The following is a 282,894-nucleotide window of genomic DNA, read 5'->3' as shown; positions in this document are numbered from 1 at the left end:
ATAATTTTTAGCTCTAGGGTCCTCGGACTATCTAGTATAAATATTAGTTCTCAAACAACTGTGAAAGTGTGAATACTATTTAGGGGAAATAATATGAAAATTTGAATCTTGTTTGGATTATTTGTCTAAAAGACTTAATGTCTTGTGGGTTTGTTAATCCTAATTCAATATGAAACCTTTTGGGAGTGATTTCTTGTCTTACCTTTGTCCCCTTCTCTTTGCTTTCCAGTTTTACTCTTAAAGAAGGGTCCTGAAACTCTAAAAATTCTTGAAAGAGAAAATCTCCTTCCTCTCTGCCTCAGTGAGGGACCCCGCCCAAGGGAAATCAAACAAGACAGTTTCATTCTGTTATCTAGGTGGGGTCTAGGTCAGTCTTGCAACTCATTGAATTCTGTTCAAATTCAGCCCAAGCTGAAACCCAGCTTGTAGAACTCTACCTATGAGCCCCCTTCAGTTGGTAGCCAAAGCTCCTATTATAAAAGAGCTAAACTAAAATCCTCTCTTTGCAAAGGTTCCAATCATTCCATGCCATGCCATTCTAGGATATTTCATGGAAACCTCTGCCCGCTGGAATAATATTCTTTTCCAGTGTCACCCTCTCTTTACCCTCACTTATTTCCCTAACGAGACTTTATGCCTCTCTGTCAGGATTTCTAATCTTACTTCCCAATCCCCATAATTAAACCTCTAGGTTTTCAGGTTTGTAAATTCCTTTACAGAGAATCTATGTGCTGCCATAAGGGAGTTCCCCAACCTCTCCATTTGGTTCCCTGAACCCCAAACCTGCCACTAGACTTTATCATTTAACTCCCTGACCACCAGAAATCCTAATCTCATTTTGGTTCCCTAAATCTAGACTTTATCATTTGGTTCCTTACTAAAGGGAACCCCAAAATCTAAACCTCATCAATTTGGTTCCCTACTTAAGGGAACCCCCAAACCTAAACCTCATCACTCTTTGCTCTTCTCTTTTTCTTCTATCTTCTGTTCTTTCCTGTTCTTTCCTTATCCTGTTCTGTCCTGCTCTGTCATGTCCTTTCAATCCTGAAGGACCCCTTCTCTCTTTTTATTCTGTCTCTGTCTCCTTCTCCCTCTCTGTCTCTCTGTCTCTCTGTCTCTCTGTCTCTCTCTCTCTCTCTCTCTCTCTCTCTCTCTCTCTCTCTCTCTCTCTTCTCCCCCCCTCTCTGTGTCTTCCTGTCTTTAAAGAGATGTATATCTATTTAAAAAAAAGAGTTGAATCTTAGAAATTTTGTAAAGTTTTCCTTTGAAGCTTGGGGATGGATGCATGTGTGTGTGTATGAAAAAGAGAGAGAGAGAGAGAGAGAGAGAGAGAGAGAGAGAGAGAGAGAGAGAGAGAGATTGATTTGCTTTCTCTGTTCAGAGTGGTACCTAGCTTTCTTAAATTGAGAAAATGAATATTGTCAGATATGTCATTTGTTCTTTAACTGAAGCTTCCTCCCCACCTCCCCCCACCTAACACTTTTAGTATAACATCTTTAGCAGGAAGAGGAATTGTTTACTATATTTCCTGTTCATTTCTAGTGGGACTGTTGAAGTCATTCAAGTATACTTATTTTATCTGTCAGTTTCCTGAGTATTTTCTGATCAAAGATCTATAAAGTGAAAGATTTTCTGGTCCTTTTCCTAAATCTAAGGTAGATTGAGGAGTTAAAATTCTATTGTAATACCAGGTATCTTATTGTTACTTGTATTATAGAAATCTTTTTTTCCTTTTTTCCCACTCAGAATGGGAAATTCTCCATTTTGCTCTAATACTTTTAAACTATATCAGTATTTGTAAAGCTCTTGCTAATAGCTAAAATGTCAACATTGAGGATTTATTTTTGTAATCATAAGATTTAACTTAGATTGTCTTCCATTATTAGAAACATATTGAAATGTGCCCCACCCTGAGTAAGATATTAGAAATTCATGGAAACACAAGATTTCATAGCATCTACAACAATTTTGCAAACTTTAAATGTGAACAGCATTGCTGATACTTATTAAGAGAAATTAACAAAAATGCTTCAGATTTTAAACAACTCAAGGTAGTTCATGTGTAAATAATATATCTATTAGTAGATCTTTTTAATAAACAGGGGTATAATTGTGCACTTTTTAAATATATTCCAACTTATGCTGCATTGAAATATGTAAAATTTCAGGGCTCCAAGTTTTGAAAAGTTTTATATATTTTTTTAAAATTAGCACTATAAGGCCATTTTCCTTTAACCTGTAGAGAAGCATCAAAGCGATTGTCTTCTCATCTATGTATTCTCCATATGTTTTGATTTGAAAGGAGAAAAGCATCTTTGGATTTTGGGAGTATTGGTAGCAGCCTAGGCTCAAGAGTGTATGGAGCCTGCTTAAAATGGCTAAATTTAATTAAATTTTCAGTGTGAGAATTTATAGCTCAGAAATTGGCAAATGCTTAACATATTGTTTTATTTATTATCTAGGTTTGGAAGAAGTGTTATAAATGTAGATCAAACTTTAAAATGTAATTGTGCCTTTTTCCCTCTGAAAGATGTTAGTAAATATTTACCAACATACCCCTGTCTGGGCTCCAATGGAAGAATATATAGTCTACCTCCTTCCCACAGAGTAGAGAGATGCTAAAAGTATCCTGAAAAACCATGGCGGATCAACTGCTTGTTAAGTATTTCTCTTTTATGCTTTTCTCTTCTTTCTTTCTTTCTTTCTTTTTTTCTTTCTTTCTTTCCTTTATTTTCTTTCTTCCTTCCTTCCTTCCTTCCTTCCTTCCTTCCTTCCTTCCTTCCTTCCTTCCTTCCTTCCTTCCTTCCTTCCTTCTTTCTTTCTTTCTTTCTTTCTTTCTTTCTTTCTTTCTTTCTTTCTTCTTTCTTTCTTCTTTCTTTCCTTCTTTCTTTCCTTCTTTCTTTCTTCTGAGGCAATTGGGATTAAGTGACTTGCCCAGGTCACACAGCTAGGAATCTTTTATCTTTTTCTTAGGAACATCAACTTTTTAGAAACTTGGGGACTAAATAAATATGTGATATATTTGTGCATCCTTGGGGAAAAGATTTTTATCTGGGGCTGATTGGTCAGTGTGGCTTCAGCCTTATGAGAGTGATGTCAGAGTCCAAACTTCATTATGGGACAGCTAACCTCATTCTTTACTCTGACCAAAGTCTGACACTCTCACTTCAGCCAGCTGTTACCCAAATATATGCCATTGGTGATAAACATGAGGCCGTATCATGAATAAAATGTAAACCCATCACCATTTCTTGGAAAAATGTTTTTATGCACCTGATGCTTTTCTAGACTGCTCAGAAGAGATGGGAGAGAAATAAACTGAAGAGACAAAAACATAACAGGAATATGACATTTTGCAAATGGTTCAAAGATTAGAGTGGGGTGAATAGAATTTAAATAAATATTTCAGATACCATAGACACTGATATACTGAAAATGAGACCTTAAGGGAGTCTGGGAATGATCAATTAACTATAATAATTGAGGTTCAAAATTCAGGACCTGAACATTTTTCAGTTATCTATAAAATATGAACATATAACAAGCTTTGCAGAACTACAATATGGTAATCATGTGACGCAAGCTCTCTTTCTATTGTCTCTTTGTTTATCTCTCTTCACCAAAATCTTAGTGGCAAACGATTTCTTAATTTTCCTTAATGATAATTGCATTCTTGTGACATTGAAGGAATAAGAAAAAGGAATTCTTTTCTGGATCGCTAATTGGAAAAGACTAATGAATTGGAAATGATGGGGACTTAAGGGGAAAATGTCTACTTCTTGCTAGAGTTTGTGATCTATAGGAGTGAATAATGGATACAGTTTCATTTAACTTAAGGATTTTAGGATAATTTCATTATCCTAGGATTTCAGGTGATTCTAGGGAAAGGTAAACTCCTATGGAAGAAATTATAGGGGAGGAGTCAGTTGAAAAGGGATTTTTAAGAACGAAATTTTAAGATTATATGGGGAAAATTTCTGATAAGGAGGAAAATGGAATTGCTGAAGAGACAAATATAAATTATAGAAGATTCACCCATCATTATAAATTTTGAAAGGATATGTTCAAAAGATGTAAACATGGGGAAGTAATGGAGTATGACAACAGAATAAGCATCAACATTGGCATGAGCTTAAAAAAGGATTAGGAATGCAAACAATTCAAAATGAACTGAAGCTGACAAGAGAAACTAAGAATCACCAAAAGGGATATTTTTTCTTTGTTTTTATTTTTTTGCTTCTTTAGCTTTATGGGGGGAAAGGAGAGGATCAAAGAAAGAAAAGATCTATGCTGAGGGTGGGATAATGATGGGATAATGGGGTGGGATAATGATACCTGACAACAGAGAGAAGGTAGAGCTGTTTTTTATTTAGTTTTTGTTTTCTAGAAGGAAGAGAGCAAAAATGACTAATAGGAAATTGATGTCTGAAATCAATTAGGTGATATTAAAAAGAGTACTCATCTACCTTGAACAATTTCCATTATCCGACCTAGATGAACTACATCCTTAGACAGTGAAAGAACTGAAACATGTAATTGCTGATCATGGTCAGTGAGAGCTCAAAATTATTGAGAAAGGAGAAATATTGCAGGATCAGAAATAAGCACCCATTCCAATTTTCTAAAGAAAAAAAGGAACAAAATGGCATTTAAAAGCAACAGATCAGAGAGCTTAACTTCTATAGAGTATGATGGTAGCATGACCTCTCCCAACACTTCCATAGTCACCTACCAATCAAGGAGTCTGGGGAAAATCCTGTTTTAATTTCTTTTCTCTGTTGATTTTATTTTTTCTTAAACTTTTTCCACTCAACCCCTTTTTGCCCACGAACTTTTTGCAAGTTTTTACAAAACCCTGCATAAATAGGTATATAAAATAGATATACAAATCAAACATTTACAGAAAATAAATCATAATTTCATGATCCCCCAAATTCAGTTACATGACCCCATATAGGATCATTACTTACAGTTTAAGAAGCTTTGTTGTAAGGGAAAAATTCTGTCTTCCATTATTTATATTCTTTACCTAACCAAAAATATACTTCCCAAGGCCTTTAGCAAGGCCTTACCTCTGGTAAGGCAGTTAGTGTAAACCTTGCCAGAAGAGTTGTTATATTGAGAATTAATTCACATGTCATACAAATGCTGAAATACAAAGGAGGAGCATTTAAGCAATTCAGACATACTATGTGAGTTGTTCCCTAATTTCAAATTGTTGTTTGTAAAGGCCTTTGACTACACTGAATTAGATTTTCAGTCATGTAGAGAAACATTAAATGAGAAGCAATACACAGAAGGCAGCACTTGAGCTAGACCTCAAAAGGAGAAAATAGAGATTAAATAAAAATGTGTTCTAACCATATGGAATGGAAAGTTGGAGAACAACTATGTGATAATAATTTTAAGGATTTAATATCTCTAATGTATCTTATCCCATGGAGTTGTCATGAGACCTGAATGATAAAATGCAGGCAAAGTCCTCTGCAATTTGTAGAACACTAGATAAATAAATAGATAATAGCTAGCATTTGTATAGCACTTCAAAATTCTTTAATGTTAACCATAAGGTAGATACTGTTATTATCCCTATTTTGTGGATGAGAAAATTGATGCCAGTTTCTAGTAATATTTTTCAAAATTATTGGAGCAGAGGCCAACTAAGAATCATCTATTACTTCAAGAGTTTAACTTATTACTAGATAAAGATTGAGACACTAGAATTATTATTAAAAATGCATGAAAAATAAATGATTTTTGTCATGTTGTTTTGGAAACAAAAGGGATATGAACATAGCAAGAAATTTATTTTTGTCAGAATATTTTGTAAAGAATACTTAGTTTTAATTTATAGCATTATAACTGTGTAAGTAAGAACTTCTATTTCAAGAACTATTTATTTGATTATATCGATACAGGTTTTATTACCTTGAACAAATCTTTTTAAACTCTGGACCAAAGTATTCTTTATCTATAAAATAGAACTTGGAAATTTTTCTTTAACATTCTTTACATCATATGGTTCTAACCTATGGCTGTTATTTTGCATCCAATTTATATTCCTTCTATCCCCCTACCTCTAGAAATAAAGGAGGAATGATAGTGGCTCCACCACGGACTAGCTGGGGAGATCTTGGGCAAACTGTTTAATCTCTCTAGCTACCAATTTTCTCATCTGTATAAACAGGGAATAGTACCAGATGATCTTCAGTGTTTCCTCTAGCTCTAAAAACAAAAGTATGGGAAGATAACCAGAAAGAATTTTAGAGTCAAAGTTCAAGTTGGCTACAAAGGGAGATAGAAGACTCTTTCTCAGTTGCCTGTTTAAGTTGATGTTTTAGCTATTCTAAGAGTGCTCCTGCTGTGAATAGATTTGGAACCCACAAGGGCACCAGGCTCTTTTGCTGTTGACACTCAAGGCATGAGGAAATTGTTACCTAATACCTTTTTATGTATTGAGATAGTGGATGAATTCCTTGGCTCTCCAATTCATTCTACATTGGCATAATCATTCCCAGTGCACAGAAAATGACAGTTTTCTTCTTGCTTTTAGGATAAAATAAAAGAACAGTAAACCAGGCATTTAAGGATCTTCATAATTGAGCTTCATTTCATAGCACTCTCCTTTACATGCATTCCCAGACAAATTGAATTACTAGATAGTTGTGCTCCAACTTCTGTGCATGCTTCCCATTCCACATGCTTGGAACATATTTCTATTTCATCTCCATTTTCTGTAATTCTTTTCTTTCCTTAAGGCATATCTCATATACTGCCTGCTCCATTAAGATGTGCTTAATCCTCTAATTAGAAGGGATATTTCTTTTTTGTCCCATTTTAGTTTATCTTACATTTATTTATATATATGCAATAAATTATAAATTTCTTGAGGGTTTGAAGTTCTTCACATTTATATGTTAGTGCCTAGAATATTACTGTGTACATAATAGGTACTTAATGTTTATTAAATTTATATTGGCAAACGCATTGTAATTTTTATTGGATCTTGTTATTGTTTGTGCTTGTTTGTTTTTTTTTAAATATTTGTTTATTATGGCTTTAATTTCTATTTTTTGTTCTTGAAGAGGACTAATAACATCAGGAGGGTGATGACTTGCAAGTGAATTATATTTTAAGTGAGGCAGAACTGAGTAAAGTCGTCAACTTCACTCTTTCCTCCAGAGTCATCAGGGTCCAGTGGTAGCACATAAGTCTGGACAACTCATTGGACCTATGATTTAATAGCTCAGAAAACTCCTGGTAAGAACATTCCCTCTATCAATGGAAATATCCAACAGCTTCATGACATAAAAATATTTAGAGAATTGCTGAGGGTCTTTGAGAAGTGCCTTAAATCACATAGCAAATGTATGTCAGAGATGGTACTTGAACTTGGGTCTAACTCTGAGGTCCTTACTGACCACTTAATTAGAATGTATTTCTTGTTTTAAATTATCAAACATGTAACCAGCCTTTCAAGGCTGGAATTTTGTTTTCTTTTTGTCACTACATATTCAAAGGGAGCCTTCTAAAAAAATAAGGATTAGAGTTAGTGTTAATGGTGAAGGAGAAAGAAACAGTGGTTCTGAATCTTCTAAAGAGTCACATTGAAAGATTTTAGAAATTGTAGAAGTGTAAAAGATGGCTTCTCAGCGTGTTCCTGATTGTCAATTTGTTTCCTTAAAGAGGGATGAGGAAACTTTTTTTCTGCCAAGGACCATTTAGATATTTTTAACATCATTTTTAGGCCATACAAAATTATCACTTTATAGAACTCAAGCAGTGGGAGGGTGCAGCTCATCATCACCTGCAGTTTATTATACAAATAATTTTGTTGGCTTTACTCTGGCACTAAAGAATTCTGAGACTTTCTTTTTGGTGACTTTGGGATCTCTTTCTTGGTTTTAGTGAGATCTTATCTTGCTTGCTTCAGAATAGTTCATTCATTCTTGTGCATTTTCTGGTATATTCTAATCTATAAAATTTCTCCAATTTATTTTTGTTGTTTCACTTAGATAAATGGGTTTACTTGTTTCAAATAGTCTTGTGTAAACAACATTTGGTGAATGGAATTAATTACAGAATATAAGCCAAAAACTAGTGACTAGGGAAATGGCTTTTGTTTTGAACCCAACCCATAACCAGAGTTCAGAAATATTTAAGGGATACAGATAGATGTAATTCTTATAGAATAGTTTTGTTGGAGATAGACAAAGGAATAAACAATGTTCAGACATAGTCCTTTTTCAAATTTCCCACACCAAACTCCAGAGATACCTATCCAAACTACTGTGAATCAGTGAGCCATATTTAGACAACCCATATGGACATACATTGTACATGGGCATGCACATTCCTTACAAATACATGAACAAATATATTTCTATCAGGAAGCAGTCCATATGGTGTATGCAATTCAGGTTAATTTAGTTAACTATATTTCATCTCTTTTCTTTCTCCCCATTTTCTCTTTTCCTTATATTCTTGAAGCCATGTTCACATAAATTTTTGTCCTTCATGTGTGAAAGGCAACAGTGATTATCAATTTAAATTGTTTCAGTTGTGCTTATGTTGCCAACATTTCATATTTGATATTTTGCCATCTCGATGGGACAGATTACCTAAAAGCATATATTAAATACAAATGAGAAAAAAATCCTTTGTAAAAATTTACATCCTTACTAAAATATTAATCTCTATAATCCTTTCACAGAGTCACATGATAAGGTACACATTCAAGCTGTGCATTGCATTATAACTTTCTTAAGTAATGATGTGGTTGAGTTATTTTTACAAATGACAGGGAGGAGGAAGCTATATTGTTCTTGCAACTCTGATTGTCCCTGCTTTGTTCTTTAGGAACAGCCTATACAGAAGTCATCCCACAGCTCTGTCCTCTAATTCCTGTCCTAGAGACAGGAAGATCTTTGAATCCCTCAAACAAAAGTTCTTTAAAGCCCTCATTAAATAATAGGGGGCATTCAGCATTATTGTGTTTGTATCATTCCAACATCATGGTCAGGCTGCTCTTTCATTGTGATGTCTAGCAGACCCAATAAACATGCCTTGTTCATACCATATGTAACCACAGTTGAATAGGGCAAATAATGTTCATCTCTCTGCTATTTCACTATTAGCTAAGTATAAGCAAAGAATTCATATTGGAAATTTGTGGAATTTGAGGCTTGTGTCCTAGGAAACATTATATTTTTTCTCAGAGAATTTGATAGGATCAAGTTTCTTGCTGTTACATTAGGGGAGGCAGGACAATTGCTAGGTAGGGTCAGGAAGGTAGAAAGAAGCTGTAGTCAATAGCTCAGATGAGGGCACAACTCTCACATTCTAAGGCTGCTTACTGTAGGCAGCATATGAAAAGGAGAAGAGAAACAGCTCATAGATTGTTCAGCATCGGTTCATGTAAATCTTTCCAGGCCTTTCTAAAATCATCTTGTTCATCATTTTTAATAAAACCATAATATTTCATTACCTTCATATATCACAGCTTGTTCAAGATCATTATTTTGTGGTTAGATTCCTGTATAGGAATGAAGGGGTAATATTTTTGGCAGAGTGGTGAACTTTGGAAGCCTGGTATTCCTTTGTGACTTTCTGTATTTGTTGTGTTTTATGTTTTAACCAAACTGGATGACTGTTTCCTGACTTCATCAGCCTGTTCTACTTCTGCATTTTCACAAGTTAACCTGCATGCCTGGAATGTACTCCATTATCATTTCCACCTTCTCCCTCTTCCTTCAAGATTCAGCTTAGCTGTTTCCACTTCCATTAAGTTTTCTTGGTTCCAGAACTGATTATATACCTCATGCTTTCTCAGAGTACTTTTTTCCTGATCTCCACCCTTTTTCTTGCCCTCATTAAGTTTTGTATTTATATTTCCAGTATTCATCACAGGGTCTTGTGTATAATTGGCATTTATGACTCTATTGAGTTTGATTGAATTTGTGTTTCTCTGTGTAGTGTATTATTATGATGAGCTATGCAGAGTCCTAGATAAGGACTTTGCTACAAAAATTCTCAAAAACTGAATAGTGATAATATAATTTCATAAGGGCATTGACACTATATTAGTCAAGCTATTACTCAACAATCATTTATTAAGTAGCTACTATATTCCAGGCATCCTTGACTATTCCTGAGACCTTCCTTTTCTTGGTGTGGTTGTATAGAAGGTTGTAAGATTATCATATCCCTCACTTCAGGCAGAACTGGAATGGAGCTGGAAACTCCAGTGCCTGGCAAAAAGTAAACATTTAATTAATATATCTTGATTGACAGAGCAAGAAACATTTTCTTGGCTAATATTTCTTATTTATACTGTTGGATCAAGTGTTTTCAGTCATAAAAACATACAGAAGAATTTAATTAGTAAAGAAGGTGAATAGCAAACTCATTCTTTGTTCTTCATTAAAAAAATTAAAAATATATTGTTTAAAGTATATAGATGACAGATATTACCTTTTCATTAAACGTGAGGTGGTATAGAAGATAATGATCCTTGGAATCAGGAACACTTGAGTTAACATCTTGTTTCTAACTCAGCTTTTGATACCAAATCCCTTAAACTCTTGCTGGTGAAAAATTGCTAGGAAATTCTTACAGATAAGTTATCGATTAGTTACCATTTGCATTGGTGAAGGAAGTCACCCACATTGGAAAATCACCAGTCTGGAACAGAATAATTTGTAAATATGTCTTTCCAGTTTATCTTTTAAAATTCATGGACCTGTATAATTGAAACTGTAATTATCAGAACCCTATATTTCTATGCTTAAGTTAAGGCAAAAACCATAAAATGACTTCTTTAAATATCTGAGAATCCAATAGATAAATTCTTTCACACTAGTACTTTGACCTAGGATACTTCAGCATGAAGCCTTATATAGATATACATTGTTTAAATACTTATTACATGTTCAGTATTACATTGTGGGAACTAAAAAACAACTTGAAGTATAGCTTCAGGAATAACTTAGAAAATAATGAGAATATCATATGATAAATGTATATGATCAAATGGTAAATGATATAGTATAAATGTTAGTAAAGTACTTTTTAGAAAGAAGATATCATTGAAATTAATGTTTTAGTTACTCAGCAAGTTATAGACCTTGTATAAATAAGACTATAGATAGGAAAATGGCTCTTTTTTCCAAGACTTGCCCTTGTCTACACTCTTGAATGAACTGTTTCAAACAATCTTCATCTTATCTCTCACATTTGTCTTAGGTCTTGTTTTCTTCTGAGTTTATTCAATTTCTTCCTTCTCCCTGAAGTTTGTCCTTCACTTTTCTCCACCAAATCAGTAATTCACTCAACAGAGAACTTATTTTGTGCCAAACATTGTATTTAGTGCTGGGATACAAAGAAAAAAGTGAAATAGTTCTTGCCCTTAAGGCCAGAACTGAACTGAGTAACAGGCATACTGACTGTATGACTGAACAAGTCACTTATCTCTCATTATTCTAGTCAAACTATATGAAATGTAAGTTGTACTTATTAAGTGATTATGTGCCAGGCACTGTGCCAAGTGCTGGAAATACCAAGGCAGGGAAGTAAAAAAAATTCCTTCCTTCAAAGATTTTCCATTCTAATGGAAGACAACTCTGACTAGAAATCTTAGATTGTATTAGGAAGCATGTCGATGACTTAGTGAATTGATTTGTGATAGTCACTGCTTTTTCTAGATCACATTGGTAATACTGTGTTCAGTTCTGGCCTATATGTTTAGGGAGGATATTAATAAGCTAACAAATGTTTGTATTTGGATAACTGAGATGGTGAAGGACATTGAAATAATGCTATCTAAGAATTCATCCAAGAAACTGGGGAAATTCAACTTGAATAAGAGAAAACTTGAGAGGGAAATTCTACTTATCTTCAGGTGTTTGAAGCCTGTCACATGGAGTTCCTTTAGAAAGCAAAACTAGAAGAAATAGAAGTTACAAGAAGTCAAATTTACAAATGGAATCAGAAAAATCTTCCTAATTAGAGCTGTTTTAAAGTAGAATGATCAGCCTAGGAAAGTGGTAGATTTCCTTTCTCTGGAGGGATGAACTATCACTTATCTGGTATAGTGAAGAGGAGTTTCTGGTTCAAGTACAGATTGAGCCAAATGTTTCCTAAATTCCTCAGATTCTGTGATTCTATTTAGCATATTGATCATATGTGCCAATCTACTATTTCACCAGTGTGAGTCCTCTGCCTAGGCAGACTGCTACCTTGCCAGCCAAATTTACATCCTTGTATTACTGTAGCCAAAAATCATTCATTATCTGGTGATCAGCTTTCTGGTAATGAGTCTCTTTAAATTTAGCCTGGCTTGTTCTTTGACCTCAGACAATGTATTATTGGGCCCAATCTGTCAAAGTCCTTTTAGCTTCAAGTGATTTGCCAAAGCTCATACTCAGTTGGCAAAATTCTCAATAACTGAGAATCAACTCCATCTTACAAGAAGGTATTGAGATAGAACTTTTTAAAAAGCATCATTAACAGGTATATGCCTTATTTTCTCTTCTTTCAAATTCCATGTGCCTAACAAATAATGTCTTTTGTCAAAAATTCAGATTATATCACTCAATTGTTCAAAAATTTTCAATTTCTTTCCCTTGGTTTATGAAATACTTTCTAAATGGACATTTGGGTCTTTACTATTTGACTACAATCTAACATTTTAGCCTTAACTTATATGACTACCCTTCAAATACTCAAGGCTCTAACTAAAGTACATAGCTTTCTATCCTTACTCCACCCTCTAGCACCTGCATTTTTTGGCCTTTGGTCCTTCCTCATGTTTTTATTTTTATATTGAAATGTTTTTTCTTCCGTTACTGCTTTTTGACATTCCAGTAATCTTCTAACACTTAGTTCAATTTTAATTTCTTTGATGAAATATTCCCTCATTCTTTCATTAAAATTGTCATTCCTTTATTGCATTCCATTGCATCTCTGTATGTTTTCAGCTCTTATAGCTCAAACTAAGTGAGGATTATCAAAAAAGCATGTATTTCTTTTTAGAATTATAAAATGAAATATTTTCCTTTCTTTTGCATATCATTTTCATCCTTTCATAAATTTGTTATAATTCTGTAGAATGTAAGCTCCTCAAGGGCAGTGACTACCATATGTTTATCTTTGTCTGTCTGATATCTAGCAGAAGTTAGAAAAAAAACTTGTTGAATTAATTTTATTATATTAAACTTTTGTTTTTCCTGACATTGGAAATTATATTCTCAAAACTTTGGAACCTTCCGAGACATCTACACTGCCTCCAGAATTTGATGTTGATACTTCTATCATTCTCCATGAGCTGATCTTTTGTGTACTTATATATCCCTTCTAAATGGAAAACCAGCCCATTATTTTTGCCAAGAAATCCTCTACCCCTATATGGGGTCATGAAGGGTCATATACAAGTGATCAACAAAAACAAAATATTTAGTATCATGGATAGTTGTTGTTTAGTTATTCAGGCATATTGGATTCTTCATCACCCCCTTTGACCTTTTCTTGACCAAGCCACTAGAGTGATTTGCCTTTTTCTTTTGTAGCTCATTTTACCTAACAAACAAGTGAAGTGACTTACCTAGAGTCACACAGTAAGTATTTAAGATTGGATTTGAACTCAGGTCCTCTTGATTCCAAGGCTGACACTCTCTCCAGTGGGTCACCTAGCTACTCCTAGAAAGTGAAGTGTTGAAATTGTGTCTTGTTCTAATTGTATTGACCACTCCCTCCCCTTTTAGTAAGCATAGAAAGTTTATAGAAAGTATAAGAGAACTAAAGAAAGAAGATTGCAATGAGGTCCCTGGAAGTAATATACAAACCACCCTAAAGGTCAAAAGAGATAATTTACAAATGTGTCATATATTAACCAAAATCTACATCCTAGAGATATGTACTAAATCAGGGGAAATCTTTTTGGCATTGCTTCTCAAGGGTTGTGATTCTATGATATGAAAATTCAAGACAAAATTCATACCTCCATAGCTCCAATTTACTAGAATATCAGAAAGGTGATGATAGCTTTAAGATGATTTAGATATGCTAAGGAATCACCCTAAACTTCTGCCCACTTAGCACTCTTCTACTTTTTTTACTGAGTCCATATTGCGGAGTTCTCATAACTCTGGTTCATGGTTACATGAGTGATATTCTCACCCTCTCCCCATTCTTCCCCATGCTGTTTTCCTTAAATTTCCAACAGTTTAATATATATAGACAGTTTTGCTTTTAAATGTAATATTTTGAATTCTCTCTTTTCTTTTGGATTTGGCATCTCTTCTTTCCCTGGTACACAGCCCTCCTCCATGATAGAATGCTCTACACAGTGCTTTATTCATCAGATTTTCTTCAGTGTCCAAAACTGTTGTTTCTCTATGCCATCCTGCTCTGGGAAAATGATGTTTTTCTTGGATATCCTAATTAGGATCTGGTCTAATCCTAATTAGGTCTGGTGCATTCTCAAGATTTATTTGGACATATTATGGAGTACTCTAATCCTACAATTTCACTGTACTTCTTCCTGCTACTATGTCATCTTGGCTCTACCTCCATTAAGATTCAAATTTTGAGCTAATATGGTTCAAATGAAAGAATACTACTATTGTGAGTCCTACTTTTTTCCCCTACTAGTTCACTTGTATATTCTCTTATCAAGTAATGGCTATAAACATAGACCTCCTGTTAAACACTGGATGGGGAAACTAATTCAAAAAATGGAACTGAACTCAATAAAGCTTCAGTTGGGCAAAAAATGTCATGATCTCAATAATTTTATAGAATATCTGAAGCAAGAAGATGAGAAAAGTGACTCAAAGCTTTGGATAAAATAGCCTAGAATTTTCTTTCAGCCCACTAATTTTAAACCAAAAAAAAATTTGTTGATATTATAGTGAAAATTTAGTTATAATATTTTAATAATGTAAAGCCACTTGGTTGACGGGGCAGCTGAATTAACCTATAGTGAATAAAGTTGGATTTGGAATCAGGAAAACATTTTTCTGAGTTCAAATCTAGCCGCAGACACTAATTTATTAATTGTGTAATTCTGGGCAAGTCACTTAACTCTGTTTGCCTTAATTCCTCATTTGTTTAATGAGCTGGAGAAGGAAATGGCAAATGACTCCAGCAGCTCTGCCAAGAAAACCCCAAATGGGGTCATGAAGAGTTGGACAAGACTGAAAAATGACTGAACAAAAATGTTGGTTGAAAGAAATTTTATTCAAGGTGCACTTTTATAGATAATTTCATTGTCATACTAGAGATCTTAAGTCATCCAAATTTATGGATCTCAAATAAAGTCCTCCTTAAAACTGGATTTAATCTACTCTAATAGGTAAATGAGCCTACCTGATGTTGTATATTGCTAATCTTGGAAAAATCAATACTGTGGACTATCCCAAGGTTAATGGAGATGTAAGATCAGTATTGGTAGACTATAGCTTATTGTCAATATTCATCTGCATTCAGGAAGTAGGGAAAGGGATACAAGTAGGAAATCTCTGAGTGGTAAAGGAGGTAGATTCATCATATAGTAATTCAATTAAATAATTTTATTTAAATCCAACAAACTTTTATCAGATACCTACTCTGTCCTAGGATTATACCTGACACTTGGGTAAGAAAAACAAAACATTACAATTCATAATCTCTTTACAGGCTTGTGAAGAGTAAAGAAATTAATAGTGAGGGATAACAGACTGGCAGCTGAGGTTCTATGTTGAGACCTATAAAAAGCAAAAGGACCTAGAGCAGGAGTTCTTAATATAAAATTAATGGTCTCTCAAAATTTTAGGGGGTTTCTGAATTTGCATGGGAAAAGATTTTTATTTAAATATAATTGGTTTTCTTTAAAATACTATGTATTATTTTAGTCACTTAAAAACATCATTCTAAGAATGGATCTACTTCAGTAGATGGCCAAAAGAATCCATGGCACCCTTTAGTTAGAGAAAGTCCTATAGCATGTTGGGTATATCTGTTGTGGAGATCTATAAGAAAACATGAATAAAAATCACACAGGAGCAGAAGGCATAGATAATTGCTATCTGCATCATTGGAGAATATTGGAATGAATGAGATCAAAAGTCCATTGACATATTCAAATATATGAATAAGCAATATCAATATAACTTATTTTGCAAAAGATCAGAAGAAATCTATTATAACATAAATGGTATTTACAAACTGAAAAATCTCACTTTAGGATATGTCAGGGAAATATTTTGTGGATCAGTAAAACTATAGATACTGCTAGCTCATTTCCTAGATGTAGTACTTAACTACCCTGTGAGAGTACTACATCTCATGAAGTTAACGTGTTCCAAGGTCATAAAAATTATAAAGGTCAGAACAAGGATTTGAACCCAAATCTTCTGACTCTAGAGACAATCTTTCCCTTGTGCCATGATGTTTCCTTAAGAATAGTTCCAAGTGCTTTCTTTCTTCATATCAATGCTGATGTAGGTTTCTTTTTTAAAAGTGTGTGTGTGTATGCTACCTTCACATTATAAATTAAAAAATCAAGGCCCAAAGTAGTAAACTTTTTTACCCAGAGTATCCAGCTAGCAAGTGTTTGAGTTGGACTTTATATCAGGTCTTCCAGCTCCAAGACCGGTGACCTTTCCAGTACATGCACTGGATGGATGTCAATTTCATTGTCATACTGCTCAAGTATGACTCAAGTACCCTTTATTGATCACATGTTCAGCTTATGTCTAACCAGTTACTTTTAAAAATATTTTCTTCTATTTAATGGTAAATGCCAATTTGGAAACTCAATTAGTTTAGAAAGAATGCAGTAGTAGACTGTAAACATTGAACCATAATTTTGCAATTGCATATAATCTTAAAATCCAAAGGAAAAATGAAACTCATTTAAATTTATCTAGAGATATTCAACATTAAAATTTGATATGGACCAATCAGTTACATATACATATACATACATACATTTATACATACATACATATATACATATGTATTATAGTGAATACTAAACACTTTTCATTTGTAGATACTCAAGAAAATGGAGAGAGAGAGACTGATATACAATAGGTAATAATTGGCAATCAAATGGCCCAGTAGATAAAGTACTGGGCCTGGAGTCAGGAAGACAGGTTCAAATCTGACCTCACATGCATGCATTGACTATGTGATCCTGCGTAAGTCACTTAACTCTGTTTGCCTTAATTTCCTCATCTATATATAAGCTGAAGAAGGAAATAGCAATCCACTCTACTATTTTTGCCAAGAAAACCACACATGGGGCCATGAACAGTCAAACATGACTAAACAGCAAATGTCATAATTTAATTTTTTTTTCCTTTCCTCAAAGCAAATATGCTAGGAATTATGGGTTTAAAAGTCAAGTCAGACTTGGAGGGGGGTGGATCCAAGATGTCAAAGAGCAGACATGACTTTTTGTGACCTCCTCTGACCTCTCAAATCTACAGTAGATTAAGTCAAAGAATCCACAAATATTTGGAGGACAACACATTTCCAGAAGAAGATACCTTGAAAGAACTTTAGAACAGGTCTGTTTCAAATGGTCAGGGGGACAGTCTGCCAAGCCCAGACCATGGCACAGGGAGACCAGGGCAAGGAGTTGGGATGGGGAGTCAAAACATTGCAGTTTCCACACACCTGGGAATCCTCTGTGAGCTTCTTAAGCTATTACTACACTGGTTGCAAGCAGGTGGTTAGGCAGATTTGCTACAAAAGGCAAATTTTAAATCACCAAGCCCCAGAAGAATGTGGGTCCTTGGCTTGCTTACCCAGCACTGAAAGTCAATCAGCAGAACTGCCCAAGCGCAAATTAAAGCAGCTGTCACTCCTTTTTGTTAAGAGCAAAACTCAAACCTTTAGAAAAAGAGTAAAAATAAACAAAAAAAACTCTCACCATAATCAGCTTTTATGGAGAGAGAAAAGAACAGACCCCAAATCCTGAAATTCCTAAAGGCAAATCAACTCCAGATGAAGCCCCAAAGGGAGATGTGAGCTGGTCCCCATTTCACAAAGCTTTATTGGAAGATTTCATAAAGGATCTTAAAAGAGAGGGAAAAAATGGGGAAAAGAAATGAGATTTTGCAAGAAGGGGTTGGAAAAGCATATACCTCCCTACAAAATAGATTTGATGAAATGGAAAAGGCATATAACACCTTACAAAATAGATATAAACAGATATCAATTCATTGAAAAACAAAAATTTGTGAAATGGAAAAAAATGCAATGAACAAAACAATTCAATTGTTCAAATACAAAAGGAGCTAAAAATATAACCAAAGAAAATAATACACTAAAAATTAGAATTGAACAAATGGAAGTGAATGACTCAATAAGATTTTAAAAATCAGTCAAATAAAAACAAAAAAATGAAAAAAAAGAAGAAAATATGAAATACCTCCTAAGAAAAACAATAACCTGGAAAAAAGATATAGAAGAGACATTCTAAGAATTATTGGACTTCCTGAAAGCCATGATTAAAAAAAGAATCTAAACATTATCTTACAGAAAATTATAAAGGAAAACTTCCTTGATGTTTTAGAATTAGAAGATAAAATAGCCATTGAAAGAATTCACCAATCACCTCCTGAAAGAGACCCCAAAATTAAAACCCCAAGGAATATTGTGGCTAAATTTCAGAACTATTGCACCAAAAAAAAAAAAAAGATATTTCAAGTAGCTCGAAAAAAAATTTAAATGCTGAGGAGCCACAATTAAGATTACCTAAGGCCTAGCAGCTTCTACCTTAAATGACCGAAGGGCCTGGAATCTGATATTCTAAAAGGCAAAGGAACTTGGATTATAACCAAGAATAAGTTATCCAACTAAAATGAGCATTATCTTTCAGGGAAGCAGATGGACATTCAATGATATAGATGAATTTCATGTATTTCTAATGAAAAGACCAGAACTGAACAAAACATTTGATCTCCAAACACAGAAGTCAAGAGAAATATACAAAGGTAAAAAGGAAAGAACTGTTGAAGACCATATTTCTGTGTGAATATATTTAGAGAGTGCAGGTATAATTTGATTTTATTATGACAATATGAAAAATCAACTAGAGGTAGAAAGGAGATCTTACTGGAGAAAGAGGAAAAATGAGGTAAAATAAGGGAAATTATATCTCACAAAGAGGCAAAGAAAATCTATTATAATTGAGGGAAAGAAGGAAGGATGATGAATATTGTGTGAATTTTACTCTTGTCAGATTTGTCTCAAAGACAGAATACCAGACATATTTGGTTTCACAGAGAAATTTGTCTCACCTTGTAGGAATTTGGGAGGGGAAAGGAGAAAAGAAAGGAAAAAACTAATAGAAGGGAAAATAGAAATATTAGGGAAAAGGTATATAAAAAAAAGGGTTGGGGCTCTAAAGGGGGAAGATTATTTGAGGGAGGTGGTCATCAAAAGCAAAATACTGGGAAGGAGGGAAAGGGAAAAGAAAAGAGAAAAGCATAATTTACAATAAATAAGATGGCACGAAATACAGAATTAGTTATTTTAACTGTGAAAGTAAATGGAATGAACTCTCCTTACCATGGAAGTAGATAGAAGACTGGATTAAAAACCAGAATCCTACAATATGTTGTTTACAAGAAACATTTAAAGCAGAGTAAATTATTTTGCTCAACTATATGCCAATAAATTTGATAATCTAAATCAAATGGAGGAATATCAAAAAAAACAAAAAAAACAAAACTATAGATTGCCCAGATTAACAGAAGAAGAAGTAAATTACTTAAACTGTCCCATTTTAGAAAATGAAATAGAATAAGCTATTAATCAACTCCCTAAGGAAAAAAAAAACTCTCCAGGGCCAGAGAAATTTACATGTGAATTCTACCAAATATTTAAAGAACAATTAATTCCAATACTACATAAAGTATTTGAAAAAATAGGTAAAGAAGGCATTCTATGAAATTCCTTTTATGACACATATATGGTGCTGATAGCTAAACCAGGTAGGGTGAAACAGGAGAAAGAAAATTATAGACCAATTTCCCTAATGAATATTGATGCAAAAATGTTAAATAAAATTTTAACAATGAGATTACAGAAAGTCATTCCCAGGATAATACACTATGGTTAAGTAGGATTTATATCAGGAATGCAGGGCTGGTTCAATATTAGGAAAACTATTAGCATAATTGATATTATCAATAACCAAATGAACAAAAATCATATGATTATGTCAATTGATGTAGAAAAAGTATTTGATAAAATCCAACACCCATTTCTATTAAAAATACTAGAGAGTATAAGAATAAATGGACTTTTCCTTAAAATCATCAGTAGCATTTATTTAAAACCATCATATGTAATGGGGACAAACAGAACCATTCCCAATAAGATCAGGAGTGAAACAATATTTCCCACTATTACTAGTACTATTCAATATTGTATTATAAATATTAGTTTTGGCAATAAGAGAAGAAAAAGAGATTAAAGGAATTAGTGTAGGTAATGAAGAAACCAAATTATCACTCTTTGCAGATGATATGATGGTATACTTAGAGAACCCTAGGGAATCAACTAAAAAGCTAGTAGATACAATATACAACTTTAGCAGTTGCAGGATACAAAATAAATCCACATAAATCATCAGCATTTTTATATATTACCAACAAATTGCAGCACCAAGAGATACAAAAAAATTCCATTCAAAATCACTGTTGATAGTATAAAATATTTGGGATTCTATCTGCCAAGGGAAAGTTAGGAACTATATGAACACAACTACAAAACACTTTGCACACAAATAAAGTCATATCTAATTGATCATTTGGAAAAATAACAAGTGTTCTTGGGTAGGCTGAGCAAATATAATAAAAATGACAACATTATATGCATTTATCTACTTATTTAGTGCCATACCAATCATCCTCCCAAGAAATTATTTTACAATTTTATCAAAAGTAGTAACAAAGTTCATCTGGAAGAACAAAGGGTCAAAATTTTCAAGGGAATTAATGAAAAAAAATGCCAGTGAATATGGTCTAGCTGTGCCAAATCTAAAAGTATATTATAAAGCAGCAGTCATTAAAACCATTACTAGCTAAGAAATGGAGTAGTTGATCAGTGGAATAGGTTAGGATCACAGGACAAAATAGTCAATAGCAATAGCAATCTAGTGTTTGACAAACCCAAAGACCACAGCTTTTGGGATAAGAAGTTACTATTGGACAAAAACTACTGGGAAAATTGGAAACTAGTATGGAAGAAACTAGGCATTGATCCACACCTAACACCACATACCAAGATAAGGTCAAAATGGATTCATGATTTAGACATAAAGATGATATTATAAGCAAATTAGAGGAACATAGGATAATTTACCTCTCAGATCTGTGGAGAAAGAAGGAATTTTTGTCCAAAGAAGAACTGGAACTCATAAACGAACACCAAATAGATAATTTTGATTATATAAAGTTAAAAAGTTTTTGTACAAACAAAACTAATGCAGACAAGATTAGAAGGAAAACAATAAATTGGGAAAACAAGTTTAAGGGTTCTGATAAAGGCCTCATTTCTAAAATATATAGAGAATTGACTCAAATTTATAAGAATTCAAGCCACTCTCCAAATGATAAATTGTCAAAGGATATGAATAGACAATTTTCAGATGAAGAAATTAGAACCATTTCTAATGATATGAAAAGATTCTCTAAATCACTATTTGTCAGAGAAATGGAAATTAAGACAACTCTGAGATATCACTACACACCTCTTAGATTGACTAAGATGACAGGAAAAGTTATTGACAAATGTTGGAGGAGATATGGGGAAACTGGACCTGTGAATGAATCCAGTCATTCTGGAGAACTATTTGGAACTATGCTTAAAAAGTTATCAAACTGTACATACCCTCTGATCCAGTACTGTTTCTATTGAGCCTATATCCCAAAGAGATCTTAAAGGAAGGAAAAGGACTCACATGTGTAAAAATGTTTGTGGAAACAAACCTTTTCATAGTGACAAGGAATTGCAAACTGAGTGGATGCCCATCATTTGGAGAATGGCTGAATAAATTATGATGTATGAATGTTATGGAATATTATTATTTTATAAGAAATGATCAGAAGGATGATTTTAGAGAGGCCTGGAGAGACTTACATGAAGTGATGCTTAGTGAAATGAACAGAACCAGGAGATCATTGTACATGGCAAGATCAATATTATAGACTGATCAATTCTGATGAATGCAACTTTTTCCAACAATGGGATGATTGATGCCACTTCCAATGACCTTATGATGATGATGTGATGTGATTTTCCTCACAAGAGAGCCATTTACACTCAGAGAGAGGTCTGTGGGAACAGAATGTGGACATAATATAACATTCTTGACCTTTTTGTTGTTGTTTGCTTGCATTTTGTTTTCTTACTCATTTTCTTTCCTTTTTGATCTGATTTTTCTTGTGCAGCAAGAGAATTATATAAATATGTTTACACATATTGGATTTAAGATATGCTAGGGGAGGGGATGGGGGAAGGAGGGAACAATCTGAAACACAAAGCTATGCAAGGGTCAATGTAGACAAATTATCCATGCATATGTTTTGAAAACAAAAAGCTTTAAAAAAACAAAACAAAATTCACTTGGGGAATAAATAAGATTTTTATATTTTTAAAAAAAGTCAAGTCAGACTCATTACTGAATAAATCTGTATCAATCTCTAATTCCTACAACTTTTGGTTGACGTGGTGAAATAGTCATATAATTTAGTACAACATAAATAGATTTTGTCTTTGAAGGGCAATTCTTTATATTCAATTATCAAGCATTTTTTTAATCTACTCAATGAAGTGTGCTACTCACCAATAGAGATAAGATAAATTATGACATGTTAGTTTCCCTAAAAAAATTTGTAATTCTGTTAAAAAAAACTTATGAAGACTTTAAGCTGGTATCATCATAAAAGCTTGCTTACATATATAATGAGGTCAAGATATTAGGAGACATGTTTTCCAGAGCTAAAGTCTAGCAAGCAACATATACCCTGAGCTTGTCATAACAATAAACCTTTGTGCTTACCTGTGAATGAATTTCAGCTGCAGCAAAATCCCAGAATTGTTTCATATAATTATTGTACTGTTTTGATCAACATCTGGTATTCGCTGAGTTCAATCAAGTACCTATTGTATCCATAATCTGGTCATGAAACCCTGTAATGAATCCAAGTTGTTACATTGTTGCTGTTACACCTCATTGTCAGGGCTAAAGCTGATTCAGTCATTGGCATAAATATTGAGCTTTGGCTACACTAAAGTGGGTTCTCCCCAACATGGGTGGGACTTTGGTACATGTGTTCTTGCTTGCGTGCTGTTTCCCTCACTTTGAAATTAAACTTCTGTTTAACATATGTCCAACATAGTCTGTTCATCTCTGATCACCCACGAATTAGAGACTGATTCTATAGCTTAACATTAATTCATGGCAGCAGTTGGGTTGGACATGGAACTAGTTCACTGTATTTCCCAGTACCAGCAGGAATGGACCAAGCATCATTGGACATTTATTGCTCTGGAGCCTAATGCCTTCCTCCTCTGGTGAGTCTTCTGCCATGTTCTTGCTCCAATCCTCCAAGCTTCCACCTTTATTGCACTTTATGTTCTTTATGAGGACAATTCCAGGGCTCCTTTGGTGACTCAGTTCATCTCGGATCACTTTGGTAAAGATATCCTTTCTTAACTGCATATCTCAGTTCATTGGCTTCATTGCATGTCTGCTATTTTTAACTGCATGCCTCTGCAAATTTGCAACTGCGTTCATGGCTCAGTAGTTGTGTGAACGTCTCAGTCATTATGTGCATGCCTCAGTAATTGTGCACATGGGTTAAAATTAGAATTGTAATTGTGTGTCTTATTAAAACTGTTTCTATATCTGTTTTTTCATTTTCTCTGTGTATTTGTAAAATAGAAAATGTTTATGTCATATTTATGTTGTGAACTGGATTATATTGCTTCAAAGGATTTAAAATGTGGTTTGCCAGAAAACACCTTTTTGTAGCTGAAAATACTGTTTTTTAATAATAGTTTTTTATTTTCAAAATAGATGCAAAGATAGTTTTCAGCATTCACCCTTGCAAAACCTTGTGTACCAAATCTTTTCGCCTTCCTCCTACCCTCTCCCCTAGACTGCAAATTATCCAATATATGTTAAATATGTGCAATTCCAGAAAAACTTCTAAAGGCAGTTTAGAATACAGGAAAATATTAATGCACTTTCATATTTAAACAGTTGTCCCAGTAAGCAAGACCAACTCCCATTTTAGGATTTCTAGAGGTGATTATATTATTAGAAAAGAGACAGAGAAAAAAGCTTGTAAGACTTTTTTACCCTTGCCATTTCAGCTTTGGCTAAGTTAGAATTATGGCAAAAAGTCAGATAATCAAAGTTATAGAACTGCTAAAAAAATATTAGCAGATTAAGGAGTTTGAAGATTAATTGTTTTAAGATTGCAGGGGAGAAATCCTGGGACCTTGAGGGTAATTCCAGGAATGCACTCCCTTCTGAAATATTTTGGTAAGTTTTGGGGTAACAGTCTGTAGTTGTTGCTTTAAGGAAAAATAAGAATTAAATTCCAAAAGGTTTTTTTTGTTTTTTAAAAAGACGATGACAAGATTAATAGCATCATTTTTCTGGGGCAATGAAGGAAGGCAACTAGTTTGAAAGTAATGTAGAGTAGAGAAAAAAAATAAAATGTAAACAGTTTACACCTTATAGCAGCTGCTTGTTGATCCTTCCTTGATGGTTCTGACTGTGAAACAAAGAAAAGATTTTTTAAACAAGAGACTCCTGTGACTCCCCTCAAATCAGAGATACTCCTTTCCCTTTAACTCCTCTCATCCCAGATCAGATTCCCAAATACAGGTGTTGAAAAAAATGCTGGAAAAAATATAGACAAACTTGAATTATGTTCTAATTTCAGGAATTAATTAGTAATATAATTGTAGAAAATTATCTTATTTATCTCTCTGTGACCCAGTTTTCTGATCTGTAAAGAGAAAAATAATAATGGTATCTACTTCCCAGGGTTGCTGTGAAGATAAAAGTATAATATACATAGACATATACATATATAATAATAATGCATAAACATAATATAATAATATAACATGAAGAATGTATAATATATATTACATGTTATATATAATGATATATTATTAACATGACATATAATAATATGTATAATATATTAATATGTAATAATGTATACATATATAATGATAGTAAAGTGCTTAACATAGGGACTGGCATATGTTAAGTATTATATTATTATTATTTCTTTAATTGAATATAATTATTCCATATCTGATAACTCTACAGTGGTTTTAACTACCAAAGATAATAAGATCAATCATTTTTATGTGGGATAATTTGGAAATGCAATTGATGCCATGTGAAATTTTGTTTTATGTTTTAAATACATGATTTTTTTTTGTATTTCTAAATGCTCTTATATTGTGAAATTTGAAAGACCATTATGATAGAAATGCTATTGGACAAAATGTTTTTTTTTTTTAAATCTGGATACTGTTAACACATGAATTGGCCTTTTAAAAGGACATGATAAGAAATGAATATTTGAAACATTAAATATTTGATGATATATTTTTATAAAGCTGATAATAATAACAATATAAAATTTTCATACAAAATCCTTTGATACTGTAAAAATGTATATGGTGCTTTAAAGATGTAGCTTCAATATATCAATGATGAGTGAACTATCAAATATTTACTGTATGACTGAAGCTCTAAAATATGGATAGTTGTAATTTATAAGTAAAGGATAAATGAAATGCTAATTAGGGAAGTAGCAGGAAAGATATTCAACCTCTAAATTGGGTTAGTGAAATTTTGTTATTTAAAGTAAAAATTCTTAGGATTATAATTCTTATTTTGAATTTTGAATATAGGTTTAGTTGTCTGAATTGTCATAAAACCAATAGTAGAAGATGGCATGTATTGCTATCTGGGAAATGCTAAAAATGGATGTCTGTGCTTGAAAAAGTTTGGGGACAATCTTTCCTGGCCTAAGTAGGAGCCTCCTGATTCTATTTACTTATTGTGCTATTGCCTTTCTGAAAGGCAAATTTCTCCACCTGGTTAATCCTGAGCCTCGCTTTTGATATACTGTGACTACATTATTGGCTTTCAAATGTGACTTATACCTCGAATCAAACAAAGGTAATGTAGTTTTCTTCTCTGTTATAATATATGACAGTGTTATTACTATGTCCCTCTTTTTATTTATAACAAATTACTATAATCAAATACAATATTAAATCTATTAAATCGTAGATTGGTACTAGAACATTTTTGAATTGTTGTAACAGAATGCAAGTATGAACTTCTTACAATTTTAACTTATATTTTGTGGTCAAATTATTATTTAAGAATAATATACTCTTAAAAGAAAATAATTAAACAAGAATCAAATATTTTGAAAGTTTTCTAAATAAATGAAATAGTAAATTATGAGAAAAGAAACAATATTAGATTGTTGTTTCTAAAAATTACATATAAATATTTATGATTGGCTTCCAAAATTTACCTATCATGGAAATATAGGTTTTGAGCTCATTTGGTAATAAATTCTCAAAACTGGATGTTACACATAAATGATGTCAATAATGATAAAGAAAGTGAAATTATTTCCTCATTATTAAACTATCTGTATGATAACTTCCAGAGGACAGAAGAGTTCATTTTATAATTGCACCCTAATGAATTTTAAGAATTCTTACATCAGGTACAGGATTTAGATAAAAATAGAAATAACAAATCATATGTGAATTTAAATTTTTTGAAGCTTCAAAATTGGTGAACCAAATTTAAATGACATTAATAACAGAATTATTTAGAAACCTTTAGATTTGGAACCAAAAAAGCAGAACCCTTTGTCTTGAGAATAAGTATATTGTCCAAGAAAAGTTATCTAGATGCCAGATAACCACATGAGACTTCTAGGACTTAAAATGTGCTGGTTAAATGGATGTTGAGAATGGATCAGTAGAATTCAAGGAGACTTGATTTTAGTTATGTTTAAGGTTTCTTGGTTTCCTTGGTGACACATAAATCTCCCTTCTTAAAAGTAGTGCAAGACTTCCTGGGGTAGAGCCAAGATGGTGGAATGACGCCAGGAAACTGAGCTTCCCTCAGAAAACCACATGAAATCAAGCCCTGAACAGAGTCTGATCGAATGAAACCATTCTCCAGCTCAAGATAGATTGGAATAAACTTCAGTAAAGGTCATTCTCACTGGGGTGAAAGGGGCATTCAGCCCAGCTTAGACAGAGTTGGGAAAGCCAGTAAGAGAGTCTTAATCACAGCAGATCAGCAGCTGAGACCCTTGGTCCTGGCTTGGTAGTAGAGCAAACCAGTAGCATAGTTTCCAGTCCCAGCTCAGAAAACAAATTCTGGGAAACTAGAATGTTTCCTGGAAAGAATAGATAAAACTATCCCCTGAAAACATAAGGAGCCTCTGTGCTCAAAGTCAAGATCCAGAGCTGCACAAAAAGCTGGGAGAGCCCCCTTTTTGCCAGGAGTAGAGCTTGACCATAAAAGTAAAAAAAAAAAAAAAAAAAAAAAAAAAAAAAAAAAAAAAAATACCAAAAGAAAAGGAAAGAAAATCAACAAGAAATAGAAAAGAAACTTGACCAGAAAGATATTATAGTGACAGTAAAGACCAAAATCAACTCAGAAAAGGACAGAATGTCCAGAGAAGAAATCTCAAAGAAAGAGATAAATTGGTCTCAAGCCCAAAGAGGCTTCTTGGAAGTATTCATAAAATACTTTAAAAGAGGTAGGAGAAAAAAATGAAAAAAGAAATGAGAGCTATGAAAGACAGAGCCAACAACTTGGAAAAGGAAGACAGTTTCTTTTCTTTTTTTTCCCCTGAGGTAATTGGCAAATGACTTGCCCAGGTCACACAGCTAGGAAGCATTAAGTGTCGAGGCCAAATTTGAACTCAGATCCTCCTAACTTCAAGGCTGATGTTGTACCCACTGCTCCACTTGCCCCTGACAATTTCTTAAAAAATACATTTGCCCAAATGAAAAAAAAAAGTCCACTAAAGAAAACAATACCTTCAAAAGTAGAATTAACTAAATGGAAAAAGAGATACAAAAACTAAGTGAATAAAATCATGTTAAAAACTAGAACAGGGCAAATGGAAGCTAATGACTTCATGAGACATTAAGAATCAGTCAAACAAACTAAAAAATGAAAAAAAATGGAAGAAAATGTAAAATAATTGATTGGGAAAACAGACATCCTAGAAAATAGATCTAGAAGAGATAATTTAAAAATTATTGGTCTAGGATGACAGATATAAAGACAGCAGAGTAAAGACAGGAACTTGACCAACCTCTCCCCCAAACTGCTCCAAATTCTTTTAAAGAATGAGTCCAAACAAATGTTAGAGCATCATAACACCCCAAAAGACATAGAACATTCACCAGCCAAAGGCAACTTAGAAGTTCAGCAGAAAAAAATCTGACATCAGGATGGGAGTCCAACAGGCAGTTTCAGTACAGGTAAGCTGATAAAGCTCCAACCCCAGCCCCAGTCCTAGCCTGTTCCAAACCTCTAACTCAGGTGCAGAGCTGATGGCTTCTAGACTAGTGACATCAGAGAGTACCTGGAAGATCAGCAGAAAAGATCTGGGGAACCATAATGGGAGCCCAGCACACAATCTCAGTGCTGGCCTGATCTAGCCCCAGCTCTGCCTGGGACCAATCATCAGTAAAGTGGAACCTACGAATCCGCATCAGTGCTTGAGGCTCTCAAACCTCTCAAACTGGAGTCACTAAGGAGGATGGAAGGCCAGTGGAGAGTCTGTGGCAACAGGATGGGAGTCTTGTATGTAATCCTAGTGAAGCCCCAGTCAGCATAGACCCAATCCTGATAGCACACTAGATCTTACAGCTATAGTGAAGTGAGGATACACCTAACAGCTTGCCCCTAACAGGACAGAAAAGAGTGCTTGTGGTCAAATTCTTAGCAAGGTCTATGAAAACAGCTACACAAAACCTCTGAAGCTTGAGACAGTGCACTCTCCACCCTGAGAACAGAGTCCTGCTTTAATAAATAATTAAAAGCTGAGTAATAGGTTAGGGAACTGATCAGAAAAGGGAAAAAAAATGACCGTTGAAAATTATTATGGTGACAAGGAAGATCAAAACATACTCAGAAGATGATAATAAAGTCAAAGTTCCTACATCCAAAGCCTTCAAGAAAAATAAGAATTGGGCTCAGATCATGGAAAAATTCAAAAAGGATTTTGAAAAACAAGTAAGAGAAATAGAAAAAAAAATAATGGAGAGAATTGAGAGAGGTGCAAAAGAAAATACAAAAAGGAGAAGTATGGCTTAAAAAGCAAAAATGGCCAGTTGGGAAAGGAGGTACAAAAGCTCACTAAGGAAAATAATTCCCTAAAAATAGAATTGAATAAATGGAAGATAGTGACTTTAACAAGAAATCAAGATACAATAAAGCAAAAAATAAAAATAAAAATAAAAAATAAAAAATATATTGGTTTATCTGAAGGCTATGATCAAAAAAAAAAAAAAAAAAAAAGAGCCTGAATCCCAGTTTTCAAGAGATCATTAAGGAAAATTGCCTCAATATTCTAGAAATAAAGTGGTAGTCAGTGAAGGAATCCATCAATCACCTTTGGAAAGAGTTCCCACAAAGAAAATCCCAAGGAACATTGTGGTAAAATTCCAGAGCTACAATATCAAGGAAAAAATACTGCAAGCTGTCAGATAAAAGCAATTTAAATATAAAGGAGCAACAGTCAGGATTAAGCACTAGTGGAGTGCTTATAATACCATATTCCAGAAGGCAAAGGGTTACAATCAAGAATTAACTACCCAGCAAGACTGAGCATCATCTTTAAGGGGAGGCAAGGGATCTTCAATGAAGTAAGAGACTTTCAATCATTTCTATTGAAAAAAAAAAACCAGAAGTAAAACAAAAGATTCTATCTTAAAGCACAGGATTCAAGAGAAGCATTGAAAGATAAACAGGGAAAATATATATTAAATAATATATATTGAGAGAGGTGCAAAAGAAAATATAAAAAGGAGAAGAATGGCTTAAAAAGCAAAAATGGCCAGTTGGGAAAGGAGGTACAAAAGCTCACTGAGGAAAATAATTCCCTAAAAATAGAATTGAACAAATGGAAGATAATGACTTTAATAAGAAATCAAGATACAATAGAGCAAAAAAAAAAAAAAAGAAAGAAAGAAAGAAAGAAAGAAAGAAAGAAAGAAAGAAAGAAAGAAAGAAAAAGAAAAAGAAAAAAAATATTGGTTTATCTGAAGGCTATGACCAAAAAAAAATAGAGCCTGAATCCCCCTTTAAATAAAGGTTAAACTGTTTAAATTGGTTTATCTGAAGGCTATGATCAAAAAAAAAAAAAAAAAAAAAAGAGCCTGAATCCCCCTTTAAATAAAGGTTAAACTGTTTAAATCCCTAGATGGGAAAATGATATCTGTTACTCTTGAGAACTATATCTTTTACTGAGGCAGACAGAAAGGTATATTACATAAGCTGAAAGTGTGGTTGTGAATAGACTTTGATGTGATGATATCAAAGAAAAAGACATTAAGGTTGGAAAAAGGATTGTATTGGAAGAAGGAAAAGGGGAAGTATAATGGGACAAATTAGATTACATGAAGAGGCACAAAAGACTTATTACAATTGAGAAAAAGAAGAAAGAGAGATGAGCATTGTCTGAAGCTTGATCTCATCTATTTTGGTTCAAAGAGGGAATAACTTAATCATTCATTTGGGTATAGAAATTTACTATAATCCTAAAAAGAAGTAAGAGGAGAAAAAAGAAAGAAAAACAAGGCTTGGAGAGAAAGAAAAGCAGAAACACTAGAGAAAAAAAGGTAAGAGAAGAGGGGAGGAGGAGTAATAGAAGATTAGGTAGTGAGTGGGATGTGTTAAAAAAACAAAACACTACTAAGGACAAGGTTGAAAGAGATAACCAAAGTATATATATAGGAAGGAAAATAAGAGAGAGGGAAATACAGAGCTGATAATCATAACTGTGAATGTGAATGAGTTGAATTCTCCTATAAAATGGAAGAGAATAGCAGAGTGGATTAAAAACAGAATGCTGCAATATGCTATGTACATGAAACACATTTGACACAGATACATACAGAATAAAAGTAAAATACTGGTATAGAATTTATTATGCTTCAGCTGAAGTACAAAAAGCATGGGTAGCAATTCTGGTTTTAGATAAAGCAAAAGTAAATATAGATTTAATTTAAAAAGATAAGGAAAGTACATCTTGATAAAGGTACCTTAAATAAAGTATTAAAGATAATAAATGTGTATGCATCAAGTGGTAGAGCATATAAATTCTTAAAGAAGATATTAAGCCAGTTGCAGGAAGAAATCAACAGCAAAATTATATTAGCAGGGGACCTCAACCTTCCCCTCTCAAAATCAGACAAATCTAACCACAAAATAAATGAAACTAGGAAGGTTAATAGGATACTAGAAAACCTAGACATGATAGACCTCTGGAGAAAATTGAATAGAGATAGAAATACATTTTTTTTCTTGGCAGTACAAGGCACCTACAGAAAAATTAAGCCTATATTAAGCATAAAAACCTCACAATTAAATGCAGAAAGACAGAAATAGTAAATGCTTCCTTTTTAGACTACAATACAATAAAATTATATTAAATAAAGGACCAGGGACTAAAAACCAATTGTAAATTAAATAATTTAATTCTAAAAAATGAGTGAGTCAAACAACAAATACCAGAAATAATCCATAATTTCATCCAAGAGAAAGACAATAATAAGACAGCATACCAAAATCTTTGGGATAAAACTTAAGCAGTTCTTAGAATAAATTTTATATCTTAAAATAGCTAATGAATAAAATAGAAAAAGAAGAGATCAATGAATTGGGCATGCAGCTAAAAAAGCTAGAAAAAGAACAAATTAACCCCCCAATTAAATATCAAATTAGAAATTCTGAAACTCAAACGGGAGATTAATAAACTTGAAACTAAGAGAATTATTGAACTAATTAATAAAACTAAGAGTTGGTTTTATAAAAAAACCTACAAAATAGATAGACCTTTAGTTAATTTAGTTAAAAAAGGAAAGAAAAACCAAATCAACATCCAAAATGAAAAGCGCAAACTTATCAACAATGAAAAAGAAATTAAAACAATAATTAGAAGCTATTTTGCCCCTCTATGGCAGAAAATTCAACAATTTAATTGAAATGAATGAATATTTACAAAAATATAAATTGCCCAGATTAATAGAAGAGGAAGTAATTGCTTAAATAGCTCAATTTTAGGGGGAACAATGAACAAGCCATTAATGAACTCCCTAAGAAAATATCTCCAGGATCAGATGAATTCACAAGAGAATTCTACCAAACATTTAAACAACAATTAATTCCAATGTTATGTAAACTATTTGGGAAAAGAGATAAAGATGTACTTCTGTCAAATTCTGCTATTACACAAATATGGTACTGAGATCTAAACCAGGAATAGCAAAACAGAGAAAGAAAATTACAGACCAATCTTCCTAATGAATATTGATGCAAAAATTTAAAGTAAAATATTAACAAAGAAATCACAGTAACATATCACCAAGATAATACACTGGAGCAAGTGGTATTTATACCAGGAATGCAGGGCTGGTTGAATTTCAGGAAAAGTATTACTATGATTGATCAAATCAATAACAAAACAAACAGAAATCATATGATAATCTCAATTGATACAGAAAAAGTTTTGAGAAAATACAGCACTTATTCATATTAAAAACCTAGAGAGCATTGGAATAAAGAGAGCTTCCTTAAAACAATAAGTATGTATCTAAAACCAACAGCAATGATTATTTGTAATGGAGAAATCCTAGTAAGATCAAGGGTGAAACAAGGATGCCTATTATCACCACTATTATTCAACATTGTACTAGAAATGTTGACTTTAACAATAAGAAAAGAAAAAAAGAAGTTAAAGGAATTGGAATAGACGATTGAGGGAATAAAATCATCACTCTTTGCAGATGATATGATGGTATACTTAGAGAATTTTAGAAAACCATCTAAAAACCTACTCAAAACAATTAGCAACTTTAGCAAATTTTTAGAATATAAAATAAACCCACACAAATCATTAGCATTTATTTATATATTACTGGCAAAGCCTAGCAGCAAGAAATAGAAAGAGAAATTCTATTTAAAAGAATTGTAAACAAAATAAAATATTTGGGTGTCTACCTGCTAAGACAAACCCAGGGACTATATTAACACCATTACAAAACACTTCTCACACAAATAGTCAAATCTAAACAATTGGAAAAATATGAATTGCTCATGAATAGGCTGAGCATATAATAATAAAAATGATAATTTTTGCCTAAATTGGTCTACTTGTTCAGTGCCATACCAATCAAACTGCCAAAAATTATTTTAAAGAGCTAGAGAAATAATAGCAAAATTTAACTGGAAGAGTAAAAGATCAAGAATATCAAGGGAATTAATGAAAAGAAATTACAAAGGATGGTGGCTTCTCTATACCAGACTTAAAATAATATTATAAAGCAGTATCATCAAAACCATTTGGTACTGGCTAAGAAATAGAGTGGTACATCAGTGGAATAGATTAGATACATATGACACAATTATCAAGGCTTATAGCAATCTAATATTTGATAAACCCAGCTTCTGGATTAAGAACTTACTATTTGACAAAAATTGCTGGGAAAACTGGAAAATAATATGCCAGAAATTGTAGAGGGCCAAAATAGTGAGGGAACTCTGGGAGAAGTATAGACTCTTCAACCTGGAGGGAACCTGCTGACAATGTATGTTTTGGCTCCCCATCTATCCTAAGGGCTCTTAGCCTTCCTGAGAAGTCAGGGGGCAATGACAACCTGTGCTGTAATTAAAGCAGAATGATACTAAGTGGGAAAGAGACATCTACACACAATAGTAAGTTGTTTATGTGATCCTGCATGCATAGTGTGCTATAGTTATGTAAGGGTAGTAAGGTATATAAGGCTGGAGGGCAGAATAGTGGAAAGGATACATGCTTCTTTCTGAGTTCTCCTGCTACCCTCCCACTAATTACAAAATTCAGCTTCTGAATTAGTGTTAGACTGACAGAATCCACAAATATTGGGAGTGCAGCAAATTACCAGAAAATAATTCTGAAGATTGCCAGAAAAGGTCTATTTTGATTGGGCACAGGAATGGGAGGAGATGTTTAGGTGCAGGCATAGAGGCAGAGCATGGAGGCCAGCACATGCTGAATAGACTAGAGGTGTGGAGTAGTTTTCATAAGGTGGAGAATCTACAGGGAGGACTCTACCACAGTGTTGGCTACTCTTCCCTGGTTGCAAGCCAGTAGATCAGCAGAGAAATTGTAAAACATCCAACAGAAATGCAGAGGGTAGAGTATACTTCAAAATGAGGGAGTCTCATGGGATTTGGCCACACCCACCCAGCACTGGGAGTGACTCAGCGAGATACCAGCACAGCCATTGCTGCTTCTGGGAGTCTGTAGAGGAAGCTTGGAACCTACTTGCCCCAAAAAGCAGATCTTAACTTAAAAAAAAAATGAGTAAAAAAGGCAAAGCGAGCTCTAACTATAGACAGCTTCTATAGTGAAAGAGAACAGATTTTGAACCCTGAGGAGACTAAAAGCAGATTGTCTCCAATAAAGCCCCAAAGATGGGGTATAACCTGGTCCCCACCACACAAGACTCTCCTAGATGAAAAGATCTTAAAAGAGAACTACAAGAAGAATGGGGAAAGTAAAGGAAAACTCTGCAAGAGTTTGGAAAAGGCATATAACTTGTTAAAAGAAAGATTTGATTAAGTGGAAAAATAAAACAACTCTTCGAAATGTGAAATGGAAAAGGTAAAGAACTCCCAGGAAAACAGAATTTGCAAATTGGAAAAAGAAAATAACTCCTTAAAAATACAATTTGTGAAATGGAAAAAAATTCCATAGAACAAAACAATTCATTTAAAAACTCAATTGAACAAATACAAAAAGAAATAAAAAAAGGAAATGAAGAAAATAATTCATTAAAAATCTGAATTGAATAAGTGGAAGTGAATGACTCTCTGAGACATCAAAAATCAGTCAAGCAAAATCAAAAAAATGAAAAAAAAATAGAAAAAAAATGTTAAATACCTACTTGGGAAAACAACAGACCTGGAAAATAGATCTAGAGGAGGTAATATAAGGATTATTGGACACCCTGAAAATCATGATGAAAAAAAAATCTAGACACTATTTTTCAGAACTGCCCAGATGTCATGGAATCAGAAGGTAAAAATAACCATTGAAAGAATTCTTTGAACACCTCCTGAAAGACACCCCAAAATTAAAAGTCCAAGGAATATCATGGCTAAATTTCAGAACTATCAGACCAAGGAAAAAATATTACAAGCATCCAGAAAAAAAGTAATTCAACTATAGAAGAGGCACAATAATGATTATGCAGCATCTAGCAGCTTCCACATTAAAGTATTGAAGAGCTTGGAATCTAATATTCTCAAAAGCAAAGGAATTTTGAATGCAGCCAAGAATAAACTACTCAGCTAAACTGAACATTTTCTTCCAGGGAATAAGATGGGCATTCAATGAAACATGAATTCTATTTATTCTGATAAAAAAAAAAAAACAAAAAAAAAAAAAACCAAAAAAAACAAAAAAACAAAAAACAAAAAACAAAAAACAAAGCTAAACAAAACAATTTTAACTCCAAATAAGGACTCAAGAGAAACATAAAAAGGTAAAAAGAACTCTTGAGAACTGTATTTCTGTTATGGGTACACATAGAGAGTGTATGTATAGTTTGATTTTATTGTTATAATATAAAAAAGGAACTAGAATGGAAAGGGGATTGTACCAGAAAAAAGGGAAAATGCAGGTAAAAAGAGAGAAATTATATGTCACCAAGTGGCAAAAGAAACCTATTGTATCTGAGGGAAAGAAAGGAGGGGGATGAACATTGTGTGAATTTTATTCTCATCAGATTTGGCTCAAAGAGAAAATATTAGACATATTTGGTTTGTAGAAAAATTTCTCTCACTTCATTGAAAAGTGGGAGGGGAAAAGCAAAAAGGGAAGGGGTAGACTAAATAGAAGGGAATACAGAAATAGTAGGGGAAAGGTAAGAAATGGGGAGCGTCCTTAAGGGGAAGAGACTCCAAAGGGGGAGGACTGCTTGAGGCAAGTGGTGCCCATAAATTAAATACTGGAGAGGGAGGTAAGGGGGAAAGGAAAGACAAAAGTATAATCTGGTGCAGAGAACCAGAACTCTGAAAATGTATACTTGAACTAAGGACAGCATGGTGCTTATGGTGATATAATGGTTGCACATGCTCAGTGTGTTGTGATGATGTAATCTTACTGAGATGTTTAAGGGAGTCTCAGACACAGAAGGCTCTCTTAGTCACAGCTCTCAGCCACAGACACAGAGAAGACTTCAGGCTTCAAACTTCAGATGCAAGATTCCATCTTTGATCAGCCACATGGGAGCTTTCCTGCCTCCTTCACTTGTTCACCTAGAGACCAAGAACTTGGGCTGATCCCGAGGTCCTCTAGAGAACTAGCCCAGACGTTGCAATCTGGGGATAATAAGTTGATGGGAAATACAGAATTAATAGTTTTAACTGTAATTGTGAATGGGGTGAACTCTTCCCATAAAGTGAAGGCAGATAGCAGACTGGATTAAAGCCAGAATCCTACAATATGTTATTTACAGTAAACACATTTAAAGCAGGGTGATGCATACAGAGTAAAGGTAAAAGGCTGAGCAGAATCTATTATCCTTCAGGTGAAGTAAAAAAGCAGGGGTAGCCATCCTTATTTCAGATCAAGCAAAAGCAAAAATTGATCGAATTAAAAGAGATAAGGAAGGAAACTCTATCTTGCTAAAGGGTACCATAGATAATAAAGCAATATCATTATTAAACACATATGCACCAAGTGATATACCATCTAAATTCCTAAAGAAGTTAAAAGAGCTGCAAGAGGAAATACATTGTAAAGCTATAACAGTGGGAGAGCTCAACCTTGCACTCTCAGAATTAGATAAATCAAACTACAAAATAAATAAGAAAGAAGGTAAAAAGATAAATAGGGTATATAAGGCTGAGAGAATTTGGAATAAATGGACTCCATGTTTGATCAACCATGTGAGTCTTGCTTCTTCACTCTTCTTCTAAGACCAAGGACTGGAACTGGTCCTGCGGTCCACCAGAGAGCTAGTCTGAACACAACAAGAAACTTGGCTTGGGCATACATCTTACATTTCTTACAAAAATAAGGTCAAAATGGGTACATCATTTAGGAATATAGGGTTCATTAAGCAAATTAAAAGAGAAAGGGATAATTTAATTATCAGATATTTGGGGAAGGGAGGAATTTATGACCAAAGAAGAATAGGAGAATATTATAAAAGGCAAAATGTGCAACTTTGATTACATTAAATTAAAAAAGTTTTGCACAAACAAAACCAACAGAAACCAGGTTAAAAGGAAAAACAAAGCTAGGAAAAAATTTACAGCCAATATTTCTGATAAAGGTCTCATTTCTAAAATATATAAAGAACTGTGTCAAATTTATAAGAATACAAGTCACTCCCAATTGATAAATGGTCAAAGGATATAAACAATTTTCAGATAACAAAATTAAAGCCATCCATAGTTATATGAAAACATGTTCTAAATCACTATTTATTAGAGAAATACATGTTAAAATAATTCTGAGGTACCACTTCACATTTCATGGCTTGGCTAAGATGACAGGAAGAGATAAAGACAAATGTTGGAGGGCATCTGGAAAAACTGGGACACTAATGCATTGTTCGTGGAGTTATGAAATGATCCAAACATTCTGGAGAGCAATCTGGTGCTATGCCCAAAGAGCTATAAAACTGTGCATATCCTTTGATCCAGCAGTGCCATTATTGGGTCTGTATCCCATGCAAATCATAAAGGAAGGAAAAAGGACCCACATGTGCAAAAAATGTTTGTTGCAGATCTTTTTGTGGCAGCAAAGAATTGGAATATGAATGGATGCCCATCAATTGGGGAATGACTGAACAAGTTGAGGTATGTAAAAATAGTGATATATGGAGGTAATGGAACATTATTGTTTCATTAAAATGATGAACAAGCTGATTTTAGAAAGGCCTGGAAAGATTTAAGTGGACTGAATAAAACAAGCAGATCCAGGAATACATGATACATAATAACAGCAAGAATATACCATAATCAACAATGAAAGATTTGTTTCTTCTCAGTGATTCAGTGATCCAAAGTAATCCCTATCCCAGGCACTAATACAGGGAGACAATGTGTGACTTATCACCCAGGAGATGTAGTAGCATCAGATTTACTGATACAGACTCCTAATAGGCAATTTGGTGATATTTGCCCAGATTTTGGCTCCCAACAAGAGAATCCAGGAATATTCTAGACTGTAGCTATTACAGCTGAGTGTCCTATGTTCACTATCTATGTGAATGGCATGCCATTGAAAGGGTTGGTAGACACAGGTGCAGTTCGTACAGTCATTAGAGGTGACAATTGGCCCAGTCATTGGCCAAAGATTAAGACAGACACCTATATGTCTGGCATAGGAGTATCAATAACAGCTGAAGTTAGTGCTACCCCTTTGAGATGGACTTTTGAAGGCTAAACAGGAGTTTTTACTCCTTTTATAGTTGAAAAAATCCCCATCAATTTGTGGGGAAGAGACATTTTACAACAATTAGGATTACAAATGAGTACTTCATTTTTTTAGGCAGGGCTGCTGTTGAAGGCCTGCCAACACTTTCACTTGTTCCTATCCAATGGAAAACCCATACACCAGTGTGGATAGAACAGTGGCCCTTAGCTAGTGATAAAATTCAGGCCTTATTAGATATAATACAGGAGCAACTTGACCAAGGATACTTCTAACCTTTTCTAAGTTCTTGGAATTCCCCAGTATTTGTTGTAAGAAAGAAATCTGGAAAATAGAGGATGTTGACTAATTTAAGAAAGGTAAATGAACAGATGGACTTCATCTTCAGCCTGGACTTCCATCTCCTACTCAGTTGCCTAGAGAATGGCCTCTTTGGGTTATAGACATTAAAGATTGTTTCTGTTCTATCTTTCTAGATAAGAGGATATGAAAAGATTTGCCTTTTCATTTATTTAGCTGAGCCTTATAAAAGATATGAATGGACAGTTTTGCCTCAGGGAATGAAAAACAGCCCTACTCTGTGTCAAATGTATGTTGCTGCTGTTCTTACGCCAGTAAGAAAAGTATTTCCCAAAGTAATGTTATTACATTACATGGATTGGGATATGTACCTGAAGAACAAATGTTAAAAACAAGTCTACAAAACACCATAGAAACACTAAGGAGATGACTTCCGGCCAAGATGGCGGAGAGGAGGCACATAGCTGTGTAACCTCCACGTTTTTCTCTCACTATCCATTTCATTTCATGCCTCTGAATTAATGCTCTACTGAAAACAAACCTACAATTAGTTACCAAGAGAAGCCATCCTTGAGACTCGTCAGGAAAGGTCTGTTTTTGATTGAGGGCGGGACGGATTTAGATCGGAAGCAGGCTGCGGGCAGACAGGCAGCAGCAGCGAGAGCAGGGAAGGCAGCTCAGAGTGGAGAGGAGGTGGGGTGTGATCGCAGCAGTCTCTGCAGGGGAGAGCTTTGCTACAGGATTGGATACTTTGCTCCAGCAGCAAGCCAGCAGCCCATCAGAGAAGCTAAAAACACTGGGGGTAAAGAATACAACCCCAAAGAACTGGAGTCTCTCGGGACCTGGCCACTCCTCCCCCACAGTGTCTCAGCACGCTCTCGGAGTCTCAGAGCGCAGGCGCAGCGCAATCGGGCTAGTGCCTCGCTGCTGCCCCCGCAGTCTGTAGAGGAAGCTCAGTAACACCACCCAGCCCCTCCCCCAAAGAAAGCAGCCTCCATTCAAGGGTTTTTTCTTCTGTTTCTTTGCTAGTTTGTCTTTGATTATTAGACAGAATGAGCAAGAAACTGAAGAGGACTTTAACCCTTGACAGCGTCTATACAGAAAGAGAGCAGACTCTAAATCCTGAGGAGACTAAAAACAGACAGTCTCCAGGTGAATCCCCAAAGGAGGAGATCATCTGCTCTTCAGCACAGATGAATCTCATAGAAGAAATTAAAAAGACTCTCACAAGAGAGCTAGAAGAAAAATGGGAAAAAGAAGGAGGCTTGGTATAAGAGTCTGGAGAAGTCATCCCACTCATTTAAAGAGAGAATGGATAAAGAAATCAAATCCTTGAAAAATAGGATTAGTGAACTGGAAACAGAAAACAGCTCTCTAAAAACAAAAAATGGAAAAAAATTCATAGAACAAAAGAACTCAATGGGACAATTAGAAAAAGATTTTAAAAGAGTGAGTGAAGAAAACACTTCATTAAAAATCAGAATCAAATAATTGGAATTGAATGACTCGAGTAGACAAGAAGAATCAGTCAAGCAAATCCAAAAAAATCAAACAATGGAAAAGAATGTGAAATACCTTCTGGGGAAGACAACAGACCTGGAAAACAGATCCAGGAGAGACAATCTGAGAATCATCGGACTCCCAGAAAAGCATGATGAAAAAAAGAGCCTGGACAACTATTTTCCAGGAAATTATCAAAGAGAACTGCCCAGAAGTCATAGAAACAGAGGGTAAAATAGACATTGAAAGAATTCATCGATCCCCTACTGAAAGAGATCCTAAAATCAAAACATCAAGGAATATAGTGGCCAAATGCCAGAACCCTCAGACGAAGGAAAAAAATACTGCAAGCAGCTAGAAAAACCCAATTCAAGTATCGAGGAGCCATAATAAGAATCACCCAGGATCTAGCAGCATCCACATTAAAGGATCGAAGGGCCTGGAATATGATATTCCGAAAGGCTAAGGAACTTGGTATGCAACCAAAAATAACTTACCCAGCTAGAATGAGCATCTTTTTCCAGGGAAGAAGATGGACATTCAACGAAATAAGCAAATTTCACCTATTTTTGATAAAAAAGCCAGAATTTAACAAAAAGTTTGATCTACAAATACAGAACTCAAGAGAAATCTAAAAAGGTAAAGATTAATCTTGGGAACTATATTTCACCTATAAAGATGTATAAAGAATACATGTATACCTTGTTCTAGAAACTAGATGTGGAAAGGACATTGTACCAGAAAAAGGGGAAAGTGGGGGTACTACATCTCATGAAGAGGCAAAGGAAACCTATTATATCTGAGAGAAAGAATGGAGGGGGATGAATATAGTGAGTATTTTACTGCTTTCAGAATTGGCTTTAAGAGAAAAATTTTAGACATATTCAATCTATGGTGAAACTTCTCCCACCTCATTGAAAAGTGAGAAGGGAAAAGTGAAAAGAGAATGAATAAGGTAAGTGGAAGGGAATACAGTAACTGGGAGGGAAAGGGGTAAGATAGGGGGAGGAACTCTAAGGGGGGGATACTAAAAAGGGAGGGCTATGAGAAGCAAGTGGTGCTCACAAACTTAATACTGGGAAGGGGAGTAAGGGGGTAAGAAGGGAGAAAAGCATAAACCGGGGTTAACAAGATGGCAAGTAATACAGAATTGGTCATTTTAACCATAAATGTGAACGGGGTAAACTCCCCCATAAAGAGGAAGTGGTTAACAGAATGGATTAAAAGCCAGAATCCTACAATATGTTGTTTATAGGAAACACACCTGAAGCGGGGAGATACATGCAGGATAAAGGTAAAAGGTTGGAGCAAAATCTACTATGCTTCAGGTGAAGTAAAAAAAGCAGGGGTAGCCATCCTGATCTCAGATCAAGCTAAAGCAAAAATTTATCTAATCAAAAGAGATAAGGAAGGGCACTATATCTTGCTAAAGGGTAGAATGAATAATGAAGCAGTATCTATATTAAACATATATGCACCAAGTGGTGTAGCATCTAAATTCTTAAAAGAGAAATTAAGAGAGCTGCAAGAAGAAATAGACAGCAAAACTATAATAGTGGGAGATCTCAACCTTGCACTCTCAGAATTACATAAATCAAACCACAAAATAAATAAGAAATAAGTCAAAGAAATAAATAGAATGCTAGAAAAATTAGATATGATAGATCTCTGGAGAAAATGTAATGGGGACAGAAAGGAGTACACCTTCTTTTCAGCAGTTCATGGAACTTATACAGAAATTGACAATATATTAGGACATAAAAACCTCAAACTCAAATGCAGTAAGGCAGAAATAGTAAATGCATCCTTTTCAGACCACAATGCATTGAAAATTACATTCAACAAAAAGCCCGGGGAAAGTAGACCAAAAAATAATTGGAAACTAAATAATCTCATACTAAAGAATGATTGGGTGAAACAGCATAATAATGAGACATCATACCAAAATGTATGGGATGCAGCCAAAGTGGTAATAAGGGGAAATCTCATATCTCTAGAGGCCTATTTGTATAAAATAGAGAAAGAGAAGGTCAATGAATTGGGCTTGCAACTAAAAATGCTAGAAAAGGAACAAATTAAAAACCCCCGGTCAAACACTAAACTTGAAATTCTAAAAATAAAAGGAGAGATCAATAAAATTGAAAGTAAAAAAACTATTGAATTAATTAATAAAACTAAGAGTTGGTTCTATGAAAAAACCAACAAAATAGACAAACCCTTAGTAAATCTGATTAAAAAAAGGAAAAAGGAAAATCAAATTTTTAGTCTTAAAAATGAAAAGGGAGAACTCACCACTAATGAAGAGGAAATTAGAGCAATAATTAGGAGTTACTTTGCCCAACTTTATGCCAATAAATTTGACAACTTAAATGAAATAGAAGAATACCTCCAAAAATATAGCTTGCCTAAACTAACAGAGGAAGAAGTAAATATCCTAAACACTCCCATCTCAGAAAAAGAAATAGAACAAACTATCAATCAACTCCCTAAAAAAAACTCCCCAGGATCAGATGGATTTACATGTGAATTCTATCAAACATTTAAAGAAGAATTAACTCCAATGCTAAATAAACTATTTGAAAAAATAGGGATTGAAGGAGTCCTACCAAACTCCTTTTATAACACAGACATGGTACTGATACCTAAACCAAGTAGGCTGAAAACAGAGAAAGAAAATTATAGACCAATCTCCCTAATGAATATTGATGCTAAAATCTTAAATAAAATATTAGCAAAAAGATTACAGAAAATCATCCCTAGGATAATACACTATGACCAAGTAGGATTTATACCAGGAATGCAGGGCTGGTTCAATATTAGGAAAACTATTAGCACAATTGACTATATCAATAGCCAAACAAACAAAAACCATATGATCATCTCAATAGATGCAGAAAAAGCATTTGATAAAATCCAACAGCCATTCCTAATAAAAGCACTTGAGAGCATAGGAATAAAAAGACTTTTCCTTAAAATAGTCAGGAGCATATATTTAAAACCTTCAGTAAGCATCATATGCAATGGGGAAAAACTGGAACCTTTCCCAGTAAGATCTGGAGTGAAGCAAGGTTGCCCACTATCACCATTATTATTCAATTTTGTATTAGAAACACTAGCCTCTGCAATAAGAGTCGAGAAAGAGATTAAAGGAATTAGAATAGGCAATGAGGAAACCAAACTATTACTCTTTGCAGATGATATACCTAGAGAATATATATATATATACCTAGAGAACCCCAGAGATTCTACTAAAAAGCTATTAGAAATAATTCATAATTTTAGCAAAGTAGCAAGATACAAAATAAATCCCCATAAATCCTCAGCATTTTTATACACCACCAACAAAATCCAAGAGCAAGAGATACAAAGAGAATTCCATTCAAAATAAGTGTTGATAGCATAAAATATTTGGGAATCTACCTACCAAAGGAAAGTCAGGAATTATTTGAGCAAAATTACAAAAAAGTTTCCACACAAATAAAGTTAGACTTAAATAATTGGAAAAATATTAAGTGCTCTTGGATAGGCCGAGCGAATATAATAAAGATGACAATACTCCCTAAACTAATCTATTTATTTAGTGCCATACCAATCAGACTTCCAAGAAAATATTTTAATGATCTAGAAAAAATAACAACAAAATTCATATGGAACAATAAAAAGTCGAGAATCTCAAGGGAATTAATGAAAAAAAAAATCAAATGAAGGTGGTCTAGCTGTACCTGATCTAAAATTATATTATAAAGCAGCAGTCACCAAAACCATTTGGTATTGCCTAAGAAATAGATTAGTTGATCAGTGGAAAAGGTTAGGTTCACAAGACAGAATAGTCAACTATAGCAATCTAGTGTTTGACAAACCCAAAGATTCTAACTTTTGGGATAAGAATTCATTATTTGATAAAAACTGCTGGGATAACTGGAAATTAGTATGGCAGAAATTAGTCAAGGACCCACACTTAACACCATATACCAAGATAAGATCAAAATGGGTCCATGACCTAGGCATAAAGAACGAGATTACAAATAAATTAGAGGAACATAGGATAGTTTATCTCTCAGACTTGTGGATGAGAAAGAAATTTGTGATCAAAGACGAATTAGAGACCATTACTGATCACAAAATAGAAATTTTGATTATATCAAATTAAAAAGCCTTTGTACAAAAAGAACGAATGCAAACAAGATTAGAAGGGAAGCAACAAACTGGGAAAACATCTTTACAGTTAAAGGTTCTGATAAAGGCCTCATTTTCAAAATATATAGAAAACTGACCCTAATTTATAAGAAACCAAGCCATTCTCCAATGATAAATGGTCAAAGGATATGAACAGACAATTTTCAGATGATGAAATTAAAACTATTACCACTCATATGAAAGAGTGCTCCAAATTACTATTGATCAGAGAAATGCAAATTAAGACAACTCTGAGATACCACTAAACACCTGTCAGATTGGCTAAGATGACAGGAAAAAATAATGATGAATGTTGGAGGGGATGTGGGAAAACTGGGACACTGATGCATTGTTGGTGGAGTTGTGAACGAACCCAACCATTCTGGAGAGCAATCTGGAATTATGCCCAAAAAGTTATCAAAATGTGCATATCCTTTGATCCAGCAGTGTTTCTATTGGGCTTATACCCCAAAGAGATACTAAAAAAGGGAAAAGGACCTGTATGTGCCAAAATGTTTGTGGCAGCCCTGTTTGTAGTGGCTAGAAACTGGAAAATGAATGGATGCCCATCAATTGGAGAATGGCTGGATAAATTGTGGTATATCAATGTTATGGAATATTATTGCTCTGTAAGGAATGACCAGCAGGATGAATACAGAGAGACTTGGAGAGACCAACATGAACTGATGCTAAGTGAAATGAGCAGAACCAGGAGATCATTATACACTTTGACAATGATATTGTATGAGGATGTATTCTGATGGAAGTGGATTTCTTTGACAAAGGGACCTAACTGAGTTTCAATGGATAAATGATGGACAGAAATAGCTACACCCAAAGAAAGAACACTGGGAAACGAATGTGAACTATTTGCATTTTTGATTTTCTTCCCGAGTTATTTTTACCTTCTGAATCCAATTCTCCCTGTGCAACAAGAGAACTGTTTGGTTCTGCAAACATATATTGTATCTGGGATATACTGCAACATATCTAACATATATAGGACTGCTTGCCATCTTGGGGAGGGGGTGGAGGGAGGGAGGGGAAAAATCGAAACATAAGCGAGTGCAAGGGATAATATTGTAAAAAATTACCCTGGCATGGATTCTGTCAACATAAAGTTATTATTAAATAAATAAATAAATAAATAAGAAACACTAAGGAACTACAAATTGCATATAGCTCCAGAAACATCCAAAGGCTTGCTCCTTTTCAATATTTAGGATATGAAGTATATCTTAAGGTACTTAGAGTACAAAAACTTTCTTTAAGAAGTTGAACACTTTAAATGACTTTCAGAAATTGATAGAGATATCCAATGGATGCGTCCAGTATTAGACTTAACTACCTATCAATTGCAACCATTATATGACATTTTAAGGGGAGTCACTGCTTTAAACTCACCACACCAGCTTACAAAAGAAACTCAAGAGGCTTTGAAAGAAGTTGAACTGGCTTTATCCAATGTGGTTGAAAGAGTTTTTGAGTAACTCTTGGAAATATCAGTTTTTGCTACAAAAGAGGTACCCACAGTAGTCCTTCATCGAGGAGACAGTGTGATAGAGTGGGTGAACCTCCCAGCACAACCAGATCAAAGCCTTATTCCTTACCCAGTGCTTATGACTAGAATTTTATTAAAGGCCGTTAAGCAAGTAGAACACTTATCTGGGATAAGACCTAACAAGAAATACACTTTTTACACCAATGCACAAATTAATGTATGCTGTGAAACCATCCTAGAGTAGCAAATTTTATTGGCCACAGCTCCAAATTTTACACATGGGTCTCCATTAAAGATATCCTGGCTAGTATATAATTGGCAATGGATTTTCGAAGAAAAGGTTTCTAAGGTTCCTCTTAAAGTACCAACTATTTTTAAGATGCATCCAAACATAACATTTGTGCAGCGTGCTCTCATGATTTAACTATAAAGAGAATAGTCAGAATTCCTTTTCAGTCCACTCAGCAGAATGAATTGTGGGCAATCATGCTAGCTCTTACTTATTATCTAGGAGATGGAAAAATAATATCTGATTCAGCTTATTCAGTAGGTGTGATACAAAGAATTGCCATAGCCCAGAAAAAAAAAAAATTGTAGCTTCTAATATGTATCAGCTTTTAAAGGAACTTCAAGAACTGTTAAGGGACAGGTCAGTTCTCTGAGAACCTCCACATCTGTGGATCACAACATTTGAAGGAATTGTAGGGCGGCCTTTGCTGACACAGGTGTTGTGGACTGGGAATGAGATAAATTGGAGGCAGAGGGAAGAGGAGAAAGTTCAAACAATGCAACGGCCTCTCAGTCTCCTTGTATTATCCTCTCATGAGAGGAGATCCATTCTGGGTTGGACCTCCAGCAGCCACTGTCAGGTGACTCCCGTGTATTCCAATAGCTCACCTGTGTGTTCCAACAAAGAACAAGTAAGAAAGTGTTCATGTAAGATTTATATTCTGCATGTCCAATCTCATAATGGACTTCCAGGTCCTATTTTTCATGGAAATTCAAAGGCAGATAGCCTTCTAACCCATTTATCCAATATCCCCTTTATTTCAGGCAGCCCAAGAATCTCATTCTGAATATCATCAGGCTGCTCAAGCTTTATGTTTGCAATTTGGGATAACAAAAGAGGAGGGTAAGAGCATAGTAAAAGGCTTGTCTTCTTTTTCACACTCCTACACTCCCTCCCAAGAAGAACCCTTGTGGTTTGAGACCCAATGAAATTTGGCAAGTTGATGTGATCCATTATAAATCTTTTGGTCATCTGTCTTTTATGTATGTTGCAGTAAACATCTTTTCAGGATTTACTTTTGTAATACCAGCAGCAAAAGAGATTGCCTGAGTGGTCACTGAATTCCTTATACAAATTTTTGCAATCATGGGTGTGCCACAAGCAATAAAAACAGATAATGGACCTGCATATACTACTAAACATTTTGGACACTTTTGTGCACAGCATCAGATTTTACCCTCCACTGGCATACTTTTTAATCCTCAAGGACAGGCAATAGTAGAGAGGAGAAACAGAGACATCAAGATGCTCCTCCAGAAACAAAAGAAAGGGGGAGCCACAGGTAACTCTAGAGAACTTTTAAATTTATCTCTTTATACTATTAATTTTTTGATTTTTGATAAAGATGCACTGGCTCTGGTAGACAGGTTTTATAACCCACTGGAAGGGCAGAGTCCAGTGTGAGCAACCCCATGTTGGGCGCCAAAATGTAATGTTCAGGCTAGCTTTCTGGAGGATTTTGGGACCAGCATGAGTCCTTGGTCTTAGTAGAGGAGGCAGGAGAGCCACCATGAAGGTGGTCAAAGATGGAATGTCTATCTTCCAGTCCTTCTTAGCCCTTATATACACGTTATTGTAATTACATCATTACAGTATACTGATTATGTGTGAACTAGAGAACCATTATATCACCATACTATGTACTAAGTATATATGTGAACTAGAGAACCATTATATCATCAATTCCACTGAGTTAATACCTTGTTTCAAGTATACTTCCCTAGAGTTCTGGTTCTCTACAAATCCCAATAGACTTTGGATAGAAAATATCATCTGGACCCAGAAAAAGAACTATGGAGTTTGAATGTAAATCAACACATGTTATATTCATTCTTTATCTGCTTTTTTTCCCTCTCCCATGTTTTTTCCCTTTTGTTCAGATTTTTCTTTTCTGACATGATTCATAAAGCAATGAGCATTAAAAATAAATAAATAAATAAGTCCATTGTGAGCCCACTAAATACTTTAATGTGCATCTGACTTAATAAAATTATACAATTATGGGAATCATGAGAATATTTTATTGCATTGTTTGAACCTATCCCTGCATTGCTGAGAATCTGGGTCATCTCCAAGAATTGTTTAGATAGTGTTAACCAAGGACCTATGTTACAGATACTCAAATCTGAAGATTGTTATAAAGAATTGTCTTATACAGGGTCAGAAGATCATTATATACTTCAACAACAATACTATATGATGATCAATTCTGATGGACATGAGCCTCTTCAACAACCAAATCAGTTCCAATAGAGCAATAATGAATTGAACCAGCTACACCCAGTGAAAGAACTCTGAGAGATGACTATGAACTATTACATAGGATTCCCAATCCCTATATTTTTGTCTGCCTGCATTTTTCATTTCATTCACAGGCTAATTGTACATTATTTTTCCATCAGATGCCCTCCATATAGCCAAAAGTGGGACATGTCAAAATATTGGGAGATACCCTGTTTTCCACAGATAAGATTCAACAATCAGGAACTGACCAAAGTTTGGCATAACAACAATCTTTTGCCTTCATTCTATAGATGATCTCAGCCAAAGCAAAATCCTACAATTATGTAATAGAATTATTTTTTGTATTGACCAGCATCAGGTATTTTCTGAGCTTGTTCAAGTACCTGCTGTATTCATGTTCTGGTCATGAAGACTTACTATAAATTAAACTTGTCACATGATTGCTGTTACCCCCTCATTGTCAGGACTATAGCTCACTATGTAGTCATTGGTATAAGTGTTGAGATTTGGGCATATGAAAGCAAATATCCCCAACTAAGGGCGGGAGGTCATGGCATATTTATCCCTGCTTGTAAACTATTTTCATCACTTTGAAATTAAACTTCTGTTTGATTGCTGACTCTCCTGTCTCTAATGTTCTCTGTTCAGCTCTAGCCACCTATAGGTAGGAGGACAGTTCTCTCCAGTTGATAGTATATGTGTATGTACATGTATTCACATATACTCACGCATATGGATGTATATTATACATACACAATCTTCCCACTGAGTGAGGATTATTCTATATAATACTTGCATTGCAGACAAATTGATTTGGTTGTAGTTTCCTGTGACATTCTATCTCCTGTTTCCATGCTTTTGTATAGTATGACTTGTATGGAATGAGCTCTCTCTTCATATCTTGGAATCCCCAACTTCTTCAAGACTCAGTTTAAGGGTTACTTCCCAAATGAAACTTTTCTTCATTTCACCAGTTGTTGGTTTCAGTTCCCCAACCCAACTTATTTGTTATAATTTGGCATTGAATTTTCTCATTATTCCCAATAGAATTTAAATTATTAAAAGGCAAGAGGTTTTTGTTTTTATATTCCCAGTATTTCAGGTTGTGCCTTGCATATAGTAGTTGTGTCTTGTATATAGTATGTGCTTAATTTCTGGAGCACAATGGTTAACACAGAATGGGTGCTTAAAATGCTTATTTATTAATATTTGGGAAATTAATGTAATTATTAATGAATAAATAAGTGAAAAAATGAGTGACCTAGCATGTCTCAAACAAAGTACAAATCTGTTCAAAGTAGCAGAATGTCACAGTTGACAAAAAGCATGAATTGGAAATAAGAGGAAGAGCTTGTTTATGTTTTCATTATACAGTTAAAATATTATTTGTAAGACAAAAATCATACTTATATCTGGCTATCAGATAATTGGACTCCAGACTTTTTCAGGTGACTGGCACAAACAGTACTAATCAATGACACTTAAAATATTAAAATGGAACTGTGCCTAATCACTTAATATTCATCTTTCTCTTCTTAGAGATTTTTGATAAATGATATCACATATCTCCCAGCCTATATTCTGTACACAAGATGCTTTCTTTAACTGGCATCTTGCTTGTCAGAAATTACACTCTGCAGATCTTGAGAAGCAGAGAAATAGAACAGATAAATGTCTACTGTCTTCCTTTTTGTGTGTGAAAGTGAGCTTGTGGAATTTGGGCTACTCAGTTGGACAAAAAGCTCTTTCTCTTCAATAGGCATTGCATTTGAATTTCCTCACTGCTTCCACTGTTCTTGCTGGATTGTGTTCAAGGGACAACTTGGAAAAAAATCTCATTTCTTTGGCTGTTTGAAGAGGTCATTGGAGCAGGGAATAGGAGATTTCTTTACTGATGTCTTATATTATTCTTAACAATTAAATTCTTAATCCTAACATGAACATAACATTCCTCAGTTCTTCCTTTAAGCTTTTTTTTTTTTTTTTAATTTCAAGGACATAGGATTCTGAGGGTTGTGTATTGGAAGGAATAGAACTGATTCCAAGGCCTAGAGGCTTTGAAGGAAGTTATTAGTCAGAGGTATAATACTGTTTGTACTTTGTACATACTAATTGAAACAACAAATTCAATTCAAGCATTTATGAAGTTCCTACTATGTGCAAAGCACTGAGCATAAAAAGATTAAAATGGAACAGTTTATGCCCTTAATAAGCTTACCCTAGAATAACCTCTGAGTTTCTCTTTCTCATTTAAATCTGCTATCTGTAATTTTTTGACTTGTTAGAATAAATACAACTCCTTTGTTGTTTATTCCCCACATCAGCCTCCTCTCTCCCCATCAAAGAGTGAAGAGCCAGAGCATTAGCAAATACTACTATCTTTCTGGTGCTGTTCCTAAGACTGGGATAAATCACATGGATAGAACAGAAATTTTTGGCACCAGCAAGTTTCTGAAGGAGACATATCTAGTCCGGGGGTGCTTTCTTTTTGTCCCTGTTAACACCTCATCTATTGGTGTACAAGTTTAATCTACAATACCACGATAGTCTTCCCTCAACTAGGGTTTTCACTATATCATTTTGCTTACTTATTATTCTGTACTGAAGTACGATACATTCTTCTGAATGTATCTTCTGAAACTGCCTGTAAGTGAAAGTGATAAGGGATGCTGATCTTCATAACATTATATTTCAAGGTAATTATTACTTGTGTATTGTTTTTCTTTTTCCATTTTCCAGGATCTTTTTGTTTGATTTAATTCACTAAGGATGATGTCTGTAAAGGTCCCACATAAAGCTGAGTGGGTATTTATACTCCTTGAATTCCAAAAGATCTAGAAATCCAACTTTTAAAAACTTATATTCAGGTACTTAATTTTTTTTCTTATTTATATTTTTTATTACATAAGTCTCAAAGTGGCAGATTGAAACACCCATGGTTTTGCTGTTTCTCTCTCTGTGTTACATTACTGTCTTTCTTAATTTACTTAGACGCTCTGCCATTTTGTGCATATATATTAAGAATTGATACTTTTCATTATCTATGCTACTGTTACAAATAATATGCTTTTTCTAGTGTCACCTCATCTCACCTTTTACATTTTATTTTTTCCTTTTTTATTATAGCTTTTTATATACAAAACATATGCATGGGTAATTTTTTAACACTGACCCTTGCAAAAACTTCTGTTTCAACTTTTCCCCTCCTTCCCTCCACCCCCTCCCCTACATGGCAGGTAGTCCCATATGTGTTAAATATGTTAAAGTATATGTTAAATACAACAAATGCATACATATTTATACAGTTGTCTTGCTGTATAAGGAAGATCAGATTTAGAAAGAAGGTAAAAATAACCTGAGAAGAAAAGACAAAAATGCAAGCAAACAATAACTGAAAGAGTGAAAATGCTATGTTGTGTTTCATACTCATTTCCCAGTGTTGTTTCTCTGAGTGTAGCTGGTTCTGTTCATTACAGATCAGTTGGAACTGATTTGGATCCTCTCATTGTTGAAGAGAGCCACATCCATCAGAATTGATCATCATATAGTATTATTGTTGAAGTACATAATGATCTCCTGGTTCTGCTCATTTCACTTAGCACCAGTTCATGTGAGTCTCTCCAAGCCTCTCTGTAGTCATCCTGATGGCTATTTCTTATAGAACAATAATAATCCATAACACTCATATACCACAATTTATTCAGCCATTCTCCAATTGGTGGGCATCTTTTCAATTTCCAGTTTCTAGCCACCATGAAAAGGGCTTCCACAAACATTTTTGCACATACGGGTCCCTTTCCCTTCTTGAATATCTCTTTGGGATATAAGCCCAGTAGCAACACTGCTGAATCAAAGGGTATGCACAGTTTGATAACTTTTTGAGTATAGTTCCAAATTGTTCTCCAGAATGGTTGGATCCATTCACAACTCTACCAACAATGCATCAGTGTCCCAGTTTTCCCACATCCCCTCCAACATTCATCATTATCTTTTCCTGTCATTTTAGCCAATCTGAGAAGTGTGTTGCCATCTCACCTTTTAAAAATTCACTTGGAGCATAACCCATACCACCCATAAACATCAATGGCAGTTGCTGTAAATGTGAGATCTTTATCCATTAATCTCTAATAAATATCTTGAACAATATAGTGAATAAAGGCTTAGTGAATACTCAGGCCAACAAAGAAATTGAATCTCCAGCTATACCAATGAGACTTATCCAGTACAAAATTAGAAAGAAGTATGTATTTTATATGTTTTTACCCAGAGAGAATGGGTAAGGGTTAAGGGAATTACATTAGATGGTCTCAAATATCTTTTTCTGCTTGAATATTTTATGATTTTAAAATGCATCTTCCCCACCTCCCAGACCTAGCATCTCTCTTAACTTCCATGTTTCTTGACTTGCTATTTCATTGATCCTCTTCAAGAATTGAGGACAATTAGGAATAATGATCAATGTTTTAATCAATCAGTTTTGCAAGCTCATCACCATCTTATGTAGCTATATAGTTAAAGTTTTATTTTTAATTTTTAAAAAATTTTTACATGCAAGGGAATATAAAAAAGACTAATAAAATGTTTGTTAGTTGAAGAATAAAGTAATAATTAACTTCAAACAAACAAACAAAAATCTATGGGCTATGATCAAGGCTAGACTTGGAAAAAATGAATTTTTCTTCAAAGATGTGCTTAAAAATCAAATATGATAAAGTATGATTCATAATGAATAATAAAAGACTATATTAGAAATATCAGTTGTCATCCTCAGCTTTTCATTCCCATGTCTTCTCATCCATCACAATACAATCAATTGCAAAGTCTTAGTAATTCTACCTCCTAAACACTTTTTTGCATTTGATAATTTTCTGTTATCTTTCTTTTGTTTCTCTATTATGATCAATTAAATTCAATTTGGATGAAGGAATATTTAATTAGCAAACATCTATTTAATTAAATAGATGTTATGGATAAAAAACAAAAATAAAACGATTCCTGTCTTCAAAGAATTTATTTCTTTGTCTCCATAATATATACAGTGATACTTGAAATGAGGTAAAATAAGCAATTTAGCAGGAAGAGCTACACCCATGCAGTTGATCATAAAAGGAGTAACTAGTGATTGATCTTTCTCCAATTTATTGAAATGTGTACAATATAATTTACTTTTTCTTTCTGGGATTTTCCATGAGGGATTGGTATACTGAAGTTATGGTGAATTTAAAAACAATGTTGCTTAGGCTAGCCTGAGCTTGTGCTTTGAGATTCTAGATGTTTCTTTTGTTAAATATTTCTCTTTCTGAGCAAAGGTACATGAACAGTGATCCTGAGAGATGGATTTTTTATCTTTGCCTAAAGAGCTCTTAGGTCCATCAGTTAGTACTGGTTCTACTTCAAGAGTGCCTCTTATGTATTACTTTTTTTTTTTTAATAGGAAGAGAAGAGGAGTTCTAATAGTAATATAAGCCTAATCCCTGGCTTGCCTTGCCAGATATATGGATGTTGAGAAAGACAATGCAAAGTTTATTCATCCCTATTCATCAGTCCCTCAAAATATTTCATCTTTTAATGTTTTAAGTATCATTTTCCCAGTATAAGAGAATATGTTATATTACTGTTTCATGCCTAAGTTTTTTTTTCCAATGTACCCTTGTGAGCCTTTTGTGTTTTTTAGTCTTTCTTTTTTGTGGAAAAAAAAAAAGAACAATTGGCCTATACCTAAAATCCATTGTGCATTATGTATCTACATCTTTTTTTTTTTTTTTTGGAGGAGCAGAGAGACCCTAGATGGGACTCATACATAAAATGTAAGTGATTTTCCTCTGGATCTCTTGATAAATGATTGACTGGAGGTGTAAATAGTTGAAGTTCAAGAAAAATAGGCCTAAGCTTTCTCTTTAGAAGCCATGAATCTGGGCCTTGTCTGTGGGTTCAGCACTGGGGGACTCTTTGGAAGGAGTGAATAGATTTTCTAGCCCTCTGGCCCCAGGAGCAATTCTGTGTTGTTACTCATATATCTTTTTCTTTTTATAATTACATCTCAATTTGCATCTCATAGTCCTCTTCCACTTTTGTCATAAAAGCTTCCAATTGTGGGAAAACAATACAGAGGCTACTAAGAATCATTACATTTTTAGTATGTAAACTTTTTTTTTGATGCTTTCATATTAAAAAAATAAAACAAAACTTTAAAAAAAAAATTCTTAGTGTGGGTTAGACCAGATAATCTCTGAGATCTTTCTTTGTTTTAGGTTTCTAAGATTATAAAAAAGAGCATCTTGTTCCACAAATCTGTTTTCTTTTCCATGTGTATTGTGGACTGCTAATGCAGACTAAAACACCTCCTCTGCATCTTAGTAGTTCGTTTTTATAAGTTGCTATGGTCAAAAAAAAAAATAATAATAATCACCTGACAATTCACCTAATTAAGAACTCTTATAAGTGAATTAACTTTGTACCAATAGCTAGTGAATTTTTTTGAGATTGTTTTCTTACCTGTAAATAGAGGGGGTTAAATCAACATTCATGATTCCTTCTTTCTCCGAGATCTTCTTGTAGAGACTGAGAAACAAACCCAGTGTTATCTACAATGCTACCACCCGCTGGTGCTAATGAAACACTGCACATTTTTACTTGCAATAAAACAAAGACAGTTTGTGGTCAAGCCAGGACCTTTACCCAGGTTTTCTAACTCCTGGCTCAGTGTTCTTTCTACAGTACATTCCTTTTTTTAAAGATGTTTCTTCATCCTTCTTTCTCCCTCCAACATTGAATAAAAAAGTGTAGCAGATTAACTTGTATACAGTAAATCCTCTGACTGTTAAAAGCCCTTCACAATCGAGTTTACGATTTACTTCACATGATGCTTTCTCATTTACTCTGCACATCAGTCAAACTGGCCTATTTGCTGTTCTTTTTATAAGGCATTTCATTTCCATCTCCAAACTGTTTATAAGCCATTTCCCATGGTTAGAAAGTACTCTTTCCCTCCCTATTCTTTATAGAACCACTGACTTTCTTCAAAACTCTACAAAGTCATTCTGATGCCCCAGCTATTGGTATGATCTTCTCAAAAATTACTTTGCATCTTTTCTGCATTATTTCAAATTTAATTTTCTTTATGTTATTTTTTCTTCTCTTTATAAATGTTAATATGTGCAATTTGCTTTTTAAAAATAAACTTAAAATTTAAATGAAATACAAAATTAAAAAATAATTAAAAAAGAAAGACAAAAAAGAAAATGAAAACAAAGAGAAATGCAACATTGTCCTGTGCCAAGCAAAGTATCAGGGAGTATTCAAAATATAGAGCAATAAATTCCATTTCAAGAAAACATATATAATAATAGAAGAGATTATATATTCATGACTGTCCTTTTTTTTTTTTTTTTTTTTGGCTAGGTTATTTTTTTGTTCTCTGCTACACTTTTTACTTTATTCTTTTCTCCCCCTTTCATTCCCTCTATCTTCCCCAAGCAGGCTACAATTAAACATAGATACATTTATATATACATTCAAATATATGCATATATTCACACACACACACACACATATATATGTTCACACTCCACACATACATATACTCCTATGCACACAGCATCCCAATCCCACTGTTTCTGCACTCATGCAGTATGCTGGTTTCTTCTAGACCAGGGCAACATGTCTGCAGCACAGCTGGGCCCAGCATTCCTAATTATCAGAATTTTCCCAGTCTTCTTGGACTTAGATCCCTGATTCCCTGGGTTGACTTGGAAGTAAAAGTTCCTGTGGTTCAGGATGAGGCTATTTCTGAATCCAATTAGTTCCACAGCTCCCCATTTGCTATTTCTCCACTGGGATTGTCCCATGTCTTATTTGTTTTTCAATAATAGTCTGTTCAAACTGAGGTGAAATTTTATTTCTTTTGTGTTGAGTAATTTAGAGAGCTTGGAATTTTCAGACCTATTCCATCATATTTCCAGAATCCTCCTTTTGTTCTCCTCTCAAAGTAATATAAGCTTCATGAAGATAATTTCTTTTCTTTTCCTTTTTTTTTTAAATCTTTGTATTCCCAGTGCCTAGACAATGCCTGACCTATAGTAGGCATTTGATAACATATGTTGAATCAAAGAATAATGTTCTTTATAAAGACTATTAAATCATTCTTCAAATTCATTTGTCTATGCTCATTAATGCCCCAAATTATTATTATTATTATTATCACCACCACATTCACTTCCTAAAATTCAGATCCATTTATTTGATTTGTGGATGAGTACTGAACATTAGGGTTGAAAGGTTTTTCTCATCACTCAGTGACATTTTTATTTTTCAGAGGTGTATAGAAAATCTCATATATTGAAAGGTAATATAGTATAGTAGAAAGTATGCAGGATTTGGACAATAACTTGGATCAAAATCTTGCTTTTGCTATTTGTTATCTTTGCAAAGTAAGTTGAGTAATTTTACCTCATTTTTCTTATTTTTTAAACAAGGGGGTTGGACTAGAAGACTTCTAAGTTCATTTGGTTCTAGACATATGGTTTCTAAAAGTCAAAAACTAAGAAAAAAGACTAAATATAATCTAAGCTAAAAATAAAAATAAAAGAGAGAGATGTCACTATGTTGTATTAGTATAAGTATTCGTTTTCATTATCACCAGAGAAAGATAGTGCTTTACAAAAACAAATTACTTTTGAACATAAAGGAGCTGGATTTCATTTTGGTTCTGCCACTTTCAACCTACATAACTTTGGATCAGTTCCTTAAATCCTCTGGCTTCAGTTTCTTCATCTGTTAAAGTATAAAATTACACTAGACAGTCAGTAAAATCCTTTCTAAATCATGAATGGATCATTGAAGATAAGTGTCTGTCTACACTGGACAGCTAGGTGGACAAAACTTGATCAGGTGTCTGCCCAAAGTATGCTTCAATCCACACTCAGAATTCATTAATTCTTTCTAAAGATAGATAGCATTTTTCTTGATGGGACCATTTGAATTGTCTTAGACCATTATATTGATTAAGTTAACTAAGTCCTTTAATATCTTTAAAATATTGCTTTTACTCCACCAGTTCTCCTAGTGTTGTGAACTGATCCATTAATTCTGGAGAACAATTTGGAACTATTCCCAAAGAGCTATTCCACTGTGTATACCCTTTGATCCAGCAGTGTCTCTACTAGGCCTATATCCTAACAAGATCCAAATGTGCAAAAATGTTTGTAGCAGACTTTTTTGTAGTGACAAGGAACTGAAAACTGGATGGATGCCCATTAGTTGGGGAATGATTGAATAAGTCATTGTATATAAATATTATGGAATATTAATGTCCTATAAGAAATGATAGCAGGATGTTTTCAGGGAGGCTGGGATAGACTTTTACTTTCTTCATTTTTTTTTTTTAATATAACATGGTTAATATGAAAATGTTTTGCATGATTTCACATGTGTAATTAATATATTGTTTGCCTTTTCAATGAGTGGGGGAGGGGCAAGAGAGAGAACTTGTAATTCAGTTTTTTTTTAATTTTTAATGTTTAAAATAAATAAATAATTTTAAAACAATTTTTATAATAGTAGTAATGATTTTTTAAAAGTCTGATAGAATTTGCTGTTAATGATACATTGTTGGTAGAATTATGAACTTGTCTAACCATTGTGGAGAACTATTTAGAACTATTCCAAAGAATTATAAAATTGTTCATACCCTTTAACCCAGCAATATTCCTATTAGGTCTGTACTCTAAGGAGATCAGAGGAAAAGGAAAAGAATCCAGAATAAGAAAAATTTATAACAGCTTTTTTGTGATGGTAACAAACTTGGAAACAGAGAACATCCATCAACTGGAAAATAACTTAAAAAATTACAAAATATGAATGTGTAATATTCTCTTTTTGGTCACAAATTTCTGGTAGTCCAATTATTTTTATATTTTCTCTTCTTGATATGTTTCCAGATCTGACATTTTTCTTATAAAATGTTTCACATTCTATTCTGTTTTCTCATTCTTTATAATATGTTCTGTTATTTCTTGATGTCTCATAGCTTCACTGGCTATTTATTATTATTATTATTATTATTATTATTCAAATAGAAACAAGAAGGACAATTGCCACCCTAAAAGACCTTAAATTTTATTGGGAGAATACAAAACATAAAGTAATTCAGCCAATAAATATTTTTAAAATACCTACTATGTGCTAGTCACTGGGCTAAACACTGGAAATATGAAAAAAAGTTAAAGATCTTCAAGGATATCATAGTCTAATGAGAGCAAAAACATGTAAATAACTCTGTTTGAACAAGTTAATTACAGGCTAAATTGGCCATAATCAACAGAAGGAAGTGTGTGAGATGTGGTGTTAGATTCCCCCTTACCCAAAATGGCTACTTGGAGATATCTCCACATACAAAGAGAAAACCTTTATTTGGTTTTTGCAAGAAGTGGGGCAGCATACCAACTAGGCAGTCCAGAATGTTGTGGCACAGTACAGAAGCAGAAACTGGGTTATATAGCAGAAAAGACATGGGTACACCCCTCTTCCTGTTGATTTTTAAATTCATTGGAAGGAATGAATTCTTCAGGAACAAGGTAGTGGCTATTGACCAATGGACAGCAACACTGGTTATTTCTTGTAAGTAACATGACTTCCTGAAGCTTAGACCTAGGGGTAGACCTTTTTTGCTTCCTGAGAATAGGGATCACTTAAATTCCTGAAAGGGACCATAGAGTTAAACTGATCTCTTATCAGTACCTTCTCCCTGCTTGGGAGATTAATTCTTGGGGATTTATTCTTGGGATTAATTCTTCAGTTTCTCTCTATCCAACACACTATTCAGAATCTCATCTTGTGTGTGTTTGTGTGTATATATGTATACACACACATATATACATTCTTACACATAGACAGACATCTATAATCATACACATATGCATATACATATATATTCATATGCATCTATAAAAGACTGTACTGTGCTTGTCTTTTGTTTCTTTGAAGGATAACTTCTTCCTTCATAAATACAAGTCTTTCCATATTTTTCTAAATTTATCAACTCATCATTTCCTACACTACAAAATATTCTGACCTTATATTGTGCAGTTATTTTAAATTATCTAAAACAATAGTTTAGTTTCCCTATTTTTTCTCTTTTGATTAAATCTATTTTAACTTTAACTTTGTCTAAAGACATGATTGCTAACTTTGCTTTTTTTTAATCTAATAAATTGTATTCCTGATCTTTATTTTATGTTAGTTTTGCATGGGACGGGGTGCTAGATTCCCTTACCTAAATTGACAGAGACATCTTCAGATACAAACAGGAAGCATTTATTTGGTCTTTGCAAGGAGAGATCCAAGCACACCAGCTGAGCATACACAGAGCTCCCATCTCCCAGCACTGTGTGTGGGGTAGTGAGCCAGAAATTTTGAATTGGTTTAATAGGAAAAGACTTGGGTTCAATGGATGGAATGAAAAGGAAGTAACTATTGACTAATGGTCAGCAATGCTGTCTACTTCTTATGGGTCATGTAAGTTTCTGAAACTTAGGCCTAGGATCTGAACTTTTCTGCCCTACAGCCCTCTGAGAATAGGGATCTTGTGATTTTGTTGGAATCCTTACAAAGTGTTAAGTCATTAGAATTGATAGAGACACCAATCTCCCTAATGAATATTGATGCTAAAATCTTAAGATATTAGCAAAAAGACTACAGAAAACCATCCCCAGGATAATATACCACGATCAAGTAGGATTTATACCAGGAATGCAGGGCTGGTTCAATATTAGGAAAACTATCAGTATAATTGGCCATATTAATAATCAAATTAACAAAAACCATATGATCATCTCAATAGATGCAGAAAAGGCATTTGATAAAATCCAACATCCATTCCTATTAAAAACTCTTGAGAGTATAGGAATAAATGGACTTTTCCTTAAAATAATCAGGAGCATCTATTTAAAACCAGCAGTAAGCATCATATGTAATGGGGACAAACTGCAACTATTCCCAATAAGATCAGGAGTGAAACAAAGTTGCCCACTATCACCGTTACTATTTAATATTGTATTAGAAATGCTAGCTTTGGCAATAAAAGTTGAGTAAGAGATTAAAGGAATAAGAATAGGCAATGAGGAAACCAAATTATCACTTTTTGCTGATGATATGATGGTATACTTAGAGAACCCCAGAGACTCTACTAAAAAGTTATTAGAAACGATCCACACTTTTAGCAAAGTTGCAGGATACAAAATAAACCCACATAAGTCATCAGAATTCTTATATATCACTAACAAAACCCAACAGTTAGAGTTACAAAGAGAAATTCTATTTAAAGTAACTACTGATTGTATAAAATATTTAGGAATCTATCTACCAAGGAAAATCAGAAACTTTATGAGCAGAACTACAAAAAACTTTCCATGAAAATTAAGTCTGATCTAACCAACTGGAAAAATATTAAATGCTCTTGGATTGGGCGAGCAAAATATAATAAAGATGACCATACTACCTAAACTAATCTATTTATTTAGCGCTATACCAATTAGACTCCCAAAAAACTATTTTGATGACCTAGAAAAAATAACAACAAAGTTCATATGGAAAAACAAAGAGTCAAGAATTTCAAGGGAATTAATGAAAAAACAAACAAACAAACAAATGAAGGTGGTCTAGCTGTACCAGATCTAAAATTATATTATAAAGCAGCAGTTACTAAAACCATCTGGTATTGGCTAATAGACTAGTTGATCAATGGAATAGGTTAGGTTCAAAGGATAAAACAGCCAATAACTTTAACAATCTAGTGTTTGACAAACCCAAAGACCCAGTTTTGGGGATAAAAACGCAGTATTTGACAAAAATTGCTGGGAAAATTGGAAATTAGTATGGCAGAAACTAGGCATTGACCCACACTTAACACTGTACACCAAGATAAGGTCAAAATGGGTTCATGACCTAGGCATAAAGAATGAGATTATAAATAAATTGGAAGAACATAGGATAGTTTACCTCTCAGACCTATGGAGAGAAAGGAATTTATTACCAAAGAAGAACTAGAGATCACTATTGACTACAAAATAGAAAATTTTGATTATATCAAATTGAAAAGTTTTTGTACAAACAAAACAAATGCAGACAAGATTAGAAGGGAAACAATAAACTGGGAAAACATTTTTACAGTCAAAGGTTCTGATAAAGGCCTCATTTCCAAAATATATAGAGAACTGACTCTAATTTATAAGAAATCAAGCTATTCTCCAATTGATAAATGGTCAAAGGATATGAACAGACAATTCTCAGACGAAGAAATTAAAACTATTTATAGCCATATGAAAATATGCTCCAAATCATTATTAATCAGAGAAATGCAAATTAAGACAAGTCTGAGATACCACTACACACCTGCCAGATTGGCTAGAATGACAGGGAAAGACAATGCGGAATGTTGGAGGGGATGTGGCAAAACAAGGACACTGATACATTGTTGGTGGAATTGTGAACACATCCAGCCATTCTGGAGAGCAATTTGGAACTATGCTCAAAAAGTTATCAAACTGTGCATACCCTTTGATCCAGCAATGTTTCTATTGGGCTTATACCCCAAAGAGATAGTAAAGAAGGGAAAGGGACCTATATGTGCCAAAATGTTTGTGGCAGCCCTGTTTGTAGTGGCTAGAAGCTGGAAATGAATGGATGCCCATCAATTGGAGAATGGTTGAGTAAATTGTGGTATATGAATGTTATGAATATTATTGTTCTGTAAGAAATGACCAGCAGGATGAATACAGAGAGGACTGGCGAGACTTACATGAACTGATGCTAAGTGAAATCAGCAGAACCAGGAGATCATTATATACCTCAACAACGATATTATTTGAGGATGTATTCTGATGGAAGTGGATCTCTTCGATAAAGAGAGCTAATTCAGTTCAATTGATCATGGATGGACAGAAGCAGCTACACCCAAAAAAAGAACACAGGGAAATGAATATAAACTGCTTGCATTTTTGTTTTTCTTCCCGGGTTATTTATACCTTCTGAATCCAATTCTCCCTGTGCAACAAGAGAACTGTTCGGTTCTGCACACATATATTATATCTAGGATACACTGTAACCTATTTAACATGTAAAGGATTGCTGGCCATCTGGGGGAAGGGGTGGAGGGAGGGGGGGAAAAATCGGAACAGAAGTGAGTGCAAGAGATAATGCTGTAAAAAATTACCCTAGCATGGGTTCTGTCAATAAAAAGTTTTTAAAAAAAAAACAGAATTGATAGAGACAATAATTATCTAATTTAGCATGCTTCAGTATGATTGATCTGATCCTACATGGAGATGTTATGAGCCAAAACTTGAAACAAGGTACTTAGTGGAATTGAGGAGACAATGTTTAAATCTAGTTTAGAATTGATTTAATCCTACAACAAATAATAGTTTCCCAGTGATATAATGATGGCTGGGTACTCAGTGTACAGCATATAAGCAAGGAACTCTCAGGGCCAAAGGCACTCTGGGAGATTGAGAGCCAGGAGTAAGTGGAGGCGACAGTTGTGAAGATTCAGAACCAAGATTCAGAGGGAGCTGGAGGTGCTAAAGGATAAGCTGCAAGAGCTCTTGGCACCAAGGAGGGAGATAGGCTTCTAAGAAAGCTAATCAGGCCCAAGGAAAGAGACAAGACTTGGAAGGAGAAAATAAACGTTTGGATTTTATCAGCTGGCTGTATTTGAGGTGATTATTACAAGGAACCAAAAGTAAAGCTGCCTCCAGAAAACCTCCCCTGAGAAACCTGCTCTCACAGACAACCATCATATTATACAAAAAAAGAATACCACATGATTTCCTGAAACTTAGACCTAGAATCTGACCCACTCCATCTCATAGATTTTTTGAGAAATGTTCACCTGGTCCCATTCACTCAGTCCTCTTTATTTCATACATTTTAAGATTTCTTACACCAATCTTGATATGTTTCTTCCACTAGGACATCCTAGTTATCTAGGCCTTCAGATTTGTCCGTTTCTTCAGGTTCAAGGAATGATAAAATTCTTTAATATTGGTTTTCTTGTTTAAGGAATATGATATATAGTTTGAAAGGGTAATTTAAAAAGTTTAATTGATGTTTTCAAGAACTTTTCAGATTCTTTTATGTGAAAACAGGAAGTTTTAATTAACTGTATTGATGCCAATTATATGAAAGGGAGTCCAAGAATAATAGTTTTTGCCTTTGTCCTTTTGAAAATGTTTTTGTTATAAACAATATGTAGGTTGGGATTTTTCTGTTTATTGTGTATTTTAAAAGCAAAATGATTGGTATAATATTCAACTTATTCAAGATTCAACATCTACTTGGGTATGTAAGAATTGTGTGAATTTTCTGGGATAAATTTCTTATTGTTACTTATATAAGGTTATGGTAAATAACTGTTTGGGATTTATCTGAAACTTTGGAGATAAAATCTCTTGGGCTTATAGTTAATACTATTTGGGAGTTTTAAAGCTCCACTCACTTATGTGCTGAAGATTGAGTTTTAACTGCTTATGTTATGTTATAATTATGTTCTTGCATTTTTTTCCTTCCTGTGACTGATTTCTATGATCAGAGCAATGGGCAATAGAAATTGTTAATGCAATTCAATTATGTCATACTTTGTTGTTTCCAATCTGGTTATATGTAATCGTTATATCTTAAATGCTTAGGCAAATAAGTATTTAGCCTGTCTGTTACTGGATATTGTGTTTATGACATTTGAGTGTTTTTCAAAAGGTTTCTAAATGATAAGAGGACAATTAACAATGGTCTATGAAATCTAACTGCTGTTTTATTTATTGGGAATATAGTTGACAACCATTTGCCTGCCTTGTGAAGCAAATTCAGCTGCTGGCTCTTTACATTTGGTGAATCAAGTCTTTCTATCTCAGACTGTTCTAATCTTGTTAGATTTGATTTATTGTTGTTCTAGATTTTGGTCAAATTACAGATTATTGAACCTTTTCTGAGACATGGATCGGGCCGATCTGAAGCTTAGATTGATGCCACACCCACACCCCTGCATGGATTGAAAGTCTTTGCCCATTTCTCAGCCTGAAGCAGCTTAGACTGAGACCATTGCCCCTGCTCCTGATGTAATTTGGACTGATAAGAGGGATGTGGGGAAATGGTTGATGAATTATTGTTAAAATACAACTGTATTACTGTGTGTTTAAGATTTGTGATGGAAATTGTTAAAATGTGTAACTATTGCTGTTATGGATGTATAGGAACTTTATATGTGAGATGGTTATTTGATGCTTTAGCTTTGAAATCCCTTATTCTGTTGGAATTGCTCTGGCTTTTCTCTGATTGCCTGTTTTTAGAAAATCTCCATATAGATATCTGTCCTGAGACTAGCAGTCTCCAGCCCTGTAGCCCCAATTTCTTAATTGATATCTCAGCATTCTCACAGGATGTTTCAGGCCTCTAAAAGTTCAGGGTTTGCTTGCCTTGATGGTCTAATCGTGCATGCTCTGATAGCTCTGCTCAGAAATCTATATCCTAGTAGCAGCCCTTTCTGTTCCTTTGGGTGGGGACTAGTGGAGCTACTCCAAGTCTCACCCTTCTCCCCTGAAATGGGGTGCCCCTCTAAATGGGTAGCATGACTGTCTTGAGCCCTGCTACTCCCTAAATAAGCAGAAGCTGAGTTAAGTTGGTTCTTGCAAGAAGTGAGCCAACACACTAGTTAGGCAGTCCAACAAGGTGTGGCACAGTACAGAAGTGGAAAATGGGTGATACAGGAGAAAAGATGTGGGTTCACCCCTCTTCCTGTTGATTTTTAAATTCCAATTCATAGGATGGACTGAATTCTTCAGGAAAAAGGCAGTGATTATTGACCAATGGACAACAATGCTTTCTATTTCCTGGGGATCATGTGACTTCCTGAAACTTAGCCCTAGGGTCTGATCTTCTCCACATTGTAAAGAAATACTTCACCCTTCTGAGAAATATTCATTTATTCCATTCAGAAGGCATTAGAATTGAGAGAGTTTGAGACAAAAACCCTTCCTGTAGAACGTAAATTTTTTAGCTGAAACTTGAAGGAACCCTGAGAAACCAAGAGGTAGAGATGAGGATGGGAAGCATTCTAGGCATGGTTTGGGGAGGGGGTGGGAAACCAAAGAAAAATATTCAGAGCTGAGAGATGGAATTTCTTATTTGAGAAACAGCTAGTAAACTGTGTCATTGCACTGCAAAGTATGTGGCTGGGGGGGGGGAGGAGGTTTAGAAGGAAGAAAGGGACTTGGTTTACTAGATTTATTTTTCTGTATTCTCTGTATTATCATAAGGATATTGTAAGATACTTGATCCAATGTGTTGTTAAAATTGCTTCCTGGAGTTCTCTGATCAATTAGTATAATATACTTATCAAAAAAAAAAAAAATCAGAACAGAAGTGAATGCAAGGGATAATGCTGTAAAAAATTACCCTGGCATGAGTTCTATCAATAAAAAGTTATTTAAAAAAAACCAAAAAAAAAAAAAAAAAAAAAAGGAAATGAGGCTAATGTGGAATAATCTACTGTTTCTATAATTCATTCTAATCATAAGAACTCAGTACTTCAATTTTAGTGTTCACAAAGCATAACTTTAATAATGCATTCTAGAATTTTGCCAGAGAGGCTAAGTTCCCTAGTTTTCTTTTGCATATTTTGTGTCTACTTGTATGTGTACACCCTTTCCTTTTCCATGTAGAATTTTTTTTTTTAATTTCTGTCTCAACTGATGCCTGTCTGGATACCTTGATGGATACCTTGATGATGACCTAAATGAACATCTAGTCTTGTTTGCAGTTGTTCAGTCATGTTTGGTTCTTTATGATGTCTTAAATCATAGCACTCCAGGTCTTCTTACCCTTAACTATCTCTCAAAGTCTATCCAAGTTCATATTTATTGTTCCCATGATACTATTTATTTATCTCATTTTCTTGCTGTCCCCTTTTTCTTTGCCCTCAATCATTCCCAATGTCAGGGTCTTTTCTAATCCCCTATTACAAATGAAGGGACTGAGATTCAGAAAAAACAAAGGAATTTACCTAAAGTCAATACCAATTTTGGGGGATAGTTGTAATTAATATCTAGTTCTCTCAGTTCTTAATCCAAAGCTTTTATTATGCTAGTACAAGTCTAGCTTTCTTGAGAGGGCTTTAGTTTTCCTAAGTGCTAATAAAACCAACACCCTACTGTTTTTATGCCAGTAGTAAAGTCTGAAGAACTCTTGACACACAAGCACTACATTTTTAGCTCATCTTTATTATGTTTTATTTTGTGGTGTTCAAATGCCCAGTTACCTGTTGTAGAGGGCTGAAACTCTGAAAAAGGTGTGCTTGAATTAGACAACTGAACACAAGGCTAATTACCTATTCGATGTGAGACAATGACTCTATTAGCATATGTTTGGAAAAATGGCTCTTCTCACTATTGGGTGCTTGCTAAATGTTTAGTGTTAAGATTGTCATAGGCAAGAATTGGAGGGCAGAGATAGAGGGGCAAGAGACTCACTTTGATCAGGGACAAGGAGAAGAGAGGCTGGTGGGGCTGGACTTGAGAATCCAGGATTCTGCTTGCCTGCCTCTTTTACTTCTCCCCCTAAAAACCAAGGACTTTGATTTATCCTGACTATGGCTGACTCTGAAGCTTTCCAGAGAGCTAGCCCATGCTCCACAACCTGCACCTTTCAAAAGTTGCTACATGAGCAGTTTTTCACATTGCTTTTTGAATCAATTCAATATAGTTATCTCAAAGGTAAAAAAAAAAAAATGAGAGTTCAAATTGTTTTATATAGCAGAATGAGAAAACATTCCATTATATTTGAAATCAATATATAAAATCATTAGTCTTACTAATGTCTTTTATTTTCACGTCATAGTCATTTCCATAAAGAGAAAGAAAAACACTTAGGCAAAACCAGTTGTGTGTCTGTGGGGCAATATATTTTCTTTTTTCTTTTGACTTGAGTAGTGCTGTAAGAATGTCTCTATTTCAGTGTTAAATTGGCAATCATATTTAACTTCTATGTCTAGTCTTCCTTAACCTTGGTTCTTATACAAGGTCAATCAAAAGCTAAACAGAATCCTCCCTCTTTTGAATGCCTGAAGCCAACAGAACTAGCAGACTAGCAGATTAAAGAGTCTGTCTTTTCTCCCCAGAAATATAACAAACTCCTCCCAAAGTCAATGTTTGTCCTGTTGTAATCTGAGTTGGACTGTGTATTTTATGTATACTGTAAATACCTATAGAGAATAATTTATATTAAAAATAACTTACATTGCCTTGTATAGACAAACTTGTTTGTGTACTAGCTGATGCTTTTTCCTGTCTGGGCCTTTCCTGACTGGGCCTACAAGCTAGAGGTGTCCCCAGACTTTCAACTGATTCATCTATGGCCTTTAATCTTAGAGCTGCTGCATAAAAATGAATAACAGGATGTCACTATGTAGAAGAACAACTATGCCTTGTTTATTATAAAATGCTTTGATGAGGTGGTATGGTGTTGGGATAATGGATTTTTAATTGTAATAAAGAGGGTTTTCTTCATACTTTATAACTTTTATAATAATCATGCTGGAAAATATATGTATTATTCTGAATTCATCATGTTCTTCCTCTTCAAAGAAAGGAGAGAGATATTTTCTCTTTTTTAGGAATAAGATACATGATTATAATTATACTGCATTCACTTTTGTTTCAGTGTTCTCTTTATTTGCATTATTGGAGCCTTTCACTTAGTGTTAGTTCATATGTCTTCTCAAGTTTCTCTGTATTCATTATGTTTGTTTTGTCTTACAATTCACCAATGTTCTGTTACATTCATATACTGTAGTTTTTCCCCAAATATAATGATGAACTATGCATTTATATGTTTACATTTGACTTGATACATTAATAGAATTATTTCACCCTTTGTTTTTGCCAAGTGAGAACATATGAAGGATTCCTTATTGTAAAATAAGGTCAGCAAGGTTTAGAAATGTCCTAGAATTACTGACCTAGTCAAATACTTCTATAACCTTCATATTTCAAGAGATAAGTAAACAATGAGAATGTGGGAAATTATTGCTATGCTATGGGACACTTCTCAAACAATTTTGTATTTACCTTACTTAAACAAGAAGAAATACTTCTTTTAATTATTGTTAATTTTTTTTTTGTATTTTAGGAAGTAATAGAAATAATGGTATATACATATAGGACTTGAAAGTTTGTAGTTCTTGTCATGTATTATATCTCACCTGATCCTCACAACAGCCTTATGAGGCAGATAAGACTTATTATTTACCATATTTTATAGCTAAAGAAATCAAGGCAGACAATTTGGATGACTTACCAAAATACAAAGCTAATAAACATTAATACTTAGTATAGTTCCTGGTACACAATAGACACTTAATAAATGTTTATTGATTGATGAATTGATACTGTAGGAGCAATACCAACAAAATTCCTCCATCCCCACCCCTCAAATGCAATCTAAGCTATTTTTCGGACTAAAAATCATGGAAACCATCTTTGAAAATTGCTTGGTCCAGACGATTAATGCTCAACCTAGACCTATTGACTTGGCTCACTGATCACTTAAAAGCACAAGAGGTCATCCTACCTGGATTCAGTTCCCTTCAGATTTAAGTATCCCATCCTTGTAATTACTGTACGTTCCCTTTTTGACTAGACAGAGAGGGCTGTGCTTCTTCATAATGCTCTCCTTATTGAGTTTCTTATCTGTACCATGGCTAATTAAACATTTTCTTATTGTTAAATGTTTAACAATTGCTACATTTCCACTATTGATCAGAGAAATGCAAATTAAGACAACTCTGAGATACTACTACACACCTGTCAGATTGGCTAAAATTTGATAGGAAAAAATAATGATGAATGTTGGAGGGGATGTGGGAAAACTGGGACACTGATGCATTATTGGTGGAGTTGTGAACGAATCCAACCATTCTGGAGAGCAATCTGGAATTATGCCCCAAAAGTTATCAAACTGTGCATATCCTTTGATCCAGCAGTGTTATTACTGGGCTTATATCCCAAAGAAATACTAAAGAAGGGAAAGGGACCTGTATGTGCCAAAATATTTGTGGCAGCCCTTTTTGTGGTGGCTAGAAACTGGAAAATGAATGGATGCCCATCAATTGGAAAATGGTTGGGTAAATTGTGGTATACGAATGTTATGGAATATTATTGTTCTGTAAGAAATGACCGGCAGGATGAATACAGAGAAGCTTGGAGAGACTTATATGAACTGATGCTGAGTGAAATGAGCAGAACCAGGAGATCATTATACTCTTCAACAACAATACTGTACGAGGATGTATTCTGATTGAAGTGGATTTCTTAGACTTCGACTAGAGAAGATCTAATTCAGTTCCAATTGATTAATAATGGACAGAATCAGCTACACCCAGAGAAGGAACACTGGGAAATGAGTGTAAACTGTTTGCATTTTTTATTTTTCTTCCCAAGTTGTTTTTACTTTTTGAATCCAATTCTTCTTGTGCAATAAGAGAATTGTATGGTTCTGAACACATAATATTGTATCTAAGGTATACTATAACATATTTAAGATGTATAAGACTGCCATCTAGGGGAGGGGTTGGAGGGAGGGAGGAGAAAAGTCGGAACAGAAGTGAGTGCAAGGAATAATGTTGTAAAAAATTACTCAGGCATATGTTCAATTAAAAGTTATAATAATAATAATAATAATAATAATAAAAACAATTGCTACATTTCATTCAAATCCAGATCTGGTCTGTGTTAATCCTAGGTTGGATTTGAATTCAAGTTTTTTTGACTCCACATTCTTTTGCAACCCCGAGGAAGAAATACAGACTCTAGATTTTATCATCCCTGTAGATATTGTCCTGCTACTTCTGCAGTCTTCACTCAGTACTTCTTTGTAGCATAGAAATGACCCGAGGTCTTCCAAATTCAGCCAGCAAAGCACAGACTCTGACAAGTTCTTCCAGGCTGGGGATGCTTTGAGTCTGAGCTCTTAAATTAACTGAATTTCATCTGAAGATCAACGTAATTACTTTCAGAGAAACTTGTCATCAGGTTGGCCTCAGGGTGATGAAAGTTTCAGCCTGCTACTACTTATAAAGACCAGCTTCTAAGCCTTTGAGGGGTTTGTGATTAGTGTTAATAGAGGGAATGTTCACGCTTAGGAAATGTCAGATCCTTGAAGAGTTGAAGGGTATAGAGAGTAAATATGGTATCACCTTTCCCCAATAAGGCTTCTAATAGAAAACATCCCCCAAGCCAATAGAACTATTAACAGAATGTGAACCATTACAAATATTAATGTTCAAGTAAGCATACACAACTGACTTCTAAGTTGTTTCTTAAATTTAAAATGAATCCTGACTGAAGAACATTTCTCAATTTACTGATATTTATTAAAGGCTTATTATATTGGAGGTACTGTGCTAAGTGCTGGGTATACAAATTCAAAAAAAGAAAGATGGTCCCTGCCCTCAGGGAGTTTACAATCTAATGGAGGAAGGGAACAAAAAAGGAGGAGAGGAGGGGAAAGGAATATACCTAGAACAGGGAAATAATGGAGAAGTCCATTGGAGTATAACTGAGTGAGAAATAAAGAGTTAATTCTGTAATCATTACTAAATGACTTATATTTGATAATAGGATAGGAAGAAAAAAAGAGAGTAGAGGAGAGGGGGAGTGTTGATAGAGGCAAAATAGTTATGGCAAAAACTCTACAGTTCCCTGAAGCCTGAGCTAGGAGTCTTCTGTGGTCTTAGTCTAATGAATTCCTTACAAACTGGATTTTTTCATATATGTTAATTGAGTGGACATTCCAAATTTGGCTTAGTCTTGCTCCATGCTAAAAAATTTTAAATTCTTTGTCCTTTTCTCTTTTTATAGCTATGACTTACTTGTACAATGTGGCCCTGTGTCTTGAGATCATTGTCATGACTGAACATAAAAGCATTTTTATTTTCTCATACATCTGAAACTCTCCAATTATCCTGGACACTGCTTTTTTGCACACATTTTTTTAATGATAATCTTTTCCTTTCACAGAGTTGCATTATTTACAGGTATGCTCAGGTAGTACTGTGAAGAAGTACTGAAGCAGAGCAAGGAGAACTGGTCTATAGTACTGGATTACTCACCAGGTACTTCACAATTCAAATCTCTAAATCCCCCCTTTATTATGTCTCAGTTTTCATTGTTTTAAAATGAAACATTTTTATTGGAAGATCTCTAAAGAAACCTCTTCCAAATTTAATTTCTATTTACTGAGATATAGTCTGGTATAATAGATGGAACATAGTTGGTCTTAGGATCAGAAGTGTGAATTCTTCAAACACTTAAATGAATTGATAACAACCTATCTGGGCTTCAGTTGCCTATAAAATCTATAAAATAGATTTTAAGATTTATATTACCTACCCCCAAGGGTCAGTTATTATATCAGCTTTTTGAACAGAATAATTTCAGGTCCCTTTCTATTTCTAGATTCTGTAAGTCCAGAGTGCCATTTCTATAATCCATTGTTCTATTACTATAGTTTCTATATGGGAATCAGTGGGCTGTACTGAAGAGAAGACTAGGCCTTGTAGAAGGAAAACTTTGATTCAGATCCTTACTCTAATATATACTGACTATGTGACCATAAGCAAGACTTTTGACTTTTCATTGACCCCATGACAACAATTTTTCTAAAACTATAAATTAAAAAAATGAAAAATGAAACTATAAATTATATATAATTTCTATTTTGCATGCAAGTGGGAAATATGGGGAACAGATGAAATTATAGAAATGGACAAAAAAGAATAGTAATTTTCTCCTCTGATTAAAAAACAGTTGTCTGCTTCCTTAGATGATATGCATTTTTAATAACTTTTACTATTTTTTAAAAATCTAGACTTATTATTGTTCACTATAAAATTTGTAGTAACATTGATTCAGAGAATGCACTATAAGTACTTTTAAGTAAATGGGAAAAAAAACAAAAGTCTTACAGTAAATTAAAAAAAAATAGGATTATAGATTTTTGAGTCACAAGGGACCTAGAAATCACTTAGTATAAATTCCTTTTAGAAAAGAGGAAATTGAGGCCTAGAGATTGCTTTGTTGAAAGTTTTTTAAGCTGGGAAAACTAGAATTTGACTTCAGATACTCACATGCAATGCTTTTTTTCAATCATGGCAAGTTTCTGCGTTTTGAGACAGGAATGTTTGGATTTAAATATTAATTCAGACATATACTAGTTCTGTTACTATGGGCAAAGTATTTAATTCCTCAATATTTTCTTATAACTTTCTAAGATTATAAATCACACAAGGTGGCTGATATGTTCCCATCTAAGGGAGAATAGTTTCCTTGACCGGTGTCCATCACATTGATGAAATTACAGTCTAGACTAAACCAAAACAATACCTTTAAAATTTGAAATTATATGCTCATTGATAGCATTTATATAATACGTGAACAAGAGTCAAGTTATTCTGGCTCTTCCTATTTATGTCCCCATTTGTGAAGACAATGGAAAGTAGGTTTTTCTTTTTATTATTTAATTATTTTTTAATTGTTAAGGTTTTTAGAAGATAAATTCACATCACATTTTTTTTCTTTTGAATCAATAAAAACTGAGAAACTTCTGATGGGGAAATTCTCTTTATCAACTGTATCACAGGTTTGATTTTTAGAGAGTTGTTTGGGGCTACTGAGAAATTAAAGAAATGATCCTGGGTCACACTGCTAGCATGTGTTAAAAACTTTATGTAAGCTCTGAGACTAGCTTTCTGTCCATCACACAAAAATACCTCTTGTATCTATGACTTTTAAAATTTGATTTCCCTGAAAATGTTACTTGATTCTTGTCAAAAGAATATCAACTAAAAGCAGTCTTTAAAGAAGTGAAAAAAAACAATGTGGTGGTTTAATGGCTCCATCTAGTGGAAAAATATCAAATAAACCAGCCGTGTTGTTGAAATGCTTTGTTGGTAAATTGGTTGGTAGAGGGCTAGTAAAAGTAAAGAAAAAATAAATGCATGCATCCACCTAATCTAATCCTAAACAATAATGATATTGCTTAGAAATTTATATTTTCTAATTCAAAATTATTTTCATCTACAAAGGCTATAGTTTCCAAGTTTAAAACATTAGAATTCAAAGGTTTTAAGATTCAGAAGCAAACTATACTAAAATAACATTATTTGGAAGTTTATCACAATTCAGACATGAACTAGGTGTAATTTTATCTAGGTTCTTTCCCTTCCTAAAATATTTAATAATCTTATTTGACAGGTCTTGTCTTCTCTCTCTTGTATTTATAAAGTTGATGAATTTACAGTTATAAACCACTTTCTCATTTGATCTTTTCTAGTTGGAGTAGGAACTATAAAACTCTCTCCTTCATTGTTATCAAGATATTTTTGGAAGTAGCTACAGGTAATTTGGCCCACTGCCTTGAGAAAAAATTTGATGATGGATGTTCAGTCTGGGGCAGAGGCAGCCTTTCTTCTTAGATAAGTGCTTTTTACAAAGGGAGATATACCATATCATCAAGGCACTGGGGGGAGAGAGGAAGTAATGAGTCACTATGAGCCTAGATGGAATTGGATATTGAGACTTGCTTGTGATGGGGTGAATATTACTCCTAGAGTGTCCCTGAAACCTGTTTCATATGAGGTATGAAGGCATGAGGACTGTGTCCAAATTATAACTTAAGAAAAATAGAGGTGTGTTTTTGGTTGAATGTTTTTCCTATCTTGGTTAGTGGTTGAAGGGTTGGTCCCCAATAAAAGGGCAGAATGCCATCTACTAAAGGCTGAGAGCCCCTTGCTCCAAAGCATTGGGAACCACTTTCTCCCAGAATCTAGAATAGCTCCAGGAAGGAAGAGCATCAACAGGATGCTAGCTTGTGGAGGATAATAAGTGAGAAAGATGACAAGAATGCCCACTATCTATTAAGAACTAAGAAGAGCTTCAAACACAAGGGGCTTGGGGGATAGCAACATAGAACAATGACAAGACAAAGTAGTAAAAGATGAGAACTGTGGAGAATTACATTGGGAGACTGGAAAGAAGCACTAATGTGGAAGAAGAAATCCTGAGCAAGCTCTTTTAGAACTCTTATCAGGAAAGCAATCTAAATCTTTGAAGCTGTACAGATTTTAAAGGTAAAATGTGTTAATTGGAATGTGACTCAATGACTCAAATAAATATTTTTATAAACTTATAAATGAAATTGTGTTTTGAGCCTTATGACTCTAAATGCTTATGCAGGAGGGAATTCACTGCCCCTGGTATATATTTGCTACTGAAATTGCTTGATCATTTGTCAATAAGTTGGAGAAATAGAAAGTTCTTAACATATTCTGGGACCCTTTACATCAAAGAGGAGCCTTTGACATTAAGATTATATAGTTAGTTATTCACTTTTTCCCGGGAATAAAATGAGAGTAAGTTCCATAAGAAAAATAATAAATCTCTGTAACAGTGATTTTGCAAGGTAAATGTCAGTTTAGTTAAACTTTTATTAGAATTGGTTAAAATTTATTAGAATATAGCTAATGTAATGAAATTTTTTTGAGAGAAGGAAAATGATTACCTAAAATACACATACATGTGGAAGTCAGGGCTTTGATAACTACAAAATCGTAACTTAAATATTTTAATTTTATTAAATTAATTTAACTTAAATATTTTAAATATTAGAATAGAAAAGAAACAGTTACTGTGTCGAAACCAAGAAGATCTGGTTGTTAGTCCCCTCTTTCTTGTGTGACATTGAGCAAATGATATGATTTCTTTGGGCCTTAGTTTCCTCTTGGAATATATGATCTCTAAGGCTTCTAATCACTCATCACAACTGACATTTTATGGCTTAATCTGCTAAGAGAACCCATTGTATTTTGGTCTTCTTCCCACATTTAAGGTCATAAGTAGTTTGCCTAGGGCTCTGCATTTGACAGTTAACTGTGCCAGTGGTATGAGCTCTTAAACCTTCATTCCATTTCCATTATGTTATAATTGTCTCATTTATAGCACATGTTCCCAAGATTATGTTGGTTATAATCTTGAGCTACTAAGCACTTTCATCTCAAATCTTTTCCTGGCATGTTTTGTTTGCTTCCAGGGTCATGCTTTATAAATCCTATCCTGAACTGGCAGCTGCTAAAATTGTTTACATATAGTAATGTACATAGTAATGTATCTTCTTAGTAAGCCATGATCCTATAGAAATAATCGCCTCCTCCAAACACATTTCTGATAGATTAAGGATACCTAGAAATGAATTCCCATTTGAATGACAAAACTATGGATGTCTGGGGCTGAATCACGTGAGCTGAATTTACATGAGAAAGAATGTCTTGCTTTCAAATCAAAATCAAGTCCACAGTGAATAAGCAGGATAGAACAGTAGAAGGGGGAATGAATTTGGAGCTTGAATTCCAGTCTTTTCCTTTCAATAATTTTGTGATCTTGGACAAATCTTATAAATTCACTAGAACTTAGGTTCTTCATTTTCAAAAAAAAAAAAGGAGGGGGGGGGAGTTGGATTGGATTATTTTATTAGTTCCCTCTAACTCAGAAGTTTTTAAACTTTTTTTTTTCTAGTCATTGATTCCTTTATAAGTTTGGTTAAGTCTACAAACTTCTTAGAATAATGTTTTAAAATATGTAAATAACATGAAACCAAATCTTTGCACAGAATGATGGAATGAAACCATTCTCCTATTCAAGATAGATTGGAAAAACTTCAAAAAAGGTCAGTATGACTTTTTTCACCTTTTTCACACTTTTTCAAGTGAAAAGGGTGTTCAGCACATTTCAGACAGAATCTGGGAAATCCAGTAAGAGGGTCTTAATAACAGCCTATCAACAACTGAGACCCTTGGTCCTGGCTCAGGAAAAGAGTATAGTGGTGGGGTGGTCTTTAGTCCCAGCTCAGAAAGCTAACTCTGGAAAATCAGAATGTTTCCTGGAAAGAAAAGATAAAGTTACCCTCTGCAAACACTAGGAATCTATATGCTTAAAGCCAAGGCTCAGATCTGCACAGGAAAGTTAGGATAGTGCCCTCTTTATCCCAGGAGCAGAGCTTTACTTTAAAATCTAAAAAAGAAGAAATACCAAAAGAAGAGGGAAAAAAATGAGCAAGAAACAGAAAAGAACCCTGAAAAGCTACTATGGTGACAGGGAAGACCAAAACACCAACTCAGACGAAGATAAAATATCTACAGAAAAAATCTCAAAGAACGATATGAATTGGTTTCAAATCCAAAGAAGCTTCTTGGAAGTGCTCATAAAAGACTAAAAAGCAAATAAGAGAAGTAGAATAAAAATGAGAAAAAAATGAGAAATATGCAAGACAGCTTGAAAAAGAAAGGCAATTCCTTAAAAAATATAATTGGCCAAATGCAAAAAAAAAAAAAAATCATTGAAAAATACACAAATAAATTACATAGGAGTATGAAAAAATTATTCATATTGAAATATAATTATCTATCATCTCTATCTCTATACTTTAAAGATACTTACACTTTAAAGATAAGTAGGTAGGTAGGCAAGCAGGCAGGTAGACCTACCTGCCTATCTACCTACTTATCTTTAAAGTTCATGAACCCTAGGTCCATGGACTTCTGCTATGGAGCTATTCTTGAATATTTACTCTGAGCTAGGAATAATCCTCTAGACACTTTTAAGATACCATTGCTAATCCCTAAGCAAGTGTTTAAGGTCACCTGGCACACACGTATATTAAGGAATGTAAAATGTGCTCCAGAATTCTTCACAGTTTCTTATTTTTTATAGTTATCTCATCATAAAATCTTAAATTCTAACAAGGAGCAGTGCATTACTCTGTATTGCCACTAATGCTGAAAGAAGTAATGGAAAAAGAATAATAAACACAGATCTTCACCTTTGACGTGGGATCCCTGTCAATCTCTGGATCTCTGTTCCTAGTGTCCTTTTAGGCTTTTCCATTTACCCAAGACTACTTTGTAGGATGACACTGTGTCTTCAATGATAGATCCTGCTGACCTAGACAGGCCAGGAAATTTCCATCTCAGATGTAAGTACAGCTAAATGTGGCTGCAAAGACAGGTTGTCCAGACGTGCTGAACCAAACACCCTCATCTCCTTGAAGAATAGCAAGGAGGTCATGAATGCAAAACAGATTGTAAACATGACGTCTGTTTAAAGCATGTTTGAACCTTAGAGAACTTGGCAACAATCTCTGTTTTGAGTTATAAAAACAGAAAAACCTGCAGCCATCATTACATAGCCATTGCTCAATGCCTTAGAGCAGGCTTACTAATAAAGCCTTGACTTTGACTTTTGGAAAGAAGATCTATGTTTCCCCATCACTAAGTTCATTTTATTAAGATTAAGAGGGAGATGTGGTTATAAATGTTTCATTGATTTGGGGAATAAAAGAACACAGCTCCTAAAACTTCTTTCCACAGAGGCTCCATTTTTAGTCCTGTCTTGAATTTTCCTTCATGGATCTGGGTTCCCATCAGGTGAAAATGTATTTACTTAAAAAATAAACCAATAAAAAAATCAATTGATAATGACAAATTGAAAGTTGATATGTAGCTCTTAGGAGACAGAAAGACAGGTGCTTTAATGGCTAAGGAATGTGTAAAAGTTCAGTTTTTTCTAAATAAAAGTCAACTATGATGAATACAGATTTGGGGTGGAGTGATGGATTGAGTGATGGATTAAAAAGCAAAACAAAACAACACAACACAATTGGAGTAAGAAAAGAATTGACAAAAGATTACTTAAATAAACTTAGTATAAATCATATAGCCAGGGGCTGTTGCTTTCTTATCTGCAAAATGAAAGGGTTGGATTCCCCTTTGTGTTTCTTTGTGTTAGAACTATGATCACTGGATGTGTATAATTGGGTCTGAGCCAAATGAGTAGTTTTAAAAAGTCATAGATCCAGGGAGAATATACTAAATAAAACTCGTTTTTGAAATAGCAGGGTGATGTAGTGGATACAATTTTGCACCTAGAGTAAAGAAGACCTAAATTCAAATCTTCTCTCAGACATTTACCAGCTGTGTGACCCTGAGTAAATTATTTAACATATCTCCATTTCAGTTTCCTTATCTACAAAATGGAGATGATAATAATAGCATCTGTCTTCCAGGATTGTTGTGAAAATCAAATCAAAATCTTCCTTCTCCTCCCCTTCCCCCTCTCCCTCCTCCTCCTTTTCCTCCTCCCTCTCCTCTTCCTTCTCTTCTCCCCCTCCTCCTTCCCCTCTCCTTCCTCTTCCCCCCTCCCTTTTCCCCTCTCCTTCCCCTCTCCCTCCTCTTCCCCCTTCTCTTCCCCCCTCCTCCTCCTTTTCCTCCTCTTCTTCTTCTTCTTCTTCTTCTTCTTCTTCTTCTTCTTCTTCTTCTTCTTCTTCTTCTTCTTCTTCTTCTTCTTCTTTTTCTTCTTCTTCTTCTTCTTCTTCTTCTTCTCCCCCTCCTCCTCTTTCTCCTCCTTTTTATTTTACAAAACAAAAGCACAAAAATGCTTCCTGAAAAAGCTTTATACTCTAAGTAAGTGTGAACATATCATGAATATTTCAAAACAACAAATAAAATTTTGCAATTAGTACACTGGGGACATATACTTGGTCAACCACAAAGGACACTCTATTACCTCTGGCTAGATGAAAATAGTCACTTTTAGGGAAAACTGTGAAGTCTAGTATCTCCATATTCCTAAACTCTTTTCCCTTTAGTGACACATTCCTTCTACCTTCCTTCTCCCATTCCTATGTCCATGAAAAGTTTGTTATCTGCAAAAGGGAATTTGGAAGAAGTATTTTTCTTGCCTTTGGAATCATTCTATGGGTGATTAAGGACAACTCTGAAGAGGTAACCTACTTTTCTTTATTTAAGCTATATGGGGGAAGGAAGGAATGGAGTCATTTGTTATCTTCTTCCTTCTCTATTAAATTGCCTTCTTACCCTAAGGCAGAGTGACAAATCAGAAATAATAGAATTGGATAAAAATATGATATTGCTATAAATCTATATAAATTCTCAGTGTAAATTGATTATATTTTCCTTTAAATACTTAGATGCTATATCATTTTGTGTCTGTATGTGCATTTATATGTATACTGTGTATGTATATACACACATAAATTTATATAGTCATATTTTCATTATTTATGATGCCATTAAGAAAAATATAGTTTCCCTATTGTTGCTTGTTTGAAGTCCTGACTGATATGTATAGTTTTTAAAAGTCATCAGAAGCTTGATATATTCTGCTTTAATCCCTCATTTCAATTCTGTATAAATCTTAGGTTTACAAGAAGGTTTTTATTTAAACAACATATTATTAGATTCTATTTCTAACCCAGGCTTCCATTTTATTGGTAGTTTATTCCATTCAGGGGTATAATTGTTTGTTATGGGCCAGAACTCTGAACTTGAAACAAAGGATTCTTACAAGGTACTAAGTCAGTGGAATTGATAGAGACAATAGTTATCTAATTTAGCATGGTTCAGGATGATTGATTTAATCCTACAAGGAGATGTTATGGGCCAGAATTTGAAACAAGATACTAAGAGGAATTGAGGAGACAATGGTTAAATCTAGTTTAGCACTGATTTAATCCTACAACAACAAATACATGTTTTCCTAGTGATATAAAGATTGGTGTCTACTCAGTGTGGAGCATATAAGCTAAAAGTTCTCAGGGCCAAAAAGGACAAGTGCACTAGAAGCTTTTGGAGGCTGAACAGATTCATTCCATCTTCCACCTTTGTTGTGGCTGGAGGCTGAAGCACAAACCTTGGAAGTCAGGGAGATTCAGAAGCCAGAGAAGGAAGGCGGGAGCGCAAGCTCTCAGAAACAAGGACAAAGATAGACTTCCAGAAAAACTAGCCAAGCCCCAAGTGGAGGAGACAAGACTTTGAAGAAGACAATAAAGGATTTGGACTTTAACCCCTGGCTACTCGTGTGGTACTTACTGAACTGAAATGAAGGCTGCTCCCACAGACCCCAAGAAAACCTCAACAGAGAACATTACATTTTAGAGAGAACATTACAGTTGTTAATTGTGTTTTTCTTACCATCATATTCTTTTATCTTTTTTCCTCTTTTTGAACCATTCCTTCTTTTTGAAAATGAAAAGGAAGTGAGAAAAGATGAGGAATGAGTTTAACACTAACTATCTAAAATCAAAATGGTGACCCTACTTTTCTGTTTCTTCTTTCTTCAACTTGCCCAGATACCCAACTCTGGTTCTTATATTTTATCTCCTTTAAACCCTCTATATTCTTCTCTTTGAAATTGAGGTTTGTTTTGTTCTCTCTTTTTCCCTGTCTCCATATCTTTCTCCTTTTGAATTTAACTTATTTCTGTTGTGTCATAAAAAGTGATAAAGTGATGGTTTCAGAGAGATCTGAGAGTACTTGCATCAGTTGTGATAGAATGAAGCTAGTAAAACAATTTATACAATGAAAAGACATTGTAAAAACAAACAACTTTGAAATACTTAATAACTGATCAAAGTAATGACCAATCTTGATTTTGGAGGACACATACTACTTACTTCTAAGAGAGAAGTGAAAGATTCAAGATCTAGAACAAAATGAATAGTTTTTGAAATGGGCAGTGTAAAAATGTTTATAGGGATAGGAAGGAGAGGAGAAATGGATTTTAATTAAAAATAAAATAAAATGAAATGAAAAGGAAGAATTAATGCATTTCTGTAACAATGCTTGTAAATATATAGTTTAAATCTTTTTGTTCAGTTCATAAGAATAAATTTCACGAAATGCTCATTTTTTCCTTCTCTAATCTTTTAATTTTGTTTTTGAGAGGTAATTAAGGTTAAGTGACTTGCTCAGGGTCACACAGCTAGTAATTGTGTGTCTAAGGCCAAATTTGAAGTCAGGTCCTCCTGATTCCAAGGATAGTACTTTATCTAATGTGCTTTCTACTTGCCCCATCCCCCCATTTTATATATATATATATAGAGAGAGAGAGACAATTGTCTCTTCTCTTCTATAATCATGTAAAGACATGATTATCCTTTAATAATTTTTTAAAATAGTATTTTCCCAGTTACATATGAAGACAATTTTTAGCATTAATTTTTATAAGATTTTGAATTCCAAATTTTTCTCCTTTCCTCCCTCCCTTCTCTTTTCCAAAAAAATGATAAGCAATTTGATATACATGTTATACATGTACTGTCATGTAAAACATACTTCCATAGTAGTCACAGTTGCAAAAGAAGAAACAGATCAAATGGAAAAAAAATCCACAAAAAAAGAATAAAATTAGTGGAAGAAGTAGTTTTTGATCTACATTCAGAGTCTATCATTTCTTTGTCTGTATGTAGATAGTATTTTCCTTTATGAGTTCTTTGTGCTTAGATACTTGTGTTGCTGAGAAGAGCTGAGCTATTCATAGCTAATCATCATACAGTGTAACTAATACTGGATGTATTGTCTTTCTAGTTCTGCTCATTTCACTTTGCATCAGTTTATGCGAGTTTTTTTTCAGGTTTTTCTGAAATATGTCCATTCATTGTTTCTTATTTGCACAATAGTATTTCATTACATTCTTATATTGTGGCTTGTTCAGTGATTCCCCAATTGATGAGCATACATACCCTCAGTTTCTAAAATTTTATCTCCCCCAAAAGGCTGCTATAATTATTTTTGCACAAGGAGGTTCTACCCTCTTTTTAATGCTCTCTTTGGGATACAAACATAGCAATGGTATTTTTGTTGGATCAAAGAATATGAATAATTTGTTTGTCCTTTGGCCATAGTTTCAAATTGCTCTCCAGAATGTTTGGATTAGTTCACAACTTCACTAGCAGTTGCATTAGTGTCCCAATTTTTTCCACAGTCTCACTAACATCTATCATTTTCCTTTTTTTGTTACATTAGCCAATCTGATGTGAGGTTGTACTTCAGAGTCGTTTTAATTTGCATTTTTTAATCAAAGGTGATCTAGGCACTTTTTCATATGCCTATAGATAGCTTTGATTTCCTCATCTGTTCTTTTTTTTTTTTTTTTGATTGGGAATGGTTTCTATTTTTATAAATTTGACTCACTTTACTATATATTTGAAAAATGAGGTTTTTATCAGGGGCACTTGCTGTAAAGATTGTTTCCCAGATTTCTGCTTTCTTTCTAATCTTGCTTGCATTGGTTTTGTTCATGCAAGATCTTTTTAATTTAATATAACCAAATTTATCTATGTTACATTTCATGCTGTCTCTTGTTTGTTTATGAATCTGCAATAAAAAATTAATTTATCCTTTAAGAATGGATGCTATACAGGATGAATACAGAGAGGACTGGCGAGACTTACATGAACTGATGCTAAGTGAAATGAGCAGAACCAGGAGATCATTATATACCTCAACAACGATACTGTATAAGGATGTATTCTGATGAAAGTGGATCTCTTCGATAAAGAGATCGAACTCAATTTCAATTGATCAAGGATGGACAGAAGCAGCTACACCCAAAAAAAGAACACTGGGAAATGAATATAAACTGCTTTTTTTTTTCTTCCCGGGTTATTTATACCTTCTGAATCCAATTCTCCCTGTGCAACAAGAGAACTGTTTGGTTCTGCACACATATATTGTATCTAGGATATACTGTGACATATTTAACATGTATAGGACTGCTTGCCATTTTAGGGAGGGGGTGGAGGGAGGGAGGGGAAAAATCGGAACAGAAGTGAGTGCAAGGGATAATGTTGTAAAAAATTACCCTGGCATGGGTTCTGTCAATAAAAAGTTATTTTTAAAAAAATGGATGCTATACCACTTGTTACATATATGTTTAGTATTGATATTACTTTCAATTTCATGCCTTTTAGCTAGACATACTTTCCTTCGTTATCCCTTTTAATTAGGTTTTTGCTTTTGCTGTGTTTGAAATCAGTATTGTTGCCTGCAGTTTCCTGAGCTGGAGTCTGCTTGCTTATTCCCCTGACTATGCTGAGAGATGTGTGTGTGTGTGTGTGTGTGTGTGTGTGTGTGTGTGTGTGTAGAAATAGTAGTAGTAATAATAGTAATAATAGTAGTAGTAGTCTTCATTATAGTAGAAGTAGTAGTAGTCAGAGTGTTGGTGTTGGCTTTTGCCTGCCCCATTACACTGGGGCTCAGGATCCCTTGCTATATTGCTGAGGTAGGACTTGATGGGATGCTTCCTGGATTGGAATGCACTCCCCTTTTACCCAAGTTAGGCAAACTTTTCTTGCCAAACTTTCAAGTTTCTTGAGCTAAAAGATTGTTTCAGCCCATCTTTTGCTGATTCTGCTATTTCAGGATTTGTCTTGAGGTTCTATTTTTTGATTATTTGAAGATTAAATAGGGGGGAGTTAAGGAGATTTACTGCTTTTCTCCTTTTTTGAGCTAATCTGCCAAGCATTCAAATTCTACTGCAAAAAAAAATAATGATGTTATTTTGGTCACCTTTAAGAATTAAAAACAAAGCCAACCAAACAATTAAATATTGAAGGTCACTCTGGTTTTCAATTCTTTTTTTTTTTTTAATTTTTTCCCTTCCTTTTTTCACCCTCTTCCCTCAAGGTACCTGCATACTCTGTCTCTACATTTCTTTGGACCAGTTACTTATCAAGAGCTGAATTACTTTTAGATTTTGGAGGGCCCTGAATTATTCTTACACTGCTTTGGTATAATCAATTGGTCTCTTTGTGTATTGACATAATTGGATTTGACTTCCTTTTTTGGTGTGTCTAATTGACCAGGGTCAAGCTCCTGATTTAAGACCACCCATGCTAGAGATGGTGTGGACTTCAGACCTCTATGAGAATGAGGTAAAAGGAATATTCAGGGAGGACTTTTATTTATTAATATGAAACTTGAAAAGGTTTCTGGGTTTTATCAATTAGAAATGTGCAAAGGAGGCAACACAATTTTATAATCAAAGTTATCGCTCTTAAAGCACACACATCGATAACTTATAGCTGTTTGTGTGAAGACAAGTTTTTCAAGGCTTATTCAAGGTCATGATCAGTTTTACCAAGGCATAAAGAGAGGTTGAAAATGAAAAATAACCCCACCAAAATGGGCATATTATTACTGTGAAAAATATAAATAATCCACAGAAAACCAGCAAAGATATTCCAAGAAATCTGGCAACTGGAAAGATTGTTTCAGATTGCACTTGGGTGAGGGTTACTTGAAGGCAAAAGAATAGTGCTTAAACCAGTAAAATAAGCAACAACCCAATCAAAAATCCAAACAGTTGCTAATTAGTGCTGTTGTACTAAAATCCTTGTCATGGGCAAGATGATACAAAAATTGGAATACTGATGATTTAAAAATACAATTTTTACTGTTAAAATTCACTTTTTTGTTCAAAGCTATGCCAGAAGCAACCAGAATTACAGGTAAGCCTTCAAGAACTGGGCATTTTTGTCAGATTGTGAATTATCCATTACCTCTAAATATTTAAGGATTTTTATATGAAATAGGCATTGTAGTCTAGACTTCATTGATGGAATGTTGAACTATTCTATAATCATAGAAATTCCCAAAAGGGGTCAGGCTTAGGATATAGAGTCTAGCACATAAGATATACTTAATAAATGCTAGTTGACTAACTGAATATTATAACATGACTTTATACCAAATCACATTTCACAAAAGATTTATAAATTTATCCAATATATGTAGAATAATATAATTCAATGGATTGGAAGATCATGTGATTTAAGAATGGAAAAATATACTGTTTTCAAAAACAAGATTAATATCTAATGTGATGATACTTTTACACTAAAATGGTCCTAAAAGTCTGTGATTTTTGAGCTCATATTCCTGTTTCTTTAATGACTGTAAGCTCCCTTTAGACATCATAGATTCAGGTCTGGAAGGGACTTTAAAGATTAAATAATTTAGTTCAATCTCCTCATTATATGGGTGATGAACCAGAAATCCAAAGACCTGATGTGACTTAATAAAGGTCACACAGCTTGTGGTAGAGCTGGGAATAGAACAAATTTCTTGATTCCCAGACCAGAGTTCATGTTGCCTCTTCACAAATCTTCTAGTTCTGTTGCTGTGCCTGTCTTTTCCAAACATCTAATTTTCCATGGGATCAGGATCTGAATAGCCATACTTATAATGATAATATCTAAAATAATAATAGATAATTTCTAAACATGAGAATGAAGAACTTTTAAATAAACAATGCATATATTTTTTACCACATGGTTTTATGACATCATTTTGACCCATTCTTTTTTGTAAATTATTTTCTAATTTGATTGTATATTCTGAATCAGAGAGATTGATTGAATTCCCCCACTTATTCTCCAAGAAATAATTCTGATACTACCTCCATGGTTTTCCCAACTGGAAGTAAACCCTTCTTTCTCATAAATTTTATTATACTTTGTACCTCTTAGAATCTTGTCATACTCTGTTACATTCTAGCTATTCTAGAACTTAGTAAACAAATAAGATATATTTATTGAATGAATGTATAAATTATTTTGTTTATATTTGGTTACAAGCTGTATATAAATATGAATACACTGCTGGTCTCTGTTTAGATACAGTATGTAACAACAGCTATAAATAAAAGATAATTTTCATGATGTGCAGGGGATATTCTTTCTGGTTAAAATTCTAAAAAAACAACAACAATATGGGATGAAAGTAGATGATGCTGATACTGATGAAATGAATCCAGCAAACTATGGCTAGAAATTGGAATCTCTCCCTCTTATGATTCACAGAGGGATTTTTTATTTGTTTGACATAGCTTAACAAATGGCAATAATGTTTATTGAAATTCAAACAGTCATTAAAGACTCATCAAGGAGTGTCATTTTACATGCCAGGGAACCACAGTGTCTAAATCAGAGGGACTGACATTTGACTTAGAGAATTTAAAACCCAGTAGTGAATTCACATTTAACAAAGTTTAAAAAATTGAAAAAAATTATCTTCCCCCCAAAACTTACCTTTCCTTATCATAATCTTTTATAGAAGAAAGAACATGTATGTTCTGGGTACAGCAATGATTTATTTTTCTTCCTTTTAACCTTCCCTTTTTTTGAGGTGTGTTCAACTTGGGGGAAACTTTTAATAATTAGGGATTGGAAAGACCTGCTTTACTTAAGATCATCTCTAGAAGTTATTAAGTTGATTTCAATTTGGGGAGCAGATATCCTTCTATTCTATATATAGCATACTCTCTGGCCATAAATGGGGAGGGAATGGGCAGGAGCTTTCAAGACAGAAATTATTTTTGTTTTCCTCAGCTAGAGCTTGGTGAGCTGGGTGGGGAAGATCTCCTCTTCTCTTTTTTTTTTTTAACTTCTTCTTTTTAAACTTCTCAGTAGGTAAGTTTTCTTTCCTTTTCCCCTCTTTCCCCCAAACTTGATTTGTATAGGAACAAATAATAATTTGGGTGAATGCTTTTGTATAAGTTTCTCATAATGACAAATTACCAGTTTTAGGGTAAGCAAGGATTAGAAGTATGCATGTTTCAAGCATTTATGGGGGACATTATTAGAAATGTTTTATTCATTATAGAAAGAGAAGTTCTGAAGGTACTTGGGGGGAATAGAAACTCTTTGACCATGTTTAAATAAATATTTGTCTACTTACATTCCACAGTGATGGCCATTATTATTTCAACATTCCAGTGGCTTTCTAAAGTAATTTGTACTCTATACCTTTTTGGGAGGAACTCGCATCCTTTATAGTACTTACAGGTGGTTCTAAACAGATGGATGACACTTGAAATTTTTTTGCAATTGTCTGAATGAAAGAATTCCTTGGAAGAATGCAGAGTGGAAATAAAGTAGAATGCTATGCTGCCCACCTGAAGACTTAGATTAATTCCTCTTTGACATGTGATGAGAAAGCAGACAAAAAAGAAAAAAGAAATACAGATTATTTCGTAGAGGCTCCTTACTTAGGGTTGGAGGAAAAGAGTAGTTACTTTAGCCATATTAAGACTTGTCTGATAGATTCTCTTAAAACTAGTCATAAGAGAACTGATTTTTCTTTCTTTTTGATTAGTTAAGATCCTTTTGAAATATCCAGGAAATTTATTTTAATAGAACCTTTGTCCAATTTAAGTAAGATTTTGGAAATATATCTGGCTAAAAGAGACACTGGAATTAGATGATTACACACAGAATTAATGAATGGACATTAATCAAGGATAATATGGGTTGCAAAGGTTGAAAGCACCTAAATTTTTGCATCATTCATTTTGTTCCTTAGTTAGAAAGATGGTTGTATTTACAGAGCAAGGAGAATAATTGAAATTTTAAAAGATGTTTTTATGAAATCTCATTAGTAGATAGTATATTTTACTACATGTAGTAGATAATAGATAGCAACATTTAGAGTTACATAAATATTAACTTAAGGTGGACTCAAGGGTGTTTCATTTTTGTTGTGTGTATATGGTTTTGTTCTTATTTTTGGTTTAGACCTATGATTTCCTTAATGTGGGAAATAACCTGGTGTGAAAACTCTTTTTACTGTTGCAGATCTATAACTCACTATATATAGTTTTTGAGAACTGACTGAGGCTTTGAAAGGTTAAGTAACTTGGTCAGAGTCACATGGATATCACATATGAAAAACAGGATCTCAATCTATATCTTCCTGACTTCAGACTTCAATCTATGCTGCAGCAATCTTAATGGCTTTGATTTAATTAATGCAAAAAAAAAATCCTTGCAGGGATGATTATCATATAACATATAATGTGTAGCTACTTTTAATTTATTTGGTTTCTGAAATGTCTAAGCATTATATTAGATACTGGGAAAGTGCACCTCTTCTGAAAATGATAAATTACTCTTGTCTTACACTCTACTCAGTTATTCATTGCTTGAGTGTTTAAGTGGAATACATGATTTACCTTTAAACTTCAGCTTCTTTAGAGCAACAATACAGTAACTTTGTTTAAGAATTACTGAAACTATCCATTGCATGGCTCCAAGAGCTTTTTTTAGTGATAATTTATTTGAAAAAATATTTGAGAAACATTTGGAAAATGTCATTTTCCTGATGCCAACCATCAAATCCCAAAGGAATTTATCACTCAGGATTAAGTGAAGCCGTAGAATACAGTGGAAGGAGCCTGGGAGTTGTGGTTAAATCCTGGATTAAAATCCTGGCTCTGACACTTACTACCCATGACCTTGTGGGAATTATATCCCTTTTCTCAGTCTTGATTTCCTCATCCACAATATAAATTGGGCTAGAGGCCCTCTGCAAGTCTCTTCCAGCTTTAAAATATGATTTTAACCTATTTTTAAAACATAAAATTACTACACTTCTATGATATTTTTTGGAAAATAGTTCTTAAAAATTTCACTTTCTGTGACCTCTGGTATAGTGGAAAGAATGTTGCAATTGAAGTTAGAACTGGGTTTACATTCTGATTCTGCCACTTTTGTGAATATAAACATCACAATATTTCAACTGTGAATTTTTCCTTATCTGCAAACTGAGAATCATCCTAATTAAGATACTTCCCTTATAGAATGACTGTAAGAAATTTCCTTTTTAAAGCTCCAACTGTTACAGAAATGTAATATTTATTATCCACTATAGATAGATTATTTTAGGTACAAAATAACATTTTCACTTAGGTCTTCAGTGGGTTTACTGAAATTCATGTATTTAGCTTTATACTAAGCAGGGACTGGATTCAATAAGATCAAGTTCATATTCAGTCTTGGGTACCACCCATGTGACATTAGACTCAGTTTTATCTTCCATAAAATGAAGAAACTGGTCTAGATGATATCTAAGGTTCTTTCCAAGTCTAACATACTATGATTTAAGTCATAATGTATCAGAGGAGAGAATTGCCACTCTAGGAGTTCTCCCACATGGTGGCAATTATAAATCCTTCATCTTAATATGGGATAATAACTAGCTCAACACATGAATGATTCTTCAATACTCATCAAACTGAAATAAATACTTGCAATTTGGGGCATCTAGATGGTGCAGTGGATAAAGCACCAGCCCTGAAGTCAGGAAGACTTGAGTACAAAAAAAGTTCAAACTTAGACATTTCCTAGCTGTGTGATCCTGAGCAAGTCATTTAATCCCAATTGCCTCAGGAAAAAAAAATGCAATTATTATGCTTAGCAATTCCCTTAAATTTTTTATCAAAATACTTTCACAGAATCACAAAACCAAAGAATATCAAAATTTAGTGGGACCTCAAAGGTCATTTAATCCAATTATAACAACACAAATTCCCTTTACAACATTATGCATAACTAGTTTGCTTTAAATCATCTGATGAAGGGGAAATATGCTATGTTGCCAGGCAGTCATTCTACTTTGGCATAACTCTAATTGTTAAGAAGTTGTTCTTTACATCAAGCTGAAATCTACCACCCCTCTAACTCACCCATTGCCCCTGATTCTTGTCCTCTCTCTTTAGATGGCATGGGAGAGTTGGTCTCAAAATATTCCTTGCATAGTGGAATGAATGCTAAGCATATTATCCACAAACAGTCTTCAATATTTGATGACAGTGTAACATTTCATTCTGGTGTTGTAATTCCTTAACCTGACTGAGACTTTCTTTAAGAGTCTCTAGGAAGCAATCTGAGTCCAAAACCCACATGTTATTATGCCTTTTTTTTTTCCTTTTCTACTTAGGGTGACCAGGAGATACATTCCCTATTTGCACTACATTTTTGTTCCTTATAATTTTGATGAAGCTGCCAGAATAGCTAGTGCCTAAAAACAGGAATGTTTCTTTTAAAACTATAATTTACAGACAATTTTGAAGAGGTAGGATGAAGTATAAAAATTACTGTATTTGGAGCTTTTACCTACCAATGCATTTTTTATGCTTGGGTTCAATTCCTGACTCTGGAATGAAAAAAAGGTTGATCTTTTTGGAAAGTTTTTCTGGTCCAGCTAGATGGTACAGTGGATAGAACACTGGCCCTGAAGTCAGGAGGACCTGAGTGCAAATTCAACCTCAGACACTTAATACTTACTAGCTATGTATCTTGGGCAAGTCACTTAACACTGATTGCTTTTCCTCCCTCCCAAAAATCCTTTCTGATAGAAGGAACAAAATCTATTGCAAATAGGAAATATACTTCCTCAGCACCCCAAATACAAAAATAAAAGTTGCAATAATCTATGTACCTTAAAATCAGTTTGTTTCCTAGAGACAGTTATAGAAAGACCCTGGCAGGGTAAAGAATTATCACATCAGAATGAAATGTTATAGTCATCAACCATTGAGAACAGTTAGTTGATGAAATGTTTAATATTGATTCCACTGGGTAGGAAATATGTAACTTGGGCAAATCATGTAAGCATTCTATGCCTCAGTTTCCCTGTCTGAAAAATTGAGAAGTTTAGACTGGATAGGCACAAAGGTTCCTTTCCATGCTAACATTTTGGATTCCAAGAGGTCATTCAGAAATGACACTAATTGGCTGAAATCCTTCCTATCTTTTTCATGATCCAATTCAGGTATGACTATCTGCATGATGCCATTTATGAAATGTTTGAAAAAACTAGGTGTGTTTAGCTTGGCAAAGCCAGTGAAGACATAATAATTATCTTCATATACTTGAAGGCTTGTTACAAGAATTATATGGGTTCTTCCTGGTGCCCAAGGGTAGAATAAACTGCAACATACGGATATTATGAAGAAACAGATTTTGGCTATTTTAAAGGGAAACAAAAGTACAACTTAAAAAAAAAAAAAACTTGACGTTTTAACAGGTGGGATGGGCTATGTCAGGAGGTCATGGGTTCATTTCCACTAATGGTCTTCAAGCAAAGGCTGGATAACCCATTTTTGTAAAGTGGCTTTTTAGAACTAGATCATATTAGATGATTTTTTTTTTATTCCTCTTAGCCCAGAGTTGTAGTAGTATGATTACCAAGCTGATTTTCTCAGCTAGACATACTTCCTCCTAACTTCACCTTTACCCTTTGCTTTTTTAATATGTAACAGTTTAATTTATATTTTAGCTTAGTTGTGAAGTAAGTACTAGGTGGCACAGTGGATATAGAGTTGAAGTTGGAGTGAAGAAGACCTGAGTTTGGATGCTGAGTCAGACATTTACCAACTGTGTGTCCCTAGGCAACTCATTTAGTATGTATTGCCTCAATTTCCTCATATTTATAATGGAGATAATAGTAGCACATACCTGTCAAGCTTGTTGTGTAGATCATATTTGTAAAATACTTTGTAAACCATAAAGCACAATATAAATGCTGGCTAGTATTTTAATTATTTGAATCTTTCACATATGTGTATATATATAATATATTGTTTATTTAGCTTTATACTAATATATACATGTATATGTAATATATTGTAAACTACTTGAGGGTTAAAACTATATCTTATTTCTCTCCACTGTGATTTCTATACAAATGGTAGACAACAAATATGTTTGTGGGAAGGAAAAATGCATAAAGTTCAATGATAAAGATGTCTCAAAAGCTTTAGTGCAGTTCAAAGCTATTAAAGCTTAAAAATTTATTTTATCTTAAAAAAGTTTTAAAGCTTAAAACTACACTAAGACTTTTGGGACATCCTGCATTAGAAAATAGTTACTGTCACTATTTAATGACCAAAAATTCCCAGTGACCCAGAGAACTGACAGTCTCATGTCTAGAATTGTTTCTCCCCCCTCCCCCCCCCAGCAAAAGAGAGTTGGGGTAAAGGAGGCTTCAATAGGAAAAAGAGTAGTTAGAAAGGGATTCAGTGAGGGAAGAGGCACAAATGATAAAAAGGAAGTATGGAAAGCAGCAGAATAGTCTCTTCTCATAGGCAGGATCATTCTGTGGCTCTCCATTATTAGTCATCAGAACTAAAATTAGATAGTTCTGTATGTAGTCAGTGTGATGTAGTGAAGAGGCCATTGTGTTCTGAGTTAATAGAGCTGAGTTCTGGTCCTGGATCTGCCACTAATTTACTGTGTGACTTTGAGCAAACCATTTTCCTTCTGTTAGTTTCAATTCCCCTTCCCCCACCCCGAAAAACAAGGAAATATGCGTTGGATGTTCTCCAAGATCCCTTCTAATTATTAAAAAAATGATAGTTTTATGTTTTACACCACAAGGGATGCCTTTTCCAAAAGATGATCATAGCACTTGGCTGGGTGTGGAATCAGTCACCATGGCAAGGAGTAGTTTGTATAGACACAGTTTTAAAGTCCTGCTTGGCAGAGGATAGACTGAGAGGTAGAAATGATAGGAGCAGCAGCTGTGTGTTAGCAGACTCAGGATGTTTGGGAGGAATTCAGGATGAGGTCAGTGCTATAGTGTGGTTCACCAAGAGGCATAGGACTGAGAAAAGTCCAGCAAAGAAACATAAGAGCAATAGGCACATTTGCAAAAGAAAGACTGAATAGAAGACTTTGAAAGAATCTTAATAAGCCCAGCTAAGCCAAAGTGTACCTTACTAAGAATTCTTCCTACAAGGTCTGGAAACCCTAGAACCTGAGCCTAAACCATAAAGCTCAAAGATTAGAACTGAACTTAGGTTATATTTAGCTCATGAAACCTTACTTCTAAGGATGTAAAGACATGCTGTACTCTAATCATCAAAGGACACTTTAAAGCTAGTGCTTTGCCTGTGTAGAAACCAAGTTAAAGAATAAATGAATAATTTGTTCAAAGAGTGGGTCCAGGAATAAAAGGAACTTTTATTTGAATGTAGCTCTATTCCCTTAATCGCTTAGAAACACATACATTGCTTCTGTGCATGGATTTGAATAACTGTGTGTCCACACATTGTTTGTGAAACTAAACAAGTGTCAAATTAAATTGACAAGTATTTATTGAGTGCTGACTATGTGCCTGCCTGTGGGAGGTAGCGTAGGGCTTTTTTTAAGGGTACCTAATCAGCTGTTTCCAGAAGGCTTGAATAATGCTGACCTTTTAACATGGATATTGCCTTCAAAATGGGAAACTAAATATAATCTCATTGGGTTATATACACTTTGTGACTTTTCTGATACAAATTATAAATTTAACGTTGGTCTGGCCCCAATTATCCTGTGCAGTTCTGGGTTATCCCTTTCCTTCCCACTGCCACCAGGGAATGAACACTTATATCACATCTTAAAATAATCAAAATGTAATTATGAGATCATAGATTTAGAAGTCATCTAATTCAACATAGCTGAGAAAATTAAGGCCCAGCAAACTGGCTTGTTAACATAAATGATGTCATTCATGACTGAGGCAAGATTGAAACCCAGGTGCTCTGATTAAGAATCTGGAGCTCTTTACATTCTATTTATGCAGCCTTCTGTTTAGAAGGCAAATCTGCTGGGAAGAAAAGAAACTACTTGTACAATGCTTTTAATTCAAATATTAGGAGAATGTTCTGTTTCATTGTGACATAAAGATCACATAAAGGATACATCAAATCAATACAAGTTTCTTCTGATCACAGAATCTTAGACTTGGAATGAACTTCAGAGGCCATCTAATGCAACCTGTACTACATTAATAATCTCCTCTATAAAAGATTCAACAAATTTCTCTCTCAACAACTTCTACTCATTTCTTTAGGATCAATCAAAACAAATCTCCCTTTCAGGGGTCAGCCTTCTGAGTACTGCTAAGTTTTCTCTTTTCTATGTTTAATATTTTAAATTCAATTATCTTCATACGGCATATTTATAAGCCTCTTCACCGTACCAGTTTCTTTTCTTAGACATTCACCTTATTAATGTCCTTAAAATATAAAGTCCAAGTCTCATTTCAATACTTCAGGTGTGGTTCAAAGCAGAATATAATATTACCATTAGCTACTTCATCCTGGACAGTATAGTTGGAGTAGTGGATAATGTGTTGAGGAGTCAAAAAGATTTGAGTTCAAATTATTCCTTGCATACTTCCTAACTATATGATCTTGGGCAAATTACTTGATTTCTCATGAGATCTGTATCCCCTCATGTAAAATGGAGCTTATAATAGTACTTAACTCTCAAAGTTGTTGTGAACATCAAATGAGGTAACATGAAAAGTGCCTTATAAAATTTAAAGCACTATATATTAGCCATTGCTAATGTAGCTTTACTGAATTGGTTTTATTTCTTTGGACTTTATCACATAAGACCATCTATTATAACTGTTAACCTGATGTACAAATAAACCCAAAGCATCACTAACACTGGATGACCTACTCTCTGCTCAGGTACTACCAACTATTGATCTTAGTTTTTGAGTCTGCAACAATTGAAAATAAGTCTTGTCTCATCTAAACAAAAACAGTTCTAATATCTTTGGGTAGTCCATCCCACTTTTCAATTGCTTTAATTTCCAAAAACAGTTTTGTTTGTTTTCTCTCATATTGAGCCTAAATCTTACTGCAATTTCTACTTATTTACTCTGACTTCTGTTCTCTGGGATTAATCAGAAGAATTCTGATCCCTTTTTAATATGATAGTCTTTCAACTAGTTAAAGACAGCTTCCATGTTTTCCTTAGATCTTTTCTTCTCCAGGTTAAATATCCCAAGTTCTTTCAATAGATGGATGACATGATTGTCATTCCTCTCACCATCTTATTTACTCTTGTTGGACAAATTCCAGTATGTCAATGTGGTCCTGAAAATATGACACCCCAAGTTAATGCTGGCATTGTCAAAGATCTTCTATACCATCTGGAACAATCCTATTAAGCTTTCTATATTCTCACTCCTCTATCTATGAAATAGGTGAAAAAATTATTAAACCACAATATGTTCCAAATGAATATGAGATAAAAATGTAAAACACTACAGAAAAAAATTGGATTAAAATGCAAAAGAATATCTTTCCCAATTATGTTAGGGAGAATTCTTAACCAAATAAGAGCTAAATTCATAAAACATACAATTTCATTATGTGAAATTGAACTCTTTTGCATAAATACAATTAGTATATTTAGGATAAGTTGGAAAAATAAGAGGGAAAATATTCTCATCAAATATCTCTGATAAAGGTCAAATTCTAAGATACATATGGAATATACATAAATATATCATTAAGAATTATGATAAATTATCAAAGAATATTAACAAACAGTTCACATTATTGAAAAAATTGTAAATCATTAACAGCCATGCAGTTCATTCCAAATCACTGATAAAATAAATACAAAATTTTAAAAACATTCTGAAATTTCACTTTATACCCAGTAAATTGGCAATATGATAAAAAGAAATCATTAGTGTTGGGAGTGCTATAGAAAAGCAGGCACACCAATACATTGTTGGTGAAACAGTGAATTGTTTTAACATTTTAGAATAACAATTTGAAATTATTTGAGAAAAGTGATTAAGCTATTCATTTTCTTTGACTCAGAGATCTCACAGCTAAAGATGTGCCCCTCAAAGACAAAAGCACTGAAATATCAATTTGTATTATTAAATAATTAGAAATAAAAATGTATGTCCATTGATTGAGGAATGGCTTAACTACTATAGTATTTAGTTGTAACATAAAATAAATGATAAATATGAAGAATCCAAGGAATTATGGAAAATCTTAAGCTATGGAAATTATTTATATATACATGCATATGCATATATATGGAGAAAAAGAAAGATAAAAGAGAGAAACTTTAAGAAATAATAAAAATAATAAAATGATGCTGAAGTCTATAATGATAATGATTAGTCTTGGCCCTGAAAAAGGGATAAGGAAATAGCCTCTCCTTTTTTTTGAGAGGTAGGGAATTATATGGTATACTCTGTCAGAAATATGCTTCTCTTTCATATTTGGGAAAAATATTCTCTTGAATCTTATTCCAATCTTATTTTTATTGTATTGTCTTTTACATTTAGGTCATATAACTATTTGGAGCTTACTGTGGTTTTATAATTTTTAGTGGCATTTTTATTTTATCAATAGTGTATAAAACATAGCAAATGTGTTTTGCTAAACTTTTTGTTTGTTTGTTACAAAAGAAGGCTCTCATTATATGTTTTGTGTGTGTTTATGTAGAGTAGGGTAAAAGAATATGTCAGAAAAAATTGAAATAAGGGGGAAAATGCATTGATAATACTTTAAATAACTACAACTACAAAGTCTTTTGAGCATCTCAGCAGGTAATATGGGGAAATAGCCAGTGACCCATATGAAAAATCCTAACTGAAAGGATCAATTTGCTAGTTAATCATAGTAATCTTTATATAATGGAGAACTACTCAGAAGATAATTTTTGTTTTCTCTTCCCCCAGTTCTCCCTCTTCTTGTCCCTTTTCTTCTACCTAGAGCACATGATTAAGAGAGAATGAAATGTGCCATTTTTGGTTAAAAAGATATAATGCCCTTTTGTGTTCATCACATTTCTGTGGCTCAAATGGAGTTTTAAAAAATCAGATTTCACATGGGCAATAGAGCATGTATGTCTTAAGACAGTTTTGAACACAAAGTAACAGCCATTTGCTGAGTGATTAATAAGCAATAGTAAGCCAGTGAGATCAGCATAGTGTAATGAAAGTTGTACTAATCTGGGAGTCTGGAGGGCTTTAAGTCCTAGCTATACTTACTAGCTATCTGTCTGACATAAATTGTGTCTCCTAATGCATTGTCATCAAACAGTCTCATCAAATTACCTTCCCACTTTGACATTATGTTCTATCCAAAATAATTTGACCCAATATTTCAAAGTTCAGTTTCTTTGGTTGTTAGATTTTTTTTTTTTTTTTTTACTATCATCTGAAGCTATATGCTGACCTTTTGGGAATGCTTGAAAGTATCTATAAATGGCAATAAAGGTAGATTCCAATGACGTTTATTTCATGTAGTGGATAAAAGATGAAATAATAGAGGAAATAAAAGTTTGATCTTCCGAGCATATTAATTTATTAAGCAATGGAACCTATTGTCTAACAAATTGATACCAGACCTCCTCAGCTTAGGCCTGGACCCTAAATACAGGATCAAACAGACTTTCATATATTAAAAACAATTAATCAACTAAGGCCATTTAATTAAAAGGAAATAATAAAATAGTGGACAATATGATTTCTAATTGGATGAATGGTTAGGGACTTTACAAGTTGAGAGGGGAGAGTAAACAGATGTAGTTCCCTGAAATCAGAAAAGGAGATGCCCCATTCTCCAGTGTTTGTAAATAATCAAAAGAATGTGAAAACAATAACTGACTGATTAAAATGGGAAGAATTTTCAGTTAACACACATAGGTTGCTTGAGATGTACTATTGTGAGAAAACTTTTTGCATTACTCTTTGGTTCTGATTCTTACCACCATAACCTAGATTCTTAATAGTCTCTAAAGAGAAGGTAGAAGTAGTCCAGTTTCCTAGTCATGTCAAGCTAGGTTCAAACAATACAATAAGGTTTTTTCCCAATTCCCACAATTGAATAAAGTTTTTTCATAAGACAGAAGTTAAGATTCAACCCATAATTGAATAGAAAGGTACTTCAGATTTAAAATTGAGTTACAATATGGAATCAATGTGGCTTACTCAATTCCCACAATTAACCACTTGCTAACCTAATTCCCTTAATTTCCTCAATCATTAAGATAATACTTTTTTAAAAAAAAATTCTAATTATCTTCTGATACTCATTGATTAATGGAGCTGAAAGGAATCCCAAGAGATCATATCCAGCCTTATTTTACAGATGGGAAAACCAAAGTCCAAGGAAAGATAAAAGTCTTAATGACTTTTAATCTTTGAATGTTCTTTGAGCTATGTTAAAGCCTCCATAATGGACCTTTAACTAGATTATTATTTTATGGATATAATGCAAGTTATGCAACTGAATAGAGAATCATAGATACATTTGAGAATTTTAATTGAAGCAACAATAAAGTATCATTCCTCATTTGCAGGAAGAAGCAAAAATGTCATCGGTGGCAGTCCCTTTCTACCAGAAGAGACACAAACACTTTGACCAGTCATATCGCAATATTCAGACACGGTATTTACTGGAAGAATATGCAGCTAAAAAGTAAGTTGAAATTCTCTGGAAACCACTCTAGAATTTATCCCAAGGTCCTCAAAATGTAATTTGGGTAATTAGAGGTTGAAAGGAGAGAGGATGACAATAAACTCACAAAGCAGAGGAAGAGGGAGTCATGCCAGATATACTTCTCTTTCTGCTGGAATTCTAAGCATTTTTTGGGGGGGTGGGGAGAGAAAGGGGTCAGAGCACTATGGAGACAAGGGAGATAGCATAGCAACAAAATTCAGTTTGGAGATCTACTAGTTAAGATTTTGAGATAAGAATAGATTAGTGATCTATAGGTACAAAGGATCTCAGAAGCCTTGTCATTTTATAGACAAGGAAACTGAGCTTAAGATTGTTAAGTGGCCTCATATAACATACAGATAGCATGTAAAAGAGAGTTGATCTTAGCAAGTGATAAGATTCTAGGAATCTAGTAGCTTCTATATATAAGCATCAGAGGTGGGATTTAAACCCAAGCCCTATGACTTTAGAGTCATTGATATTTCTACTATACCAGATATTATTGGTTATTATTAATAATGATACTATAAAATTAAAGTGCTATGTAAGTGTCAGCTATTGTTAATTTTATAAAATTTTATTTTGTATGTTATTGTGGGCATCTGGATGATACAGTGGATATATTGAGTGCAGGGCCTAGAGTCAGGAAGCCTCATTTTCTTGAGTTCAAGTCTTGGCCTTAATCAATTACTAGTTGTGTGATCCTAGGAAATCACTTATTCTTGTTTCCCTTGGCTTCTTTATCTGTAAAATAAGTTGGAGAAAGGACAAACCACTCTAATAACTCTGTCAAGAAAACCCCAAATGAGATCACAGAGTTGGACATGAGGGAAACAACTGAACAACAATATGTGATTATATTGTATTATTATTAGCAATAACAATAAAAAGTAGCATTTACATAGTGCTTTAAAGTTCTTAAAGCATTTTACAAATGTTGTCTTATTTTATCCTTATTTACCATTGAGGTAAATGCTAATATAATTCTCATGTTATAGACAAGAAAACTGAGGGAGTGAGTTAAATGATTTTCCCAGACTCACCCAATTTGTGAGGTTGAATTTGAATTTAGATATTCATAATTGATTGTTATTGTTCATTTGTTCAGTAGTGTCCAGCCCAACATGACTTCATTTGGGGATTTTCTTGGCAAGGATAATGGAATGTTGTGCCATTTCTGTTCCTAGTTCATTTTTATGGATAAGGATATGGGCTTTCAAAGGTCACACAAATGCAAATTTAAGGCTGGATTTGAACTTAGATCTTTGTGACTCCAAGTCTGGTACTAATCTACTTGGCCATGTTCTACTGATTGGAATTTGCTAATTTAGGTCCTGGATGCCTGGATATTATAGGATGTGCCTACTGAATTTCAATGAGCTTCCTTTTATCCCTTGGCATCACCATAATAAAATGGTAGAGTTTTGAATTTTGAAAAGACTTTAAATATAATCTAATCTAAAACCTTCGTGTAACAGATGCTCTCAATATTTCTTTTAAAATTCACTATAAAAATAGGAGTAAAAGAGAGAGAACTATATTGTAAAGGGAAACTAATGGTATATAGAACAGAAATGGAATGGAGTCCAAGATTTTACAGTGGCATAAGATAAATTCCATTATTTCTTTATTTCTTTCCCAAAGTATCATCTTCTCAATAATGTTCAATCCATATTCATGTTATTTCATTAAGATTTCCTTTTCCTACTAGACTTTGCTCCTCCTAGTATGGGAAGAAACAAGATCAGGGTGATCTTGAGCATGTTGCTTAACCACTCTTGTTTCCAATTTCCTTAGCCATAAAATTGAGGATTTGAACTAGATTGTTAATATCCTTTCCAGAACCTTATGATCCTGTATGACAGCTTACTATGTGCCATGCATTGCATTAAACATTTGGATTACAAAGACTAAGGTGAAAATATTCTAATCCTCAAGGAGCTTCTATTCAAAAGAGAGAGAAAATATGTTCACATATAGGTATGTGGAAGATCCATCTGAAATAGATACAAAGTAACGTTAGAGGTATTGGCACTAATAGGGAAGGGGATCAGGAAAGGATCAGTTGCCTTGGGTCTTGAAGGAAATCAGGGATTAGAAGAAGTAGAAATGAGGAGGGAGAACATTTCAGGTGTTGCCAGTGCGAAAGCATGGAGATGGGAAATGGAGTATCATATGTAATGAACAGCAAGGCCAATATTTAACTGCCTTGTACCATGAATGGAGACATGTATTTTTTTTTCCATTCAAAGCTTGCACTTGTAACTCAAACATCTATCTGATCCATAAATATACTCTGAGATATTTACTCTCTTGGGGAATGCAAATATATGCACACAGGGGTCCTCAAACTTTTTAAATAGGGGGCCAGTTCACTGTCCCTCAGACTGTTGGAGGGCCGGACTATAATAAAAAAAAAATTTTTTGTTTTGTGGGCCGTTAAATAAAGAAATTTCATAGCCCTGGGTGAGGGGGGATAAACATCCTCAGCTGCTGCATCTACCCCGCGGGCCGTAGTTTGAGGACCCCTAGGAGGACCCTAGGATCCAAAGCCTAAATTAGGCTTCGGATCTCATGAATAGCATCCCTAGGAAGTTTAATAAATTACATAAAAAGCAAGAAAGGAAAGAAATTCTAAATCTTCCAAAGGCAGAAAAGCTTCATTAACTCCTTTCCCAAAATACCATGGATCGTTTCTGAACAAGTACTGATTCTGGTTGATTTGGAAGAAAGTGTAAGCATCACCAGGACGAATGAGATTCTGATGCTAACTTTAACATTTCTACCTGCAATTAATTGTAGGCAGCTGATTCCTGGCTGCTGGCTATCATTGTCCTCTTGTCTGCACATTCACTCCCTATGTCAACAGCTCCTAGGCTATTCATTGGAGTGTGTAGCCACTCTAATCCCCCATGGACATATTTACCCACATTCTTGACAGCTATAACTTATCAGGATACTTGACAAAGATAATAGGATTTACACTACTCACATGTTTCTGATGAAAGATGGCAGGGCTTACAGGGAAAGAAGCCTTCTAGCTACTTAGGATAAGTCTATATCTGCTAAACAAAACAAAACAAAACACTCTATATTTAGAAAGATTTCATTGCAGTCATGTTTATATTACTATTCCATGTAGAAAACAAATCAGCAGATTCACATTTGCTGCCAGTGACAATGGACAATTTCAAGGGTATCAAAAGATAACTCTGTATAGGCTTTAGGCTTAAAGGCTCAATATGGCATGAACTGAGCATGGAGAGAATAAGGACTGATAGTGTAAAAACAGCACCCGAAGTCACAGGACCCAAGCTGGCAGGTGCCTCAGTGGCTATCTAGTCTGTCCTGTACCTGATAAAGAATTTCTAATACATCATACCTTGCAAGTGTGTAAGTAAACAGAACCCTAACCTGTATGTGCCAAAATGTTTGTGGCAGCCCTGTTTGTAGTGGCTAGAAACTGGAAAATGAATGGATGCCCATCAATTGGAGAATGGTTGAGTAAATTGTGGTATATGAATGTTATGGAATATTATTGTTCTGTAAGGAATGACCAGCAGGATGAATACAGAGAGGATTGGCGAGACTTACATGAACTGATGCTAAGTGAAATGAGCAAAACCAGGAGATCATTATATACCTCAACAACGATACTGTTTGAGGATGTATTCTGATGGAAGTGGATCTCTTCGATAAAGAGAGCTAATTCAGTTTCAATTGATCAAGGATGGACAGAAGCAGCTACACCCAAAGAAAGAACACTGGGAAATGAATATAAACTGCTTGCATTTTTGTTTTTCTTCCCAGGTTATTTACATCTTCTGAATCCAATTCTCCCTGTGCAACAAGAGAACTGTTTGGTTCTGCACACATATATTATATCTAGGATATACTATAACCTATTTAACATGTAAAGGACTGCTTGCCATCTGGGGGAGGGGGTGGAGGGAAGGAGGGGAAAAATCAGAACAGAAGTGAGTGCAAGGGGTAATGCTATAAAAAATTACCCTGGCATGGGTTCTGTCAATAAAAAGTTATTTAAAAAAAAACCCAGGACCCTAATAGTTTCCAGGGCCAAGAACTTGTTTGAAGTAAAGACTTGGATTTGAATCTCAGGAATTCCTTACTCTACTCCTAGCTATCTACTGTAGCAACCTTTTGCCTGAGTGTTTGTGGCTGTCAAGTAGGTCAGTCTCTCCTCAAATTCATCCTGCCTCTTCCTAGGATCCCAAGCTTTAGGATGAGGGTTTAGAAACTCATGTTCCTAGTATCCTATTTTCTTATTCTTCTCTTTTATAAGATAAAGGAATTCCAGAAAATGTTCCCCTCCAAACCTTACTGCCTTATGGAATATGAATTTCATGGATTTTTATTGGTGGCAGGATTGACATCTGTTTGACAAACCATATTTCCATTGCTCTTTGGTCCTTTAATATTCTTCACAAATTTTAGAACCAATATCTTTGCTCTCTATGAGGTGGAGGTGTATGTATGTGGGTGAGTTCCTTTCCACAATCAATTTAGAAACTGTTTATGTTTTTAATCCTAGAGGTCATAGTATTATATATCTGAGATTTAGAGATGGTTGTAACTATAGAGTTAATATCACAGTTTAAATGTGAAAGGCACATTGGTAGTATGATCTAACTCCCTCATTTTGCATCCAAGAGAATTGAAGCTTAGACAAGTTAAATTATTTGACCAAGATCACATAACAAGTATCAGGGGCAAGATTTGAATTCAAGTTCTCTGATTCCCAATCTATGTGTTCTTTCTACTGTATAATGATTTCCCCCAGCCTGAAGTTTCCTCTTTCTAACTGATAAATTCTATTTTGAAGTCCATGTAATTTCCTACTGGGGATGGGGCAGAATGGGGATACTCACAAGTATTAGCTCCTTCTTGTCAGTCTTTCCAAAGGTATGGAGAGAATGAAGTGTCTATTTGTCAGAGAATGGAATGGAGGCCCTATCTCTGTATGGAGAGATTTTTTTTGGTAAGGAAGATTATGTTTTCATAATTGCTTTGATCCATTATGATTTTTTAAAATTTTTCTTTAAGGCGGGCTGCCACTCAGTCTTCCTCTATCCAGAAGTCATCTTCCCAGAAAGCTTCTAGCAAAACATCAATTGGAGGAACAACATGCAGACTTTGTGAAAAAAGGATAAACACTTCTGAAGAAGAACAAGAAAGCAAAAGAAGGTATATATACTTACACACATATATACATATACACACGTATGTATTTCTTATTCTCACCTGCAATGAACAGTGCTCCAGAACAATGTTTCAAAAAATAGAGACAATGCTTTAAAGAACCTTAGTGATCCTTTAATTTAGTCCAGCTCTCTTGGTTCATAGATGAAGAAAAAAGCAAATGAGTAAACCAATCACACAGCTAGTTATTAGCAAAGCATTGACAAAACCTTAATGTTTTCTAATTTCTAGTCCAGTTCTTTTTCTAATCAATACTGGGCTGTTTCTCTCTGATCAGATTACTTAAAATGTACATCAGAGAATTTTAAATGTAATTGAAGATGTTAAGTACTTATATTCTTTGACCATAGGAGTTCGTGGCTTTTCTAGTTCTAAAACGAAGCAACTACCCTTCTCCAACCCCCCAACCCTAGCAGCAAAAATAATTAGGAAACCAGCTGAGGCCAAGTAGTAAAGAGCAAATAAAACTTTTGGAGAAAATATTCTGTCTTCTACTGCCTGTCTACAGTTACTTTTTATCCTTTTCCAAATATATTAGGGATACAAAGAAATTGAGTAGAATGGTATGGATCAGAAAGACAAAGCAGAATTACAGTTTTTGAGAATTTTATCAATCAATAAGTCTTTATTAAGTACCTTTTGTGTAACAGTCATTGCAGCAGGTGCTTAGGATACAAACAAAACAAAACAAAAAATACAAAACAGTCCTTGCTTTCAAGGAATTTACATTCTGTAGGGGTGAAAACATGTATATTTACATAAAATTAATACAAGGCATCTTCCCCTTCTTCCAGGGGCTGATGCTAGCAGTTAAGTGGATCAAGAAAGTCTTCATGTAGGAAGTATAGCTTCAGAGATAAGATCTAGTTCAGAACTTGGCTAGAAGTTTTGGCTGAAGAAAGATCAAAGGCTAGCAATTGAAAGAAGAGGGAGGTTTGCACTATGAGTGAGTTATGAGAAATTTTACAAGGCTTTATTTTTGTGAATATATTAAATATTTTACTCTTTTACATATGATAGAGAGTTTCATTACCTTCTTAATAAGTAATAATAGCCTTATATAGAAACAAGATAAATAGCTGCCCTTGTGGAATTATTTAAGAAGACTTCCTGCCTTCTAGGAGAATTTAAGCTCTTTGAAGGCAGAGATTGTTTCATTTTTGTCTTTAGATGCCTAGGACCTAGTCTCATATGACATATAGAAGGCCCTAAATAAACGCTTTATGCATCACTTTAAGTTTAGAAGAATCCCATAATAAAAATGTAAATGATCCTGAGACAAATAACATCTTCAGTTGTTTATAGAATTATGGAATGCTAGAGCTGTGAGGGACCCTGGAGATCATGTCAGATGACTGTTTGGATGGCTCACCAAGAAGCAAAGTCAGGACTAGTCCATTCACAGTCAAAGATTTTTCCCCTTATGCCAGATTATTTTCTATCTTACCTTGATTCAACCCTCTAATTTTATAGATGAGGAAATATGCACAAAGAAGGTAAATGTATAACTCAATCATGTGGTAGATTATAATAAAACATAAAGCACCTCAGTATTTTCTGATTTTTGGTCCAATTCTATTTTAAGTCTCTATTAAGGTATTTCTCTCAGACTAGATTATTCAAATGTATATTAGAGAATTTGAAATACAATCGAAGATATTAAGTAAATTATTGTCTCAAATCATAGGAGGAACTTTATAGATTGTGCAGTCAACTATTTTATTTTACAAATGTCAAAACAAAGGGAGTTAGAGCATTCTTAGAACGTTCACATATCCTCATCCCCAGTTCTCAATTTTACCAGGGCTTTGTTTATCAAATCACTTTAGAGTCTGTATAGTCATCTGAAGGTCAATCCCTAAAAGGATGGGACTCAAGAGAGGTGTTTTCCAGTGTCAAGGGATGGGGTTGCCAAGAGAACTGGGACAACTGAAAAGCAAGTTGGGAGAGTGCCATAGATAAATTTCAACTACTTCACAGTTTTGTTCTGGGCTTGCCCTGGAACCAAGCATTTATGAAATGTGTGATAGATGCTGACCAAGAAGAGCATTTCATAAATATAGTTACATGTTTGTTTTTTTTTTTAAAGACTCATGACATAGTTTATCTTTAGTAGTACAAGGTGCATTCCCAATAAAGAAATGACTATGATATTGAGGTCTATAAGATTTAGAATTGGAATGGACCATAATGATCATGTTCTCCTACATGTTCATTTTATAGAAGAGGCAGGGGAAATGAGATCCCAAGTAAGGCGAAATGGCTTTCTCAAGTTAAGTAGGAAAAACTATGGACCTGTGATGTCAAATGTGGACCTCCTTCTACTATATTGTATTGACTCTTCATAAAATTATGATCTGGAAACCACAAATATCTAGTGAAAACCCTATTGTTTTTACAGATGAAGAAAAGGAAGCCCAGAGAATTAGGTGACTTACATCAGTAGTAAGCAGTAGAGATGAGGTTTGAGCTTAGATCCTTTGACTTCAAATTCAATGCTCTTTCTTCAGTATTAAATTGTCTTCTCTGCATTCCTTCAAGGATTGTATTTGTAAAATAAATAAATGAAGACATTTCATTTATGAAATATTAAACTACTGTCTTCTTTCTCCCTGGATAATATACATTTTTAAAGGAATTAAAGTTTAAAGCCAAAGAATAAATCTCAAATGGTAAAATTTCACGGAAAAGGGAATTGGATTTGGATGATGCATTTTGAAATTTAGGAAAGCCTTCTTGAATCTCTGATAGCCTACCTTGTCATACACTGCTAATTGTGTTATATTGTGTTATCCTTTCTGTTCAGCCTTCTTTTCAACTGTTTTCCCTGCAGCCCCAGCTGCTATATGTGATTTGCCAAGATTTTCTATCTTTCTCTGCTTTATTATTTCTTTTACAAGCTTGTTATGTTACATAATTGAGGAAATCCCATGAGAGAAATATACAGAAAAATTCCCCTAGATGAAAATATTCCTATGAAATAACTAGTTCTAAGCTTATATCCTTGGGTCCTTAAGGCAGAGTTTACTGTTATGTAGAAAAATCAGACACTGAGAGGAGGACACCTTACATAAATTTTGTGAACACAGAAATTTATAGATACAAGATGATGTGAGACATTACTAGTTAAAGGTAGTTAGGTGTCATAGTGGATGGAGCACCAGGATTGGAGTTAGGAAGACCTGAATTCAAATCTGGTCTTAGACACTTACAAGCTGCAAGACTGTGGGCAAACCATTGTGTTTGCCTCTGTTTTTTCTTCTGTAAAATGGGATGATAATAGGATCAAATTAGATAATTATAAAACATTTAGAATACTGTCTGGAACATAGTAAGCACTATGTAAATGCTAGCTATAATTATTGTTATCATTAGATATTAATGTCTTAGAAAAAAGATTATAAGCATAATACAAGGTAGCTGCAGGATTTGATAGTCAAATAAGTCGATATACTTTAAAGTGTAATTAAAAGTTTTGGGGGCTGAGGTATGGGGTGGAAAGGAAAGCAAGATATGTTTCTCCCAATCTCCATCACACCATATCTGGAATTTTAAAATAAGTTTTGAGCATCCTATTTTAGTAAGCTGGAAGAACAAAGTGAAGAAACTGATAGTTAAGAACTTTTAGATCATGCTATCTAAGGGCTAGTTGAAAGAACTTAGCTTAGAGAAGAGAAGAGATTGCAAAAAGTATGGGCATGATTGCTGTTTTCTGGAATTTAAGGCATGTCACACAACAGAGAAATAAAAATTGTTCTACTAAACCTCAATAAACAGGAATTGAAGCAATGGGAGTAAGTTGCCAAAAGACAAATTTGGGCCTAAAGTAAGGAGAAATTTAAACCACACCAACATCCACCACCCCATCACTCCCTTCACCACTAGCTACACCATTAGCAACAACAACAACAATCATCATTGGTGACAAAGCTTCTCAACAGTTAGAGCTATCCTAAAATTTACTAGATACCAGATTTCTTTGGGGTTTCACCTGTCATTGGAAGTTTTTAAGCAAAAGCTAGATCCCCACTTGTTAAGTATGTTGAAAAGGGAATTCTTTATGAGTTGAGCCTGATGGCTTTTGATACCCCTTCTAGCTTTGAAATTCTATACTTTGGAGATTCTGATTATGGAGATATTCAGTTGTAATTCTTCAGTTATATCTGATTCTTCATGTCCCCATTAAGAGTTTTTTTGGCAAAGATACTAAAGAGGTTTTGCCATTTCCTTTTCTAGATCATTTAATAGATGAGGAAACTGGAGCAAATAAGGTTAAGTAATTTGTCTAGGGTCACACAGTTAGTGTTTGAGAGAAGATTTGAACTTGGGGAAATGAATCTTCCTGACTCTAGGAAGTCACTGTCCATCTAACTACCTGATCGCGTGGATAATCCAGGCCAAATATAATATAATGGGGAAAAATATTTAATGAGTCATAGAATTCTAGACATGTCCCTTTCAATAAAATGGCTATCCATCAGAAGTGAGCATTGATGACAGAACCCTGCTAATTCTTTTAAAAACCTTTAAAGGAACCTCTGTTAAATGGCACATAACTGATTACTGCACAAGAAAATGGTATGATTACAAAGGCACTAACTGCAAAAATGTGAAAGAAGTAAATTGACACATTTCTAAAACTAGCTGATAATTTTGTCTTTTATTCTTTGTAGATTGTATCTGCTCATGTGGGCTATATGCTAAGAGTTAGAAAAATACAGCTAAAAGAACCATATAGCTTTTAGCTCAATTTTGAACCATTCCCTCAAACGATAATGGAAAAGCCAGAAGAGACAGTCTAAACACAAGACTCTGAGAAACTGAATTTTTCATGGACAAAGTTCTACATGTATAAATTAAGGGAATATGGAAAGATGCTATAGACAAATCATGCTTCAAATTTCAACAGAGTTAGCTCCAAAAGGGAAGGTGCTGTATGAACACTACGGATTAGAGAAAATGTCAGTGCTCAAATTATTGTCAGGTCAAGACAGAACAGCTGGTGATGACTGATAATTATTCAAGTTACCATACCAAAGATTTAAAGGTTATATATCTCATGCGTCTTATTAAGTTCAGTGGTATTTTGTTTTTATTTTTCTCTTTGTCAAAAAAATAAAGTCTAAATGAAAAACATATAATTGGAGAATAGAATTTTGTATTCTTATTTATCCTGTGAAGAATGAATCTACCATATGACAGAAGTACCTTTTTTCATTCAAAAGTTTTACCTCAAAGAGTTTTAAAAATTGAATTGCATTTTGAGTAACTTATAGTACCTTTGAAGGTTTCATTTCAGAAATTGAAGGATCCTTTTGTGAAGCAATTAATCATTCAAGTAATTTGTATGTTTTGTAAATATTTATTTAGAATATCAGTTTTGCTTCAGTTGATATGCAACTATTACATTCCTTAATTAATGAGACAAAGTCAGAGATCTGTGTTGAGACTCATTTTATTTTCATTAGTTACATACTTTTTTAAAGTTATTTGGGGATTTTGCATAATGGACTTTCAAATATGTAGAGGTATCACTTTAGTGCCTGCTCACATACTTTCATATGATAGCATTATTTGTATGAAGGAACAATGAATTTTTCTAAATTTATTGGCGATGTTAAGAAAATTAAAACTCTTACCATAATGAGAATATTTCACTGTTTTTGTTTGCATAAAGCTTTATTTATCTATATTTCTGCTGGTAGTTATTAATCCAATGAGACAAATTGCATCTGTTTAAATAATGAAGAACATACAGGTATGCATCAATTTAAGAGAATGCTTATTATTTGATGTATTGAAATACTAAAAAGAAGGATCTGATCTGAAGAATGTGACTGTTTTGCTGTAAGATACATATCTCTTAGATGCCTTTATTTCTATTTTGGAAAAAATGTATTGAGAATTAATATGCAAGTTATTCCTGTGGCCTTGTATTCAAGAATAAATAGATGAAAGAGGAAGCAATTTTATACTCAGTAACATTAGACTACATTTCTACATTTAGAATGGATATCTGAATGTGCTGGAAAAGAGTGTTTCAAGGGAGAAATTCCAAAATGAAAAAAAATTTGAACATTACAAGATGAAAATGTTTGGTGGTGCTATTGGCTTAGGAATAAACTCAAGATATTGAAAAGTAAAATCCACATGATAGAAGAGAGTTTTTAGTTAGTGCAGGTGAGGGCTTCTGATCTTTCTTAAAACAAATCATATTTATTTCTGTGATATCTGAAGGCCAGCCTTTCCTAACAGTATATTTCAATAGCTGTCACTGCTCCATTCCATTACAGCAAAGATCTCTGCTAAGTGACTAGTTGTTAATCTGATAAATTAAGACTCACTAATGTGTTAAAGGTTATTAATGAATGGCCTTCCTGGGTAGTGCATATATACTTTAGAAGAGATTTTCTGGAGACTATACTTTTATGTAAAGAACAGATCACTAGTGAGAATTTAAGGGATAACAATCAGAACAGTGTGGAAGATATTTCTGAGTGGTCAACTCTTGAGTATCAAGATCATATTACATTATGTAGACAGCTGTCTCCTACAGTGCACTCTTCCTGCACAAATATGGGCTCAATTTGGCCCAGGAACCATCTTAGCCACTAGATGTGTTTCTTGAGCTTCAGAACTGAGCACTTACTGTGACTATGACTTTGGAGAAGGCAAATTTGGATTTGGACTTTAACTCTTGGAAAGATCTTTATCTTATACCTTATCTAAAACTGATGGGTACTGAGGCAGTCAGGGGATCGTCATCCTATAGCTTTAACTAAATACTATGATGACATTCTGTTAGACAGAATATTCTTAGCTATAGAGTGAAAATACATGTATGTCAGGGGAAGTGGTCTCTTCAAGTTTGGATATATGAATCCTCACCTGAATTCCTTTTATCAGAAATAGACCTTTTCTTTTGTTAGTTTTCTCTTAGGATTTTATGCACTCATATATGGTTTATTTTAAGTTACATTTATTTGTGTATGTATTGTATCCCTGTAGTAGATATCAGGGACCATGTCTTAGATACTTATTAGCTCTGTAAACTCGGGCAAGTCAGTTAACCTCATTGGGCATGTTTTCTTATCTATATAATTTTAGATGGTCAAAGCTAATGGCATCTAACTTTGATTATATGCATGTAAGTCTGAAATTTGCAAGATGAATGTTACTGATAATAGATGCTATGAATTTATAGACTGAACTGATGATTACTGATACTCGGAAAAAGAGAGAGAAAAGAGAGAAAGGGAAGAAGGGCATAAGGGACAAAAATAGAGAGTGAAAAACAGAAAGTAGAGAAACAGAAAGAGACAGACACAGAGAAAGAGTGTTAGAATTCCAAATTTCCCATATAGGTAGATTGGAAGTGATAAGCCTTCGAACTGGACAGTTTCTGACTTTGACTTTCATGTTTTTGTTTTTGACTTTTACACAAGCCAGACCTGTTTTTACTTTTACTTCTGCTCATTCAGAAAATCTCAGATTTAATCTAAAGTCCTAACAGAGATGACAATCTGCTGAAATGCTATGCCTAACTAGTGACAATCTTATTCAACTCCCTCATACAATAGATGAGGAAACTGAGGCCAAGAGAAGTTAAATGACTTGTCCAAGACCATATGGATGATGAAAAGCATAGTAGAAGAGCAGTTTGACCCTCTGATGCTCTGTTTCATCAAATATCAATCTGTGTATGATGATGATCAGCTAAAAAGATACTTTGCTCAAATTAGATCATTAAAAAGAAAAAAAAAAGAAATATTTCTAAATCTGCATTTATTACTGTGTTGATTATTACACTGAAATCAAAATATTAAACAAAATTAAAATGAAATTATTAAGATGAAATCACTAAAACAGGAAAAACACAAAATTTCTCTGACATCAACTGGACACATACCATAAATCTAGAAGTAGAATTTAATTCAAACTCCTTATTTTACATATGAGGAAACTAGATTAAGTGATTTAGCTAACATCATTAAGGGAATAAATGGCTGAGAATTTTAATTCAGAATTGTTGATTCCAGAGGCAGTGATCTTTCCATCATTTGCAATTATGTAAGAGCAACAACATACTGTATCATGTCCCCTGTCCCCCCAATTAAAATGCTTTTTGTTTTACAGATCTCAATCATTGCTATCTTCTTATGGAGAAGCAAGGAGAGAACGTTTTCTTAATGAACTAAGTTTCATAGAAGAAGATATGCGCCTGGCTCGATCTCATGTTAGAGAAAAATTGGATAAATATTCAATTGAAGAGATGGTAAAAGCACTCTAAATTTCCTTCTACAAGTATAAATGAAATAGTCATTGACATACCACTTTTGTGATTTTATCTTGGAAATTAAAATTCATATCAGAGACCATTTAGAGTTTTCTGCTGATTTGTCTTTGTTTCTTGGTTAACAGGTGAAAGATAAGATGGCTTGGGAGAGACATGCATGTGAGGAAAGGATAAGTCGAGCTCCAGAGATTCTGGTGCGGCTTAGGTCCCACACTGTCTGGGAAAAGATGAATGTGAAACTTTGCTTCACTGTACAAGGATTTCCTACTCCTGTGGTACAATGGTCAGTATTTTATTTTATACTTTTACATTCCATTGACTCAAAAAGGGTGTTAATGGTTTTTCCTTAAGGGATCATATCTGTCTGCTCAAAGGGTGATCAGACTGGAGATAGAGCATAAACTTGACTTCTAACCATTTTCCCATTCCCCTCCTGAAATGAAATTCCCACCATAAAGGGTTTCATGCAACTGTGGACACAGGATATATTTTTCAAAGCTCCCAATACACTAATTCTAAATAAGTGCTAACATTTTTATTCTAGTGCAACTCTATTAAATGATTCCCTACAGGGTCATCCACTTAAGAACAGGCTCTTATAAGTGACAAGCATCTAAATGAGTGGACTTTTAGCAGGCTGGCATTTATATGGTGAATGATTCCATTATCCAAGTCTTTAGACACCATGGGATTAATTCTGTTGGACCACATAGTGCATGGTAGTAAACTTTCAACAGTAACCAGAATGTTTTGTTTGTGAGTTAACTTCAAAAATTTTAATTGAAAGCTTTTGTTTCTATAATTCCTTCATCTGCCAGCACAACACTCTTCTGTTCTGTTTCTAGAGAGCCATTTCTTATAACAAAAGAAAAAAGAAAAAAATGTTCAGTGGAACCAAATAATGTCAACCAAGAATGATGTTAAATACAATGTTCTATACCCATGGTCTCTCACTCCCATTCTCATATATCTACTTTGGAGACAAAATTAATTAGTATATGAATTTTCTTTTAAATGAAATGGTTTTTTGTATTCTATAATATATTTTAAGGTATCAAATTTATTTGTTTCATACTTTTGCTATCTTCCTCCCAAAAAATGTATTGTCACTTTCCTGTGTTAGTAAACAGAATACATTCAAAAACACATACTTCACACTGTACCATAGCATGGAGGCAATATCACATTGACATAAAGGACTAGAGGTTAATATGATTTGGGTTTATGTTTTATCTCTGACCCTGTTCAATTCCCTTAATCTCTAAATGTCTCAAGTGTCAAAACTGCTAAATAACTGAAAACTGGATCTGTGGTAGAAAATGGAGTTCCTAAATTGGGATATCTCTACAAAATGACAAATACTTTCACTTATTAATGTTTTAATTGTCTAGTGTTCAGTATGCCAAACATCTATTATTATTGCATAACACTGGAGGATTGAATGTATGGGATCATACTGAACATATTCAATTGACCAGAGCATTTTCTCCCTCTTCTTTCTAGTTAATTAAGGTTTTAATGTAACATACTATATATAATATGGCTCCTTTGAGAAAATTTACAAGTAGGCTGATTATCCTTGTGTAAGTATAAGCATGAAGAGATTTTTGGGAATATCAAAGCTATTAGAATATTGATTCTGACTTTAAGTTAAGTTAGATAAAAATATTTCTATATGAATGGAGAGAAAAATTTGATATTATTTTCTTTCATTTTAAGGTATTAATATCTGAACATTTCACAAATGGGTTTCTTGCTTATTTGAAATGAATGTGACTTCTAATTTGCATTACTATTACACATTTCTGTTATCATTAGATTTTAATGTGTATTGTGATTTTAATTACTTTGGGTCAACCTTCATAATTTTTATATATTTAGAGATAGGACTGATTGACCTATTGCAAATGTCTAAGCTCCCTGAACCAGATACTATATACACATACAAATGTGTTTACATGTATATATAACATATATGCCTGTACTCAGTATGTATATTATATGCATATTAAATGAAATGCAATGTGTATGTATACATGCCTGCAAATAGATGTGCATAGAAGTTTATGTTTTGAAGGGTTCAAGAGATTAGATTCCCTCATTTTATAGATGAAGAATCTGACCCAAAGGCAGGGAAAATAACTTCCTACATTTAGCAATTGACAAAGCTGGAATTGAAACCTATATTCTCTGACTAGTGTTTTCCTCACTACATATCCCACAGATACATTGAATACATGTAGAAAAACATATGTGCAATATAATATATTTGCATGCATAAGTTTATGTAGATGTGCATATATCTTGTTCCCATAATGTACGTTCATAAATCTAGAGGTGGAAGGGATATTAGAGATCACTGGAAGTCTAACCACCTTATTTTATAGATGAGGAAATGTAGTATAGGAAACGTGAATGGCTTGTCCAATTTCACATATTTAATAATGTCTGAGTGATTTGAACTTATGTCTTCTTGACTTTAAGTGCAGTGCTCTACCTTGTCAGCTACCTCTCATTCTGGTTATTCAAATCTCTAATCATATCTTTTCTTTGATATTTTTTGTTCAAATCATTTTTGGTAATTTATTTATAGCCATTATACATCCAACTATTGCCATCTACAAATTTGATCCTGGTGGGGGTGGATGTACACACACACACACACACACACACACACACACACACATATGTATAAATACACTAAAGTCAACAAGTATTTATTTAGTGCCTACTATGTGCCAGGCCAAAAAAAAAATGAAATGACTCTTACTTTCAAGCAGTTTATTTAGTAGCAATCTGTATTAAATGGGCTTGGGGACTTAGGAACCTGGCTACCATTTATAACATTATTTCTACTGAAAAAATGTGACCTGACTTTCAAATCACTAGCATGGAACAAAATTCATTTGTAAATTAGGGATGATTTGCTTAGGTTAGCCACAGGTATATTTCTTTGCTTTTGAAAATATAACATACTTTATATCTAATAGTATATTTTTATGTAGTTAAAATATAAGATATTTAAAAACATATAGTGATGGCAGAATCAGAAACTGAAGAGGAAAACTATGCCATTCATTTAAAAACAAATCTCTTTTCTATATTTTAGGTATAAGAATGATAGTTTGATTTGCCAAGCAAGTGAACCAGGAAAGTATAGGATTGAAAGCAACTATGGAGTACATACACTGGAGATAAATAGGTAAGGTATTCATATGAATAGTATTTTTTTGCTTACTGCCTAACATTGGATAATTAATAGAAGCTGTGAAGAAGAAATGGAAAAAATGCCAAAGCTCAAATATCCATGAGTGTTGTCCTATACCTTTAAATGTGTTCAGGAGTAACTTTAATTGATGCTTGCAGAGGTTCTCTTTGAATATCCTGAGTGTGAAGCCAGAGGAATGCACAATGGGCAGCTGTGTTATGACACCATTCTGTGAACAAAAGGTTTGAATAGTTTAAGTGGAGATAATGACATTGGGATGTAAAAACCACTATGGATTCCAACTAGAGCTAATTTGTTTAAGTCCTGAAACATTAACTGACTCCTATGCCCTAGGAAGAATTCTTTTGAAAAATTCTAAATGCAAAAAAAAAAAAAATTATTCAGGTTTCTTAGATCAAGGAGCTTCAATAGTTGCATTTTTAAAAATTAATTTTTGCTTAAAAGTTACTGTGATCAGACCAAAATTAAGAATCAGAAATGTATGTTTCTATTCTTGGTGTTCTGGCATTTAATAGCTGTCTGAGCTTGGACTTTTCTTATTTCTTGTTTATTCTGTATTGGGATAACTGTTTGTATATAATATAACTATTTCCCAATATTGAATTGTGAGCTTCTTAAGGGCAAAGAATGTCTTTTGCCTCTTTTTGAATCCCCTAACAAAGTGCCTGGCGCATAGTAAACATTTAATAAATATTTATTGATTGACTAAGTCCCACTGAGACTAATCTGTGAAATGGGGATAATAATTCTTCTTTTGTCTTTCATAAAGGGTAGTTGTTGTTAGAATCAATTGACAAAGAGATAAAAACCGGTTGAAAATTATAATGCACAAAATGCTTTGCAAACCTTAAAATGTTATATAAATTCCAGCTATTACTATTGTTATCATTTCACCCATTTGTCTATCTGTTTGTATGAACAAACATACATATACAAATAAGTTTTTGCCATAAGTCATCTGAAAACTGTTATAAGATAACTGGATTATAGTGAAGTTCATTGAATATTTAAATAAATGTATTCAATAATTCTAAATGTTACTTTATGAAAGTCAAATGTGAGGGAATCAGATCAATATATCCCAAGAATGTTTTTAATCCTCTAAAGCATTCAAGTTCAAGCTTAAAAAGAAAGTTTTCCCACACTAGCATTTCTTTATATTGATTCTTACCTACAAGATTTACTCCATCTATCCCTTTATTTAACTCTCTTCTAATGCATTTGCCAAAGAATGTTAGCTAATGTAACAGTACATCTATGTATATATATCCTTATCACTCTGCTAGACTATATGCCCCATAAGGGCATGAGCAATATCTTATTCTAATTTTGTCTTTATCAACCTTCACGGGCAATTCCTTGGCTACATTAGGAGTTTAATGCTTGTCAAATAGAACAGAAATTGTCAACTTGTGCTCTTGAGGATAGTCTATCATTCTTATTCTATCCTCCTTACTCTTCTGGCACTCTAGCTCTATTATTTTCCTGCCATCTTTCTATTTTTTCCCCTACTTTTTCTGTCTCATTCACCTTCTTAAATTCTTGTAGCCCTTTTGCTCCCCATTGGAGACAGATCTCTACCAAATACCTGCCCATGGGAGCAAGGTTGGTTGAAAACAAAAACAAAAAATCCAGTGTCAGGATCTGAGTATAAATCCATCCTCCTGTAACTAATAATCTGTTTGATTAATCATGGGTTGCTTTTGGGTTGTGTTTTCAGTGATCATTAGCATGCCTTCTGACTTCATTCACATACTTTTTTCAGTATAGTATATGAGTTGCTGTCCAGCAGTTCTGAGCTCAAGTAGAAGGGAGAGGTGGGGGAGTGGAAACTGTAGAAGAAAAAACACTCTTCTCAATGTGGCAAAGAAAAAAAGAGTGCCTAAGGCTTGTCTTTTGTATCTATTAGCTAGTGATTCCATTGCCCCATTAAGATGAAATCTAAGTTGAAAATATCCAACATCTTTTGAGGATGAATGTGGGTGTGGAATAAACTCATTTTCTGTTTTTAGAAAAATTCCTTTTTTGTTGAGGACTACATGACCCATTTCTTTTCAGAATTATGCAAGGCAACCTGTTTCTCTTTTTATGTAAGTAGTAAAAAATAAAGTGCTTCCTTTTATATAACATAATATGATACAGTAGGAAGAGTGCTATACTTAGAATCAGAAAAATCTGTATTCAAGTCCTGCTTCTGACTTTACTGCCTATATGATCTTAAACAAGTCACTCTTTCAGCCTCAGTTTCCTTGCAGCCAGAACTAACTGTCATTCTTTTCAATTAAAAAATTTAGTACTTCTAACAAACATAAATAATCAAACAAATGAATTTTCTTATGAAACATTAAAATTTGATGTTTATTTTTATTTTAAAAATAAAATAATACAAATTTTTACAAAATAATAAAAAAATCAACTTCTTTATTCCAAACTCGTGTCTGAATTTCTTATGTAAAATTGAGTAATATTATATTATGGATGAAATTATTCATTTTTCACATATGCTTCAAAATGCTGTATATAGACAACAAAAATCTTCCCTATAATATTAGACTTGGTGGCTAAACAAATATTTATCCAAAGATATCTGAAAGGTTACTAGAAACTCCCTAAAGCAACTTTGTGCTTTGTGTTCTGTCTTCAAAATTAATAAACATTTTGTATCTCTCAGCATATGATATGATAATATTTTTTAGAAATAGAATCACTATGAATATCACTAGTTCTTGGGCTCTTCTCAGCTGTTCATACCTAACTACTGAGCTGTAGTCTATCTGATCTATGATCATTTTGCATGGCTTGGAATGTGTTGGCTCCTATTGCCTACTAGTGAGGGAATTAATTTTTCCTCCTGATGCAAGTGTGACATTTATTCCTATGAATGTCCTTTGGCTGTGGTAGAAAAATTCTTGGAGTGCCGAAAAGGAAGCATAATCACATGCATTTAACATTGTAATTGACACTATTTCGTATGCTCTTATGTTTTTTCTCTTGGGGCTCATAAAATTATTCCCAATCTTAAAAGAATTTTTATTTGTTCTCATGTTTTTATGAAGTCTTTAGGACAAATAGTTTAATGCTTTCCAGTGATAACTTCCCACCTTACAAATGTAGAGGAACTTTGGTTAATATTGTTGGTTACTTTGATTAATGTTCTTATACTTCATGTTTAACCTTTAATACTAGCATTTTCATTTTAGCCAAAATTTTAAATCTTCAGCATGACATAATATGACACAGTTCAAAATCTAAGAACACCAAGTCTTATTCTATCTCTAAATCATTAACTTTTACTTTTTTCAAATCTCTTCATAATATAGTTTCCTAAGTTTTACATAGGTATAATAATTAACACCAATTTATCTCATTGAGTTGATTTGAGCCTCTTAGCTATAATGCTGGGATTTTAAAGGAGCCTCAAATAAATCTGCACAAATAGAGACCAAGAATCTTTTCTGGGAATTTGTCCAAATGGAAAGCAACCAATTGCTTAATCAGTCAATTGAGAATTCTCACACGATTGGGCAAAGACCAATGACAGGGCCAGGGATATAAACCAGACCTGTGATTATATAGCATATTGCTATTGGTACATGGAGGAAACTTCCTTTACCAGTGCAAGTTGGCACTATCTCTGCAAGTTAGAATCTTATAGAATTGCCTGAAGCATTGAGAGGTTGTAATTTTCTCACTTTCAAGGTTAGAAAAAGGAATTGAATTTGGGTTTTCTTGCATTGAACCCAGTTTCATCTGTTATGGTCTAAAATAAGGGCTAGACCAAAATTCTAAGGATCAAATGCTTCTCTGGAAGCATAAATGATGCCCAAACAGATCTTACTTTGCAGAATGGATTAGGAAAGTGAGGAGGGAAAGGGGAAACCTAAAATATCAAAGGAAGCCTCTGTGGGAATGAACCTTCCTTCTTAAAGTGTATTAAACAAAAATTTTAAGTGGGGAAATTCTTTTGTGATGTGACTTCTTTTGCAAAAGTGAAAGCACATTCTCTTTCCAAGGCACTCTATCTTCTTTCAGACCTTTCTATTGTTGGCTCCTATATAATAATGTTCCACTAGGAATGTAGCAACAACTCATATTTTGTACCTTTTCTTACCTAAATTTTCCCAACTCTCTCTCCTTCCTTGGATCTTTGTTTGTTTCAAAGAAAATCACATTTTATTCAATAAAGAAAGCAACAATATAGTTTCCATTTCTTAATTTAACATCCCCCACCACCAAAGACAATAACTCTTAAATGTATATTCCTTTAGTAGCCATAGACTGCTTTTAAAGATGGACCAATCCTTATCAATACCATATTCACCCTCCTCCACATTTCATGAGTCTTTTTGTTTCTTGATGCTTTAATCTCAGGTCAAGCTTTTCAGTTTCTACTTGAAGAGTTACCATTGATGTTTCATAATTCTTTTCTGGAAGCCATACCTAAGGATTATCCACCTCATTATTCCCATTGTTTCAGCTCATTGGCTCTTTAGTATTATTCCTTCAGGGTTTTGCTTTCTACACAAGGGTAGGAGTGCTAATTGAGAACTAAAACAAACTAATCAGTGCTAATGAGTTAGCTAGCTAATAGGTCATCTTTTTCTTGCAATTTAATTCCTTAACCTTATTAAAAATGAAGGTGTTTTCTGATGGCAACTCTAAAGTTAGGGATTTGATTCCCCAAGATTGGTTGGAGACAGAGTAATTGGCAGTTGGCTCATGCAAACATAAGCCTGGTTTTGTTCCTTCTTTCTTAATGAATCAAGAACATTTATGAAGCCTTTACCTTGTGTTAGTCGTGCTAGGCTTTGGGGATGCAAAAATATAAATGAGATAGTTCTTGTCTTCAAGAAACTTGTATTCTGATGGGGAGAGGGTTGCAGAAAGAGAAAATCTATATACATACAAGTAGCCATAAAAATCTGTTGGTTCAGCACCAGTATTGCTGCTTTTTTGAGCTCCCTTTCTCAACTCCAGATGAAGAATAGTGAGAATACAATGTTCAAGCCTTAGAATTCTTAAAAACTAATTTGTTTGCTTGAACATTGCAGTGAAAGCTGAGGAAAAAGCCCTTATTCATTTTACTCCTGTAGCTTCTTTGGTGATAACAAAGAGAAAAAACAGTCAGATGATACCAGGATCATTGAATGAAGAGCTTGAAGAACACTTAGACATCAGTTAACCCAAGTCCTTCATTTTACATTTTGGGAAACTGAGGACTAGAGTGAGGAACTTCCTTGCTCAAGATCCTAGAGATAGTCAGTAGCAGCATTAGTTCCCTTTCTGAATTTTTCAATTGTAGAGAAGAGAATTTATTCTACTCCAATCTTAGACTTCTTTGAAAGTGTGTGTCATAATTTTGTGAAAGTAGAAGCTGAAATTGGCTAGTTGTTTCATGTAAAAATGACAACAGTAATAATAGTATACCTTTACACAATAATTGATATTAGATAATAGATATCACTTTAAGGTTTATAAAATACTTTGCATTATATTATTTCATAATTGATCCTTCTAAGTCCCTGTGGGATTGGTACTATTCCCTATACTATTCCCTATCCTGCCATTTTACAGAGAGGAGAAGTGAATCTGAGATAGTTTAAGTAACTTGTCCAGGTTCATAAAACTGGTATTTAGAGATAATTTGAACACAAGCTCTCAATAGCATCGCCTCCCTGATGTTCTGGTCCTTTTTGAGAATGAAGGACAAATTACCACAATCTACAAGTCAAACTACTTTTAATACTTTATTTTTGTAGAGTGCTTTAGTGATACTAGTAGCTATTTCAATTATAGAAACTCTTGGGTAAAAAAAAAAGTATGTTAGATAACATTATTATCTCATTTAATCTGGACAAGTATATAAAAGAGATATCATTATCCTCATTTTACAGGTAAAAAACCTGAGGCTCATTAAGTTTAAGTACATTACTTACAACCATAGTTAGAGGAAAGATTTGAACCAAGGTTTTTCTAGCTCCGAGTAAAAAATTCTAACCAATATGTCATATTGCCACTGAGTGTAAGATTTGGATTCAGAAAGAACTGAGTTCAAAACTTCCCTCAGACACTTACAAATAGTGTGTCCCTGGGCAAAGACATTTAACTTGTCTTAGAGTTATTTGCCTTATTATTTGTTAAATAAGAATGATAATAGATCCACCTTAGAGAATTGTTGTGAGGTTTAAATGAGATAGTATTCTATGTGTGGAATTTTATCTTTCAGAGACTTAAGCATAATTTATAGCATTTTAGCTTATTTTTAGTGGCAAGATATCTGTAAAATATTATATTTATACATACACAAATAAATGTATTTTTTCAAGGTAATTGCAGTTAAATGACTTGCCTAGCATCCCACAGCTATGAAGCCTTAAGTGTCTAAATTTGAACCCAGGTTTTCTTGACTCCAGGGCCAGTGTTTTATCCACTCTTCCATCTAGTTGCCCCTGATATCTGAAAATTGAAATTGAAATTTCTCTATAATGAGGAATTAATTCCTTTTCATTAGTCATAAAGTTTATGACAGAGGTAATGTATCATAATGGATAAAGAGCCAGCTTCAGAATCAGGAATATATGGGTTCAAGTTCTCCCCTGACATGTACTGGCTTTCTTACCCCAAGTCATTTCTACTCATCATAGGTGGCTCTAAGACTTTTAAGATGAAGAAAAGGCAATAATCTATGTTAGTAGAAGGAGGATAGAAAGTATATTTTGTCTCTTTTTGAATCTCTAATGCTTAGCAAAAGTGTCTGGTACATAGTAGGTGCTTAATAAATGTTTATTGATGATGATGACGATCCCTTTAGCAGTGAATTCAGAAGTCTAATCCCAAGAGACTAGAGTTTCTTAGAATATATGTCTTTTAGAATAAGAGCTATTTGTTAATATATAATGCATATTGATAAGCTCTCTCTCTTTGAAGCTCATTCCTTCTAGGGATGCTACTGTTTCTAGATTCTGGTGACTGTTATGTACAGATTCCAACATTTATACTCCCTCCTTTTCGATGAATTCAGTTCCTAACTCAGTCTTCCTTGACTCAAATAGGGGATTTTGACATGTGTCATGGGCTTCCCTCAGACATCCTGGCTTCCTAATTTATATTCTTCTTCAGTTCATATGAATTTTGTACTGACTCTTCTTCAACCAGGGATGTTTATACCCTTAACCTTAGCATCACTCAAAAGTGTTCCAGCTTCATAGGCCTGAAATCTGTCATTATTCTTTTGAACTTTTACCATTTTTTAAAATTTCTCTTTTTGCCTCCTTCCTCTAGAATCCATTACTCATCATAATCTTAAATCATTCCATCCATTTGCCTTTCCAGATCCATAGTCTTTGTTTATGCCTCATTTTCCACTCTAAAATTTTGATACAAGAGTTAATAAATTCAACTCCTTACTGTAAGTTCTATAACTCTCTGCTTCTGTGGACCATACTCTTTCTTCATCTTTGTATTCCTCTCTGTCCTTTAAAGCCCAACTCATATTTTACTTCCACCATGAAGCTTCCTCTCTTTTCCTCTATTCTTTACCTTTCCTCTTGGACCCACTAAAGTTTTTATTTTTGTTATGTGTTTCTATGTTGTATTGTTATACAATTGTCTGTAAATGTGTCTGTCCCCCTACTAAGCTTTTACCTTCAAGAGCATCAAAATCACATGTTATTTAAACTTTGTATCTTTATTAGTCCAGAGTTCTAGCACAGAATTCTATTCATGGCACAATTATTTAATAAATATTTATTGAACTAGATGACCTATATCCAAATTTTACCTTTTTAACCACCTATGTGATTTTAGGCAAATAACTTAACCTTCTTAACTAAAAAAAAGAATCTCTGAGGTTCCTCCTACTTCTTAATCTTTGAATGAATTCATGATATAAAAGTTCTAAGATTGCTTCCACTTCAAATATCATGGAACCCAGTTATTATCACATTGGAGGACAAAGCTAACAACTGCATTGTAGTATATTATATAGTAATGAGAGAGCTGGCATATCATAGAGTACCTGGGGAAATGATTTTACCTGCAATGTAACTAAATTAGTGGCAAAACAAAGTGCTTTCTAGTGGGGCTTGGCTGCAGTTGTACTTTGTATTGCTGCCAGTTTTCCATCAAGGTGAACAACTAGATGATGACCTTGATTTTTAAACCTCTGCATGCTTTAGGTCCTGGTTACCTGTCATACCAAATCTCTCCCCTGAGCTTGTGGCAATTAAAGGAGAGCAGATGGCTTTCAATGACACTTCACATCTGCACTTAAACTCTATGAGAGAGGTAGGGAAGTTCTTATTAGAGGGCGCAAATCTCTGAGACTATTCCTCTTGTGTGCTAAGATACCATATGCTCTTGGGTAATGGAATTTTTTTTCACTCCAAATATAACTATGGCAGAAATGAGTTTAATAAGACTAATATAAAGGCACCTGAATTCTTTCCTTTTGGAGCATTATGAGCCTACATGGTGTGACAAGTAGAAAAAAACACTAGACGTGGAATCCAAAGACCTAGGTTCAAATTGTGGCTTGATACTTACGGACTAGAAGATTTTGGCTAAATCTCTTGATAACTCTGACAATTTTCTTGTCCATAAACTGAGGAACTTGATTTGTGTGATCTTTTAAGGTTCTTTAAAGCTCTGTATTATTGCTATTAGAAAATAAGAGCTAGGATGATCTCACTTTCCGCTTGGCATTCTTTTGGCAGATTGTAAACTTGAAAAATATCCCATGGTAGTAGAAGCTACTTCAACATGATTACTTATATTTTATGTGTAAATCATGAAAAATTATAGTGGGGAGATCTTGGATCTTTAAAACTTTAAAGCTCAATTCAAGTATCACCTCTTTCTCCAAGAAATGTCCATTTGCCACAATTACCTTTTTCCACAGAGCTCATAAAATTTGTTCTGTGTTTCTCTAAAGCACTGGTGTCAAACTCAGATAGATACAGGAGCCACTAAGTCATATATAAGGATCCCTGTAGTCTGTATATTGACTAAGTTTTAAAATGCAATATTATCTGTTCTTTATTGTGTTTTCATTGATTTTAATGTAGTTTAGGTTCTACTCAGAAGTGTTATGGCTGCATGGTGCAAAAAGAAATTGTGTGTGCCATCCATCTCTGCTCTAAAGGACCCATTTGGTAATATGTATGATTGTTTTTTCTGGTGTCTTTCTTCCTCTTAACCGGAAAGTTCCATTAAGGCAAATTATTGGCTAATCAAAAAATCACGTATTAAGTGTCTACTATTTTAGGTTTGGGAATAAAAAGAAAAAAAGTAAAGCAGTTCCTGTCCTCATGGAGCTTATGGTCTTATTTATAATTTTTCTTTCCCTTAGCAGTTGTTTTGCTCACAGTAGGCACTTAGATGTTTATTTGAATGCATCAATGAATGACAAAATGACTAACTAGTGCCGTATCCTTGAAGCAACAAGGTTACTGAATTACACTGAGGGTAACAGAGACATCCATGGGTGAAAATTAAGCTGTCACAGAATGCAAGGGATGCTTAAATTTGTGATGAGTCTGAATGTTCCAGAAAACATCCTGTGTGGGTAGACATTCCAATCCAGGAAATAAGGATGCCAGAAAGATAGATTTGAGCTAGATTCTTTCAGCTCTGATCAGATGAGGATCTTACAGAAGTCAGGAAACTAAAGTTCCCACAGACAGTATTTTAAGTCCTTTGAGATTTTGGTTATTTTACAGCTGCTCCTATCCATCACAAACTGGAAATGTCTGTTGATATTTGTTTTCAGGAGCACCTCAAATTTTTCAGCAGTAAGTTCAATCATAGAGCCTTAAGGCTTATTGTTTTTTTTTCCTATCACTTGTAACTATGTCTACCTGTATTTGTCTTCTCTAAAAACATGTTTACTTCTTCTCTTTGTGGCACTTGATTTGGAAGGTTTGTAGCCATCCATCAATCAACAGACAATAAATAAATACATATGATATATCAGACACATTGCTAGATGCTAGGAATATGAAGGAAAAAATGAAATAATCTTTGCCCTCAAAGAACATTCATAACATTACAAGATAAATCATTTAGAGAGGTACAAAGCAAGATATTATTTGAAATCTATGAAGAAAATCATTAGAGACCACATGCATTAAGGAAGGCTACTACTGGAGGAGAGACATGTACATATGTCAGTACACAGAAAATACATGCAAAGCAAATAAAAGATAATTTTTTGACAGAGTAGCTGTCAAGTTCAGCAAGGGCTTTATATAGAATGCAGTACTTGAGATACTATAGTAAGGTATCCATACTTTGCTTTTTTGTAACTATTGACCATGGAAGGCTATGCAGTGGTGATCAAAGAAGATCTTTATAACTATAAAAATCCTAAATAATTTTAAGTTATTATTACAAATAATAAGATGGAAAAAACTCTAAACAAACCCAAGGTAGCTATTTGCCGAATTCACTATAATATACATGCAAACATGGTTATAATCCTAATGAGTTATTGCTCCATTTTAGGATGTCCTTGGCCTAGTTGTAAGTAATTTCTATGCTGTATCAAGTTTTTTATGTACTCAATACACTATGAGACTACTAGTACAAAATTCTTGACGATAGTTCTACCTACAAATGTTTCTCAGCTTTCACAAATTAGCACAAATCCTTCAACATCAGAAATAAATGTGGTATCAACAGCAGAAATAAAATTAATAAAGAAACATTGCCATCTGCTTTTTCACTTACCCTAATGAGCAAAGACTTTTTCATATGACTTTTAGCTGAAACCTGCTATGTATGTTGTCTTTCTCCATTACAATGTTAGGTTTTGAAAGCAGGGATAGTTTCAAACTTGCTATCTATGTATCCAGATCTTAGTACAATGTTTTGTAATTAGTAAGAATTTAATAAATATTTTCATTCATTTAATACATAGTTAAGAGTCAACAAATGAACTTGGAATCTGGAAAGTTTGATTTAAATCCTGTCTAAGATAGTTATTACTTGTGTGATTCTGTTCAATTCAACAGTCAAAATAGGTAAATATTTGCTATGAGTTAAGCACTCTACTTTGTACTGGGGATACAAAGAAATGCAAAAGTATAGTCCCTGCCTTCAAGGAGTTCACATTCAAAATGGAGAGACAATCATTCATTTCATTTTCATTAATCCACAGCCAGCCTACAGTCTGGAATAAGCAATCTAAAATATAGGAGGGGAAAAGCTAGAACATAATCTGGATTTTTCTTTTGGAATTAACAAACCATGTAATGATCTTTATTTGTCAAATATAAAAACATACCACTGGGCAAGATGAAAGGGTTGACTGTGAAGACCAAGTTATCACCCTGGATACCTTAGAATTATCCAGAATCAGGATAAGCAAAAGTCCTTGGTCTTTAGGGGTAGAAGTGAAGGGAATGGATGCAGGATCTCCACAACCTCCTTTCTCCTAGTCTACCACCAAAAGTGGCTCTGGCTTGTCTTACTCCACCCCCTAATCCTTCTTACAATTCTCTGTATACCCCAAAAGATTGATATGTGATGACTGCATATTTAAAGTTCAAGAGTCAGGAATTCAAGTTAAGGGAACACTCTTCAATCTTTATTCTTTTTGAGGTGAAGAGGAATTATGATAGTAATATGGGCAGCTGCGACAGGAAGCCAGCCAGAAGAGGTGAAGGGGGATTGCAGGTGAAGGGGGATCAGAGGTGAAGGGGAGTCACGATAACAATGTGAGCAGCTGTGTCAAGACGCCAGCCAGCAGTTTCTCTTTCCACCTCCCTTTCCACTCCCCTGCCTCCACCCACCAAAATCGTCATTTCCTATACAACACATCAGGACTTGCACAAAGAATGGGCGGGTGCCATTCTTTCTCCAAGTATATATATTAATAGTGTATGGTCCAATTACTATTTAGCCTCATGTGCTTGGGACCTCAGTGCATCTACTCGAGCCTCAGCCCATTACATTGAACCAGCACAGAATAGTTGGAAGGATCATTTTCCAAGGATATGCTAATAGAGTATTGTCCAATCGGTAGTTAGCCTTAAGTACTTGGGTGTCCATCCTCAGTGCATCAACTCAGAATTTCAGCCCATTACATCTCCCGCTTTCTTTTGTTTTAGAACACAGGTGGTCACGCCATCCCTGATTCCTCAGGGAGGTGAGAGCGCCCAAGGAGAGGTGATCATGCCCTCCCTGACTTCTCAGGAAAGGAGGTGAAAACACCAAAAAGGAGGTGATCATGATCCCCCTGACTTCTCAGGAAGGGAGATGAAAAGTATCAAAGGGAAGTGGTGATTGCTAGCGGGTTTCTAGGTTGAAGGGTCTTATTAGAAACAGGTATACACAAACCTATCAGCATGGAAGGTATTACACAAGCGCACAGCAATAAAGCACAGGCTGTTAGTGATGACTCTCCCCAGCCAGTGCAGGCTCAATGTGGTGTAACAAACATGAATTGTATATACAAGTAGCGATATAACAAACAATATAAATCAACATGGTGTTGTAAAAGATTTCCAGAAGTCCTAGAAGGAAGGTATATAAACAACAGTCACACATACGCCTTCTTCAGCAGCCAAGAGATAGTCCAAAACCAATCTATTGTCCATTGCTTCATGTGCCAGGGAATTCAATGATCCCCACAACTTTTTGAAGTCCTGCAACAGTCTTTTTATGTGTTAGGGAATCCAATGATTCCTGTAGATTTTGAACTCTTGCAACAGTCTTATCATTTCTCATAAAATCCATTGATTGCTGAGGGTTTTGAAGTCCTACAACAATCTTATCATATCTCACAGAATCCAATGATTCCTGAGGGTTTTGAAGTCCAACAATTTTTGATGTCCATGAGTCAAACGTCATAACTGCCAGCCTCTTTCAGTGGTGGGCACAGTTAGAGATGGAACCATCCTTTGTTTCTTGGGTCTTCTCCTTTGTTTCAAGGGTCTGCTCCATTTCTCTCCAATAGACAAGGCAAATATGGCTCATTGACACCCATCTGATTCTTTCTTCATTTGTAGAGATGCAAACAAACCTTCTCCCCCAAGTAATTGACCTATCTGGTCCTTTCCATTCACCACTTTCTGGGTCTCTCCACATCACCTGGTGATTATCTAAAGATAGTGGAACTGCTCACACTGAACACTGTCTCTCCAGTTTTAAAACCTGTCTGCTGGAGCCAGTGCATCTTTGTCAAAAATCAAGAAGTTAATAGTATAAAGAGTTAGATTTAGAAGTTCTCTAAGGTTACCTGTGGCTCCCCCTTTCTTTTGTTTTTGGAGGAGCATCTTAATGTCTGTTTCTCCTCTCTATTATTATCTGTCCTTGAGGATTAAAGGGTATGCCAGTGATGTGTAAAATCTGATACTGTGCACAAAAGTGTGCAAAATATTTAGAAGTATATGCAGGTCCACTGTCTATTTTTATTGCTTGTGGCACACCCATAATTGCAAATTTTTGGATAAGGAATTCAGTGACCACTCAGGCTGTCTCTTGCTGCTGGTATTGCAAAAGTGAATCCTGAAAAGGTGTCTACTACAACATGGATAAAAGATAGACAACCAAAAGATTTATAATGGGTCACATCCATTTGCCAAATTTCATTGGGTCTCAAACCACGAGGTTCTTCCCTGGAGGCAGTGTAGGAGTGTGGAAAGGAAGGCAAGCTGTACAGGCTTTTACTATGTTCCTAGCTTCCTCTCTTGTTATTCCAAATTGTGAACGTAAAGCTCGAGCAGCCAGATGATATTTAAAATGAGGTTCTTGGGCTTCTTGAAATAAAGGAGTATTGGCCAACATAGTTAGAGAGCTATCTGCCTTTGAATTATGATCAAAAACAGGACTGGAAGTCCACTATGAGAGTAGACATGCAAGATATAAATCTTACCTGGATGCTTTCTCACTTGCTCTTGAAGTTCCTTAAAGAGCTGATATAGATTGGAAGCTACAAATTTTATTTGGGCTGTGGCAATTCTTTGTACCACACCTACTGAATAGGCCGAGTCAGATATTATATTTATATCTCCTGGATAATAAGTAAGAGATAGAATGATTGCATACAATTCATTCTGCTGAATGGACTGAAAAGAAGTTCTAACTACTCCATAGTTAAGTCACAAGAGTATACAGTGCAAATATTATGTTTGGATTACATCTGTAAAGATAGTTTGTCCTTTAAGAGAAACTTTAGAAACTTTTTCTTCAAGAATCCATCACCAATTATGTAATAGTTTGGTTATCTTTAATGGAGACCCGTGTGTAAAATTTGGAGCCGTGGCCAATAAAATTTGCTACTCTGGGATGTTTTCCCAGCATACAATAATTTGTGCATTAGTATAAAGGGTGTATATCTTGTCAAGTCTTATCCCAGATAATTGTACTGTTTGCTTAATGGCCTTTAATAAAATTCTAGCCACAAGCACTGGGTAAGGAGTAAGGCTTTGTTCTGGTTGTGCTGGGAGGTTCACCCACTCTATCACATTGTCTCCTTAATGAAGGACTGCTGTGGGTGCCTCTTGTGTAGCAAAAACTGCTATTTCCAAGGGTTTTTGAGTGACTCTTTCAACCACATTGGATAAAGCCAGTTCAACTTCTCTCAAAGCCTCTTGAGCTTTTTTTGTAAACTGGCATGGTGAGTTTAAAGCAACTGTCTCCCCTTAAAATGTCATATAATGCTTGCAATTGATATGTAGTCAAGTCTAACACTGGACACATCTATTGGATATCGCCTATCAATTTCTGAAAGTCATTTAAGGTATTTAGCTTCTCATTCTTAAGGAAAGTTTTTGTATTGTAACTACCTTAGGGTATACTTCATATCCTAAATATTGAAAAGGGGCATATCTTTGATTTTTTTCTGGATTTATGTGCAATTTGTAGTTCCTTAGTGTTTCTATTGTCTTTTGTAGACATGCTTCTAACATTTGATCCTCAGGTGCACAACCCAATATATCATCCATGTAATGCAATAACATTACTTTTAGAAATGCTTTTCTTATTGGAGTAAGAGCAGCAGCAATATACATTTGACACAGAGTAGGGCTGTTTTTCATTCCCTGTGGAAAACTGTCCATTAATATCTTTTATAAGGCTCAGCTAAGTTAATGGTGGGCACTGACAAGGCAAATATTTTTATGCCCTTCTTATCTAGAGGGATAGAATAGAAACAATCTTTAAAGTCTATAACCAAAGAGGCCATTCTCTAGGTAATTGAGTAGGAGATGGAAGTCCAGGCTGAAGAGTTCCCCTGGTTTCCATCTGTTCATTTACCTTTCTTAAATCAGTCAACATCCTCAATTTTCCAGATTTCTTTCTTACAACAAATACTGGGGAATTCCAAGGACTTAGAGAAGATTGGTAGTATCCTTGGTCAAGTTGCTTCTGTACTATATCTAATAAGGCCTGAATTTTATCACTAGCTAAGGGCCACTGTTCTATCCACACTGGTGTATCAGCTTTCCATTGGATAGGAACAAGTGAAAGTGTTGGCAGGCCTTCAACAGCAACCCTGCCTAAAAAAAAGAAGTACTCATTTGTAATCCTAATTATTATCATTGTAAAGTAAAATGTCTCTTCTCCACAGATTGATAGGAATTTTTTTAACTAAAAAAGGAGTAAAAACTCCTGTTTCACCTTCAAAAGTCCATCTCAAAAATGGACTATTATTGATCCTCCTAAAGCAGACAAAGTCTGCTTTAATCTTTGGCCAGTGACTGGGCCAGTTGGCACCTCTAATGACTATACAATCTGCACCAGTGTCTACCAATCCTTCTAATTTTATGCTATTTCTATAGATAGTGAACATAAAATGGTCAGCTGACAAAGCTGCTGTCTAGTATATTCCTGGATTTTGTTGCTTATAGTCAGAATCTAGGCTACTATCACCAGATTGCTTATTAGGAGTCGGTATCAGTAAACATGATGCTACTATTTCTCTTGGTTGGTAAGTCACACATTGTCTAGCTGTATTAGTGACTGGGATATTATTTATACATTCCCCAGTTTCCCACATCAGTGTATGGATAAACACTGTTTTGTACGTACTCTCAGGAAGTGAAATGTCAAGCCTACTGTGCCTGGAGGCAAGGGATCCATAGGCCGGACAGGAACAGATTTCACCTCTCCAGGGGATATCTCAGTTGTCCCAGATGCATACAACTCTATTCTCCCCAATTGTAATCCCTTTTTCCTATCAGGTTGCTTCCTGGCTAGTTGGTCATGTCTAGGTACTAGACTTCTACTCATTCTCTGGGTGCACCATCAGCTGTCATCATGTCCCAATTATTTTTTGTCTTGGGCCCTGGGGCTGGGCCCCTCATCCTGTTTCCCTGAATCAGTCTACATTCTTTTGCCCAATGGAAGCCTCTGTTCATTTTGGACATGGGGTATTGGGTCTTGTTCTCCCACCCTGTTTTCTCACTCTGTCTCTATGCCAACACTGAGCTTTCAGATGCCCTACTTAACCACATTGAAAGCATTGACGAGTATCTCTGGAATTCCCTTGCCAAAAGGGACCATGTCTTCCCATGTTGGGATCTTGGGAAGTCTGCATCATAGCCTGGCTATAAAAGGCATTTGTTCCCACTGTGGCACAGCATCTTATGATCTCCTCTAAAGGAGCATCCTTGTGTAGTTCTAGTATAATTCTTCTATAAACCTCATTAGCATTTTCTTTAGCAAGTTGCCTCATCATAATGCCTGTTACTACATTTTCACCATTAGTTCATACGATAGCTATCTGCAGATGTCCTACAAAATCAGCAAAGGATTCATTTGGCCCTTGTGCAATTTTTATGAAGGCCTCACCCTTGTTGTTTTCACTGGGGAGAAAAGCCCATGTTTTGATAGCATGCTTTGATGATGATGCTATGGGGTAATCAATCTGTACTGAAATTTCTGCATAAGAACCTACACCTGTTAGTTGGTCATAGGTGATTGGAGGATTAACTCCACTATGACTATTTCATTGGGCTTGTATCCTACAAAGCTCACTATATTCAGAAGGCCACAACAAGTTTCGTCCAGGTTCTAAATATATCCTTGCTATAGATTTCCAGTCGCTAGGGGTTAAGACTTCATAAGCCAAATTCTGTAATAACATCTTAACATAAGCTGAAGTAGCCCCATAAGGCGTGTAAGTCTTTTTCAGGTCTTTGAGGATTTCTGTCAAAAGGAGTGTGTCTTCTACTTTCTTGACCCAAAGAGTTAAACTGTTGAATCACAGGATATATTCCTATTTTCAAATCAGCTAAATCCTGCCCTTCTTCTGTGGTTTTAAGTAGTGCCTTTTTGCAATCTAGTCATAGGAGGATGTGATTGCTGGGGGGAAGTGCTGATGATATCACTGCTCCTTCCACTACTCTTCCTCCCCGCATCGTGTAAGGTGAAGTTGATAGGGTAAGTCAAGAACCAGTTCTAGTTTAGGTGGAGTTGAAGCTGCCTTGTGAGAACTAGAATCACCATGCCCTTCACCATGCCCTTCATCCTCACTTAACTCCTCATGCCCTCTGGTGATATTGCTATTAATCTGTTCTTTGTCTTCCTCTTTTTCCTCACACTTCCACATCTGGCTGTTCTGAAATTTTTTCTTTTTTGTATAACTTGCAGGATTCTTTAAGGCCAATTGTATTATGTTGTGTATATAAAATGTTTCCTTGGAAATTGAACCAGGACTTTTATCATTGTAGCATTCACATAGTTGATCTCTTTCTAGTTTCCAATTATCTGGCCCTATATTTTCTTCTTTTAATAACCAAGGGGATGTGCATTCTAATGTACCCAAGAGTCTAATGATCTGCAACCAAGTTATAATTAAGCCTTGTCCCTTGATCAACTTATGTATGCTTTCTATAGTGCCTCATCGGGGCAGGGGTGAGGGAGAATCTTTTCCTAATATCTGCCCCATTTCAGCTAGAAAAGGTTACTAGTTTATCCCTTAACAAAGTAAGTTCCCTGTTTGTCTATTAAAAGGCTGACCCTATTTCCTGGTCACCGGGGACTTCTTCAGTGAAATTAGGGTCCTTGGTCCACACATTGGGCGCCACATGTGAAGACCAAGTTAGCACCCTGGATGCCTTAGAATCAGCCGGAGTCAGGATAAGCAAAAGTCCTTGGTCTTTATTCTTGGTTTTTAGGGGTAGAAGTGAAGGGAATGGATTCAAGATCTCCACAACTTCCTTTCTCCTAGTCTACCACCAAAAGTGACTCTGGCTTATCTCACTCCATTCCCCTAATCCTTCTCATAATTCTCTGTATACACCAAAAGATTGAACCAGCACAGAATAGTGGGAAGGGACATTTTCCAAGCATATGCGAATAGAGTATTGTCCAATCAGTAGTTAGCCTTAAGTACTTGGTTGTCCGTCCTCAGTGCATCAACTCAGAGTTTCAGCCCTTTATAGTTGCCCATGCTAATTATGTGTGTGTGAGTATATATATGTATATATTTGTGTATATATATATGTATACATGTATATATACATACATACATATATACATTTGTATGTATATGTATATATATATATATATACACACAAATTATTATTATTATTATTATGTTGTTGTTGTTGTGAGATGCTTTGTTATGTGAAAAATATACCTGGCTTTTTTTTCTTGAATTTGGTTTTCAATCATCAGTATAAAAGATCTAGGTGAGATATTCTACTCTCCAAAAAACATTTTGTTTAATCAATTTGATTCATTCATCATTAGCTGACAAGTCTAAGACATATTCTAACATTTATTTTATTGTGATTGTTCTCTGATTTTTTCAGAGCAAATTTTGATGACACCGCAACTTACTCAGCTGTGGCAACCAATGTCCATGGACAAGTCTCTACAAATGCTGCCGTGGTTGTTAGGAGTAAGTATTAAAGTGGGAAGAAACATGTTTTTTCCATCTTTCTTTCCTGTTTGTTTTTGACAATCTTTGATGAATTGTTTTGCAGGGTTCCGAGGAGAAGAAGAACCATACCATTCTGTGGGACTCCCCATTGGGTGTAAGTGTTTTATTTTCCCTTTTCTGGGAAGGTTTTAAATGTTGTATAGAAATAATTATTTCACAAGTCAACATTTTATCTGATATCAAGTAGCAATACATTTCTAAAGTTTTTTCAAGGATGGCTTTCATACAATCCAAGATTCAATTAACTTTTCTTCCAATTGTGTGAGAGACAGGATTAAATGATTCTTAAAAATATGATAAAAAAAAATCCCTGTAGACAAAAGGATTCTTATTACTATATATTTAAATTGAAATCTCTTTTCGTTGTGTTGGGTAGGCCAATACTATTACGAATGAATTTTAAAAATTATGAAATACTTATTATGTACCAAAGTTTATGCTAAGTGTGGGAGGTAGAAATACAAAAAACTTGATGATCCCTGATCTCAAGTACTTTCAAATAGGGGAAAGCAGCAAATATAGGAGGACCAGATAGAGGTATTTTTACTGATTTGTTGCTGTGGACTATTCAAAGTCATCCCTTGGATTTTCTTGGTCTACAGGGGCTAAGAAAATAGGTTGGGTCAAACTTGTTCTTAGCAACAGCACATAAATAGCTTCCCCTCAGTAGTCCATGAAATTTGAACCACCATTTTTCTAACACAGTGATTTTTGTGAATTGTGAAGGTTACCTATAGCCTAGTGGTTAAATGTCTAAAGATCAATACTAGCATAAATGAAGAGAGTGAGAGATCACTCATAAGCTGTGTACAATTTAGCCTCTAAATGAAAATGATTATATTTGCTTAAATGGTTTTTTGACTTTATCCCAATTTCACAGTTTGGATATTACAAACCAAAGGTCTATATGGGAAGAGCCTGAAGTAAAATATCTTGTACTTTCATAGAATACATCAGTAGCAATTACACTTAAGCCAAAAAATATTCAGTAAAAATTGTCCATTATAGTTGCTATATAGATTTTGCACATTGTCAATTCTAAATCATATGGATGAATTACCAGTGGCTTGGCATAGTGGTTAGTAGACTAGACTTAAGAGAGAGGAAGATCTGTGTTTAAATCTTGCCTCAGACATTTACTGGTTGTATAATCTTTTACAATTCATTTAAGCCCTCAGTGCCTCTATTTCCTTGTCAATACAATGATAGGATTGGACTCAATGGCCTTTAAGGTTCCTTTTAAATTTATTATCCCATTATCCTATAATTTATAATCCTATGGTCTTTTATATCCTGCTGTAGGTTTTTAGGCTGTCAACTCATAAACTTTCCTGATATTCATATAGCAGTTTTTTGGTTCTCAAGTACTTATCATACATGTAGAAATGGTGTGTGAGCAAATGTTTGAATATGTCTTAGGGTATCCCCTTGACTATATTCCTAGGCCAAATAAAAATTAATTGATTTGAGGATTATCTTAATTGTGGGGATTATAGAGGACCCTTAGAATTTATCTATTTTCCAAATCCTGAAAACCAAGTCCCAGAGATATTAAGTGATTTATTCAAGGTCATTTAACTAAGGAGTGACAGAATGAAGTTACCTGATTCCCAGTAAGATTGATTTTCTATGAATTATACCAAATAACCTCTCACATGCCTTTTCCTGCTTCCATTCTTTAGAACAGGTTATTGAGGGATGATTGTTTGTTTTCTGATTCTTTTGGATGTAGTAAAAGTGCCACTTTGGATAAGTGGTAGATCATTTATAAAAATAATAATTAAGAGTGAAATGAAGTATTTTAAACTATATAGCTCATGCCTTCTGCTTTTAAAAATCTACTTGGACTGACTGTCATTCTTACAAATGCCTATTACTTATTTTTTCCAGTGCCTTTGTCGTCTGTAATTCCTTATACCCATTTTGATGTTCAGTTTCTGGAAAAGTTTGGAGTCACCTTTAAAACAGAAGGTGAAACTGTTACTCTCAAGTGCTCCCTGGTGGTTACTCCTGACCTGAAAAGACTCCAGCCCCGGGTTGAATGGTACAGAGATAGTAAGTAGCTTTACTGTCTTTCTGAATTCTGAGATTTTGTTAGTGTGAGCATCTCCTTAAACAAGACATCTTCTGATGGTCAACTCTTTGGTGATAAGAAGCATCTCTGGCTTTGGCTAGGCTGTCTCTCAGATGGTCGCATATCCCCGGGTCTATTCTTAATAGCTTTCCAACTTGGTTCAGTACAGTTTGCACTTCTCTGTTATAGAGAGCCCAGTGTCCATTTTATCTTGAGGTATCAGGGGAGGACTTTAGTAAATATGCTTTTTTAAAAAAGTTGAACATGTGATCTTTAGAAAGGAGATTACTTGGACAATTTCTCACTTATCTTTGAGTTCTATGCATGAAAATGAAAAGTGATTCATTTGTATTGATTTTGCAGCTCCTTTATTATAACTACTTTTTCAGATAAATATTTGACTACACCATTAGCTGAAGGCAGCCAAAACTATGTTGAATGACTAGATAGAATTTGGCAGTAATGTAATTGACCTTGAAAGTTATCCAAAGGAATTGTTGACAGATTAACTTTGGGGATTCTGAATTTAGATAGGTTCCCAGAAAGAAATTTCTGTTGCTACTTAAGAAGAATATCTCCCTAACAGCCACCTTGAATCAAAATGATGTCAATAGTACTGTTGTTTTCCCTGGAATAGTAGTAGGAAATATATGCTTTGCTTGAAGGTTTTTGAAGTTCAAAACCAATCTGCCCTATTTCTGTGGTTTTCCTGAGGTGATGCTAGATAGATAGATGAAGGAAATATTTACCATCAGCATCATTGTCTCTTGGTTATTTCTCCATCCAATTTACCAGTATTCATTATGTACATACTATATGCAAAGCATTGTTCTGTGGTATGAACACAATTTCAAATATTTGCTTTATGTACTAGATCTGGTATTTTTTTGGTTATAAGTAAGTCTTATTAAGGAAATCCCTCAACTAGTACAAGTTGGCACCTGCTCTCTGTGTATATATTAGAGAATTGGTTAGAGCATTAAAAATTATCCAGGATTACAATGGATAAATGGTCAAAGGATATGAAGACAATTCTCAGACAAAGAAATTAAAACTATAGTCATGTGAAAATATGCTCCAAATCATTATTAATCAGAGAAATGCAAATTAAGACAACTCTGAGATACCACTACACACCTGTCAAATTGGCTAGAATGACAGGGAAAGATAATGCGGAATGTTGGAGGGGATGTGGGAAAACAGGGACACTGATACATTGTTGGTGGAATTGTAAACACATTCAGCCATTGTGGAGAGTGATTTGGAACTATGCTCAAAAAGTGTGCATACCCTTTGATCCAGCAGTGTTTCTACTGGGCTTATACCCCAAAGAGATATTAAAGAAGGGAAAGGGACCTGTATGTGCCAAAATGTTTGTGGCAGTCCTGTTTGTAGTGTCTAGAAGCTGGAAAATGAATGGATGCCCATCAATTGGAGAATGGTTGGGTAAATTGTAGTATATGAATGTTATGGAATATTATTGTTCTGTAAGGAATGACCAGCAGGATGAATACAGAGAGGCTTGGAGAGACTTACATGAACTGAGGCTAAGTGAAATGAGCAGAACCAGGAGATCATTATATACCTCAACAATGATACTGTATGAGGATGTATTCTGATGGAAGTGGATCTCTTCAACAAAGAAATCTAACTCAGTTTCAATTGATCAAAGATGGACAGAAGCAGCTCCACCCAAAGAAAGGACACTGGGAAATGAATATAAACTGCTTGCATTTTTGTTTTTCTTCCGGGTTATTTATACCTTCTGAATCCAATTCTCTCTGTGCAACATGAGAACTGTTCAGTTCTGCACACATATATTGTATCTAGGATATAATGTAACCTATTTAACGTGTTTAGAACATCTGGGGGAGAGGGTGGAGGGAGGGAAGGGAAAAATCAGAACTTAAGAGAGTGCAAGGGATAATGTTGTAAAAAATTACCCTGGCATGGGTTCTGTCAATAAAAAGTTATTTAAAAAAATTATCCAGGCTTATATAGCTTGAATGTGTGGGAGGCAAAACTTGAACCCAAGTCCTTTTGACTTCAGTATGATTCCAATAAGAAATACTTTAGAAATTAGAGGAAAAAAGAAAGCACTAGGACCTAGAAAGGTCTAAGAAGTGTTAATGGAGAAGGAAAAGTTTAAACTGGATCATGGATTATAAATTTAGGTCTTTGAAGAGATCTTAGAAGTCATATAGTCCAACATTCATAACAAAATTGAAGAACAGAGAAGTTAAATTACTTGACAAAAATTTTAAATTGAATACTTGACAAAATATACTTAGCAAGTATTAAATGGAAAAATCAATTTTCAATCCCAGATTTTAGGAATCTAAATTCAGTATTCTTTCCATTGAACTATTGGTATTGTTTTACTCAGTGGAGAGAAGGGATGTTAAATCTTTATTTGGGCCTTTCCTTCAATAATGAAGCAAACTCAGGAAGAGAAAATTTAAAATAGTTTATTGTGGCAGCCAGAAGAGCTAGAGTATCAGGTTTTAAATCAGGAATTCATCTTCACAAGTTTAGATCTGCATCAGAACACTTTCTAGTTGTGTGACCCCAGAGTAAATCACTTAACTCTGTCTCAGCTCCTTATCTGGAAAATAAGCTGGTGAAAGAAATGGTTAACTACTTCAATAACTTTGCCAGGGAAACCCCAAATGGGTTCACAAAGAGTCATATGCAACCAAAATTATTGAATTATAACAATGAAAATTGTAACATCCAATGCAAAAGTTCATTGAATGAGAGTTAAGCCTCAAATTCACCTCCCTTCTTCCTCTCCTCTTTTTATAGGCAACTTTTCAAATTAATAGCAAAAACAAATCATATAGGTTTGTTTCCAAAAGTGAATGGATCATTGCTCTTAGTAGTTTCCTTATTGCCATGCATCATAGGGAAATAAGATTAGAGATAAGGGAGATGAATTGGAAAGCCCATGTGGTTATGAGCAATTAGCAGGTAATGCAACCTATGAGGGAATAGAATCAAACACATCAAATACATTTGACCTCATTCGACAAACTGACCACTGAAGACAAGAAAGACTGGGTAGTGGAGTCCCTCAGACTAATGGAACAGATTTTAATATGGGGAAGTATTTTTTTTTCAGGGAGGAGAAACCATATGAGCAAAAATAAAGAGATACAAAAATGCAAATGTTTAGGGTACCCTAATTATATGGAATTTTTTTGTTAGGATAGTTATAAACATGACAATGATTTCATATTACATATACAAGTTGCTTGTATGAGAGGAAAATCCTCCTGGACCTCTAGCATAATTTGATAGGAATTGGAGAAGTGGAAAAAACACAGAATTTGTTAAAATAGAATTTGGACAGGGAAAAATCCCCATGATACCTAAAATGATACTGATGTCAACCTTTGAAATTTTAACTTTAAGTGTAGAGAACCTGGACTTTAAATTCCAAGGGAATTTCATTAGTATTGATCAATTTGAGTAGAATATCTTTATGTGAAAATTTACTGAAGTTTAACTCTTTCCTTCTGGTTATAATCTTGTGATATTTCACTATAATTTGGCCACAAAAGCTGCCCATCAGACCTGATCATAATCATAGAAAATCTAAAAAAAATCCAAAAGATTTTGCTATTTAAATGCAAAGCTATAAGGACAATTGTCTGTGGTTTGTTCTTAGTCATTAACATGCAAGAGGATATTTTTACTATTTAAAATTAATAAGCTGCAAGCCACTTGATGGAAACTAAGCCCCAAAGGCAATGTCAGTCAGTTGAGTGAAATCCTTTTAAAAAGTATGGAGAAATGGACTATGCAAATTAGATATCTGATATTAAAGACACAATTTAAAATGGATCAATCCTCTGAGGCTATCATACTAAAGCAGTCACACAAGAAAAAGCTCCAACAAACTGAGTATTTACAATAAAATTATTTTTTTTGGTTGACTCAAAGTCACTTTGGATATCATTTCTGATGGCTGCTGATGTTGTAATAATAAAACTATTACAGTTCTCAGGTTGAGGCCTCAATTCATAGTTCTGGTTTTCAAAACATTGAAAATTATATATTCTTAAAAAAAACTCAGTGCCAATAATAAGCCATGATAAGCCAAGTCCTGTTTTACTTTGAACATTGGCTGCAAATTTTAATAGGGAAAAAAAAAAGTATTTTCCTTTAGTACAGATGAGGAACTTTCCATGAGCAGGAAAGAAAAATCCTCTCAGTGTCTCTCTGTGTCTTTCTATCTCTCCATCTCTCTCTCTCTCTCTCTCTCTCTCTCTCTCTCTCTCTCTCTCTCTCTCTCTCTCTGTCGATCTCTGTCTCTGTCTGTGTCATTGTGTCTCTCTGTCTCTGTCTCTCTGTCACTCTATATGTGTCTTTGTGTCTCTGTCTCTCTGTCTGTCTGTCTCTCTATATAATTTGGCATTGACAACTATCACAGAAACATGGCTCATTTGCAAATCATTACCAATGTATATTTTTTCATGTTTATCAGGTTTTCTTATGCTAAATCTATAGCAGGCATTAATAAATATATGCTGAATTGAATATCTCTATAATGTGGAATTCTATACTTATAATTTATAGTCAATTAGAAGACATTTATAAAAGTATGATATTCTCTGATAAATATCAGGCACTTAAGGGAAAGTTAGTTCATTATAAGAAATTTTGTAAACTTTAAGGTGTTTTTTTAAAAATACTCCCTCAATGCTTACTCTTCTAATTTCCATTTGTTCTAGCAGACTGGTTTTCTAGAAGACAATGATTGCTGCTCTTCTCAGGATTCTAGGGTAATCCTGAGGAACTGGGTCTATTTTTATAGCTCTTTTGATCACAAATCCTTTTCTGATCTTTAACCACTGAGTACCCACTATCTTGATCTAAATGGCTCTTAGAAAAGGATAATTTTCTGAGCTGGTATATTAAGATGTTTGTACAAAACATCATTATTTCAAAATGGCAGCATACCCATAAGTAAGTAGAATCCAGGGAGAAATGAGTTCAAATTCAAAGATCTCATGTTACCAGAGAGTCAATCATGGCTTCAGGTAATGGAAGTCCTTGTCTCTCATATTAAAACATTTAAGAAATTCCTTGAAGGATAACTCTTTTCTGGGTACTGAATGTTGGTGCCTCTGTAGAGTTCATAGCTCTAATTTCTTTAGTTCTGAAGAAGTCAGGCTCTCTGAAAGCTCCATTTTCTTGGTGTTTCAAGTTGGTCTTTTTTTTTTTTTTAAGCTCCTGAAAATACTGTTTGTTACCCATCCAGACCCTTGGATGACATTTCCCTACTCCCACCAATGGAGAGGATAGTCCCTCTAGCCTTATTACCCACTTCCCCTAATTACCCTTTGATTAAGGAGCAAAACTTTCTATTCAAAGAACTCAGAATCTCTTCGCTCACTCTTGGAATCCCTTATTTGGTATGCATAGGCCCAATTACGAATAGACCAATTGGTCTAATTCTTTCAGCTAATACCAATACATGGCCAGGTATCATCATTTCTTTTCATCCAATTGCTCAAAATACTTCACTTCTCCCAATTAAGGAATTGTTTGCATGGGAACACAAAGAAGCATTCTCACCAGTTAAATATATCAGGATGTAGAGTTTGTACTGGTGATTATTTTCCTGAGAATCATGTGAATTAGATGATTCTGTCCTACACTCTAAATGAATCATGTAAATCAGGTGTACATTGTTCATACACACATATCCATATAGATATGTATGTGTGTGTTTATATGTATATGCATATACACAGACACACATATATTTCCTCGCCATAGTGGTTAGGGTCATAGATCTGGAAGACACCTAAGAGACCATTTAATCCCACCTTCTCATTTTATTCTCATGAGGAAATTGAGCTTAAGTGACTTTTACCAAGTTTATACATTTCATTTCAGAGTATAGCAGTGGTGATATTTTCAATAGAAGGAAATGCCTGATTCCTATCCCCAAATCCTGATATATATATGTTAGAAGACATTTTACTTACTAGCCTCACAACTCTTGGAAGTTATTTACTACAAATAGCAATGGGAGCAGAGGTAACTGATTGAAAAAAAATTCTCTTTCTCCTATGTGACTTACTTTGGTCACTTCATATTTAAGAAAAAACCGACCTTATTGTATAAAGTACTGGATTTATAGTCAAGAAGACCTGCAGTCAAATTTTACTATTAGGTACTTCTTGGTTGTGTAACCCTAGCATTTAACTTCTCTAAAGTTGGGTTTCTTTAATTCTTTAATTAACTAAAATTTAATTTTAAGATAGAAATTTACCATACAGAGTTATTGTAAGTATAAAATGAAATAAAATGTATAAAGTGCTTTCTGAACCTGGTTTTATGTAAATGTTATTATTATTATTATTATTTTACACTGATGATGTTAGCTATCAAAATTATCTCTAGATTAACTCTTTAGTACTAATTTTAAAATATATATAATATATTATTGTTGGTGGAGTTGTAAGCTGATTCAGTCATTCTGGACAAGCATTTTGAAACTATGCTTAAAGGGCTATAAAACTGTATATTCTTTGAACCAGCAGTGTTACTACCGGGTCTGTTTCTAAAAAAGAAAATATAAGAGAGAAAAGGACCCTTGTACACATGTACAAAGAAATTTGCCGCAACTCTTTTTGTAGTGGAAAAGAATTGGAAATTGAGGGGATGCCCACCAATTGGGGAATGGCTAAATAAGTTATGGTATTTGAATGTAATGAAATATTATTATCCTATAAGAAATGATGAGTAGGCTGATTTCAGAAAAGCCAAGCAAGACTTATATGAACTGATGCTGAGGGAAGTGAGCAGAACCAGGAGAACATTGTGTATCTAGTAACAACAAAATTATATAATGTTCAACTATGAAAGATTTAGCTCTTCTTAGCATATAGTGATTCAAGACAATTCTGATAGACTTGGGATAGAAAATGTGATCTGTTTTCAGAGACCATGAAACTATGGGAGACTGAATATGAATTGAAACATTCTATTTGTGTCTTATTTTTTCTTTGCTTTTTCCCCCTCATTTTTCCCTTTTCTCTAATTTTTCTTTCACAACATGACCAATATGGAAATGTGTTTAAAATAATTGTACATGTATAACCTGTATCAGGTAGCTTACTATCAGAGAGAGGGGATACAAGAGAGAGAGGGAGAAACTATTTGGAACTCAAAATTTTACAAAAATGAATTGAAAACCATCTTCATATGTAATTGGAAAAATAAAATATTATTGAAATTTAAAATATATAATTCATCAAAAATAATCATAAGACTTAAAGTGAAAATGGATAGTACAGATCACTGTGTCCAAAGCTCTCATTTTATAGATAAAGAAATGAAAATCTAGAGATAAAAGTGATTGCCTCAGATTACACAGTAAATAGCAAAGTCAAGAATTGAACTTGAGTTCTCTAACCTAAAAGCCAATAATTTATGGTAAAATTTGCTGCTTCTCATAAATGTTAATTTAATATCAGCCAATTAAAGATTTATTAATAATAAAATGATACAATATTATAAAAAGATTAGTACAGTACTCAGCACATGTTGTAATATTAATGTTTAACTATTATTGTTGTTGTTATCAGCTACTGTGGAAAAGGTTTAAGCTTAGGAATAAAAGATGCAATGGGAGTAAAAAAAATATGTCTTACCCTCAACTTCTGATGTAGAGAGGAAATTATACACACTTATAAAATACACAATCTATATGTGTATGTGTATATATATATGTATATATATATATATATATATACACACACACACATTAGATATGCATGTAGTATGCATGCACAGTATTTATACATATGCTTATATATCTACATCTATATACATATATGATGGTATAAAGCAATGTTGGAGGCAGCTGGTGGCTCAATGCTTTGGAGTCAGGAAGAACTGAATTCAAATTTGCCCACTTACTCAGACACTTATTAGTTGTATGATTGGTAAGTCATTAACTTCTCTTTGTCTTAATTCACTGGAGAAGCAAATGTCAAACCATTTCCATGGGCAATAGTGATGTGCTATGGTACACAGGATCACAGTGTTGGATACGACTGAATGACTGAACTACACAAGTTGATGTATGACTCAATGGAATATGAAGTTTGAGGAACTATGAATTCATTAAAGAGACATATCACTGTGTTCAGCAGTGGTCAAAGAAGATTTCATTGAAGATGGAAATGGAGAAGAGTGGTAATATTCCAGGACAAGTATGTTAATGCAGTCAGCTAAGTGTTTGAGGATACTCTTGGACTGTCCAGTCTGACAGACCCTTATGTTTTTTCAAAGGTGAAAAATGAAAACAAAATCAGCAAATTAGGTTAGGAGGGCCTGGAATCCTACATTACAAATATATATATTTCCAGCAATCATTTACCTCTCCAAAGATACTGAGTCATTCTAGAAATAGGAAAAATACATTAATACTGAAATTGCAGAATAAAGGTAATACATGTGAGAGATCTATTTAATAGACCAAAAAAAAAAAAAAAAAGAAAGAAAACCCAACAACAGTCCAAACTCTCAAGGAACATACATTTTTGCTGCATATATTCACATATGTTTGTGTATTTGGTGTGTGTGTGTGTGTGTGTGTGTGTGTGTGTGTGTGTGTGTTTAAACAATGAGATATGGAAATATGGTATAATTTTTTTTTGATTTTTTAATTTTAGATTCTCTATTTAATCTGTATCAGGAATTCTCCTTAGCATCCATTCCCAGTATATCTTGTCAGCTCATTTGTAACTTCTAGCCTTGGAGAATTGCTTCGGGGCACCAAAAGCTTATATGATCATAGGTCAAAAGCAGCTTTTGAACCCAAATCTCCCTGCCTCTTTTGATTCCTTACATTACATTTCCTCTCAAAGCACAGTATGATACCATAAATATAAGGTACACACTAAAAGAATTCTTGACTTCTTTTCTTTAAAGTGATATTATTTCTCTATTATGAAAGTGCTTTTATTTTTGGCTATATGACATTGTGGTTCTAATGATGCTATTATTTGTTTAAAATGCTATCTTATGGTAGTTCTACTTGCAAGTGATTCTCTGTAACTTTTTGAGTATCTTTCCCATAGTGTTTTTCTTTAACCTAGCAATGATTCTATGGGTATATTGATAAGCCTATAAGTTATGTTTTTGTTATATTGTGTTACGTATTTGTTAGAATATTAGTAAAGAAAATTACTTGAAGTTTTAAATATGGAAATATATTTAATTTTAGAAAAAGAAAAAATGCAAAAGTAAGCCTTTTTAAATTTAAAATATTAATTTAATAGACTTAACAGTTTGCTGCTTAAGTGTTTTTTGTTTTGTTTTGTTTTGTTTTTTTGGTTTGGGGGAATTTGAAAACTGGGAGCCAATATCAAACTGAAGTCTAAATGCTTTTCCAGGTGTATTGCTGAAAGAATCTAAGTGGACAAAAATGTTCTTTGGAGAAGGACAAGCGTCACTGTCATTTGGCCACCTGAATAAGGATGATGAAGGCCTTTATACTTTAAGGATCATTTCAAGAGGAGGCGTGACTGATCATAGTGCTTTTATGTTTGTAAAAGGTATTAATTTTGTTGTCTTACTTTCATCTTCATTTTATGGATCTGTACTTACAAGAGTTTCTTAACTTTTTTCTGTTATGGACTATATATAAATGTATATTTACATATATATAAAATATTCACATGTATATATATAAATATATATATATAAATAAAATAAATAATTATATATATATAAAGTATATGTAAGTGTAAATGTATATGTAAGTATAAATCCATGTAAGTGATTTCATACACACACACACACACACACACACACACACACACGAAATTACTTACACGGAAATACACTTGTTATAACATTAGAAAAGTTCATAGGCTCCAGGTTAAAGGACATTTCTTCCTTTGCACTTTCTCATCTTGATGGATTCATATTTATCTTTTTTTTTGATCTCCCATGAGGCATTTGTCCACTAACTGCAGCAGGCCCCTGATTCTTTTAATGTTTCTTGGGTATTGGCACATCATTGTGCCTTATTCCCTTATTCATTTAGGCGAAGAAAATAATGGTGCTAACCAAAAAGGATCAACTGACAACTGGAAGTAAAAAGACAATTTTGGATAAAGATAGCAGTAGACCCAAATCATGAGATGTTCACTATTGTTTTTATACTTTAGGGACTGGACCTAATGGTCACAGTATTAAATAACACAGTAAATGATATTCTAACCTGGTAGTTCTACTTGCCAAAAAGCTACTTGGGAACAAAAAGCTACAAGAGATATATTTGTCACATTCTGCCATAAGTAGATTACTTTACAAAAACAATGATTAACCATAATAGCATATTGTAGAGAATTAGGATGTTTTGAAGTAAGTAACATTAATCACAGGGTACATGCATATTGAAGATCTGTCTGAATGCTTCCTACTTTCTTTCTTGATGCATTTATTTTTGCATACTCTACATTTTCCCTTTGAATCTCTTTCCCTTCCCTTGCCCTCCCAAAGCAAACGAACAAGACCAATCAGCAATTTAAAAGTATCTGCTGTTATATGCAATATTCTATTCCTCAACAAAAGTATATGAAAGTATTGCATAAGTTACTTTCTTATAAATCATTGGGAAAATATAGTCAACAAGAGAAGAATATTCAGATAGTCATTAGTATAGTTTTCAAATACAGAATTTTCCCCAAATCCCATAATTTTAGAATTTTCCAATAACATGTATATTATAAGAAATTTTACAAAAAGTTGCTGGGGTACTTACTGATTTGCCCAGGGTCATCCAGACAGGGAGGTTTGCACTCAAGTTTTTCTGACTCCAAGACATAGCTAAAATCCATTAATCTGTGATCTCTCATCATTGTTATTATGCCTTTCTTATTTAAATTGGGAAGGTCTTCAATATTTCTTTCAAATTCCTTCCTATTACAATTCTGGCTGAATATAAAGAAACAACGTGTTTATGTCATACTTATAATATGCTAGGCACTGTGCTGGATTGGAGATTCAAATAGTTCATTTTACAAGGACCTGTATTGGTCAAAGCATTAGGTACACAGAAATAAGTAAAAGGTAGATTGAAAAGGCTAGAGCTTTAAAAAATGGAGTGTAGAACAAACATGGGATAGAAAGTAACATCTGAGCTGAGGTTTGAAGGCAGTTAAGGATTCAAAATACTTAGGAGAGAAGAATTCTAGGCAAGTGGGAGAGTCTGGCTAAGACATGGAGAAAAGAAATGGAATGTCCATTTACGGAATAGCTAGCCAGCATACAGTTATCTTTAGGACAGAAAATGGGTAAAAGGGATAAGACAAAGTATGCTAAAATATATATGATGAGAAAAAAACTATATACTAATGAGGTCACAATAATATTCCATATTAGGAATGTATCTCAAATATCTCCACCTCTCTGTGTCCCCTATTGCCTTTTATTTTACACATAAGGAAACTTACCGAGAGGTAAAAGGACTGATATAGCTTGAATGGTTCTGATGGTTTTTATTCTATTGTTCTTTTCACCATGTTACATTCTCTATTCCCTTGTTCAGTTGAGATGCAGTTGTGTCTGCAGACACACATAGTAATATTTGTACAATTTCTCTTGTCTTATTACTTCCCTTGCTCTTTGGAAAGAGAGAATAGGAGGATGAGACTTGAGAAAGACAATGTCATAGCAGCCTCAAATTCATTTGGAAGAGTGGGCTTTCAGTAAATTGTTGGGTTTATATAATCAGGAGAATTCAGCCTCATATCTTTTTATAAGGTTCCTTGAACACATCGAACTGCCTGATGGATATTTAGGGTTTTTTTCCTTTAGAGTAACTGTTAAGTAAGGGAAGAAAAAAGGGGCTAGGATCTTAATAAGCCTTTCTTTACAATAAACTCTTATGAGGTTGATGATGACATTGCTGCTACAACTGCTACTAGTTGGCTAGCATTTATATAGTGTTGTAAGGTGTCCAAAGTGCTTTTTATATATCTCCTTTGATTCTCTGAACATCTCTGGGAGGAAGGTGCTCTTATTATCTTCATTTTATAAGAGGAAACTAAAGCAGACAGAAGTTGTCACTTGCTCACTGTTATATGACTAATAAATATCTGAGAATTGATTTTACCTCTGATCTTCCTAAACTTCTGAGACTTTTTTCACTTCTTGTATTCTAGCCATTGTGCCTCCTTGCTATCCCCATAGGGTCTTCCTCAATGTGCAACAACAACAACAGGAATATTAGGTCATTTTACCTTTTATATGAACATCCAGAACATAGCATAAAGGAAGAAACTCATTAGCAATAAATGACTTTGGTTTGAACAAAACAAGAGAAAATAAACTCGTAACGTCAGTGTTGGGCAATTTTACTGACTGGCTAGGTAGACATTAAATTGAACCTTCTATTTTGTGTACATAGCTGATGGCAAGACTCCCTCCTACCTCCGACCCATAAAATGTAATCAATGTGACATAGTTTAAATTGCCTTGCTTATTCAGCACCATCAAGAAGAAGAAAATAATGCAAATATGGGGGAGTAGAACTATTCAGATTATTTTTTTGCTGTATATTTTAAATGAAAGAGCAAATAGCTGGCTCAACACTAAGATATTTTAAGCTTTTAATCTGCTGAAGGGAATAGTACAAGAAACTGTATAATGTTTACATGGTTAAGTATGCATAATATAACCATAGATATAAGTGTAAAAATACACATTTTAGACTAGGCCAAGTATGCATGTTTCAGTGAATTAATGCACTGAAGTATATCTTTTGACTTTCAGCACAGTTGGACTTAAAATTTAAAATGAATAAAATGAAAGAAAGAGAATCCTAATGAGGGAGGAAGTAGAAAAGTGAAATTAGCCCAAACACTGATCAGCTTTCCATAAAACATGATCAAACTCAGAATGGTTTAGAGATATTGAAAAAGAAAAGTATCTGAATAGATGTTTATTGTGTGTGCTTTGACTTGGCAAACAATAGCACAACAGCAAAACAAAACAAAAACAACAACAAAACTTAATTCTCTTCACTGCAATTTTATTCTAACTGGAAACAGAAGAAATGGAAATATTACATTTTATGCTTGTGTGATTTTCCATTTTACTTTTTGGATCAAATGATGAGTGGTCATGGAATTGGGAGTTTGTGGAAGAAAGTACAGACAGTGTGAGCTTTATCAACTGAAGATCTGAAATAAAGACTTCCAAGTTTTCTTATGAAAGTTTCAAGTTGGTAACTAGGATTTGCAATTATTTTTATCTATCACTTATGATAAGAGTTCAATTTTTTACCAAATATAGTGACAGCAACATAGGTATGGAAATGAATTTGCTTAAGAGGTAACATTAGAAAATGTGCAGAGTAATTTTCCCCTTCAAAAATCTTATATGAAATTCTCAAATAAATGCTATGTATTTGTGAGTTATAAATCACAGGCCATTATATTAAAGCAACAGAATTATTGTTCCAAGCTTAGTGATTTGTGGTTATTCTAAGACTATGACTATTAAATTAATTACACTCTGGAAGATAGCATTGTAAGTGGGTTATGCAATTAACCTTTTGACATGACCAGAAATATACTTATTTACTATCTATTCCAGATGCTGATGCATTAGTTATTGGGGCCCCAGGAGCCCCCATGGATGTACAGTGTCATGATGCCAATAGAGATTATGTTATTGTGACATGGAAACCACCAAATACTGCTAGTGAGAGTCCAGTCATTGGCTATTTTGTTGACAGGTGAGTAGACATCAAATTTTCTTGAGACTAAAATGATATCCAAAATTTTATCAATAATCTTCTGAAAATCACATTAGAATATTACATCCCATATTAATTTTATTTTGCCACTTCGTTTGAATGTATGGTACCCCATGGTTTGGTGTTTGTTTTTTTCCAGTAGAGAACAATCTTAATGACTTAACTTGTTCAATAAATTGCATCAACACGGTCACACTGTTTGTGTATGTAGTAATAATGTCTGAGGAAGCCAGAGAATGTCTCATTTTAACCTTTCCCACTCACAAACATACCTCTTTGATTCCTCCAAAATCTCCCTAATAAAGCTTCATATATTTATGTATAGTGAAAATTTAATCCTTTTTTGAAGCAACATGGAGTTAACCTAGGAATTTCAAAGAATATTCCATCAGAGCATACGTAGTTCGAATGTGGATCTAGTGATGAAAAGTATTTCTGTTTTACAAAAACCAAACTAGATAACTGCTTATGACTTTGGATACAATGTTTGTGCTTGTGCATGTGCTCTCATATGTGTGTGTGTGTGTGTGTGTGTGTGTGTGTGTGTGTGTATGCTTGTGTGTGTGTTTGATCAAAACTGCTGAAGAGTACTTTGGACTAAATTATAGAAAGTTTGCTATCTGCATTTGAAGAGGGAACAAGGACTGATGAAATTATGAATCTCTAAAATATTAAAATATCTCTTATAGACAGAAAGGAAGAGCTGCTTTTAAGGACTTGTTATTTAACTGTCTTTTCTTGAACTTTCAAAATTCAGGCATAATTATGCGATACCTGATTAATGTGTTTACAAGTTTAGCTTATGTTTCTCAATTATTTTCTTGCTATGTTGAATGATTTCAATGTTTTTTAAGAGCTTTAACATGGACTTTATACAAATATTAAACTAATCATTTAGTTTTAGAAAAATTAGTAACTTTTGGTTAGTTTTCATAGGCAGAATGGTGTCATGAAAAGAGGATCTGGCTAGGAGTTACTTAATAAGCATTTATTAAATATCTTTTATGTCCCAGGCATTGCATTAAGCACTGGAGATACAAAAAATAGACAAGAGATAGTTCCTGTCCTCAAGGACCTTATAATCAAGTGGGAGAGACAACATGCAAACAACTCTTTACAAAGCAAGCTACATACAGAATAAATGGGAAATAATGGAGAATAATACTTGAATTAAAAGGGATTGAAGAAGATTTATTGTAGAAAATGGGAGTTTATTTGGGACTTTAAGGAAACCTGGAAATCCAAGAGGCAGAGAGGCTGGAGAACAATTTAAGTATGGAGGATGGCCAGAGAAAAGGCACAAAGCTGAGAGATGGAGTATCTTGTTTAAGAAACAGCAAGTAGGATAGTGCCACTGACTCAAAGAGTATGTAGAGTAATATGATTTAAGGAGCATCACGTTCTACATCAAGACTTTCCTGATCTTAATTGTTCTTATTTTCCCCCACAATTACTTTCATTGATTTCTGTATAACTTAAATAGTTATGTGTCTCTCCAAAAAAGTATGAGCTCCTAAAAAGTACATTGGCACAATGGACAGAGTGTGGATGTGGAGTCAGAGAATGAATTTAAGTTAAGCTTCAAATACTTTCTAACTATGTGACTCTGGGCAACTTGTTTAATCTCTTTCATTGCTCAAATGATGAGTGTGGATAATAATAGCAGCTATGATACAAAATTTTTGTGCTGTTGTGATTAAAATGATCAAATTTTATAATATAAAACTTTCTGCAAACCTTAAAGCATTGTATAAATATTAGCTAAGTTGAAGACAGATACACTGCAGTTTACATGTGCAATCCTGTCTATTTTCAACTTCATGGAACGAGATGCCCTACCTAGGGTATACTCATCACTACTAAACTTACCATCATGTTGCTAACTTAATCCTTAATTGCTTTCTCCTTCCTTAGCTTCCTCTCTTTTGAAAGGCAGAGTATTAAACTGCCCCCAATGCTTTCTTTTACCGAGGGAATAAGTTAGACTTAGCTTAGTCCATTTCACATTTGCTTCCCTACATGGTTGCATGTACTATGGAATCCAAGTACACCCTACTATCTGATTGTACTCCTCATTTTTTTCCTGTTTCCCTTTTGTGTATTGTCTTGCTTTTTAGATGATAAACAGATTGAAGCCAGAGACTTCAAAAATATTGTATTTCCAGGGCTTAGCACAGCATTTGGAACATACTGGATGTGGATACTGTTGTATTTTTGTCTTTATGTCAGTGTTTTGTCTGGTGCTTATTAGGTACTTAAAAAGTGTCTATTGGTAGCTGGAATATTTGATTCTGAATTCAAATATATCCCTGTTCTGTAAATTGGGCGTTTTTTAGAAAATGAATGAATTTTCCTAAAATTGATAGAGCACAAGGACAAAAACTTATAAAATAGTTGCTGATAACCCTTTCGCTTCAGTTTTTCAGTTTCTGATGGACATGCTAATTTTGTTAAACATTACAGTGTAATACTTGTCAAAGGCTTGGTAATTTATATTTCAGGAACACTCTGAAAAGCTAGGAGTTATTGTTATACAAAGGAGCTGCTGTTATGATTTTGAATTCTAGTAAGAATTAATATTAATTAAGCAACAAATATGGTTAAAAGCACAGTGTATTAGGAAATGGAGGGGTTGTTACAAATACTACTTCTACTAGTATTGCCTTGGCTAAATTTTCCTTTCATTTTACCTTATCTCTAAAACAAAAAAGGAGACATCATGGTAGAATGGAAAGAGTGCTAGATTTGGCCACGTATTAGCTATACAGCTTTGGACAAGTTATTAACCTATCCAGACTTTGATATTCTCATTCATAAAATGAGGTGATTGATAAAGATAATACCTAAAGGTTCTTTCCAATTCAAAGTTCTACAAAACTAGAGTGGTTGGGGTGTGTGTGTGTGTGTGTGTGTGTGTGCGCGTGTGTATTTGTAGGGGGAAGATCATTTTATTTTCTGAGTCACTATTACTATTCTAACAATACATTATGTTTATTTTTTTGAGATTTAGCATAGCTGAGTAGAGAGAACCATGTTATCTGTAAGTTGGCCACTTGATAAATTCTTTGGCCATAGCAGTCCATGAAACAAAGAAAAATGCAAAATGGTTTTTAACCCTCTGTTTCTATAGTGATGGAAGCAGAATGTCAGTATAATCATTAACTTTACTGTTGTTGCTTCAAATTTGAGATTTTTTTTAATCCAGTGACTAACAAATAGACATATGGATCAGAAGAACTGAATTGCATCTCATTATAAATGACAAAAAGAGACAAAGGGTAATTTCAGGTAATAGAAAGTTTGATCACAATTTTTTCTTAGGAGTGGAGGGGCAAATAAAGAAGTAAATAGTTTGTCTTAGTAAGTGTACAAATGCAAAAAGGACATGATTTTAGGGTCATATTGTATTGTTATAGAGAATAAATAGAGCAATTCCATGAAGTAATTAAAAGCATTCTTCAAATTAAAGTAAAATCTACTTTGATTCACTAAGACTGCAATACAGTGATGAACATAGTGAAAAATATGTTAAAAACATAGTTCTGGAGTATGGAATAGAAGTTCCAGAAAACTTGTAGATTACACTGAATCCTCAAATGTAGGCATCATAAATTTTTTTCCCAGGGAGAAAAAATAGAAATTTCTGGACATACCACTACATAATACCTTAGTTGAAACATATTCAGTAATCAGGAAATGACATATCACTTATGTGGAAGTCATTTTCTGAGTTAACCTTTTGTATATAGACTACCAACTTGTTTGGACAAAGATAAAGAGTATCATAAAGTTAATAAGAAAAACTCAAATGGGAAAAAATGTTGTTTAATGAAAATGTCAACGCAATCTATTTAAAATTTTTGTTTATATTTAAAAAAGGGAAGTGGATTGGGAAAAGGATATTAACATCAAACCAAAAGGATATTAATATTAATATTAACATTAAAATCACATAATAAGAAGTTTAATTGTTATAGAACAATTACAATAATGAGGAGACCAAAAGAAGTTGCTTAGACACTTAATACTTGATTTATTACTTGAGTAAAGAGATGTGCAAACCAGAAGCAACATTAACATAAAATATAAACTTGTCTTAAAATGTTGTAAAGATGAATGAGAGAAAGTTATGAGCAGTATTTCCTCATAAACTAAGGAGAGGTGATGAAAAGGGGGAAAAACATTTTAAGGTAAAGTTGGCCAGAGACCCACTTAAGCCAGATCATCCAGAAGGAATTTTAGGATGAAACTAGAAGTAGGGCAACAGAGAAAAAAAAATCAGAAAAAAAACTATTTGTGCATTTTTTATAACAAACTTTTTTGACCAGGAAAGACAGTAGAATCAATATAGAGAAAATGGAAGTGACATTGAAGAAAACCCAAAGATGAGAAAAGAAACTGAATAACACAAACTATATACAAAGGTGATTCATCTAGGATGTACCACAATTTAAGACAATGAAAGCATTATATTTTGTGATATCTGAAGGATGAAAAGATATCAGAGGCATGGAAAAAATCTTGTGCAATATTTCTACCAAAGCTCCAAGAGAATGTAAATAGCTACTCATATTCACCATCTATATTTATAGCTATCCTTCTAGTTTATCAGAATAATCTAAATATGTATCAAATTCATCTTTGATAAGAGTGTTAGAAAGAAGAATTTTTTAAATGTGATACTTCATAATTAACTTCATTTTGATGTTATATAAATGACTGAAAGATGTGGAGAAAGCAAGAACTTACTAAGTATACTGTTTATTGACTATAAAATCCACTTGGATTTTATTCAATACAGAAGAATCCCCCTTAAAACTTTACTTTGACAATATGTCTCAAGCATATACCAAAATTTCATAAATTATTAAAATCATAAATAATTAAAATTAGTCATAGTTTAATGACTAAAGTAAGACATTAAACAGGAAAATCTCTCATCACCAAAGATATTCTCTATTGACAAAGAGAAAATTGAGTAAAGGATTTTAATTGAAGAGGAATACCTTATACTTCCTCTAGTGAGGTGTAATGTTCTTTGTTTGGTTTTCTGGAGGTCTTTGAAGCAACCTTCTTTTCAGTAGAGTAATCACCACAAGAGTTGCCAGGTGATAAAGTCCAAAAGTCTTTATTGTCTCCTTCACCTGGTGCTCAGCTAGCTTTCTTGAGTCTTCAGAGGGGACTTGGTTTCAGTGGAGAAAATGCAGGAGGACAGGCCAGCCACCACAAGGCTGATGAAGATGGAAATGAATCTCTCTCCCCTTGGTTCAAAGAGCTTGAGCTCCTGCCTTCAGTCCACTTGTCTCCTCTGGCTCTATCTCCAAGCTAGGACAGCCACCAGGACCCTCACTGAAGGTGGAATGAATCTCATCCAGTCCTTGCTGTCTATTATATATTCTATTATCATAGGTGTGAATCTTGAGGTACTTTTTTTTTTTATTTTTAAGTACTAAGTATATATAATGAACTAGAGAACTATGAAGCACCATGCTAAACTGGATAACCTTTGTCTTTATCAATTCCACTGACTTAACACCTTGTAAGAATCCTTGTTTCAAGTTCAGAGTTCTGGCTCATAACAGTGAGATCCTAAAAGTGATCCTTTTGCTGATAATGTTGGGTCTCTTGAGTCAAGTTTTGGAATATTCCATGTTGTGATTTAGGACATCATGTTTATATGTATGTGTGTAAACAAACTTACATGCACACATGCTGCAAATAGTTAATAGTTGGCTCCAGAATTACACAGGAAGAGTAAAGATTGCTGTATTACTTTTAGGAATTTCTAAAGTTCTTTTAGTTATTTCAAACTTCTCATTAAAACAGTGATCTATATTTTTGATATCAGTATTTTTCCAATGAAAATATCTGGCTTTAAGTTAAGAAATGATGTATTCTTTGAAGAATTAAAGTTGAGGATCACCCATAAGGCAATGGCAAGATCTTGTGGTGGCTCTGAATAGGATGTAACACATTAAGAGCAAGGAATTTTAAAGAAGTTATATAAATGATCTAAGGAAAGAAATGGGCAATTGAAAAATTTGTAATTTAAAAAAAATGAGCCAGTAACATGGTGAGAGCAAGGTCTAATTAATGAATAGTGACAGAGATATTCCTTTCATGCTATTATAATGTCAAAAGATAGAGAGGAACTTGTGCTAGCTATCTTTGTAGGGGGTAGTCATATTGATGAGATCACAAATCCATTATAAAGTATATGCAAACTAACAGGTCAGATGCACCCTTGGGCTCTGTGAGTACTGGACTGCAAGTGAATAAAGGTAGTAAAAAAGGATCGATTTGAATTACCAACTTTTGGAAATGGTTTTGCCTAATTGGGCTTGCAGACAGGAACTTATTTGATCTTTTCTAAAAGTGTAAAGCTTAAAAAAAAGGATTGTTATGTAAAGTTTTCTGTACATCTTTAAGTTCATTGGAATCTCCATTTGTACCCATGTATAAATTTATTTAGAATAGACCTTATTGATTTGATAGATTTTCTAGTCATTAAAATAATTTTGTACATTGTGCATATTTGTTAGATGCTTAGAATTTGAGATTTTTTTTTTAACTTGCAAGGTGTGAAGTGGGAACTGACAATTGGATTCAGTGCAATGATTCACCAGTGAAAGTCTGCAAATATCCTGTAACTGGACTTTTTGAAGGCAGATCCTACATGTTTCGTGTAAGGGCAATTAATAATGCTGGAATTAGTAGACCTTCTCGGGTCTCTGAGGCAGTTGCAGCCCTTGATCCTGTTGATCTCAAGAGATTACAAGGTAAGTAACCAACTAGTAAGATCCTATGGTAATTGGAAATTATATGTGTGTGCATGCTTATGTGTGTGCATACATACACTACACAGCTATATAGGTATAATCTTCTTTCTTGGTTTTATCCATATCTTTTTCCGTTTTTTTTCCTCTTCTGCCATTGACAAGTCATGATAACTTCAAAACCTGAGCCTAAGAACAGCATTCAATTTGAAAATCTCTAGTGTTCCTATGAATGCTACTTAGTTAATGGATAAAGCCTGGTTAACATTTACATTGCTGAAAATAAAGCATTTAACCTTCTTAATAATACTTGTCAGGAAAAAAAAATCAACTAAATCACAGTCTCACTTGGCTTAGTATTAAGCTCTTAATAAGTTTTAGCCATTGGCAGTATATTTTCAGATCAGAGAAACTGGAACAAAACCAATGTAACCAAGTGACATTTCTGAAATGTAATTTCATCTGACATTGACTCCTCAAAATTCACTGGACTCTTACTCAATTATTCTAAGTGATTAACTGTATTTTCTGTTGTGTTATACCAATATGCCTATTGATAATTTGATCAACAGTAAAAAAAGTCCTTATTAAAAAAATAAGGACAAACTCTAAGGATGTCAAACCCCATTGTAATAGAATGGGTAGTTTTAATAACATAATGGAAAGGTCATTCAGACATGGCAAAAAAAATATTTTGAAGAATTTCAGCTTTCTTTATAAAATCTTTTGGTTTTAAGAATTTACCAGAATTATTCTTCTTCTGTCTACAGCAATTCATTTGGAGGGAGACAAAGAAATTGTAATTTATCAGGATGACCTTGAAGGTATGTATCTCTTCATGATTTGATTTCAACTGCTTATATCTAAGAAATTTAAGAGTATAATTAGAGCCATGAGAACTGTAGAAAAAAATTCCCTTCAGCATCAATTTTTTTATATAAATAAAGGGAGAAAAAGCAGTCACTGAAGCTTACAAACCTCATTCAATAGAGTTGGGGAAAAACATGCAAGGCTGTAATAGGGAATAAAAATAGGAATCTACCTAACTGTTGACTGGATTGCTTTCATTTAGGGATCACAGAGGTTCTTTGCTCTTTTGGAGATGATGCAAAAAGAGAGTCATATAATCTCCAATGTGACTGCCTGTAGGTAACTTTGAGTCAGCCTTACATATTCATTCCACTGGGGGTCCAACGAGACTTTAAGGGTAAAATATGAATCTCTAGTCCTTTGCAGACTACAGTTCTGACATGCATTTAATCTAAGCATTTAATCTTCATTTGAAGTATGCTTCTTAATTAGACTATTCACAATTCTTTTTCAATGTGAATATGGCTTTTAATGATATTTTTCCTGCTTGCTGTACCTTCCAGATATATCTAGAGAGAGAAAAAACATGAAGAACAAGCACTGGAGCCTCTTGATCAGTAGTGCTAAAGATTTTAGTTGAATTTGTGATTAGTCTTTTTAAAAGTTCAATAGCTAAAAACTTAAAAAGGATTGAATTTAATGTGTACCTAAGCTGAAGCAAAAATGATAACTACTTATTTAAAACAAGGGAGGCTTTGGGCTTGCACTTCTAAAGCTCACTTCCAGTGAGATATCAATGATTCTGTTTCACATTCTTTGGGGGCATCCTATCATATACCAAGTAGTAGCTTCTGTTCTCTTATTTTTTTATAGTATTACCTAGAGATAATTCATACAGTAATGAGGATGCCAACATATCCCCCCCAAGAGTATTATATTGATAATTCCAAGATTCTCTCAGAAGAGAATTGTATTCTCTTACCTCCTCCCAAGTTCTAGAGTACTAGTTAAGAAACAATTGTGGTTTAGTGGAAAGAATGCCAGACCTAGGCTCAGGAGACCAAGGTTGGAATCCTGACTTTGATGCTCTTTCACTTTGTGACTATGGGCAACTCTTTCATTTCTCTTGAACTCAGCTTTCCTCCTCAATAAACTGGGAATAATTATTCATGTATTGCCTTGTTGTAGGAAATATGATTTGTAAATCATAAGGACAACACAACTGCGAATTATCAGTATTGGTTTCAATGATATTTAAAAGATAAGCACAGAAATAAATTTGAAATATCTAGTGGCAGAAGAATAAGTGAACAGGAAAATTACTGGATGCTAATGAAAACCCAGATTCTGGCAGAGTTGGCCTTTCAGAAACTAAGCATTGAATGTACATAATTTGAAAGCAACCAGTAATCTTTTGGATATGTTGTGAGATATTTTTAGAATAGATTAGCTTTATGTAAAATGAGGTCCTTAAGCATGGTCAGTGGAAGGAAGATCTGTCTTAAAAATGTTGATAGACATTTACATAGAGTTTACAAAGCATTTTACATCTGTTCTTTCATTTGATCCTCATAACTCTGAGGTAGGCGCTATTTTTAATCTCTATTTTACAGATAAGGAAAGTGAAGCTGAGGATCATTCAATTGCTTGTTCAATCAGAGTCGCTCAGTGGTCATATATTTAAGAAATATCTTCAAGTGCAACACTATCTACAGAATTACCTAAAGACCTCAAAATTTTATAATGTGTAAATTGAATCAGTGAGGAGAGGAAGCAGAATAATCATATGTTTACCTTTAATAGACTGGTAGGAATTTAATCCAATGAGCATTTATTAAGCATTAGGTACTAGGTGTTAAAAATTCAAAATCAAAATTGTGAGTGTTCCCCAAAGTTCTATCCTGGGTACTCTTCTTTCTCTGACCTCATCATCTCTCACTGGTTTTATTATAATATCTATTCAGATGTCTCAGAGATCTGTATTATATATCCAGCCCTAATTTCTCCCCTGACCTCCAGTTCTACATCACCAATCATTAGTTATGGTTGTCCTTCTTGCCCAAATTATTGCAACCACCTCCTAATTCAATTCCTAATTCAAGTCACTCCTCACTTCACTTCATCTTACATACTGTACTTAATTCCATAAGTACAAATCTGACTATGTCACTCCCCTCCTCAATTTGGTGGCTCCTTCCTTATTGACTATAAACATAGATTTTAAACCTGTGATTCATGAACTTGTTTTTGTTGTTAACACTTTGATAATTGTTGATAATTAGTTGGTTTTTTTTAATCCTCTGTATTTTATTTATGGTATTTAAAAATTGATTCCTACCCTGGAGGAGCTTACAGTTCAACTAGAAAGATGCAGAATATTCCCAAAGGGAAAATGGAAACAGGATGACCAATTAATTAGCCAAGACTATAGTTCAGAAATACAGTTTGGGTTAAGCCATTGGCACTGCTAGAAATTAGCCAGGTGGTTTTGACTATTTGCCTTGAAACTCTAAAGTAAAGAATAATGCTCCCAGGTTAAAAGAATGAGTGAATTGATTTATAAGCATTTATGAAGTATATAATATATTTTTAGCACTATAAATGTTGAACATAAGGACACTAACTATTATGTGGAAGGGGAAAAGATCAATAGAAGCTTCCTTTAGAATTTGGAACCGGAACTGAATTTTGAAAGCTAGGTATTCCTTGAGGCAGAGGGGAAGGGAGTGTGTTAGGTATTAAATGGAAGTCTGTGAAGCCACAGAGATGAGAGAAAAAGGTGATGGACTGTTGGTTATATGAACGGAGAGAAAGAAATCTATTAGGGGAAGTAGACTCAACAAATTAATATGACCTAATGGGTAAGAGAATAGTCTTAAAATAAAAACATTCTTATTTTATTTCTTTTGCTCTGAATAAAACTATAGGGTAATAGAGTCTTAGACCAAGGACCTTGCAAATTAACTAGTAGTCATATTAATGCAAGGAAAGCTTCATCATCATTATAGTAATATCTACCTCAATGAATGTGTGCTTCATCATGATAAGCATAAGAAGTAAAATATTGTTTTTGGCTTTGAGAGATTTAACAGAATTTAAATTAAAAGAAATTAAATTATTTGGGAGAGAGTATATTTAATTCATTATGACAAATAGGAAGTTGCAATCAAATGAAGGAAAAGAAATTTACAAAAAAGCTCCCAACATTAGAATGTAAAAGAAAGTGAGATAAATACCAACAAGAGGCTCATACAGGAAGGAAATGAACATGAAATCAATGAGTGGGATTCCTCACTAATGTCTCCCTCCCATGACAAAATTTCTAAATACAATCTGGAAAAGACAAAAGTGAAAAAGATAAAGAATCCATTCTCAAGAACTAAGAGCCGGCTTAAGAGCTAAACATTAGCATATTAGATCCAGTCTCAGTTAGCCAATTACTAGGGCTTCCAATGGTTAAAGCACAATAATCACATCAGGATGAATTATCAATTTCTTCAATTTGATCAGTGACTAACAATGAAAAATATTCTAGCATATGCTTAGGGTGTTTAAGAAATTCTTTAATTTTACCTTTGATTCCTCTGATCATCTTATGTAAACTCTCCAAAATATAATATTATAACTACTAAATTCTATGGCCTTTTCATAGTCCTCCTTTAATTTCATCTAACTGCCAGCTTCGACATGGTTTCTCTCTCCTTAATTTCCCCTCTGTATCTTTTCTTAAAATTTCTTATGTTTATTTTTCTGTGTATATACTGTATCTTATCAGTAGAAAGTATATTCTTTATTTTATTTTATTTTATTTTTTGCTGAGGTAATTGGGGTTAAGTGACTTGCCCCGAAGATCACATAGCTAGGAAATGTATGAGGTCAAATTTGAACTCAGGTCCTGACTTCAGGGATAGTGCTCTATCCACTGCACAACCTAGCTGCCCTGAAAGTACCCCAAAAAGAATGCTTTTAGGAAAGGAATTTTTTTCTCTCTTTGTATATCCAAGAATTAGTACAATGCCTTATACATAGCAGAGTTTTAATATTTTTTTTATGAATTTGAGTTAAATTACTTTAGGAAGATTACTCTTCTCTTATTGTCATAGAGGGGTTAGAATAGCTTAAGGAAATCATGAAGCTACCATGAAAAGAATTACCCAAAAGGTTTGGATATGGTAGAGAGTTCTAAGGAAAGAAAACCACTGGAGAAGAAATATCTTTGCCAAGAAAACTCCAGGGACAATATTAAAATAATAATTGGTATGATGCTGAAAGATGAGCCCCTCAGATCAAAACATGTTCAACGTGCAACTGTGGAAGAATAGATGGCATCTATAAATAACTCCTATAGTAATTAATTACAATACTGAGCCAAAGCTGAAAGAAAGGTCAGCTATGGATGTGTCTGGTGATAAAAGGAAGGTCTGATGATATAAAGATCAATATTATATAGGAACCCCTAGAATATCAGAATTTTGAATCAAAATCAGCTGAATATGGTCAATCAGAAGATAGTAAAATTAAATACTGATATCTTAGGTGTTGGCAAACTTAAATGGATTAGAATGGGTGATTGCTGCATATACTACTGTATGCAAGAATTCCTTGATCCTCATAGTCAATAAAAAAATGAGAAAAGCAGTGCTGGAGCATAATCACAACAATGACAGAATGAGATCTGTTTAAATCCAGTGGAAATTGTTCAATACCACAGTCTATGTTCTAACCACTAATGATGAAGAGGTCAAAATTCATCAGTTCTATGAAAACTATAATATTTTCTCAAAAAAGTTCCCCCCAAAATGTGACATTTATCACAGGAGTTGGAAAGCTAAAGTAGGACATTAAAATATCATTACAATAATAGATAAATTTAGCCTTGGAGTATAAATTTAAGCAGGGCAAAAACTAATAGAGTTTTATCAAGATATCTTGCTGGAGGATATTTTCAAAAAGGCCCGGAGAGACTTACATGAATTAATACTAAGTGAAATGAGTAGAACCAAGAAAACATTGTACATGGCAACAATAAGATTATGTGATGATCAAATGTGATGGACATGGCTCTTTTCAACAATGAGATGACTCAGGGCAATTCCAATAGATATGTTCACCTTTTTGGTGGTTGTTTGCTTGCTTTTTTTCCCTTTCTCATTTTCTTTCTTTTTGATCTGATTTTTTTTTTTTTTTTTGCAGCATGATAAATGTGGAAATATGTATAGAAGAAATGCACATGTTTAACATATATTGGATTGCTTGCTGTCTGGGGGAAGGGTAGAGGGAAAGGAGGGAGAAAAATTTGGAACATGGAGTTTTGCAGGGATGAATACTGAAAACTATCTTTGCATGTTGTGTTGAAAATAAGAAAGGTATTACTAAAAAAGATAAATTGCTAGTCATGGCAAACACTCTCTTTTAATTACCCAAAAAAGTGGCTTTACACATAGAGATCATCAGATGATCTTTATCAAAATCAGATTATATATTCTGCAGCCAAAGCTGCCAAACTGTACAGTCAGTAAAAATAAGACCCGAGTCATCACTTAGATCATGAGTTTTAAATTCAGATTTAAGTTGAAGAAAGTCAGACCTTGTAGGTATGACCTAAATATTATCCTTTATGAGTGTGAAGTGGAAGTGATAAGTAGATTTTAAGGGATTATATCTGGTAATATGATACCTGAAGGAATATGGATAGAGGTTTGAAATATTGTGTAGAAGGCAGCAGCAGCAACAATAGTAACAATAAAAGATTCCAAAGAAAAAAGAAGAGCAAGAAAGCAAAGAGACTGATGAGGCTTTACAAATAGGTGAAAAAAGAAGGAAATTAAAGGTCAGAGAGAAAGAGAAAGATATACTCACTAATGCAGAATTACAGAGACTATCAAGGAGGGATAAGATGATGAACAATGCAAAGGAATAAAACAATAGAATAATAAAAACAAGAGTTCTCTTCAAAAAATTTAGAGATATCCAAAGAATGTTTCAATCCCAAAATGGTCATGATAAAAGACAAAAATGGAGGGAATTTAAGAGAATTAGAAAAGATTAAGAAGAGGTGACATGAATAAACAGAAAAACTACATAAAAAAGATCTTAACATCATTAATTACCTTGATAGTGTGGTTATTCTTCTAGAGCCAGACATCTTGGGGAATTAAGTAATGTGGACCTTAGGAAGTATTGTTGACATTAAGCATAGTGACAAAATTTGAGGTGAGCTATTTAAAATTCTAAAAGATGATGCTGTTAAAGTGCTGCATTAAATATGCCAGCAAATTTGGGAAATTAAACAGTGTCTACTGTATTGGAAAAGATGAGTTTAATGTTCTAATCCTAAAGAAGATTGTTCTAAAGAATGTTCAAATTACCTAACAATTGTATCATTTCATAGGCCAATAAAATTATGCTTAAGAGTGTGCAAACTAGGTTTCAGCAATATGTGAACTGATTACTAGAAGAGCAAGGTAATTTTCAAAGAAGTAGAGGAGCTAACAGAACAAATTGCCAACATTTACTGAATAATAGGGAAAGCAAAGTAGTTCCAGAAAAAAACATCTATTTCTGCTTCATTGTCTACACATTGACTGTGTGGATCACAACAAAATGTGGCAAGTCTTCAAAGAGATGAGAGTACCAGATATCTTATTTGTCTCTGATAAATTTATGGGTTGAGAAACAACAGTTAGAACCAAGTATAATATTGATTGGTTTAAAACTGGAAAAAAGAGTACTGCAAGGCTGTATATTGTCACTTTATCTATTAAATTTACATCCAGAGTACATCATGTGAAATGCCAGGCTGGATGAATCAAAACCTGGAGTCAAAGTTTCCAGGAAAAATATCAGCAGTCTCAGATATGCAGACAATACCATTTTGAGGGAAGAAAGTGAAAAAGAATAAGAAGCCTCTTAATGAAAGAGGAGAATGTAAAAGTTATCTTGAAGCTTAACATAAAAACAACAACAACCCCCCCCCCCCAAGATCTTGGCTACTGGTCCCATCACTTCCTGGCAAATAGTGGGAAAAGAAAGGAAAAACAGTGTCAGATTTTATTTTTTGGACTCAAAAATAATTGTACATGGAGACTGCAGTCATAATACATTTTAAAAAATTAATAAAATTTTATAAATAAAATTAATAAAAAGTTAATTAATATTAATTAGTACAATAATTTCTATTAATCAAACAGAATGTGTCAGATCTTGCTTTTCACTACGGCATCAAAGCAAAATTTAAAAATTTTTCTTTAAAGTATTAATTTTAATGTATTTACCAGTTCTAAAAATAGGGAGAGGTTTGGAATCTCATACTCTGAAGAGAATAATTCTATATTACGTTACATTTATTTTTATTGTTTGACTTATCTTTTATTCTGCTAGGTTGCTTCTTTTGCAGTTTAGAACATTAGCAATGAACCATCATTCAATTCTGATGTTCTATAGAACTTGAGATTCTATCAGTCAGTCTTCTATACCTCATATCTCTATGGTTTTCTTCTCTGTAGTTCATTTGGTTCCAGAGGAGCAAAAGATTATTTGTAAATTAGGCTTGGAAACAAGCCTGGAGACTTAAAGCTGACCAAAGGAGTGGTTGAAGCTTCCTCCCTTTGCCCCCTGCCAACACCCTCTTGGCACTATCCCAGAGACATTCTGGCTCCTGGTTTGCAATTCCACCCACTTGCCAGAAATGGCTCTCAGTAAAAGCATGGCTACTCTGTACCAACAAATAATCAAATTGGGTATATGCTTGTAATAAAACCATTTGAAGTTGAAATGTTACTTTTCACATTTTAAGAGTACTGTTTGCATGTGACTGTACAGCTATTCTTTTGAGGCTGAATTTAAAGATGACAATTGCATATTAAGGAATATTTTACAATGTCCTAGGGATGTTTTTTCAAAAAATGTTAACTTTTAAAATTATAATTATAGGAAGAATAAATCTAGAGGAACTATGCCTCTTTCAAAAACCTTTATTTCGTTGATTGCTTTCATAATTTCAAGGAAAATTATCTGTTGATCATCTAAGTTAGGAAAAAAGTATACCAGGACCGAAACAGACTGGAAACCTCACAAGATGGTCTATTGCATTAATTAATTGAAAAGGTTTTGTCAATAACTATCCAGAATCCCAAATTTACAAGCATAGGTCAGTATGGTAAGTTTTGTAAGACTTAACCAACGCAGAAAAACAAAAACAAAAACAACAATGTGCTTTAAAAGTGTCATATATTTTAGAAGCATTGAATGCATACTGCAAGCAGAAAATAACCAGAGAAAATCATTAGAGACAGAGCAATTGAATTCTGTAATGGTTCCATATTACAAAGCACAAATTGTTAATGCTCATATTTTTGCACAAATCATCAGTTTAGTTAAAGTTTCATTTCTAGTTAAAATACTTTTTTTCCTGTGTGAAATTATTGCTGCTTTTATTTTTTTTCTTTCAATTCAACTTAAGTAATAATTTGTGGATTTCTTTCCTTCACAAAGTATAAAATGCGTGTGAGAAAATACAAATAATTATGTGAACTTCTATGATACATTTTGCCTTGATTCTAAGTAAAGCCAAATAGCACTTTGCAATTTGCATTCCTGCTTTCCAAAAATAGCAGTGAAAGCCTGCTATTAAACTGTAAAACTGATATGGTTGTCCTTAATGCCCTGGCAATACACCTCCAGGAAAGAGCTCAGAAAACTGAGCTGGAATATAAGTGCTGACCTGCAGGGTAATCTACTGTTTAACACTCACTAAGTTTATTACTCCTCTAGGCGATGTTCAGATTCCAGGACCTCCCACCAATGTACATGCTTCAGAAATCAGCAAAACATATGTTGTGCTCAGCTGGGATCCACCTGTTCCCCGTGGCAAGGAGCCATTAATGTATTTCATTGAGAAGGTACGGTGTAGTTACATTTGTTTGTGTGATAAGCCTTTGTACAATCTCCTATGCTTTAACTCCAACTGTTTTCCTAGAAGAGAAATCACTGGACCAGTCATTTTTCCTATGTGTTAATTAATTATGAAGTTGTGGTAAAGAAAGCAATAATAGGACACCATATTTGGGTGTTGTCAAGGATGAGGATTCAGATTCAATTTAGTTGAAAAAAATCTAATAAATTCATTGCATCTATGGAAATGAACAAAAAGTTCCAATCACCAACTTTGCTCTGTCTCACTACCCAGATACACTAGGGAAAGGTGATGGGATCTTCCTCCTGTCACTGAAATTTAGACTGTTCTAATGCCATGTATATTGCTTCAGCAATATAGAAACAATTGAACTTAGCAAGAATGATTTTTTTTAAGACAAGAAACTATAAGAAACTCCTTCCCAAGCAACATCCCAGGTAAGCATCTCCCAATCTACTTTCTCTACCTCCTCCACCTGAATTTCTCTTAAAAATTTTTCTCTCAGGGCATAGTTCATGCCATTTACCTTTGAACTACCTTGTAAAACTTGACTTGAGTGCCAACACTGTTGGTTATAAAACTGCCTCATTATTATTTTCTATTCACAAGATATAATAGAATTATAAAATCATAAATCTTCTAGAAGGAACCTCAGAGGCCATCTAGTTCATCTCCACAATTAGTTTATAATTAAGAAAACCAAGACCCAGGCAGGAGAAGGTAGCAAGACTCTCATACAACTTTTACTCCTCAGAGGAACTTTTATATCACATACAAAATAGAAGTGAGGTTATAGATGAATGTTAAACTAATTTGCTCTAATTTCCATTGCACAAAATAAGCAGTTGCATATCTGTGGGTATTAAAAGTACATCTGCCAACTTTCTGATGAAAAATATTGTCACCATTGGCCTTGGACAGTGCATGAATTATTCAATATTAACATCATTGCTTAAAGGCTAAAATCTGGGATGAGAACACAACAGTGAATTAGCACATTAAGAGAGATGGATTAGTTTATTTGATTAGCGTATTACCACCTTCTGTCAAGTACTAGGAGAATAGGATATTGCAGCAATGAGACACATGAAAGGTATATTTGGAGGGAAGGGTACAAACTTTATGGTATAGCTCTTGGCCAGTCACTGTATTAGGGGACAAGAGCACTCAAAGTGGGGTGTTGAGATACTTTGCAACTATCAGGAGAGGTTTCAACATATGGAAGGGATAAGAAATTAACAAAAGAAGTGGTGAAAACAAAATATGCTTATTTTACAATTTGGTCTTGTTTCAGTCCACTAATTTAATCTGCCTATAATCAGTTTTAATTCAATTATTCAATATTCTTTTGTTGTGCACCTATTGTATACAATGTATTGTGCTAGGAAGAGATATTCAAAGGTAAATGAAACATGGACCTGCCATCATAGTTTAATAAGTTACTGAGGAAAAGTACTTATATTCAAATAACTATAAAATAAAAAAAGTATATCCATAAGACAATTACAAAGAACTAGTAAGAGTTCCATCTGGAAAAGATTCTCTCTCGACCATTAGGGGACCAATTCATGGAGAAAATAACACTTGAACAAGGTCTTGAAAAGTGGTGCTGTTTGGAAGAGGAAAAAAATCTCGGTGAAGGGAATTCCTTATATCTTTCTGTATATGTGATTGCTTTGAAGGTCAAAGAAGATTCTGACTATGGAAGAAATATAAGATTGATGTCATCATTTTATTTCCGTATTCTCATTCTGACAACCATATGTAATGTTCAATATAAAATGAAGATGAGTTAAAAGCAATCTAGATTTTATAAAGCGAAAGAACATAAAATATGTCTAGATCATTAAATGGAGAAATGTAAAATTAGGCCTGGGCTTGCTCTTATATCACATTTTAGCACATGCTTTTAAACATAACTTTCCCAATATATAAATGAATTTTGTCATTTTCAAACTTGGCAATAACTGAATAGTGTTTAAAAAATTTTTAATTGTGATGTTTATTATAATTTGAAATGTTTAGATATGCTCCATACTCAAGAGAGTTTATCTTCACCATATTAAAACACACAAAAAATATAAGCAATAAAGAACTGAGTTTTAGTTAAAGTCTTAAAGAAACATGTAGGTAGAGTGTAACACATTTCTATAATTATCAATTTAATTTAAAACATACTCTTCATTAATGAGTGACAAACAAATTAATGCCAATTCTAGACAAAGAACTATGCTAGATTCTTTGGAAGATACCAAGTTGTCCAAGGCATTGTCAGTGTATTTTAGGGAGATTACATTTAATTTGTTTGGAAAGACAAGATGCATGTGTATGTACACATATGTACACAAATAGATATGTAACAATGCAAGGGCATATACTTATGGGCTTAAGCTAAAATGTGCCTTTGTAACCTTCACCATACTTTCTTTAGTTTAGAATGAAAAGCCCCAAAAATTATTTTTCTCATCAATAGTAAGATTCCCCTTTAAAAAGAACTTCTAGATAATTGGAAGAAAGATGAATTTTACTTTTCCATTTCCTGTCTATCCCCTTATTTCCTCCAGGTTATAGATTTTTTTTTTTGAGAGTGAAAGATTAAAGACTGCTGGGTTAGCATTCTGATAGCATGTATCCATGTGAATATATGTTTTTTTAATTTAATAAAAAGAAAGTAATCCCCCACCTTTAATGAAAAGAAGAATTTAGGAAGAATGTAGCTCCTAGCTATCTGCTTTTTAATAGATATATAGTCATTGCTTTTAGTTGTTCCCTATAAAGGATTCTCACCTTCAACTTTTATAGGCTTGGATAAAAATTGTTTCATTCATTCATCAGAGATGATTTTTAAAGCCCTATGTGTATCTTACCAATGAAGTTTATTAGATTGATTATGCAAGGTAATCCTTGCCTTTCTTCTTCCTCCCCCACTTTTTAGTGGAATTGTTGATTAGCAGTGCTTCTGTCCACCCTGTCCTCTAAAGTTTATTTCTTGAACCTGTAAGACTTTATATTTATCCTTACAAAATTTTATTTTATTAGATTTGGCCTAAAGTTTTAGGATCTTTTAATCTTTTAAAGTCTGACTCACTCTCTCTCAGCATTATGTCATTTGAAAATTTTATAAGCATGGCATATTTTCCTTTATTTATGCCATTTGTAAAAAGGTAAAATGCCATCATTTTCAGTTTCCTAATATTTGGTTAATTTTAAGTGCTAATAATATGATTTGTCTATCCAGTTCTTTAATTTTTATTTGGTGTATACCATTTTTTGTAATGCCAGAGAAACTGAAGCAAAACAGAGATTAGTTTTTAATCTTTTAACATGGAGAATTTAGACTAGTTGACTAAATGGAACTCATGTTCAAACTCATTCTGCACTGAGGAACTGAGGCAGGGAACTTTTATAGGGTTTTAGCTAAATAGGATACATAACTTGAGTATACAATTTTATAGTGAAAACAAAGGCAGATAAGGAGGGCAAGGACACCGGCTGCGCAGACAAGCCATAATTTGAGGACCATAACTTAATCCTGACAGGGTTAAAAGGTCAAGATAGAAGGTTGAGGACAGGAGACATAATTGGATTGGTACAGTAAGAGATGGGAGGGACAATACTTAAAAAGAGGGGGACTTATCCTAGCAAAGATTGAGATAAGGCATCTGGCGTTTATGACTCAATGGTATATCAAAGTTTTTCCTGACTCAGTTCTCCCAGTCCTAAAGGCAAGGCAAGGGGGTGGGGGGTTAATAATTTTATTCAGAGTATAATATTTTCTCTGTCAATAGTCTATGCAAAATACAAGGAGAAACAAAGACCTATTTAAAGTTTGCTCCCTGCTAACAATAATTATACAATTGTATGTAAAAATATCATTTGATTAGCCAAGAAATAAATAGGTTTAAAAAATATTTTTAAGAGAGTCTGGCAAAGTTTTTCATGCAATCCTCTTCAGTATATTTGACAAATATAAGTAAGAGAAGAGTGGTTTTTAAAATACAAGCTTATAAATATATGTGTTTAAATTTTGATAAAGTTATCAAGTTCTAAAATACTTTTTTGTTGTTTTTATTGTTGATATAGTCTATGGTTGGTAGTGGGAGTTGGCAACGGGTCAACGCCCAGACAGCGGTGAGATCGCCTCGCTATGCTGTTTTTGATCTCGCAGAAGGGAAACCATATGTTTTTCGAGTTTTGACAGCAAACAAACATGGCCTCAGTGACCCTTCAGAAATTACTGTGCCAATTCAAGCACAAGACATGATTGGTAAGTTATGACAGTGAATAATCAAAGACTATGCACAATCAAAAAATAACATGAAATTGAGGAAGTATTAAAAATGCAACTCTATCATTTCTTTTTCTACTTCTTTCCCTTTTATTCCTTCTTTGTACTCATTCTCTGTAGAACAGCTTTATGCTATGCTATCTCATGTAAACTTTATTCAAATTTGTGAAAAAACTCACATGGTATATTAATAATCAGGGCACTAGTTGAGAGACCTGAATTTAAAGTCTGGATCTACCATTTACTTACTGCATAATTGTGGCTATAACTTACCCACTATAGACTTTAGTTTTCTCATCTGTAGCATGGAAATTATATTTGTATTACATATCACCTAAGATTATTGTAAAAAAAATCAATATTTTGAAAACTGCAAATTCAGTCTTGCCAATTAGCATTTATAAAGCTCCTACTATGTTTTAGGTACTTTGCTAATTTCTGGATATTTAAAATACTCAAATAATTCTTATCCTCACTTGCACTGTAATTGGGGAGACAACTTTCAGAGAACTATGCAAATGATATAAAGGACTAATTGGAGTGGTATATAAATTTGAATGATTAGATAGCAAGTTATTTTAAAATAAATATTATCACTTAAGAAGCCACATAAAGTAGCAACATGATACATTTCTGCGGTAGTAAAAGAATGGATGGTGGATAGTGAAGAAACTTTTCCTGCAAACATTGGTTGGTTTGATTACTTTAAAAATGGAGTTCAATTGCATGTACTGATTAACATAACCATATATTTATTTACAAAATCTTAATATAAATGAAGCAAGCTTCTTCTGGAAAAGAATTCCTTCCAGAACTCATATTTCTAAAAAAGAAAAAAAAAACTCATCCTTCATTTACAGTTTCTGATTATAGTCTAATGCTTATATTGGTCATCCAACTACACTTGCTTCATTGTGTAAGAAATATGGGCATACAAATTTGCTGAGAAGTGGCTGAAGCTTTTTATACCTACCATTGTTTATATGAAGATTTAAAGAAAGATAATAGTGCAATCTATGCTTCTAAAGCATTTTAAACAAAATAAAATCATTTTTGTCATTTCTTATAAACCTTATCCTGTTATGATATTCAGAAATTAAAAAAAAGTTTTGCTTATTGTATTTCATTACATTGAAATCGATTTGAATTTAAAAGATATTTATTATTCATTGCTTTTATATTAATAAATTGATAAAATTATTTTTATTTTTATTTCTTGTCCATATAGTTGCCCCTTCTGCTCCCGGTCGTGTACTTGCTTCAAGAAACACAAAAACATCTGTTGTTGTTCAGTGGGATAAACCCAAACATGAGGAAGACCTAATAGGCTACTATGTTGACTGCTGTGTGGCAGGGACAAACAAATGGGAGCCCTGTAATCACAAACCTATTGATTACAACAGGTAACTAATGATGCAAAATTTTCAGTTTTTTTTTTTTGTGTGTGAGATTGAAGTTACTATTGTAATGAAATGTCCTTCATATTTGCAAGAAGCAAAATAACATTTTAAAGAACACTGCTTATTCATTTGTAATCCAATTAATTTATATTTTCAAAGGTTGACATGCATATTTGATATGTTTTGATCTTATTTTTATTGAAAGGGTGCATAAAATGAATGTGTTTGGTCATTTGTGGCATAAAAGATTAAAATATCAATTTTTTTTCAAGAATCCATAACCAAGTTGTAAAACTTTTCTTTGAATAAATGACTTTTAAATCATGACTAAAATATAAAAGTAGTTCTGGAGTTAAATATTCCCTTGCTGATTTTCACATTTTCCTTGCTAGTGTTAACAAAAGACCCCCAGGCCTACAAAGGGATCTGAAATGAAACAGAGTTTGGTCACCAATTAAAAGAATTTATTGTCTGAGGAAAAGACTTGTAGGGAAAAAGAAGATCCTACAAAGGAGCAGGGAGGGCGATAAGAGTTCTCAGTTGCTCAAAGGCAACTAGAAAAAGTGAGATTTGGTTTCTAAAAGGCTTTCCAACAGGGAACAAGAGTTATGGAAGAGGACATCTGTAGATACAATAAGGCAGGAAGGAGATCTTAAGTCTAGCTTCTGCTCCAGGTTCTTCCCTTGAGATGAGCAAGGTTGCTTCTGTGGTTATGTTAGGTAGCCCTGAGCTTCAAAAGCCTTTTGATTGATGGATTGTTGCGTAGTTCCATTAATACGGCTCCCCCATGAAGAAGGGAATTAACATATTGTATAATCATTATAAAGCCCACGTTGCCAGTACACAATCGGTCTGATTCTCATATTCTAGATTGTTATAAAGCAGTTGAAGGTAACCGTTTATGGTCACTGGAAGAAAGAATGACTATTGCAACTTTCCCTCCCATTGGGAAAGTTGCAACTTAGCAAGGAAAGACAGAATAGTCATTTGGAAAGAGTAATATATTTGGAGTGAGAGATTATATATCCAAAGACCTCTTCTGGTATGTACATACTATCTGTATGTTATTGGTGAACCACTTATTATCTCTAGGTCTCGGTTCCTCATTTGTAAATTAAGAGAGTATTATATCAGAAGGTTTCTTAAGGTTCCTTCCAAACTTAAATTTATGAATCTATGACTCTGTGTCTTTTTCTAGAGCTTAAGTACTAACTATACTCATGGGACATTCTCCCAGAAATAGTGGGGAAGGAAAAAAAAAAACCTGGGCGCGAGTGTAATTGGCAACCAAAATAGACTGATCAGCTGCAAATCCTGTGAGCCTGAGGACCTGTTTGAGGCTGTCTAGACTGGGTCCTTCTCTCTATTTGTGGGTAGAATTTCCTTAGCAGCTCATCCTCAACCCTTGGGGATTTGGCTTACCCTTTCCAAAAAATTTTCCTTCCCTTTGAGAGAAGTGGTGTTCTTTACAAAATAAATAAATGAAATAGTTTCCTGGAAGAGGGAAATTAAAATATTTAAACTTTGCCTTTGTTTTTTTTGTAGCCTGGGATTATTATACAAATTTTTTTCTTCTTTTAAAAAATATCTAGGGGTATCTAGGTTTGGGGATTCTTTAACAGAATTTTATCTTCTCTTTATTCCTGCTTTGCCTTAGTGACTCTGCCCCATGCATTTGGATCAAATATTTTATATCTCCTGTGCAAGAAAGTCTTTCTCTCCCTCTCACTTCATCTATATAAATGAAGTTAATAAAACACATAGCATAGAATTTTCTGATATCCAATAGAGTTTTATAATAAATAAATGAAGCCTAAATGAAGAGTATATAGTTTTTTTTGTCATTCTTTTGTTTTACAGATTTTGTTCTCACTTTGATTAATAACTGGGAAAGGAATAAGTAATATATTGTTTTGTTTTGAGGCAGAAATTAACACAGAATCAATACCAATCTTCTGGTATGCTTATAAGCTTCCAAGAACTTTGGATCCTGGCACTGCTTCTCAATAGTTTTGAGCTCTATCTCTCTCTTTAGTAAGTGTGAACAGGGCTACAGATAAAAGTTATGAAGTTAAAAGTAATAGACTGTCAATGGTTGCCAGCTATAGTTGGCTCTTTTTTAAAGCATAAATTAGCTATAAATTGTGAATAGGAAAGAGACTTATGGGAAAGAAGAGTTGGACATATTTCCTGATCCAGCAAAAGATTCTGCTTTTCATAAAATATTTCAACTGAGCTTTTTTAGACCACTTGTTTTTCTTAAAGAAATATGCATATATATACATGAAAATACATAAATTGCCTTTTGGTTTGAGGTCACAGATATAATTAAAAATATTTTCCTCCTGTCCCAGCTCACCTTATTAGAATTTTACTTTTTAAATAAAGAAAACCAATTAAGCAAAACCACTTAATACAGTGAGCATGTTAGATAATCTTTTTCCTTGTAGTTTCTTTCCTCACTGCAAAGAGGCAAGAGATATGTATTATTATATGTTCTCAATCATTATTTTTTAAAAATTATTCAACATTTGGTTCCCTTTTTATGTCTCTATTATTTACAGTTTTAGTTATTATGTTTATTTCACTTTGCATCAGTTCAAGCAAATCATCTTATGTTTCTAAATTCTTCATATTTAACATTTCTAATTGCATAATTACATCCCATTACATTTACTTTTATTAGTGTGTTTATCTCACAATTTATTAAGCCACTTCAGAATTGATATATACCTACTTTATTTTTGGTTCTTTATCACAACAAAGATGAAGCATAATTATGAATATTTTGTTATATATTGAGCCTTTTTTTTTTTTTGCTTTTGATCCTCTTATAGCATATTTTCAGTGGTAGTATTTCAGGGTCACCCAGTATGAACAATTAATTGGTTTTTTATTTTCAGTATCCAAATTAAAATTCAGAAGAGTAAGACGATGTTGCAATGTCACCAACAGATTTAATTCAATTTTCATAATTTTATCTATAGTTTAACATTCTTTTAAAAGCTATTGATATCCTTATAACACTTATCTAAAGAGAATGGGTTTTGTTCTTTATACAGTTGTGTTAGTTTCCTATATTAGACCTTCATCAGTGATGTTTGATAAAAAGTTTTGTGTTTGTTTTTTTTTTTTTAACTTCAGGGTTTCACTATTTTTTTTAAAGATAAGACTTTGATTTTCAAGTAATTTATTTTTTAAAAATTATTGTGAAATGACATTAATGGTGATCTAAACTTCGTTTCTGCCAAACTACTTTCTAGTTTCCCCTTTGTTCCTTGTAAGATTTTCAGATGTTAAAATATACTAAACTTTCCTTACAAATGTTTTTAAAATGCTATAATAGTTTCGCTGCATATAGCAACACTCTATTTTTTCCTCATCTTTTTAAGAATTTGACAATAGAATTTAAATAGGCAACATTGAAATCATATCTTTTGGACAAAAAATGAGAGAAGCTGATTTATAAGTTATCTGGGTCACATATTTAAAAGAAAAAAATTGGTCCCTGGGTAGTATTTGTCAATATGTGTATTTAGTGTTTAATAACAACCCCAAGGAATTGTTTTAAAGTATAAGTGACAGACAAGCTGCCAATCTACATTGTTTGAAATAATTTCCAGATAAGAAATTCCTTTTATTAATGAAAACAAGTGTTCAGAATAACACCCTAAAATAAGAAATTATTAAGTATATTTATATTCTGTTTATTCTTCTAATTATAATTATATATTTTATGTTCTATTTCCCATGTAATTATATCCCTAAATAAATGCTACGTTATTTAAATTATCCTAGCTAATTAATACAATAATGGCATAATTCCATATAGTGATAAAAGTATTATCCTTATCATTACTATCACCTCCTTCCTCAAATAATTTGCAATAAATGTCTCATTGGATAGGTCATCTATTTCAAGGTAAATAGTCATGGCATAAATAAATTATCTCTCTATATTTATTATCTATTTATCATTTGTCTGTCTCTCTATATACATTTAAATTAAATAAAAAATTTCACAATACTTAAACTTCTTTTTGGATACTCACACAATTTAATATCAAAATATTATCTTTTTCTTTTGGTCGGTACCTTGACTAGAATAATCATGGTATTGGACTCTTTTGTTCTTTTGAACATCTCTCAGCATTCTTCTTATTCACTGAGTGCCTTTTAGAGGGAAACAAATCTAGCAGATGTAGGAATAAAGGGGAAGTCATATTAAAAGTGACAGTAACCATTCTTTTTCAGACATTTCAAAGGTCACTCAGAGGGCAGAGCGATTGCCCTAAGTTCTGGCCCACATTAACTGTATAGTAACATCATTTTTAGAGAAAAGCTGATTTGCATTAGAACCTGGTAGAACTGAGTGCTTTTATGTTCTATTTGTATCTTGGTATATTGACTTTAGTAGACTTAAAATCATTGCCATGGGAAAAATAAATTAGATATGTAGTATACTATTTATAACATACTCAAAAAGTGGACTTCACTTCAATCGAACTGAATAATTTTTATGAAGCATTGGGAATGATTTCTGCTCATAGCATAGGAGAAAATAGATAAAACATTGAAAACAAAACACTGATTCATGTGTTTTTATCAGGTTTGTTGTTCACGGTTTAACTACTGGAGAGCAATACATCTTCCGTGTTAAAGCTGTTAATGCTGTTGGGACTAGTGAAAACTCACAAGAGTCTGATGTAATAAAAGTCCAGGCTGCCCTCAGTAAGTAATTCATGTGCTCTTTGGCTCCAATTTTCAGTTCTTCAATAAGTTTTAATTTCTGCATGAATAAACATTTATGATGCCATTTGGAATATTACCAGAGGAAAAAGGAGGATGTAAATTGTACAGAGAACATACATTCCTGTTGAAATGTCTCATCAATTGGCCACTTGTCCTGAAAATGCCAGTGTGAAAGGGAGAAATGATAATGTGCTAATAAAGTGCAAATTAAAAATAAAGGAAAAAATGATTAGAGGTCACATTTGTTTCAGAATGGCTGTACTGATAGTAAAAGTTATAGTAGAAGCTTTAATGCACTTGTCTTCCCAGATGTATGCAAAAATTACACTGCTTCAGTAACTTTCTGAGGCATTTTTAAACCAAGGAACTCCAATCTGTCACTCTAGTGAGTTTATAACGTTCATGTAATTGAGCTTTTATTATGTGACTATGTCTACATAGCAGGAGAAATTTGCCAATTATCCAGGTAGCTTGATCAATGTAGCTAGTTAAACATATTAATTCAGGTCCTAAATTTCAAAGACAGGTGAGACTAGAGTACTTTGTACCCTGTGATTTCATAATTATTATTGCATTTATTTCTTTTATTATTCAGAACCAGATATGCAAATCAGAGTTAATTTACACATTAAAAATAAGATTTTGAAAATCTTGCAAGAGATAAATTTTATTAATAATTGCATTTTAAGACCTCCTTGAATTTCTTATAGCATAATACCTAGATCTCTCCTTGGTACTTAGCTCACTCCTGCAAATTTTACAGCTGTTTTTATAAGTATTATTCTTCCTATTGGACTGTAAGTTCCTGGAGAGCAAGATCTATATTATTACCATCTTTTTACCTTCAGTACTTCATTGTTTATGGAAGTTAATTGAATTCTAAGAAAGAATATTTTTATCATTTATAGTCTAAATTTTCCATGTAAGTTTGGAAATAGATTGGGAAAAAGTATTATTTCATGCTAACTATATATCCTTAAAGACATTTAAGGAATTTTAAACTGATAATATTTGATTCAACATGATAGCAAAACTATATTGCTCTTTAATCAGAGGGTCATTTTTCTAATCTATTTGGTTTCTTGTATGCCATAGAAGACAAAAATATTTGCACTCATCACTTTTAGTGATTTCTAAATAAATCAATTGCAATTTTTTGATTATCTATTATGTAATGAAAATAACTTCTATTCAGCTTCTGTTTATTCAGGTTAATGGGAGGAAAGAGGAAGCTCTAAGCAGAACTTTCTCAAAGACATAGAATATGCCAATTAGGGACCAATTTTTAGCATTTCAATTTAACCTGCTGGGTAAATAGTGCTTATTTGTAAATGGAGGCTCGATTAAAGGTGGATACAAGCTAATACTTATGTAAATTATTCTGAAGACTCCACAGGATAGCAGACTAATAGGAAGCCATATGCAGTAAGAAACATAAACATCATTAAGTATAGAGCAGCCATTTGTTATTCTTTATGCCAATGGACCTTAATTCTCCTCCCTCTCCCTAACATATTCACATCAAAAGAGATCTTCTGTTAATTCAATAGTCTTGAAGCAATTCAATAATTTTATAATACCCTGAGAATTCTATATGATATAGTGTTATGAACCTTGAGATTGCATTAGAGAGTTTGGGCTTGATTTTGGCTCTACTGCTTTATTATTTTCTGAGGACCTAACCTTTTAGATTCCTATAATTCTAAACCCTAAAATGCAATGAATTATGTGGGAAGATTTGGCAATTGAAATGAATGGAGTTTGAGTTTTGCTAAATTTCCTTTTGGCAACTCTCTAAAGGACATCTAAAGTAGAGAAATGACCCACACTTGGATTACTGACAAAAAATAAAGTCTAGGAAAAGTCACAAGTGGGCTACTGCTGGAACTTTGTACTAATATGTTCCTAAAAATAATTATATTTGGTAAAGAGAATAACAATGGAAAATCATGTCTTTTCCTCTTTGCCACCACTTTAATTCACTGGCCAACATGGCAGTCAACAACTGGGACAATTGGGAAGATAGCTGGCCTACTGCCAATTGATAGCTGTCAGAAGATGACAAGAGGAGAAGATAGTGTAATATGCCTTGTGGGTGAAATGCAATGGAATTTGCTCTCTGTGTTGGAGCCTTCTTCATCATTTCTCCTTCATCAAAGTATAACTGTGTGTACATGTATGCATCTTATTGTCAACTTGTCTTCCTCTGCTGGAGGAGAAGGAGCTGACCTGGAGGGCATGTTCCATTTGGAACACTGGGAGATCAGGACAGCCTATTCTTCCTAGGAGTTCAGCATGAGAAGGTGCTGTGCAGGTTTAGAGAATTCAGACTACAATATTGTTTGAATTATACAGGGGAACAGCAGCCCACCACACAATTCTTAGAGTACTATTTAGGGAAGGCTTCACTTCAGTGTATACAAAGAGCACTACTTATCCTGGTCATTAGAGTGTTGGGTCAGGACAAAATATCAATTGGATAGTTATTTCCTTATTGAACTGAAATTTATTATTTCACAAGATTTTTTTTAATGTATATTAATTCTTTACACAGTTTGCAAAGAAGAGGGTAATAGGTTAGTAGATTGAATACTGATCTTGTAGTCAGACGTTCAAGTTCTAAGTCTAGCATTTATGACTTGTGTAAACTGCAAACATTCCAACTCCTTTGATCTCTTTTTTCTCTTCTATTAAACAAGGATAATGATAATTGAAGACTTACTGCTGTTACAAGGTTGTTGTGAGGAATGATCTTAAAATAGGTAAGCTGTTATTTGTATGTTATTCATAATTTTCCATGTATTTGTTTTTTTTTAAGCTGCTCCATCACATCCTTATGGAATAACATTGCTCAACTGTGATGGCCAATCAATGACTCTTGGTTGGAAGGTGCCAAAATTCAGTGGAGGATCACCAATCCTTGGATATTATATAGACAAACGGGAAGCACATCATCATAATTGGCATGAAGTCAATTCTTCTCCAATCAAAGAAAGGATCTTTACAGTTTGTATCTCTTTAATTTTTCCCTTCTGTCAGTCTGAAAAAACATTTTTGTCTTTCTTGTTTTTGTCAGTCATTTAATGGCAGATATTTCAGAATACAGTGAAATTAATGTGACACATAGGTGCAGTTAAGTCACAAACCCCCAATTTGTGGAATTATGGAACCAAATGATAATACTTTAACATTGTAAGAGATCATCTTGTTTTGAGGAAATTGAGACCCAGAGATTCCATACAATAAATTAGTACCAGAATCAATGATGAAAGTTAAGCCAATATTCTTTTTACTATACCAGGCAGGCTATTCCATGGCTCGGATCCTACAGGTCATTGACATTTTCCTAAGCCTTTCCTGTTGTAATATAGACTCCAAGAGAATCATTTGGCATCAAAATCTTTCTCCCTTGTTTTTGTAAATTGTCTATCCTGAGTATCCTCATAGAAAGTACCACTTGATTAATTTTTTAAATCACAGAATTAGGAATCATGGATTGGAGAACTGAAAGGTAAGGAGGCAGTAATAGAAAGGGTTGCCTCAATTTGGAATAAGAACTTATGTCTGAGTTGTGGCTCTGTTCTTTTTTACTTGTTTGACTTTGAGTAAGACTTTTAGTATTTCTAGTTCTGGCTGATAGTTTCTTTTTCTATAATCTGAAAGGTATAGACTGTGTTATGTCTAAAGTCCCTTTCAGTTCAAAATCTCAAAATCCTGAATGTGACTTGACTCAGGTTGTTTTGTAAGTTTGTGATGTACCTGGGATTACAATTCATGTCTTCTTATTTCCAACTCTTTCTTCTTTGATGTATATAGTCAAAAAGACTATTATTTTGTATGTTCTATCAATACTTTCCCTAAATTGGAAGCCTACCTCATCAGTAAGAGTAGGCAAATAAGCACTGTTTTCCATTGACTTGTTATACAATCTAAAATCCCATTTGCTTTTTTCTAAATTCTTCTCAAAATAGGTGGAGAACTTGACAGAACAGGCATTTTATGAATTCAAAATTGCTGCCACCAATCTGGCAGGCATAGGACAATCATCTGATCCCAGTGAACACTTTAAGTGTGAAGCTTGGACAATGCCAGAACCTGGTAAGAGATTTCTGTTACTTATGGGATTTCTGAGTATGGATATTGTCTTCAAAGTCTGTGAAGTCCACATAAACATAAACAGTTCCTCAAAGATACTAGCACTGTATCTTGATGCTTATTAATTCTATGAGCTTAGTTTTACAGATTTTTTTTTTCAGCATCAAAATAATCAAACCTGATTTCCAGTGCTAAAAGTACTTATTAATGGAAGAAATTTTAAAGTCTATTATCTTCATTTTTGAGATTAAAAAATTGAGGTCAACAGGAGTTAAATGATTATTCCAAGGCAGTACATGTAGTAAGTGGCAGAGTTAAGTTTTGGATATTAGGATTTAGATGTGAAAAGGACCTTACTGACTTCTAGTTCAACTTACTCATTTTTCATATGAGCAAAGAAAAGCCCAGGCCAGCGACAGGATTTGCCTTGTTATAAATCTAGTACATGATAGCTCTGAGGTTTTAAATATCAACTGTCTGATTCTATCTTCAGTTTTCTTTTTTATTACAATATATTTTCTCTTTCAAAATTCATAGCTTCATGAGTGTGAATATTTTGTCCACCAATGTTTAAATAGATGGATTTCCTAAGTTTCTGTGGTCAGAGTAATTTATTAGTAATTTCTCTCCCCTTTCCCCTTTCTGGTAATGAATTTGTCACAATTCACTACTGGACTCGACCTGGGGCCTTTTCATCTTATTATGATGTGCCAGAAATTGTACTTTATTGGCATAGCTTAATTGAACCTAAGAGTCACTTTTATTCCATGATGAGTTATAGAAAGGGGACTTAGAAGAAGTTCTTTGTGAAATACATTATTTATTAGAAGATTTAATGAATTTTTAAAAAATATATAAGAATTTTAAAGTTGGGGAGGTGAAATAAGATACAGGTAAGATTTCTAGAGAGAATTGTATTTAAATCCTATCTCACATACTTATTGACCATATGAGTCTGGACAATTCTCTTAGCCTCTATTGGCCCCAGTTCTCTTATATGTAAAGTTGAAATAATAAAACTTGTACTCCTCTCACAGGTTTATAAGAAATCGGCTTTGTAAAAAAAAATAAAATTATTTTAAATTTTCCTTTGCTACTGTTACAACTTAGATATACTGCTAATTCAAAATAATCGATTAAAAATTAAATTAACTGATGAGGGATGAGACATTTTGAATGGAAGAATCCTATAGTGCTATGTATTTTTTTTTCCTTAGCATAACTTAAACAAGACTAAATATGATCGTGTTTAGCTTTGACAGTATTGACTAAAGGTCTGAGTGTTGAACATTCCATATATATTCAAATTCTTATTCTTATGCCTCATTATAGCATGTAGGTGATTGGGTTTTCCAGAACTATAACAGTGCTGGCTGAGTTCTAGCAGATCTTGTCATGCTAAAGAGGCTTTAAGCACAGATATAGAGTAAAACTGAGCTTACTTCCTAAGAAGCTAAGCACAGAGACCTTGCTAAGTATAGAAAGGATGATTATTAACAAATTGCTATTAGGTGATAAATTTTTTGCATGTAGAAACCAAACAAACAAAACCTCAAAATGTCTACCATCAATTTGTGGTCTATTTCTACTTTTAAAGGGGATGGTGTTAGAGTGATGGTTAATATGATATATGAATTTGATAGAGGATGATTGTACTGTAAAAACATGAGAAAATAGATGATTGTAAAAAGAAGTGGAAAGACATGGATGAAATGATTAAAGTGAAATAAACAGAACTAGCAGAACAATTTACACCATAGTGTCAATATTATGAAAATGAACAATTTTAGGGAATTTTAGAAGCTGATGAAGAATGAAGTGAGCAGAACTAGAAAAACAGTTCACACAGTAACAGGAGTAATATAAAACAATTTTTAAAGTTTTAAGAATGACCAATGCAATGATTATTCATGATTCCAAAGGACCAGTAATGAAATTTAATATTCAACAGAGAAGTAACAGTTCTAAAATATGGAATGGTATATAATCATGTATACAGTCATTTAGGGCATTCATCTGCTTGTCTATTCATGTTTTTTACAAGGAATTTTCTTTTCTTTTTTCCAAAGGGATAAGGGAGGGAGAAAAATAGTTTTCTGTTTATTAAAAAAGAGTAAAGAGTTGTGCATATGAGGTACTACAGAATTGGAATGTTGTATATACTTTCAAATAAAGTAATTGTATTATTAATTATACTTATTCGCTTTACTTGGTTACAAGAGAGCTTGTATGGAGTGGGGGATAATATGTAAAATTTTGTAATGTATAAGCAAAGAACATTAATAAAACTTAAAAAAATTTAAATGTAACAGAAGGTACCAAGTATTCCAAAGTATTAACATTGTCTATAAATATTACTCTAGATAAATTTGAGATCTTTATTCAATTAATAAGAATATTGTTGGAAGAAAAAATTTGATAATCTCATGTTAAACAAAACTAGAAGACAAAAAGAAACTGGAACTAAATAGTGCAGAGGTTCTCCTCAAAGAAGCTCAAAAAGTAGTAGAGAAAGTTGGCCAAATTGTCTGCTCAGAGACAACAAGAAACATAATTTTTTTAAACACTTGATTATTTTATCATTTGACAATTAGAAATAAAAGTATTAAGTGGAGGAATCCTATGAAGAAACTGGTAAAGTCCTTCAAATCAAGTCATGTATTCTTTGAGAAAAGAACTGCATTTTGAACAGAGTGATAGATTTGGAATCAGGAAGACCCATCTAGTTCAAATTCTGCTTTTGACACTTATCAATGGACTCTAGGTGATTTCATTGTCTGTAAAAAAAAAAAAAGGACAACAATATCTGATATGCCTACATCATAGTGTCATGAAACTCAAAAGGACTGATTCATGTAAAGAGATTTGAAAACTCTAAAATGTTTTGTTAAAGTCAGTTAATATAATCTGATACTTGGAATCATCAGTGTAAGAGTGGGTAAAAAGATAAGTGGTAAAAAGTCTAGTATAAGTATATTCTGCATTTGAAAAAATAAAAGAAGTCTAAAAGTGTGAGGAAAAGTGGGCAGTATTCTGGAAGAAATCACATTTAGAGCATAGTATACTACCCAGTTAGGTAAGCTTCAACAAAAATACTGAAATTGCTCTAAAAGGATATATGATAAACAAATAGAATCACATATATTTATATAGGGGAAGAGTTCACAACTAAACAAGAAATAGAGAGGGTTATACAAGATAAAATGGATAATTTTGATTATGTGACATTAAAAAGTATTTCACAGACAAATTCAATGTAATAACCATTTGAAGGGAAACATATAATTGGGAAGAAATTATTTGCAAAAATTTTCTTTGATACAACTTTTAAATCTAATATAAAGAAAGAACTGGGTTAAAATTTATATAATGGAAAGTCATTTCCTAAAAGATAAATGATCAAATGATATGAAAAGGAAGAAATATGAAATATTAATAATTATATGAAAAATGCTCTAAATGACTAAACGTCTGAGAAATGAAAATTAAAGAAAATTTGACATTCTACAAAAATAAGAAAATTATAAATGCTTGAGAGGTTGCAGGGAAACAGGAATTGTAGTGTACTCTTAGTGAATTTAATCATGGGTATTCTACAAGCATCTCTCTTGGGTCCTCTTTTCTTCTTCCTTTATACTATTTCACTTGGTGATCTCATTAGCTCCTATAGTTTTAATTATCATCTCTTTGCTAAAGATTCTCAGATGTATTTGTTAAACCCTAACCTCTTTCCCAACCTGCACTCCCATGCCTCCAATCGCCTATTAGACATATCAAACTAGATATCCTGTAGACACCTTAAACTTGATGCATCCAAAACTGAACTCATTGCATTTCCTTATTACTGTTCAGGGTATCATAATTCTTTATCACCCAAGTTCTAATTCTAGTTCAAGAAGAGTGGCTGTCTATCTCAAACATACTCTAAGGAAATCTTTGTTGGCGCTGACACACTCTGCAAAGCATTGAACAATCTTTTCACAATCTAAGGAAAAAGATGGTGTTAAAAAAATGGAAAAATAAGATGCTGGATTACTGACACAAAAGAAAAGAAAGAGAACAATTGACTTGTATATTTATCTATCTTCTCATCTTTTCCAGATTTTTATAATGCATGTTTATTTTGATAAGAACATGAAAAGCAGAAAGTTTTATTCAACAGTTCACAGCTTTACAATATGACAACTAACTGAAAAATGCAGAAAATAATAGATTTTATTTTATTTATTTCTTGAGTGAATTAAAAAAAGAAAGATTATTTTGTAGGAAAAATCATAGCATTGAAGGATCTTTTCTCAAAGGGATCTTTCATGCATATGTTAAGATTATACAAAATATCTAGCTAAATGTAACTATAGAGAAAACTGATTAATGACCTTTTGAATATTGTTGAATGAGGCAAAAATAGAGATATATAATCAATTAAAGTTTGCAGGAGAGCAGCTGGGTAGCACAATGACTACAGTGATGCTCCTGGAATGAAGACTCATCTTCCTAATTTCAAAAGTAGTATCAGAAATATACTAGCTATGACCCTGGGCAAGTCTCTTAACTCTGTTTGTTTCAGTTTCATCTAAAAAAGGAGTTGGAGAAGGAAATCACAAACCACTCTGGTAATTTAGTAAAGAAAACCCCAAATCGAGTCACTGAGAGATTAGACACTAGTAAAATGATTGAACAACAAGAACAACTAAATATTGTCATGGAGGGTGACTAGAGCAATGTCCAAATAGAAACAGTATTTCCTACGCATGGCAAAGTCTTTCAGACTCTTATTTATAGATATTGTGCTTTTTTCATTAAACCAAAGGATATTTTGGGACCTATTCAGTGAAATCCATGGATATTGTAAAGAAAAGACTTTAAAATTTTCCATGCAGGAAATCAAAAAGCAAAATGTATGAAAATGTATTTATCATCCAGATATAACCAGTAGTTGGGTATGTTCAATCTATTTAATAAATGTATCAGCATATATTTCTATCTAGACAATGAGTTGGTTCCAGAATTGAATACAGAAAAAAGCATTTTTTTACATTTTGACAAGTTTGTAACATTTTAATATTTCCAAAATATGCCTCATTGTAAAGACCCATTTATTAAAATGCAAATGTTCTCCAAATTATAGCTTGCAGTTATAAGTATTAGAAATCCACAAACTGAGAAATTAAAATTACTACTGATCCAAAGAAAATTTGATGCAACAATAATGAATCATATTTCCTGTTTTGATATATGTATAAGAAGAGTGGCATGATTAGGGGAAATATACAGTTGGAAAAATACATTGCAATAACAAGAATTACGAGGTAAAGAGGTAGGATGCTATGCTGGTGCCTGGAGAATATAAAGTAACCAAGAAAGACTTGCAAAATTCTGGACAATTAGATGGTACAGGAAGTAGAGTGCCAGACCTAGAGTTTAGATTTAAGAACAAATTCAGCCTTAGATACTTAGTAACTACGTGACCCTGGGCATATTATTTAACCTTTGTTTGCCTCTGTTTCCTCCTCTGTAAAAGGAGGAATCATACCTTTTTTCCTTCACCTGTAGGATTGTTTTAAGGATAGAATGAGAATATTTGTAAAGTGTTTTGCAAATTTTAAAGTGCTTTGTAAATGCTATTATTATTATTATTATTATTATTATTATTATTAAATACTACCAGATGTGAAAAAAAAAAGATTAGATACATCAGAGTCCATAAGTCATTGATATAATCAATTCATGTAAAAAAGTCAGTTAAAGTAATTTTGTATTGGATTGCTTTACTGGATGGAAATATCATTTTTTTCTGAGCTAGAAAATCTGATTTATAATCTCACTGACTAAAATTTTAGATGAGTCATTTTATCTCTTCTATTCCCAGTGATTAAATGAGTGGGTTGGAATAAATAATCTTTAAAATAAGTGGCTGCTACTATGATTGCTGAGCTTGGAGTCAGGAACACTTGAGTTCAAATCCTGTCTTAAACACTTGCTAGTTATTTATGTCTTATGCAAGTATGTGTCTTGTGCAAGTCACTTGATTACTCTTTTCCTCAATTTCTTTTTCTATTAAGTAGGGATAATAATTGCATTTACCTCTCAAGACACCATAAAGAACAAATGAACTAATATATTTAAAGTGCTAAAGTTGTTATTATGTAAGTGGTTAAGTCTCCAAGTCAAGTTAATATTGAACTGGTTAATATACTAAGTAGTTCCATGTTTAAGGATGTATGATTTTATTGACACTGCTTCCATTCAAGTCATACTTTCAGCTTCTTTACTTCTTAATTAATGATCTTCACTTATTGCCATGGTCAAAAACTTCATTACCTACTCACCCTCTTTGAACTTCAAGGAACTGGTAATCAAATGACAGATATATTATATCCCTGGAGTTATACTCCAAAGTTTTTCAGCTTATAGGATCCATTAAAGCATGTACACTATTTGAATAGCCCTTGAGAATACCACACTGAGATACTGGAATTCTTATTCTAATTTAGAAAACAAATAGAAGAGAGTTTTAAAAAACTATCAGTTCTAGGCTAGCTTTCAGTCCTATGGACTGATTACATTACTCTCACTTTGTAGTTACCTGATTTAGTGAAATTAATTTTTGTCTCATTAAAAATCTAATGAAAGAGCTATACAAGTTTAAGCCTCTTTGAAAGTTGTCTTAGAAATATCAACTCAAAAAGCAAAATGTGATTTAATTTAAATGAGGAGTAAGAGAGAGAGGAGTAAGAGGACCAAACATTTAAGAAGGCATTACCAATACACAGCATATGTTCTTTGGGATCGACATAATGTTAAAAAATAATTAGAAGAAGAACTTGGAATATTAGGTAGACTCCCTACAGAGAATTTTTGAGACTATATAAAATAGTCATGTTAGATGAATGAGGATAGAGGGAATACTCACATCACTGAGGTGATAAATTTACCAAAATATAAGAGAATAAGGAAGAATTCTACACTTCTCTGCATGGATATATACCAGACTTGACTTGTCATATACATTTGTCATGATTTTGATGTTAGGGCATCAACCAATAAGAATTTTAATGTATCTATGGAAAAAGGGAAAGGTCTGACACAGGTGACCAAATTCTTTGAATGATTTTTCAGTGAGATGGAAATATTTCCTGATGGGTAGGAAACAGCGCACATTTTTTTCTCCACATATTTCCTGAATGAGATACTTACATGAAATTTTTTGTGAACAACATGAAATAATGAATTATTTCCAGGGAAATCAACTTTCCCCTCAATAACAATTAGACAATTATAAGCTAGATTTCCCTTATACCCCTCTCAGGAGATAGATTCTCACAGATATCAGTGCATACACTTGCTCTAGAACTTCAGGGGATTCAAGATGTCATCAGAGTTGGCTATCCCTGTGATAATGAAAAATACAAAATTTCTATACTTTACCTTGATTGTTTCTTATTGTTGTCTTTTAATAATATTCCATACCAATTCTACTCAACCTGCTGGGATCCATCCTCCTGTTCTTTTAATATTTCACAAATACTATTGTAGCACTTGGTCTATTCTTCTAAAATCACTATTTGCATTACTAGACTACTTAATACTTTTTTCTTTTCATATTGTCCAAACAATTTTATAGAAATTTATAAAATTTAAAAAATCAATATAGTGTTGATTAGAGGGAGGGACAGCTACACATACAAAGCTTTTAGTAAATGAATAATAGCTTGATGGATATGATTTATCCCTCTAAAACTCTCATTTTGATTTTCTTTTTTGAATGATTTCATTCATTTTTATAACTGATTATTTCAGGCCCTGCCTATGACTTGACATTCTGTGAAGTCAGGGATACATCTCTTGTTATGCTATGGAAAGAACCTGTGTACAGTGGAAACAGTCCTATTACAGGGTATTTTGTGGATTATAAAGAAGAAGGTTCTGAAGAATGGATTACTGTCAATGAATCTACAACTAAAAATCGTTACTTAAAGGTATTTATTAGTGAGCCCTGAAATTTTATTTTATATCTGACAAATAAATTAGGTCCTAGTCCCAAAAATAAAATTGTTGAAAGAATTATTTCTGATGAGTTATTCCTGTCCAAGAGATGAATTATTTCCCTTTAGGCAAGTTAAGAACTACTGAATATTTCTTTTAAAATCCAAAACTTGTACATCCACATGTTACAAACATATGGCTTTTCATAATGATTTTTGAAATTGTGATATTCTCCCTCACTTCAATCTGTGACTTTACTTGATATGAGTTGTATATTTATGTAGATAAACTCAAGGATATGTATATATACACATATATGTATATTTGCATATAAACTTTGTAGATCATGTTTCATTGCTATACAATGGAAGTTTATTAAATGAATGAATGGATCAATGAATGAATGAAAGGAAGAATAGGTGAGTGCATAGATGGATGGATGAATAGATGAGTGGCTGTGTAAATGAGCATAATTACATGAATAGCTGGATGGATAGATGTTTTAGTGGATTGATAGATAAATTAATAGAAGCTATGATAAATGCATGGATGAATACAAATATATATATATTGATATCTTTATATCTATATCTAAATCTAAATCTATCTATCTATCCATTCTGTCTAATTCCAGGAAGTAGGAGCACAAGCAGAAGTAGATGCAGAAACAGGAGTAAATTGATTATGTTTAACTATAGCAGGTTAAGTTTTTATGTTAAATCTTCAATTTCTGCTTTTCTTCAGATTTCACATAATTTCTTTAAGATGTAAGATTCATTATTCAGAGTTCATGTGTTTTTGTTTAGAGACAATCTTATTTTAAAACTTTTTTTCTATGCTTTGATTCAGACATACTTTTACTAACTGTTCATACTTATAGAAAAGGTAAATTACTTTTTTACTTAAATATATAGATAACACATATGTTGTATTATTTTCAAGGTCACTGATCTTCATCAGGGTAAGACCTATGTCTTCCAAGTTAGAGCAGTAAATGCAAGTGGTGTTGGAAAACCCTCTGACACCTCTGAAGCCGTGCTTGTAGAAGCTAGACCAGGTATGAATTTAAATATTTACATACTGTTGAACTGTTCGAATTCTTTTAAAAATATTGTTTTGTGAAGGAATTCACTTTTTTTCCTTTTTATTGTAATATAATTAATTTATTTAATATTTCCTTCAGTTCCATTCAAAACAATTTTTTATATTTGTTTCTAAAACTTTTGAGTTCCAGATTCTCTCTCTTATCTCCACCCCAACCCCCATTAAGAAACCACATGTGAAGTTATGCAAAATATTTCCAAAAAAGTTATGTTATGAAAGAAAACATAGATCTATCCTCAAAAAACAACCTTCAAGAAAAATGAAGTAAAAAAGGAAATAGATTTATTTATGTAGTCTTGATTTTCTGAATTGAAATCTATGCTGAGGGAGCAACTAATTTGTGCAGTGAATAGAACACCAGCACTGAAGTCAGGAGGACTTGAGTTCAAATGTGACCTCAGACATTTAACACTTTCTAGCTGTGTGACCCTGGACAAGTCACTTAATCACAATTGCCTCAGGAGGGAAAATAGCTATACTGAGGTAAATGCAATCCTTAATGCAGAAATGTTGATAGCTTTAGTTACTTCAAAGAAAAAATAATGAGCAGTGTTTTAGGATGAACACTTTTTATGTGTGTTTGTGTATATATGTATTATAGGCAGCTAGGTCATACAGTGGATAGAACACTGGACTTGGATTCAGGAAGACTCATTTTTATGAGTTCAAATCCAGCCTCAGACACATATTAGCTGTGTAACCCTGGGCAAGTCACTTAACCCTGTTTTTCTTAGTTTTGTCATCTGAAAAATGAGCTAGAGAAGGAAATGCAAACCATTCACTATCTTCATCAAGAAAACCCCAAAATGGAATCATGGAAAATTGATCATGACCAAATGATCCAATAACAATAACAATAATTTGTAAACATTATGCTAAACAAGACAACCCATGTATCCCTGGAGTTTTTTCTTCCAAAAAGTGGAAAAACCATATAAATGAGTTCTTGTCTGCAAGTCAGATGGAAAGCCCTAGTGTTCCTTACATTGCAATGGCAAAGCATATGGTAATACATGGTTTTTAATAGCATTTTTACTAATAGACCCATACTTGTTTTTCTTTTGATAGGACTTTGGTAGCAAAATCTTGTTTGCTGTTGTAAAATTCATCTTTGAAAGCAACTCTAGCATTTGTGTAGCAAAGGTTTTTACTCTCCAGTTATATTAGTTGTTGTAATGATCTTCCTACTCATACTTTACTTAAGTCTGACATCTAACAGCTCTTTAATACAGTAATCACATAATAATTTGCTTTTGTAGTCTGTCATTTTCTTATCTTCCCCTCCAAACTGAAATTCTTGAGAGTAGTCTACATTGACAATACTTTAAAATCTTTCAGCAGTATAGAGACATCAGACCTTAGCAGCTAGCTTGCAGGAATGATTAGCTAAAATAGGAAGCTATCTGATGTCATGCTGAATAAGCTCCTCTCACACAGTGGTCTCCTAAGTGCTGCTTTCTTTATGTTTTGCCCTTGAAGAGAGTGACAAATACCCCTAGCTTATCTCAGGGTATTTTTTATGACTCATACTGCAGGTGGGATTTTTGGTATTTGCCCCAGGTATCAAAAGTCTTAAGTATTTCTTAAGAGAAACCATGTCTAAGGTAAATTTTGTGTCTTCCCCAAAATCTTTCATGATGCATTATTGTATTTAACAAATGTTTGTTGGATGAATGTTTGAAGGAATCTATCAGAGCAATTCTATTCAGATGTTAAATTAAAAATTCAGATTCAATATAAAATTAGAACACAGTAAAACACCACCACCATAGTTTTAAAGACTATCTTTAAGAAGCTTGAAGAGTATTTTTGTTTTGCAGGAACTAAAGAAATAAGTGCAGGTGTAGATGAAGATGGTAACATCTATCTAAGTTTTGATTGTCCAGAGGTTACAGATGCATCTCATTTCACTTGGTGTAAATCTTACGAAGAGATTGCTGATCCAGAGAAGTTTAATATACAGACTGAAGGAGATCAGTAAGTCCTGAAAATGTATTTTGTTTTTAAATATATAAAAAAAATGTTTTAACAATAATATACATTACTATTTTTTTTTTCCTTTTTAGCTCCAAACTCTATTTTAAAAATCCAGAAAAATCAGACATTGGGACCTATTCTGTTTCAGTTAGTGATACTGATGGCATTTCATCTAGTTTTGTAATGGATGAAAAAGGTAAGTGATATGGTATATATGTGAGTCTTTTTAGTGTTAAAGTTATAGCATTGCCAAAGATTGGCTTTGGAAAAAGAGAAATACATGAAGTTTAGAAGAAAAGAAATTAAAAAAAAAAAGGTTTCTTCAAATAGCTGGCTTTGAAATTAGCATTTTGCAAAATCTGAGTTACACATAGGCCAGCTAGGTAGTACGATGGAGAGAGCACTTGGCTTGGAATCAGGAAGACTTGAATTCAAATATGGCCTCAAATACTTGCTGTGTGACTCTGAGCAAGTTGCTTTAACTATTTCCTTCAGTTTCTTTCACCATTTTAAAGTGAATAGTACCTACCTTCCAGGATTATTATGAGAATCAAATTTAGTAATATTTGTAAAGTGCTTAGTACAGTTTATGGCACTTAATTCAGTGCTTAATAAATGTTTCCTTTCTTGCTCACTAAATTTTCTTTTGATGTGACTTAAATTGATGGATAAAAGTCAAAGTCCTAAATTTAAACTAGAATTATATTAGTGTTTGTTCAGATTGTGACAAATCAACTTAAAAGGCATAATTTTCAACACCAAAAATAGCCTGATAATGTTAATATTTTACTACTTTTATTATATACTCAGAGAGGTTGCATAGCATAGCAAAATGGCTAGTAAGACTGCCCTTGCAGTTAAGAGGATGTGAGATGAAGTCTTTTCCTAATACAAACAAGTTATGTGAAGGTGAATAAATCCCTCAATCTCAGATCTAGAAACTACCTTTCTCCCTAGACCATCTCACCTTTCCTGTCCTCTCTCCCAGTCATTTAGTCATAAAACAAAAGAGCAGAATGGTCCTTAGAGATCATCTGGTCATCTAGTCTAATTGCTTCACTTTATAGTTCAGGACACTGAGAAATTAGATAGTTTTCTTCCATTAATAGTATGGTTTATAGTATATTCTAATTTTTTAAAAAAATGTATCACAATGATAAATGTTATTTGTGAGAAGCATTCTGATGGAATAGAGCTTGCTTCAGACTTCTAGTCAGAAAACCTAGACTGAAGTAAATAGATCATTTAAGGTTTGCATATTAACATTTAGGTGGCTTAGTGAATAGAGAATAGGAGTCAGAAGGATTCATTTCCCTGAGTTAAAATCTGGCCTTAGACACTTAGTATCTATATGGCCCTGGGCAAGTCACTTACCCATGTATGCCTCAGTTTCCTCATCTGTAAAATGAGTTAGAGAAAGAAACAGAAAACTGCTTTAAGTTTTGGCTTAGAAAAACTCAAGTGGGGTCATGAAGAGTCAGATATGACTGAAAAAAAAAAACTGATTAACAACAAAAAAATTGTCTATACTGATGCAGGCTAAATTCCCTCCATGTTTTAGCAGACAATCTTCACAAATTTGCCACGTGACCATCCACCTAATGATAAATGCAGTATTTCTTAAAAACTTTCTCAGAGCTTTCTCCAGACTTTCTCAAAGCCATTAAAAAAAAAACTGGATGTGCCAGTTTATTACTTCTTGAGAAGTCGTGATCCTCATCCATGTCAGGAGTGTCAGGATTAACATCTCAATCTTCCACTCTAAGTCTTATGCTCTTTCCATAATACCATATATATTTGATATCTTCAATGGCTTTGTTTTTATCTCATATTTATTAAATATTCTGCTTTGTCCTAACATACTGTATTAGTTACACTATGTAGTGATTGAGAAAGTAGGAGAGTGAGTTTTCTGCCAGCTTGAGGTTGCGGATGGTGAAAATTCCACTTTAAACTATTTGCTAACTTTACACTTCTAATATAGTTTAGAAAAAATTTTCTTTCTCTCTACAAGTAGAATTTTGCTGATATGAATTATCTGTTGCATTTCAGTCAGACTTTTAAGTTATCATTTCAATGATTTCTCTTAGATTCCTTGAAAATGTCTGAGTTCATTGGACAAAATCAATTAAAAACTCAAACTTTTTCTTAATTTCAGAGCTTGAACGCCTGATGGCACTCAGCAATGAAATAAAGAATCCCAGTAAGTAAGCCTATAAACTGCAAATCTAATATACAGTCATAAATGGAATAAGATCATGTGTATTACAGTGGGAAAATCTCTAAGGAACAACTCTGGGAAACCAATGGCCTCATTTTTATTGTCCTTGCTCACTAGCTTATAATCTATTCATTTAAAACAAATATTAGCTTATACTGTAGCTTGTAGGAATATTTGTCATTCAAGGAGTCTTTTGAAATCTGGGTTTAGTATGGGCCATGCTTAATCCTGGTGGGATGTCTATCAAATGAAATCCTTTTTGTATTAAATATATATAGAAAACTAGATTGTGTTCACACACATAAGTCACGCAGCATGAGGCTTTAAAAGCAACAACAGGCTAAACTATAGTTTGATTTTTTTTTCTAGTTTTCATAATCCAATTCAATACTCCAGGGTTTTGCATTCTCCAAAAATTTAATAACCAGAATTGATATTTTCCTACAAAATGCAGCTATTCTTTCTCACAAGGATTCATGCATTATTGACTTGTGATTTCTTTTCTTCCGGTAGCAATTCCTTTGAAATCAGAACTAGCTTATGAGATTTTTGATAAGGGCCAGGTTCGTTTCTGGCTCCAGGCTGAGCACTTATCACCGGATGCCAGCTACAGATTCATTATTAATGACAGAGAAGTTTCTGACAGCGAGGTAAGGTCACATATGGGCATTTTGGGGTTTTGGTCAGGGCTAGGATTCACAGTGGTAAGGCAGTTGTTTATGTCAGTGAATAATTATTGAGATACCAGATTTGGAGGTGGTAGAGGTTGGTAAAATGAATTAAACCTTCTCATAAGAGTGTGGGTTCAGTTTAGATAAAAAATAACAAAAATTATAATTTGATTATATCATGAATTGTAAAGCGTTTGAAAATTATTTGAACTTCTCAATATTCCATTTATGCAGGTATCCCAGTTTTATGTATTACAAAACTAGAACTCAGAGAAATCAATTGACTTAAGTGGCAAACCTGAGATTCAAACTCAGATCTAACTTTTTTCTACAACACAGAATCTCCAAAATTTTGGAGTTGATAGGGAACTCAGAAGTCAGCTAATTCAATTAACATCTGAATACAAATTCCTTCTACTACTCTAAAAATAGGTGTTTTACCTGATGACTACCAGTGAAGTGGAACCTCATCTACCTCCTGAGTCATTCTGTTAGCCTCTTTGATAAGTCTAATTGTTGAGTTTCTCTTCCCCTGCCTTTTCTTTAAGTCAAAATTTGCTTCTTTGCATGTACCAGTCCTTGCTCCTAGTTGTGTTCTCTAGGGCCAAGAATAGGAAGGATGATACTTTCCCTTCATGTCAGTACTCTAGAATTTTAAATACAACTGCTATAAGTCTACCTCACCCTAACTTCCCACCCTTAAAACTCTTTCCCAAGCTAAACATTGCCAATTCCTTCAACTTATCTATATAGGATAAGGTCTTAAGGTTACTTCTTACCATATGGTGAGGTGATACTTTTAAGCTTATGTCCTTTCTACAGTAAATTGAGTGACATGCTTGAGATGTAGTCTGACCAGAAACTTTGCATAATACTGCATCCTAAAACTGGGTTAATTCCTCTGTGTGTAATAGCATGATATATTGTTTATTAATACTAATCTTGCCATCCCAGGAGCACCTCTTCAATGTTTTTTTAAACAACCTTTCAGAAATAAAAAATACTTTAAAAGCTTGATCTATTTAAGTTTGAAAATACCAAGTGATGTTTTATAATCTCTATAGGGAAAAAATTCAGATTGAATTTGGTTTTGTGAAAGGATACATATTTTTTGGTGAAAAATTAATTTTCCTTAAATGTCTTTGTCTGTCCTTGATAATGGTATCAATTCTGCCCGATTAGCTTATCATTACTGTTGACTTCCTTGCAACAGAATCTTTCTTATAGGAGGGACATTGTAGATATTGGTTCCTATAAATTCCTTTATTATTTAGGTTTCCTATTACAGATAGAGGATTTATGTTGAAATGATGAGAAGGAATGCTAAAAGTACACCTTTTCTTTTCCTGCTAGACAAGGCTTTAATTTTTGCTGTAATTCAGTCTTTAATTTTTAAGTTGAAAAATAATATTGCTACATGTAGCCTAATAAAAAGATACCTGTCATCTTTGGATAATAGCTAGCATTTTATGGAGTGCTTCAAGATTTGCAAAACAATTTTATATGTTGTATCATTTGAGCCTCACAACAAGTCTGTAAAATAGATGTTATTATTAGCCTCATTTAATAGATAAAGAAAATAAGCCTGAAGGGGCCACCCAGCTAGTAGGTAGCTACTATTAATATATGACTTTTAAGTTTGCAAAAAACTTTATATATATATAAAATCTTGTTTAATTCCCACAGCAACATTTTACAGGTTCTCACAGCAAGAAAATTCATGTCTTTCTGAATCCAATTTCAACATTGTATACCACTCGTCTTTAAATAGGATAGAATCATAGAGTGGCAAGGGGCATCAGAAATCAAAGAATCACAGAATGTAAGAATTAGAAGCAATCTTTAATATAAACCTAATCAAACCTACATATACTAGAAAGAATGCCTTCTTTAACATATATTTAAAAGGATGTTATCTAGTCTGTATCTGAAAAATTTCAGGAAAGAGAAAATTAACTCTCAAAGCAGCCTATTATATTTTTGAAAACATTAATTTTTAGGAAATTTTTTTTCTGAAATCAATTCTTGATTAATCTCTTTGCATCTTCCAGCCATTGTCCAACATTTTCCCCTACTCCTTCAAACATTGGAAAATAGCTATCATGGCTTCTTTGATTTTCCTTCTTTTTAGGCTAATCACTCTCAATTTCTGTAACCAATCCTGATATGATACAGACTTAAGACTCTTTACCACTTCTTGATTTTTTTCAAGCTTATAAACATCCTTCTTAAACTATGGCTCTAGAACTAAAAAGTATGGATACAAAAAAAATAACCTTCACAAGAATAAGAGGCATGGATAGACAATAATTTATCTGAAAATTATATTCAATATGAGGATTGAGGAAGGCAGAGTACAGTGAGATTATAACCTTTCTATTCCTGAAAAAGATGTCTCTTTTAGAGTACCTGAAGATTACATTAACCTTTTTGGATGATCTTGCTAATTTGTATTAAGCTTGCAGTGAGCCAAGGTCCCTAGGTTCTTTTCAATCAAATTTCTGTCTACTATGCTTTATTAGTATCTGTGAAACTGATTTTTTTTTTTTTGCTTCCAACTCTAAGATTTACAATTTTATCTATGGAATTTCATTTTATTATATTCAATCTAATGCTTATCTAGTTCACATCTATCTATCTTCTTTATCAGAATAGTACAAGAGAGTTGATCAAATATTCTGCTAAAATCTAAACAAATTGTATCTATAGCATTCCCCTCAGTTTTCACTTTAGTAAGCCTGTAAAAAGAAATACTATGAAATATCCTATTCTTGATGAAACTATGCAGGCTTTCTGAAATTATTGCTACTATATTTTCAGCAAATATCTTTTTTATGATCTATTCTAAAAAATTCCCAGGGATCCTCTTCCTATAGTTTTTAGATTGTTTTCTTCTCTTTTTTGAAAAGAAAGACATTTGTTCTTTTTCAATATGGTAGCTTTTCTAATTTCCATAATAATTTAGATATCACACATAGTGATTCATCAGCCACATATCAACATTCTTTTAGTACCTGAAGATTCAGTTCATCTCAGTAAAGTGATTTAAATTCATAAACAGCAACCAGATTTTTTTTTACTATATTTTTACTTAACTTGGGTATGATCTTGTTAATTGTGCTTATTCTCTCATTTCTAGCTCAAAAGTTGTTCTCCATTAGCAAAGATTTTTAAAAAATCAAAATCAAAATTGAATGTATCTTTCTTCTATTGTCAATTATCTATCATCTATCTATCTACCTATCTAATCTATTCTATATAATCTACCCCAAGTTAAGATTATAACTCTTCTTTAAATCTTTCTTTCTTTCTTTTTTTTCAACACATCTTTTTCTTTTAATAGATAGGATACTTTGATTCTACAAAGATAACTGGCTATCCAGGATCACACAATTGGCAGATCTAGGATTGAACTTTAAGTCTTTTGACTCTAAATCCAGCGGTCTTAAAGTCATTAATATGGAGTCAAGTTTTAGAGATCACATAATGCATCTTATCATATTACAGATGAGAAACTGAGTCCAGAATAGGTTAAATGAACAATGACAGCTAGCAATTTTCTGAGGAAGGTTTTAACTAGGTCTTTGAGTCTAACATTCTATTCATCATCATACCCTGTTATCCTTACCGTCATTCCATATTCTTGCCATATAGAACTAAATGGAACATATTTCATTTCTGGTTGAAGCACAGTTGGATTACTAGGACCTTTCTTCATGGTTTAGACTGTGAAGTAGAACTGGTTCTAATACAGAACTCTTGAAAAAATGGAAATTTTATGATTTCCCTTATTTAGCAAGTTCCCAAACAATGGAATCAGAATTGTTTAGGTTCAAGTCTGTCTCATAAAAACTGTGGGATTCTCTGGAAGTCATCTAAATCTTAGTTTTCCAGGAAACTCTCTAAAATGATTAAGATTCAGAGAAGATACTGCTGTATTTAGATGGAGGGAATTTCCTCATTGGGTGCTCTCTATATTGACAAAATTATAGGTCCATTTTAAGAAAAAAAAGGTAAGGCCCTTTCATGAATGGAAATCTTATATTTAAAGTCTAGTTAATGCTCCCAAAGGAAACACATTTCTTTGTAGAAGAGCTGTGTCCCTGAGGAAGTGAGGGCTTTCTAGGTCACCTTTGGTTTCTTTCTATTATTTAGAAGTATAATACTAACTAATAATGAAAAAAAAAGTCTTGTAAATGGAGTAAAAGATTCTTAGTTGAAATTCTTGTTTTACCACCTATTTTATTTTTTAAAATTATTATGCAATACTATATTTAACTAAGTGCCTTTGTAAGTTTTACTCTCTCTGGGCCTCAGTTACCTTATTTGTAAAATAATTGAGTTGGACTAAATCATTTCTGAATTTCATCCTAGCTCTAAACCCTATGAAACTTAACCTAATTTAATATTATTTACATAATACTATTTGATTAACATTTTCCCTATCTGCCCTTAAAACTGATGTCACAGCTACACAGCTAATTTTCCAAAGTGCAGTTGTCCTATTTCACTTTTTTAATTAGTAACCCACAGGTGACTTTTACATTTGAAGATTGATGCTATTTTGTGAAAGTCACATAAAAGCTCGTATTTATGGCACCCATAAAACCATTGAACTTTATCTTGCTGCATATTGGCAATAGAGAGCAGCCTAATTATTTTCTAAAACTGAATCAGACACTGCAGTGTAGTTGCTGAATACATTTCAATAGACTATTGTGCTGTTGAAAATTTTGTTTGATTCTTGTTGCCAGTTAGAGTTATATATTTTTCTTTCTTGAACCTAAATGGAATAAGGTACTATGGTTGCTTTCTTAAGGATGCTTGAAATAGGCTTAATAGAATATAAATAGGAATAATTCAGTTTCTAAGTTTTGAAAATTTTACCCCTGTTGTTCAAAATCCCAAATTGTAAAGGCCCAAAAGAGTCAAGAACTGGGGAAAGACATTAAAGTAAACAATCATTACTTTTCTCATATCCCATCCTTTTCCTGGCTTTCTCTGCATCTTGATAAACAAAGTTCATTTCCGGAGCTGAGTCATCTAATTGTCTCTCTTGATAACTATCTCATTTTTCATACTCCCTCTTAAATATTCACGACATCAACCTTCCCATCACCTGCACATCTTTGAACCTTGCTCCTATTTTCTAGTTATCCCAATCTCCTTTTCATTTTTCTGAGATAGAAAAAGCTAAGTAATCTCACACAAATACATAATGTGTGAATTGCATTCATATTTGATAATAAGGTAATTTAAGTTTGAAGAATGGTTTTCCAGCTTTACAGGAAATCAAACCTCAAAAGGACTTCATATTATTAAAAAAAAATCCCCAAACAGAAATTTATATTTGATTAAGCTCCACATAGTAATTAGTCTCAAACAATACTCTTTGGACCATAATACCTGGGATCAGAAGAACCTTGTTTATCCAACTGGAGGGCAGTCTCTGCTCTGTAATCAGTCATCAAACATTCTTTAAATGTGAGCTTGAGGCAGAGATTTCTACTCCTAGTTAGAGATACTTTCCATTCCCTCAGAATAATTTTGTTTTATTTGCCTCTATTTGTATGTGTACTTGTGGTATCGCTCATAGAAAATAAGGTCTTTGAGTGAAAGAGGAGTCTTTGTAATTAAGAAGCCTGGAACAATACATTGTGCAGCTAATAAAAGCTAACATTCATATACAGTCTTAAGGTTTGCAAAATGCTCTTTATGTTTTCTATTTTGAGCCTCAAAACCAAGGAGATACTATTATTATACCCACTTTACAGATAAGGAAACTGAGTTTGAAAAGAATGACTTGCCCAGAGTCACAGAACTAATAAATATCTGAGGCAGAATTTAAATTCAGATTTTTCTTACTCTTTTTCTTACAATCTATCCATAATATCACTTAGTTGCATCTTGTGGTAGGCATTTAATAAATGTTTGTGAATTCAACTGAATAGACTGGTATTTCTAAGTGTTAGAGATCAGAGAAAAGAGGAAACAATAGAGCTTTAAAGAATGGAGGGAATGAAAAAAGGATGGTTTTGTAGTCAAGGAGAAGCTGTGTGAAGACATAAATAGGAATAATCATAATATAAGCTAAGCTTAAATACAGTTTAATGTGACAGGGGAATATTGGGACATAAGATTGGACAGAAAAAAATTACACTATGGTTTTAAGAGTAAGTCAGAGAAGTTTAGATTTGTTCAGGGGTTGAGGGGGACATAGAAGAATTCAATTCAAGATTGCCATTATGAAAATACTGACATTTTACCAGTATCATTACTGAATTGACATTGAAATGAAAGTATAAATATGTAAAAATGTGCTTTGCTGACTATTGTTGTAGCAGAGAAGTCAGACAGAATTCATGATCCAAACTGCCCTCTTTCAGAAAATAACCAGTTTAACAAATTGTGTGTTCTACATAACATCCCCTTTCCATTTTCACAAATAAAATATTCTCTTAAGATATTCTTTTCAAGCATTTGGATCTGACAGCTTTGAATGAAAATTTGTATTTCTTGTTTACTATTGGAGTAGCCAAAATATTTTGTAAGGCTAAGTCCAGTCTTTTATAACAGCCTATTAGGTTCAATAGATTATGCTACTTTTTGATGTAAAAGTGTGTGTGTGTGTGTGTGTGTGTGTGTGTGTATCTATATATGCATAGATATATAGTTACATTGTGCAATTCTACATTTTTTCTTCTGCTTTTAGACTCACAGAATTAAGTGTGATAAATCAACTGGCATCATTGAGATGGTAATGGATCGATTTACTATTGAAAATGAAGGCACCTACACTGTGCAGATCCATGATGGAAAAGCCAAAAATCAATCTTCATTAGTTCTTATTGGAGATGGTATGACACATCCAATATTAACACATGGCCATAAAAGGCACTTTAGAACAAATATACTTAAATAGCTAAATGACTAAATTTTTTACATCTTTTCATCCCTCTGCTGAATTTTTAGCATTTAAGGCTGTCCTGGAAGAGGCTGAATTCCAAAGAAAAGAATTTCTCAGGAAACAAGGTAAATAGTTCAAGTGAGTGTTCCCTAAAAGACCCAAATTAATTTGAGTGTCCTATTCAAGGTAAGACCTATATAATGCAACGTAATTCTAAATAAAAACCATGTAAGTGATTTGATTTTCTTAATAAGAATTGCATGTTTTTAGAGGACCATACTTACTCTTAGCAAGGAGAGGATTAAATGGCTTCACATTATAGAGTCCTAGTCCTCAAATTTGGTATTCATTTTTACTATTTCTTTTCTTTCACCTCTCCCACCTAATTAAAGTTATATCTTTCTGTCTTTGATCCATCTCTTACTTTAATCGACCACTGCCACCACCCTTATCCAGACTTAAGCCACCTCAAAAGTTTCCTAACTGGTCTCTTTAATTACAACTTCTCTTCCTTTTTGCTACCCTAAATATTACTACTAGATTAATTTCTCTAAAAAGGATTATTCTGGTAATTTCCTTTCTTCAGAAATTTACAAAATAAAGTACCAGCTAATCAGACTATGTTTTAAAGCCCTCTCCAATGTGTTTCGTTTTTATCTTTGTATTTTTGAAGCCTAACACAGTACCTAGCATATAGTATATATATCAAGCACTTATTAAACATTTACTATATACAGAGCACTGTGCTCTGGATAAGAAAACAGAATTCAGCCCCTGGATGAGGGTTGGAAACATAAATTTTAGCTAAAACACAATCCCTACCTAATTGGGTTTGCAATTTATGACAGAGGAGGAGCTGGGGGGAAAATTAATATAATGTTACTTATTATAAAAAGAACCATTTAAAGGAAAATAGAGAGCATCAGGAAAGCTCCAGCAGAGGTGACTTTTGAAAGATGACTTTGGACATTAAAAATGGGTAGAAATACCAAAGAGGAAGGGAGGAAAATATTTCCAATTAAGGGAACAGAGGAAAGAAAAAGAAGACATTCTTTTATGTTGCTCTTCAATATAAAATGTCTACTCCTTTTTGCTTTCTGAATTCATGTTTGTTCCTTTGTGAAAAGATTGGCTTTGTTATGGAGAAGGAAACCCTCACTCCTCCTTATCTATCCACTTAAATTCTATGTATTCCTTAAAGTCTTCTTTCAGCCCTACATTTTCTATGTATCATTATGGCCTTAGCATTCTAGTTCTCTGTTGTCACTTCCTTTTTTGAACTTCTATGCCACATTTTGCTCTTCTACCTATGGATTTATGGAAATTTATACTACATTACATTGTTAGTTCATGATTCTTCAATATGCCTGATGCCTTCCCAATGGGATATAAGTTCCCTTCCTCTGGGCAGGGACCATATGCATTTGTGAATTTTTCTGTTTTTTTTTTTTTCTTTTTGGAAGCTTATCTTATGTTTCATATAAACCTTCCATAATACTGAATATAGTGCTGACCACATAAGAGTCCCTAAGCACTGAATTGGGTGTTCAGTAGTTACTTTGAATAAAATAAGATTCTACAACAAGGCTGATATTATAGCCACTTCCAGGAAAATGTTATTTTGCAGATAGGTTGGCTTACCTTCAAACATCCAGATGTTACCTGAACAAGTTTACTGTACTTATTAGAAAATACTTCTGAGGTTTGACAAAATCACAGAATTTCAGAGTGGGAAGCAAGCATAAGAAATTTCATTAGATGATTTTAAAAAGCAATGAAAGTCATTTTTATTGGACAGAAATTTGCTTATTTTATTTAGTTCAAGTCAGTCATAATTTTACATTTATATTGCAATCCTCTTTTTTTTCAGAAGTCAAAAAATATATGTGGATAATATTGTTTAATCTTATTTGACCCAGATGATGATTTTTATCAAAATTTCCTTTCGATGCAGATCAAAAGTCAAGGGTTTTAATTTTCAAAAGATATACATGGATAATTTTTCAGCATTAACCCTTGCAAAACCTTGTGTTCCGATTTTCCCCCTTTGCCCCCACTTCCTTCAAGTAGATAGTAAGTAATCCAATATATGTTAAACAATGTAAACATATATCTTAAATATATGCATACATATTTATACAATTATTTTGCTGCACAAGAAAAATCAAATCAAAAAAGAAAATAAATGAGAAAGAAAGTAACATATAAGCAAATAATAACAAAGAGTGAAAATGCTATATTGTGATCTACACTCAGTTCCCACAATTCTCTCTCTGGGTGTATGCAAATGGCTCTCTTCATCACAAGATCACTAGAACTGGTCTGAATCATCTCACATAATATTAAATATAATGCAGCTGTTCCTTTAAATTATTTCTGTATTTGATACCCAGAACACTTTTGTATGCACAGAAGTAATATTCCATTATTAGAAAGTAGAATTCATTACATTTAGCATACCTTATGGAAATCAAACTTGTTTACTAGTAGTCAGGCTTACTTCATATTTTTTGGGCGGACAAGACTGTTTTACCTTATTCATTTCCATATTGAGGATCTCAGCAACTTAGGGAACATTGAAGGTAATTTCCTATAACAAATCACTATATTATTAAGAACATTTTATATACACATATAAAAAATTAAACAAAACACTAAATACCCTCCATAGCTTCTCAATCTATAGTTTTATGTATTATGGTAATACCAAGTTTTAATATTTGCCCATCATTCACTTTTCCATGTTATTTTGTATAAAGAGAATTTATTAATACAAAAACTATTTTTATTTTCTAATTCTTTACCATTGAAATGCGATGTGTGAGGAGCAGTGGTAGGTTAAAAGCTTGTTTATCTCTTCTCTGCTAATTTCACCATTTTAGATGTTTTATGCATTAAGCTATTGAATATTCAGCCATAAATATGCCTTAGGCAATACAATAAAGTGGTTTCAAGATTATTCTTTTTAAAGGGAAATAGATATTGGATGTCAGTAAGAATGAGAGATCAGACCATAACTTTCCTACTTGGCAATACAAAGTCCAAAAGAAACTCAGCACTAAGGCAAACATGTTAACTTATTCTGAAAAATAATTATCTTGGTTTCAAAATGCACAGCAATTTTCCTCTTGACATAAATGCATAGACATTGATTCTTTGGTATAAATTCAAAATTTTTTTTAAATTTTTTTCTTAGGTCCTCATTTTGCAGAGTATCTGCATTGGGATGTTACAGAAGAATGTGAAGTTCGACTTAAGTGTAAGGTGGGAAATGTATTAAGCATATGTGCTAAATTCATTTTAAGACCCATTAAGACATATCTTACATGAAAAATATTACTTGCTGATCAATTACTTATAATATCAATACTTTGAGTCACTTGATTTTGAACAAAATATCAATAGGTATTTATTACATATTTATTTATTTACTTATTTATGCCTTCTAAGATCTTTCATGCTTATCAACTAATAACTCCTTGATTTAAAACTGAAAGTGTTTCCTAATGAAAATATCATATTATTTTGAAATGTAAAAATAAGATTAAAAAAGATATTGTAAAAGTTCATTTATTACATTTTACTTAAAAATTTTTATCAGGTGAATTCCAGAAGAAACCTATGGGCATAAACTTTTTAAACATCTTTTCATGTTCCTCCCTATATTCTTTATATAGTATTTTCATTTGGAAGTGAAAAAGCACATTTGCTAAGAATAAAATGCTTTTTGGTTAATAACACAATGATAAAAATAAGTTTTCATTACTAACAAAAAGAGATATGCACTCTCTTTTATATTATCATTGTCACATATTTATTTATGTGTATTGAATCAATTTCAAAGACTATTCAGCAAGCATTATTAGGTTTTTGGTTTGAATAAAAATCTGTTTTTAGAAATATATAGCTCAGCAGTGTAAAATTTTAGTATCTCTAAATTAATGTAAACAGCTTTGACATAAAAATAGAGAAGATATTAAGGTATTTTTGTGAAAGATTTCTTCTATGAGAGGATATTCTGTGGTATGGTGGATAGATTGCTGAATACAGAACCAGGATGACGTAGATTTAAACTCTATCCTTACCACTTAGTAGCTGAGTGACAATGACAATGTTACTGAGCCTTTCTGAGTCCCAGGTGGCTTCCTAAGATTTATTTGCTTAATTTTAGAAGTTAACATCAGTATTCTACTTATGGTAATCAAATGGCAGACATTATATCCCTGAAGTTATACTAATGCATTCATTATTTAAAAGAGCCAAGCCCATCAGAGTTGATCATCACATAATCTTGTTGTAGCTGTATATAATGTTCTCTTGGTTCAATTTACTTCACTTAGCATCAGTTCATGTAAATTTCTCCAATCTTTCTGAAATCATCCTGCTCATTGTTTAAAAACAAAAATATTTGTAGCAGCTCTTTTTATGGTAACAAAAAACTTAAAAATGAATAGATGCTTGTTAATTGGGGAATGGCTGAATAAGTTATAGTATATGAAAGTAAAGTAACACTATTGTTCTATAAAAAACAAAATAAAAACTGATTTTAGAAAGACCTAGAAAGATTTACATCAACTGATACTGAGAAAAATAAGGAGAACCAGGAATACATTAAACACAGTAACAGCAAGATTCTGTGAGGATCAAGTATGACAGAATTGGTTCTTTTTAGCAGTTTAGTGATCGAAGGCAATTCCAATAAACTTTGGATAGAAAATGTCATCTGCATCCAGAGAGAGAACCATGGAGATTGAATCCAAATCAATACATGCTATGTTGACTTGTGTTTTCTTTTTCTCATGTGATTTTTCCCTTTTGTTCTGATTTTTCTCTCCCAAAATAATTCATAAAAAATATTTTTTAAAAAAGTACATGTATTACTAAAAAAATACTTTGCAGTTACTCACAAAAAAGATTGAAAAAAAATTGCATCAACTCAATATTTACTGAATATCTGTTATGTGCTAAAGCTTTTATTGACAAGAAAAAAAAAAAAACCTTACTAGATAAAGTAAAAGCAACTCAGAGAAATGGGAATAAGGAGTAAATCATCTGAAAACTGATGGTATTTTGTAAGGAGGGGCCCTAGGAGGCCCCAACAGTATTTCACTGGGATTAAATTTAGTTTTAAGTATCCTTCTTCTTTGAGAAGAAGAGTTATTATTTTCACCTCTATGTAATTTTGTTATGATTAATAGCAATGAGAGGGAAACTTCTAAATCAAATCTTCTGAGATAATTGAATATTCTACTTTATGCCAAAAGATATTTTAGTTTTCATTCCATCATTCCATGAAATTAGTCAGCAATAATCAGCAATGCCACATATAAAAACATTATACCATCTATTTTGTATTTTTAAATGATTATATTTTCTTTTTTTTTTCCAAAGGAAAAGCAATAGCTTATATAAAAGCCAGTTGGATGGAATATGCTAATTTGTAATTCAACATCAAAATAACATTGTTTTAGGTACTCCAAGATAATGAAACTTATGCTTCCAATTTGACAGGTGGCAAACACAAAAAAGGAGACCGTTTTCAAGTGGCTAAAGGATGATGTTCTTTATGAAGTTGAAACCTTACCTGATCTGGAAAAGGGATTGTGTGAATTACTTATACCAAAGGTATAGTGATTGAATAGCTTCGTTCACCCTCCCCACAACTTCCCTTTCTCCCCTCACCAGGGTAGAATGAAAAAAGAAAAGTGTATACTAGAGATAATGACTCATAAAAGCTACATTATTTTTTAAATTGCATAAGATTTTGGATTTCACATATATTTCATAAGAAAATATTAGGTAACCTGACTTCTATGTTATTGTAATAAGGGAGCCACCTGCCAATGGTTGCTGGAGGTCTAACTCAGATCTGTAGAATAGATCTCTTTATGTGAGAGGATGATGATACAAGGAGACTGAGAGGCAGGTGCTGGTCTCTAACCTCTCTGCTGAGAGGTAGTTATCTTATCTGATCTCTCTCCTCTTCCCTCTGCCTCCGATTTATTTCATTCCCAGTCCACAAGTAACACCTGTATCAGTAAATGGAGCTTTGCTACTCCTTCAGATGTTATGATCCACAGCTGTGGAGGTTCTTGGAGAATTGACCTGTCCCTTCACCTAGGCATGATCCTTAACACTATGTTTTTAATTATAATTGACAACATTATAGAACTCTAGAAGTATGTGGCACTTTGGAGGTCGTTTAGTCTAGTCATTTTAGCCAATAGATAAATACTTGCTCAAAAAGTGATCCTCTAGTTTCTACTCAGATACTCAGAGTTAATTTCCTACAATTTTAATATGCTTTATTTGTAGTTGTCCAAGAAGGATCAAGGGGAATACAAAGCAACATTGAAAGATGATAGAGGCCAAGATGTATCTATCCTTGAAATAGCTGGCAAAGGTAATCTTTTTAAAAGATTCTCTTTATTCTACTAGAATTACCCCTCCCCCCATAAACTATATCTGTTTTCCAAGAATTAGTCTGTAAACCATTAAAGTAAATTCATCTGTGTTTTTAGGTAGGAAACATATTCTTCTGTCAGATGTATTAATATAGAAGAAAAAATATGTTACCTTCAAAGCTGTTTTGATGCTTTAGGGGAAGGAGATATCATGTTAATTAGTTCTTATGTACAATGCTATGGGAAAACACTAGTCTAGAACTCCCTCCGACATTGTCATTATAAACACGATACAAATAGGGTTGAACCAATTCAATTAAATATAACTTCAATTTATATGAAAAGAAATTTTCTTACCCCTTGTTTAAAAGTTGAGGAGGCACAAGACAGAAAAAAGGATTTATTAGCTCATAGACCTTTTATGGATAAATATTGCTATTTTATGTGCCATTTTTCAAACTAACAGGACAATTTCCTGTATCAGTTTAATTAAATGAAAAAACCCATGCTTTCTGATAAAATTCTACATTGTAATGGAGCATTTTCCTTTTCCATTTTAGTGTATGATGATATGATCTTGGCAATGAGTAGAGTCTGTGGTAAGTAGATGCTTTCTAATTTGGGGGCTGTTTTTGGTGTTCAGGTCATTATATCCTGAGATAGGCATTTGATCCTGCAAAGAGGAAAGTTAATGAAATCCATCCCATGTTCTATTGGAAGCACTCAATTCAATCCTAGTGTTATGGACTGAATTGACTTAGAGATGTTATTTTAAGTGGGTTAGGCTTTTTTACTTTAACTAATTAGGTTTAGACTCCATGATTAACCACTTCATTCAATTTGCTTCAAGATTGTTTCAGATTTTTTTTTTTGTGGTTAATTGCAAGAAAAAGCATTTCAGAGAAAGAGGAACTATGATATATTAGAATCACTATAGGATAGAGGAGAGAAGAATGTCTTCAAAGTCAAAAAGACCTGTATTTAAGTCTTAAATGTGACTGAAACCACTGTGAGATTATCTTGGCAGGTGACTTGAATTTATGGTGTCTTGAGCCAATCTTTAAGATTATTAAAATGTAGAGAATGCTAATTTGCAGACTAAGGGAATTTCTTAATATTATATTTTCTTAGTTATACAAATGAGACTTTCTGTTTAGTCTTTAGTAAAAACTGGGAAGTACTGACACTTAGTTATGAATTTTAGAATGATCTGTCATTTGGTACTTCATACTTAAAATTATATAACATTGGAACAATAAGAAATCTTAGAGACTGTCTATCTCACTCCTCCTCCCCATTGCTTCCTATTTTACAAATAAGGAATTGAGATCCAAATGGATGAAATGATTTCCCCCAAAGTAATTTTAGCTTTGTAGAATTAGAACAAGGATTCCTGATTTAAAAGCCCTTTTTGTGTCATGTTGGGATCCGCCTTTTATTTTGATACTTTTATAGCTCTGTAATCTTTTGGCTTGGGAACTGGCTTTCATCAATGCAGATGATTATTACCCATCTACGACTTCACATATCCTTCAATACAGTCTTCTCTGGGGATATGCCCACCATGCTGTAGGCCTTTTTCTACGATATTTTAATATTTTCAAGGATAGCTTTTGTTCAAGGACTTCAACACTCGAACTGTCTATATGTCATTCTTTACCCACTTCTTTTCCCAGGGACACATTTCTTGGATGATAGGTTTTACATTATTTCTTCCATGCAAATCATCAAATATATTCTTGGATTTAACTTGGATTTTTGATTCTTCTGAGGTTGTAGTGTCAGATTACTTGGGGCCATGGAGCATTACCACAAAAATATGGTGTTTAAAAATGGCTTTTTGCTTCAGGAAACAACTTGAGATCACTGATAATACTGTGCAATTTCTCAAAAGCAATTCAGGTTGCTCATTTTCTTCCATTAAGTTCTTAAAATGGCTTCTCATATATTTTCAATGTTTGTCCAAGGAATATGTATTGGGTTTAAAGGATAGAGAGCTAGACCTGGAGGCAGGAAGACCTGAATTCAAATCCAGCTTCAGACACCTTAAATGTTATGTGATTTTGTTTATTTATTATGTTTGCTTCAGGTTCTTCACCTGTAAAACGATGATAATAATAGCACCTACTTTAAAGGTGACAAATGGTAGGCACTTTAAAAGAAGATTCTTGTTATTATTATTATGATGTATTCTTACTAATGAAAAAATTCAACAAGTTGTCTAGTCAGCCCATCATCATGTAGACAATATTTATTTTGGATACACTTAATTTTTCCTTTATGGTTTTCAGAACCAATGACTTTTGGGAGGCTGTAGACATTACTGAACAACCTTGCAGTATTCTGATGCCTGGTATAATCAGTAGGGCAGCATACATAAATGAAACTATCTTAAAGTTTTTACCATTTATAAGGAACTTTTTGTTCCATTTATACTTTGTTTAGGACATCTGCCATGACAGCATTGGTTACCTTTTGGCAAGAATTTGTTTCTCCAGACTTGTTTGATTTGATATTGATGAGTTATCTTTAAGTGTGTCCCTCTGCTTAATTTAAAATACATTTCTTATTTGTTTGACTTCATAACAACCTTAAGCAATGAGTAGTTATAATTTTATCCCTAAATTTCCTAATGAAAGAGACTTTCTCTAAACTATGAATTGAATTGGGAGGGGGAAGGCTTTTAATTAATGGGTCAGACACTGCCCCAAGAATAATGAGGCCTCCTTTTGAGTGTAAATTAAGCCCTTTAAAGGTACATTAACTCTGGTAGGCCACTAGGGTACCATTTCCTACAAGACCATTCTAGAGTGCTAAAAGATATTATTGTTCCAATAGCCTGAATGATACTACATTGAGAAAGCTAATTCACATCTAAAAGGGTCTTATATACCCAAATAATAGTTTTCTCAATTACTCAAGAAAGACTATGTTTAGATCATAGTGGTTATTTTCATGAAGTCTTTTGTGGTAACTTTTGCATATAATAAGAGAGATCATCACATTAAAACAAACAAAAACAAAATTCTCAACTAAAATAATGTCTCTTACAATTTATCCCATTCAAGTTTGAAAAGAGTACTCTTTTCATCCCTAATCAGTGATTTTCTAATATTTTAAAGGAGCCTTATCTCATTAAAGCTAGCCAGGGGATAAATGAGCTTGGATAACTCTTGAAATATCTAAGAGTAATGATGATTAATGCCACCCTCAGTGGAAGGTTGTAAGTTACATAAATATTGATTTACAAAACTTACATCGCTCATATTAGTATAAGAGCTGACATATTTTAATTAACAATAATCTAACATCACCCAATAATGACAATTTGATCAAATATTATACTTGAGTGTAGTGAGTATCAGGAGATACTTGTATAGTAAAATGTTGGCTCCTTGAGCATAAGGACTATTTTGTTTTTGTCTCTGGTATACCTAGAACCTGATACATCATAAGTATATAATACAGGCTTGATGAATTAAATTAAATTCAGTACATCACTCGAAGAGAGCATTTAGATATTTTAAGGTAAGCATTTTAATTGCTTCCAAAACACAGCAACATTTTCTCATTTTCAATTTTCTTGATTTGAAGTCTGTTTTTTATAGTTAGAAACATACAGCATTTTTCCTGTATACCATTCTGAGTCCAAGTTTTACATAAAACTTCTATGCCTTTTATTTCTTTAGAGTATACAATTTTTTTAATGCTTTAATATTTTCACCACAATTAATGAACAAGAGAAATTGAGATATGAAATAAAAATATATCACATTGGTCATTTTGTAAAGCAGAAAGAATTTGACTTTGGGATGATATTTATTAACTGTTTTTTAGATAATAGCAATACGGATGATTGTTTTAGGAGGAAGGTCAAGAAAGGCATCCTTGGCAGAGCAATGTGGGTCTGAGAAGTTTAGTTACTTAGGTGGTTTTCTTTGTCTATTCATGTTTGTACTCTTTTGTGTGCCCTTGGGAGAGGCCTTGTGCACTCGACTGTGCATAAAGCTGTCTGAAGCATAAATACAAAATGATGATGGTAATGAGGTGATGACTGTATGTCATTGGGTCAGTGACAGCTGCTTTCTTGATAATATTTTCTGAGACATTCCCTTTTTCTTGGTTCACAGAAACCAGATTTACAATCACTCTGTAATTGCCATATTATCCTATAATTATTTGTATATTGTAGTGAAACACTCTTCATTTATAAATTTCAAATGTTAGAATTGTATTGGAATAATTTAAACATAATCTATTAATATTAATATCACTATTTTGTCTAATTTCTCAATCTATCCATCTTTTTCTGGCTACCTTGAACACTTTTATCAACTTAAGCTGTTATTCATAAACCTCAGAAACTGTCAGAAAACTGTGCTGTGTACATGTAAAGAAGGTCACATTAGAAATTAACCTTTACCCAATATAGTTCAGTCTACTCTGTACCCTTTTCAGCAGAAAATACTGCTTCCTTACTGGTATTTTTTAGGGGAGGGGAGAGTTAGATCAGACCTGTGATTTCATTGTTATAGACAGATCTCTAGAAAAGCAGATCAATTATCAGAATAATTATTCTGCATCTTACAGAGTCAGAGAACTACTTGTAATATCAAAAACTTAAGTAACTTGTCTGCTATTACACAACCAATATATAACTTCCTGATCTAGAAGATAGCTTTCCATCTACCATATTATATTGCCCCCAAATGTTTGTTATAGTCAAGTAAGTTTATCATTATCTGAAGGAAGCAAAACTTTGAGTTAATATTATCATTTGCAGGGCAAAGTTAGATATATAAAACCAAAGTAATGCATTATATTTAGCATCATAAAGTTTAGAGGTGAATGTGTATATGTGGTTAAGGAATCTAACCTTAATCTAACTCCTCTTAATTTATAAATGAGAAAACTAAGGCCTCAAGTTTAAATGATTTGTCTGTAATTACGTAAACAGAACTAGTAGCTCTCTTGATTTCTGGATTGATTCCATGACTTTCTCATAGACCTTATTACCAACTAAAGAATTTTGACCTTTTTCATGTCAATTCTAAGAAATCTTCCACAACTGAAAAAAGGGATATTTAGATGGACAAAAGGTCATGACTTTAAAAAAAAAAGTGATCTTAAAACTGGATGTTGAAAGAATCATCCTTATTGAAAGTTTGTGATTCTGTTATCATAAAAGTGGTCTGATTTAAATTCATCAAGTCTATATATATATATATATATATATATATATATATATATATCATATAAGTGGTCTGATTTAAATGGAAAAGGCTACACTTATCTGATGAGTTAAACATTTTAGGAAAAGCTATATAAGAATTCAGTTTTTAAAAAAAACTGATCACTGAGAATTTCAACCATACCTATTTGGGAGTGTTGTAGAGACAAAACAGCATGTTTGGTTGTGTCTTGTACAATCAACTCTAAATGTCAAATTTGCACAGTCAACTACATGATTATTAAGTCAGAGAGTAAAAATCCTCTTCACTAGTTAATGTTTTCCATGGTCAAGATGTTTCTTGAAACTGGGCACTTAATAATCTGATTACTCAGGAAATGCATCCTATGGTCTTCTCAGTGGTTGATGAAGTTAATTACCCACTGATTTGCTAGTTATAATGAAGCCCATATGTTTCTATAGAGTATATTTTAATTCAGTATGTGAAGCTTTATTATTATTAGCACTTAGGGGAACTACTTGGCAACATTCATATATATTGAGTTGAGAGATTTTCTACAAAGTTTTTTTAATGGATTTTGCTGTTTCATGTGTATTACTTTTCTTTTCCTCTGTTTCAGAGGGAAATGGACAGAGTTTACTAGCACTGTTTAAATCTATATCCTGAAAAAAGTACTCAAAATTTCTATCAAATGTTCTTTAAAGATTAATTTTTTGTTATGTTCCCTTAATATAATAGGTCAAGTTTTCAGAGGTTTTAAATTAATATTTTCATAGATTTCATTCATTAATTCAAGAAATGTCTGTTGAGATCTATGTATAAAGAAATATGCTTTGTCATACTCCAGAATCATACATTGCTAGAACTAGGAGTAGTCTTAGGATGACAGCATGGTATGACAGAAAAATCCCTAGATTTGGTTTCTGTGGAACTAAGTTCAGATATCAATTCTGCTACTTACTATATATAAAACTGTAAATCTTATCCTTTCTAAGGATTCAAGTTTCTTTCTATATAAGAATGAGGGAGGTTGGATTAGTTTCTAGTTGTAAATCCTATGAGTATAATTAACTACTGTGAGATTATCTAACCCAACTCTCTCATTTTGCAAAGATGGAAATAGAACCACAGGATATTAAGTGATTTGGTCTTAAGTGTTGTTAAGTAGTGACAGCTAAATGTAGGTGAGTGGGGCAGATTTTATTCTCTGTTACCTAAGCAAACTATAACTATTCTAGGTCATTTATTTCCCATTGTCCATTCATTTCTTGGGATTAGGAGAATAGGAAAAAAGAACATTCCAGATTGTCTTTTGATTGGGGAGGTAAAAAGGACATACTATGTCAAATTAAGAGTGAGATATTTATATATGACTCTATTCAGGTAGGTTAATAGAGGAATTCCATTACATTGTGACCTAACCCACTCATGTCATTGGCATTAATTTTTCTGTCACTTGTAATTTCAGATCAAGGAAAGTATTTTCTTCTCCATATAAATAGTAAATAGGAATAGGTTCCTATTTGCCCCCTTGTTCTTCTTTTCTTCTTCCCCACAAATACAATTGGGAGAAAACTCTGAAATTGCTCTCACAAAAGTCACAATGTCCCTTAATTACTAAATCATTGCAGCACCCTCTTAGTTTTTTTTAACATCATTAACTTCTAAATTTTAAGTGTACGCTTATTATTTGCTATTATATTTTTCTATTATACTTTGACACTTCAATCTCCTAGTTTTCTGTCTCTTTAGTTACTCCTATATAGTGTTCCCTTCTGGCTCCATTTGCCATATTGGACTTATTTGTTTATCTTTTTCACATCAGAGTTTAGCAACTTTCTTCCATCCTATAGTGGTATGATTTTTTTAAAATGGAGTGACTTGTGTTCACTGTACATTAGTGTCTTTGTACTAAGAGCTTGATTTGTAAGAATTTGTTTGATTTTATAATTTAAATATAATCATTTAGGTGATACAATAAATAGAGTGCTGGGCATAAAATCAGGAAGACGCTTCTTCCTGAGTTCAAATCTGGTCATAGACATTTACTAACTGTGTGTCCCTGGGAAAATCATTTAACCCTGCTTGCCTCAATTTCCTCATCTGGAAAATAAATTGGAGAAGGAAATGTCAATCCCTTCAGTATTTTTGCTAAGAAAACCCCAAATGGGGCCATGAAGAGTTGGGTACAACTGAAATGACTGACAATTAGCTGGCAATAACAATTAATACTCACCTAATGGATTTATGGATGTGCTTCCTACAATTTTTGTCATCTCTTCTATTTTCCTAAATCTACTTAACCTCCCCTTTCTATGGCCTGACATTCACAGCCTCTATCAAATTTTCAGCTGATATGTCAGTTCCACTCACCCCAACACTAAACTTTTCTCACCTACATTCCTTGGACAATTTATTGATTGTTGTCCTCATCCTAGACCCTCTTTCTGATTTTTTTTTTTTTTTGCTATGGCCAAAATATCACTCCCCTAAATTCATTTTCTCCTACAAATGTTTCAGATAGTATCTTTTCTCCTCAAGCCCATATTTGTTATTACATATTTTGTGATCATATTTTGATCTTCCCTAACAAGGGGTGAGGAATGTTAGTTCTCTTAATGTTAGTTAAGTTAGTCTCTTAAAGACTATCTCCTTGACTTGATCACTTGATGGTATTTTTATTGTATTCTTTCCAGAAGAATTTTATCCCATACTCTTCCCTCACTAGTACCTTTTATGCTGTCTTGGCATTTATTTCTACCTCTTTGCTGTTTTTGCATTTGTTCTTCCATCTTGGAAAAGGAAAAAAAAAATATTTTTGATATTCTCTTCTCTAACTACTGCTGTTTATACCTGCTTCCAAAATGTGTTTTTTTTAAAAACTTGCTGCTTATATTTTCTTTCTAATTTTCATCCTCATCACCTTTTGAAATCTCTTTCTCCATGATAACCAACTCAGTAATCTTTTTTTTTGTCAAATATAAAGACTTTTCTCAACCCTAATGCTCCTTAATTTCTTTGGCATTAACATTGTTGATTACCTCTTCTTTTTCTTGGTTTCTGTGATGTTACAATAATCCAAGTCAAGATTACCAGTTCTCACCTTTTGTGAAGTCACATTTTAAATCTCTAATAGTCAGATTTACATTTCTTTAGTTTCAGAGTAAAACAACAACAACAACAACAACAGAACCAAAACAAAACCAAATTAATCATTTCCTTCCAAAACTCACCTATTCTTAACTTGCTTAATTCTATCAATGTGACAGACATCCACCACTCACATAGAAATATAATTTTGGAATAATCACTGATTCTCCCTCCTCTTTCTCAGTCTTTGTACCTCCCTTATATTGACTCACTTACCAAATCCTTTTTATTCTTTATATGATCATAGAATTTAGACATGGAAGGGAATTTAGAGAAAGATCATTTAAACTTACCTTTTCATCCTCACTTTATACATGAGGAAGAAAGGGCTTAACAAAGCCATATGACTAAGCTTCCCCAAAGTCACATATGTAGTAAATAGTTAAAGTAGGATTTCTGGACATTCCTTTCTGTCATTTCCTTTACATTCCTATAGCTGCAGTTCCCATTTGGGCATTTGTCACTTCATATTTAAAGAATTGTCATAGTTTTCTAACAACTTCCTACTTGTTTTGATCACTATTCCAAACTGTAACTACAATGCATTTCCCTATTGCCTACAGAATAAAGTACAAACTCAGTCTGGAGTTTTCAGCCTCATCTCCTATTACTTCCCTAAGTGAACCTTATTTTTGAATTAAATCAAGCAACTCATTGTCTTCCAAACATATTATGCATATTCCCACCTTCTTGCCTTTCATCACATCATTGTTATTGCTTATTATCCCATTTTCTTCTCCTTTGACTGTCTAAACTTTGCTCATCAAATCTGAGCTCAAGTTCAACCAGTTGAAGTCAAAATAATTATCTAATGCTTGTGATGAGTGAAGAACAACAGTCTGTATTGGGAGATATAAATATAAACAGATCATGATTTGTGTCCTTCAGGATATTTCCATTTATTTGGAGAAACAAATGAAGAACTAAAATGAAACGTTTTAGTAACCCGCAAATTTTAGAGAGGAGTAAGAAAAGGGTTATGAGCAACCCAGGAAGTAGATTGGGTAAACTTTCCATTTGGGAAAACTTTTCACAGAAAATCACATCTGAGCTTGGAGTTGAAGGAAAGAAACATGGAAATTGGAAATATTTCACATACATGTTCCAGGCACAGGAGATACTGTAAGTCAAGACAGAGAGGCAGGAAAAAGTTGAGATGAATGCTGAAAATGTTAAGTTTAATCAGATAGAAAAATAGTATGAAGCAGAGTCATATAAGACAAGAGCAGAATTCAAATCCAAGTCCTCTGAACCACTTTATTTTTCCTTGAAACATTGAAAAAACATCAATAAGCATTTGTTAAGTGCTTGCGATGTTTCAGGTGCTGTGCTAAGTGATGGGAATGCAAAGATAAAAATTATATGATACTTAAAAATAATTTATATTTTACTAGAGGAAATAATGTGTATATATCTATGACTGGGAAAGCTTAGGTGGAGCAAGGAATAAACTGCCAGACCTGAGTGAAGAAAACTCATTTTCTTGAGTTCAAATTTTGTCTCAGAAACTTACTTGCTGTATGGAGGAGAAAGTGAGGCAGGTGACCTTGCCCAGCCCTCTCTTATTTAAATCCTATTCACTTGAATATCATGACATTCCCTCCCTGATGTCATGGTCCTTTTTGAGAATGAAGAACATGCAACAACAATGTATTGAACTAGATTTCTCTGAGGGCCCTTGAAATTCTGCAATTTGTTGAATGTATAATTCTGTGAAACTTCAAAGCACACAACTGCATCTTCTAGCATTCCAAAGCATTCATGTATCTCCTAGCTACATGGTAAACACTTGTTGAACAAGTGGATGAATGAATTTTGTTTGAAAATAGAAAAATGCATATTTGCATTGGAATTAACCTTAAAATATGTAACAATCTCCATTTGTTTTGTGAATGAGAATTTTAGAGTGTCATGGTTGAAAAAGCTGGCCCTAACACAAATGTTTTCACTGCACATATTCTTTTCCCTAGGTCTAAATATGTGTTCTTTTCTGCAGGCGCATCTGCTTCTCCATTAAAGATACTCTGTACTCCAGAAGGGATAAGACTGCAGTGTTTTATGAAATATTTTACAGAGGAAATGAAAGTGAACTGGTATCACAAGTAAGTAAATGAGTGCATAAATCTCACATTAGCAATAGGCTGTAGCCCCAATATAGCCTATGGGGGAAAGGGTTGGTACTAGGAAATGCTGCACAGAACTGAAAATGAGAAATTTTCAGTTTGACTTCCAGATGTCATCCTTGTATAATATGCCATTTGCCCTCTATCTGCCCTCATCCTCCATATATTTGAATGGAGAGGACCTCATTGGGAAGTTACATATATATACAACTAAATATCCTAATGTTTTTGACCAACAAGCATTTATTAGTTGCTTTATGGAAGGACAATTGCTGTATATTTGCCAACATGATTATTATGAAAGATATTATTTGGATAATTCCTTTTAAGTTGTAGCACATTACCAGCAATGACTTATATGCAAGAAATGAAACATAAGATATTCTCTAGGAAGTTCATGAAGGTAGATTAATAGAGTAAGGAGAAAAAGAATAAAAAGTTGGACAATCCAAGTTTGTTTTATTTAGGTTAAAAGACCTAGAAGTGAGGTTTTCAATGCATTAGGCAGTTTCTCTTAGAAGGATTTATAAGAGCAAGGCATAGTAACAGAAGATATGGATGCTTTGTACTCTGTATGATTGGGAAAGTAAGCACATTTTTGGGCACTAATATTTTTTGTTTATTTAAGTATGATTCATGTGATATCTTCAGCCTTAGAAGTCTGTCACTTAACTTTTTACATATATTATTTAGGAGGCCATTCATACACTGATTTTCTATGATTATTCTCACGGTTCCTTTTACTCTTTCATTGTTTATAATGTGGCCTAGAATTGTTGCTTAAAACAGATGTTGATTGCCTTTGATTAAAAATTTTCATCTTCTTTAAATATTAATGGAATGTACCTGGGAGCCAGGTCCCATATAGACTGATTCTCTGTTTTCTTTCTGACTCAAGGATCCAGCATGCAGTCGGGGTATTCTTTTCATGGATTTGTACATTGCTCCACATGGGTCTATCAGTATTAATTTTTGTTATCTGTCCTCATAATCATGATTGACATCATGAGTAGGTAGAATCAACGGGTGACCTGTTGATCACTAGTGAGTAAAGCTTCTAGTATCTGATGGGGGAAGAGGAAAGTAGCAGCAACTTATATAGCAGCAATATCACACAAATTAAGCTTTAATGCAATGCTTAAGCTTAAATAATGCTATCTTGTTTTCTACAAGGATTCTGCACAACGCATTTGAAAGAATTAGGCATATTTAGCCTGAAGAACAGAATGCTCAGAGGGAACATGATAATGTAGGACAACTTTTAAGTATTTAAAGAGTTACCTTATGGAAAAAGAATTGATAATAAGGAAAATCTTGCTAACAACTTAATTCCAAAGTAGAAATTACCTCAGGAGATAATGAATTGACCTTCACAGCTGTAAAAAGAAAACTGAATAACTATTCTGTGGTGATATTGTATGGGGAAATTTTTATTCACATATGTATTGAGTTGGATTACCTCTGAGGTCCCTTGAAATCTTGCAGTTTATACAAGGGTACTAGAGAAGGATCCTTGCTCCAACAAATATTTCTCTCCAGGCAATTCTGCTGATTCCTAAAGTAATTCTACATTACCTTTGTCCCTTGTTAAAATGCCAACACTCCTGGGAAGATTCTTAGCCAATATTTAACATTTTGTGTGAATATTTTTCATGTGGGTCTGGAGAGAGGGTAGAATTAACATTAGGCATATAGAGGAGGCACTGGAGTTGAAAGGAAGGATATACGAATTCTATATGTACTAAAGATAAATTTTACTAAATACTTGGCAATCATAAGTTGTGCTTCTTAAAGATCAGGAGTCTGTTAACAATAGCAAAATAAAAACTAAAAAATATGCTTCATATTTCTAGTCTTCCATTTTGCCAAGTCTTGATTAATACCAGAAAGGGTCTATGGAAGTTTATTTAATATATCTACCACTACCTACCCCTAATGCAAACAACAAACAAAATTACAGAATTACACCTGCCTGAAGAAGATTCTCTTCTCTTGATAGTCATCCAGAAAACCATGGCAAAGAATGTTTTATCAAAGTTGTAGTCTGCTATTCCATCTTGGGCATGAACAACTGGGCTTCCTTTAGTCTAAATTGCTACCAAATGTTTCAAATAACAAGGCTCTGTGTACCACTGATTCATAGATTAGTTTCATGCCTCTATCGTGTCCTCATCAGGTTATAGTAAGTCCATGGCTTCCCCAAATCCTTGCCATCTCTGTATTAGACTAAAGGGAATCCTTTGCATTATAGTTATGATAATTTCCTTATTGTGAAATTTATGCCATTTTGGGTGGTGACATGAGCATAGTATGTAGGATTGCTTATGGAGAAATAACTTACTTTTCTGTGACTCAGTAGTGTTGTAACCCACATGTGTACACAACAGTATACTTGAAAAATACAAAAAATAAAATGATATATTGGAAGCTTACTATAATACCACTATATTCACTCTGGATAAAGCTCTTCTGAAGGCTTAACCTATATATTGCAAACCTTCATTCTCAGACATGATTTAATATCACAGAATCCATAAGCCATTATCTGTGGTAAAACTTGTATATACATTCATGAAATGATGGTTTAAAATGTTAAGGAAAGAAAAACAGCTGGGTAGAAATATATTCTTTACTAAATCAAATATGACATTATTAGTTATTATTTATGTCAAGGAATGAAAAAGTCAATAAACTTCTAATAGTACATGTGTCTAATTTACCCTGTTAAGGAAAAAATATATATTTTACCCAATTCATGAGGGCACATAATTCAATTTAGAACTTTTCTTTGGTACTTAGAATATACAAAGCTGGGACTTCAGTAACATCATCATCATCATCATCAACAACAACAACAACAAATACTTCATTCTCACAATAAGGGAGATATAATATAGGCAAAAATATGGCAAAATATAGATTTGAAAACAGTGAAAGAGATTCAGCCAAGGTTCTATGAAAAAAAAATTGAAGAGGAGTAAATCATTTAGCTAGAGATAATCAGGGAAAACTTAACAGAGGAGATTGATCTTGAAGGAAGAAATGGATTTTAATAGGTGGAGATATAGAAGAAGCAAGCTAAAATTGAAGAGGAGTAAATCATTTAGCTAGAGATAATCAGGGAAAACTTAACAGAGGAGATTGATCTTGAAGGAAGAAATGGATTTTAATAGGTGGAGATATAGAAGAAGCAAGCTTCACCCATGGAAGAAACCCTTCATAAATGTACAGAGACAGATGATCTCAGGATGATATCAGGTGAAAATAAACTGTTAAATTTATTTGGAATTTAAAATATGTGAGAGTTTTGGTTGTTATTGTTTTGAGAAGTAGTGTGTATAAATCTAAAAGATGTAATAGAGGCAAGTTGTGAAAGGCTTTAAATACCAAGACAAAAAATTTTTACAGGGTGTCCCAAAATTCCTAGAGAATTTTAAGCTTTAATAAATTCAGAAGCATAAATCTTATACTTTTGGAAAAGAAAGAAGAAAAAAAGAAGGAATGAAAGGACTGTGAAAAATAAAGGTGTTTAAGGTACATAGGATGAGGTATATGGAGTTCATGATTTGTTGGTGAGTCATTTTTTTTAGTAATGTCTTATTCTTTATGATCCCACTTGGGGTCTTCTTGGCAAGGATACTGGAATTGTTTGCCATTTCCTTCTCCAGCTCATTTTACAGATGAGGAAACTGTAGAAAACAGGGATAAGAAATCAGATGAAGAAAAGACTTGTAGTGCTTCAGAGCCTACTGGAGTTTAGATAGATAACATGATAATTGTTTATCCTTTCAGTGAAGGAGATAAAAGAATGAACCATAGAGTCCTCTGGAGCAGAGAAGGTGAATGATGTGGGTCATACTACACTGAGTATAAGTAAGGCAGGTATAGAGGAAAGCTAGCAATTCTAAGTGTAGAGTATTACAGGACTGACCAAGTAAATTTATGCACATGAAAATCATTTGTGGTAAAGCATTTTACCTTTATCCCTCTTTTCATTGCTATGGAGGCCACAAATGGTAGAGATTATCATTAATATGTGGTAGGGATGAGGAGACTAAACACAGGGCAACGCTGGAAGGTCTCAGATTCCAGTTCTTAGCACAGTTCTTTTGCAATGACAACTTTATACTGACAAAGTAAAGTAATCCTTGGTATCAGATGGCAGAGTTTCCCACAGTTATTTATACACATCATTCATATTCCAAAATAAGAGATCTCCCTCATGGGGGACAAGATGTATACTTCTTCTGAGGGTCAATCTATAGATATTTTGATATTGCTCCTGTGTGCAAGATTTACTAGTCACTGTTGAATATTAAAAGAATTATGAAATAGGATTCACATTCCTTATTGACCTTATTATTTAGTAATTCATGAGGGAAGATTTAATTAACTATACAAGATAATATAGAGTAAATGTGAAATGAGAGGTAGAGACAACAATTGCTATAGGAAAGACTTGGAAGTACTAAAGTTGGCTGTGCTATATTCTGTGTGGTCTGAGAAGGCACAAATAAAGTTACTTGTGAGTATATGGTTACTCAGTGAAGCCTGGGAGGATATCTTAGATCCTAGGGTACTCAGTTATGCACATGGTCTTGCTCAACCACAAAGGCCTCTTTCTTTCAAAGGGAAGAATCAGTATTTTTTAAGGCGGGGTGGGAGAAAGAGAGGCAGAGAGAGAAAAAATAAGAGAATGTCTATAGACCTGCAAATAGAAACTGTCCCAGAAACCTGCAAAAATTGTAAGATTTATAAACACTGAATTGTATATACAGCCAAGTGGTGTATTAAATTCAAAATAGTGTATTTACATAAAATGAATTCATATCCTACATGAGGACTTTCCTCATCTAATCCAAACTACTAGTGTCTAACTCCAGAAATTATCTTGTATTTACTTTAAAGTAAATATTTACACATACACACACACACACATACACACACAACAAAGTATGTATGTATGTGTCTATATGTATATATATATATATATGTTATACACACACATACACACACACACATAGACAAACTCATACACATTTAATAAATATAAGTTAAATATTGCCTGTTGAATAATGGAATGTGATGGACCAGAATGGAACATTTCCTGCAGTATAATGTAAATTCTTCAAGAATAAAGACCCTGTTATTTCTGTCTTTGTTTCCCCACACATATAACAGTCAGTGCCAGACACAGAGTGGGTAATTAAAATTTTTTGATTGAATAAACATTCAATCTACTCTGTTTATAGAGCAAATACTGTAATAGTAGTATATGCTTATAACATAGTGCTATATTTCCTTGTCTTCTGGGTGCCAGGAATTGTGCTAAGCTCTTAGGAGAAAAAGAAGATAGTTTCCATTTTCACAGAGCTTTTGATCTACTTGGGAATGGGAATGAGGCACTCAAGATATATGCATTTAAATAAAAGCAAATCTATAAAGTAATATATATATATATATATGAGTATATATGTGTGTGTGTGTGTGTGTGTGTATGAAACTTCCTTTACATAGTGTTGACCTTCATGTTAGTAATAATTCAAAACATCATAGTTGCTAATTGTATGAATCTAAAAAGTTTTATCTCAAATATTCTAGATTAGCTTTTTTATTACATTTATCTTTAGAGACTGCATGTTTAAATTTGGTGATTTTGGGGTAAATATTAAATTAAATTAATTTATTTTGAATATTCTCAAATCTTCAAATCCTTGAATAATTTAAATATGTACATGTAAACCCATATGTACATATTATATACAATGACATATATGAAGTATAAATCTCTTAAGTGGTACACGTTTGAGATATTTGTGTTCTATGATTTTTTTGTTTGTTTTAGATATGCTTTCTATTTGATAGGTCTGAAAAATTATAATAAAATATGTAAATATAAAATAATTTCAAGAAATTGAAGATACCAAAACCTGGGGCAATCCATTAAGCTTTGTTTATATGTTAAAATATTTCCTTGTTATTTAGTGTTTTAGTTTTTTTTTGCTTATTTATTTAAACTGTCAAACTAGTTTCATGAAAGAGAAAATTAACAATTATTTGCATAACAAATACAAATTAACAAATAATGTGATACCCCCATCCTCTCAAAACAGAGTTCTCCTTATGGGGCTACTGCTTTAAAAAACCGGGATGCCAGTGAGATGTAATGGTTGAAGGTGCACTACACAGACAATAGAATGTTTTTCCTTAATGCGCGACATTAAATCAATAGAGCATGATGAGAATTTTGTGAAATGCTAACGCAAGCAAGGACAATTGTTCTTTGGTTTAAAATGCTGAGTAATATGTCAAGGAATGTTGAAAATGCCACTTTAAGACTTGTATTGGAAGCTTATTCTGAATGAGTTAGAAGGGAACAATGAGGAAACTCAGCAAAAAAAATGTGCCTTTGAAAGAAGGATTTTGTTGTCTTGCTCAAAGGTGAAATTAATATATCATCCAGAAATGGCTAAATCTCAGAATTGCTCATCTGTTATTGACAATCCAGAGCTTAGTGCAGAATTGGTTGCTAAAAAGAGCATGAGTGTTTTGCTGAGACCTCATACAAGAAAAAGAAAAATAGAGTTGTTTGCATGAGCAAATATAGGGATTGTAACGAATGTAGCTTTGACTTTGACTATGTATGTATCAGACTCACCATATCAACTGGCATTTTAATTAACTGTGATGAAAATATCCAGTGTCCTGAAAAGACATGTAAACTAAAGATGGAGTGCATTGTGTCATGAGAGAGAAATATTAAGGTCAGTGTTGCCAGATAGTAGAGTATACATTAAGAAATGAAGAAAAATTTTAAAGTAGGAAGGTGACAGGTTATAAGGAAAATAGTAAGGCTGTGACTTGCATCTGTGACTTCACTTCCTTGCTCTTTGCCATTTGAAATGCTATCATTTTGACACTGAGAGAAGGACTCAGTTATTGCTACTTGCAAGTGATGGATCATTTGGCCTCTGATGGTTGATTTCTCCAATGGTCCTGACCTGCCAGAAAGTCTTCTGCCATTGTGGGATCACATTTTAAATAGTACTTCTTGGTGTTACCTTTAGAAGGCTGTTGTTTTGTTTATTGTTTATTAAACAAATATCATAGAAGGGTAATCAATATATTAATAGGCTTATAGAATATAGATTTTAAGTTGGAAGGGACCATTTAGTCTATAATTCTTATTTTATAGAAAAAGGTACTGATGACTGGAGAGATTTGACTTGCAAAGATCACACAGATAGTAAAAATAAGAAGCAGGATTCAAACTCAGATCTTTCTGACTTTGGTGTTCTATATTTGTTTCTGGCTGAAGGACTTCAGACTGACATCATATGAGGACTGATTTAAGTTAATGGGATGGTTATTAGCTTCTAGAAGAGAAAATAGTGGAAAGCATCATAGCTTTCTTGAAGGCATAATGGATTAGAGTTCTTCTGCTTGATCCCAAAACATAGAATTCAGGTGAAAATTGCAAAGAAAAATTAAACTTTAGGGAAGGAAAAAACAAAGCAAAACAAAAACTTCACTTCTTAACAATTAGAGAAATTCTAAAGTGGAATGGGCTACTCCAAGAAGTAGTGAGTTCTCCATCCCTCAATGGCTTCAAATGGCTGGCTGGTTACTTTTTTTTTTTTTTTCTTTTACTATCAAACTCTTAGCAATGAGTGGAAATTGTGTCTGATGTTTGGGTATATGGCAGCCACACTAAGATTCTTGTTCATATATGAATTTTACTAAATGTCCTCTTAAGGATGAAATATCTCAGTTTCCCTTCCTTAATTACCCTGAATTGTAATACCTCACTTTCCCTGCATTATAATATGTCAGTTTCCCGGAGTTAGTACACTAAGTTTCCACCACTATTCCCCTTCTTGGTTATTAGACTGAGATAATTAGGGCTGCAGAGCTCTGGCCACTCTGGCATTCCAAAGAGTCATAAAACTCCAGATGGCTCATCTTAAATACCTAGATGGCATTCTCTATCTTTCCTGGCCCAGATTTCCTGTCTTCTGCTTGACCACCTTCTTCACTCCAGATGAATTTATGGAGTGAACATACTCCATATCCATATATCCAGTGTCCTGAAAAGACACGTAAACTAAAGATGGAGTGCATTGTGTCACGAGAGAGAAATATTAAGGTCAGAATTTATGGTCCTTCCTGAAATTGGGACTTACTAAATGTTTCTCCCCCCTTCCCTTTGTTTCCCTGACAGTTGAACCCCTATAAAAGTCTCTGGAATTAATTGCTAGATGCTGGATGCTTTGAGACAAGAGTCCCACACAATCGACTAATCAAAGCTTTCCACTATTAAAATATTAAAAAATCTCTGCCTTGCCTCAATTTCTCCAGCACTGCAAGAGCCCTTCCAATAATAAGATTCTGTAAATGATATGACAAAAAATTAGTCACATTTTTGAGGACTTCTGGGACAGCAGTACCCTGAGGTACCTTGTGTGAAAACAACTGTTATTCTGTTTTTTTCATTCCCTAAAATCACTCTTCTTTGTTCTCACTCCAATTTTCTATATTCTTCTTAATACATGGAAGTAAACATCACACACTATCCTGACAAAGACTTAAGTATTTTTGAAATCGGTCAAAAGATCTTTTCCAAGTTCTTCAGGATCACATGACTATTTATATCTCATATCCACTTAAAACAGCCACTCTTTTAGATCATATTTGACTTGGAGTAATTGAAGACTCCCAGATTTGTTTCTATTCTATGTGTGCTAAGCCAGACATTTCCATTCTGTATCTGAGAATATTTTTGGACTCGTGTACTTGATTGAGTATAGTAAGTTTCACCCAGGTTTCCAGAGATGATATTTCTAACTTGACAGGCAAGAATCAAAGAAATTGAACATATTTAGAGGTAATTTAGTACAGTGGGAAAGAAGAATAAGATTAGAATGGATTCATAATTGTGTGACATTGAGCAAGTCAACTTAATTCTCTGAACCTTTTTCTGTGGGCAATCAACATTATAATAGTATTCTTTTCACCTAATCAAGCTTACATTACATGCAATAATGACAACCAAAAAATAGTTTGGAGATGCATTTGTCATAGAAAAAAGCTTTTAATAGTAAATAATTCAGTTTTTTAGTCAGTTAATTGTTTGGATTGAATCTCTGAGGTAATTAGATGTCATAACAGATCTAAGTTCATATTTGGCTTTTGGGACCATCTATGGTCACTAAGCAAGTCACATAACTTTTGTCTGCCTGTTTTTTCATCTCTAAGTTGGGAATAATAACAGCATCTACCTTCCAGAGTTGTTATAAGGTTCAAATGGGCATTTTCTAAAGTGCTTTGAAAATTAGAAATACTATATAAATGGGAAAGTTATTTTTATCATTATATAAATTGTATTTTATTAGTCTTATCAAGTGACCTCACATACATTTATTCCAAATCAGGAATGTATCTATTCACATCATTTTTTTCCTTTATAAGTAACACAAATGCACAGGAAAAATAATTTTTCAATACTTACAATTTGTTAGTTCTGTGAGTGAAAGAGATCCTGTTGGGATAGGATACATGTTAAATTGAACACAAGTGCTTCAAAGACTTGACTTATCAGCTCTTCCAATAGCATTTGTTAGGTGAATTTGAGGGTCAAATGAGTTTCACCTTTCAAACAAAGCTATGTTAGATATGAGTGATAAAATAGCAACTCTATTAACTTTTCCCCTATGATTCTGTGTACCTCAGCTTAAAATTTCAAAGCTGTTTTTTCCTCATCTTTATCCATCCCCTACTAAGGCAGCTCTAGAATATTAGATACATACAAAAGAACAGCTGTATGAACTTAAAAAAAATCTGTAGACACTGATAGCAGAGCATGTTTGGGGATATAGATTGGCCCTGGGACTATGATGTATTCAAAGTAAGTGAGATAAGCAAGAGAACCTTACAGAGCGAGAACCTCTCAGAGTGAGGCAATGAAATAAAACAGACCAAAGTAATTGGTTCTTCTTTTAAATGAAACTCTGACCAGCCTTACCTTGAACACAGGGGGCTTAGGCAATCTTTGTATTTCATACTGTCACTGGCTCAGTATGTAGAATAGAATGCAAATCCCCAGGCATGATTGAAATCATCTCCTCCTCCAGCAGAGCAGGGACCACATTACAACTCCCAAAGCAATATCCAGGCATTGCACAGAAGGGAATGGAACATCATTTTCATCACACTATCTAGTTAGTTGGTGTAGGCAGAGCTGAGACCCTTATGAATTTTGGACAGCTAATACAGAAATCCCTACCTCGCCAAAATATCTGTGTCTGCTTTGTAAGCTGAATTAACTATGCTATATCTATCTATCTATCTATCTATCTATCGCCATCTATCTACAATGAATGTATACATATATGCATAAATACACATATGAACACATACAGAAACCCACACATAGCCAGTATATGTGCTTAGATGTATGAATACACATGTATATCCACACATATCTATTATATTTGAATCAGAAATTGCAATTGTCCCAGCTACCATTAGTTTGGGTAAAGTGGTAGGAGCAAAGGAAGTCCAAGATGATCAATATCAGAAATAGAAAACCTCTTGCACTATTCTGGGATAGGGGATATAAAACACTTGTTGCACTTCTCCTTTAGGAAACAAATGATAATTTAGCATATATGCCCTTTTAAATTAATTCATTTCTGCCCTAAATTGCCATTAAATTTTTGATAAGACAAAGTCTCCAAGTATAAATAATTCCTTATCAAATCACAAATTTATTTTGTGTGGATCTATGTGTAATATTGTATATATCCTAGCATCTTCTACCAATTTGAGATCAATTGGTAAAACAGATGCATATTAAATTCTGTGAAGTTCTGAAAACTGTGAATGGAAATATGTGTTGTTACATCTGATTTTCTTGCTGTATATGAGACAAATAGGTTCTCCTAAGGATATTCCACATGCTTTTAGAATGAGGTAAACATTCCCTAACCTCACATCATGTTATCTCCCTCTGACATCCTCCATCCACCAGGTGATCCTACATGTAAGAGCCATGTTGTTGAGTTGTTCTGCCATGTCTGTTTCTTTGGGACCCTATGGATGATAGCCTGCCAATATTGTCAATGGGTTTTTCTTGGCAAAGATACTAGAGTGATTTGCCATTTCCTTCTTTAATGGATTAAGGCAAACGAAGTTAAGTATCTTGTCCAGGGTACACAAGCTGATAAGTATCTAAGGCTGGATTTGAACTCAGGTCTTTCTTTTTTTGGCTCTAGTGGTTGTTCACTGAATCACCTAGCTGATTCCTGTAAGAGTCATAACTATTTTCATATCTCACTTTGAATCCTGTCTTCTATATGAAGCCATTTCTGATTTCCCCAGTCATCACTATTTGGAAATGGGAAATTGCTTTGTATTTACTTTGCATATATTTTTTACTTAATTACTTGTGTATATGTTTTTTTTTCCCAAAGTAGAAGGTTGAAACTATTTCATTTTTATTCTTATATACTGAATGCCTAGCATAATTATTAATATAATGGATACTTAATGAATACTTATTGAATTCATGGGATTATAGCATTAAAATTAGGTGAGATGTTGAGTAAAAAAGTGACTTGTCTAGAGACATAGAATTAATGTGTATATGAAGTGGGATTTGAATCAGATCTTTCTGACTCTGGCTCTCTAAACACTATATACCATAGTATCTAATGCCTGATCATTCTTGGCAGAAAATGGGCTATTAATAAATGGTTGCTGAATGAATAAATGAATGATAATTTGGAAAGAAATACGCCTGGTATTTCTAGTGAAACTGGGGAACTACATCAATACTTGTGAATGGCAGCTAATACAGTTAAACAGTTTGTTGATACTAGAAAGGAGATTTCAGGAAAGATCACAAATGGTATATAATATTCTATTTCCATTTTTCACTAGAAGATTTTTATTATTGAAGAGGCAACTTAACAATCTCTAGTAGGAAAATACTACAGTGTTCGATCATTTTAGATCATAAATTCTCTAAAACCAAGGTTTGTGTCATATCTACTTTTGTATTCCAGAGTGTAGCCTAGTTTCTTGCAATTTTGTGGGAGCCTAGATTGTTGATGTTGATTGAATAAATGAGCCTGGTATGCTTTACATTTAGAATCAAACAACTTCTTTTTAAAATCTAGCACTGACACTCACAATTTGTATGACTCTGTGAAAGTCAATACATTACTGATTCTCAATGTTCACATCTATAAAATAGTAACAATACTTACTTTCTCCACATAGGACTTTCATGAGGAAATATAAATTTTAAAGTACTATGTAAACCACAGTATGCTACATAGAGATGATAAATTATTGCTATGATTTCTAGCAAAATAGTGAAATAGACACATTTAAATTTGATGTCTATGTAGTTATTGTAATATTGACTTGAATCATGAAATCATAAAGATTTCAATAATCTAGCCACAATAACATTATATAAATTATAAACTTCTCTTTGAGATCATTTTAATACTTATTCTCCCAGCTCCATATCACTCTGCACACTAAATCTTTTTTTTTTAATTTTGTTTTTAAAAAAACAGAATAAGTAAAAAAGAAAAATAGAAAAGACAAAACAAAATAAAACTAAAGAATGTTATCATGTGCTCAGCAGGACATCAAGGAGGATTCAAAATATATAACAATAAATTACCAGTTCAAAAAAATTTATATGTTAGTAGAAGAAATTATATTCATGAATGTCCATCTTCAGTTCCTTGTAAATTGTTCTTTTGTTCTCTTTTGTGCACATTTTTTACTTTATTTTTTTTTCTCCCTGTCATCCTCTTACCAGCCCTAAGCAACCTATAGTTAAGAAAGGATATATTTAAATATATATGTATATATATTTATATTTACACAAATAGATATATACATATATACAGACATACCCCCCCCAACACACATATGCATTTCTTTCCTATGCCTGCTGACTCTGCTTTAATTCAGCTTCTTAACTTGCCTTGATTATTACCTAATCTCCCTCAACCCATGATCCCTCCATTGTCTTCTTTCCTTCCTCTTTGCTTCCCCTGCTCATCCCTCTCCCCTTATTTCTTTATAGATTTTGGATAGCGCTATATTCTTCATGGTATATATGTATGTTGACTATTTAACCCATTCCCGATGTGAATAGATTTTCAGAACTATGAGTCCTCCTCCCTTTCCCCCCAATGCTTCTGTATCTAATTTTCATACTCAACTCATTTGTATAACATAATTAGTATTTTTACTTTAACTTTGCCTCAATCTTTCCTTTGAGCTACCCTATTGCTGATGTCAATCTTAAAGAAGTGGTACACATTTCCCAAGTTAAAAAAAAAAAAAACAAAACACTTTATCCATTTTGAATTCCTCAAAATTGATCTTTGATATTGATTCTTATATGTTAAATTTTCTATTTAGTTCAGGTTTGGTTGATAGAAAGTCCTGAAAATTTGCAAGTTTATTGAATGTCCATTTTTTTCTCATCAATATTATAGATGATATTTTTTGGATTATTTCTTGCATTATTGTATCAAGGTTCTTTTTTTGGTCACAACTTTCAGGCAGTCCAGTTATTCTTCTATGTTCTCTTCTTGATCTGTTCTTTAGATCTGTTGTTTTTTAAATAATATTTTTTACACTCTGTTCTATTTTTTCCTTCTTTAGAATCTGTTTTATTATTTCCTGGTCTCCATAGCTTTACTAGCTTCCCCTTACTTGATTCTAATTTTCAATGTCATTTTCACCTTTGAGACTCTGTATCTCCTTTTCTAGTTGGCAAACTTTTTCATAATCTTCTTGCTTTTCTTGGATGGTTTTTATTTTTTAATTTTTTCTTCAATGTCTCTCATTTGATTTTTAAATTCTTTAATGAGTTCTCCTATAAACTCTCTCTGGGCAGGAAGCCATGTTATTGTTTGGGGTAGAAGTTTTTTTTTACTTCAGTGTCCTCTTCTGATGATGAAGTCCAGTCTTCCCTGTTCCCATAGTAAGTTTCTTTGGCAGGTTCTTCATTCTTTTTTGGCTCAGGTTTTTGTTTTTGTTTTGTTTTAATAAGAAGTATTAGTGTAAGCATTTCTAATTCTAAGGTGCCTCTATCTTTACTTGAGCTCTTCCCTCTGACCTAGAATGCTAAACCAAAAGTTCCACCCGCTAGCAAATATCCATAGACAGCAGTGTCCCACTGCCCCACTACCTTGCACTTACAGATTGTGCTGGTTCCTTTTCACCCAGGATTGCTTCTCTGCAGCACAATTAAGCCTGATGATCCTAATATGCCTATATACCCACAATCTTTTGAGACTCAGACCCTGACTCCATAAGCTGTAGAAGAGATGAAAGTTTCTATGGTTCCTGCAGAGGCTCCAGCCAAATCAAGCTCACCCCAGGGCTCCCCATTGGATATTTCTGTGGAGCTAGCCTGGAAGTGTTTGCACTTCACTTGGATTATTCCCTGGAATGGGGTCATTCTTTGGATCTTCTTAGGTTATACTTAGAGGACCTCTGTTCTGACCTAAATCTTCTTGATTTTTCATCAGTCTATGTTTGTGCTGAGGCACACATTTATTCTATTTGTGGGGGAAATCTGACAAACTTGAAATTTGCATATCTACTCTGCTATCTTCCCAGAATCCTCTATACCCTAAATTCTGATTAACATTTTATTTTAAAAAAGCATTGTAACTTTGGCTAAAAGATCATCTAATCTTGTTAATAAACCAGAAACAGAAAGATGATACATATTTCTTTTAAATTTCTCTCTAGCTCTCATACTTCTTTCTATAATAAGGCAATTTATATTTAAAAAAAATTAAAAGCAAATCTGTCACATCTCCTAATAAAATTACATTTAAGAAATATTAGATGTGTTAAACTGGTCTTGCTAATTTAAATGGAAGCTCATAGAATGTAAGCTCTGCAATACCTTTATGTATATGTATGTATATGTGCACACTTTATATGTACATTTACACACACACACACATATATATATATTTATGGCATATTACTATCATTACTTAACATAAATTATTATACAAGTTTTTCAAAAAGAGCTACTAGATATAAGATTCAAACTCTATTCCTCTATTTTATTTAATATTATGAGGAATAATGAATTCTTACCTGACATAATAAGTAGGGGACTTTTCTTGGTACCAGGAAAATCTATATTTAAGTTTTGCTTCTGACACATACTAATTGTGTGACCCTCAGGATATCACTTAAGTTTTTAGCACCAGGTAAATCTCTAAGATTATAATTGTGGGAAGGAGTTTCTATAGTAGGAATTCTATACACTGATGAAATTAGAGGTCAGACTCTCCTTTTCTCTCCAAAATGAAGGAAACTATCTGGTTGAATTTGTAGCAACTTAGAAGAATTTGTTTTTTCTTCTGAAGCTATTTTGCATATGACATCATATAGACCAGATGTCTAAGTAGACATTAAAAATTGAAGATGTATTTCTATTCATTTCTGAAGAGATGCGAAGATTTCTTCCAGTGAGCATATGAGAATTGGGGGTAGTGAAGAGATGGCCTGGATGCAGATCTGTGAGCCTACTGAAAAGGATAAAGGGAAATATACATTTGAGATATTTGATGGCAAAGATAATCATCAAAGGACCCTTGATCTCTCTGGGCAAGGTAAGATATTAAAATAATTCAACATATTAAAATTGTATATTTAGTGGCTGGTTTAGGACCAAATGAGCGACAGTCTTGTGTTCAGATCTTGCTTTTGACTTACTACCTACCTATAAATGATTAATTATTTAATTTCTCTGAGCTAGACAAAATCTCTTATGTATAAAATGGAGCTAATAATAATACCTATATCATTGGTAATAATAAAGATTAAAGAAGATAATGTATTAAAGCACTTTATAAACCTTAAAGTACTGTATACTCATATACTCAAATAAATCAGAGTATAAATGTAAGTTATGCTTAAATACTTTGTCATTCTACCAAGACGTTTATGTAACAAAACACCAATTTTGGGTTTTGTACTGACAAAATTAAATTTATATAACTTTTTTGTTCATTTGTTATTTGACTAAAAAAAAAAAAGGAAAACCTACTATTTAGGATTTTAAGTACCTTTGAAGAGAGAATATAACATTGAAACAATTCACTAAAAGATGAAATATTTCTTTCCAGCTTTTGATGAAGCATTTGCAGAATTCCAACAACTCAAGTAAGATTTGCATATTTTATTAATATTACACAAGATTAGTTTCTCCAACTCCTGGTTCCTCCATTCCTCACCTCTCACCCCTTACCCACCAACCACCCTCCAGATTGTGATAATACTTATGAACTTTTAGATTTTAAAATTCTGTAGTATGGATATAGCAATGAAAAAGTATATCAGTGATTTATCTGTTATAAAAGAGAAATGTTATTAAAATATAAATGCATTTAAGAACAGGATTATGGAAATTCACATTCAAAATTTTTTTTTAAAGATTTAAAGGAGTGGCAAGCATTTCCTCAGAGAAAGGAATAGGGTGAGAGAAGAGAGAAGTTATTCTATTTTAAGGGGTTTCTCAGGACATAAGCTCTAAATCTAAAACAAACAGTGAAAGATAAAGTATTTGCCTGATCAAGCTTTCAGATTCAGAGAATTTGTTGAGGTCTTTGGGTTGCAAAGCAAACAAGATCCTCTAGTTAGTCTTATGTAAAGGATAGTAGAAGCTGTATTCTGCTGAGATTTTCAATGAGGTAGAGGAAGGAATAAAGACTGTGGTATCAAAACACCCATTTTTAAGGCCTATTTCTGCCTCTGCGAGCAAGTCATTTCATGTTCTTTAGCTCCCATTTTCTTAACCATAAAATGGAGATATTAAGACTTACATTACTTACCCATTTCATAGAGTTTCTATGAGGACTAGCTGAGACACTACATATAAAGTACTCTGTTAATCATAAATTGGTCCATAAATGTAAATTGTTATGTTGTTAACCAAACAATTGATCAAGTTTTTCTACATCTCACTTATCTATCTATATCAGATAGACAAAGCTTTCAAGTCATCAATCCAGGAGGTGGGAGTTATTAGGAAATGGAAAATATACTTTTGTCAATGAGTTGACAAAGCATTATCATAAAAGGTTTAATTTTCTTTTAATTATAATTTCACATTTTCCTTAGTCAAACTCCATCAATAGAAGATTCATTTTCTTTGCCAATATATTAATTTTTTTTTTAAATCTTTCTTCTCTCCTCCCCACCAATCTTTAGGGCAGCTGCATTTGCTGAAAAGAGTAAGTACATTTCAAGTGGCAGCAATGGCTAATTATTAGTCTGTGTTAGTACTGATTAGAGATCAATATTTTAACATATGCATGAATTTGTGTTGAATCTTAAGTGTTCCTCCTCATGACATTTGGATAATTGCTCATTTCATCTCGTAGACCGTGGCAAGGTGATTGGTGGGTTGCCTGACGTGGTAACTATAATGGAAGGCAAGGTAAGAATGATAATTTTTGTGCAATCAGAAGGAGTTCATCATTTTGCCATTCTGAATACATGAAAATGACTTAGATACTAAAGGCAATTCACCTTTTTCTTCCTTTTTGCTGTGTAACAAGAGTGCTTCAAAAGTTGTAGCATGGTGACTGTCATTCCTTGATATATAGGAAAGCTTAGCCTAAGGTGTTCTGAGCATTCAGTAAACATTTGAAAGAACACTATGATAGGAGAGAAAGAGAGAAATAGGGGAAAGGGGAAAGAGAGAAGGAAGGAAGAAAAGAGACAGAGACAGAGGAAAAAAACAGAAAAATAGAGAAAGAGACACAGAGATAAAGAGAGACAGAAAGAGAGAAACAGAAGTGGGAGAGAAAGGTGGGGAGAGAGGAGGGAGTAGAGAGATAATGGAGATGAAATGGAAATAGGAATATGCATTTTGTTTAGGGTGGTCAGAAATTGCAGAGTTAGTATGTAGAGTCAGAGGGCTGTCGATTGTTAAGCCCTTTCTAGAAGCTAATGTTATTTTGAATACTGTTCCCAGAGCAAGAGTTAGAAAGCTAGATATGGGTCATGGAAAGCCACGATGAAGCATTATCAGAAGGAATCTGTGATCAACTATATAGCAGGCTCTCACCAATCAGGACAGTTTGTACCAAAATAAATTTCTATATTTTTCCGACGTGTCATCTGACTTGTCTTTTTCTATCTTTTCTTCTTTCACCCATTTTCTTTAAAAGACTCTGAATTTGACTTGTACGGTATTTGGAAATCCTGATCCGGAAGTTGTCTGGTTCAAGAATGACAAGGACATTGAACTCAATGAACACTTTATGGTCAAAGTGGAACAATCAAAGTATGTCAGCTTATCCATCAAAGGGGTGACCTCCGAGGATTCAGGAAAATACAGCATCAATGTTAAGAACAAATATGGTGGGGAAAAAATAGATGTCACTGTGAGTGTGTACAAACATGGTGAACAGATACCTGACATTTCTGCCCCCCAGGCAGCTAAACCAAAGCTGATACCAGCATCCTCCTCAATTCCAGAGTAATAAGAGAAGCATTCTCCTTAACCTGGGGGAATGCTCAAAAGGCAAAATGCTTTATCTAAGTAGTATATAGATAAGTTGTAGTGGAGTGCTGTGCAGATAGAGAAGTGATTTAGGATTATGCTTTGAAGAGTGTTTCTGCTTGCTTCTATATACACATTCAAAATCAACCAACTGACAAAAATAATAGGAAATATGACAATGAAAGTCATATGAGATGAAAATTAACTTTTTCTTTAATTTTACTACTGGAAATAATCATCTAAGAACACCAATAGCATGTTGTGATTGTGTAGAGACCCATAGTCCATGCTAGTTAGAGTCCTCAATTGTATGTTCCAAATCTTGCCTTTAAAGTCATTGGAAACACCAGTTACCTGGAAATACATTGTTTTTCTTGCTTTGGGCCAATAAAGCTTTAAAACACACCTTGTTGTAGGTCTTTCTATTCCAAATCACACCTAACTACTTCTGTTTATTCTCTCTGCTTGTTTAATTATGGCTTATTGTGCAATTTCACAGCTGGTAGCATGCAGACAGTACACTTGCAATCCAGAAGGCAAATGATGGTAAATCACATTTACTGTATAGCACCTAAAGACAGTATTTCACCCTTTAGGGACTGGAATCAGGCAGTGAAACTGACACCAGAAATTATTCAGACAAATCATATTTTCTGAGAAAGCAACAGATGTTAATGTCATTGTAGATTTTGAAGGATAAAAAAATTTCTATGTCAAATGGAGATAAGGTCAAGAACTTCTGTAATTTAGCCAAACATAACAATAGCTGTATTCTTCCTACTCACCATGACAGTTAATTTAGTGAAGAATTTGCCAAGAGAACAGCTCAGTTCATTTGAAATTACCACTATTGAAGGAATTCATTTTTTATAACTTCTTCAGAGAATTTTGAATATATATATATATATATATATATATATATATATATATATATATATATATATATATATATATATGATGTGAAATCTTCCTTGAATCATTTTTTTGCTCTTTCAGGAGAGGCTGTCCTTTGAGATATAAAAGTGCCTTGTATTTGAATGGAAACTTCACAATAAACCTGTTATTTTTAAAATACCAATTATACCAGTGACTGGGAATATACCACATAGCTGTAACTTTAAATGCAATCAAAATCCTAGAGATTATCATACTCCTCCCTAATTCCTTCAGGTAATATTTAACAATACTAAGGTCTAAATCTGTTTTTTATTCCTCAAACAGCTGAGCAGGGCTCCATTGTAGGTAATGTGAGGATAAGCAAAAATCTCATATTCTTCCTTTCTTCAATGCAAGAGCTGAATTTAGCTGAGTTTGTTGCTGCTATATAGGTTAGCAACTTTCCTGGGCCTCCTTGGGCATAGCAGCCAAGGTTAGAATTTTTGAGTCATATCTGTTGTAGTTCCCCTTTTGATCTAAATAAATTTTACTTATTTTCTTTTTGTTAAAGCAAAGTAATGCATCTAGAAATAGCAGGTTTGACTAGAAATTCAGTCCAAAAAGCTATAGCACACAAAGTTTTTTCATATTTTCATATTTTCCCTCTGTTATATTTTGATGTATACATGTCACTTTAAATGTTGAATTGTTGGCATATAACTATTGTGACAACAATGTTAAAATTTAGCATATAGCAAAAAAAATCAAGGACAGGGAAAATATCTGATCAGTTCATTCACTGCATTGTCATTGGGCAATGTTTCATTTAAAATATTCCCAAAGAATAAATGTCTGCTCTTTTCTTACATAATAGAACAACAGGTACAATGGAAAAGGATATTGTATTGGCAGTCAGGAGGTTCTAGTCCAATTTTTGCTATTAAAAATAGTGTGATTCTGAGCAAGGCTACCTAACTTCTCTGAACTAGTAAGATAGAATGCAATGGGATGGGAAAAAAAGGGGGGATGATACTATTTAAATCATCTTCCTCATGGGACTTTGGAGAGATGATAAAAGACAATATATTTGAAAGCCCTTTGAAAAAATATTATGACTCTGCACATTTAAGTTAGTGTTATTTGTAAGTAATGAACAAACCAATAAATGTACCAGTTCACTGCTCATTTATCTACATATAGCAAGACTGTCACTTATCACCAAGTGTATAGCTGAGTCTATGGACTAGATAAAAGCTAATCATTGAGGTGGGCCTCAATTTTATTTTTTAGTAGTTGATCTCAGCTCTGACAATGGTCTATCCCAGTCTTTCAGTGCCCTGAAAAATTTAGGTCATTCCTTGGACTGACCTAGATATTCACGTCCATCTTTGAAGAGATGATTTAGGACAGATTTTACTTTCTACCAACATTTATTACTGAATGCAATATGCATGCTAAGTATTAAGAAAACTAACATTTAATTGTGGTACACATAGGAGTTACATGAAGTTAACAGTGTGTGTGTGTGTGTGTGTGTGTGTGTGTGTGTGTGTATGTATGTGTGAAAGAGAGAGAGAAAGAGAGAAAGACATAACACACACACATACACACATACACACATTTATAGAGGAAAGAAAAAAGACATTGAAAGCCACAAAGAAAGAATATTTTTATTGCTTCAAAATACAGGATAGTTTAAAATTATAATAAATCAATTATGTAAATTAGTTTTAGCAAACAGACTCAGAATTGTGAGAGGACTAAAATGTGTGAATTAAGATATAAATTAAATGATATCTAGAATTTTTATAGCTTCTTAAGATTTGCAAAACTCTTTATATTGATCTTCACAACAACCTTGGAAAGTACATTCTATTTATATCTTCATTTTATAGATGAGGAAATTGAAGTTTGAAGAGTCCACATAGCTAGTAAGTGTCTGAAGTAGAATTTTAATTCAAGTTTTTCTTAGTCTAAATCTAGCACTCTGTTATGCCACTTTAGCAGCCTGAAATAAGAGTCGGTTGAAATGCCTATGGTACTTCCTGAGACAGACTCACTTAGATTCATAAATATGGCTAAAACTCATGAAATCTCATAGATTTTTAACTATGTTCATAATTTAGCACTTTCAGCTACAATAAATGATAAACAGTTTTGTAAAATTTTCAGTTGAATTAAATATTTCATATTTTTAAAAGTACATTCATTAAGGATATCTTTAGTCATTCATAAAGAAAATCATTTTGAAGTCACTCCATCCACATCTTTACTTTATCCAGTAGCTACGACTGAAATGTGTATGTGATTATAGAACAATCAATATTCCTGTAGACAAATATTTTGTAGGAACTACTTTTCTTCAGCATAGGATAGATATAACTGCAGCAGTATGTTTGGGCCATAAGAATCTTTTGGATAGTGATTTGTTTCTTTTATAACTGTAGATATTTGTCATTTTAAATGATCTTGGCATGAAAAAAATCTAGAGATATTCAGGAGTTGTCATTTAACAAAAGTATTACTACTAGTTAATTTTAAAATAGACTAAATAATTTAAAATGTAACTATTTACAAAATTTTAGCTACAATTACAATAAAAAATTAGGGAGAGTCTTCTAAAATATTTTTCTTAAGAGTCCAGAATTTCAATTTGTTCTTGAAATTCATGCTTTAAAACCAAATACAATAAGTTTTAAAATAATTAGCATATAACTTTCATAAAAACAAATATTTTTTCTATGAAATGCTGGGAATGCAGTAGAAATCCACACATAAACTGTAATGACATGTAAAATTGGTAAATAGATTTACAAATTGATTCCATAAAACAAGTATGTTGACAATGATGATAACATGAAAAAAGAGAATATTTGTAGTCTTGTGACAACAAGGCCAATAAGGAAAATTCATTACAAATGCATATTGTGAGAAGGGCTTTTATTTCATTTATTCAATCCATTTATTAACTAAGGAGAAATTTATTGGGCTGTGTATCTACAAATGAAAGTCTTCCACAGATTCTGTGTTTGGGGACCTCTGAAATATCTGCAGAGGGAATATCTTAATACTATAATGAATATGAATATGAATATTTTTATCATTATGCATTTCTAAATATTTTTAAAGGTTCAGGGATAAATCTTTGTTAATGTTCCATTTTCTCTAATTCTTCTCCCCATATATTATTTTCAATGTGAATCAGGTACAAAATTACATGCAATCAATCTAATAAACTATGCCCCCAATTTTTTCAAAACACTGTGTCATTGGCTGAGCTGATACTATTTAAATTCAACCAGTCAGTGATAAGAGATGCAAGAATGATGCACATGAGAATTAGGAGATGGAAATACAAGTCCCAGCTAACTAACTTTGTGACCTTCACTTCAAATTTTTTGGACTTTCATTGCTTCTCATATAAAATAGAGGGATTAGATGATCTGATTTATTTGGACTAGATGTCAGATTGAGCAATAGACAAATACATGACTAGGAGAAATGGAGGGCTCTGGAGCTTTATTTTGCAACCCTCACACCCATGAAGAGTCCAGACAAGAAGGCCTCAGGGCAAACAGCTGAACATTCAAATTGTTAGCTAGAGTGAATACCACAAAATCCATCAGCTATTGCTTACTGTTTCCCTCATCAGCTTAGAAGTCATAACCAATCAGTTCTACCAACTTGGTGGCAGATTGAGAGAAAATTTCTGACTATGAGTCCCTGGTCACACATACATTTTCTGCACTTCTTGCCCACCTCCCCCAAAGTTATACAGAAAGAGTAAGGAGGCTTCCTTCTTAATCACTTGCTCAAGATTCCCTTATGAGTATATTGATTCTAGAAAGACAGCCTCTATCTAGTAATTTCTCATTTCCCTTTTATTTCACACAGGCTCAACAGTTCTACTTGCATGTAGCTCTGTATGTGTATGTGCTGTGTGTTTCTCCTTCCCTGTTTCTGACATTTATTTTCTAAACATTTATTTTATGGAAAAAAAGATTGAGTGGATTCAGATCAAATGGGAAAATGTATGTAAAATGTTTTTGCAAACTTTAAGATGTCATGCAAATGTTAACAATTATTATTCCATTCCAAATCTTGCTTTTTAAACAAGAACAACAATCTAGGAGAAAAAGAAACTTCCTGGAAGAAACAAGACATTTAAAAAATTATAAATAATAAAATTAGCATTCTGTCCTATTTGTTTACAGTATCCTTCTTTTATCATATTTTACTATCCTAATAAAACATGAAATAATGTTGATTACTCCAGTATAAAATCTGCCACCAATACCTGGTTTATATTTATCAGATATTTGATATATGTGACCAGCCACAAATATACATGACATTATTTGCTTTAAAATACTTAACATGGTGATTGGGGAATCTCTTAGAACCATAGCTAGAGATACCAAAGGGACTAAAATAAACCTTAGCCTCCCTTTCTGGGCACTCCTCATAGCACACTGTGTGGCTGATTTCTCCAAAGGCCAGATAAGATGTCAGTTGGTCATGCTGAATGAAGGTTTTAGTTTCTTCCCTGGCTGTCAGGATAATAGACCAGGCTGGCCTGGACTGGCCTGGCTCGGCTTTTTCTATAAGCACCTGCTTCCCTTGAATCATCTTTGATGTAAGCCCTGTTTGCTTGAAAGAGCACTCAGTATCAAAGCCTTCCCGAGGCCAACTGAAGGCTGGCACTTTTTAATGTTTGGACTTTTTAATGGCTTCCTTTGTTTTTAGGGAGCATCTTTTTCTCAGTTCACAGAGTTCAATCTCACTCCTGCCTGCTCAGAAAGAAAGGCAGTATTTTACTTGCCTTGCTTTTAGAGTAAGGCTTCAGAGGTAATAATACCTTTAGTAGTATTAATTCAAGATCTCTCACTTTCTCTGTTACTTTTTTTTATTTTTATTTTTTGAAGAAAGGGGAAAAATATCTTCATTGCTTTCTACTGGTTCTGGGAGACCTCTAGGTGGTGCTGAAAGAATAAGCTATTAAGGTTTTTAAGGCTTGCCCAAACCAGATCCATCTTTTTGATGCAAACACATCACTTAGTGAATGGGAGATTATTAAAGGCATTATACTTATGCCAGTGACAAGGACAAGTCCAGCAAATTACTGTTTCCAGGAAATAGCAGGTCATTTTGAAGGCAATAATATTGCCTCTTAATCTTCACATGATACACATTAGGAGGAATAAAACATACCCTGTGAGATATTACAAGACTCTTATTACATCAGTGAAGTCATAAAAAAAAGATGTGATCTATCTATACATTAAGTTTGGGGTATGAATTTTAAATATTCCATGTTTCAAAAAAGGCATGTCAAATGCAGCAGACTTCCTCATTTTTCAAGGCAGTAAATCATAGCAGAGTTTCACATTAAACTGAAGAGACCACAGAGCCTTTATGCAGAACTGAGCAGAGGGGGATCTCATCCCTCCTCAGACAGTTTATGCCCAGGTGCACTTTTTAGTCCTTGAAATTAATCTCAAGGTCTCATTACTTTGAATGTTAAATTAGTAATTTTCATAGAAAGGAAAGTTCTTACACTTTGTCATTTTCTTTTGGGAATGTTTTCTAATAAAGAAATCGTATCCAAGTAGGAAGAATGCTGGCTAGTATCTAGATCTAGTCCAGCAATGAGCCAGAAAATTTAATTATGCAACTTTTAGCTGGAAGACTAGAAGTCCAAGAAGCCAAGGTCTATGATGTATTTAAATCATGTGAGATAGTGTGGGTAAAATGCTTTCTAAATTTTAAAGCATTATATAATTGAAAGTTATTATTATGTTGGAGAAGTTCCATGGTATAGTTGATAGTTGGCTTCAGAACTACTATTTCCAACCAAGGTCCTTTAGTTTTAAAGCCATATCGTTTCTTATTTTATTCTGCATTCTTTGAGGTCAGCAGTTATTAATTGCTGGCTATGTTTAAGACACTGTGCCAAACCCTGGACATACAAGGAAAGGGGAAAAAAAAAAAAAAAAAAAGGCAATTTCCTGTCCTCAAGGAGCTCACAATCTAATCTTCTCTGAACAGAGTTCTCCAAGGTCAGGGGCTATTTCTTTTAGACATCCTCTCATACCTCTTAGCACAATTCTTAGTGTATAATTTTTCAGAAGGCAGCCTAGTATGCTAGAGAGAAAGATGAGCCCACTGTTGATCAACTGTTAATCAACATGGATGTTTAGATTTGTTCTTGTTTCTGATCTGAGATGGCTCATTCCACCTTAGGCAGACTGGGTCCATATATATTGTTGCAGACTTAGTGCAGACAAGCAGATAAGGGTTTTTGTTAGAATCCAATGAGATAATATTGGTAAGAAGCACCTAAAGAATTCTTGGCACAGAGTAAGCCCTATATAAATGCTTATTCCACCCCTTTTAACCCTGACTGCAATTCAGAACTCCCAAGGTTAATTGATTCAGTAGCCTCAGCCTCCAGAATAGCAAGAATTCTAGACATGAACCGTCTCACTAGGCCCTAGTTCTGTGTTTTCTATAAAATAATAACCTTACATATGTCTATTGGATTGAACAAAACTTTACATTTGTTAAAATTAACCCTCGCATTTTACAGGTGAGAAAATTGAGATGCAGGGTCTTGGCTTAGTTTAGTAAATCTAATAAGTGGGAGAGAAAAGATTCAAAGCTAGGTTTTTGGTGCTCATACTCACGTTTTTGTTTGTTTGTTTTGTCTATATCTGATAAACTAACTTTGTGACCTTAGGCAAGTGCCTTCATCTCTACAAGTCTCAGCTTTCTCATCTGTAAAATAAGGTGCCTTTTAGCTCTCTGAGTCTATGAATTGATAGATGGAATTAGAAATTGAGTATGCATGCCTCATTTTTCACTTACTTCAAAAACGGCATTTTAGTCAGGAGGGGTATACTCTGAATCATTGGTATTTAATCAAACACTTTTAAATAGAATTTTTAAAAATTACTTTTATATTAAAGAGGAAGGTAAAAGAAATTTGCCCAGAGAGCAATTTTTAAAAAATCTTATATGCGTTTTGCAAGATGAATATCATAAGTTGTTGTTGATTCTTGTTTTTTCTTTGCTTATTTTAGTTTTCACCCTTCCCCCTCTCATCTAAGCATATATTACTTATCAGTAATGATGCTGAATCAATGTTCATTTTTTTAAAAGGAAATATGCAATATATTTTGCTTAAAATAAAAACAGAAAGTGTATTAATGGAAAAGCATTTTTGGAATTAGAAATAGCCAAGAACTATTCTAATCCTAGAGTCTATAAGGAGTGGAAAAATGGAACTTGACATTGATTCTAAGAACATAGGCTTCAGAGCTAAAGAGACCTTGGATATAATCTAGTTCAAATCTTCATTTTATAAATGAGGAAATTGAGACCCAGAGAAAATAAACAATTTATTCAAGGTCACAAGGTAATATCAGAGCAGGGATTTAAACCTTTTAAATCTTTAAAGCTCTGATGTCTCCAAGTCCAGTGGTTTTTCTATTCTAGTCTGACTCTAATTAGCTATGTAACCTTGTACAAATGTTTTCACCTCTTTGGTCTAATTTTTTGTCATCTTAAAATGCACATTTTGGGGGAAAATGACCTTAACTTTATGGTTTCATCTGGCTCTGGAATGCTATGATGTTAGCTTTGTTATTTTTCAGTTTGTTAATGAGGCACTTTATCCTCTTAGCTCTTGACATTTAGGTGGGCCATGGGATATACCAGAATGAGATGGAGAGGAGGAAATTAGAATGTTGGCATCATGGACTCCTGTGTGTTTATCAACTCAGATATGCTTGTTCAGGATGATTTGGAACATTAGAAACTTCTTTGTCTGATAATAAAGCAACAATCAATTTTGATGTAAAGATGGTTCCAATAGCCATCAGTTATCTATCTATCTATCTATCTATCTATTTATTATTTTCATAGAGAAAAAAGAAAGGAACTAACTGAAATTACTAAAAAAATAAATTTTCTGAAGACACATGGTTAGTGGCCAACACAGAATGATGATAGATTATATGCTTCAATTTGTAAGTTCACATAGCTAATTATTTTTTCAGAAATAGTTGTACTACAAGGCTAAAAAGCAGGGAAATAGGTCAGGTAGAAGAGATCTTCAATATTATTTAAAAAATTTTAATCTAGAAGAGATGTTAGAGATCACATAGTCTATATTACTAATTTTAGAGACCAAAGGAATCAGAAAGACATGACCAAAACTGTAAAAAGAGTGGTTACCTTTGGGAACTGAAATTTGGAAATGGGGCACTACTAGTACTTTTAAGCCTTTAGAAACTATCCAATGACAATTTACTTTCCTCAGCAGCCATTACATAAATAAGGTCTTTCCTGATATGGAATGGAGATTTGAGTCCACCTTTCTCCTTATTCTAAGTCCACTTCTATTTTCACTCTACAAATCTGCCTCCAGTTCAAAATACTAACACAAAAAGATAGATGTTAAAAGTGTGCCAAAATAGCAGATTAAGTGCTGTTGAATTCATTCATTTGTTTATACTTTAAAAAATGAAGATGAGTTAAATAAATTACATGAGTGAAAAAAAATCAAGAGGAAGGAAAATTTCATTTAACCATTCTGGGCTTCAGCCCTTTTATCTTTAAAATAAAGAGAGTATATATAATTCCTGACATTTATGCAAGGCAGCATTTCTGTGGGACTTTGGTGATGGAATAATGAATGTGAACAGGAATAACCAGGAAAGCTTTTGTGGGGTTTGAGCTGGGTCTTGAAGGACAGATAAATTTGAATAGGGACAGAAGAGGAAGAAAGGTGTAAAAGCTGGTGAAAGCACCATACACAAAGTTGTAGCATGTAGAAGATTAGAGAAAGCTTGACCTAAAAAAAAAAAAAAAAAAAAAGCAAGAATTTATGTAGGAATAGTTGGGAATATAATTGGATAAGTAAGGTGGATCAAGAGTATGGCTGATTTTATAGTAAAGAACAAAAGTATCAAGTGCTACTGTTTTGTGCCATATTCTGAGCAGAAAGGAAGAACAGGGTGCTGAAGTAAAGTTGACAGGAATGTTGGGATGAAGAGATTGTGAAATCTTAAAAATTGTGTTGGAAAACAAGGGAAACAATGGACACTCTGGGATTCTTTATTAAAATAGCAGTTTGGAGCATTGAGAAAAGGAAATGGTGGTTGTCACAATCTATCATGGATTCATAAAGGAAAAATTATGCTAAACTAATTTCATTTCTCTTTTTGACAAGATTACCATACTAAGGATTGAAGAAATGTCACAGATAAAATATACATAGATTTTTAGCATGACATTTAATTAAATCATAATATACTTTTGGACAAGAAGAGGTTAAGTGGAAGCTCTAAAATTGCAAGAGAGATAGTATAGCATAGCACATAGAGAACTGGTCTTTGATCCATGAAGATTTGGATTCTTCTGGAATCTGCTAACCTCTGAAACATACTAGCTATATTCTGGGCAATCACTTAACTTCTCAGTATTTTAGCAGGTTTTTAAGTCTTTAAGATGTGATTCTGACCTTCACTAGTAAATGGAATTTTGCTTTTTCGTCTGAGAGTTCTTTATATCAGTGAATATTAAAGACACAGTTCTTATCACTATCATATCATAATAACTAAGAATAATTTGGAAAAATGAATGATGATGAATTATTGGAAACTTGGATGGATAGCTAACTAAATTGCATTATCTTTGTCCCTCTATTATTCAACAGTTTGGTCAATGAATATCTCCTTCACTGGAATTTCTATCATTCCAAAAAGGTAAAATGGTCATCTATGGGTAACCTTCATCTTTGGTTTCTTACTTGATTTGGTTTATTTGGATTTTTCATTTTTGATCTTGCTCTGCGACTGCTGAGTATTGCTGGAGAAAATCATGAAATTAAGTTAGTTTTATTCATCATATTTTTATGATAAATAATTTTTACTGTGTTCCTGTTCCTGCTTAACAATCTTTATTCTCTAATCTTGCTGGTTTTCTCTTCTATTAGCCATAGTTCTGTTTGCTTTCTTCCTCTTTACTTGCACCTTGACCCATATTTATAGCATAAGATCTTATTTATACTTCAAAGAGAAAATTGAAATCAAAGAAGATTAAATTTCTTAATCTTCTTTATTTCTTAATTTTATATTTCCCCCAAACTTCTCAGAAATATCCTTTACTCTTCTCTTATGCTTTAGTCCCAGAAGAGGTATCTTCTGTTGAGCAGGTTCTTTTTAGCCTCCTCCAGAATCTTATTCAATAGTCATCTTCTTTCTCTCATACATTTTTATACATGCTATTATTTTTTTTTGCTATTAATGCTATTTGCTATTAATTGCTATCAATTTCTTTCCTTTTATCTATAAACAGTTTTGTCTCCCTGAATGAATTAGTCTTTAGTCAGATATTTTTATATTATTATTCTCCTATCCCATCTTTCTTCTCTTTTGATGTTGGACTCCTTTAAAAAATTGACTATCTTTTATTTTTCTGTTTCTTCATTATTCACTGCTAAGGGCCTGCCTGATCAGTCATCCTTGGGATTGCCATAAATTATCACCTGAGAATAAGTCACCTTCTAGCTGTTTGAAATGGAGAATACTTTCCTACTTAGCTTCAGTTAGAATAATATGTCTCAAGAAAAAAAAATCTCCAACATGACTTAGAAATTGTTTCTTAATAGAAAAGAGTCCCCTTTCATTCAAAATTAGCCTGTCCTTTGAAAGATACCCTTAGTGCTTGGGTTGCAAAGAAGGGAGGGTGTTGCTTCCAATCCTAAAGGGGATAAAACTGAGTAGAACTGTCTGTTCTTTAAATATCTGTCCTTGGCCCTCTTCTCTTCTATCTTTATACTCTATCCTTTAGCACTCTCATTCATTGCTGTGGCTTCAAATGCCACTTCTGTGAACATCTATCCTAAATTTTTATCTCCAGTCTTGACCTTTCATTTTAATTCCACACTCATCTCTAACTGCCTTAGTGTGCACATGTGCACACACACACATGTATGTGTATATATACATACACATGTATGTATATATGTGTGTATGTGTGTGTATGTATGTGTATTTGGATATCTCACTGGCACTCCAAATTCAATATGACCCAAACTAAATGTATTATCTTTTATTCTAAACCTAATCCTCTTTCTGACACTTTAAACATCTAATAAATGTCTGAGGTTGGATTTGAACTTAGCTTTTCCTGACCTCAAGCTTGGTACTTTAGCCATTGAAGTACTTAGCTTTCCCTAAGAATTTTATATATCATAGTTATTGGTGTTGGTGCTTTGTTTCACTATAAGGCTGAAAACTCCATGAGATCAGGAATATTATCTCCAATTTACAGCCCCAATTGCATAGCACAATGCTCTGTTCGCTCCAAGCCCTTAAACATGATTGGATGATTTTGTGAACAGTAACATTGGGATCTAAAACATCCTAACAATCTAGAAAATTAAACTTAACAGTGGCAAATGTAAATTTGTGATAAAATGTAAACTTAACCATTCTCCAATTGGTAAATGGTCAAAGGATATGAACAGACAATTTTCAGATGATGAAATTGAAACTATTTCCATTCATATGAAAGAGTGTTCCAAATCACTATTGATCAGAGAAATGCAAATTAAGACAACTCTGAGATACCACTACACACCTGTCAGATTGGCTAAGATGACAGGAAAAAATAATGATGAATGTTGGAGGGGATGCGGGAAAACTGGGACACTGATGCATTGCTGGTGGGGTTATGAATGAATACAACCATTCTGGAGAGCAATCTGGAATTATGCCCCAAAAGTTATCAAACTGTGCATACCCTTTGATCCAGCAGTGCTACTACAGGGCTTATATTCCAAAGAAATACTAAAGAAGGGAAAGGGACCTGTATATGCCAAAATGTTTGTGGCAGCCCTTTTTGTGGTGGCTAGAAACTGGAAAATGAATGGATGCCCATCAATTGGAGAATGGTTGGGTAAATTGTGATATATGAATGCTATGGAATATTATTGTTCTGTAAGAAATGACCAGTAGGATGATCAGAGAAGCTTGGAAAGACTTACATAAACTGATGCTGAGTGAAATGAGCAGAACTAGGAGATCATTATATAATTCAACAATGATACTGAATGAGGATGTATTCTGATGGAAGTCGATATCTTTAACAAAGAGAAGATCTAATTCAGTTCTAATTGATCAATGATGCACAGAAGCAGCTACACCCAGAGAAGGAACACTGGGAAATGAGTGTAAACTGTTTGCATTTTTGTTTTTCTTCCCAGGTTATTTTTACCTTCGGAATCCAATTTTCCCTGTTCAGCAAGAGAACTGTTCAGTTCCGCACACATATATTGTATCTAGGATATATTACAACATATTTAAAATGTATAAGACTGCTTGCCATGTAGGGGAGGGGGTGGAGGGAAGGAAGAGAAAAGTTGGAACAGAAGTGAGTACAACGGATAATGCTGTAAAAAGTTACTCAGGCATATGTTCTGTCAATAAAAAGTTATAATAAAAAATGTAAACTTAATTGTGATAAATACAAATCCTATATTTAGGTTAAAATAAATAAAATAAGAATCATTTGATAAGTACTGAATTGGAGAGGAAGAATTGACAATTCATGTGAAATAGAATAGGTTTTGAGTAGACTGTAAGATTAATTTGAATAAATAGGTTGAGATAGTCAGTAAAGAAAATTGCTTGTAAATTTACGCTTCATTGAGAGCGACAGAGGCCAGAAACAAAGAGGTGACAATCCTGCTGTATTTGGACATAGTCAGACTATATTTGCAATATTATAAATAGTTCTGCGCACCACATTTTAGAAGGAACATTGAAAATTTGGAAAAAAGTGTATAAAAAAGGGCAATAAAGACAATGGAGGACCTTGTAAAATTGTCACATAAGGCCCCTACGTTGAAGAACTTGGGGATGTTTAACATGGAAATGAGATGATTTATAGAGGGATGAGGGATATGTATGAATAATTTTATATGAAAAGAATATTCGACCTTTTCTTCTTGTTTTAGAAGTCGTGGCAAGAGAAAGGTTAAGCTCAATAAAGGGGAAAAAGTTCTATTTAATAGTTATCAAAAAGTGGAATTGGTCATTGGTGGGTAGTGAGTTGTCTCTTACTATAAGTTTCCAAGTATATTCTGAATGACTAATAAGAGATACTACAGAAGCAACACCTATTTGTATATAGTAGACCTTGACAGTCTAGGCAAAGCAAGGGTCATAATGCAGTACAATAGAAATTATATTGGGTTTAAAATCAAGGAACCTGAATTTGAATCAAGCCTCTGCTGTCTATTACTAATGTGACCTTAAACTAGTCATCTAAGTTTTTTGTCATCTAGACTCAATTTCTCATCTGTAACATAGCAGACTTTTTCTGAAGCCTTCAAGATCCTTTGCAGCAATAAATATATGATCCTTTGATTCTTTTACAACAACAACAACACAAACAAGAAACTGTCATTGCCTTTGAGTTTAGCTTGAGTATACAGGGAGAAGTATTATGAGGGTTAAAGAATAAAATATCCATCATTCCTTACTGTATGGTGCACTACTCTGACTGTGCTACCTGTCCTCTTAAGTCATAGACAAGATTTTATATTTTCCACTAAAAGGTTCTCTCTCTCCCTTTTTCCTTCCCTCCTTCCCTCCTTCCCTCCTTCCCTCTCTCCTTCCTTCCTTCCTTCTTTCCTTCTTTCCTTTCTTTCCTTCCTTCCTTCCTTCCTTCCTTCCTCCTTCCTTCCTTCCTTCCTTCCTTCCTTCCTTCCTTCCTTCCTTCCTTCCTTCCTTCCTTCCTTCCTTCCTTCCCTCCTTCTTTCTTTCTTTCTTTCTTTCTTTCTTTCTTTCTTTCTTTCTTTCTTTCTTTCTTTCTTTCTTTCTTTTTTCTTTCTTTTTCTTTCTCCTTCTCCTCCTCCTCCTCCTTCTCCTTCTCCTCCTTCTCCTCCTCATCCTTTTTCTTCTTTCTTCTTCTTTCTGTCACAAACTTATAGATTTATGGAAAGTAGTCTTAGAGAGGACATAATACAAACTCCTAGTTTGCAAATAAGGAAACAGGGTTTCATGAAGATAAAGGGTAGTTCTGGCTAATGAAAATGCTATTGAAGATTTATCCATTTATGAGATGATCTCTGCTCTGTGAAACTATAGGCTCATTTTGTATACACACATATACACATACACAAAGAGTCATATATAAATTGTTTTATTTATAGATACAGATATGTAATATTTAAGTTCATATATAATAACTTAGGTATGATCATATATACATATATGTGTATGCATATTTGCACACATACATATAAAACCCTGTCTTTTTTTGGTTTGATAAGTTTCCACAAAGATGGGACTTCAACACCTTTGGAGGTTTGGAAATGTATGTTAAAACATGAAAGTACTTTTGTTTGCTTCTATTTACATTATCTTTCAATGACATTTCTCTAGTTTCAGTATATAGACCAAAAGTTGAGTGCTAAACTGTTTCAAAAGGAAAAAAAAAGAAAAAAATTAAGGGAGCATCATGATTTAAATTTGAATGAATCTCAATTTTTGATTACTCAATGGTCTAGCATTTACTTCTGTAAATGACATTGCTTTTGTACTCTATGGAAATGGGAAGTATTTGGGGAAGTTTCCCCAAATTAGAGAAGCAGTCTAAGAAAGCATTTCACAAAAATGATAAAAATATTCCTAACTAGACTACTGATCTTGTAGAATTCTCCTTTTCTCTCAATAAATATGAAAAGTGCAATTAGCAAAAACTTGAATAAGCATTATGCAAATTAGCTATTTAATTTTATTTATAAATTGCACAATTCTATTTGTGATAGAATTAAATCAGATTTTCCCATACCTTCATCCATCTATATATTTCTATCTATCTCTAATTTTAACATTATGATCATATTTAATTTTAATAGTATTTTTATTACTTATTCAAAGTATTTCTTGAGTTCAGAAATCCCAAAAGTTCCAAAGGAGGTAATTTCATTAGCATTCTCCCCTCCTTTTCTCCAGTTCTAGAACACATTAATCATTAATTAATTAACAAGAATTTATTAAGTAATAATAATAAATTCTAGCATTTATGTAGTAATTACTATGTGCCAGTCACTGTGCTAAGTGATTTACAAATGTTATCTCATTTAATCCTCTCAACTATCTGGAGTGGTACGTACTATTATTATCCCCATAAATATTATGGTAGGAATTGTATATAGAAAAATAAACAAGAACATTCAACTTCTGCTTCTAAGAAGCTCTTATTCTATTTAGAAAAAATAATTACCCAAATAGGCAGATAAAAATATTTGTAAAGTAATTACAAAGTAACTTTGACATGAAATTGACAGTAGGAATTCAAAATGAAGTGAGTTTAATTTAAAAGGTGTCACTTAGTTGACTTTAGTTGAGCTTTGTAGGAGGCTAGGAATTCTAATAAATGGATGTGAGGAGCACATCTTCTACTATAGGGACCAACAAACAATTTCTTAGTTGAGATACATGTATTAAGTGCCTACTATGTGTCATATATATATACCACTCCTCTTGCATTTTTGATACTGAAATTGAGTCTTAAAAAAAAAAAACCCAGACACACACACACACACACAGAGATACACATACACATATAAACATACTCCATGGATGATTTAGGGATAATAAATATCCCAAATTTATATGTACATTCTATTTCCTTTGACCTTCCTTAAAAGGTCTCTCTCTTGAGTTTTGTTGGAAAGGTGGAGAGAGTTCAAGGCATGGGAATTTGCAGTTTGTACTGGAGGATTACAGAACATTTAGTTTGGCTTTAGCATAGAGATTATGTAGGAGATGAATTGAAAATAAGTTGGAAAGGTAAGTTGAAGCAAGTTGTGTGGACTCAAAGATGTAAGCCAAGAAATGTATATTTTTATCTGATTAGCATTTGGAAGTCATTGAAATTATTTGAGCAGTGATATGACATTTTCAGATCTGTTTTAGGAAGATTCTTTGTCAACTATTTGAAGGAACAGTCAGAGAGGAAAGAGATAGAAATGGTGAGAGTTCTTAAAGAGATTATTAAATAGCCAATGAAAATTTATTAAGTCCCTAATATGTGCCAAGCACTGTGATAAACACAGAGGATGCAAATATGAAAAAAGAAAGACAACCCCTACTCTCAAAGAGTTTATAATCTAATAAGGAAGAAAAAGAAAGGATGAAAATCTGGGTGGAGAGAAGGTACCCAAAGCAACATTCATGCATACTGGAGAAGCCAAAGAAATATAAAATGAGTTGAGTGGGAAATGAGATGTCTGAGGGGATGTCAATCTTGTCTCACCCCTTTCCTCTCCTTAAATAGAAAGGTTTATGATTCCAACTTCTAATCAGAGAGATGGAGGATACTGATAGAATTCTGAGTAACTTGGTTGATCATGTAAATAATATGATATTTCCTAGTGATAAATTTACTATGGCCATAGTGAAGAGATCAAAGAATTCAAAAATGAGTTAAGAATATTGAAAAACCACGTACTATTGGAGAAATGTCAAGATGAAAGATAATGGAAGTCTGAAGCATGGGGGTACTGTATCACATAGGTAGCAAGAAGGGTATAAAAGCAAAAAGTAGGTTAATCAATAGGACTTGGTAACTCATATATTTGAGGTGATGGAGAGGTAATTGTTACTATAAATGATTCATAGGTTATTTTTTAAAAACTTTTTTATTGATGAACCCATGCCTGGATAATTTTTTTTACAACATTATCGCTTGCACTCACTTCTGTTCCGACTTTTCCCCTCCCTCCTTTCACCCCTTCCCCCAGATGGCAAGCAGTCCTATACATGTTAAATATGTCACCGTATATCCTAAATACAATATATGTGTGCAGAACTGAACAGTTCTCTTGTTGCACAGGAAGAATTGGATTCAGAAGGTAAAAAATAACCTGGGAAGAAAAAGAAAAATGCAAACAGTTTACATTCATTTCCCAGTGTTCTTTCTTTGTGTATAGCTGCTTCTATCCATCCTTGATCAATTGAAACTGAGTTAGCTCTCTTTGTCGAAGAAATCCACTTCCATCAGAATACATCCTCATACAGTATCGTTGTGGTATATAATGATCTCTTGGTTCTGCTCATTTCACTTAGCATCAGTTCATGTCAGTCACTCCAAGCTTCTCTGTATTTATCCTGCTGGTGATTTTTTACAGAACAATAGTATTCTATAACATTCATATACCACAATTTACCCAACCATTCTCCAATTGATGGGCATCCACTCATTTTCCAGTTTCTAGCCACTACAAACAGGGCTGCCACAAACATTTTGTCACACACAGGTCCCTTTCCCTTCTTTAATATCTCTTTGGGGTATAAGTCAGTAGAAACACTTCTGAATCAAAAGGTATGCACAGTTTGATAACTTTTTGAGCATAGTTCCAAATTGCTCTCCAGAATGGTTGGATGTATTCACAATTCCACCAACAATGTACAAATGTCCTTTTTTTCCCACATCCCCTCCAACATTCCTCATTATCTTTCCCTGTCATTCTAGCCAGTCTGACAGGTGTGTAGTGGTTGGTATTTCAGAGTTAACTTAATTTGCATTTCTCTGATTAATAATGACTTGGAGCATCTTTTCATATGGCTAGAAATAGTTTCAATTTCTTCGTCTGAGAATTGTCTGTTCATATCCTTTGACCATTTATCAATTGGAGAATGGTTTGATTTCTTATAAATTACAGTCCATTCTCTATATATTTTGGAAATGAAGTCTTTATCAGAACCTTTGATTATAAAAATGTTTTCCCAGTTTATTGTTTCCCTTCTAATCTTGTCTGCATTAATTTTGTTTGTACAAAAACTTTTCAATTTGATATAATCAAAATTTTCTATTTTGTAATAAATAATGATCTCTAGTTCTTCTTTGGTCATAAATTCCTTCCTCTTCCATAGGTCTGAGAGGTAAACTATCTTATGCTCTTCCAATTTATTTATAATCTCATTTTTTATGCCTAGGTCATGAACCCATTTTGACCTTATCTTGGTGTACAGTGTTAAGTGTGGGTCAATGCCTAGTTTCTGCCATACTAATTTCCAATTTTCCCAGCAATTTTTGTCAAATAATGTGACTCATAGGTTATTAACCCAGATGCCTGAGAAGATTGCAGAGCTATCAAAAAAAAAGTAGTATAGTTTAGAGGAAGGGCAAGGCTAGGAGAGGATTGATATAGCATTTATTTTAGTGAAAGTTACATTCTACTATTGGACAAATAGCTATTGAGTCAATGACTCATATATTTTCTATTCTTGGGTCTTAAGAAATTAAAATAAATTATTTCAAAGTTTTCAAAAACTGTCTTAAGATCTTTTCCATTAGAAACCAAAAAATACATTTTAGGGGGAAAGTTCTGACTCCGTCTATTCGAATTAATTTGGATTGTGTTCAATCACTTGCTATAACTCATTGTTAAGTGTTTTCCTTTAACCTTGTAAAAGAGAAAAAATGCTGTGATATATTCATGGCATAAGTGCATGGCATTAGGAAATAATACACATTAAACAAAATATCTTGTGGAAAAATAAGGGGACAGCTAGGTGGCACAGTGGATAAAGCACTAGCTCTGAAGTCAGGAAGACTTGAGTTCAAATGTAACCTCAGACACTTAACACTTCCTAGCTGTGTGACCCTGGGCAAGTCACTTAAATCCAATTGCCTCATCAAAAAAAAAGTAAAATTGGGTTTTTTGGTCCAAATTTATGGAATCTTCCATTGTGAATCTTGCTTTAATAAAGCAGGTTAGCATCTGTTCCACATTTTATAGTCTTCCTCAGTTTTTATTCCTCTTTAGCCCCTTATAAACTGATTTCCATCTTTACTACATTACTAAACTGGCTTTAAGTTGTCTAATGACCTTACAAAGAATTAAATTTGGCAAGATTATAAAGTCAACAAAGAAGAATAGGATGATATAAGGCCAGAAAAATGGTTAGGACCAGATTGTAGATGACTAGATAAAAACCAAGGTATTTATGTTCTGTTTGCTAGGTGGTAGGTATTCTCTGAAAATTTTTAGAAGCAAAGAGCTATAAGTACAGTGATAAATTAGAAGAATACTTTAGCAATACTGTAAAGGATTGGAGAGGGGAGTAAAAAAGGGGAATTAGCAAAATGAATTAGAAGGCATTTAATTAGTCCAAATGGAACAAATATAATAGCCTGCTTCCCCCTCTCCGCGCCCTCCCCCCCCTCCCCGCCCCTACCCCTGCCCCATTCTTTAGTATATTTGAGTTATCTTTGGACTATTGTCTCTCTTTCTTAATCTCTCCTCTGACAGTGAAATTTTGTGATTCCCTTCCTTTGTCTGACCATTATTTTCCTATCTCTATCCTTTCCTGCCTCTTAAATGAGACTGTTTCCTAAAACTTTTTTCTTAGCTTTTTTCTTCTTTATTTACATATTTTCCTTTGGCAATCACTTTCCCTTCAATGACTCCAAGTACTATCTCTAGACAGATAAAGGCAAAAATCTTTGTATATACCCAAGATCTCTAAATTCTATTATTAGTTAACAATACTCTTATTGGCATAACTGATTTAGCCAAACTGGATTACTCTTCTTCTCCCATTCTCTATCCTATCATTTCCCACTTTCATGCTTTTATTAGTATTGTCCATTTCACCCAGAATGCCTTTATCATCTTCATTGAAATCCCTACTTTCTATTTTTGGGTTTTTCAATTCTCATATTCCACATCAAGAGACTGACACCCCCTTTCTGCAGAGGTATTAAGGGGCAATCATATCTAATGTGGAACTATACTGAATTTACCATTTGAGTAGGGCATGAAATACAGTCAGAAATTCAATATCTTCTCACCCCTTTTTTAGATATTTATCTTATATAGAAAGATTAAGGAATAAGGTTTAAAATGAAATTGTAGATTGATTTCTCATGTTAAAAAAACAAAACAAAAACACAACAACACTATAATTTTGGAAGCACAATATTTATAGCATTGCTACTAAATGTTTAATAAAGTATATGAATGATACTATCTTATGACTGAATCATACAAACTTGAATAAATTAATATCATCCTATCCCTGAATTGATTTGCAATGGATTTTCCCACTGCTATGGTAAGAAACATCAATGTACAGCTGCTAAAGTAGGTTGCTCTTCCCACTGCTTCCTATTTACCCCTGGTTTTTATACCATTCACAACTGAATTTGTTCTGGGCACCCGAAAGTCTAGTTACATTTCTGAGTAGATTATTATTCTCAGCTCTAGAGCTTAGGTTTGCTCAATGATTGAAGCATTTTAGCAGTGCTTGCTGGCTAGGACAAATGGTTTAATCAATTTCACTTCTACTAGAGTTTTGTAAATTTCAGTGTAAGGCCATTTCCACTGAGTAGCTGATTAGTAACACTTTCATATACCTTGATATGGTTGGGATTTAGTAATTTGTTCTGAGCAGATTTAAATTGGTATAGGATTGGAGCAAAACCTTTTTAGGTAAGGAAAAAAACTCAGAGGTTGCTCCCAAATGTCATAATACGCTGTACTTTTACTGGTTATTGGTAAGATACTAGGATAGTGCTAGGATGACACATCCTATTGCTGATACATTTAGTTAATCTAATTCTCTCAAAGTTGGACTGTGATTCTGTAATGGACCAACATTGACATTCAAAAGTTACATAAAACTTCATTGTCACTGCATGATAAAGGCTTACCTTTCCAAGGCCAAACTAAAATTAGAGCTTTAGCTCACTAGTTATAAAAAAGTGGTATATCTCAGGTTCAGCAGTCTTGTTGATTACATTTGGACAGCCTCCCTGAACACAGTGATTTGGCTGGCCTTTCCTCAAACCAAAGTGCTGATAGCTTCCTTCCCTTTTCTAATTGTTATCGGAACATCTCATTTCTCATTTGCTTTGGGGTCATGCAGAGTTGGCTTCTTAATACAGTTGCTAAGATGTTGACTGTTTTAATTTGCCACAGTTGTTCTTCAGGTTATCTCCTTATCAGTTCAAATTAGCTAGATCCTGTCTTGATAAAAATCAATAAAATAATAATAGCTTACATTTGTATAGCTCAGTCAGGTTCATAGAACAAGTTCAAATATATCATCTCATTTAATTCTGCAGTGAGGTAGGCAGAATGGACAGCTACTATTTTCTCTACACTGTGAATGAAGAAATGAAACTTCAGAGAAGAAAGTGACTTCCATAAAGTCAAAAAAGTACTAGAGGCTTGAGAACAGATTTGAACTCTGTTCTGCAATTATCAAATTCAGTTCTTATGTCACTAAAGCATGAACATTTTTCAGTATAATTTGCACCCCAAATTATATTCATTCATTCATTCATTCATAAGAGCCAGCATGTAGTAGTAGATTTTAATTAAGTGATCAATCAACAAGTATTTTTTAAAATCTCTATTATATGTGAGGCACTACTTTAGCACTGGGAAGGAGAATATAAAAGACAAAAATTAGATAATACCTGCAATAAAGAAAACTACATTCTATTTGTGGGAGGGGAAAACACATGCATATTGAACTATATGCAACATATATGTATGCATACATTTATATGTGCTAAATACATGGAAATTTGTTTGTGTGTGGCTGTATTGTGGGATCTGGAAAGTTTCCATGTAGAAGTTGAGTTTTCAGCTAAGTTTTGTAGGAAATAAAGGATTCCAAAAGTAAGAAATAAAGAAGTAATAATTCCAAGTACTGGCAAGAATGAGTACAAAGATATAGAGATAAGGGAAATGGAGTATTATAGAGGAGGAACAACAATAAGTTTAAATTGGCTTGGCTGAATACTATAGAAAGAGGAAGAATTTGGATTAAGGTTGGACAAGTAGGTCAGGGCAAATGTGTGAAACTCTTAAATAGGTTTTTAAAAAGTTACGTTTCATCTTACAGATAATAGGGAACCATTGCTGTTTTTGAGTAGGAGAGTAATATGGCAAAATGTGTGCTTTTGGGAAACTCACCTTAGTAGCTATAAAGAAAGATGGATTAAAATAGAATGGTTTGGGGATAATTGAGGGAGAGAGAGAGAGAGACAGACAGAGAGATAGATACACACACACACACACACACACACACACACACACACACACACACATCTTCCCTCATGAAAATATAATCTCTTTAAGGGCAGAGCCTCTCTTGTTTGCTTGTATCTCTTTCCCTGGCACATAGTAAGCACTTAATTTTTTAATTCATTCTCTCTCTCTCTCTCTCTCTCTCTCTCTCTCTCTCTCTCTTTCTCTCTCTCTCTCTTACTGTCTCTGTCTGTCTCTCACTGTCTCTGTGTTTCTCTGTCACTCTGTTTCTGTCTGTTTCTGTCACTCTATCTCTGTGTCTTTATCTCTGTCTCTCTCTTTCTTTCTCTCTCTGTCTCTGAGTTTTCTTCTGTCTTTCTCCCTCCCTCCCTCTCCTATTTCTCCTCCCTTACCTTTCTCTCATTTCAGAGACATGCACAAAGCCAAGAACTAACAGGATGAGAATTGGCTGAATATGGAGGACCTTGAATGCTTGGTTTAAGAGTCTTTATTGTCTGCCAAGAAAACCCCAAATGGGATTGAATACACCTTAAAAAAAAAAATCACACACACATAATTTTGGAGTGTTGAACTTTGAATCAAGAAGACCTGAGTTCAAATCCTGCCTCAGACATTTACTATGTATATGACCCTCTCTCAATCTGTTTACTTATCTATAAAATGGGGATAAAAATCCTACCTATTACACAGAATTGTTGAGAGTGAGTGAGAAAACAAATGTAAAATGCTTAGTAAAGTTTAAAGTAATATATAAATGCTAGCTATTTATTCTGTAGGCAATGAGGAGCTACTGAAAGGTTTTGAACAAAGTAGCAATACTGTATTTCATAAAATGGAGGAGGAAAGGCCATACATAGATTTCTGCAGCCGTATTGCTTTCTTTCACACTAACATCCTAGATTTTCAATGTATAATGATTATCTTGAATACCTAAAAACCTGACTTTTCATTTCTTTAGGTGTCCCTCCAAGCTGTCTTTTCTTCCTTGACATTGTGTGAATGACTTCTCATTAAAATTTTTCATTTTGTAAATATCAAGGAGCATTTTTCTTTCACTTTCTTTAGCTAAGAACAAAGAGAAAATTCATCCACAAAAAGGTACATCTTCCCATTAAACACTGGCTTTCCTTCCTAACTACGTCATTCTTGGCACTAACTACTCTCCCAAGGGCAGAACTGGTCGTGTATGAGGAAATTTGATTTCTCATTTTTTAAAAGGTTGGGCATTTGACACTTTGTTCCCATCTCCTGTGTGGCCTCCCTGTACATTTGAATATATGGAATGAGGGAGAGCTTGATTTTAGCTGCTGTAATAGTCCCAGGTCAGCAAGGGTAATGAACAGAATGCTGTGTGTCAAGCCACATTTATGTCAGCTTTATGGCAAATACTAAAAAGAAGTGAAGGGTATGGTTGACAATTTTAACAGGAACTTATCCAACATGACATAAAAGATCTTAGCACTCACCAGGTGTCCTGTCTCATTCTATCTGATGAAATGTATCTGTCAGCATTCTTCCTTTAATGAAATTTATGTCTATGTGCCTTATGTAACTTGACAAACCCTATAAATACTCTTGAACAACTTTGGATCTAATAACTTACTCCTGGACCTAATGCTTTGTGCTGTTACAACTCTTCCATTAAGCTTACATGACCCTGAGTGGTTAGACTTATCAAAGTCAAATGCCTTTTTCAAAAGGCCAAGTTGGTGACTTAAAGTCCTTCCTTTATCTCCTCTATAGTTTAAAAGGAAAGGACTTCCTTAAAGAGCCTTCCTTCTAAAGTTCTTTTAGCTGTTCTATAAAGAACTTTCAAAAACTCAATGATTCTTGGAATCCATTATTATTTTTGGAGTTTGTATCTGAGTGCAAGACCATAACAAAGGTAAGACAGTCAGGGTTGAATTTGATGTTGATATTCAGAAGTCACTGTCATCACTCATAGTCCTTTGATAGCATAGGAAAAAGTGAATATCTAATTAGTAAGATATTGTTAGTTAAATCACAAAGCCATGAAATTTCAAACATTTCTTTTTCTTCATCCTCCAAGATCACTATCTTAAGAGGAGATTCTTCCTTCTCTTCATCCTGGGTTCCCTTATTTGACTGAATTTATTTCAACAAAGTTTATTTGAGGGTCCTTTTCCTAGGAGTAATATTTTATAGCTATGGTTCTGCCAAGGAGGGCCTAATCAAATAATTCATGTGAGAGAGAAGTGTTGAGCTCCCCTATTCACCAAGGGGAACTATAACTGGGTTCCTTACCATCCCTCAGGTACTTGAACGTCTCTGAAGCAGCTCCCTCTAGCTGCTCTCTTTCCCCACAAAACACTGGTGACACCAGATGTTACTAAGTACTGCAAGCATTTATTAAGCACCCTACATCTTCTCTAATAGTGTCGTGCTCCTCTAGTAGTTACGTTCCTTCTTATATACCATCTCATTACATCATCTCAAACCCAGCTTTCTTTGTCTTTACCCGGTCAAAGTACAGGCTACTCAATAACAAAATCATTAATTTTGGGGTAAACAACCTTTCACTATTGCCTTCCTGTTTTCCTCCTCTGCACACCTTGTTCCCCCTCCTCAGGTTACTTCCTGCTATACAGCTCCTTTTGCCACGTATACTTAAAATCATCTAACAGGGTCAATGTCAAATAATCTGTGCATATGTTATGAAAATAAAAAGCTTTTTTTATAAAGAAAAGAAATGTGTGGTTTTCCCTATATCATTATCTCAATAATCATTTCTTATAACAATTTAAATTGTCTTCATAGAGGAACTCAGGCTTTAGACAACATCAGAGAACTCATACAGGAGAGAAACCCTGTCCATGTAATGAGCATGGGAAGACCTTCAGGGATAGCTCCCAACCTATTCAGCACCAGAGAGTCTATACTGGAGAGAGACCCTTTGAATATCAGGAGTGTAGAAAAGCCTTCATCTTGATCTAAAATCCTACAGAACACCAGAGAATTCACACCGAAGAGAAACCTCATGAATGTTAAAAGTATGGAGAAGTCTCTAGTCAAAATTCAAATCTCATCAGCTACTAGAGAATACACACTGGAGAAAAGTGGGTGTGGAAAATCTTCAAGGGAGTTCTGGCCTTGTTCAGAGATCCTATAAATGTGGTGTGGAGTAAGCCCTTCGGTCATCTATCTACCCTTAATGAGCACCAGAAAAGACATGGGGTTTAAGGTAATGCTATCATCTTAAAAACTTCCTGGAAGCATGAGTTATGGCTGAGTTCAAACGATGGAGAGGTAGGCAGGTGAGGTTACCTCATGGTGTTTGCAAGTGGGAGAAGCCCTAGTTCTTTGGGGAACATAGGAGATGAGGCCCCCAAAATTCAGAAATAGTTGTAGTTGTGCTATTCTTACCCGAGCAAAGCCTGTATAAACCTGGTTTGAAGGTACGGGTGTCAGATATGGCTCTCTCTTGATGTCAGCTGAAGAGCAGAGTGTGGGAAAGGGCCACTCTTTATTCTGGTATGTTAATAAAGCTGTGCCTGAAAGAAAAATAAAATTCTCCTCAAAGATTTAGTTAATTATAATTTAAAGTTAAATCTAAGAAACAGATTAATGATCATAAATATTCATCTAGTTAGAAACACTTAATATGGGTTTGTCACTGTACTAAGTTCCAGACACATGAGATTCTGCCATTAAAAAATCTATTTACATCTCTCTCCCTCCCTCCCTCCCTTTTCCCTTCTCTTTTTCCTTTCTTCTCTGTCTCTGTCTCTCAGGAATTACCAACACATATAGTAGAGTGGAGGTCAAAGAAGGGAGTTTTCATCAAGGTAGTTACAGGGATCATAAGGAGGGTTTTAGGGCAACAGATTGATATATCCTTTCTGTTGGCAGTGGTAGGGATTGAAAGCCTGAGTAATGACTGGATATAATATGAAGTACTGTCTGGAAACATCTATGTTATCAGGTGATTTTTAAAAAATTATTTAATCATTCACCAATCAGGACAGATAATCCCTAGGATGAAATCTCAGAACTCAGTGTGTCAGTTGCTAGGGAATAAACAACAATGAACTCCCCCCCCCCCAAACAAAACAAAAGATAATTCTTGTTTTGCCATATTCCATTCCCTTCTGGACAAATGAGATATTTTTTTAAAAATATATTTTATTTTTAGCTTATGGAATAAGATAATTATTTCCATAATATGGTATAATAAAAAAAGATATTTGCACATGAAACTGCAAATGTATTATGTAAAACTTGACATTGTATCTTTAAAATTTTTCATTTTGTAAATGTATGATGAAATCATATCAAATTTCCCCCCCTATTTTCTTCCCTTCTTCCCTTCCCTACCCTCCCAATGGCCACCATTAGACACAAATGTGTGTGTGTTTCTGTGTAAAATCATTCTATACATAGTCTAATTGGTCAGTTCTTTCTCTGCATGCAGATAGCATCTTCCTTTATATATCCTTTATAATTAATTTGGGTATTTAAAATAGTCAAAATGAGTTATTTGCTCAAAGTTTTTTGTAAAACAATATTGCTGTTACTATATGCAATGCTTTCTTGGTTATGTTCATTTTCTTCTTCATTTTATGTCTATCTTTGTTTTATTAATCATTTCTTATACCACATTGATATTCTATCACAATTACATAAGTCAATGATATCAAGTGGCTGCAAGTCCAAAAATGTTTTTGGAAGAACTTAGAAAAGAATTTTAAAAATCAAATAAGAGAGATTTAGGAAAAATCAGGGGGAAAAAGCAATCCAAGAAAATTATGAAAAAAAAAAAAAAAACTTTAACCAATTGAAAAAAAAGAGAGACCCTAAAGCTTAAGAATAGCTTCTTTAAAACTAGAATTGAGAAGAGGAATCAAATTATATTACAAAGCACCAAGAAATGATTAAAATGGCGGAAAAATAACATCTTCTTAGAAAAATAACTGATCTGGAGAACAGATTGAGGAGAGTCAATATAAAAATTGTTGGATCATTTGAAAACTATGATTTTTTAAAAAAAAGGATCTTGACATAATATTACAAAAAAGATTACTATGAAAAATTGCCCTGAAGTTCTAGAACAAGTGGGAAAATATAAATAGAAAAAAAAAAAATCTACCATTCACTACCTGAAAGAAATCCCAGAAGGAAAACTTACAGGAATGTCATAGCCAAGTTTCAAACTCCCAGTTTAAGGACAAAATACTGAAAGCAAAAAGAAAAAATAATGTGGAGATGCAAGCAGGATTTCATAAGACCTAGCAACTTCCACATTGAAAAACTACAGTTCTTGGGAATTATATTTGGCAAAGCAAAAGAGCTGGGATTATAACCAACTCAAGCAAAGTTGAATATAATATTAAATTTTAAAAAATGGATATTTGCAATAGATAAAATACCAAGAAATCAAAATTAATTTAAATTCAAATCATTTTTGCAGTCCATCAATGTCTTAAAGTATTAATTATGATCAATGTTTTCCTTCCATATTCTGACAAACTTACAAGACTAATGTAAAAGAATGCATCATAGAAGATGTTGTACTAGATTTGGCATGGAGAAGACATGAATTCAGGTTATGTCTCTGATGCATTGGGCTGTGTTACCATAGGAAAATTCCTGAGTTTCTGTGTCCAGAAAACCCTCACTGACTAGTGAAGTAAATCATATTTTATCAGTTCCCAGTGATTCTTCATGTAATCATAGAAAACTACTAATACAGTATTGCAACTTATTTTTTTAAAAATGCTATTTTTATTGGCAATGGCATGAGGGAAAGGCAGAGAAGAGGAACTCATTCTAATTATTTTGCCTTCCCTTTTCCTCTTCTCTCTTATTTCTAAACTACTCCATCCCTTAATCAAGCTATGGCACCCAAACAACTTTAATATAAAAGTAACAATGTGTGAAGCTTGTGGGATTTTAGAATATATTCTCATGGACAGCAAAGTCATGAACAATTATCACTTGGTTCTATTTTGTTTGGTTCTGTAATTAAGTATTTATTGAGTACCTACTTTGTATAAAACACTATTTTATATGCTTTGGAAAATATAAAGATGTATATAAATATGTGTGAAATGTAATGATTGCATTGGGATTTTGAATGCTATAATAAAAAATTAGATATTTTGATAGTAATAGAAGGTCTGGAAGATTTTTGAGCAAGGAGACTCCTTTTCATGTACTCTGTGGTCTAGCCAGATTGTTCTTGCTGTTGCTTATAAATAATACTACATTTCCCATCTTCTTGCTTTGATACAGGGTGTCCAAAGTGACTGAAATGCATACCTTCATTATCTCGGCTTCTTTGAGGTCATCTTTTCCTTCCAAGCTCAGCTGAAACATAGTTGTTGTTTTTCCTCTATTCTTGAAGAGAACCAGTGACATTGCAACAGTGATATCTTGACTGGTGAGTGAATTAGATATGTGAGGCAGAGCTGTATAATGTTGTCAGCTTCATTTTTTCCTGTAGAATCATTGAAGTCCAAAGACTGATGGCAAGACAAAGGTCACAACTACTGATGATGGCCCATTTCAGTAAGTGGCCTTGGTCTTTCTAAATTAAAGTCTTTCTCTCAAATCAAAGGTCTCAAATCACCTACTCAGTGACTAAATTCTACCTAAGAATTGACACAAGAGTGTTGCATCACAACATTATTATTCTGGGAGAGGAAGACCCTCAGAGCCAGAAAAGAAAGTCATTTTTATTCATACCAATTCTAAGCTATCAATAGATTAAACACTGCATTTTATATGAAGGCTTAATAAATATTTTAAATTTAATTTTATAATTATATCTTGTGTTCAAGGTAAGAAATGTTAGTAGATTGACACCTGTAGAAATATGCAGAAAAGGAACATTTTTTTTTTCAGGACACAGTATGAAAAAGGTAATCGTATAGAAAGAATTGTTATGTCTACTAATTTGCACATAATCTGAACTTGCAAAGACAAAATCCAATTTCTTTCTATGTCACATTTTTCCAGGATAGTATCTCTGGTGATATTAATATACATATGCAGATTGAATTTCTTTTGAATTAATCCCATCTATTGCTACAAATCAGTAACTCTTCTATAATTTATAGCCTTGGACAGTTGCATGTATTGTTAAGAAGTTGAGAGACTTGTTCACATTCACAAAAGTATTTTGGAGAACAAGGAAAACTTGAACACAAATCTTACTGATTACAAAGTAAGCCCTATATCAACTACTCCACCTGACCTCTCATAATGATTGAAGACCCTGAGTAAATATTTGTTGGAGTGAATTAAATATGTTGGGTAAATTCTTTGAATAAATTCAATGCATTGGGCAACATTTCCCCATAGATAGATTCATTAGAACATGAGGAAGAATTACACAGGATGAGCAAGGATGGATGGGATTGTGATTGGAGAATCATAGGAGATCTTTACTTTCGAAAAAGGCTCTCTAAATGTAAATACAAATAAAAACTGAAGAAAATGCTTTAAAAAAAGAAAAGACAAATCATTTCTTTGAGATATTTATATCCCAAAGTTTGGTAATGGTGAAAATTAAGCCCTTTTTAGGTGACCTCAAAGAATTCTTGTACAATTTCTTCTTTATAATTAGGCAAACTTTTCCAGTCAAGCCATGTAACCTGATGCTTAGTCTTAGGAGGAGTGGTGATTAAGTGTTCACACATATAGGATGTCATGCAAAGAGAAGGAGAAGTGATAGGTATGACTTTGGTATGCTTATTAGACCTGACATAGCAATTAATAATGTTCCCAAAGTGCTGTGTATAGGAGTTCTTAGGCTGTGTGTAACGTGCCTTATTAAATAGACACAAAAAGCCCCCACACAAAGAGTATTCCCCAGCCAATTTTATTCTTACATGAATATTCATTCTCCAAAATCAGTTATATCAGAATACTCATTTGTCTACAAGTACTGCCAATGATCTATGAGTGTGTGTTCCTCAAAAGGCCTTTGTAGGTGCAGTTGTAAATACTATTCAACATTCTTTTATCTCAAATGAAAGGGAATTAGGAATTAATTCTAATTAAGTTAATACATTAATTACCCAAAAGTTACTATGTAAATTTAATTTTCATCATAGTGTATTAGCAAAAGCACTGTATTTGTAGTCAGAAAGCCATGGGTCGAAATTACAGTTCTCCCACTAAGAATTGGATGTCATTGAGAGTAACTTCCCCAAATTTCTTTCTCTGTAAAATGAGATAAAAATACTTATATTACCTATCTCATGGTGTTTTGTAGGTTTTAAATAGTATTTTATTGATTATTTAGTTCAAAGTATCAAATGTGATAATGTATGTGAAGGTGCTTTGTAACTATATAGTGTCACATAACATATGAGAAAGGAAATAAGGATTGGCCAGTTATCTACTGTATACTAAACCTTGTGCTACATGCTTTGTTCTCCCCCAAAAAACAGAATGAAATAATTAAAATAATAGCATTTTAATCATTTCATTCTGTTTTTTACCTCCCATGGGCTGAAAACTCTGAGTAGATGTGCTGAGGTCAGAGCACCTACCAAAGCCACCTACCAAAGAATGGCCCTGCCCACTAAGCTGTAGGCTTGATCTGTTGTATAGGAGATTGGGTAGAGGATTTGGTGGGTGGAGTGAGAAAACCAGAGTCACTTCTGGCAGATTTGTGTTGCGATTGCTCTCACTTCCTATCACCATTCCATTCACCTCCACAGAGAATAAAGATCAAGGACTTTTGCTGATCCTGACTGCAGCTGATTCTAAACCCAGGGTGCTAACTCGGTCATCACATTTCCTTCCTTCCCCCCTTTCCTTCTTCCTTCCTTCTTTCCTCCTTCCTTCCTCCTTCCCTCCCTCTCTTCCTTCCTTCTTTTTTTCCTCCCTCCCTCCCTCTCTCCCTTCCTTCCTTCTTTCCTCCCTCCCTCCCTCTCTCCCTTTCTTCCTTCTTTCCCCCTCCCTCCCTCTCTTCCTTTCTTCCTTCTTTCCTCCCTCTCTCTCCCCCTCCCTCCCTCTCTTCCTTTCTTCCTTCTTTCCTCCCTCTCTCTCCCCCTCCTTCCCTCCCTCCTTCCTTCCTTCCTTCCTCCCTCCTTCCTTCCTTCCTTCCTTCCTCCTTCCTTCCTTCCTTCCTTCTTCTCTCCCTCCTTCCTTCCTTCCTTCCTTCCTTCCTTCTTCCCTCCCTCCCTTCCTTCCTTCCTTCCTTCCTTCCTTCCTTCCTTCCTTCCTTCCTTCCTTCCTCCCTCCCTCCCTTCCTCTCTCCCTTCCTTCCTACTTTCCTCTTTTTGTCCTTCCCCCCTCCTTTCTTCCCTCTCTTCCTCCTTTCCTCTCTCTCTTCCCTTCCTTCCTTTTCCCCTTCCTTCTTTCTTCCTTCTTTCCTCTTTTTAAATCTTGTTGAAAGTGGCTACTGAGTGAGAGGCTATCAGGCAAAGGGAAAAACTGTTGAGAATAGCTTCAATTGTAAAGATATCCTTTTCTATAAACAACCTTCCCTATTAACAATTCATCAATGAATTTATTAAGCACTTACCATTATAAAGCACCGTGTTAAGAATCAGGGATACAAAACAAAAAAAGAAACATTTCCTTTTCTGAAGAATTTTTATGGATCTATAGGAACTCCAGGGATTTTTCCACCTACTTGAGGAAAGAGCAGGATAAGAACAATAAACAATAAAGGGGGTAGTGGTTTGTGTCTGTCAAAATGCACATATTTATAAATTATGTTTTTGTTTTTGAGGACTAGAACTTACTGTCACTCTTTTTTATTAGTTAAAAAAAATGGAGCTGTTCACAGAAACTGGTAACATATATAGATTTTGAAATTTAAATGGATCAAATCCCACTATGTTGCATGTAATTAGTTTACTCTAGCACAGTGTATAAAATGAAAATCCTTTTGGGGGGGACTAAGCAGATTTCTCCTCCTTGATCATATTACAGCTAACCTTTTCTTATTGCATTTATCATGCTAACATGTAAAGCAGATGGACATGAAGTTACTTTGAGATTGAGCAAGGTTAAACCCAGTCAGAGACTCAGGGAGAATTTTTATATATTTATATCCTGGATAAGGGATTTTTTCCCCCCTAGGGTTCAGCTTGCTCATTTTCCTCTTGAATTTAAATCATTTCCCTCCAGCCAAAGAGATATTTCCATAAAGAATATTTTATGCTTTCAGCACAGGGTGGCTACACTAATCCTGCCAGAACTATGAGTAGTAAGCACTGTACATCAAATCTGAGACACACAGGAAACGCTAGATTATGTTTTTGCCTCTGTGTGAATTTAAGACGCTGTTTCTAAAAACATGGTTTTGAATTGATATATGAATGGTGTGGGACATGGAGCAAGTTATTGTTTTAGCCTCTGAACTATCAGTGACACGAATCTTCCCATTAGGCCCTAGGGATCTAGCATTGACTCTTAAGCAGTAGAAATTCTTTCCTTTCCTAGGTTTCTGTAAAAACCCAAGCCTGCTTCTAGAAGTATTGGCATAAGGAGTAAAGAAAACAGTGGACTAAGAGTTAGGAACTAGTTTTCCAATCCTAGATGAGCCAATTTATGACCTTGAACAAATCTATTGCTTACATCAATCAAGTAGGCAGGTTTGACTAGATGGTATTTAAGGTTAAATTCAAGTCTGGTATTCTGTGATATAATAAAAGGCTAGTGAGACAGTGATATGTATATGTAGAGATTTTTTTTTTAATTAATTGTATCCCCAGTATGCTTAACACAGTGTCTGACATTTAATGAGTATTTTTATTGGATTGGGTTTTATAAGGAAAGAATATTGCCTTTGAACTACAAAATAGTTCAATAGCTTCTGAATCATAGATTATTGATTTGGAAGTGAAAGATATCTCAGAAGTCATCTAGTCCAATCCCCTCATTTTACAGATGAAGAAACTGAGAAGTTAAGAGACACCTACTATAAGTAGTAATGATCACAATTTTGAAGAAAGATTCTGCTTATAATTCTGGGCAGGATTAGTGTGGTTACTGTGTGTTCTCTGGCTTAGATACAAATTGTGTGGTCCAAAGCCTCAGTTTCCTTAAATGTGAAATGAGGATAATAATACTTGCCACAAGGTTGTTGGGAGGAAAGCAGAATGTAAATGCAAATTTTGGTTGCTTTTCTTTTTTGGAGAGGAATTCAAATCTTTATTTGAGTCTCATTAGTCCACTTTTGGATATTTTTGCGTCTCACTAGCCACAGAAGCAGTGGAATATAGCATAATATATAATTGGATTTAGAGTCAAGAAAACTTGGATTCAAATCCCATTTTAGATTTAACTGACTATGAGATCAGAGCTAACTCATGTCTTTCCTGAGCCTGAGTCTTTATAACAATAAATTTTGGATATTTAAAACTTTCATTTGTTTTTTCCAAAACAATTACGCTCCATCACAAGGCGAAAACAGATTTAGAGTAGGAAGAGATTCTAGGGTCTGTGTAGTTTAATCCCCCCTTTTACAGATAAAACCCATTGTTGAAGTGATTTGCCTAAAATCACACAGGTAAGTGGTAGAGCTATAATTCCCTTAACTCCAATCTATTGTCCTTTGCACCAAATGACACTGTATTCACATTGAGGAAAAATGAAGGAAAACACTTTGACCTTCCTTTTTGCAGGAACTAATGATGATACTAACAATGAAAATAAAATAAAGACTTCAAAAAATGTTTCTCTGATTGACTCAGTTATGAAAGATAGTCTTTTCTATACTCAGGGCATATACATCAGGTTGAGTTTTTCAAACTAGCTTCTGGAGCTTAATGAATAATGAAAGTGCCTGTTTTTATGTTTCTCTCTAAGTTCATAGAGATTTTAAATGCTGCCAATGTGTCTCTGCTAAATTAATATGCAGAATTAAAAAACAGAATGAAATGATTAAAATGCTATTAAAATGATCTATAAATCTTTCATTTTAAGAAAGGGCAGCACACATATCCCATTATCCTCACTGTATAAGTGGGGAAAATTAGTCTCACTTCAATTAAAATTTGAGTTATGTGTATGTTGTTGGATGCAGTCTAATAGCAAGGTTTTACTTTCATTTTTATTAAAAGACAAGAAGCAGTACCACAAAGAGCTGAGGCTCTTTCATAGTTCTATGATGGCCTCAAAAGGGAGTTGAATGTAAGTATCTGGATATTTTCTCTATATTAATATTTTATAGTATTGAAAAACATGCCCCAATACCATTCTCCCACCTCCTACTCATAGGTCAGATCTTCAGTGGTCACCTGCTAGATTTCCCCTGAGGTTTCTGGATAGTTACAAGGAATTGGCCAGGGAAGTGTTCTAATACTGTAGCTCATTAGCTCCCACTGGTGATCCACATAATTATCAATTTATATCAATTAGCTAGACAATTAGCTTTTTCATAGAGCGATTTACTGAGACAGAATAGGAACAAGCAGTATAACATTAACCCTCCCTTCCAAAAAAGAAAAAAATAGACATGAGCTCAAGTTTAGAGAGAACATGTGATAAAGGTCATTTCCCCTTTCATCTTTATCTTGGAGGAAAAGAACATCCTTCTTATCGGTTTCCCTGCTTTCTTTCCATTTCAATCACACAGTTGACAAAATTATCTTCTTAAGGCATAATAAATTTGGTCCCACCATTCCTTTACTCAAAAGTCGTTAGTGGCTATCTAATTATTCAATGACTGGATTGAAATCCAAGCCTACCCTCTAATAAGTCAAATGCTCTTTTTTCTGTGCAATTCTGTTTTAGGCTCAGGTCGGGTACTGAATGTATTTTAAATGTAATTATCAGCAACGCAGTTGCTATGGGCAAGTTTTGAGAGCACTTCTCGTGTCTTCAGGAATGCCTGTATGTGGATAACAACCAACACTATATCAACAGGGTGTTATTTATTACTCTGAAAAAGGATACTTACTGAATGCCACTTTCATGGCTTAGCTGAGTTATGATTAGAAACTTCTAAGAGGCTGGCAATTTATTCCTAGGGTAGGTTTACTCACCAGAGAGTCAGACCCAATATATCCACAAAGAGTCCTATTTTCTCCACTCCTTTCTTTCTACTATGGGCATCAGCTTGAATAAAAATCTATTTGTTTTCATTTATTTTGTTCTAGTGGATGTGGCCATTGTTTCAGAAAGAGAATTCTTTGGGAGTAACTAATGCCTGGGGGGAACATTGATCCTACACTACCTCCTTTTACTTTCTTTTTTCCTAATTCAACATTCTCAAACATAATAACTTTTATAAAGGTCTATGGAAAGAGAGAGATAACTAGGTGATTCAGTGGATAAAACATGAGGTCTGGAGTCAGGAAGACTCATCTTTCTGGCCTGATACTTGCCTCAGTGTTTTTATCTGTATAGAAAGAAATGGCAAATCACTCAATTATCTTTGCAAAAACAAACAAACAAACAAACATAAAGGGAGCCACAAACAGTCAGACACAATTGAAAAAGATTGTACAAATAAAAAGTAATAACATAGTTTCACTTATGTGACAATGTTCCAACAATATCTTAACCTGACATGCCTTTCCCAAGACTATTTATTCAGCCTATCTTTTATAGCTCAATTCAAGTCCTATTTTATTCACAAAACTTTATCTTATTATCTTTACCCTATGCTGCTTCTCATTTATCTTTCTCTTTTTACATTTAATTTCTAGTTTTTTCTCTATTACCATGCAAATAATTTTAAAAATAATTTTGTGTTCCATATTGTCTCCACCTCTCCTTCCCCTATACCTTGAGAAGTCAATCAATTTGATATAGATTATAGATGTGTAATACTGAAAAAAATTCCATATTAGATTTGTTGCAAAAATAAATGCAAGCTAAAAAAAGAATAATAAAAGTTTGAAAAGGTATGTCTCAATGTTCATTTAGAATATATCAGTTCTTTCTTTAGACTTCAAAAGAATTTTTTATCCTAAGTCCTATGGAATGTCTTGGATCAAGATTTTGCAGGGAATATCTAAATCATTCACAATTGATCATTGTACAATATTGCTGTTACTATGTACAATGTTCTCCTTGTTCTATAGTAAATTCCTAACCCCAAATTTTGATTCTTTGTCTTATTTAAACACTAGGTTACATTGGTCATTTACTATTGAGTATTGTGTAATATACTTAATCTATTCCATTGATTTACCATTTTATTTCTTAGCCAGTGCCTGATAATTTTGGTAACTACTTTGTTATGCAATTTGTGATCTGGTACTGCTAACCCACTTTCCTTCACATTTTTTTTTTCCATTGATTCCTTTTACATTCTTCACCTCTTGTCCTTTCCAGGTATTTTATATTGTTTACAATTCTTTTTCTATCTCTTCCTTTTGAACTTTCTTTATTAAAATAGAAATGCAGATGATTTTTGCAACTTAGCTAATTTTTTAATTGTTTCAAGTAGTTCTTAAGCTGATTTTCTAGGTTTCTCTAGCATATCATCATATCATTTGCAAGGAGTGGTAGTTGTGTTTACTCATTGCCTAGTCTAATTCCTTCAATTTTTTCCTTGTCTTATTGGAATCTATCATTTCTCTAATGCACAGTATTGAATATTTTCATGAGTAACTATCCACTTTCCACATATGCCATGCTTACTTAGTGTAAGGATGTTAATGTACATAATCAATCAGTGTTTACTATATACTTAACATGTGCCAATCTTTGTGTTAAACACTAATGAAACACACATTCAAGCAGATTACATCCTAATGGTGAACAACATACAGACAAATATGTATATATAAGATTTTTTAAAGGAGATACTACAAGTATACTTAGAATGAAAGACACTGAAAATTGGGGATAGATGGGAATATGGGATTGGAAAGGACCTTTTTAGAAGTGCATCAAGGTAGTATGTTAGGAAACCAGGCATTCTAAGAAGTAGAGGTGAAGAGGGAGTACATTTCAGATATTAGGTATAGTAAGTACAAAGGCACGGTGGCCAGCAATGGAGTGCCCTATAACTGAAACCAAAAAAAAGCAAAATACCTAAACTGGATAATTTGTAGAGATGAATCATATATAACAAAATATAAAGTCAGTTATGAAGCTTTAGAGAAGGATCAACTTATAAGGCTTTAAATGATAAATGGAAAAGTTTGTATTTGATATAAAAGGCAAAATGGAATCCCTGGAGTAGAACAGTGATACCGTCAGGTTTTGTACTTTAGAAAAAGTGCTGTTTTTTGATGATTATATGAAAGATGGATTTGATTTTTTGAGAAGTGGGATTAGAAAGTTATGATAATATTCCTATGAGTTATGGTGAGGGTCTGATCTAGGATGAGCTCTGAAAATAGAGAGAATGAGGATGGGTATAAGCAAAAATATAGAAATAAAAATAGCAAGATTTGGCAACCTTTTAGATAAGGGGTAAGGCAGAGTAAGGAGTTGAGAGTGACATTGAGGTTGATAACTTGGGTAACTGGAAGAATAATTATGTCATTGCCATTAATAAGGAAGTTTGAAATAAGAGAATATTTTGGGGATGAATGATAATGCTTTTTCTTTTGCATTTTGAAATTGATCTGTTTATGAAAAAATGCAGTTAAAAATATCTAATAGGCAGTTGATGATGTAGGGCAAAAAACTTAAGAAACAATTAGAATAGAGATTCTTTTGCATATAAATAATAATTAAAATCATGGTAGCTCATAACATCATTGAGAGAATTGTGTGTTTGTGTGTGTCTGTGTGTGTGTTTTTACAGACACACAGACAAAGATGGACAGGGACAGAGACAGGAGAGAGAGAGAGAGAGAGAGAGAGAGAGAGAGAGACAGAGAGAGAGAGAGAGAGACAGAGAGACAGAGAGACAGACAGAAACAGAGAGAGTAAACCAAGATCAGAACTTTGAGGTATATACCCAGTTAATAGCCATGATATGGATGAATATTTAGCTGTAAAGACTTGATAAGTATTCAGATAGATAGTAAAACTAAGAGAAAATGCCATAAAACGCATAGAGGAAAAAACATCTGTGAGATGATCATAATACAGAGATATTAAAATTGATAAAAACTGATAAAAGGCAATCATAAATTTTTTTGTATCTTTAAAGAGATCCATTTTATCTGAATGAAAAAGTTAGAAGACAGACTATAAAAGTGTTAGGGTAGAGTAAAAAGAGAGAAAATAGTATTTGCTTTTTTCCAAGAGTATGATTGAGAAGGAGAAGAAAAATATAGCCAAGGTGCTAGGATCCAATGAAAAGTTATTTAGTTTTTATATTTACAATAGAGGAGATATGGGTAAGACTGCAGACAGTAAAAAAAGAACCAATAAATAACAGAGTGATTAAAAATTATAGATAGAAAGGATAGTGGTATGTATGTGGGGGTAGAAAGAAGAAGGAAGGAAGAATGGGGTGGTGGCCATATGCTGGAGATGAAATGAATGGTTTCAATCAAGAATAAAAGTAAAGGGGTTGGCTGTGGCAAGAAGAATTGTCTCTTTATTATAAATGAATGAAGGAGAAATAGTGGAGGATGATGTCAGAGGGATATAAGATGAAAAAGAGAGGAGACACCTTGCTGTCAGTGGAAATATAACAAAGTCACAGCTGCCTAAGAATAGAACAGGTTAAATAACTTGCCCAAGTTTACACTGCTAATAAATGTCAGTGGTAGGATTTGAATCCAAGACTATAATGCCAAATCCAACAGTCTATTCATCAAACTATGCTGTTTTTCATGTCATTACCTTAAAGGGTTCATAATTAAGTCCTCAAAAGAAGAGTTTTATGAGAAGGATTCATTATCAATTCCTTCAGGAAGTATTGTCCTATATGGATTTTCATCAGCTCGAGATTTAATTAAAATCATATTATCTTAAAAAACAACAAACACAACAAAAACAAAAACACTTGTGTGTGTGAATATGTAAGTGTGAATCACAAACTTAGGGAATTACAAAATATAATCCCCAATGTAAAAAAATAAAATTTTATATGCCTTTTACATCTATGTTTACATCTCGTTTGGTGTATCTTTCCTCCATAAATATGCATGCTTTTCTATCCTGTCACACAAAGATTGCTTAAGTGTTTGTACTTCTTTCAGATTTATGTATTTCTTTGAGCATGAAGCCGAGGAGTTATCTATAAGAAAAATAATATCATATGATTAATGGGAGGAAAAAACCTATCTATACACAAATCACATCTTATGATTTTTTTTATGGCATAATTCTGACCAAATTGGAACAGTAACACATCAGTTATTTACAGGGAGCAACAATGAATTATTACTAGGTTGTTGTTTTAAGCATTCTCAAAGGTGCCATTTTCCGCTGTATTTATAGGCTACTTTTGCAATGATACACTGCAATGCCAAAATGAGAGGCCATGTATGAGGGTAAAAATGCATATTTCTCAGAATGTAACCCAAGATTTTGCCAAGCACCTACTATGTTCTAGGCATTTTGCTAGGCATAGCAGAGTGTCCAGAAAGGGGGAAGAGGATGAATATCATAAACACAATAGGATCTTGGTCCTTTAGAGGCAAAAAGTTTACTTTTAGGGAGACAGTCATTATTTAGTAAACTTTTGTCATGCTTTTCTTATTACACATGTTCAAAGATCTCATATAGCACCTTAAACACAAATGTTTTTAATCTCTTTTTACAAATATGGTATTTGATGCTTAAAAAGTTGATCTATGCCCAAAGTTACACAGGATTGAAGACCTTTCAAGGCCTCACTTAAAGTTTAGCTTATATATGAAGCTTTTTGGGACTATTATAGCCTACAGTGATTTCTTCAAACTCAGTTCCTAAAATACCATCATTCATCCCATTCATTCACTACTTATTAGCTAAATCACTGCATATGTTAGTCTCTCGGTATTATTTAGAAATATTAAAAACCATGTACTTTCCCACAAGGAGTTTCCAGTTTTACAAGGGGGATCTAAATATATGGTACCAATGTGGTTACTTTTTGCTCCCACGAAGTGAGATACTTTTTTCGTAAAGATCTATATAACCCCGATGACTCAGAGTATTCCTCTGAACAGTTGTCCAGTTAGGAATGTTATTGATGTTCAATCATTTCAGTCAGGTCTGACTTTTTGTGAACTCATTTGAGCTTTTTTTTTGACAAAGATTCTGGAATGTTTTGCCATTTCCTTCTCCAGTTCATTTTACAGTTGAGAAAACTGAGTCAAACAGAATTAAGTGACTTTCCCAGGGTTGCACAGTTAATGAGCATTTGAGACCTTATTTGAATAGAGGTTCTAGGACACCAGGCCTAGATGATCTTCTACATCGTGGTTCTTACCTCATTCAGATCTCTGCTTTCAGCAGGTGTCAGTTCCTGTCCCTTCTTGGAAGTGTTCTGTGCTATTCTCTTCTCTCTTTATTCTTCCCATCTCTTAGAAGATGATGGTATTTTCACCATCACCTCCACCCTCTTATCACCTGCTTATCAGTCAACAATGCTTTATTGTTTTTGAAGTTAATCTCTTTTTCATCAGATTTGCTAATTTAGGATTTCCTAGCATTCCATATTTCCATCCCCTAACATAGGATTTGAAGATGGAAGTGACTTTATAGATTATCACCCAGCCACTTATTTTGCAAATAAGGCCTTCTTTCTGCTATTTAGTTATTATTCACTATGATTTGGTTACCTTCTAAGAGATGATGTTCCTCTTAAAGAATAGGATCATTAATTGTCTCTTTGGAAGTAGACCACTCAGCTTGCTTCCCTCCCCCCCAACCCCCCTCCATTCTGGTAGTTCCTTAGCCTCATGCAATTTACTTCCTTAGAAAAAAAGGTAGAAGAATTATTTGAGTGTGTCTGAATGGTTCAAGAAACCCTGTAGACCTAAGATGTGTTATGTCCACCTGTCTCTTTCCTCTCTAGCAACTAAGTGATATCTCTTGCCTATGTCAGCACATCCACCAAAATATAGATATTTGGTTGAATGCCCCCCCTTTTTCCCCAATTTTCTTCTATCTTCAGTCTATTTGAAGAGGCATCTGGGCAAATTATTTTTGAAGTGTTTCTTGAAAGGTTTCTAAGAGGGAGAGACTGAGTTGACGCCTCTAAATATCAGTGCCCAAGGCAGAGAGAGAGAGAGACATTTTTAATCCCTAGTACATCATTTGTGATTTACTAAGTACTCCAGAAGGATTAGGGTATTATTCTTGACTTGAAAGATCAGGGAATTCAGCCTGGATAAGGCCTGATGAGTTAAAAAAGCTCATATTTTTAAAGCTGTGAGTCATCTTTCAGGTCAGAAATACCCATCTGACTAATTTTACACGTGATAAAACAGTCTGAGAAAGGTTAAGCAATTTGCTTAAAGGTCATGTGATTATCAAATAATGCTTCAGGCTTTGAGCCTAGGGTCCCTAAGTTCAGACCCAGTGATTTTTCAGCTGTATCATATAATGAGTAGAACTTCAGTAAACACAGATGAGGGACATCTAGTTTGCTTAGGATGTTATGAGAAAGGGAATAGGAGAAGAAAGACAGACTAATTAAGTAATAAGTAGAAAATCATGTCAGTAAATTGAAGAGTTTTGAGTTGTTGAAATATAACAGAATTTGAATTTGGAGAGAAGAAATATTTGAGAAATTGTGAAAAATATGAACCATACTTATGCTTAATTTATGATAAAGATTCTATTTCTCAATAGAATAACTAAATCAAGAATAACTAAAGAATATCAAGAAATATTAAGGAATAGATTCTGAAAAAGAAGAATCAAGAAAGGAAAAGAAGAAGGTAGTTGTCACAATTCAAAAAGGTAAGAAAGAATGTAAAATAAATTGTTAGAGAAGTTTGGTAGATAGGGAAAACTGGTAAAATAGGAATACTGGAAGATTGAAGTAAGATGAGTATGGCTGTGGAGTTGTTGATACAAAAGAATAAGAGGAATAGCATGTTATTGGTAGATGAAAATTTCCCTGTGAAAAGTCTTTCCTAAGAGCATAGGTTTGAAAGATAAATATATATTAATTTGTACTTTTTGAAAGCAAGTTGAAAATCTCAAATAGAACAGAGAGTAGAGTACATTGTTGCAATGACTTTATAATTCTGCCAAAGCCACATTGCTGGTTATCTGTGTCCCGAGTTTAGGCTGATTTCTCTGTTGGTGGAGGTGAAGAGATGTTAGGATACATCATTTTACTTCTGTTAGTTAGGAAGAACTAAGTGTTTTTTAAAAAGTAGGAGTAAAGCTTTTATGGACAGAGGGAAAGGAAATGGTATCTGAAGTGGTGAAAGGAAGATGATTTTTGTTAAAATCTTGAAGTATATAGGAAGGTTACACAGAGAAGAAAGAGAAAAAAACATGCTATTGTACAATTAAAACATAACAACAGATTCGAGATCCTCAGAACCAGTAAAAGTTTGGTGCTCTGAAAAGGAAAAAAGTGCTGTTCACCAAATATTCCTATAGTAGAACCATAGAAAGCATAAGATTCTGAGAGATCATCAAGTATGGATTTAACAAAGAGCAGAAGAAGAATAATAGTAGTTGGTATTCAGGAACACAACTCTTCCTTAACGTGTTATCAAGAGATCTGTTGTCTTCCTGTGGCATGTGTTCAAGTTATAATAGAGAATCTCTCAAGGTTTATTAAAATGGATGACAGATACTTGAAATTTGTTCACATCGCAAGAAAGAGGATGAGAAGTTTGGAAAATAGACCACAAACTTGATACAGAAACATATTATAAAAGTGATCAGGGACTTTAAAAATCTAGGCATATCCTGGATTATCTTTCTTTTCTAAAATTAGAGCACCTAATTATTTCTTTACTTTATCATGAAATGATCATTTTATTTAAAAAAAAATTATTGATCCTCAAAAAAGAAATTTTTGTTTTTGGATCTAATCTTACCAATAGGAAAGAACTAGTTGCTTGGGTGGAAATGATAAGGAAAAAAAACACGAGTTGGCTAGAGATGTTAAGGACAATTAAAAAATATCTAAACTATTACTTACATGAACTGATGCTGAATGAAGTGAGAAGAACCAAAGAACATTGTATAAAGCAATAGCAAGATTGTGTGATGAGCAACTATAATAGACATGGCTTTTCTCAACAATTCAGTGCTTACAAGACAATTCCAGTAGACTATGGATGGCAAATACCATCTACATCCAGAAAAAGGACATGGAGACTGAATGCAGATCAAAGCATACTAATTTCATTTTTTTTCTTTTTTTTTTCTTATTCTCATTCCCTTTTGTTCTGATTTTTCTCTCCCAACATAACTCATATGGGAATATGTAAAAAGTGAATGTACATAACCTAAAAAGATAAAATTATATGAAACATTTTATTGTTATATTAGGAAAGAATGGAGGACTAAAGGATTAGACTTTTTCCTGAAGTGTAGGGGTTGATGAGAAATCAACAGACAGAAAAATGAGTTGCCCAAATCTTATTTTGCTTCTATTTTCTTTGTCAAGGATAGTGGAAATGGACCAAACAAAAATAAATATGAGGAAGTTATTATTCAAACTAAGTAAGGTCATAGTTAGTACCTAGTTTTTTCACCTAGTTGAGATGAAGGAGTAGGACAAGGAGAAGGAAAAAGAGAAAAAGGAGAAAAAGGAGGAAAAGAAAAAGAAGGAAAATAAAAGAAAAGAGAAAAAAAGAGAGAAACAAAGAAAGAAAGAAGAGGAAGAATAAGAAAGAGGATAAAACCAATACAAGGAGTATCTGAAAATTAAAGACCAAAGCTCTTGTCTTGGATTTCTGGGAAAAAGTTAAAATAGTTCATATAGATGTTGATAAATATCTAGAAAGGCAAATGGAAATTACAGCTAGCTAGTATAGCTTTTCCTGAGCAGATCATGTCAAATTATGAAATAAAAGGACATTGTTAGAATCATGCTTTTTAGATAAGTTTACTAAATTAGTAGATTAAGAGAATGCTATAGATATGGTCTATCTAGATGGTATCTAGAAAAGCAAAACTTTTCATGAAGAATCTTGAATTATTCTTGTAGAAAAATTAGAATATATGCACTAAATATGATAACACAATAATATATTTTCAGAACTGGTAGGATAACTAAACCCAATCATCTCTAAAATGTTGAAGGATTTTATATTTGTCATACATTTTCAAATATTTGTATTGCTATCTTTTGCTTTTTAATCAACAACATTTATCTTTATATATCTTTTCTTCTTTCCTTCAAAAAGCCATTCCATATAGCAAAAAATATTAAAAATAAGAAAGAAGACAAGAATGAAACATTTGTATTATATGACCATCAGTTGATATAAATGGAGATGCTTAGTCTTAGAGAAACAAGATTCAAAGGAGACATGATAACTTGCTTTAACATTTGAAAGGCTGCCATGTGGTAGAGGAA

At 33.6% G+C, this 282,894-nt stretch overlaps 1 protein-coding gene across 1 annotated transcript; it reads left to right on the top strand.

Moving 5' to 3' along the window:
• Positions 1-87,008: 87,008 nt before the first annotated feature.
• On the top strand, positions 87,009-238,003 carry MYOM2 (myomesin 2). The gene is made up of 37 exons (XM_051975997.1): positions 87,009-87,121; positions 98,609-98,727; positions 103,813-103,953; positions 112,105-112,243; positions 112,390-112,547; positions 115,374-115,466; positions 134,255-134,343; positions 134,429-134,479; positions 136,276-136,440; positions 145,879-146,040; positions 150,092-150,233; positions 156,834-157,033; positions 157,801-157,854; positions 166,613-166,740; positions 170,838-171,021; positions 172,271-172,445; positions 177,052-177,173; positions 180,013-180,200; positions 181,166-181,292; positions 189,090-189,268; positions 190,218-190,332; positions 192,200-192,356; positions 192,446-192,552; positions 194,515-194,559; positions 195,091-195,227; positions 201,961-202,105; positions 202,221-202,280; positions 205,352-205,419; positions 207,667-207,780; positions 208,471-208,558; positions 209,120-209,158; positions 218,898-219,003; positions 234,535-234,698; positions 235,215-235,251; positions 236,299-236,321; positions 236,472-236,527; positions 237,264-238,003. Exons 2-37 carry the CDS (start codon positions 98,621-98,623, stop codon positions 237,576-237,578), a joined length of 4,380 nt encoding a protein of 1,459 aa, XP_051831957.1. The 5' UTR covers positions 87,009-87,121; positions 98,609-98,620; the 3' UTR covers positions 237,579-238,003.
• Positions 238,004-282,894: the final 44,891 nt, after the last annotated feature.

The sequence above is a fragment of the Antechinus flavipes genome, chromosome 2, assembly GCF_016432865.1.
Source record: "Antechinus flavipes isolate AdamAnt ecotype Samford, QLD, Australia chromosome 2, AdamAnt_v2, whole genome shotgun sequence".
In the NCBI taxonomy this organism is placed as follows: domain Eukaryota; kingdom Metazoa; phylum Chordata; class Mammalia; order Dasyuromorphia; family Dasyuridae; genus Antechinus; species Antechinus flavipes.
This window is presented reverse-complemented; position numbering and strand designations above follow the sequence as displayed.

Excerpts from the sequence above, each read along its gene's own strand:
- MYOM2 (XM_051975997.1), top strand. The coding sequence starts at position 98,621 with ATGTCATCGGTGGCAGTCCCTTTCTACCAGAAGAGACACAAACACTTT. Across the intron at positions 202,281-205,351 it reads AGAATTTCTCAGGAAACAAG|GTCCTCATTTTGCAGAGTAT; the intron begins GTAAATAGTTCA and ends TTTTTTTCTTAG. Across the intron at positions 209,159-218,897 it reads GGCAATGAGTAGAGTCTGTG|GCGCATCTGCTTCTCCATTA; the intron begins GTAAGTAGATGC and ends TCTTTTCTGCAG.